The 243793-nt window shown below is 46.9% G+C and overlaps 11 protein-coding genes and 1 pseudogene across 11 annotated transcripts; 7 read left to right on the forward strand and 5 right to left on the reverse strand.

The window, feature by feature from the left end:
- Nucleotides 1–42370: 42370 nt before the first annotated feature.
- On the reverse strand, nt 42371–52865 carry LOC129385373 (uncharacterized). The gene is made up of 4 exons (XM_055072011.2): nt 52608–52865; nt 47138–47245; nt 44388–44464; nt 42371–43146 (listed from the first exon to the last, which is right to left on the reverse strand). Exons 1-4 carry the CDS (start codon nt 52815–52817, stop codon nt 43101–43103), a joined length of 441 nt encoding a protein of 146 aa, XP_054927986.2. The 5' UTR covers nt 52818–52865; the 3' UTR covers nt 42371–43100.
- Nucleotides 52866–59811: 6946 nt separating this feature from the next.
- LOC140219606 (putative nuclease HARBI1) lies at nt 59812–63140 on the forward strand. The gene is made up of 4 exons (XM_072289522.1): nt 59812–60587; nt 60678–60819; nt 61334–61675; nt 63127–63140. Exons 1-4 carry the CDS (start codon nt 60042–60044, stop codon nt 63138–63140), a joined length of 1044 nt encoding a protein of 347 aa, XP_072145623.1. The 5' UTR covers nt 59812–60041.
- A 1329-nt stretch (nt 63141–64469) lies between these two features.
- LOC140219332 (uncharacterized) lies at nt 64470–66145 on the reverse strand. The gene is made up of 4 exons (XM_072289107.1): nt 65725–66145; nt 65553–65661; nt 65222–65339; nt 64470–64858 (listed from the first exon to the last, which is right to left on the reverse strand). The coding sequence occupies exons 1-4, from the start codon at nt 65988–65990 to the stop codon at nt 64575–64577; spliced, it is 777 nt and encodes a 258-aa protein (XP_072145208.1). The 5' UTR covers nt 65991–66145; the 3' UTR covers nt 64470–64574.
- A 40706-nt stretch (nt 66146–106851) lies between these two features.
- Nucleotides 106852–108946, forward strand: LOC126534546 (ipis-1-like). The gene is made up of 2 exons (XM_050181804.3): nt 106852–106905; nt 107629–108946. The coding sequence occupies exons 1-2, from the start codon at nt 106859–106861 to the stop codon at nt 108785–108787; spliced, it is 1206 nt and encodes a 401-aa protein (XP_050037761.3). The 5' UTR covers nt 106852–106858; the 3' UTR covers nt 108788–108946.
- A 6132-nt stretch (nt 108947–115078) lies between these two features.
- Nucleotides 115079–116264, forward strand: LOC126533852 (ipis-1-like). The gene has a single exon (XM_050181048.2). It carries the CDS (start codon nt 115126–115128, stop codon nt 116218–116220), a length of 1095 nt encoding a protein of 364 aa, XP_050037005.1. The 5' UTR covers nt 115079–115125; the 3' UTR covers nt 116221–116264.
- A 3629-nt stretch (nt 116265–119893) lies between these two features.
- Nucleotides 119894–127705, forward strand: LOC129385537 (uncharacterized). Its single transcript, XM_055072182.2, has 4 exons — nt 119894–120145; nt 121129–121255; nt 122126–122438; nt 127369–127705. Exons 1-4 carry the CDS (start codon nt 119894–119896, stop codon nt 127703–127705), a joined length of 1029 nt encoding a protein of 342 aa, XP_054928157.1.
- Nucleotides 127706–128101: 396 nt separating this feature from the next.
- LOC129385372 (uncharacterized) lies at nt 128102–135157 on the forward strand. Its single transcript, XM_055072010.2, has 5 exons — nt 128102–128384; nt 130257–130458; nt 131672–131936; nt 132429–132820; nt 134440–135157. Exons 1-5 carry the CDS (start codon nt 128347–128349, stop codon nt 134725–134727), a joined length of 1185 nt encoding a protein of 394 aa, XP_054927985.1. The 5' UTR covers nt 128102–128346; the 3' UTR covers nt 134728–135157.
- A 6044-nt stretch (nt 135158–141201) lies between these two features.
- On the forward strand, nt 141202–149050 carry LOC126534545 (solute carrier family 22 member 7-like). The gene is made up of 3 exons (XM_050181803.3): nt 141202–141882; nt 146061–146982; nt 148581–149050. Exons 1-3 carry the CDS (start codon nt 141202–141204, stop codon nt 149048–149050), a joined length of 2073 nt encoding a protein of 690 aa, XP_050037760.2.
- Nucleotides 149051–153759: 4709 nt separating this feature from the next.
- On the forward strand, nt 153760–159529 carry LOC126533854 (isocitrate dehydrogenase [NADP] cytoplasmic-like). Its single transcript, XM_050181050.2, has 4 exons — nt 153760–153876; nt 154622–154926; nt 156852–157193; nt 158737–159529. The coding sequence occupies exons 1-4, from the start codon at nt 153760–153762 to the stop codon at nt 159221–159223; spliced, it is 1251 nt and encodes a 416-aa protein (XP_050037007.1). The 3' UTR covers nt 159224–159529.
- Nucleotides 159530–162966: 3437 nt separating this feature from the next.
- On the reverse strand, nt 162967–219811 carry PNPase (polyribonucleotide nucleotidyltransferase 1). The gene is made up of 23 exons (XM_050181047.2): nt 219580–219811; nt 217351–217492; nt 214555–214660; nt 208580–208629; nt 207814–207877; nt 203203–203364; nt 201384–201570; nt 198123–198174; nt 196946–197003; nt 195597–195693; nt 193278–193380; nt 191347–191417; nt 190399–190435; nt 187746–187902; nt 186939–187102; nt 186142–186213; nt 184751–184814; nt 179793–179876; nt 178436–178519; nt 175023–175129; nt 169150–169205; nt 165996–166074; nt 162967–163334 (listed from the first exon to the last, which is right to left on the reverse strand). The coding sequence occupies exons 1-23, from the start codon at nt 219762–219764 to the stop codon at nt 163188–163190; spliced, it is 2328 nt and encodes a 775-aa protein (XP_050037004.1). The 5' UTR covers nt 219765–219811; the 3' UTR covers nt 162967–163187.
- Nucleotides 219812–232102: 12291 nt separating this feature from the next.
- On the reverse strand, nt 232103–233569 carry LOC126534543 (uncharacterized). Its single transcript, XM_050181801.3, has one exon. It carries the CDS (start codon nt 233567–233569, stop codon nt 232103–232105), a length of 1467 nt encoding a protein of 488 aa, XP_050037758.3.
- A 7355-nt stretch (nt 233570–240924) lies between these two features.
- On the reverse strand, nt 240925–241093 carry LOC126534991 (U2 spliceosomal RNA; annotated as a pseudogene).
- Nucleotides 241094–243793: the final 2700 nt, after the last annotated feature.

The following is a 243793-nucleotide window of genomic DNA, read 5'->3' on the forward strand; positions in this document are numbered from 1 at the left end:
GCATGTAATAACAATCACTAACAGTAGTTGTTACTTATAATAATACCATAAGATTTAAACTGGGCCGCATTCATCTTCTGACGCGACCGATTGTCCCTTGGTAGTAAATGACATGAATAAATGCAAAACACTTTATGGAAATGCGTTGGTAGGTACGCAAGTTTCACGTGGTGGTTTCATTTTATTTGGCTGCAGTGCGCACAGACTTCGCATCGCTTGACACAAGAAAATGGCTGGCTCTCCGGTAATCGAGAGTACATGTAAGCATCTAATGGCAACCGCCAAAGCTGATTGGTTGGAGATGATACTAGCCGCAATGTTAAAATGAATGTAGTGCATGTTCGCAACGGCACACCCCACCACACCACCCCGCACCACGCCACACTGTGCACTGGTTCACATGGACGCTAGCTAGAAGAAGAAAGGCGGCTGAAGGTCGCACGACAGGCAGCGAAAGACGCCGGGGAAGCAGAGCACACTGTCCAGCTACTAGAAGAATGAATTGAATTCTTGGGTTTTACGTGCTAATACCACGATTTGATTATCAGGCACGCCGTAGTGGGGGACTCTGGATTAATTTTGGCAACCAGGGGATCCTTAACGTGCTCCCAGTCCACGGACATGGGCGTTGTTGCGTTTGGCCTCCATCAAAATAAGGGATTTGATCTTGTAAAGTTTTGTATGATATCTACACCATCGCAAAATATTTACACCTACAAAGTCCTTTACTTTTTGTATGCTCACTGAATGTACCTCTGTTTCTTCCTTCTGTACGGTTCCCAGATTCCCTCAAGTTGTCTATGACAGCTGTCTGCCTCGAGGACCCCGAATTTAGGTGTTGTAAGTAAAGTGGTTTCGTTTGGCTTGTTGATTCTGAAAATGTTTTACATCACGCTAATGTTTAAAGTGACAGGGTGGGTATTTTCCGACTGTACTGCGCAGAAAACAGTTAATTTTGCTCGCATATTTGACGTTCATTTGAGAAATGTAAGTGTGGACTCCGCTTATATCGGCTCGCTTAACAATTGAAAAATGTCATAATCTGTTGTGCTACGATGTGCTTTCAATTGCTACAGACGCAATAAAGCTAAAATGAAATTTTCAGGTAATAAGATTATATCGCATCTGAGCGGATTATGTATTCACAACATTGCGTCGCAATTTGCTCCTGAAAACCGAGGACCGATCAAAGTATTAACGACTGGTATCTCACCAACATGAAAATCCCACTATTTCCTTCAAGTACCCGTTTAGATGCGGGAGCCAGCACCTCCATGGCTATGGGGAAAGTAACCATCTCCTCAAATTTCTGGGGGAAAAAATCCGTTTCTCTTTCGCCAGCCACAGACATCACGGGGCAACGTCGACTGGTAGGTTTTCAGTTGGGGTTACATCCGGTTTTTCTTTTCTCATTTCTGTACTCGAATCTCACCCTACGACTACTGTTCGTCGTCAGAGACGACTGAATATTTGAAAAGAATCCATTTTCGCAAAAGCTGAAGGTGCGAATATGCCTAAACCACTCGTGTCCAGTTCAGCATACATGCGCTTTCATATCCAGGACGAGCACTTCCGAAAAAAAATTTGAAAAGAGTTTAGGGCGGTGCGAATTATAACGGACAAATTTTCTGATGATGCCAAAATTTTTTGACGTTACGGCCAGGGTTTATGTTCTGCTTTCCGACTGCGTTAGTTCAATTGTACATTTGTCTTTTTTTTTTCGTTTTCCTCTCTATCATCTTTCCAACCCCTATCCCCCATCCCCAGTGTAGGGTAGCAAACCGGAGACTCATATCTGGTTAACCTCCCTGCCTTTCCTCCTCATTCTCTCTCTCTCTTGTCTATTTAACTGTATTTTAGTATTCTAGTAATCTGTATGCGCGCATTCTTGCTTTTCGGCTTCTGAGCGTACTTCTCCGATTTTCTTTTTCATCCGCAAAAGAGGTTCATAACATGTTTTCTTGTGTCTGAACGAACAAAACATTGCCCACATTTTTTTTTCTGTCCAAGAAAAGTAAAACAGTGTACCAGCGCGAATGTGAGTTATCCCAACACCACCGCTGAAGCTGCAAACTTACGGCTACTCTTATTCCTCTATGAGAGGTTTGAAATTAGGCATAATTTCACGTTGACATTTTTCGCTCACCCTACTACTCCGCGACATTACTTTGTACACGGCTTCCTTCAAGGTATGCTTTGAAGACATCCTCATCTTCGACTTTCCTGCGGCGATAACGAAGTTTACCACTTATTCTAAATTTTAGTAATAGAGTGGCTGAAAAGGGAGCAGCTTAAGGCATAAGGCAACGGAGACCCCAGAAACGGTCTTCTAACCAGTGAGAAAGTTATTTATGTAAGCATATCTAAGCAGCAAGCATAGAAAGAAAGAAACAGAAACAGTCTGACAAGTGTTAGTCTGTTAGTCTGTTGTCAGAATATCCCCTTGAAGAGGATAGAAAAAGAACATAGGAAAACCACGTCACATCGCACCGCGTAAACTAGGTAACTGCGGCCACATTTCGGCTGCTGCTGTCACATCACGGCAATTCAACACAAGGGGGCTAAATGTCAAAAAAACTCATGTACTTGATTTTGAGTGCACGTTCAATAACGCCAGCTGGTCAAACCTTAGCCGCAGTCCCTTACTGCAGGTGTGCCTCATAATGTGATCGTGGCTTTTGCCCGTAATACAAGAACATATATATAGCCATCACAGGTGGGCGAATATCAACTTCCTAAAATGCGGATCGAATAGGAATAGTAAATGTCGAATCGAATATCGAACAGTCAACGCAGACCACTGGCGTAGCCAGGAAGTGACACATCGCGCATGTGCCCTCCTCCCCTCTTCCATCCCCCTCTCCGCCTCTAGTCAAGTGCGGGCCCTTGCCCGACCCCTTCGAAGAAAAATTATTTACAGGAATTTATCAATCAATAAGGGAATATATTATGAGACGATCACTTTCGGCGATAGTGTCGCCTCGACGATACCATTGCCGTCAGGCGCACGCTGATTGGCTGGTACAGCGAAATGGGATGAGCTGATTGGCTGGTTGGGCGCTATGTCACTCGAAGGCAATAGTAGCGACAAAGCGATCGTTGCAGAATACGTGCGCAGTTTATTTCGCTTTCAAACAATGGAGAGCCAGGAAGTAAAAGCCCTACAGATATCGATAAGGCTTCCCAGCCCCTGTTCAGTTCTTCAGCAAAGTACATTTTATATGGCAGTGCATCTTCAGCAAATTACGCGTTCAGCAGCACCGTACATTATCAATAGCAGCAGGCATCAGTCTTACGCGCAAAACGTTTTAAAACAGAAGCAGGAAAAAAAGACATCGAGTGTCCATTCAAATTTAGCACATATTTCAAGCGAAATAGCCCATCTACAAAACGAGATTGGATACAACAAAACAAAATGTCCGACGGCTACGATACTCCCTAATGCGAAATTTGAGCGGAGCTGTATAAGTGTTTTCATTTTGGGATATATTGACGCAAATGAAAATCTAGAAAACGCGTAAGCTTCGCCTTTAAGAGTGGAACGCGATAGCATTCAAAGATCTTCGACTGCTTCTCACGCTTCTTAAAAGCTTATGTAAAAGTAATATTTTCCTGGAAACGGGCTGGCGCCAAACGCTGCGCACGAAGGCGAGCTCTCTGGGGCACACCGCTCCTACAAAGACACACACATCAAAGGGCAGTTAGATAAGGGGTTTAAGTTTTAACTTCCGCGTAACGGAACTGTGTTTTCTCGTATATTCAAATTACAATCCGACGCTACCACGTCTGGAGGTTATGTGTAAGTCACACTTTACAAATTCTATGGCACGTTTTACTTTGAGAAATCCAAATAGTGCAGTAACGCCTATGTGCCACGCGGAGGGCCTGTGGATGGGAAAGTATGGTTCGGGATGAGCTTTTCCATATACGGACAACATCGCCGACACCGACACCGACGCTCTATCTTCTGCTACACACAGCCCTTTACCCTCTCGCTTTCATAGAGAGGTTTAGGTTATCTGACGCAAGCGGCTTGCGCACGCAAGAACTAAGGGCCACGGTACTACGCATGCGCAGACCTCCGCGTATGGGTCCGCGCATGCGCAGTACCTTGGCCCCTAGTTCTTGCGTCTCATATTTAAGAGATTTAGGTTAGGGGACGCAAGCGGCTTGCGCACGCAAGACCTAGCGGCTACGGTACTGCGCATGCGCAGAATCGTATAGGGGTCTGCGCATGCGCAGTACCGTCGCCCCTGATTCTTGCGTGTGCGAACCTCTCCCGTGCCCTAACCTAAACTCTCCAATATGAGACCTTAATCACTGCACCGGCTGGCTGTGGGCGAGTGCCGTCAGCGCCTTCGCAAAGGTATGGGCAGTATGGGTACGGTGCAATCACGAGCGGTATCGGAGCCAGCTGTCGAAGAAGACGATGACGGACACGCGGGCAGTGGCACGAGCGCGTTCGCCCGGTTACGCCAAGGGACGCCGACGCTCAACCCAGGAGCGGGCGCATAAGAGCTGCGCTCTAAATGAAGCATCGTCGGATACAAAGGATCTATATGTAAAATGCATAACGTTCAGACCTGCTACATCAAGTAACGTCAATGCCATCTCGCGCTGTATAATTTAAAACTGAGGGCAGGGTAATTCTTAACATTTAGGCACCGTAAATTGTGCGAGGCGTTCTTCCCTCGAACTTTTTTCATATGCCGCAGAGGATATACTGAAGCGTAATGAGTTAATTTTGCTATATCGCTCAGGGCTGAAATATTATTTTTTACTTCATGTTTGTACCATGAAGCTAGCCGTAACTTATATAGAAGTTGGAGCTCTGTACTATCAGCAATCGGAAGAAATTTACATTTTCAGCAGAAATATAGTTACTCCGGCACAATTAGACGCCACCCATCTATGACTAGTGCAGCAAATACAGCTAATTATCGTAAAAATAATTGCAGCAATAGCATCACTACATTTTCAAATCCCCGGTGGCAACCAAGCTTTCGAAGATTCATTGACTGCTGTATTACAAGCTTTTCAAAAACACTAAATAAAGAGTTGCCAAAAAAACTTCAGAAGCTGTGAAAAAAAAAGCTGCTGAAATACTTACGTGGTGTAAACACGAGCAAAGGGCCCGTTGCAAGAAAGACATCACTACTCGTAGCGCAGCATATGAAATTACTACTACTACTTGGATAGACTGTCAAAAAGAATTAATGACCGACAACAAGCAAGAATGGCACGTTGGCTTTCGCCGTGAAACCTCGAACGAAGCTTACTTTATTCATTTTGTTTATGTATTGCTTTGAAAAAATCTTTGTTGTTTTCTCTCTTCTCTCCTGAGGATGTGGGATTTTTGTGTACCAGATAGTACACAGGGAAGGGTAACAGTACTTTCCCGGTTGAGTATTGAGAAATATTTGATTATTTCGATATTTGAAAGTGCCAAATAGCTTATTTTCGAATACTAATATGAATAGTTAGCGCGTAATATTTGCTTGTATTCAATAACTTCGAATTTTCGCGCACCCTATTTGTTAATTACATGCAGAGTATTAACACTACCGACATGAGAAGCAGCAACACTAAATAAGGCCTCCATATTCTAGGCCGTTGACGTGGTATCTAGATGTGAAGCACACAGCATTAACGAAAAAAAAAATGGATTTGTGTTTTCTCCTTGAGCGTTCGACGTGAAGTGCTTGTTTTTATTAATTCTGCAAACTAAGCTTGATGTAGGCTATTTAAAATGTCGCACTGGAAAACTTTCACTGAGGCGAATCGCAGAAAAGCATATATCACTTTGGTTTTTATTCGCAAGGGTATGTGAAACAACGTGAAAATACTCGACGTTAAACATGCTTTGTTTGCACAGGCTTGTGTTTACGCTGTGCCTTCGGAGCCTTGCGAATTACGAAACGGGCTGCTTTTCGCTAAAGCTTCAAATCATAGAGCATGAGCTGCTTCAAGCAAAGATTCCTAATAAAAGGCTCTAAAAACTGATAGCACAAAGCGCGCCCCGACCTTCAATACAAGTCCCAGTGGGACGCCTTGCTGAAGAGCTCATAATTCACGCAGCAACTACAGGCCGTCCAGAGGGCCCGCGACGCCTCCCGGTCCCGTCTTGGGCCGAGCCAGAACTTGATTGGCGAGCCCAATCAAGTTCCTCAGGACACTCCAATAAAGTTCTTGTCACTGTCACTGCTTGCACAACAAACTCGTTGACGCCGTTTTGTACTTTTTTTTTTTGCTCGAATAAGTAGCCCAGAACTGAACAAATAAGTTTTACGAGGAATTCAATAGCACAAGTTGCAGGTTGGCACAAACTGTTCGGAATCTGTAACCAGTGCTGACAGTTTACTCTGCAACCAACATTAATTATTCATGCTCTACAAGCCGTTCCAAAACACGTCGTCATTTCTTTGTTAACACCCACTCAACGCATCCGCTAAAACTCTGGCATGTACTCTCGTTTCGATCTAGCCTGCTGATTGCTTAGTGAATGCTGCTGATTGGCCCGACGGATTGACATGAATTAGGAGTGCGAGTGCATTCTTCGCCGACGCTCGCCCATGCCTACACCATACAACACAAACCAAAGAGTTTCCGATAAATAAATAGGGATGCATCAGAAGCTCTAATAAAACCGCAAAACCAGGAGAACGTCGCTTTTCAGTCTATCCGTGATTGCTGCATTTGTCCTCCAATCATTTTCCTTCGCGACTGGTTCAAAAGCAGAAAGTCCGAATCCCGGAGTTTCGGTAAGCTGTGTGAACAGAAAGCTAAGCACCGATGCTTGTTCCCCCTCTCCTACACTTTTTCTTTCTTTCTTTCACTGATTTCCTTACTTTTTCTTTGTTTCCGTGATTTCATGCGTGGCTGGGAAAAAAGTAAACACGTTCGTGCGTGTTTCGGGCGATAGTGAAAGGTTATTGTCTTCTTATACCGGGCCCGACAAGCAAGCACGTTGATAATCCGGAGCCTATCCGTTAGCCCAGCACGGTGAAGCTCAGATTGAGGGGTGGACGTCGCACTGATATCCCAACGCCTCCGGCTCTTCCTGTGCGTGTGCTGAAAAAAAAATGGTGTCCTAAAGCCCGTTGAGTCCGCAGAGGATCGAGCTTGTAGGAATAACGTCATTCGGCTGAAGGATCTTTTCCGGACGAAAGAAAAATATATCTTCCCGAATACGCTTTCCCGTAAAGCTGAGGAGAATCGGCGACGGAAGCGATGCTGTAATGGTACGCTGGCTTATCGCTCACGCTGTCTTTTTTATTAGTTACAAATATTCCATACCTTGTATTTGACTAAAAAATCTTTCCTTTCTTCCTTTTTTTTCTTTTCTCGATCCCAAGTCCTAATACGTTTCCGCATGATCACCAATATATGTCGCTACATGCCTGATCCTATTTCCTTTCGGCACTAGAGAGATTCTGGTTTGTGAGCCTCGGGAAAAAGCAATAGTGCTGTTTCTATTAAAATTTTTAAGGAACACAATCCTTTTATTTTTTCCCAAAAGGACAGTAAAGTTTTCTAGAAAAAAATATTCTTGGACAGTAGCTTACTACAGCGCTTTAGCAGATGTACTGTCCCGTTAAATATAAGCTGCAACATGGTGTTCGTCTGTCGATGGGGCACCAAGACGGCGCCGCCGACATAAGAAAAATTTGTTTATTAAATGCCAGTAATTGGAAAGGTGTTAATCCCTCTGATTTCTCTTTTTCGGGTGCCACCATGCAGTTTCCATACCACCTTTGATCACGTGCACAGCGTTTCGACTCACAGTGAACGCGACTGTACATACCCAATGCCATTTTTATCTAAGCTTCGCTCATATTAGTTTTCTTCTGTTATTTTGGGCTTGGTATACTAGAAAGCGCCCTTTTCTTCGCAAGATTGTTCTAGGAGTTTATTTATTATGTTGTGTTGTTTACATTGTTACGTAAATAGTGCGAGTTTTGTATAGATGGTATGTATCATATGTTAAATGTGGCTACATAATTCATGCATTCGTGTGTTGCATTCGTGGGAAGACGTTGCCGTTTTATCAGCGTCCTAAAACAATGTGCATGACGGAAGTATACGGTCCAGGCATTCGTAAGCGTTCCAACATTTTGTAAGGGGTAAAAAAATTTTAAAAATGCTGATGCTTCCGGAAAACCGAAAGCAAAAATAAGCGATCTTCGAGGCGCGTAACCTGCCGCAGTGCTTGTCGGAATTGCAAAGCTGGCGGAATTTACAAAAAACTCATAAATACTACAGGATAATTAAGCCAGCAGGTGGCAAGTGCTATGTAACCAAGGGAACCGACCAGTAATTGTAGCCGTTGGCAAATAATTGACTGTAATATACATCACCCGTACTTCGCATGCAAAGGAGGCTATAAAACAAACGGTCCATGTTTGTTTTTTCTGTACTTTTCTTGGTTATATTGCGAAGTGTAGATAGTATTTAAAGTTGTGCCAGAGAAGGTAGTTAACTTTCAGGTTAGGATATGATCGAACTGAAAACACGTTGTCCTCTGCTGAAAGGACACTTAAGGCGAATGCTATATCAACTTTAGAGCTTAGAGGAAGGGAAAGGTACTCTTTGGGGGGGCTTCTGATCTAGAACGTGCTGGGTACACAGGTGTGAGCCTATAGGACGCCCGAAATGGGGCCTTATAGTTCATTTGGCGCTAATCAATTTTATTTCTCAATTTCTCTCTCTCTCTCTCTCTTTCTTCTTTTTTTTCCGCGTCGTTTTTGGTTTATGAAACCGCCACACCACGTGCCGAAAGAGCAGCTCGTTTGCTATTGCAGTGGTGCACGTTAGTAAAAATGGATTAACCTAATCTTAATTAGCCCCAGTAGGTCAGCCTACCCAAAAAGTAACTCGCGGGTAGTATTAGTAGTTATTTTCACCGGCGACTCGAAAGATCGGAGTACCATTCCAAAATCTGTAACGAGTGTCAGTGAGTCCGCGTTTTCTTTCGTCATTTCAATGATTGTCGTAAATGCATGTTAGTCTCCTAAAATGGTATTGCCCTGTTTCGCGTTATATACGAATATCCCATCCCCTGCGTACCCTATGATGTAAGGGCAGAGTCTCAAGCCTACGGCATTCGCAATCTCAAAAGGAGCAGAATATGTCCTTAGCCTGGGCCCATCATCTAGATTTGAAAATTGCGGCCTGTATTATTGTGTTCGCGACCAGCGTGGTGTTTTACTGCTTCAACGGCTGCAAAGCTAAGACAGAGCTGACATTCGACGTCTTCTCAGAACCCTTAACCTTCTGACCCAGCCTGTACTTACGTAATATGAGAGTAAATTTAAATTAAGTGAATAAATAGAGAAAAAATAAATAAGTAATATTCAATGTCACCGTCCTTTTTACGCTTTCCATTCTTTGGGTGTGAAGACGACGGTATAGGACCAGAGGACCCCGTGAAACGCGCTAACTATAGAAAATTTAGATTGACCGCCCTGAGCTTGCAGAAAAAAGCGCTGCCGCCATTTAAATGCCATCTACTTGCATTGAGATGAATGCGCGCTCACGGGGTGCTGGATGGCGAATGAATGAATGAACTCGCCGACTCGAGCAAAATTGAAAGGGCTTGAAAGCCGCCCTTGACAATGCTCGCGAATGCGCTCGAAATTGAACGAGTCAGGAAAGTTCGAGCTTGGCGCCAATGTGGGGCGCTTTAAATAACAATGAACGACTGAAGAGCACAAAAAGAATATAAAGAATGCGTATTCTCTGTGCATTTGACAAAAAATAAAAGAAAGCTCGCATGCTTGTTCCGAACTTTGTTCTTGGTCGCAGCGATAAAGAACAATCTGAAATATTAAGAGTAATCTAAATACTTTTGAGCCCCTCATCCTTAGCGTCAGGCCTCAGCGTAAAGATCGGCCGCAATACGACGTGTACCTCTGCGCCAAGAACGCGGATGAACACACACACGCACATAAAAAAAAATAAGTGAATCGTAATTGCTTTCGTTTTGACGTTCACGGTGAAAATACACGATCCACTGCAAAGGCACCAATGTCCAAACTGCCAAGAAAACAATATGAAATATATGTAAGTGAGAACAGCCTAGCAGCGCAGAAAGAGCATCCTCTGAAGTACCTGTGAAGGGAAAAGTTGAGAAAACTTTCCTTTTTTTTTTTTGCAGAAAGTCGAAGAGAAGCCTTCAGACATGCAATTATGCAAAACTCGCTCGATTATATAGGCTCCAGCGCTGGCTTGTTTTGCGTTTTACTGCAGGACGCGTCAAAGGCAATTATTCTGCATGAATATCAGGGAATGCACAAGGGAGCTTTAAAAAAAGATTTGGCAACGAGTCGCTGACGAGCTTTTCTGTACGTTCTGAGAGGCCCGCTGGCAAATCGAAGGACGAAAAGGAAAAACAAGTGCGGAGAACAGAACGCCGCCGTTAACATTCTCCATTCGCTAGTCTGCGCATGCCACGGTCGTGAACCTGGATTATGTTATTGTTGTTGTTAGAGGGGCCTTTGTAACGGAGAACACGCTGTGGCACAGGTGCTTAATTTCCTTTCAGTAACCTAGTCTCTGCACATGGAGATGCAACTTACTGCTGAACGTTGCCCGCCGTGGTGGCATACCGGCAACGGAGTTGCGCTCCTAAGCCCGCAAGCGCGGTATCGAATCTCCGCCGCATTTCAATGAAGACGAAATTCAAAACAACGTCTGTGTACCGTGCAGTGAGTGCCCGTTAAAGAACCCCAGGTGGTGAAAATTATTGTGGAGTTTCTCTCTGCGGCGTGCCTCATAATCAACTAGTGGTTTTGGCACGTATAAAAGCGCGGAATTTCAATTTGGTTACCTTCGGAACGTTCCAACTAGCGGCGATAATGCAAGCAAAAAAAATGCCTAAGAACAGCACTGACTGTAAACGTACCCTCTACTGAAGAAACCACAATGTCGTAGTCACTTCAGCATGGAGAGTAAGCCAAAACAATCGTAATTTGAGGGGGTTCAGCAGCAAGTTTAATGAGAACTTCGACGCGTTCCTCTATGTCACTGCTTATAGTTTGGGTTGCGCATTGCATCAGAAGGTCCTCAACCTAATAATATTAACCAGCGCATCTACATGTAACAAATATCCCAGTTCCTTTCATCGTACAACGCATGATCTACAAAAGCTGAATATGCGTAATCACTTCATCTTTTTGGAAATTTGAGCTATTGTCCTGACACGATGTCAATGCACATTACAAGTCCGCCATATTTTTTTCTGCAAAGTTCGCGCCGCGTTTACAACAAGAAACACCCTATAAAATTGGAATTCTTAAGAACACTCAATCGTACTATGTAAGTGGAGGGGCTTAACTCGACAAGGCAATTTCGATCGCGCACACAGGGTTATAATGTGCACTCTTAGTTGAATAGCGAAGTCAGACAGCACGGCGACTATGGCATTTTATACGCACGTACCAAAAGAAATGTGAGAAACGGAGATCACATGGTATTGCGAGCGGCCGTGGTATTAAGAACGCCGAGAGTCGCTCAGCGAATTTCTATTCAACGCTGGCTTCAATTCTACGCATGCCAATGCGTTTGCGGAGCCTTCCTTATATCTGGCATCTACTTTGCGAAAATACGTGCTGACTCGTCATCTCGGCGAAACCGACGTATGAACACCTCTTTGGAAGATGCAAAATTTATTTGAACCTTTGTCAGAATAAAATTAATGAAGCACGACCCAAGTTTTGTTGTTACTGTGCAAAGCTATTATTGTTTCTCTGTCAAGCATTGTAAAGTCATAAATTATGCCAAACAAAACAAATACTAGGCAAATTACTCGTCCGCCCGAGAGAATGGTGGAAAAGATCCTTTCTTGAGTATCACAAACGGTCCGTTCGTAAGTTTAACGAACCAATCGCAAACAAATTGCATACACGAGCCTCCCCCTCCCCCTTCATAAAAAAAAAGCTCACAAGAATATATGTGTTTCACATCACACGCGGACGAACGCGCATATGCACACTTCTTCTATTTGTTTACGTATGCTGCTTGGGTGTCGGCATGATAATTTTTTTTCTACAGAGGTGTCGAGCACCCTAATTAATGAGCGCGAGTTATACAAATCGCTCGTAACTTTACACCCCGCTTTATTTTAGGGGAAGTTCCGCATGTCCCCTTTAAGGACATTCCCAATCTTTTAGGTGACACTGAGAGTTTAATAAACTTTATAGTAAAGAGACAAAGTTTGCTTCTATTTTTTATCGACGTGTATCACCTTGGTGTTTGGGCGCAGCATACCATTAACCGCGATTAAGCTAACTAATTAATCAGCGAGATGACCCAGGCAACGTCTTCGTTGTATTGCTGTGTGCCATTTACAAGCTTTATTGAAAGTTGGCTTGATAGGGACGTGTGTCGCTGTAATACGGGTCCAACACGTATCCCGTCCGCTCTTTGGATGCCCTGCCGTCCTTGCTGATGCGTGCAAAGTTGTAGTTTCTGATATCTTCTGCACTGTTATGCATAAAATAATTATAATTGATGGTGCCGGAGAGCCGTGAAATTCCACAGTACACGTTAGGGAAGCATTGTTGGTGTGCTCCGGATTATGTTTAACACTTTGTGCTCAGAAACGTATCGCCCTTTTTTTTTTCCATTTTTCTCTGGTTGGCTGCGAGCCATAGCCAATGAACCACCCGGTCGGTTTTGAAGCCCCGGCCCAAAGAACGGATGAGAAGCGGATAATACAACAGACGTGTCAGAGGCCTGCACAGGCCGTGCCTTTGACGCATAGATGTCATAGAATATTACTGTAAAGCTCGAACATATATATCTTGGATCACGTTGCTGTTTATTGACGTAGCATTTCACCTCCTGTCTGCGCAAGCGCACTATAGGAAGTGCGCCGATGTACGTACTGTGACTGGAAGCAAACATTAAACGCAATAAGCCTGCGCTCGTTTTAAAAAGGTTTCTATGCCTAATCCAACTAATCTGAAAACTCTGTACGGTATATCTGTGAAGCCAAATCTATCATATATATATATATATATATATATATATATATATATATATATCAGTTTCCAAAACCTACATCTTTATATGCGTACGCATCGGCACTACGCCGAAACACGTGACGGTCACGTGATATAATTTCAGCTAGTTGAAAAAATTGCGTAGTGGTCCTATCACCGTCATTGACTTGTAACCATGTCCTACCAACTAGTCTGTACGTCTGTACGATGCATCGCTTTCAATTCCCAAGCGTTGTTTGTGTTATAAGAAATCCTCCGCTATTACATCGCTAGCCATCAGAATTCACTAGTGTCTGTGATGACAAAGAGAGACATTTTTATGGTAGAAAAGCTGGTACATTTGCAAAGGACTGCTACATTTGCAGAGGAAATCTTTCATTGGTAATAAATAGGAATCAAATTTGGCGCGTCGAATTACTACATTTAGGCTGAAGTTTGCAGCGCTGCTCAAATAAGGGTTTCATTTGTATAACGCAATAAATGTATAATCGATCTTTGGAGGATCAGCGACCAAGAAAACCATTTCTGTCAAGCCGCCACTGCATCTTAGCTCTTTGTACCTGGGCTGCATTCTTGTCGGCGTGAGGTAGTAAAAGCTGTAGTCAAATTGTTGCACGAGAGCAGTCTATATTTGAGAGCTTGAAGAGTCTTTGCTATTCAGGTTCACTCACGATCATCTTCACCTTTATCATCAACACTCTTTCCCTCCATCTTTTTCTCCTTTTACTCTCGTCTCCCTCCTCTAGTACTGAGTAGCAGGTCAGAACTTTGATGCAGGCCGACCTACCAGCTTTTCTGCCATAAAAATCTCTCTCTCTCTCTCTCTCTCTCTCTCTCTCTGTCATCACAGACACTAGTGAATTCTGATGGCTAGCGATGTAATAGCGGAGGATTTGATGTAACACATAACACTCGGCTTCAGTTGCGCAGTCAGACAAACAGAAAGACACAGACAGACCTTTTTATTGTCGCAGTAAAATTGTCTAGTAACAATACCATACTAGTAATAATAGTATAATAATACTAGTAATATTAAGCAGATTGTTGTAGGAGAACTGGTCACCCTGTATACCCAGTGCCTCATGTCGTCGCGCGTACCGGAGTCTTGGAAGAACGCCAGCATAATCTTAATGCTTAAGAAAGGGGACGCGAAAGACAAAAAATTATAGACCGTTCAGCTTACTGTCCGTTGCCTCCAAAGTATTTACTAAGGTAATCGCAAATAGAATCAGGAACACCTTAGACTTCTGTCAACCAAAGGACCAGGCAGGGTTTCGTAAAGGCTGCTCAACAATAGACCATATTCACACTATCAATCAGGTGATAGAGAAATTCTGCGGAATGTAACCAAGCCTTATATATAGCTTTCATTGATTACGAAAAAGCGTTTGATTCAGTCGAAACCTCAGCAGTCATGCAGGCATTACGGAATCAGGGTGTAGACGAGCCGTATGTAAAAATACTGAAAGATATCTGTAGCGGCTCCACAGTCACCTTAGTCCTCCAAAAGAAAGCAACAAAATCCGAATAAAGAAAGGCGTCAGGCAGGGAGATACGATCTCCCCAATGCTATTCAGAGCGGGTTTGCAGGAGGTATTCAGAGACCTGGATTGGGAAGAATTGGGGATAAGAGTTAATGGAGAATACCTTAGTAACTTGCGATTCGCTAATGATAGTGCCTTGCTTAGTAACTCAGGGGACCAATTGCATTGCATGCTCACTGACCTGGAGAGGCAAAGCAGAAGGGTGGGTCTAAAAATTAATTTGCAGAAAACTAAAGTAATGTTTAACAGTCTCGGAAGAGAACAGCAGTTTACGATAGGTAGCGAGGCACTGGAAGTGGTAAGGGAATACATCTACTTAGGACAGGTAGTGACCGCGGAACCGTATCATGAGACTGAAATAATCAGAAGAATAAGAATAGGCTGGGGTGCGTCTGGCAGGCATCCTGAGATCATGAACAGCAGGTTGCCATTATCCCTCAAAAGAAAAGCGTATAACAGCTGTGTCTTACCAGTACTCACCTACGGGGCAGAAACCTGGAGGCTTGCGAAAAGTGTTCTACTTAAATTGAGGACGACGCTACGAGCTATGGAAAGAAAAATGATGGGTGTAACGTTAAGCGATAAGAAAAGAGCAGATTGGGTGAGAGAACAGACGTGAGTTAATGAAATCATAGCTGAAATCAAGAAAAAGAAATGGGCATGGACAGGACATGTAATGAGGAGGGAAGATAACCGATGGTCAGTAAAGGATACCGACTAGATTCCAAGAGAAGGGAAGCGTAGGAGGGGGCGGTAGAAAGTTAGGTGGGCGGATGAGATTAAGTTTGCAGCGACAACATGGCCACAATTAGCACATGACCGGGCTAGTTGGAGAAGTATAGAAGAGGCATTTGCCCTGCAGTGGGCGTAGCCAGGCTGATGATGATGAATACTAGGCATCGGTGGTGAAATATATTAGGGAGCTTTAGGTTAAGGGGACGCAAGCGTTGGGGTCCCTAATCTAAAACTCTCTACTGGTGTTCTAGTACCATGGAAAATTGAGTGCGGATATGTGTTACCTGCAAAGTCAGTGCAGTTTGCAGAGACTGGCGATATATATCGCGAAGGCGGTGCTAATCACTGTACTCGGCTTCGATTGCAAGGTTTGTTAAATATCTACCGTCGCGGTGCAATATGTCTTGCAGTATGTCCACCTCTTCCAAAAACTTCCGATGATGTGACAGGACTGCTACATTTGCAGAGATCTTTCATTGGTAATAAATAGGACTGTATATTGGCGCGTCAAATTACTGCAATTGGTCGGTCGGTCGGTCGGTCGGTCGGTCGGTCGGTCGGTCGGTCGGTCGGTCGGTCGGTCGGTCGGTCGGTCGGTCGGTCGGTCGGTCGGTCGGTCGGTCGGTCGGTCGGTCGGTCGGTCGGTCGGTCGGTCGGTCGGTCGGTCGGTCGGTCGGTCGGTCGGTCGGTCGGTCGGTCGGTCGGTCGGTCGGTCGGTCGGTCGGTCGGTCGGTCGGTCGGTCGGTCGGTCGGTCGGTCGGTCGGTCGGTCGGTCGGTCGGTCGGTCGGTCGGTCGGTCGGTCGGTCGGTCGGTCGGTCGGTCGGTCGGTCGGTCGGTCGGTCGGTCGGTCGGTCGGTCGGTCGGTCGGTCGGTCGGTCGGTCGGTCGGTCGGTCGGTCGGTCGGTCGGTCGGTCGGTCGGTCGGTCGGTCGGTCGGTCGGTCGGTCGGTCGGTCGGTCGGTCGGTCGGTCGGTCGGTCGGTCGGTCGGTCGGTCGGTCGGTCGGTCGGTCGGTCGGTCGGTCGGTCGGTCGGTCGGTCGGTCGGTCGGTCGGTCGGTCGGTCGGTCGGTCGGTCGGTCGGTCGGTCGGTCGGTCGGTCGGTCGGTCGGTCGGTCGGTCGGTCGGTCGGTCGGTCGGTCGGTCGGTCGGTCGGTCGGTCGGTCGGTCGGTCGGTCGGTCGGTCGGTCGGTCGGTCGGTCGGTCGGTCGGTCGGTCGGTCGGTCGGTCGGTCGGTCGGTCGGTCGGTCGGTCGGTCGGTCGGTCGGTCGGTCGGTCGGTCGGTCGGTCGGTCGGTCGGTCGGTCGGTCGGTCGGTCGGTCGGTCGGTCGGTCGGTCGGTCGGTCGGTCGGTCGGTCGGTCGGTCGGTCGGTCGGTCGGTCGGTCGGTCGGTCGGTCGGTCGGTCGGTCGGTCGGTCGGTCGGTCGGTCGGTCGGTCGGTCGGTCGGTCGGTCGGTCGGTCGGTCGGTCGGTCGGTCGGTCGGTCGGTCGGTCGGTCGGTCGGTCGGTCGGTCGGTCGGTCGGTCGGTCGGTCGGTCGGTCGGTCGGTCGGTCGGTCGGTCGGTCGGTCGGTCGGTCGGTCGGTCGGTCGGTCGGTCGGTCGGTCGGTCGGTCGGTCGGTCGGTCGGTCGGTCGGTCGGTCGGTCGGTCGGTCGGTCGGTCGGTCGGTCGGTCGGTCGGTCGGTCGGTCGGTCGGTCGGTCGGTCGGTCGGTCGGTCGGTCGGTCGGTCGGTCGGTCGGTCGGTCGGTCGGTCGGTCGGTCGGTCGGTCGGTCGGTCGGTCGGTCGGTCGGTCGGTCGGTCGGTCGGTCGGTCGGTCGGTCGGTCGGTCGGTCGGTCGGTCGGTCGGTCGGTCGGTCGGTCGGTCGGTCGGTCGGTCGGTCGGTCGGTCGGTCGGTCGGTCGGTCGGTCGGTCGGTCGGTCGGTCGGTCGGTCGGTCGGTCGGTCGGTCGGTCGGTCGGTCGGTCGGTCGGTCGGTCGGTCGGTCGGTCGGTCGGTCGGTCGGTCGGTCGGTCGGTCGGTCGGTCGGTCGGTCGGTCGGTCGGTCGGTCGGTCGGTCGGTCGGTCGGTCGGTCGGTCGGTCGGTCGGTCGGTCGGTCGGTCGGTCGGTCGGTCGGTCGGTCGGTCGGTCGGTCGGTCGGTCGGTCGGTCGGTCGGTCGGTCGGTCGGTCGGTCGGTCGGTCGGTCGGTCGGTCGGTCGGTCGGTCGGTCGGTCGGTCGGTCGGTCGGTCGGTCGGTCGGTCGGTCGGTCGGTCGGTCGGTCGGTCGGTCGGTCGGTCGGTCGGTCGGTCGGTCGGTCGGTCGGTCGGTCGGTCGGTCGGTCGGTCGGTCGGTCGGTCGGTCGGTCGGTCGGTCGGTCGGTCGGTCGGTCGGTCGGTCGGTCGGTCGGTCGGTCGGTCGGTCGGTCGGTCGGAGGAAAGTCGCCGAACTTCAACTGAGCTTCACTGCGTGAAAATTACGTGAGCGGTAGTTGCTGCGCAGAAACATTAGAAACGATATTGCCACAGCGTACTTTTTCAGCACGAAAGCAGATCATCATGACCCCTTCACTACTGAAAATCCTGATCTGCGCAAGATTAAAGACACATTTCTAACCACGCTATAGCACGCTCTACGCTCTTCATATCCGCGGACTTCGATACTTATTGCGCAAGTACATCTCTTCTTTTCTCGATAAGATAAGCGACGCGGTGCTAATGCAACTTTCTGCTTCTTTCTTATGCAAGAAGCCTCAAAAATTTCCTCTCTTTTTTAGCCTCGAAGCTTCCGAGTATACAAGTGTCTCTGTACACTGGAGTACACGGGCACCTTTTGCAGGGGTCAGCCATGTGACCCCAGCTACGAAAGCCTGCACATTTGCTCGATGCTGCCTCAAACGGTCATTAACACAAGGACCACTCCGGCTGAGGCAACATTTACCGCAACAGAGCGCAATGCGGTATACCACCTCCTCTTGGCGAAGCTTACAAGACGCGCAACATGCTTTTTTGCGCACTTTTGCGGAGTGCGTGCACACTTCACTGCGCGGCACAGTAGTGTCCGCCTCTTCAAGTAATCCAGCTCGTGTGACATTCTGCGCATTTTGTCATAACGCACGTATAGACTTCATGATGGAGCGAAACGTTAGGACTGCATAATTGTAGCATGTTTTTAGGATTGTATTCAAGGGACACTGAGGAAAAAAGTAAGTTCAGCTTTATTCGTAAAGGAACCATTCCAAACACAAGGAAACTGCACTTTAACGTGGGCTTCCGTGTAATTTTTACTACGCCACAACGACGCAAATAAGAGAAAATAGTTTAAAATGCGTGACGTTGCACGGATATACCTGCGCATGGATTTGGCGCTAAATTCAATATATTAAAAATATGGCCTCCCTTTTACTTTTCTAAAATTCAACCTCGTCTCGCGAAACTTACCGAAATACAGTTTTCAGAAAATGCCCTCTTAAGCACGCGCCCTCTTAAGAGTGGCATCTTAAGTACGTGTACTTAAAGTCGAAACTCGATGGCGCAAGCTTTAAAGTCCTGGCGAAAAACGATTGCCGAAACTCGCACGTTCTGCACTGAAAGGGTCCATGCATGGTTTAATCATTCCGCATAACGCAAACGCAGGGCCTGCAGGATACGAAAGCCGGCACTAAAATTACTACCTTTCGTTAAGAGCACTTCTTACAGTGTACAGTGCGGCATCGACGGTCCTAAGGCTGCTTATACGCTCCAAATACGGTTGTTCATCTGGTGACAGCTGTGCCCCAACACCACATCACTTCAACTCTACTTAACGTAATCATCGGGTTACCCAACCCACACTGCGTGCAAGAACCGTGCATCGCTGGCCGATCGCTGTAAACGACGCGGCTCCCCGATTTGTTAGCCGTTCCGCCATGCGCGGCGCAGCAGGGAACCGCGTCGAATAGAAAACGATTCGCGTGTGCGACTGGGAATTTCCCGAGTCTCGACCGGGTGTTTTCGAGGCTCGACTTCCACAAACGTTGCGCGTTATTAGTGGGCCCACAGAAAATTATGCGCGCATTAAAGTACGTCCTCAAACATCTCAGCGCACTTTGAGTAAAGTTCAAAGCAGGGCAACGATTGCGAAACTTGTTTGAACGAATGGCGCTCCTCCGTTTTCCCGCAGCCATCGGGGCCTGATGGAGCGGGTTAATTACCGTAATTAGCACTGCCCGTTCGCGCTTTCGACGACAGACTCAGCACGGCTGTCGCTGCAGAAATTTTTGAGAGAGCTTCGTTGATTCGTGTTTGTTGGACACAACGCCCATGCATAACTTACGTTCTGCTCGAAAAAAAAAAAAAAGAGCCGCATGCCTTTCGCAGTCTTCTCTAAGATTACCGCGAAACTGAGTGTATCTTCTCCTTCATCATTTTGTCGTCTACACACCCAACGTTCCTGAGATTTGAAGTGCGCGAACAAAAGATTTCACGTCTAATTAAAAAAAGAAAGCTATAAGGATTGGCCCTAGTAAGATTTATAGTGTTTCTGGAGGAGTACCATTTATTCCAATTTTTTTTTTCTTTTTTACGCTTTAGAAAAGTGTGTTCCCGTATGGTGCGGCAACACTTAAATGTTGTCGATTGCAGTACTTTCAGTTACAGGCGGCGACAGTGCCCTTCTGCGTGATTAAGCCTCACCCCATCGCATCGATGTTGAAATGGGAAAATATTCGTCGCCGACGTTCCTCCATTTAGATATCTCCTAATTTGCGTAGCACGGCAAACGTTTGCGGTGCGTGTGCGCGTTCTGGTGTAGTTCCCATTAAAGACATCTCCGCCCACCCACGTTTTCTCAAATGCGTAGGAAACGCTGCCAAAAAAAAAAAAACGGAAACCCTCTCGTGCCCATTTGCTTTCATTTGGGTGATAAACTATTTCGCCATACTTTAGCTGGCTTAATTTACCGGGAACTTATTGTGAAGCTTCTTACTACTTTATTCAATCCCTTCTTTGTGTCGCACTCTGGAAGCTTTTGTAAAGTTTGCGCGGGTATTGACGTGGCTCGTGCAAAAGGCATCTCCCTAAACTAATAAGATACCGTGAGTGGTGCGTTCTATTTAGACAAGTTGATAGTTTCCTATAGGTATCTTGACCAAATAAAATTTTAATTGACTTGGCAATATCCCGAGAAACCAACGCACCTACGTTTTCATTTCTACTTTTAAAACTATGCATGAACGTGAGAGTCACAGATGAAAGGTATATTTAGTGATCTATAATTTGTTTTGCTTGTTTTTTTTTGCCTTTTACGTAACCTGAAGAAACTTTGCAACCGTCTCATTTGTTGCTTGTGGAGGAACCTTTGAGCTACGCCGTGCCCATGTGACGATAGCTGCCACGATAAATCTTTATTCCGAACGGGCTCGCCGGTAATGTTATGTTAAGCAGCTGTATCGTTCCCACGAACGCTTCTACGCGTCTCTGGGTGCATTGTCGTGTCATCAAAACTAATATTCTCGATAAGCGGAATTTGGGAATCAAAAAATCGTCTATTTAACCCATGTTCAACGAATGTAAGTAAAGGGATCGCGAGGTGACCATACCTGAGTCATCAATACCCCGAGCATTGTCAAGCAAACAATGAAGCTCAATTCAGTTTTTAGCGACCTGTCAGCTACCATCGCAAGAAGGAACATCGGGAATAATTTGCCATCGAAATTTAGGCGAACAATATCACATACTACAGGGACATTTTTTAACAGACTCCTCTTATTTTATGGCGTAGCGGCCATTTGAACCGTCTTAACGAGTGTCACCAACTTTTCTCATCGCTTCACTATTAATTAAGATTAATTAGTATCTTATTTTCTTTCTACGTCCCACTTTCATGTTCTACTGTGCGCAGCCCTCGATGCTAGATATACCCAACATTCCAACCGCTTCATCAAATATGGTAATGAATTCGTTCTTGTCTTCTTTCTAGAGAGGCAAGAAACTCGATAATGAACCCCCCCTCCCCTTCCTTCAGGTTTGGAACTATTATTTATGCTCCCACGCGCTACATACGCTAACAGACGCTTGCGTCAGTGCTCCGCTTTCAAAGGAACCGCCACAGCACCAATCCTTCTCCGGAAGCTCTCGTCATTACTTGCCAAGGCAAATATTTGCCAAAACCTAACTGCTATAATTTTGCAAGCATCCGCGCGTCGCTTCTTTCTCGAAAATCCTTCCTTCGAATGAAGCTCGTTCGGTTTATTTATTTTTTCTTTCAAAAACGTTAACGTTCCAAGGCGTAAAAGTAACCATCAGTTCAAAACCTGAGCATGCCTAGCTTACCGGAGGGAGTGGTGGGGTCTGGCTAATTAATTCAGCTTCTGTAAACGCAGTTTTGAGCCGTGCTTCTGACGGGCGCCCTCCGCGCTTCGTGTCCCGGCTCAACGAAGTGCAAACATCCGTGAAAAGTGGGGCGAGGGAAGAATAATTGAGCGGCTGGAAACGCGGAGCTGTGGCAGGCGGCTGAGAACTGCGTAGAAAACGAGCTCCGGTTAATCAGCGAAGATTCTCGTTGCTCGACGTCCGGGCATCAGAAACGAAACAACGATCTACAAAAGGTGGCAGTACCCACGTGTTCGAGCAGAGCGATTCGCCTGGGGACTCTGTGCAAATCATACTAACGTGGCGTACGTTTAGGAGCTTCTTCAGGGAAAGACTGCGCTTGAAGCTTCTGATTGAAGACGAGATGTTTTCTTGAGCACGGGGAGCTCTTTCCTGGTTACTCTGGTACGACGGGGCGCCTCGCGGAGCCTGCAGCGAGTGCCTGCAGACAGGTTAAGATACATTGCGGGAGCTTCACCCTACTGTGGAGATAACGTTAGCTGCTGGCAATTATGATTGTCTTTGCGATGGCGGTTGTCCAACCGCCGCAACCACCGCCAGCCTGGGCTCGGCTAGGCTTACCGACCGACCTTCCGAATGGCTAACCCACCCACCAAATGACAAGCAGACCCGACCGACCGACCGAACGACCGACCGAACGACAGAGCGTCAATGTCATTGTGGGAGTCGACTTACGATGTAGCAGCATGAGCACTGAGACACGAACGATATACGGAAGCGGTGACGTGCACGCCAACAAAAATTGCCTCTGCGAATAAAAGGCCTTTTTACTAATTTTCCCCTTCTTTCGCTCGTCCTCAGGCGCAGCACGAAGTACAATACAAACGCTGGCTGTAAATAAGGGTGCATCGCTTCTGAAGGAGAGAAAAAGAACTATTTGCACGCACTTGAAAGCAGCACCGACCAGTGAAGCGCAGACATGCTTGACTCCACTCAAAAGACATCGGTTCGAAAAGACGAATGGACACGCCTGTACGAATAGACAGTTTTAGCGTTTTGCAACCGAACGTAAAAGCATTACGTACGTAAAGAAATAACGTCATCCTCACTGCGCATGCTCGAAACGTTATTGGGTTTCTGCGGTTGACGTGCGCTATTAAACGTGCGTTATTTGGCGAGTGTAACGTCCGTAACGTTTACGGACGCTAATAAATAGCGTTGTCAAACATGGCGGCGCCCATGGCTATCCACTTCAGCATGAATTCTCGTGATGGCTACGCTCTCACTCGCGTTGATCGCCAGTAACCATTCTAATGAGCTTTCACTTTCTCTAAACTCAGCTGAAAGGTTAGTTATGAGCGCACAGCACATCAATTTTCCGAGATCGTTCATCGATTCTGGCGCCCGTGCGCCTATCGAGACGCGTCCACATTGCAGCAGCAGGACGGTTGCTAATAGATGGTCTTGGCTTCGATACGTTTGGCACGAGGCACCAAATGGCGCCCTGTTTTATAACGTTTTCTTTACGTTTGTGTTTCCGTACGGTAAACTGAAAGACCTGAAAGGGCACGCACAGCAACATCCCGCAAAGGTGCTTACGTTTAACGTACGTAAGGCGACAAACGCTGTTCTAAAACTGTCCAATATCTCTCGAGAGCAAACACGTGTGTCCACGGCTGGCGGCTGTACCCTACGTTCCTCGTTACACGTGCTGATATTTCCTATATTCTTTTTTTTTTCTTTTTTTCTTTCCCCCACAGCGCTACTCTTCAGTTGATAGTGGGCGTTCGCATTTTTCTTTTCGTACTTGTTCTTGTCGTGTTTGGCTCAGCCTGCATTTTTCAAACTACGAATTCTCGAAAATAAATCTCCTTCACCTACCTTCCATAAGTACAAATCCGAACAAGACGGAAGATCGCCGAAAAATAAAAAAAAAGTCATAAGCAGTAGTGGAACGAGGAACGTCGGGATGAAGACAATGTCCGATTTTCAGAATGTTGGATCTTGTGGCGCCCCTTGCTCGACCAAAGCACACATACGTTTTCGGTAGGCTTTCTGGACAAACATTACTGAAGGTCATATAAAGTAAGTATGGAATCGGTAGAATGTCAATAAAGATTTGTGTAATATATTCAAATAGCAGATTCACACCTTTCAAGTGTCCGTTTAGCGCACCAGCTAGGGCAGAAATAAGAGCGCGTCCTGACTCTGTAGTCGAAAAAGGATCACGAAGTACATCAACTTGATGCAACGACAAGTAATGGTGCCTCATAATTGGTTCGAATTGTTGAATCGTAAATTATTTCTCGGGACAGCACCCCCAGGAAGGGGGCGGCGGCCCTCACGGATCCGCAGAAGTAGCGAGGAACCAAGACCTCGAGGAGCACAATGCACGAGACTGACGTAGTGGCCGCGTCGCGGTAAAAGCTTGTCCTCCCTGCGTGGAGGGAGCCTAACCGACTCTGCAGGCATTTTTCACTAAAGTTGTTCTCTCTCTCTCAAGGCACACACGTCCGCGTTTTCTAAAAAAAAATATGCACGATTTCTCACACACCACTGTTCCTTGGCATGACCGTGTCACGTGAAAGCAAAAGTAGTTCTCGTAAATTTATTTCTACAATCATCCACTTTTTGGGATAGTTGCAATCTGCTTTCGAGGGTTGTACAGGAGCAAGATGAAGTAGGCTCGCTCATCCAATAGAATGCGTTTGTCACTACGTTCGCGAGCATATAATGGCTGAAGTTGCAGCATCGCAGAGAGTGCCAGAGCTCTAGGAAATGAAGTCAAGCGTGGAACGTTTCATTACTGCCGCAAAAGCGTACGGGTACGCTGTTCTCAGGTGTGTGCGGCACCCATCGTGTGCTTGAGACGACGTACTACCGCGTTACAGCTCGTCCGCGACGAACATTGCGCCCCGCTCGAAAATGTACCTGCATCCACCTTACTAATAGCGATTTCCGCTAGGAGAACACGAGTGCTTTGCGCCGTCGGATAAGCACTCGCTGGTGTCATCAAGCCTAGAGCACAAGTGCTCGAGAAAACGCTTTCGGCGTACTGAACAGCGTTCGCGATCGTTTGTGCTGGAAAGTACCGGGACACTCGAGCACGTCGACGTCAATGTTCACAACAACGCTTTGCTATTCGGAAAGCTGCGTGCGTGTACCTGAAAGGTAAGTGAACAGATCGTCTGGCTTTAATGACGTAGGCGAAAGCCGTGTCTGGCTGATGGACTTCGTGTGTTTCCGAGAAGAGCGCTTCGCACGCTTGTGTATTATAGCTTCGAGACCTGTGAAATATGTAAATCAGCGCATTCAACCGGAGGTCTGCGCTGGCTCGAGATGCATCGCTTCTGTTGCGTCTGAACATGCCCTAACGAGTGAGACTCGCTACTGTGAGCCCTCGTTACTTTAGTGTCTGGTTCTTCGTGCCCAGTCTGGCGTTGTTCGAGCTTATCGTTTAGCCTGCACTACGCGAAAGGAAGCCCCCCATGGCCTCTGGCCGCAGCACGAAGAGGGTGTTTTATCGCTGAGCGTGTCTTACTATAATTCACCGCCAGAGCTATAACCACTCCATTTGCAGTACTTAGTTGTGTGACAGCGTTGCCCACAAACATAGCAGCTTCGCGGCACGTAATGACAAAGCCATTGCCAGACACTATACCATGTCTTGTGAAGACGTCGCTGCATTCGTCGAGGTGTGAATGAGGCCGCACTTACCCTGCCCGAGGCCTTGGGCGTTATGCTTACTGAACGAAAGGTAAATGAACCTGCAGTGGAAAATGGTAAGAGACTGCTGGGAATATGGTGGCGTAAAAGATACTTTATTAACCAGAACCAAGAATCTTCAGTGTTAGCTTTAGGTGGGGATCAATTGCGATTTATAGGTGCGAATAAATGCGAAACGCAGGAATGCTCTCACGAGACAATTGCAGGACCAATTTGAATTCATTTTCCTGCATTCAGTAGAGAAAGTTAGTCTAGAAATTCTGTAAACAAACATTTTGATTTTAGACTTCATATATATATATATATATATATATATATATATATATATATATATATATATATATATATATATATATATATATATATATATATATTCTTTTCATGGAACAGTTTCTGAGACGCCTCGCGGACTGCCGCCGCCTCGCCGGCCTTAACACCGCGGCGTCTCCCAGGACGCTCGAAAGTTTCGTTACGACTCGACCCACCTTGCTGTGACTTTTTCTCCTGGCGACGAAATTCTTCTTCGGACTCCTGTGCGTTCCCGGCTCATGCGAAAAAATTATCACGCGTTTTAATTGACCTTACACGGTCATTGAGCAGACATCACCTGTCATTTACTGCGTCTCGCCCCTTAGAACGCCGTCCGATTCCCGTTGCCGTGGGACAGAGATAGTGCATGTCTCACGCCTAGAACCATATACTTCACACATTTCATAATACTTCCGCGCGGCCAGGCGGCCCCATTCACAGCGAGGGAGAATCAGTGTGAGCGCAACAGATGCCTGACTTGCAACTTTAACATTTCTACATATCATCATCCATTGTACATCTTCTTCATCTGTATATCTCATGATCCTCGCGATAGTAGCACGAGGATCAAGGTGTGATATATATATATATATATATATATATATATATATATATATATATATATATATATATATATATATATATATAGTTGAAGAAACGGAGCACACTTACGAAAATTGCATCTTTAATGGTTTAACGTTTCGGCCGTGGCACGGCCTTCATCAGAATAAACCGCATTCGTTTATTCTGACGAAGGCCGTGCCACGGCCGAAACGTTAAACCATGAAAGATGTAGTTTTCGTAAGTGTGCTCCGTTTCTTCAACTACCTAGGCACCGGACCTACGGAACTTTTCCTTGTATTATGTATATATATATATATATATATATATATATATATATATATATATATATATATATATAAGGATAATGGGCTTGGTGGCATCGGCCACTATCCTGTTTCCAAAAAGGATGTCCATAAATTTCTTCTATCTATTCGTAATCTATCACTGCACCATTCCCGCACAGCTGTGTTGGACGATGTACGTAAATGTCACTAAAGTTCACTTTCACTAGGAAAACACTATAGCAATCCAACAGTTGGTTTCTACCCCAGTTCGCTCAGCACAGCACGTTGCTCTACCCATTAGAGGAACATGGACTACGCCTGTTAGCCAAGTTGGCGTCAAAGAGGATAGCCGAAAATAAACACAGGTACCGCAAACTGGGTGAAGTCGCCGAAGAAGGTCAATCTCAATAAATGTATTATTTCAGTATATTCGGACGGACGTGCATACGCGTAGTGCGCCGCTACCGAGGCACCACTGATGGCCACCTAGTGGGCGCTTTCGAAAGTACCCTCAGGATGCAGTAGGAGACGAGAACATTTTGTAGGAAGGATCGCTGAAGTTCGCGGCTGCGATTTCTTCCTTTGCTCAGGTGCCAGACCTCTAGTTTAGCGGTGACAGCTGCAAGAAAGGCGCAGGCCTCTACGAGAGCAGGCGTGTGCACTATGTTAGCACAGTTTGGGACAACCCTGGACGCATACGCGCCAGGTACATCTCGGACACAAGCGAACGAGGCCTAGTTATGCGAAATGAGTTAAGTAGCCGCTTCGTTTTGCTGACAGCTGCGATGTGTAAATAGATTTTTTTTAATCCTGCCCTTGCCTTAGAACTACTTCTGAACCCCAATAATACGCACACGTCGTTTGTGCGGACTCATATCTCAGACGACTCCGCACGGCGCGATGTCGCCGCAGATTGTGTTGGTCTTGCTACCGATAAATGCACATGACATTGCCAAATACGTGCCGTCAAAATCACCTCAAAGAAAGTATAATTACGAATTACCACAATATCTAAGACGTCCTCGAGAAAATTAATGAAGCTCTTAATTAAAGAAGCACTTGCCTGTACTCATTCCAATAAAACAAAAAACGATTTAAGCCCTTACAAACTAGGCATGGCGAGAATTTGTTGAACAGCAATTGTGCACAAAAAAAGAAACTAGCAACAGCTCAGCATATGCGAAGCCACGTAATAAATAGATCCAAGAACATGAACTGCGTGACCACTGGTGCGACGATTTAACAGGCCACGTAAAACTAACAAAGTCAGTCCTTGCAAGCCACAACAGCCTGAGCACACAACACGACGCATGAATTCGTACAGTCGTGCACCCAGGCCAGAGCCTGGCAAAGCAGCAGCAGCCTGGTAAAGAGCCTGGCAAAAGCAGCTTGGTGAAGCAGCAAGCGGCATTCACAACCTAAGCGAAATGCCTTGAACCCGCCGCCTCGCAAGTGGACAAACCAAATCAAAACATGGGTAGGCCGTGATCAACTTTGTCTCTTACCCTTAAACATGATTGACTACAACACCGAGATTACAAAAGAAAGCGTGTTAACAAGAAATTTCCCTCCGAACAGCGGTGCTCCGTTTCCCTCGTTGCTACCGCTCATGAGACTTAGCGAGAACGATTGGAATCGTGTGGAGGGCAATTTTGACCAGGTATTAGAGCACCCACCACGCAGCAATTGTTTTTTGACAAGCTTTGAAGCTTTGGCCATCGCACAGACGCGACAGGTACTGCTTATTTCGCTCTCAAAACGTGAATGAGACAGAGAAGTACGAGCTGCGACGCAGATAGGTACGGCGGACGGCTGCCTCCCTTCCCGAGTGAACTTACCATCGCAGCCACCAGTGGCGCGTCCGTCGGCGGCGCGCACTATGCGTTTAGTTATGCCAACAAAGTCACGCTTTCAGCGAACCGTTTTACCGACCACAATTCGTGCTTGCGCTGTTTGCCTTGAACACTTAAAAAAGCGGTTGTCATGGTCTCCTATGGCGGTGCGCTTGGTAACCGGTAGTAGCGTCTACACATGTGATATTAACAACCAATCCCATCTGTTGGGAGGCGTTGCAGATCGCTTCAGCTTTTAATGAGATCAGAGTCTCATTAGGCGCATGAGAGACAGCCAAAAACTTTTATAGGCTATTTCCGAGGCTCGACACAATTCTGGCAAGGCCATCAGAAAACATTTTCAATACACCATTATATCAACACTTCAGAGCCAAATAGGAGTAAGCAAATAATGTTGACTTTTTCTTGACCTTATTTCTCAGGGGCGGGAGCCATTCCAGCTGTACCTTCAGCTTCTTTTCTCAAGCTGCCGTCATCGGTATAATAAAAATAAAAGAACTAATAATATACGTACCTCTCTCTAGAGGCTGACTGTCCTTTTTTTTAGCACCCATGAAGACACTGGTTCAGCATTCAAGGAGTCCATCTCTAGGTAGGGTTTTCTGCTCTGTCACCTCGGACCAGAAACACAGAAAAAACGGGAAAACGAACGCAAAAGAGAACGGACAGCAATTTATCTTGCGCTTCCATTCGAATATGTTAGTGTTCAGCTGTTGTTGAGCTTACGTTCCAGGAGCCGTTCCAATTGTACACGTGCCGGATGCGTCACTTATCCAGGACCGGCATTATCCAGGACTGCAGAGCAATCCCTAACGTATAGTACGTGCTCACCTTCGCATGTGTTTTTTCAGGTGGGCAGCCAAGGATAGGTTCCTGCGCCCAACTGCCAGGGCAGTATTCTTGACTGGGTTTTCGGTTCTCTTATGCCTGAGCACTTGACAGAATGTCTGGCATACAGACAAAACTATAGTGCGTGCTTTGCGAACTTACACTTGACACATCCTCGGCAAGCTTTAGGGCAACCCTTACAAAAGACTTCAGTGGTTATCAAGTGCATCTCAACAAAAAATCTGCATAAGTCAACAGACAATATACGCAAACACAATAAGAAATTTTGCGATGGGTTCTGTAAGCTTTAGTTTACATTTAATGCAGCGCCTGTCTCCCGGGAACATATGTTTGGTGGTTAAAGTTTGTTTTGAGCCTTTTTAACTGCTGACGAGCATTTCCGATGTTTGTAAGCGCACGTTCTTTGCCCACGTGCACTTCATTGCTCGTTTTATTCCCATGAGCCGGAGCCCAGTATACTTTACTACAAAACTCGACACCGCAAACATTTGCTTAATCATTTATACAATAAACGCCAAATCTTGTGGTGACCTTGTTTTATTATTTCGCCATTTACTCTTTACATATTCTTCTGCGTAATTTTTTTGCTTCTAGTACCGGGAGGCGTTATGCTTCTCCTGGTGGCAATTGCCAGCTAGCCTTCTCTCTCACCTCGGGGATATATTTTTTATGTATGCGAACCTAGTGAGAATATAATAATACTAAAAGCGATAAAAACACGTTTCTCTTTTTTTTTTTTTTTTTTTTTTGCCCCTGTGGTGTTTTCAAGGTCTTATAACGAAGAAGCGTGGCAGGCAAAACACTGTCTTGAAACAATTATTGTGGGCCGTAAACAGATAAAGAAGGAAAATTTGTTGAGTTTATTTCTTTATGAGATGCACAAAACAGCCATGCGATAAGGAAAGAGTAAGATGTGCAGACTGTTGCGGAAACTTACGAGCGGATGCGAGAAATGACGCTCTTAGGGCATCCATCTCCTGACTCTCTCGGGAAATCAGGCGCTGCCTGGAGACGTCCCGCAGAAAAAAAAGAAAAAAACAAACATGAGTCACGTTTTACGGTTGCCGCACGGTGATGTATGTGCGCCACGAAACGCTGCCGCTAAATTGCGCCGTTCATCACGTCAACGTTCGAAGATCGTTCAAAAAAACAGCTGCCAAAGCGAATCAGGAGAAAAGCGAGGACGTGTACGACAGAGATCGGCGCCCTGACGGTGACATGCCGGACACTGGTGCTCTGTCTAGATCGTGCCATTGGAGGGGGCATTCATTCCCAACGGAATACCTTCCAGCTTCAGAAATCTTGCTGTAATGACGTCAATAAAAAAAATCAATCTTTAGCATTTGTAACATTTTGTAAAGCACCCCCCCCCCCTCCCTCCCTCCACCACCGTTTACCTCCACTCAAGTGCCTTAGTAGACAATATCCCTGGGACCATCCAGATTTCGATTCAAGGGGCCGCTAACCAACTTTGAACAGAGGGGTTACATGAATGCACCAAAAAAGAAACGTGAAAACCCGATAGCTCCAAGAAAACTCCCACCGTGCCACCCACTACTTCGAAAGCGAGTAGACTGACCTAATACAATTAGAAGCACAATAACTGGTGTGCTCAGTTTCAGCCTCTACAGGAGCAGCGCCTTCATTCACGCAGTTCTCCCGGGGGCTTCGTTTGGTGAAATCATCCCTTTACGACGAAAAAAAAAAGATATGAAACGCGGACGTCTGAAAAATAAACTCGTTCGATAAATCCTGGCGAGACATGCAGCAACGCTGTTTGCAAAAGATGCCTTCGGGCGAGCCGGTCGATGTATAGTAAGTCTTGCTCAATGATCTTTGATGTTCTGGAGACTAAAAAAAAAAGGAAGTGTGTGCTAAAGCGCCTGCTCTTTCTGTCTCTGTACGCACCATCTTGCACGACACTTCAAAGCACGAGAGATCAGCGGAGTATACCAGGGGGAGTCTAGCTGACTTGACATAAAACAGCGCCTCCTCTAATCTCACAATTCCTTTTTTTTTTTGCTTCTCTGCCAAACGTTTTTCGGGAACACACGCCGTGTCAGGAACATGTCGCAAGACGCTCCCAAAGGGGTGTTTTCAGCGACGTACCTCAGAACGCGTTTTACTACCGTCTTACGAGCGCCGTTTTCTTTCTTTTTTTTTCGTTCCTTTAAGGGATCGCAATCACGGCGATTCAGTAAATGTGGCAGATCCGAGCTGCAAGGAAACTCCTTCTCACTTATATAAATATATATATATCTCTCTCGCTCTTGCACCTTCCATACCACTCCTTTCTTTTTCTTTTAGATTTTGGGATAACAGGCAAGTTCGGTGCTCGATTTAACTAGCACCGCCTCCCTTGTGCCTTTCGAAAGCTGACTGCGCGTAAAACGTGTTTTCCCATGATTTTGCAGAGATGGCGCAAACGATGCCTCACTACGAGAGGGTGTTGGTGAAAGAAAAAATCACGACTGACTTGCTTCGTAAGTGAAGACGATGACTATAGTTTCGGTGTGTCTACAGATCAGGCGCCGACTTCGCAAAGCTTTTCATCCCTACGTCATCATCATCATCATCAACTTTCAGTCTATTTATGACCACTGCAGGAGGAAGGCCTCTCCGTGCGATCTCCAATCACCCCTGTCCTGCAGTGCGCCAACCAATTCCAACTAGCAACCGCAAATTTCCTAATTTCGTCGCACCACCTAGTCTTCTGCCGTCCTCTACTGCGCTTCATTTCTCTTGGTACCCATTCTGTAATCCTAATGGTCCAACGGTTATCTGATCTGCGCATTACATGACCTGCCCCGCGCCATTGCTTTCTCCTAATGTCGATTAGAACAAGGCTATGTGACGTTTTCTCTCTGATTCAAACCGCTCTCTTTCTGTCTCTTAAAGTTATGTCTAGCATTCTTCGTTCCATCACTCTTTGCGTGGTCCTTAACTTGTTCTCAAACTTCTTTGTCAGTCACCAAGTCTCTACGCCATATGACAGCACTGGTAAAATGCACTGATTGTATACTTTCCTTTTCAATGATAATGGTAAGCTCCCAGTCAGGAGCTCACGATGTCTGCCGCATGCGATCCAACTGATTTTTATTCTTCTGTGAATTGCCTTCTTCTGGTCAGGGTTCCCTGTGATTAGTTGACCTAGGTAAACGTACTCCTTCACAGATTATAGAGGCTGACTTGCGATCTTGAACTCTTGTTCCCTTGCCCGGTTATTTATCATTATCTTTGTCTTCTGCATATTAATCTTCAACCCCACTCTTACACTCTCCCTGTTAAGTTCCTCAATCATTTGTTGTAACTCGTCCGCAGTGTTGCTGAATACAACAATGTCATCGGCAAGCCGAAGGTTGCCGAGGTATTCGCCGTCGATCCTTAATATTAAACATTCCCAGTTTAATAGCTTGAATACTTCTTCCAAGCATGAAGTGAATAGCATTGGAGAGATTGTGTTTCCTTTTCTGACCCATTTCTTTATAGTTATTTTCCTACTTTTCTTGTGTAGAATTAAGGTGGCTGTGGAATCTCTGTAGATATTTTCCAGGGTATTTACGTAAGCGGTCTGCGCTTGCTCCTTGATTAAGCAATGCCTCTATGACTGCTGGTATCTCTACTGAATCAAATGATTCTTCGTAATCTATGAAAGTCATATAGAAATGTTTCTTGTACTCTGCGGATTTCTCGATAACCTGATTAATGACATGGATGTGATCCATTGTAGTGTATCCTTTCCTGAAGCCTGCCTGCTCCCTTGGTTGACTAAAGTCCAATGTTGCCCTTATTCTATTGGAGATTATTTTGGTAAATATTTTATATAATACTGGGAGTAAGCTAATGGGCCTATAATTTTTCAGTTCTTTAATGTCGCCCTTTTTGTGGATTAGTATAATACTTGCATTTTTCCAGTTTTCTGGTTATTCCTATCCTATCCTATCCTCCAGTTTTCTGGGACCCTTGCAGTCGATAGACACTTCGTATAGAGAGCCGCCAGTTTTCCTAGCATTATATCTACTCCATCTTTGATTAAATCGACTGTTATTCCAACCTCTCCTGCCGCTTTCCCCGTTTCATGCCTTGCCAGGCCCTTCTGACCTCATATCTAGGTATAGGAGGAGTTCCTATATGCTGCTCATTATTGTTTCGAATAGAGTACTCCTGAGTCCTCTGGGTACTGTAAAGGTCAGTATAAAAGTCTTCCACGGCTTTTACTATATTTTCGAGATTGCTGACGATATTACCCTGCTTATCTTTCAGTGCATGCATCTTGGTTTGTCCTATGCCAAGTTTCCTTCTCACTGATTTCAGGCTGCGTCTATATTTTACGGCTTCTTTAGTTTTTCTCACGTTTTAATTTCTAATATCACTTATTTTCGCTTTGTTGATCAGTTTTGACAGTTCCGCGAATTATATCTTATCTCTTGTGTTGGACACTTTCATTCTTGGTCATTTCTTAATTAGGTCCTTTGTTACTTGGGAGACCTTGCCTATTGGTTGCCTTGGGGCCTTGCCTCCCACTTCAACTGCTGCCTCTGAAGCCAGCCTCGTTGCGGCTCATTCATTACCTCTATGTCATCATCTTCATCTCTCTGTTCCAAGGCTGCATATTCGTTTGCAAGTAGCAGCCTAAATTTGTCTGCTTGTACACTTACTGCCTCTCAGTTAACCTGTTTTTTCTTCAGCAATTTTACTCTTTCTCTGTTCAAATTGAGGCGAATCCTAGCCCTCACTAACCTATGATCGCTGCACTTTACCCTACCTATCACTTCTACATCCTGCACTATGCTGGCATCGGCAGATAGTATGATATCAATTTCATTTCTCGTTTCACCATTAGGGCTTTTCCAGGTCAATTTTCTGTTGCTACGTTTCCTGAAAAAGGTGTTCATTATTCTTACCTTATTCCTTTCTGCGAATTCTACCAGCATCTCTCCTCTAGCGTTTCTAGAATCGACACTGTAGTGGCCAATCCCCTGTTCACCCGCCTGCTTTTTCCCCACTTTTGCATTGAAGTCCCCCATTACTACTGCATACCGCGTTTGCATTTTTCTCATCGCTAATTCAACATCTTCATAAAACTAATCTACTTCCTCGTCGTCGTGACTGGATGTTGGAGCGTAGGGTTGTACTACCTTCCATCTATATCTCTTATTGAGTTTGAATACGACTACTACTACCCTCTCGTTGATGCTGTAGAATTCGTCAATGTTGCGCGCTATGTCCTTATAGATTAGGAATAATACCCCGTATTGCTTCTTATCAGAGAGACCTCTATAGCAGAGGACATGGCCGTTATTTAGCAATGCGTAAGCCTCACCAGTTCCTCTAATCTCAGTAAGGCCGATATTATCCCAAACAATGTCCAATAATTCCTCAGAGTCCTGCTAAGCTTGCCTCACTCGAGAGGGGTAGGGTGTTAAACGTCGCAAGGGTCAGTTTCCATTGGCGACCTGTCCGGACCCTGAGATTCTTAGCACCCTCTGCTGTGTTACAGGTCTGACCGCCGCCTTAGTCAGGTTCTCCGCAGCTGCTGGGGACTGAGGGCCATCGGTTAATTGTGGAAAGCATCAGAGAGGTTGTGGCCGAATACTGCACCAGGGAGGCCAATTCCTGTTCTGGTGAGGGAGTGTCTTTGTTCAGCTCAGAGGGACTTCCTAATTTGGTTGTACCTGGATTAGTATAGCCCCACTCGCTCTCGGCATCTTTCGCCGGTGGCATGCGTCAATCCAAGCGCGTATATGTAGTGCACTTCCTACGTGCTATTTGCTATTGGGTGGCCGCCTTCGCTAGTAATACTTATAGCATGAGGGTTGGCTGTAATTTGCGCTATTGCGAAAAAAGTTCCAGCGTAAGATCTTTTTCCCGAATACGGGTCGAGAGCCTTCAGCTCTTGTAACCGGCAGCCGTGTATTGTCGGGAACTGCGAGAACAGCTTATTGGAAGAAATGAAGAATTAGGAGAGAGCATTGTAGTAGCACGATTGGAAGCCCAGAACGTATCGTCTCAACACGTGATCGTCAGCTCAGAGCGCACGGCAGGCTTTTAATACTTCCGCTCTGCAAGCTGAGCTATTCGGCAGGGCTGCCGGAACAAGCGCGCTTCGAATCAGGAACTACATCGGGTACCAAATCCTTGCATGGTTGACCTTCACCGGTGACCTCTGGTTGGGCATTCTGGTCTGTAAATTTAGAGCGCGTATACTTATGGAAAATTTAGTTCCTGAGTTCTGAAAAGCGGAGTTCCCTATACTCTGAAATGACTCTTAGGACCGGGTGTCAGACACGATGCGACCACCGCCCCGCCCATACATGCCGCACTTATATGTTTTGTTTAAAGCAAACTTGTTAATGACCTCTTCTTCTGGGTGTCATAATTCTGTTACGTCGCCCGGATTACTTGAGAAGGAGGAAACCACTCGCAAGGCGAATTGCAGAGTAATTCTACCATATTGTTAGAATTTCACCACTTTTGTAAAATAAGCACTCTAGAGCACATGTGTCAATTGCAGATTTCGAGCCAAGGGGCACTAATGACGCCAGAAAAAATTTAGTCCTCAGCACCAGCTTCTCGAAATACGTCTTGAAGACATGCAGTGAAAAGCACAGACATTCCACCTGAGGCTTAGCAACACTACTACTTTCTACAGTGCAGATAAGTGTCAAATAGAGCATCGATGCAATTCGCCGATGATTTTGAGGACGTTATTTCTCAAAACTGGTGATAGGCACAGCTTTTTTGTTAAATGTATATTACTTCATTACTGCTCGGCTTTAATTTCGCAATTCGGGCATAAGCTCTAAAGTGTATCACCACAGCGTTAATTAGAAAAACGAACATAATTTATCTAGCATCACTCTGAAATTTGCCTTGCCTGCAAATACAGTTCTCCTCTCTGGCAATCCAGCTGACGTTACCGAACTCAGACGTCTGCCGCCAGGACGTCTAATAAGTCTGTTTAATATATTAATATCAATAATAAATATATCTTCCATCGTAAGCAACATACCTGATGCTGGAGAGCTGCCTGAAAGGGCTGCTGAACTTGACTGCTGGGCGAAGCCACAAGTCCTCTTATATAGTAGCTGCACAGCTTCATCATGCGGTGTACACATGAAGAGCAGCAAACGTACGTGATTTATAAACAACGACAAATGAAGTAGATAAACGGGCGTCTTCTTCGAGCACCACTCAGCCCCTCGAAGGCACCGCAAGACATCACTTTCTTTTGTTCTGTTTAATAGAGAAGCGTGTATGGCACCCCAACCCTCTAAAATGGGTGTGAATCAGTTAATTCAGCGAGATGAGTTGCCATGACTCCGACGCCTACGTGCGAGCGAAGCAAGTGATATCGGCCCGCCTTGCAGGTGGGAGTACTTCAAAAGTATCGATAACAATTTACATGCAAGTTTATCCCGCAGCATATCTTCTCGCCATTTACACGCTGGTCTTTGTAGGCCGTCTTCGACAATCAAACATGACGCCATTGTGTCCGCAGTATATGGGCACGCTAATCACAAAATAAAAACAAATGCAATGAAAAAAAAAAGATTGCGTACGCCTTCTGCAGACCTCGGCGAAACGTTAGACGATGCTACCGCTTACAAGACGAGCCCTCTTGAGGAAACTGTCAGGGTCGCGAGGATAGAAAATTTAGTATGAAAACTACCTCCGAGCACTTTGGTCTGTTAAACAGGCCGCCTTTTTTTTACAACCATTTTGCTGTTTTTATTCCGGACCGGTATATTCAATTATGCACCACGCATTTTCTTTTTTTTTTCTTCTCGGTGCTTTATTATACGGCCATAAAGTACGCCTCTGCCTTGAACGCTCGAGAACGTTCAATGTTGACAACGCCTCTTGTAGTACACAACGTTTACGGGTCACGGTGTGGTTTCTGTGTGCGCAGATAACATATTCCGGAAGCAATAACATGAATAACTACGCGGAAACGCAGTTTATGTTGCGTCGGAACCGGCCTCTGTTATTTACGGTCATTCGAGGCAGTGACACGTAATGCGTGTAAACAATGACTGCAAGCCACAGGCAACGTAGAGTTTATAACCGCGTATGATTACTTAGAGAAACAGCTCCGCTTTTTAACAACCCAGTGCGGGACATTTCCCGAACATTTCACTAGCTGACATAAACTGTCGAGACACTTATTACGGGTTGCATCAGCGCCTCCCCGGTAAAACAAAGTAGATTTAGGTTTAAACATTGAAAAAAAACATTGTTTGTACGAGTTAGAGGTGGTCTTCATTATGTACGGGCAATGGAAGTGTTCCCCCACGAAGAAATTGACAGGCAGTAATAAGGGGCGCTCGACGTTCCGGCATTTACACGGTCTACGGGTTAAATCCCAGGCCGAGATATTTTTCTGCAACTCAAAACAATGCGCAGCCTTGTTCTTCGCCTTCTGATGTTTTCATCTTCTTCATCTTCTTTTGCTATCTATGTAATGCAAAGCACACACGGTATGGTAGACAGTGGTTAAACTTGTGAATCATTTAAACGTTCTGTAGCCAGCGGTTGATGATGTTGAGACGTGATGCGAACTGAACAGGGGTGCAGCGCATGGTGGTGTTTGTTGCTGTTGTCATATTCAGTCACCCAAGTAGTCAAGGAGCTTCACTTAAGAGCGGCGCGAACCAAGCGGCACGTGACTAGTTGCACGTACCCAGTTACCCCAGGGGTACATAACCAGTGACACATACCCAAGTTCGCGTCGAAGCGCTTCACAGAAGAACGGCTATACATAATGGCACATACCGAGTTGCCCCAGTGGCACAAGTCTTGCTTCGCACGAAAGATGTTTGTGGAAGAGCGGAACATGCGCAGTGTCACAAACTCACTGTCACATACCGACGCGAACAGGTCACAGTTTAGACTGCGCTAACTTCGCGATTCGCCCACATTGTTAGACTTCACTATATTGGGGATCGGCCCAGCAAAAGGGAGAGCTAGTCGTCACCGTAGTCGTTACAAAACTGGGTTCGTCTCGCCAAGAATGGCTCGTTGGCATTGCAGGGGGCAGTACTGAGTGCAAATATTGACTTGTGGTCACCAAGCAGGTGTGCAAAGCTTCGCACTTTGCGCCTTCGCAGCGAAACGCAGGGGACCTTAAAAACCTTTCGCCATGCAGGTCAGTTTGTTATACAGCTCCTGCATCACCCCAATCGCAAAAAGCATACTAAGCACTTTCAGAAAGAGAAGAGAAAAATACATTTATCGATGCGAAATCATCAGATGGCCTATTGAGCGACAAAGCCGGCATCTCTCGTCTGGACAAGCGAAAAAACGACACTTAAATTCCCATTGACTGTGACCCCCCGACACGAGCGCCAAGTGTTGCGAGAGGGGAGAGGGCATCACCGCGACGCCACGTCAGCCTCGCGCTCGCTCTCGGAAGTTTGTGTTATCCGAGCGTTCCTCGTCAGCGCAAGCTCTCGCCTACGTTCTAACTGCTCCTCGGTAATTGCTATAAAGAAATTAATGTATGAAAAAAACAAAATCAGTTTGAAAGGAAAAGCGTTGAAGTTTCGAACCTACTACCCCACGCTCAGAATCCGCGTGCCTTACCCACTAGACTAACCCGTTGGCCAGGCATATCCGTCGCGCTCGTTTGTTCGTACCTCGAAGGACCGCTCTGCGGTGTTCAATTTGACATTAATTATTTAGCAATCACAACTCACAAAGAAGTGCTTAGGTGTCCTCGGAACACGAATATAAGAGATACTTGCTAAAAAACCAGCAGTGATTTTCTTCTGCGCACTAACTCATTCGACGCAATCTTCGACTACAGCGGACCTTAAGGCATTCGGGTTGATGGCCTGCCCGACAATTATAGAACTCAAGGCAATTACAAGTGGCCCCCACTTGCAGCACATCAGTGATGAAATTTTGTTAGAAAGTCGTTTCAGTTGAACCAGACGAAGAAAGACAAGGCGCTGTGTCTGTGCCTTCCTTCGTCTGAGCTTCCCGTCGCTTCGCGCTGTTTTACATATCCAAATATGTTGGACCGGTTCTCCCAAGCTTCCACTTTAGTTCCTAAACAGTTCGCTAATTTGAATGTTCGGCCAACATAGGTAATCATACTGCCTAGTGGCGCTTGGCGGCTACGGAGCTCAGTAGCGGCTATGGAGGGCAGTTGCGACACGGTTATACTCGTGTTCGTTGTAGAGTAACAAATCAGCTCTCGGTGGCACTTCAATTTCTTCGTTGCGCAGGCGAATTCGTAGTAGTGGTCGTCGTTGTAGGGACGTTCGCAATAGATGTGAAAGATGATGGTAGTTTAGCCGAGACGTCCGTAACCCTTCCTTATCGTAATCTAGGCGTTCGTAGAGAGAACGCTCGACTTAATGCAGCGCATGGCCAACGGACGCCGACAAGACCGAAAAAGAAGCGAGCCGACAAATGAGCTTACGCGACCCATATGCAAGCCTTGTCTCCTTTTTATTTTTTATTGTTTCGCCTTTTTCTCAGTTTCAGCGCTGCAATAAATGTATTTCCTCGTCACTTCTCGTCTTCGAACTCTACAATGGTTTATCCCTTCGTTCACTGTGACACTCTCGCAAGGTTTCGTTCACTGTTTAATTGGCGACAACTGATAGGCAACTGATAGGCCAAGCACACCACATTAAGGAAGAATAAGAGGCGACAACACAAATAAAATAACGAGAGAATGAGACATGTGTCCCGATTCGCTGCCCTAAAGGACCAATATTTAAGAGACGTTTCAAAGTGTGTTAACCGAACAAGAAATGCTTTTTTTTCTTCCGCTTAAGCTCACTACGCAAAAGACAAAGCTTGTTGAAACGCAGCTTTTATTTTTCAAATATGAAAGCCGCAGTGACATGCTTAGGGCAGTTTAGGGGCACTCATCTTGCGCTCTCCCAACTGGGTACAGCCTCAGCGCAACCTCTCACTAGTCAACTGACTTGGAGCCCTGACCAAAACAACTTCATGGGATTCAGTCCGGCCGCGCAACCTATCTCTTCTTACTGAGGACTTGAGGCCCCTGCCCCCTTACTATTTGTAGTAAGGACGTTCCATCAACAAAGGTTACCAAACAAAAAGGTCAGGTCAGGAAAGCCTCACTAAGTGGTACTACCGTTACCATCTTGTTTTCAAGCACGTACTTCCCAGAATATATTTTTTAACGTAGAGCATGGCGAGGTGAGCTTTAATACAACTTCCTGAGAAGCACTTCCAGCCCGGTTTCTCTCGGCTACGCGTTGATTTATTTCACTGACAGCAACGGAAGAGCAAAGGAAGAGTACGGGAACAGAAAACTGTTGCGTCGCCCAGCATCAGCGGCTCTGAGTGGCACAAGTAAATGATGATTGATTCTGTAACGGGGTGGTAGGGCTCGAGAGCCTGTCGAGGTAGGCTTCGGAACTCATGAATAATTCGCAAGGGGCCGCATTCCAACAAAAATATCGAATGAAATTAAAGAAAAAACCTCTTCCGCCTTCAATTTGGTATCCGGCTCGAATGGGCCGACGTTTCCTTCCGCCCGCTTTCGTCGGTGTACACCATCGTTCCCGGCTTTCTGGCGTGTCTGTAGCAAGCATTTAATTATAACGCCTCTGACTCCTGCTGACGCCATTAGGCGCGCCTTTTTGTGCCTATTTATAACATTATTTATCATATCCCTTACAAATTAAGTGTCTTTCTGCAACAGTTCTTGCAAGGGAATAGCACGGAACTTTTAGGAGACCTGCTTGCAGTTCTGTAAAATAAGATCAGTGTCCTTTATTTCTTAAACGTGAACAGAGCTTCGAATCCATTTAATAAATGCAATTTGATTGATTGATTGATTGATTGATTGATTGATTGATTGATTGATTGATTGATTGATTGATTGATTGATTGATTGATTGATTGATTGATTGATTGATTGATTGATTGATTGATTGATTGATTGATTGATTGATTCTTGCCAACCTCTAGGTATTGAGGCAACACAGCTCGCTTCCGTACATTTTGCCTTTCACTGCAGGGCTTATAGACACATGCCAGAGTTTGAAAAGACAGCGATCGTGAGCAGAAGCCGGAAAAAATGAGCTCCCTAAATTTCACAAGCTGATGAAGGGCTGCAAGATATCCTTTGTCAGCACCTCTTATGCTTATAAATAAGGAAATGCAGTTGCTGACAGGTAAATTATCTGTCCGCGTGCCCACGTACCTGATGATCTAGAGATACCGGGCCATTTTTTTTTTTACTTTGTGCTTGTGATACTACCTCTTTTCAAGTTTTCCCTTCCGGCAGTCTGCGCCAATTACCTGTCTGTTCATCAGCTTTAAAACCCTGTCTGTCAGCCCTGTGGCGCCAGTTTTACGTTCTTGCGTCCGTTGTCCTTCGTGTGGTGCTGCTTTATTATGTCGACCCAAATACATGGTCCATAAACTCGTGTTTTCGAGTAATCACAGATTAGCAGCGTCTGCGAGAAACTGCCATAGCGTATTTGGACTCGTTCCGCTGCGTTATTCACTGTTACTGTTACTACGCGACTCAGTGCGGAAGCGGACGATGCGGCTACCTAGTTATAAGTACAGCACGGGCCACATGGCAGTCACAGAGGAGCCTCTTTTATTGTGGACAGCCATGTAAATCGCTTGAATGTTGTGTGGCATTGACGAACGGCAACGTCTCGGCTTTTATGCGCGCAGTCATAATAAAAATTGTTCAACGCTACGCTTCCCTATTGTGGGCTCGCGCAATCTCGTCCACGATGTTCCACGAGTCCTCTTAAATTTCGCTAGTTTTCTTAGTAAACAAATGTGCAGCCAGGGTTTCTCGTTGAATTAGGGCAGCCACTAATGCCTTTATGTTGGCCTCCGTTGTTTTATTTTATTTCACTGTTATTCCTGCGAAGCGAGAAAACATCTCGTGTAAATAGTACAAGGACTGCCCAGAAAATGTTTCCATAGAGAAGCGAGCATAAAAAAATATTGTCATGGTGGTGAATAGCACACTAACAGGCGCTCGATGACGTTACAGAAGGCGGAAGGATGTACCTCGGGGGAGCGTCGCATGCTGGATCTCTCTTTATATATAGATAGGGATAACATGCATCTTTCGTATTACAAAATGTTACGAATGCTTACTACGAACACATATAGTTGGCGGCTCTAACGTGTACCAGCATCGCTGTAAGAAACGCACAAACACACACAATTAAAAAATGCAAATGACCACTCAAATCCCTACGGCTCATTGGGTTCTTTTATTTTGGTGAGTTGGTGCAACGCAGTCTGCGGGGCTTACGGGATTCGATGGTGCTCGGTCGCCATTGTCTTCGAAAGTATTCAAAAGGTTTATCAGACGGGGTTGCTCACGTCAGAGCTCACTGTGCCCCTGTTTTCAAACACATTTCGTGTCTCTAACGAAGCACGCATAATCCCCTTGTGCTACTTACCCGTTTTTGCAAAAGACCTAATTAGGAGGTGAATGTCCTCGGCTATCTAAATACGTCAAGTAAAAAGCTTATGAACTTTTGCAACGAGAAGCTGCATATTGGGAAACAGCAGTGGCTTGGCCTTGGCCAGTTGCAGAACTGTTGACTTCAACTGGCAGAACAACTTTTCTTCAACGTCCTTCGTGAAAGAAAGGTATTCATGGTGTGGCTAAAAAACAGATTTATGGCTTACCACGTAAAAAGTCTGCCCAGATATTTTTTTTTTTTTTTTTTGCAAAATGTTGCATATTGGCACCGCATACGGGCAATCGACACGTTTGTGGTACAAACGGACATAAAGTTATTACCAGTGCTTGCACAATGGGTGGCTTCAGAGTGTACATCCTTCAGAAACTTAAACATCATTTTATCTCAGGCAGGTGACCGAAACCCGTATCTGCGTAAAATATAAAAGCCCCCGTAACACAATATTTTCTCTTTACTTTCACCTAGTGTATTTTGCGGATGTCTACCGGGGCATCAAAAGGCGTAGCCGAGGTAGTCACGTTTCCTACAGGTGCTTTTCCTGAAACAGAAAAGGAAATAATTAAGAGAATTCACGCGGACGTCACAAAACTCGTCAACGTGTAGCAGAACCTGTAATGTTCTGGAAAATGTGTTCGTTTCCTGATACTAAATTATTATTTATATTTTATTATTGATATATTCCACTGAGGAAGACTGCCTATACATTCAACCGCATTGGGATTTTTTATATACTTTCCGTAGAGCTACTTCCCTGGCATCTGTTGATTTGGAAACTGCTGTTGCTATAACGCTGCACAATGTTAAACAGAAGCAGTACACTACTTAATATGAGTGGCGAGAAAGGCACATTTCCTGCTGCGGACGCAGTATCGCTCAAGAATGACACCTTAAAGTATCGATTGCAGTCAAATTCGGCATCGCGAAGAAAACTTTTTATAGTGGCAGATCGAGAGGAATTCTGTACGTGAAATTTGAACGATTAATAAAAAAAAACTGGCAAAAATTTGTTTTTCATACTGCAACTAAAGCAAAAAAGGCTTCGAATCGTCATTGCAGCTCGCCGGAAGTGACGCACAGAACCCGCACTCGGTCTGACCGGAAACTAATTGTTTGTCCCCTGCTTCACCAAGACCGTTTCGTATATTTCAGAGGCAAAGACAAAAAAATACTAACGGGATAACTCCAGGCGCACAGCGTGCAATTCTTGGTTTGACGTCAAGCCAGCCTAATTGTGTAGCTTCCAGGTGCGCCGCTAGGGGCGCCTATAGTCTGCTAAGAATGCAGTATGAACTCTTCTTAATAAATACCTGCCTGGCTGCTATCATTTCAGGGTTACAAATCTGGCACATGAGGCGTGCGGGGCACCTGCCTGCCAATAGATCATGTCCAGAATTTCTGGTAATATAGGCTCGCCACGATTACCTTGACGACACCGGCTATTCTGTCATCATAAATTGAGTACGACTGTGGTTTTCTTGAAGTTGTCATTTGGCTGTTTTTGCGACACGAGTGGTGCTGTCAATCCTCCCCATGAGCAATATTAACGATGCTTATTCCAGTACATGAATGCTATACAACATCATTCAACATCACACAGGAGATAGACAAAACAAAACAAAAGTAATCGCAAACATTTCAAACTGGTCTGGAAAGCAGAATACACTTATGTTGGCCCTGTGATGCGGAATAAACACTTTAGGCGAGTAACGTTGAAACACACTGCATTCCGTGTGATTGTCACCATCATCTCTCAGAGACACGGGTGATCTCGACACTCACCAGCACTTTGTCCACAAAAGTTTGATGAACTCCACTCCTTTTCTGACCAATACTCTGCCTTTGCAGGAATATACGGGCTGCACAACAACAAAAAAAAAAAGTTGGGTTACAGAAGCACGGAGCCTAAATTAATCTGCACATATAGTATGTTCTGTTGCTTCGTAAACAATACACCAAGTTGTTCTTCAATATTATGGGAACCGCATTTAATAAGTGAGGTGTCTTTTTTAAATTGTACAGAAATTTTAATCGTCAGTTATGGCAGATAGCACAAATCTTGTTCTTGCGTTGGATTACTCGAAGAGGCGGACATTAGTACACCTAAAATGATAAGGTATAATTATTTAGGTCATCAAATTTTAATAATTAGGCATTTCACTAGTTACCTTACGAAACCAATTGTAATTTATTAATTGGAGCCTGTGAGTTCTCAAGGCAGGTTCAGTTGGAACGAGTACTGAGGATGACACCAATTTTGAGGTATTTGTTCCCTAAACGTTGACAAAATACGTTCGTCTTCCGGTTATTTTCATCCTTCAGTGCATCAAAACGCGTTCAATAATAAAGTAAGCGGAACAACACCGCATATCCAACGCAACTTTGATGGTGCTGATTTCGAAACTGGATCAATCATTCCAAAATTATTTTCAATTGCATGAACCTTTAGAACTCAGTGCTTTAATTTCGTAACTTGCCATATGTGCCCTAAAATATTTTGTTAAAAGGTGGTTTAAATGAAATTTTGTTAATTTGACAATTGCACACAATCATTTGCTATGCAAGTAATGGCTCCCTCTCCGACCGACCCAGCTCGGAGGTGGGGATTTCGATATATTCCGCAGGCAATGTACAACTTTTGTGATGTGTTAACTCTAAGGAAAGATCTCGTGTACTTTTCAATGACCCACTTGGTCGTCTCGCTTGATGTGTGTATCCAACTAGGTGAATTGCCTTTGGCGCATGCTGACTTATTAACATCTACCATGTATTTGGAAACTTCGGCATTTGTCGCAATCTCTGCCTGACGAATACGTGTCAACTGCCACCTTTCACAAAAACGAAATTGTGTAATACGTGTATCAGTAAAGTGAACACCGAACCGACACACCTTGCATCTTATAAGCAAATGAAGCGATTGTTCCATTTGGAAAAAGATGACGTCAGAATGGCGTCTTGATGCCAGTAGCGAGGGTGAACAGCATTGGTCACCAAACATTTCAGGAGGAGCTGGTGACGCTGGCAAGATAATAGCATGCCTAACCTTCCGCATTAGGACCAGGCAATTTCTAATATACAACTAGCATACAATTTTGGTTTTTTGACACAAAAGTAAACGAAGGACTTCTTGAACATAGCTACAATTTATCAGTTGGTTAACACTATCATAATAAGATATATATATATATATATATATATATATATATATATATATATTGTGACGAAGAAGATCGCCAGATCGTGTGTGCGCGCGTGTGTGTGTGTGTGTGTATGTATGTATGTTTGTGAATTCTCTCCCTACACGATTCCTAAACGAAACAGCACATATAATAGCGCTAAGAGTAAAAGTCTTGATAGAAAAGTTCTCGCAACAAGATCCACAAATGTCTCGGGTACATACAAATCTCAGACGCAAGAATGAGGTGCACACAACGCAGTAGAGCTGATATTCGTCTCAGTCGCTGGTGTCTTCAAAGAAGCGTTGACACGATGCCATTGCTTTGTGATGCAGTACTTTCGATGTCTATGCACCTAACACTTTGGCGAGAGAAAAAGTCCGATGTGAATCAAGTAAACAGATTTCTTTTTCGAAAAGCTGTCTTTGTGTGATGTGTCCGTAGGGCAGTCAAGGAGCAGTGGTATACATCTTCGTCGTTTGCGCTGCATGAACTTGCTGAATAGGTCACACGCCTAATTCAAGATAAACAGTGCTTTGTGGAAGCAGTTATGAGGCGGAGACGATGTCAGACGGTGTCCGTGCGTCTTGCAAGCTGAGGGTCTAGCTGGCATTCAAGATGCGTCTCAACTGCGTGTAATATTGATTCCTTTGTGCTCGCTGTAAGCGTTTGCTTCATTGCGTGATTCCGAAAAGAACAGAGTGTCTAATTAGCACGTCTGCAACGATAATGTTGGTGTATATTTTGGCTGCTAAGCACGAGGTTGCGGAATCGAATCCTGGCCACGGTGGTCGCATTCTGATGAGGGTGAAATGCGAAAACACCTGTGTACTTACGTTCAGATGCACGTTAAAGAACCCCTGGTGGTTCAAATTATTCCTGAGTCTCTCACTACGGCGTGTCTCGTAATCAAATCGCGGTTTTGGCATGTAAAACCCCATAATTTTCAAATGTTGGTGGCTATACTTACAAGCCGTTTCCTCATAAGAGTGTTGTCTCACGCGGTGCCAGCGCCAGCGTGGAAGGCGACTGCCATTCACCTTTCTCGCTGCCACAGCAGAAGGATAGGGGCGCAGTAGAAGAGGGCTGCTTTTCCCTAGCGCTTCATTACACCACCTAATTTGTTGTTGTTGTTGTTGTCGCCGTCGTCGTCGTCGTCGTCGTCGTCGTCGTCGTCGTCGTTGTTGTTGTTGTTGTTGTTGTTGTTGTTGTTGTTAAAACGCTGGAAGTCTCCGTTTATAGTTGCCCCTTTCTTTTCCTACAGTGACAAAGGCTTTCCGTGAATGAAATATATGAATAAGAAATGACGTTTGGTTAGACGACAACTCGAAGCTTGGCACTCCGGTTGACACTTACCGAGGGTACCCTTGGCTTACAGTGGAAGTTCCGTGGATCCCTTGGCCACCTGTTGCAGGTCGAGTCGGTGACGTCAATGGTGAGAACGACTATGTTATTTTTTCCTTTCTGGAAACGGAAATAAGCAGACGTCACGTCCGGAATTTTTAAGAGGATTTGCGCCACTAACGTTCAATCATCTATAGTAAAGTGATAAGATCGCCTTTGTATGTCTAACTTAAATCCCCACTGCTTCGCTGTGTGACGCCATCCACAAGGTTTTAAGGGTAATGTGAAGAAGTATTATTAAGGCGAAAGCCTTATATGGATGATGGATAGAAAATTTAACCATCCGGAAAATTTAATGGCACCAAAATTCAGTGGCACCAAAATTCTGGTTCGAGTCCTCGAGCTTTGGTGTAAGTCGAACCCACCACTTTTGGTGGGAATTGAGCCTGCGACCTTTGTGCGTTAATTCAGACAGAGTTAATTAGCATAGTGTTCATAAGGGTACTCGAGCCAACACCTTTGGTGGGAATCGAACCTACGTTCTTTCGTGTTCATCATCATCATCATCATCATCATTATCAGCAGCAGCAGCCTGGTTATGCCCACTGCAGGGCAAAGGCCTCTCTCATACTTCTCTAACTACCCCGGTCATGTACTAATTGTGGCCATGTTGTCCCTGCAAACTTCTTCATCTCATCCGCCCACCTAACTTTCTGCCGCCCTCTGCTACGCTTTGCTTCCCTTGGAATCCATTCCGTAACTCTTAATGACCATCGGTTATCTTCCCTCCTCATTACGCGTCCTGCCAATGCCCATTTCTTTTTCTTGATTTCAACTAAGATATCATTAACTCGCGTTTGTTCCCTCACCCAATCTGCTCTTTTCTTATCCCTTAACGTTACACCTATCATTCATCTTTCCATAGCTCGTTGCGTCGTCCTAAATTTAAGTAGAACTTTTGTGTTACTTAAGGCAAAATTAATTAAAGCACAGTTATTGAAGATACATTTAATTAAGGTACTTGAACTCACCACCTTTGATGGGAGAAAACAAGTAATAGGAAGTAACAACTAATTCCAATGAGAATGTCAAGTAATTTAATGAATGGCTCGTGAGTGCGCAGGCTTTCGCGTTCATCCGCCTTAGCGTAATCTAACTTGAGTGTCAGCTTTTAATATTAATAATTGGCAGCACTTGATTAGGCTTCAAGTAAGCGTAGCGCATTATGAAATATTGTAACTGGATCTTTCTATGTACCGCGGAATATTCACCTAGTCTTGTATTATGAGGTCGTCTCGTCTATTGAAAGCGTGATATCTCCCAATAGCAAGCACATAGTAATCATTCTTGGTGATGTTAATGCTTTTCACTGAAACACGCTTAGATATTCTCATTAAAATCATCACATTGCGAACAAGTTCAGGTTGTTGTTAGACTTTCTGAGCTACTGTCCTCTTTCGCGGCATATCTTGATCTGAAATTGCTGTGGTAACGTCTTAGATCTTTCTATATCGAATGCTCAAGTTATGTACGTCTCTCGTTCTGAAATTCCTCTTGCGGCATCCCGATAAGTGTCACCCGTCACTAAAGATAAACACTTCGGCGTCAGCATTCAGGCAGAGCTCCTCCAGTGGCATAAATGAATTATACTGCTTTGCTTTCAAACACGGTGATTATGTTGATTTCTGTCATTTCTTGTCCACCACAAATTGGTCACTAGTTACAGACGAAACCAATTTTATGACCAAGTAGGTCAATTTACGGAGCTTGTTTAGAGCAGCATGCGCAAATACGTTCCCCTAAACCTAAACCTAAACGCTCAAAGTGTGCCCGATGGTTCTCATCTGAACTTATAACAGTTCTAAAGCATAAAGATCGCGTGTACCGAAAATCTAGAAGTCCTAGCTGTGCTTTATGAGTGGACAGTATAATTCCACTTTTTTCGGGATCTCTGTAAACGCTTCTATAAGCGGGATCACGACTCATATATCGCATTCTAGGAAAAAAGCCCCTCTGGCCGGCTGGCAGAATTTTCGAAGCATATTCTCGAGTGCTCTAGTGAACCTGGAGAGTGTTTTCACCTCCTCCGCTCTTGAGGAGTGGAAGTTCCAGCAGTGATGAATTGTTTTGCAGCTTATTTCTCATCCTTATATAAAACTTCAGGTTTCAACGTCAAGTGTCAATCAGCAGCATACTTCGGCTCCTATACATATAGTGCTTTGTTGGTTGATGAAAAGCTCATCCCCAAATGCCTTAAGCGCTTGAGGTCTTCCCTATCCTGCGGCGCTGATGGCTGCCCCTCCGCAATTCTAAAAGTTTACGACGGTATATCTGCCCAGTATATCAGTATATATTTACTAACTATGTGAATACTTCCGCCTTCCCTTACATGTGGACAACTACTTGTGTGTTTTCCTGTATTTAAGTCCGGCTGTAAAACCAATGTCTGCAATTACCGCCCGATTTCTCTTCTCTGTGTCATGTCTAAGATTCTTGAGCTTGCGTTTCATAACGTATTATATTTTACTGTGAAGAACTCATTGATTCCAAATCATCATGGATTTCTCGCCGACCGCTCCATTGTCACAAATCTCGCAAGTTTCATAACGCAGATCTCAGCGCCGGTACTTCAATGGGGCCAAGTTGACACCATTTACTATGACCTCAGCAAAGCTTTTGATGTAACCAACCACTCACTGCTTCTCATCGAGCGCATTCACTTTGGTTTTGACTCGTCACTCTCTTGTGCAGTTGTCGTGTTGATAGATCGTGTTATGTTAACGTCAATAGCCAAACGTCTTCTTTTTACGTAGCAACCAGTGGCGTCCCTCATGGGTCTGCATTAGGACCACTCCTTTTTCTTTCATTTCAATAATGACGTTCTTTCTGCTATTCGGAATTCTTCATTCCTTCTATATGCCTATGCCATAAAAAAATTAAGAAAATTCATACTGCTGATAACTTTCGCATCCTACAGTCTGACCTGTTTTCGTTTTCTCAATGCTGCAAAGATAACCTCAACTTGAATGCTGCTAAGTACAAAGCCATGACTTTCACACGCAAAAGAGCAAGTGTTTATTTTTCATGTTCTGTAGATTCTGTACTATCCTATAAGGCCTCTGAGATCAATGATCTCGGTATGTCTTTTGCTACAACCTTACACTTTTCAGCTATTACTAAACGCGTTGCAATGCGGGGTATTCGCTCTCTTGTCTCTGTTTGCAGACAGTCGAGGTAATTCAACCCTCCTACACCATTCCGCAAGTTGCACATAGCAATCTGTCTTCCTCAAATCGAATACGCGTCAGTCGTCTGGAATGGCATTTCTAGATCCAACGGTGACATGTCCAGAAAAACTTTCTATGCACATTTCACAACCGTTTTGCTACCACCGACGCCGAACCTTGTTCTACATTTGTTGCATTATTAGCATTGCCGTCACTTCGCTGCTTAAGTAGTCGCACTAACCCTTTGTTTTTTTGTTTTTTATATTCATTCTCCTTCACGGTATCCTCGTCTGCTCTGAAGTCGTCAGTTGTATCATGTTTCGTAATTCGCGCAAGATCGCCAGAGAACATAGACATTTCCATGTTCCTGCCAGCATTCTACCATCCATAGAATACTGAATCTTTATAACGCTTATTTTCATGATCTTGATATTTTTCATAACTCGCTGTCATTGTTCTTTTCCGAGGTGTGCGTTGCTGTCTCATAGCTCCACATATTGTTCAACTGCCCTTCTCCTTTCTTTTTCTTTTGTATTCACTTTGAACCCTCTTGTATGTACACCCTTCGTTATTGTTCTTTTTATTCATCGTTTTTCGTTTTGCTTATATTCCCCTGTAGTTCTTTTTCTTCTTTTTTTCAGTGTATACATGCGCGAGCACTCAGACCTTATGGTTGTTCCTGGGCATAGTGATTGATTGATTGATTGATTGATTGATTGATTGATTGATTGATTGATTGATTGATTGATTGATTGATTGATTGATTGATTGATTGATTGATTGATTGATTGATTGATTGATTGATTGATTGATTGATTGATTGATTGATTGATACACTTACCGACACAAGACAGTAACAAAGTAAAGCTTTCCTCCCATGTATGCAATCTGCCACGAGCCAACAGTGGCAATAGTTGAATGGGTCGAGCATCCTACTCTTCGCATGCCTTGCCTCTTTCTAACTCCTCTCCAGAATCTTGTGCGTGAGTGCAAAGCAAAGCGCTGCAGCTTTTGCGATTCTTTTTCAGGGGTGTCAAAGGTAATTACGGCAGCCTAGAGGACATTGTGGCGACGGGAAGGGTGCCCCAGGAGAGGACCGCCTTTGGAAAGGTCTCCTCAAACGAGGTATGCTGTCTTGCGTCGCCTTTTCCTTCTCCCGCGCTCATGAAATGTGATTATACACGCTGTCAAGCACCCCCCTCCCCCCGACGCAGCGTGCGAGAAGCAGCAGATGCGGCAGTAGTGGAAAAGTCGAAGGCAGGGGCGAAAATATTTTCAATTTATGAGTTTGAATAAATGGACTATGCAGATATGGGGCGCTACATCATGAAAACCTGATTGCGCACAACGGTGCTGCCCTCGGCATCCTGGCGTATGCTCCACGAAAACACACAATATAATGACCACAGATATGCGATTGTAAGTCAATGTCTAAATTTGACGTCCTCACAAATGATGGCAGAGCCCTGTGATTTTGTTCACGTCCAAACACAGAGGCAAGTGGAAAAAGATTTCGTCCAATACAGCACATGGTAAGGCGAGTGAGCGGTACTCTCTGTAAATGACATCGCACTGTGCGCTAAGTGAGAGGTAGCCCAACATTAAGTGGTTAAGTGTTTCTGTGGCACTGCAGTTAGCACCGGATGAACTAGGAGCCCGTTTTTGAGAAGGTACAGCACCCGCGAACGGTCGAAAAAAGGAAGGACGCGCGCCACTGAACAAGCGCTTACTGCCAGTTCGATGTTTGTTCAAAGTGCCATGTGCTCTGCATCCAAATAAAGCACGAAAAAAATAATTTTATGAAGAAGAAAAATTCCGACTAAGGCGACAAAATTATTCTTTTTTCCTCAAGCTCAGTATCTTTCGTGGTGACTCAGTGGCGACATTGCGCTGCTAAGCCCCTGGGCGCGGGTTCGAATTCCAGCCACGGAAGCCGCATTTCGAAAGAGGTGAAATGACGGAACACCTCGGAGCCCTCCTCCTACGGCGGCGCGCCTAATAACCCAACTGTCTCTTGGGAACAGTAAACCTCGTGAATAGATCAAGCAATCTAGCTCTGTTCTTCATCGGACCAGTTCCGAATATTCTGGGCGTTTGCTTCTTCCTTGTGGATTTTTTTTTTCGCAAGTTTACTTCGCTTAGGCTATCTTCTGCAAGTGCCTGGTACGGCTCACGCTATGAATAAATAAGAAAAAAAGTAAGAACGTTGACATTAGGGTAGGAGGGTGAAGAAGGGTCACTCTAAACCCACTCACCGGCCAATAAACTCTCCTCAGGCCCAGCAGGTACAAGGCCGGTCGCCGGCCCTGTGACTTGAAGCGCGCCAGTTCTACTGCTAGATGCACGTACTGGTGGTAGGCTGACTCGGGTACCTCGAACTTCTTGGTGGGAGCGTAGTATGCGTCACTGAGACCGGCCCCGGCAGCTAAGGTCACCAGCACGACGGGTACCAGGCGCACAAGCATCGTTGAGAACGCGGAGAAATACTGGTCCTGCGCAAATGGTCGATGACGCGTCAATGAATTATACATCGACATATTTCGACATCGACCACTTTATCTATACGCCGTCACATTGAGTCATCGAAGTTTCTGCATGGCATCGTCAATTTTTCTTATCGTGTCTCACATACCATAAATATTCCTTCAGATATTCCTCGGTCAAGTAGGAGTCACCATAGCCTTAATAATAAACCTTACTTTGTTCGATGTAATAAATTCAAATACAGCTTTTTCCCACGTACTATTGAATTGTGGAACTTAATTCTCTGAACAGTTAGGTCACTGCCATTAAACGATTTCCTGTTAAAAGTTAACTACACCTGATTTTATGTATTTTCTTGTTGTTACAGTGTATTGACTCATTCTCGTTTTTGTACTCACTCTCAGTGTTGCTGTTATTTTGAGTTTCATTTGCGTCATCTGCCTTATTTCTAGTGAATTTTTAAATGTTATTGTTTACTTGTTTTTTTTATGACTTCCTTTTGTCTAACCCCCTCCTGCAATAGCCCCATAAAGAGGCTGCAGTATGTGTAAATAAATAAATAAATAAATGATGTTAGGATAAGTGTATTTCAGGCAGATGTCGCATGGGCCCAGTCGTGGCTCTTGCTTTAGGTATGGCTGTGACAAGGGTAGGCTACAGTCAAAACGCGGACGTGTTGGAGTACAAGGAAGTTATCACAGCTAGGCCATAAGTTGGGTTAAATGAACACGCACTTTCGGAAACAAAGAAAGAAAACATGAGAGTTATTCGAAGTATCTTTGTCAAAGATACGCAGAACAAGAAGTAATCCTTGCGTGGCAGTGTTCAATCAAGATTATTATCCTTCAGCCAGTCAATGTGTAGCTTTTCTTTCGCTCCTTTTCGTTTGACATGCAGTACAAAGCCGAAACTTCCCAGTGTTTGTTTCGTGTTGCTTGGCGGTAAGCGAACTTGCAAGCATCTCCTCTTCTTTCTGACGTTGAGACTAACTTCTTTCTCCCAGCCTGTGTTTTAGAAACAGGTGACAGCGACTCACACAAAAGCAGTTTATAGCATCGTGAAATCTCCCACGTCAGTACGCAATCTCTAAACCTGATTCTTCAATTCGAATTCTTTGCTTAGCCTTCCGGCTGTCAGCTATACCTATTGCAACTGTTAGGAAAGTCGGTCGACGACGTCTATCACAGAATTCTACCATCAAGTTCTCTGAATAGGTTGCTTGGAAAAACCCAAAGAGGTGATGTATGCTGTACTCTTTCACGGCGACTTTCAAGTGTCAAGAATATTCGCGTAGTCTTCTTTTGACAATCAAAATGCAGTGTCACTGGTCTTTGAATGCAAGAAAGGCTTTCACCTTGAATGTTGCACACTTGGGATCCCGGCACGCCCACAAGTAATTGACGCAGGACGTAGGCATGCATTAACATCATCTCGTTGCTAAAAGAAAGTTCGCAGATTTGAAACATGGGCCCTATAACGTAAAACTATTCCAATATGTTTCTATTCTAATCTCCTGACGTCAAATTTGCGTAACGGCCAACGCAAACACCGGGCGGCCACCCGCAAGGTTGTCTGAACAGACCAATCAAACGCTCTCCTCGTTCATAGGAGGTCACTTTTGTTTGCTTGAAAAACGAATAACATTGCCTACACTGAGCGGCTTGTCGTATCTACTTGGCTGACAAGAGGCTAGGAGAACGCTCAAGTGGAGAGGGATACGATGGGGCCGAGCCACTGCACTGAAAGTCGATAACCAGACGAGGAGGGTGGTGCCGGCGTCTACGATTGGTCGGCTTTCCCTTACTTAGCTTGCGGTGGCTGGTCGAAAATCGCGGCGGCATGCAACGGAAGCTCAAGGATGACGCTAAAACGGACCCTCAGCAAAGAAGAGTTGGCTGAATGAGGGGGTAGACGTGCCGAAAGTGCTCGAAAACGTTACACGGCCACGCAAGAAGATTTATTATACGCAAATACACCCATGCTCTCCGGCAGGTGCGAGTAGCCAGCGTCTGAGCGATCGGCCGCACCCATCTTCTATTCCTTTCGGAACGGGGCAGCCTGCGGCTATTCCGAAGAAAATTCAGTTTTGTTCGGCATATTAATGCATCTTTATCGCGTACACGTCACTTTGACGCGGTGAGTTATTGCGGTTTAGTGACGTCGCGTGACAGGCAGGTGAAGTGGGTGCAGCCCGAAAACTTTTTACCAATAGCCGAGGGCTAATGGCGAAAAGTGGTCGAATCAGAAATAACTGTTTCTCCTTTTTCTGTCAAATCATGCATAATCAGTGTGTACACATCATATCAGATGGGGAGGTAACGCGGTTTTCGTGACGTCGCGTGACAGACAGGTGAAGTGGGGGTGGTCGAAAAAAGTTTTTGACCAATCGTGGAGGGCTGATAGCAGAATTGGAATAGAAAAGCTTGGAATAGTTTTACGTTGCGCCCCATGTCTCTGCTGTTATTTCGTTTGTTTCAAATTTTCCGGATAATGCGATTGCAGTGCATAAGCGTTTCAATGCTAACGCAGGATGCGAAAAAATTCGCGTGCAGAGTATACCGGTTTCTATTCACCATCTCGTTCGGAAACGTTTCCTGTCTTTCATGTGGGTTTACGTTATATTGAATTGACTCGCGTTAGGCACCCTAAAGGGCACATTTTATGTAATTGTGACATCTGTATGACGCGGTTTGGCTGCGTTACAAGCCCTGGAATTGCTTCGATATTCGGCAGATTTTGTAATAGGACTTACATCCCAACTCGCTGTGCAATTTCATCATTCATCACAGTGCGCTTGCTCTTAAAGAAAATCATGTTAATATAAATCGATTGGGTGTTTTTTACGTGGAAACATATTACGTTTCACTTGTATAAATTTTCTTTGTTCGCATAACAGAAGAAAGAAAGAGAAAGCGACACGGAAGGAGGCAGAATACTGTGCGTTGTGTATTATCGCAGTCAAATGAGATTTACAAAAAAAGACAAAATTAAAGAAAATAACTAGAGAACGATTAAAATGTTCGGCATGGAGGGGTCTTTGATTTGCACTTCTCAACACAGCCGTCACTGGTGTGTTTGCATGCCTCGTGATTATTCAAGATCCCCTGATAACTTTTTATTGGCCCGTTGTAGTATACTTTGCATAAATGTAGTGCCCAAATTTGCACACAAGTGCGCCAAGAAGATATGCTCCGTCATGAAACTTCGGTGATAGCATGAAAAAGGCCCATCTTTGTTTGTTAATTATTATTTTTTTCTCTTTATCTCGGTTCCAGTACGACGATCGCTTTGGAGGGACTAAAGTAGGTAGGGTGGCGTGCATTTGATTATTTCTGCATAGAAATGAGGGCGACGTGCATGTAAGCTACCAACGACTATATGTTATTTCTGTTGCTTCACATTATATGTCACTTGGTATGATCGTGACTGACAAAATACCGAGCCCCTCGAATGCCCTTTATTCCTCTCGCTCAACGTCCAGGTGGAACAGTGCCAGCAAACACACCGCAAGGAAGTCAGTTCGTATCGTCAACTAGGGCGCCGTGCCTGGCGCCTTTACCCATCGATACATTTTCTACGGTCACACCATGCACCTACCTGTATGAGACATCCCTCTGTATCTTCAAAATTGATTGATTGATTGATTGATTGATTGATTGATTGATTGATTGATTGATTGATTGATTGATTGATTGATTGATTCATTCATTCATTCATTCATTCATTGAGTGAGTGAGTGAGTGAGTGAGTGAGTGAGTGAGTGAGTGAGTGAGTGAGTGAGTGAGTGAGTGAGTGAGTGAGTGAGTGAGTGAGTGAGTGAGTGAGTGAGTGAGTGAGTGAGTGAGTGAGTGAGTGAGTGAGTGAGTGAGTGAGTGAGTGAGTCAGTGAGTGAGTGAGTGAGTGAGTGAGTGAGTGAGTGAGTGAGTGATTCGTTCATTGGATAAAGCGCTACCATAGGTGAATGAACCAGAGCAACTTTTGTCTTCAAATAGCCCGTCTCTGAACGACCGCATGCTTAAATTCGCAATTCTGCGCGGTGCTGTTGCCAAGAAAATAAAGACCAGCATCCTCGAGGTTGCCGAGGAAGCTGGAAGGTGGTGAACCAGATGTTCTCCACGGACGAAGAACGAAACAGGACCTGGCAGGATCTTTGCAGAATGCAGCTGATTGACGCATAGATATTTTAGTTTCTTTTTTTTTATGAGTTTTCTTATTCCAGATCGAACACTTTCATTCTACATGGTAAACTCAGTATGAGCGTTCTAGAGAGTCAATTATGAAAGCTGTGGGAAGCGGAGTAGTGACATTTAGCCCAACAAGTAATTCCCGCAAAACCTGGGAGCATCCTACCCCTCCTGTGATCATAGAATGTCTGCAAATAGCAATACCTGCAGCAAAATTATTGTAAGCGCGATTCAATGCGGTCTCAAGTAAACATCGCGACAAACCTGCTTCGCCTTTCACAACGGGCCCAGCGGAGGAACCATGAAGAATCACCCTAGCTTGACGTCTTCACGTATATATTCTGCAAACGACCATGCGTTATATTTCCTTTATGACGCGTTCGCCTCTTCACCCGTGCTCACAGTTATGTAACTCTATCTTTACATCTGTACTCTCGCTATATTTCGTTAGAAGCGCACGACTCTACATGCAAACGTTCTGTACTATGTGTTCACTGACACCTTCTCCACATATTCGCTTGTATTGTTTTCTCTCGGCCATAATCAACAACCGACGACAAGGGGGTTCGCTCGACATCCCCGGAAGGCGGCAATATCATTCACAGGTATTTCAACTATTTACGGTATTACGCAATGAATACACCAAGAAGAACTGAATATACCCTTGCCTTTAGGGTGCTCGGCCAACGCCCTAATCGTGAAAGGAACGCAATGCCCAGGCGCGATGTTCTCATTCGATTAACGTGGTTGTTCTGAAATGGTGGTCCACATTGCATCGACTGGGCTCACGTATACATCTCTGGCACTTGGTCGTACGCTACAGTCTCCTTGTTCAGGCACCTAAACAGAAACTTGCGCTTTATCTTCTGAGCGCACAAAGTGGCCAGCGACCATCACCATTTTGCTTTCATGCCGTTGCTATAGATCCGCTTCTACAGACGTCTGGCGTCGTAAGAATAAACGAATACCATTAGCTCGACTGGAGGTTGTGACGCGCAATCAAAAGCATGTGTACAAGAATCATCTATTCAATTGGACGCAAAAGAAATCGTTATAGCGCGTGCGCGCAAGAAAGAAAGCTCTGAATGAGCTTGTATTGACATAATAACTCAATATAGCAGGTGTTTTCGATTAAGCGAGACGTTCGGCATGCAGCTGCTTCATATATCGTTCGGTAGCTTCTATATCACCAAAAGAACCATTGCCAATAGTCTAAGTAATGTCGGCTCCAAGACGAAGACCTCTCCCAGCAATCTCCAATCGTCCCTGTATAAGGTCATGTGAATACATCCTCCTCTGAGTGCGAAGCTCGTTATGTTGTTGTCACACTGCGAAATTCTCCGCCATCTTCGACCGCATTGCCCTTACTTCTACAGCGGTCAGGATACTATGTAGGTCCACCATGTATGCTTGTGCTCTCAGCACGATAGTAACTTGCTTAAATAGATTTCTTCCTCTTAGTCAAAACAAGAATATCGGCTACGACACCACCTCCCCCCTCCCCCGATCGCAATTTCATAAAAACCACTGTTGCGTTAAAACTTTACGCCTATATCTTTACATCGCTTGCTGTGTCGCCCTTAGCTCCTTGTAAACATTCTTTGTTAGGCTCGAAGTTTCTGGCCCATGTGCTAGTACGAGCACAGAGCAATTGTACATTATTTTTAGAAATGTGGTACTTCCAATACGAGCGGCTGTTCCTGTAAGTGCTTACGTCAACCGTACAACTTCTATCTCTCGAGTATAAGCTTCGTTATTGCTGCTTAATTGTCGTCGTCTCGATGCACCGAATTGCGAATGAGTTTTAAAAATAAGTTGCAGTTTCACCTGAAAGGCAAAGCAATGATAGCGATATCAAAACATTAGAGAACTACACCAACTAAGGTTCGTAGCTTTATCGTTCGTGTAAATTGCGGTAAGCATTCGCTTACTGATTGAAATAACGAGCATGGTCCCACGCGTGCACAGGCAAGTATCACTGGACCTCACTCGATGACTGCGAACACTCGCTGTCACAACGCTAGCGTGATGGAGAGCTCAAACAGTGGGCAGAGAACGCTTCGTGCTACCTCTCGCGTCTACGCGTCCCCGAAACATGAAATTACGCGATGTCCAGAACTAGGCAAGCGGGAACACAGCGTGCATACAACCGCCAGCCATCTTGGCACGCCCAGGCCTTGCACCCTCCGGAGATTACCTGCAAGCTAGGGCGCGCGGACTTCGTATGCACTAAGCGACGCAGATAGCCCAGCGCAGACACAGCAGGGCCATGGGAGACACGCGCCCTACGCGAGCGTGATCACGGTACCGCGTCCTCACCTTCCCCCTCTCCCCTCGGCCTTGCGCGCGCTTGTTCCTGTGCACCTCCAGCATAGGACAAGCGAGAAGACGGCGCGAATCAAGCCATTATCCTTTTCGGTTCACCCTCGCACGCTTTCCACCGCACCCACAGCCTACGACGCGTGAGGGTACGATAAGATCTTATCGCACTTGGACATTATACGGAACACCAGGTCAATGGTGTCGGTGACAATGGCAGCGAAAATTTGCCTGGAGTGCCCCTGTAATTCATATCGCAACAAAACCTAAGGCGTGCGTGGAAGCCCAAGCCCATACCTTAATTACATTCGCAAATACGCCATATCGTTTGCGAATGAACGCCTGTTAGACGTTCTGGGTGACGAGGAAGGTATACAGGTAGACATTTAGATTGTGGAAGGACCAGTGGTTCCAGGAGTATCACTCTTATTTACGGCAATATGTTCAAAATATAACAAAGGCCCGGACGAGATCTGGGGTGCGATTTTGTAGCAATTCTATTACTTTTTCCATGCCTTTTGCCGCCATCACTGAGCAGCCATTGGTCGAAAATGACCGGGCCGCGCCCATTTTGTCTGTCAATCACGCGACGTCAGGAACCCGCAAAAACTGTAATCGTCATCGTGACGTTGAGGCACTCATTATGCGGAGCAAAAGGCACGGATTTTTGGAACGGCCAGAGGCAGGGTCGTTTCCGAAGGCATGAAAAAAATGGCCGCCCCTCTGATCGCTATGGCCGTGGCTCTTCGCCGTCGCCGACGTGAACAGGGAGAGCCAGACGACGCGTTTGACATGCCGGATGACCATTTTCGACGGCGTTTTCGCCTCTCGAAGGGAACGGTGCGGTTGTTGTGCGAGGAACTGGCGGGGGAACTAGAAGCTGAGCGAGCGACGGGACTGTCGGTGGAGCGGAAAGTGTTGTGTGCGCTGCGCTTCTTTGCTACCGGGAGCTTCCAAGCGTCCGTTGGGAGCGAGGAGACGATCCGTGTGTCGCAGTCGACGGTGAGCGAGTGCGTGCGACGTGTGGCAGAGGCTGTCGTGAACGCAGGGGCCCGCAACAAGTGGGTCCATTTTCCAAAGACAGCCGAGGAAAAGGCAGCCGTGAAGGAGGGTTTCCTTCGGCGCGGCGTTATCCCCGGCGTCATCGGATGCGTAGACGGCAGCCTCATAGCCATTATCGCACCCAAGGGTGAGCGCAAGGCTGTGTTCATGTGCCGCAAGGGATACTACGCCCTCAACTGCATGTTCGTAAGTAAAACTCACGTTTTCTGCGATCCTTTTTGAAAGTTACGTTGCTCTTGCCAACGGGCACTTTCTCTGGTTTACGTTTTACCTCAGATCTGCGACGCGGACATGAAAATCTTGGCCTTGGACCCTATGCGACCGGGGTCGGACCACGACGCTTTTGTCTGGCGGACGACATGGTTGCGCCGGCAGTTCCAAGCGGGGCGCATCGTGAATGCCGGGGAATACCTCCTCGGTGAGAAAAAAAACATTTTTTTTTTGGCGCAGTCACGCTTCAGCAGCGCAGAACGCCGTGTCCGCTCCAACCCAAACTTTTAACCAAACCACAAGAACATCAGTAATTCCGGAGTAAAAAAAGAAAATTAAGACATTGACTGCCACCATTGGCAATGTTCGAAGTGTTAAGTTACAAGCACATTATGTGTCTGCGAGGAGCTGACGAAAGCAACACGTATTAGTGCTTTCTGCACCCAGTGACTGCCAGAAGCAGAAGAAATGAACACACATTACTGCTACTACTGTCATTGGTAGCACCAACAAGTGTTGATTTCTTGTTTGTGGCAGGCACCGCGTACACTTGTAAATTGGTTAAGAGTTTGTGACGGGTATGGACATGCTCAACTCATGCTTTTACTTGGGACTTGCAACCCTGAAGTCTACCTTTGTTGAATGATGCTGTAGCTTTCCTCAGTTGACAACTTGCCTCTCGTCAGCGGAGTACTCAATGTACTATTTCCATCTTTGTGCAGGTGACAGTGGCTACCCCTTGGAGCCGTGGCTCCTGACCCCGGTTCCTGGCCATCCTCCAGTGCACACAGCCGAGGGGCAGTACAACACAGCACATGCCGCCATGCGTTCCGTAGTGGAGAGGTGCATTGGGCTCTTAAAGAGCCGTTTCCGCTGTCTTCAGCGATATCGCACCCTCCTCTACGAGCCGGAACGTGCAGCCAACATTGTCGCGGCATGTGCTGTGTTGCACAACCTTCGCCTTTCTGAAGGCGACGAGTCAGGCGATGACAGTGATGACGACAGCAGCAGTAGTAGTAGTGAGCTTGACAATAACGGTGACCCCACGCCACACAGTCTGCCCCGTAACACGGGCTCTAGAATGCACTACTTGAGAGGGCGGGCTGTTCGCGACAATGTCATTGGCATGTTTGGCACAACCCGTGCGCAGCACATGCGTTATTTGAGGAGCGTGCGGCGGCAGCTGCGACGTCAACAGCAGCGTCAGCATCGTTAGGTGCATGCACACAGTTTTAAGTAATTGCATTGTGCATTTCATGCTGTGAAATTGCAGATACATTTCTCGTGCTAAGTTGTAGTTGATGTCTGCGTAATGCAAAGCATTCATGATTTGTTGAGAAATGTAAAAGTTGTTAAAAAAATTAAATTATGGGGTTTTACGTGCCAAAACCACTTTCCGATTACGAGGCACGCCGTAGTGGAGGGCTCCGGAAATTTCGACCACCTGGGGTTCTTTGACGTGCGCCTAAATCTAAGTACACGGGTGTTTTCGAAATGCGGCCGGGATTCAATCCCTCGTGCTCAGCAGCCTAACACCATAGCCACTGAGCAACCACGGTGGGTACATAAAAGTTGTGTAGTGAAGGGTTATGTAAAGCCTGCACTTATAGTAAGTAAAACAGTATCGTTAGAGGTGACACATGAGATTGAAAGCAAGCTAAAAATAAGTGCATATTCAAAGTGTCTGCCACAATTTGCTTGTTGCTGCTGTCGTCATCTAGATGCATGTAGCCTGATTCTTACTCGTATCCCCTTACGCATTGATGGACATAAGCGCCTGTCTCCTCACTTTCTACTAGCACAGAGAAGCTCACAGAAGCCAAGATGTACAGTGCACGTCACACCTTCCGCTCCATGGAACGTGCTGTTGCACGCGCAGCTTCTAGGTCCTCCACCATTTTGTCTCGCAACAACGGCAAAGTTCCTTTCGAGTGACGAAAATGCCGTCCAACTGGTCATCCGACATGTCAAACGCTGTGGCTCCCACGAAGTGTGTGCACGCACGAGCAGTTGATAGATTTTAACAAAGTGACCTCACTTGTATATAGCAGAACTCAGCAATGTTAATCAGTAATATTTGTACAGTGCAAGCTAGTACTTGAAATGTAGTTGCGATGTGTAAATAAAAGCACTAGAGGAAAACTGCACCTTTCTGTATTTCAGTCAACATACACTTGTTTATGTACACATCACTTGCGACAGTCTCTACATTGAAGAAGTGTGATAATCATGAGTACTCAGTAGTAGAGACATTATGCAACATATCACAGACATGTTGGAATAAATATCGGATCACATTGTTCTTGCATCATAATGTATCACAGGTAACGGCATGCATCGTTTAAGAAAACTGTTGTACACTGCACAAGTACACAGTAATAACAACTGGCTTAAACTGCACCAGCAACAGAAATGAGCAGGTGCTTAAATCACATGCCAACCGAATATTTATCACAGCGAAATGTATAGGTACATCACTACATGTGAAAGGAACATGCTGTTGTGGTGCTCAAAGTGAAAGAGCCATAGCACCATATTATGATATTCAGTAAGACAAACTGCATAAATATTACACACAAATTGCACCACAAGGGCTAAAATACAATGTATCACAACCTGAAAGATTACTGAATGACAACAAATTGTTTGATAATGAGACAGATGTGCAAGAAAAGAGACATTCCAGCTCAGTACGTAGTGACACAAACAAATATGCATATGCAACAAACAAAAAATAAACATTACAAATGAAAAGAAGGAGCATAGGCAAGGAATTTTCATAACCTTTTTTTCTTTTTTGCTGTGTATATTGACAGGTTGCTTTCGACATTATAGTAAGGCCTGAAAATTTCACCATTCGATGACAAGGATTAAATTGTAGAACACTTGCAGTGTGGCGTCGTGCTTAAATTGAAATGACAATAACTAGGCACCTCAAAATTGCAGTGCCACAGTCGGAATGCCCACACACACCAGGCCTACAGGCACTTTTGCAGGTGAGCCTGATGGTGTGCACGCTCTTATGGCTGAAGTAAACCTTGAAGAAAAAATTCATGCTGCAACGGCTATGCTACTTATGGTTGCATTAAAGGGTGACTTCAGCAATTTTTATTTGCAAACTAGCAATATTTGCCCTTCATATCATTAATACATCAGCAAATTTTAAGAAGTTACAAATTCCTTGCCTATGCTACCTTTAATTATGTGGGGCCTGAGAGGGGGGAGGGGCTTGGCTGCCACCATGCCCCAGTGCAGCCAGCAGCAGCTGAAGCAGGCGCTCGTTGGTCTCGTGCGACCGACGCGCCACTTCGAGGCGTTGCCGCTGCACTTCGAGGCGCTGAGACTCCACTTCCCGCATTGCCGCCACCTCCTCCCCGAGGTGCCGCAGGCTCTCCATGTGGGCCTCGTGGTGCTGCCGCAGGCTCTGCAGGTAGGCCTCGTGGTGCTGTTAGCAAAGATGTGTAATTAGTTTATTTACAGAAGCTCAGTAACAGGGCCTTTGTGTGTTGCATTCATCCCCATTTGCAGGCTATTGTCTTGTCATTGTATATTCAAACACTGGAAATATCTTTCTGGCCCATCAAACTTGTGCCGTCGCATTCCATTAAGAAGTGTTACATTGCTGTACCTGCTTCCTTGAATTCAACGCCACTTTTTTCTTTTTGCCACATAATTGCGTAGATATTTACACATGTTATATCACGCGAATGTGTACAAGATATCACCACAGGACTACACGTATACATTATGCTTGTTCACTGATTAATATAATTTTTAGAGAGGTCATATGCTCATCAATTTCATACGCAGAAAAATATACATCTGTGGCTTTGCACATACCTGCCGGTTTTGTTCCAGCAGCTGTTGGCGGAAGCGAGTGTCCTCTTGAACTCTGGCTTCCTCCAACTGGCTCTGGCGAACGTATGCGGCAGTAGCCGTCATCACAGCACCATCAAGTTCCTGCTACCTGGGCTGTCTACGGGGTGCCCGTGGCTCTCGAGGGGTAGGCTGCGGCACCTGGGGGGTAGGCTGTGGCACCTGCGGGGTTGGCTGCGGCACCTGCGGGGTTGGCTGCGGCACCTGCGGGGTTGGCTGCGGCACCTGCGGGGTTGGCTGCGGCACCTGCGGGGTTGGCTGCGGCACCTGGGTGGTAGGCCGCGGCACCTGGGTGGTAGGCCGCAGCACCTGGGGGGTAGGCCGCAGCACCTGGGGCGTAGGCCGCAGCACCTGGGGCGTAGCCGGTGGCTCTTCATGCAAGGCAAAAGCAAAGACTGCTCATTCACTGTTATCCGACCTACACAGATTGATTGTCCTAACCAGTCACTTTGAAATGTCATTATAGCTGCATAGCTACAATAATGATACACAAAACAGGTAGTTAGAGCAAAAGATGCCACAGAAAGTTGCTGGTAGCAGTAACCCATAAGAAGCACAAGGAATCTCTATTACAACATCAAGTCATTTGTAGTCTTGCATTTCTCCTTCATGAATGAGAGCTGGATGTTGGACACAAAGGTAATAACAGCAGAGTGCCGTACTTTACTTCATAGCAAGATCATACAGCAACTGCAAACAACAATGCTACTACAAAAGCTAGGTCACTGCCTTACGTGTAAGGCCACTTGGCCCAGCAACAGCTGCAGGGCCCGACACCACGAAAGCAGTTGTCGCTGGTAGATTTCTGCGGGAACCGCTGGGCCCTGCAGCTTCCTCTGAACTTGCCTCGTCCTGCAATCAGAGTAGTGTTCAGACATTGCGAGCAGTGTGTGCAATGCGCATCATGTACACAAGTTGCTGCTCAGAGTACATAACCTATATTGTCACTTGCACAAAAAAAAGGGCTTAAAAATTTTTCAATATTGTGTTCCAATGTAATGCTGAAAATTTGTGAGGTCACAGCAGGTCACACAAACAACACTTTTTTAAATCCAATGTACGCACCTCGCTATCGGGGAAGTACTCAGGGGGGGAAACAAGGACCCCTCCTGTCCTCATAAGGACGTCGAGGACGCGGCCGTCCACGCCACCCACTTTGCCACCTCCAGTAGCCCTGCAAACACGGCAACAACGACAACGTGAAACTACGTTACTGTCAGCATCATTAGAAGCTCACCTCTTCTCGCTCGCGGCCCTGGCCGCTTCTTTTTTCGCTTTATGGGCCATCTTGGCCCAATGGTTCCGCCAACGGCTGGTGGCCTTTACGGCTGGCCCCTGTGCGTTAAGCACCGCCGCCACCTCCTCCCACAGTTCGTTTTTTCGAGCAGCAGTCATACGTGGCGAGAACTCTGTAGAAGCTCTCGCCAGGTATGGGTGCTGCTCGATGAACTGCACGAGAATAGCCGCCTGCTCTTTGGACACCCGCGGCCCTTTTGCTGCCATTTTCTCTTTGTCAAATTGGGAATTTCAGCCGGCCCGCAGCACAGTAAGAAATTTAGAGGCAAACATTCTGTCTAAGCTAAGCGCCTGCATAAAGTGCTCACTACGACTTATTTCTGCCTTTTTATACCACTAATGTAAAAAAAGGTGAAGTCACTACTCACATTTAATGTTGTAGCAGCTTCTTTCTCGGAGCGTATCAGTGCAGGAAGTATTACCGATGCAGCGATAACTTTAAGGAAGCTATCGTTATGTCATGGCGGTGCCCTATGGAAAATGCCTTGACAGTTCTCGATCCACTATGTTGCAAAGTTTCACCTCGGGGGCTACGGATAATTCTTCTTGGCTCTTCCTAAAGAAGAAATTATCACACGTCAGACATGCAGCGAAAACCACACGACAATGCAAGCACTACACGAGCAATAATTACTCACCTCAATCAGTATCTGACGGGGGCGGGGCCGCAATTACGGGTACGCAAGGGGCTGTCAGCTGTTCAGACGGACACGCTAGGGGCTGTCAGCTGTTCACAGGTAAACAAAGGCTGCCATTTTGCTTGCGCTCAACGGCATGGATTGGATGCACATCCGACTACTATGTGGCTACGACTTCAAAAATAGAGCACTTGCGTTTGCATTTCTTTGGACTGCGGCAGCTTTTGCGTTGTACTGTAACAAAATGAATTTGCTTTACGCAGCATGGAAGTCCGCTTTTATTAAGTGCCGTGTTACAAAACAAATTTGCTATACAGTCCCAGAAAAAGAGAAGAGAATACGAAAGAAACATCCGGCCAATGAAGGGAGCTTCTGATTGGACGATCCAAGAAAACGTCGTGCCTACGTACACACAATTTCCAAAATCGGTGACGTCACGCGAGAAGGCATTGGCATGAAAAAAGTCATTTCTACAAAATCGCACCCCTGCTGGGGCGTGACATGACATGACAAGAACTTTGTTGGGGTCCGGAAGAGCTCGCGTCCGCAGGGACCCGGGATGAGCCGATGGCCTCGCCGAATACGGGACTGGCAGACCGAGACCCACCGCAACATCATCGGCCTTCTGGACGGCCTGGAGTTGTAGATGTTCTGCATACTTGAGGGCGGATTCCCAGGAGTCCTTGGTTTGAAGTGAAGAGGCCTCTAAGGCTGGGCACAGCCAAAGCATGTATTAAAAATTACAATATTCGTATCCGCAATTGCGGCCTGCTCAGGCAGTGCACATAAATTGCCCTGCTCTCGTCCGTACGTTTCCGTACTTGAAGAAATGCTTAAAACGCCCTACACGAGAGACAAAATGCGCTGAACAGAGCCTGATCTGCTTCTTTTCCTTGTGAGTAAGTGACGATTTGCATACGTGTGAGTACACAAACGAGGTGCGCATACAAGCGCTACAAGCTACCCTCCCGTTTCATAGACAGTGATGTCTCGTAATCACCATTGTGATTCAGTAGCCACGCTCATCTATGCCACCTGTGTACACGCTTCCTTATCCTAAACCGACGACAGTTGGTGAGACAAAAGAGAGTGGGAAACAGTCCGCCTATATTGAAACAGCAGTATCAGCAAGAACTGATCAGACAGTGCGTAGGTGTGTGCGTGCTTGTGATCTGGTTCGATCTGTGTTTCTGCAACCGCAAGCCCCGGCAGGCTGCCTCCAATCTGAAAGGACGCGAGAAGTAGTGCGGGAAAGAAAACACCACCGAAGCACCTTCAGTTCGCGAGAAGCGCAAATGTCCTGAGGGAGCTGTCATGCATCCCGGACCTAAAGCCACGCAGCAACAAAAGAAAAAAAAAACTATCGAACCAGGGTCGTACGTTGAACACAAGAGACATCGCCACAGTTTGAGGCTAGACCGAGATGGCGCAAACAAGAGAAACGAGATCCTTATATCGAGAACTGTGCTTGAAAGCATCGCTGCTTTGCGGGCGTCAAAAAAAAAGAAAAAGAAGCAGTAGCTACCCGCCGGTAAACCCAGGCTCTCCAACGCCTTGGTTACAACTCTGGCCTTCACACCAACGTCGGTTCTCACTACTTTCCTGTTTCTTACTTTCATTAGCTTTTTCTTCCTTTCTCTTTCTTTTATTTTTTTGTTACCTATAAGCTGTCTTACATATCTGCTTTGCTGGTAAAATTCCTCGTCTCGAACAAACTTAGGCGAGGAGGAGCAACCGCTGACTCAGCAGTTTCAAGAGGCGAACATTTTTTGCGGAATTGGTTTGGAAGAGAAACAAAATATAAATATATTTTTGTTAAGGCATGCTGAGTAAAATACGCTGACGTGGTTGCAACAACGATAACACTTTCGTATGTTGCCTGTTTTTCTTAGAGTGTCAGAGCTTTTGCTGGAGAGATCTGCGAGCAAAAGTAAATACTTGGCAGTACTGAAGGCGACAATACTTAAACAAACAGCAATCGAATAATCTGCTCGAGTTTGAGAGGCGAGAAATTATTCAATGGAAAGGGACACAAAAACGAGGCAAGCAAGAGAAAACTAAACAGACTAGCAAAACGCGTGGGCGTGAGAGCGAGGATGGAATTTATTATTACAGATACCCTTGTTTCGTAAGGCGGCCGGTTAACCAGAATTTATTAACGTGTAACGAACCGGGTAACGGTTCGCACGAAAGAAATCGCAAGTAAAAATGCTGTTCTTTTTTCTTCAAGAACTTTGCTATTGAAACGTCCCAATTCCACAGCAAGAATTACCACTAAATAACTGCGCATGCAACTCGTAAAGACAAGAAAGCAGATGAGATCACTGCACTACGCTGTTATTTCTCTGGTTATTAGTTCACTGCTTGTTTATCTTGTTTGTTTGTTTTCGTCTTTCTTTAATGATACTGTTACGGGGATGTTGAGAGACACCGCTGTAACCATGCGCTGCTCACAACTGCTATTGTTCCAGGCCGCACTGTCATGGGGCGTCCTTTCCTGGCTTCCTGGCTCTTTCCCTACGAGCTTCGTTGGTCCCCCGCTGCTTATGCCATTCCTGCCGCAATCCCAGCCGTGTTTGGACGCAACTGCTCCCCTTGTCTGGCAACGCGGATTGGGAACGTATACCGGCGACGCAAGCGCATCAAAGTATAAATTGGAGCCAGCCACCAGCATCGTCGGGCACGACACCGCTGTAACCATGCGCTGCTCACAACTGCTATTGTTCCAGGTCAGTTACTTGAACCGTGCCGCATGTGCCAAAACTAGCAATTGCTGTCTTATTGCGGTGTCGTGCCCATTGGAGTTGTCTAGTGTTAAAAAGCTGATATTGACTTGTTTACAGTGTGTATCTTCTTCCCTCGTTAACTTGCTTCTCATGTTATCGGGCGATGTTGAGTCGAACCCTGGCCCAATGAGCAAGACTGAGTCCGCTGCTTTCGAATCCGCCCTGGAGACAATTGAAAAATTGGAATCTGGGCTGAAGTCAGTTCTGCTTGAATTTAAGGGCATCAAGGACGAACAAGCCGCTACTAACGAAGAAATCAAAAAACTTTTAGCGAGAGTCACTGCACTTGAAGGTTGTGGAACCATAACTGCTACCACTGAAGCGCTTCCCCCTCAGAATAGCCTGCAAGATATTTCAAGCCAGCTACAGCGAATAACAAACAGATGTGACGATGCAGAAAACAGATTAAGACGATCGAACTTATTATTTTTCGGGATCGAGGATGACGAGAAAGAAGATTGGGCCACGTCTGAAGAAAAAATTAAGAAGTTTTGCGAAGAAAAACTCGAACTTCCCACAACCAGTATGCAGTACGAACGGGTTCATCGCCTAGGAAAATATTCTACTGAAAAAAAACTGCCCATAATCGCAAAACTGTGTTCATTCAAGGACAAGCAAAGTATCCTGTCCGCAGCACGTAAACTTAGGGGGACAACGTTTTCAATTGGTGAAGACTTCGCGCCATCAACACGTGTGGCTAGAAGAAAGCTGGTAGCTTTTGCCAGGCCACTTGAAAAGCCTTTTAAGTTGGTGCTCGACAAGCTCTATATAAACAAACAAGTATATGTCTACGACACCGCTAGCGACTCAGTAAAACAATCTACCAGATAGCTAGACACAAGCCCAAGCTCGCAAAATAATCAGTTGCCTTTCTTGCCGCAAGCCGCTCTCTCGCTCTCAGTGGCCTACACTAACATCCGAAGTTTGCTACCTAAACGCGATACACTTTGTGGCTTTTTAGACGATAGTGACTCTGACATAATAGTACTAACTGAGACGTGGTTGAATCCAGATATCGACGACAATGAGATCCTGCCAACAAATAATCTTTACAAAATTTATAGAAACGACCGCATCAATAGGCGCGGTGGGGGTGTACTTATCGCCATTAAAAAAACCCTTCATTCATATTTTATCGATTCAGGGTCATCTCTCGAGATTGTGTGGGCTGCTTTTTCTGTGTCCTCCAGTGCTGTACTAATTGGCGCCTGTTACCGGGCACCAGATTGCAACCATTCCTTTTTGAGTGACTTGCGGGACAGTGTCACTAAAGCGCTCCAGCTGTGTCCATCCAACCACGTTTATCTTCTTGGTGATTTCAATTTTCCGCTTATCGACTGGGAACATATGTCATCTTCATGTAACGCGTCTCTGGAACTAATCAATCTAACGTTAGATTTTAACCTGTTCCAAATAGTGAAGGCCCCTACACGCACTTCCAATATCTTGGACTTGGTTTTCACAAACGCTCCTGACACAATTACTTCCATTTCAAATATGAGTGGCTTTAGTGATCATAACCTCATCCAACTAGCTGTTAGCATCCCGAAACCCGTGTCTGGCATAACAACTAAACAAATTCGCGATTATAACAGAGCAAATTACGATGAGATTAACTCCCAACTAGAAGAATTTTTTTGCCAAGTGCTACTACCTTCATTTCATTGTCGATCCGTAAACGACAACTGGGTGCTCTTCCGGGACAAATTAACAGCATTAGTAGACCGTTACGTCCCGATAGTCTCCATAACTAACGACAAATCCAGCCCTTGGTTCAACAAGTCACTTCGCAAACTAAGGAATAGAAAGAAGCGTTCTTATAACAGGGCTAAACGCGTGCGCACTGCTGAGGCTTGGCAGATATACAAAGACAGTTTAAACAATTACTGCTCAGCGATATCTTCCGCCAAAGATAAATATTACTCTCAAGACCTACCATCGCTGCTAACTTCCAATCCCAAAAAATTTTGGCAAACCATATCTCCGACAAGAGATACTAACACCATAACTTTGCACGGAACAGAAAACATACCTATTTCTAGCGCCGATTGCCCCACCGTATTCAACACGTTTTTTTCATCTGTTTTCACTCAGGAGGACTTTTCCAATGTTCCAACCTTTCCGGAACTTGATGCCGCATACATGGAACCAATCGATATCACTGTTGAAGGCGTTAAATTACTCATTAGTAACCTCAAGATATCTACTTCCGCCGGCATTGACAACATTAATTCTAAGATTTTAAAAAACACCATCACTGCCTCAAGCAAGATCTTATGCCATATTTTTCAACAATCCCTAGCATCTGGAAAGTTACCCACCGATTGGTTAATAGGAAAAATAATACCAATTCACAAATCTGGAGATGTTCATACACCTGACAACTATCGACCCATATCTTTAACCTGCATATGTTGCAAAATGCTCGAGCACATAATCACCTCCCACGTGTACAGCCACCTAGAAGCTCACAATTTCTTTTTTTCTAATCAGCATGGTTTTAGGAAGGGATTTTCTTGTAACACGCAATTGTTTGAACTAACGACTGACTTGCACTTTAACATGGACTGCAACCTTCAAACTGACTGTATCTTTCTTGATTTTTCTAAAGCTTTTGACCGCGTGCCCCACTGCCGCCTAATTTCTAAATTATCTGCCCTACGACTTGACTCTTTAACATTATCCTGGATTCGTAATTTTCTTTCTTTTCGAAAACAGTTTACTGTTGTTAACAATTTCTCTTCCCCGTCTTCTTCTGTTAGCTCTGGTGTGCCACAAGGCAGCGTCCTCGGCCCCTTACTCTTCTTAATCTACATTAACGACTTACCCACACAGATTACTTCCTGCATGCGCCTTTTTGCCGATGACTGCATAATCTACCGTCCTATTCACACGACTGACGATCACTTGAAACTTCAAGCAGATCTTAACCTTATCGCTAACTGGTGTAACAAATGGCTCATGACACTAAACCTTACAAAGTGCGAGGTGATGTGCTTCAGCCGAAAATGTGTAAATTCTAAATATTCGTATCACCTTAATAACACTATGCTTACCCACACTTCATCATATAAGTACCTTGGTGTTGTTCTTACAGATAATCTTTCATGGGCCCCACACATCACTTCTACATGCGCGAAAGCATCACGTTCTCTTGGCTATCTACGACGCAACTTGCGAAATTCGCCGCCAAACATTCGAAAACTCGCTTTCCAAACATTCATTTTGCCACAGTTAGAATTCGCCTCCCCAATTTGGTCTCCTCATCAAAATTATCTAATAAATATGACTGAAATGGTACAAAACAGAGCAGCCCGGTTCATATCCCGTAACTACAGCATAAACTCAAGCATTACACAAATTAAACTAGACCTACTGTTGCCGCCTTTAGATATCCGCCGCAACATCGCTCTTGTCTGCTTATTCCACAAATATATTTACACTAATAAACGAACCCGGTTACAACTACAAACACCCCACTCTTTTTCACGCAGATTACATAATCAGTTCACTTTCATGCGCATATACGGTAAAACAAATGCATTTAATTCATCTGCACTACCACGTGCCATTTGTCTCTGGAATAACCTCCCCGATAACATAGCCTCCATATCTAATCCCGACACGTTCCGCTCTCAGTTACTCATGCTTTTCCCATTTAATTCCGTTCACGAGTAACCAATCTAGTGTATGTTATCGTACATTTTTGCCATGTTGTATATCATTTTCACAAACGGTTTTCCTTTGCTCTGTTAACAGTAACAAGTGTTCGTGTGCCTTCAGATATTGCTTTGTATTCCTAGTGCCTTCAATATTGTGTAACACAGTAATCTTTTTATAGCACTGATCCTGTTGGAAATTTGTACTTTATACCTTTACTGTTTAATATGCCCCCCTTACTTTATGCCCTGCCATAGGGCCTGTAAGGTTCTTTGAATAAATAAATAAATAAAAATATAAATGAAAATTCCTGGAGCTGCAGAGCCCAGCGACCAGGCCGTGCTGTCGGGTCCCGGAGGGAAGACAGCCAACAGAGGGTGGTGTGGTGGCCTGTAACAACAGAAAACGTGCGGCCGTGCAAATATGGGCGTAACTTGCGGACAGCCCAAATTAAAGCCAAGCACTCTCACTCGGTGATGGAGTACTTTCTTTCGGGAGGTGACAGCAGGCGGCTGGCGTAAACTATCAGGCACTCGGTAACATCCTGCTGTTGGGCGAGAACAGTGCCGATGGCATGGCAGCTTGTGTCAGTGTGGACTTCGGTCAGTAGAGATGGATCAAAGTGGGCAACTTTGGGAAGAGTGGTCAGAAACCCGATGAGAGCGGCGAACTCGTGAGCCTTCTCCGGGCCCCATGAGAACGGCGTGTTCTTCTTTAGATCTGTCAAAGGCCGAGCAACGTCGGCCTTTGACATAGAACAGCATAGAACAGCTTACACCCTTTGGAGTGCCCCTTCTGATAACGCGCGTGGCGTTCGTTACTGGAAAGTTCCGGGCTCGCAGCGATAAAGAAAGGAAACGCATCAAGGCAGATGACGATTATAGTAGTGTGGCAGAAGGGGCACTCCAAAGGGTGTAACTTTGCCTAAGAGTGTACTAGGTTACATGCAGCAAGCAACACTAAATGGCTAGACGGACTTCTTCGATTAGTTCATAGTTAATTCATGGTCAATCACATAGGAATTTAAGACATACGTATGCATCGTGTAATTCGACGCCAGATAAGTTATCTTACTCTTATATCGGAAAGTGCAACTATGTATTACATGGCAAGCGTCGCAGATCTCAACCTGTATTTCCCAGCGAACGAGCGGAGTAACGTGTTTCTTCAATCAGCAGCCACAGCACAGCGTTTGGGCTCGCGACTGAAACACGTGGTACGTTGTATATACTAGAAGCGCGAAAGCGCACTAATAATACGTTATTCGAAGTAGCCATATCTCTACAAGTTGTTCTTGTAATATCTGACGTGATCATTACCTAGAGGGTATCGCAGGTCAAAAGCAACGTCTTCATGAAAGCGCCAGTCTGTCATTCAAGCTATCTTGCAAATCTGAATTTCCCTTTACCTACGATAGCTATTATATGGACACTCATGTCAATTTCCGTCGTCAGGGTCACCGTGATGTTCCGCATAAACTCCAAGTCTGATGACGTCAAGACCGTATGCTGTATGCTGCAGGTGCGGAGGACAGCATGCGGTCAGCCGAGAAGGATGGTGGCTTCGTACGGCAGCGCCTTTCCGTGAGCGAATGGGAAGTAGGCGCGGAGTGTCCGCGCCGACATTTTCGAGCCCACAAGGAGGGGGACTGAAGTGCAAGGAAGGCTTTGTGCCCTAAGAGGGAGAGGGAAGGGGGCAGAATAGCGTGCTTCTCCACGTCTACTCCAGCCGCGGCGGCGCATGGCGTGGCTGCGCGAGACTGCACGCGTCCTATCTCGAAAGTATTCTGCGGTGGGTTCGAAGGCTAGCTGACCTGAGATAGCTGGCGGTTCTTATGCGCTGTGTTTTTGCGTGCCTAGTTCCCGTTGAAGCGACAAGGAATGGGAGGCGAATTCGATCGCCGCTGTGGCCGTTCTCCATCGCGCCAGCTTTCTGACAGCGAGTGCACGTACTCATTGAATGAGACGTGTTCATATTTGCCAGTGAGCGCGCGACACTATGCTTGTTAATTTTTACAACGAAGTTGTATATGGCTAGCCGATTCGTCCATCCGTCCGTCTGTCGGTCGCCTGTATGCCCAAAAGTTCTCCGGCGCAACCATGCATCCACATGCGCGAAAAGAAAAAAAAGAGAGAAAGGGAGGAGAGCGATTAGCCAACATCCCGTAGATAGCACAAGGCCTATTTACTCCGATCAATGGCGTCACACTACCTGGCGCGAAATTTTCATTGACAATGCTTGCGTGATGAAAGCGTTGACGTCAGAACCACTGTTGCCTACTTGAGAGCATCCCCATTAAATTCTGTACCAGGCGGATCAGGTACCGCGACGTCATGGATCGGAGTGAAAAGGCCTTGTGCTATCTTGGTGGTGTTAGATTAGCTGCGCGAGTAGTCACGTCGTCGCTCTCCCCCGCAGCCGAGCGCGCGCACCGTAGCTTCTCTCAGGCTCCGAAATGGGTAGGCCATGTTCCATACGTTTTCCTGGGGAGCAAGCAGCTTTCGATCGGCAACGCCGTGAGCACAACCGGGAACTAGCTCGTCTACGTCGTGCCGATGCTGCAGCCCAGGCACAAGAACAGGATTGTGCAGCCTACTGCGGCAGCCTGTCATCGTACCAGCCTACTAATCCGACAGCCTACCAAGCCGTCGTTTAATGAACTGTCGGCATTAACCCAGTGATAAACATCGGTGCCATCACGCTTCTGCTTCGCTGGTTAACCATGCGTACGGAGCGCCTGGGCAGTGATTTTTTAACAAGCGAATACTTAAAGCAGTTTACACAGCTGATAAACTACTAGCCTTGCGGCGTATAGCTGTCTAACAATTTGATATCGCAATCAATGTTTTGCCTTACAGACGAAACTGGCTTTTACAGCCAGCTGCTTATGGCTAGCGTTCCGTGCGTTTTTCGTGTCCGTCAACAAATTTGTGAGACCAAAAACTATCATCATCAGCAATGTCTCGTGCCACTGCTCGCGCGTTTGTCGTCGTCGTCTTCCATAACTGGCTCCGTTGCCACTCATTCTGCCAGCGTTCCCATACTGCCCCTCCCTCTGCGAACGCGATGACCGCACCTGCCCACTGCGAGTCGGTGCGGTGATTTCGGTATGAAATTCATTGGCTCAATATGTCGCGAAAAAAAAAACACGATCGTATATCACGAATGTGTAACACGAATGAACGCGGATGTATAAAAATAAACGTGTGTGCGTACCTTTCGTCACCATGACCACCGATCAAGACAATAAATGTGTTCGTACCTATGTTAAAAATTCTGTGTCACCTCTTTGTCGTGTGCTACACAGCTTCGCTGGTCATCCACCTTCACAGAGTGGAATGGCTCATGATTTTTTCAACCCTCCCGCAAATCATGTTTTGTTATTTCTTGTATTTATGCTAATAAATATTGCGAGATTTGTTAAATAGATTTTTAATTTGGCTGATTAGCCGCATATTATATATGCATGCCCGATGCACTTAACAACTAGGCACACCGTACAAAAGCAATCTACGGTTTCACGTCGGCCGAGTGTTTTGTAGGTGGACAGGTGTATATATTTGTTTTTCTTTTTCTTTTGCGGGTTCCTATAATGACTGGAATCATACATCGCATTCACTTGGTAATGTTTTTGAAAGCACGTACTATTTTCTTTTTTACACGTTTCCTTGTTTTCTTTGACTACATCCTTCTCGAACGTGTACTTGGCTCGAAGCACTCTGTAAATAAATATATAAATATAACTAAATAAATAAATAAAATCATCTGTCATAGTAGCAATTAGAGAGACTATTTGAGACTTGTGGACATATTGTCACAAATAGTATACATCCCCGCCATCAATACCTCAAAGCTGTACTCAGTTTGTACACATTGAACCTTATTCGCTATGCCATTATTCCTCTTCAGAGTGCATTGCCGTAGTTTCCAAACAGACCCTGCAGTTTGCCTTACCATACTTCTTTCTTAAAGAACATAATTCAACGCTATGTCTTGTTTTTCTCATTCTAAGTTAGCACTTCTACAGAGCATGTGAGCCAACTATGCTAGCTCACCTTATTGCGCTTGGCACCTAACCAGCGATAGCATGCATTCGGTATTTACTTCCTCGGTCGATATGTTGGTCCTATGTAACGTGGTGCAACGCACTACAGGTCATGAATTGAATCAACATTAAATACAATATGTACAGCCCTGCAGTGGAGGCCTGCAAAAATTCTTGTAGACGGTACGTGGCTGATAGAAGCTAGCGTATCATGATTTTATAAGAGACAGAGGTCATGAATCGGGTGGTGGTAGAGACTAACCTATAAAGAAACTTTCTAAAACTAAATCTAGTAGTAGTAGAAGTGCGCTTGTTTCATAGGTCACTTTGGAGTTAGATGATAAAGAAGTATTGAAGCACAGAGCCCAGCGATTAGAAAAAGAAATGGAGGACGCTTAAGCTTCGCCTTTAAGAGTGTAACGCCATAGCATTCAAAGATCCCTGACTGCTTGTCACGCTTCCCGGCAACCGCAGCTTTCTTTTGGATGCGCGAAGGCGGCGGCATCTCGATGGCGTTGTTGCAAGGAATCTTGCGGGTCGCACCGCTCTAGGAATGGCATAAACGCTGGAAAAGGGGTGTGTGTTTGAGCTTCCGCACAACAGAATTATCTTTTCTGGTATATTCAAATTACAATCCCACGCTATCGTGCCTGTAGGTTATGTTTGGGTCATACTCTACTATTTTTCTGACGCATTTAACTTTGAGGAGTTAAATTCATTATTTCTAACAATATCATTAGGTTTATACCATCATGGTACTACTAAGTAATCAAAGCACGAGCAAGTAAAAAAGACAATATAACAAAAACAGTGTAGCATAAATATTTAACTTCACATAATACACCACACTTAACTTGCTATACAAAAATTTAATAACACTCAAAAATATTATGTTGGTACTTGATTGGGAAATTGCAATAATTCTGTCAATTCCCTTAAAAAAGATTTCTTGGTCCATGATGAGAATGAATTACCATCGTGCGACAATTTTATTTCGAGCGGCAATGAATTCCATGTGGCCATGCATGAAAACAGAGCTGTAAACTTGCCGTAATTGGTTCTTACAGCAAGCAAAAGAATGTTACTCCGCTGGGACAGTCGAGTACAATAGTTGTTATTAAGGCATTCAGGATAATTGTATTCAACGTAAGCTTCATGCGTGATGAGCCTATATGCAGTATAGATAACATCAGCCGGAACAATTGTCGTAGCGCAAGAAATTTGAGTTTCGGGAACAGCCATCTGCAGCACGCATCAAACGGACTGAAAGTCATTAGTCTGATGAACTGGTTCTGATAGTGCTGCAGATGTTCAATGTGAGTAAAATAGGCGTTTGCCCAAGAATATATGCAATGCGAAAGATGGTTATGAATGTAAGCAAAATAAGGAAGATCTAACAATGCAAGGTTGCAAATAATTATGTGCCTTAATAATGTGGATGCCAAATGCAATCTTTTTCATGATTGAACGAACATAGGCGTGGTATTTAATTTCATTATGTGAGATGACCCCAAGAAATTGCGCTTCATTTGAAGCCGGTATGACGTAATCAGCGATCTTACACGAGCGTTGGACGCCGATTGAAATTTGCACGGACTGGAACACCATGAATGCGGTTTTAGTGGGATGTTGAGCAGCTAGAAATAAGATCTTTAAGAGATAATTTCGGTACATTATTGAATAAGCGTAATAACGGAACTTAATTTCCTGAACTCTTGTTATCACACATTTGAAGAAATATACCAAAAAAGATAAGTTGTTATTATTCTTAGTTATGCCAGGAAAGCGCTACCGTTCTTCAGAATCACCATAGGACTGAGCTTTACTTTTATTATTTTGTTTGTCGCTAGACAACTACGATGCAATTCCACTCGCAGCATGTGTAAGTTAAGGCCCTAAAAGCTTGAAGGCTTAACCTACACGAAGTGCTTGAGAGCAATTTGTCAAGCTTACTGAAAATCCGCTTAGCCAAGACAGAACCACTGCGCACCGTCAACAAGGGCTCTATAAAGGTTCGTAGGAACGCGAAATGGCTTACAATACACAAACTTTTCCGGGTTACAAGCTGTCAGGTGTTAGCTCAAGGTGTATTTCATAATTCTTAAGGTACACTTAAATTTTGCTTTCATTCGGGATGAAAAATTGTAGCCTGCGTCTCCGTACTCTCTGAATCCGCTTCACTCTAGCCTACGCTCGAGCAGTTCGTTTTTCCGCCAAACAGAAACGCAGGGAGAACGTTGGTTCTTTAAGGAAACTGAAGAGTCTGAGCCTGAGTCGTACATTCATCTAACTTAAGATTGAATTGTCGTGTGTGATGCCCCCACTCCCGCGCAGTGTGCAATGAGCGACGTCATATATAGTGAGGGACTACGAAATAAATTTTGACTACTTGCGATTTAACATGCACCTATATTAATGTACACGAGCGTCGTTGCGTGCCGCCCCCATCGGAATGCGGCCGCGGCGACCGAAAATCGAACTAGCAGCCTTGTGCTTAACAGCGAAAAGCCATGGCCACTGAGCAACTGCCGCGAGTGTTCATATGGGTCGTTAGCACGGACGCGGAACCATCGATAAATTGACTGTTGATAGCATGATAGTTTTGTGAAACTATCGACACTGCAAGCAAAATTAATGATATTATTGCTGATGATGTGCAGTATCGGTAGTATTACAACTATTGATAGCGTTACAAAAAAGATGTGGGCAGCTTGCACTAGTGGGGCAAGGCTGGGTCACAGTAGAGCTAGTTCCGACTATTGATAAGTATTGCTAGGTCTGCGAGGTTATACATGGCTTGGGTAGGTTCATACTAAGTGTTTCTAAGTATTGCTAGGTCTGCGATGTTATGCATGACTTGGCTAGGTTCATACCAAACGTTGCTAGGTTTTGCTAAGTCTTACGAGGTTATGTGTAGCTTAACTACGCTCATACTAAGTGTCGCCAAGATTTGCCAAGCTTTTGCGAAGTCATAGACGTCCAGGACGGTAAGACACAAAAGCCGCAGCAAGTCACACGCATACAAGCTACAGTACGTGCATCACAATTTATTATGTACAGTGCTTCAATAGCAGTCATCATCATCGCTGATCCGGTCCTCGTCCTCGACGTCCGACCATCGTCGGGGTCGTCCTCGTGGTCGGTGGCATCAGGGAAGGCTTCGCGAAGCACTTGCAAGCCAGAGCTCTTCTGTTCAAAGTTCCGCACCGAGCTCACCGTGGAGAGATTCACGTCGAACCAGAGCCGATCACAGACGCGGCAGCTGTGCCCGAGCTCTATGTCGAGAAATTCGCGCTGGAAGCGATTCGTGCCGGAACCGATTCCCGGCAGCACCGAGCATTCAGTCGGCAGCGTTCATTAGACAGTTTTAGCAGAGCGTTTGCTTGCGCTCCACTCCGCATACGTTTAACGCGCACCGGTGGCTGCACAGAATGCATTGATTTTGCTTATCTAACAAGAGCGTCTTCTAGAGATGCCACTGACGTGCTCTCAGCTTGGCGGTAAAACGATTACGAAAGCAACTACACGCTCCCTGACGCACCGCTAAATCAGTTTCCTAGCGGAACGTGGTCAGCGTCCCACGTTCCGCTGCCGCTATGTGTGCTGTGCGCACGCGCGTCAGTGTTCCCAGTAGCGTTTTGCTGAGCGGATGCGTGCCAATTGTTGTGATATTCCGGTCTGAGCGGAGCGGACCGTAAACGCTCTGCTAAATCTCTGTATTGTCTCTGGCCCGAAACTCGGAATCCTCGGCTCGTCAATGGCGTTTGTCGGCGGCGGCCTCGGCGCGATGGGCAGGATCGTCTCTCCTTCGTCGATCGTAGTCCCGCTGAGCCACGGGCCGAGCTTCCTTGTAGGTCACAGACGCGAAATCTGTGCCCAAACTCTTTGCCCAGAAATTCGTGCTGGAATCGGCCGTTCGTACGCCACGTGTCGCGGAGGGCTTGACGCTGGAAGTTTTCGAGCAGTCGCAGGCTGGGATCGCTTTCTCGGCGACGTCGAGCGTTCAGGCGCTGACTATCGTTCCCTGGAGTGAAGCTCGGGATCCTCGACTCGGCGTCGCCTCTTCTCAGCCGCAGCTTCGCGGTGTTCCATATCAGCTCGGCGGCGACGCATCCCTTCTCGCTTGGCAGTACGGCGCTCTTCCTGGTAGGCCGCTTCGTCTTCGAGCGTCAGGACTTTCTTCAGTCTTCCCATGGCAGCAGCACGTATGCACGGAGTAGAGGAGGCGAGTGGTGTGCCGGCGCGCCGGCCCGCGTATTTACTCGCCTGTGACGTCACGACTCCGCCCTACGCTCGTGGGGTGCGATGAGGTTACGTGCCTCGGTGCTCTTGCAGGTGGTTGCTAGGAAACGCGAAGCGGCACACAGCTGGGCTGAGTTTTCTGGTAACGCTCCACATGTTTACGTGCTCCTTCTGCATACATGGGCAGCAGGCTGTTGAGACGCCAGCTCAAAGAGCTCTCTTCAGGCTATGGACCATTGTAATGTTTACACTATCACAGTACAGCACGCGACATTTCCACATCCCAACACCTGCACTTCTGTCGCACAGGAAAGCAGTCAAAGCACGTGCCATACGCACAAACTACGCATCCCGGCTCGTGTCGTCACCGGCTGGGATGGATGGATGGATGGATGGATGGATGGATGGATGGATGGATGGATGGATGGATGGATGTTATGAGCGTCTCCTTTGGAACGGGGAGGTTGGTTGCGCCACCAAGCTCCTGCTGCTAAACTGCCTAATGTCCTACCCAAATTAAAAAAGGAAGAAAAAAGAAAAAGTCCCTATGAACTCCCACAACCACATTTTCTGACTCCCTATTGCGAACTTTGCTTTTGTACGTCTCCGTTCCTTTTTTTTTTGTTGTTGTTGTTTCCCTACTTTTCTTCCACCAATCTTCCAATTGCCTCTTACTAATCTCTATTGCGGACATGTTTACTTTTCCCCTGCTCTCGCTGAACCCAAGGGCTTCAAGGATTCCAGTGGTGCATAAGTCGACCGCTGGGTAGATGTCTTCACATTCTAATAAAACATGCTCCATCGTTTCCCTAGCTTTAGCGCATGGAATGCGTGGGATGCGTCGGATGCGCGGAAGCGAGCGCCATCTGGTGGTGTTGCAAGAAACCCGCCGGAACGCGCTGGAAGACCGTCACAACGCCCGAAAAGCCGGGAGAAGAAGCAAAGACAGCCCACTTTAAAAATACAACTGGCCGCATGTGGGACGGGAAAGCGGATGGGCAAGTGGCACCGCAGTAACTCATTTAGTTAGAGCACGCGCGCGTAATGCGAAGATGTGGGTTCGCATCCCACCTGCGGCGAATTTTTTTTTTTCGTGCACATTCATTGCCCTTTTTTGTGGCTTCTTCATTTCAAATCGTTTCAAATAAAAGAGAAACAAGTAATTCTCCCTGTGGTTTCCTTGGTGTCATTGTCTGTATGTACGTAAGCCGGGGCTCTTTGTTCCCGTTCATCTCAACCATTATATATATATATATAGATATATATATATATATATGCTTGACTATGTTCCATAATATATAGTGGGGCAAATTAAGTTTCTGAGTACTTCAATTTGGGCGACGCCACATAGAGGCGAAGAAGAAGAAGAAGACGGAGTGGTATTTCGGACTGATTTGTTATAAGCCGGCGCCGTTACCGCGAACTTGAGCATGTCCTCGCGCGTACGTTCAACAAGCAAGTGGACCCGTCGCAATTTCACTTTAACGCAGCGATCGGAACACGCCCATCAGTGGAGCGTCGTGCCCAACTGCACGCAAGTGCCCTGCATGCCGCCTGGAGAGAGTACCGCCTTTCATGCAGACGCACCGCCGCGGGCGATGCAGTGGCATCCAGCGAGGCCGGCAGACACATCCCAGGAGCTCGCGAACGTTCAGCTCAAGCGCGAATTGCCATTGCATCGTTCCTCCCCACACCAAGGTAAGCACAAACTCCCCAATTACGAAGGAACTGTGGCCAATTGCTCTAGTTGGAATTATTTCCAACTCTTCTTCCCAGCTCTCTTATGCCCCGCTGGAGCACGGTAACTCCACGGGCTCGGGCACAAGCATGCTCCAATAGCGCGATTGCATGCATAAAGCGTTTGTATCCCAGAAAACAAAGGTTACGTGAAGACCCTCGGAAGATGAAGAATTGCACTGTATGTCTTTGTGTAAGGCCATACTCGTCACTGGGTCATCAGTCAGACTGGCCGCGCCATTCTCATCTGTTGCAAAGTTCGTCACGCGCGCGTCTATAAATTTGCAATAAGAAGAATTCTATTAGAACCCCAAAGTATTCCCGACTCTGGAACAGCAGGTTCCAGAATCTGTATCGTCCCAACTCGGCCCTACGTCAATGCCATCTTGACTTCGAAACGCTAGCATGTCCTGTAACAAAACCCGCACACCAGCAGTGTCTCCTCTGCACATGATACAATCAGAAGAATGTTATGGAGAATAACAACGGTGCAAAAACCATCGACGAGGATTGTCAATGTAAGCTAACAGACAAGAGCTTCTAAAAAGCTATTTGCTTCATTAAAGGAATGATGGGCTTGGCGGTGCATATTTGTCGCAGTGAAATATTTATGCACAATTTTTTTTTTTATTGTTTGATAATGTAAAGAACATAGCCGATAACGAGCACATCCTTAACGGTAGTATGTTTTGGTATACGCTGAGACCCTTGTCGCGAAGCAGTTTGCTCTAGGCGAACAAGATGGCGCTTTCGGCAGTGCACCACGCGCTGCCTCAGCGAAAGCGCACGAATAGGAATGCATTATCGTTTCTCTCACGCTATCGTGCGATCAGCTGTCGGTAATGCAACTGGGTTTGCGCTAACGTTCTGTGCTCCATTCCCCCTGCAAAATCTAGAATGGTAGGGGAGAGACGCGTACAGTAGTTATTTGCCTGCAGTGATGGAGACTGGCGTATGAAGGAATGTAATGTACCTGGGTGACCAAGTCCACAGAACGCTGCTACATGAGGATTGCCTCTGGTGCCAGCCCTTGGCGGTGCACGGCTTTCCTCGAGAATGGACAGACAGACAATGAACTTTATTGATGGTCCTGAAAGCTTCCTATACCTCCTTTTCAGAAAGGTGATAAAAAATATTCATTCGTCCGCTAGCGTTGCATCGCTAACCTCCCATCCCCCACACCTCCCCCCCCCCCAAAAAAAAAAGACTACAACTTCGGAATGTCGGCAAGCGTGACAAAGGGAGTAGTGTCACCTCCTAGCACAGTAAGTTTCTTGCATATTATCTGCACACATCCACCCCAACTCACACGCAAACCTACGCCCGCTCTATTTCCAATGTATCAGGAATAAGTGAACGAGCGCATACTTGAATCAATGCGCCTAAGCATGGGTAATGACGCCTATACACCGACAACACACGAATGTTTCAAGCCGAACGTTTCTTGGCGGTCCACAGAGTAGTGAGTGACTATTGATAATACGCCTTTGCTACAAGCTATTACAAAGTACAGGGCATCTACGTTCCAAGTCTCTTGTGCGCAGCAAAAACAAATATCTCGCAACCGAGCACACACGCTGGCAATTAGGCAGAACAAATCAATCGGATAGTGACCCCACCGATCAACTTTACTGAATTAGAAACATGACAAGCCCACGCTTAGAAGTGCTAGCCAAAAAATAACGAAGAGCAATGTACACGATCATGATTTGATCCCAAAGCAGAAAATTAGGACAGTTTGAAATACATTCGAAAAGCGTGAGTGTATCGTGCCCGTACAAGCATGGTGTAGGGACGCGTTGCATTGCTTTCACATGCCCAATGTTTTGTGTGCTTGTAACTGTCTATGTTTTGTCTTTGAATGCGCGTGTGTGTGTCGTGCCAATCGCCGTTTATTCTTTGCTATCCTCGGAGGTGTCATTGACTCGCACCATTAGGCCTGCTCCCCAAAAACTAAATCATAACAACAGGGCCTTCTCTTATCTGCGATGGAGCCCCCGAGGCAGCAGCCCAGTCGCATGTTGTCTATACACAAAGAACTTGAGGGCGAAATGCGACATATGCTTCGAGAAAGCTGGACTGCAAACCATTCGCAGCCGCTGTGGATACCACCTGGCTGGCGTTCTTGCCATACTCGGCAGCGCAACCTCCTTGGTACACCTCCCCTGGGACACACGTGATCCAGCGCCCTCCGATGCCGAAGCCGCCAAACCTTTCCCCTCTCATGACGTCGACACCGCCCTCCCCCTCTTCATGGGCGTCGCGCAAACGCAGAGGGTCGTCGGAGATTTCCTCGACTACCGTGTACGACGTCAGCGCCATCTACATGGTGCCCCTCTGCGCCTCCAACTTCTTCCTCATGATTGGTTAGTGTGTCGCAAGCTATTTAGCAGGGGGTCGTGCGAACGCCTTGCGTATTGCTAAACAACATTCTTCTACTGAACTGATTTCTTTTTAATTCAGTTCAATTTGACTTTTTTTCTGTATTTCACAAGCGCAAGAAGCAGAGCGAAAAATCTTCTCAATCAACAGCTTAACGGGATCTCTGTAACCTCTCGGAAAATCATTGCCAGCGCGAAAGTGGTGCCCTACGCTTGTTAAACATCTAACGCAGTATGAAAATTTCGACGCTATCAAAAAGGCAAGAAATCAACACTTGTAAAGTGCAGAAATGCGTGCACTAAAATATGAAACATAAAGCAGTGCAAGGAAAAAGTTTGCACATCTCACATATTAATGGCAATTAGCCGAAATACATTATAGCATAGTTTCAAATGCAAAACTGTTTGCGAAATAAACTTCGAGACCAATTTGCTTCATGTCCAGAACACTTATACCGAAATAAATTATTTCAATCAGAAGTCTCCTTAATTCATGTTCTACGCTCTTTTGTACTAAATTTGTCCTGCAGGAAGGTAGTAACCAGCTATACGATTTACGGAAAATGTAATATTTTTGTGTCTAAGAAGTGAAGGCTATGAAGGCAAAGCGCATGCGTGTCAGCTCTCCTGAAAAATATTCCCACAGCCTCAATCGCGTTTCCTTTAGCCTAGATATCGAAAATGTAGACATGTTCCACTTGCTAAAACACTTGGGTTAAACATAAGATATACCACTCAGTGTTATAATCAAATTGTAATGAATAAAGGGAAAATGAGACATCCACCCGTTGGTAGCAAATGCTACAAAGGAAACCCATACGGGTTCCTCGAAAGAAAAGCTTCATAGTTGAAGAAAAATTCGTCCTGGTCCGGGACTCGAACCCGGGACCACCGCCTTTCCGGGGCAGCCGCTCTACCATCTGAGCTAACCAGGCGGCTAGCAGATGGCAGGGCGAAGTCGAATTTGTCGACAACACACGAGGCAAAGGCAAGGTTTCCGCAGAACTACTACGTCAATCAAATTATAACTTTGTTGTTGTAGCCATTTTGTTCTCTTCCTGCCCTAAGGCCGCTACAGGGATAATTAGATTATGGGGTTTTACGTGCCAAAACCACTTTCTGATTATGACGCACGCCGTAGTGGGGGGATTCCGGAAATTTTGACCGCCTGGGGTTCATTAACGTGCACCTAAATCTAAGTACACGGGCGTTTTCGCATTTCGCCCGCATAGAAATGCGGCCGCCGTGGCCGGGATTCGATCCCGCGACCTCGTGCTCAGCAGCCCAACATCATAGCCACTGAGCAACCACGGCGGGTCTACAGGGATAATTATTTTTGAAGTAGGCTCTTATTACAGGCTAGCATATTGAGAATGCGAAAAAGACAAATTTAATGGAAATATCCCGGCTAGATGCCGAAGGCAACATCTTTACATGCCTGGAAAAAGTAACTGTCTTTTCATGTTATTGTAAAAACTGTTTTTCTTGGCCTAAAAATAAAGGTGAACGTGTAACATCACGTGGTAGGCTGGCATGTTCATCCTGCATCCCAACCTTTGCCAAAAGTGTTGTAAGACATCAGTCCTACTTGCCATCACAATTTGCGCCTGCTACGCGATAATCAGATCCATTGTGGTTTCTGCACGGGCGGTAAGTGGAATTGACAATTTCAGGAATCAGAAAGAAAGCTGGAGCGCCGTTGCCAGCTTTGAAACAAGCAACATTGGAACACATTCACATCGTACACAGATTCCGGCAACACGTCTGCACAGATGGTTCCGTAAAACTCAACAGCTCAGCTGCTGCAGCCATCATCCCGGCAAATCTGAAGAAATCAAATTAAAAACTTCAAGTATGACCACATCAACGGGTGCTGAACTTGCGGCACTCCGTGCTGCACTTGATTTCATTAATCAGGAACCACCGCAGCAATGGACAGTCTCTGGTGACTCCAAGGCAGCCCTTCAGTGCATCATCATCATCATCATCATCATCATCATCATCATCAGCCTGGTTACGCCCACTGCAGGGCAAAGGCCTCTCCCATACTCCTCCAACTGCCCCGGTCATGTACTAATTGTGGCCATGTTGACCCTCCAAACTTCCTGATCTCATCTGCCCACCTAACTTTCGGTCGCCCCCTGCTACGCTTCCCTTCCCTCGGAATCCAGTCCGTAACCCTTAATGACCATCGCTTATCTTCCCTCCTCATTAGATGTCCTGCCCATGCCCATTTCTTTTTCTTGATTTCAACTAAGATGTCATTAACGCGCGTTTGTTCCCTCACCCAATCTGCTCTTTTCTTATCCCTTAACGTTACACCTACCATTCTTCTTTCCATAACTCGTTGCGTCGTCCTCAATTTAAGTAGGACCCTTTTCCTAAGCCTCCAGGTTTCTGCCCCGTACGTGAGTACTGGTAAGACACAGCTGTTATACACTTTTCTCTTGAGGGATAATGGCAACCTGCTGCTCATGATCTGCGAATGCCTGCCAAACGCACCCCAGCCCATTCTTATTCTTCTGATTATTTCACTCTCATGATCCGGATCAGCACTCACTACCTGTCCTAAGTAGATGTATTCCCTTACCACTTCCAGTGCCTCGCTACCTATCGTAAACTGCTGTTCCCTTCCCTTCAGTGCATACAAAGCCCAATGCGCCACGGACCCAATGAGCAACTGGCCTCAGAAATTCGACACATGTATCATCGCAGCCATGACAAGGGACACAACATAATCTTTCAATGGCTTCCAGGACATTGCAGCATCAGCGGGAACGACCACGCCGACGAAGCCACCCGATCTGCACATGAAAGTGTTAAAGATGTCATGATTTCGCTTTCGCGAACAGACGCTGCGGCTGAGCCGCGACTCATGTCCCGTGAATGTACTTTGCCTCTGTGGGTCTCGAATGCTTTCACCATGTGTCGTTTGCGTTCGTTGTCTCCGGACACACGGATGCACCTACCGCCTGGGTTACCACGACGTGAACAGCCCATGCTGTACCGTCTGTGGCTAGGCGTTGCATTTACGAACTCGTATGCTTTCATTATTGGAATGGCCAACAGCCCCACGTGCGCCACATCCAACATCGATGAGACGCTCGCACATATTATCTGCTTGTGCCCGCGACATAGTGCCCAGAGACAAGTGCTGTGCAAAGTACTGGACCAGTTGGACAATCGTCCACTATCAGAACTCAAAGCTTTAGGTCAGTACTCCCACAGAACATCCACACTAAAGGCGTTACTCGCATTATTAGGGTTCCTGCGGTCTGCGGGGCTTCACGATAGACTGTAAGAACGCCGCCCCTTACCGCTCTGTAGTGTACGCGGTTTGGTCGTGCTCGTCTCCATTTCTATCTCCCCCTTCCGCTCTCTTTCTCTTTTGATCCCCCTTCATCCTTCCCCCCGTGCAGGGTAGCCAACCGGAACTGCTTCTGGTTAACCTCCCGGCCTTTCTATGCATCCTTTTCTCTCTCTCTATCTCTCTCTCTCTGCATCCCAAATTTTTACGTGAGCTCTTCGTATGTGGAACGTGAATCATGGTTCTTTTTAATCATCTGCAACCACAGAATGGTCGACTTCAGCTTAACGTTAATTCTAACGAAAGCTGATAGCAGAAAGATGCTTAAACAACTTCCGTACGGTCCCACATGCATCAGATTTTATTATCTGGAACAAATATCACTGCCGAGCTAGCTTCAAAAAATAGTGAAGGCAACGTGCATCAGGATGGCACAAGGGGTCGCACAAGGTTACTCTTCCACATTTTGGCAAATCCGAAACCTTCTCAAGCGGCAAGCTACGCGGACTCATTGTCTGGATCCGCGTAGACACTCTGCCGGACTAAGTGGCGCAGTAACATATGCTCAGAAGTTCCACCCCTGTAGCTTTCCCTTCATTGCCACAGAAAGTTGTCGAAGAACTTAGCACGAAGTAAATGCACCAATATAATTAAGCCTCGTAACACAGTTACATTGAGAAGTTTTCTACGTTGCTTTGTTAATGCAGTGCCTCATCGTTAGTGAGAAAAAAATGATGGCGAACTCAGTCCGTGGCAAATCACCGACCTTAAGAGGTATCCTAACTTTGCGCATGAAAAGTCAAAATTTATTCATCTATTAGTATATGCGAGAACAACAACAAGCTGGCTAAATTCACCGAAAAAAGCACTCCATGAAATCAATAATGCGTTAGAAGCAGTGGATTAGGCTGGTCTGCTCTGTCGTTTTCTCGTCGACAAAAGCTGGCTGTTCCTGGAAATGGTGCAACAGAAACTGGCGGTGATTCCAGATGCGGTGGGACGAAAATGAAAGCTGGGCTGATACTGGAGACAGTCTGATCCGCAATTTCATGGGTCACGTGGGTCGCGTAGGTCGCGTGGGTCGCGTAGGTCGCGTGGGTCCCGCGGTAGTGGTCTCCATCTCTTTCAGAGCAGGCACTTAACCAACACGCTGCAAAATGTGGTACACAAGGTGAATTAGAGCATTCACTTACTCGCTTCTCGAAAGCCTCGCTTCACATAGAATCTAAGGTGTGCGTTGGATCTGAACAGATTTTTTTACTTATTCCTCCTGCAACAAAGTCCTTTTTACGTATGGTATCGCCCCACTTTGCTATAGCCCTCACTCGCCAAGGTGGCCCATGAGCACGGAGGCATGACCACGACTGCATGACGCCGACTCAGTGACAATAAAATGGAGAATGAATGATATCGACAGGAAAATAAGAACGGGTAATGACGACCATATGACGACAATGAGATGTTGATAAGCTATGACGATGGTGAAACCACATGGGGACACTGAAATGACGACGACTGTATGATTGCGATGGTGTGACGACCCCGGTATGACGACAATCAAATGAAGAAGCGGGTATGACTACGATGGCACGACCAACGACCAAAGCGGCATGACAACGGATGCACGATGGCGTCTGTGTAACAACAACGCAATGATGATGAATGATGACTATTCATTCATGAACAAGGAATGTCGTCGATCGATCGACGAACCTGGTATGACGATGACGACATGACGATAATAAGATAACGATACTTAAGTAAAGACGACAGTGAAATGACAGTACGACGACGATGTCATGACAACAACGGTATCACGACAATGGCATGGCGAAATTTGGATGTCGTAGTTGCAGTGATGACGATGGGACGACTGCGACGGCATTTAGACGACGGTATCGCAACAAATGCACTACGGCGACTGTATGACGACGATTCAGTGACAGCGACGGCGTGACAACGGCATCAGGACAATGGAATGACAAGTGTATTATAAGAATGGCGGGGCGATGACTGCATGACAAAAGATGTACGACGACGATGGAGCGATGACGGCGGCGTGACGAGAGTCAGATGACAAAGCGGGAGTGACCTCAATGCAATGACCATGACGGCATCCCGAGCCCGGTCACATACCTAGTGGCCCAAGCTATTAGACAACGCGAACCACGGGGCAGACGTAGAAGGCATAGAAGACGTAAAAGGCGTGACAGCGACAGCATGACGAGAGAGAGAGAGAGAGAGTTAGAGGCGACGATTAAGCACCCACGATGGAATGGCCATTGTTGAACGACCACGAAGGCAACACTATGGCGTAGTGACAACAAGTACACGACGATTGTATGATGACGATGCTTCTTGTACGGAATTTCACGCTGACTCAGTACAGTGGCTCGTTGGCTATAGCGTTCAGCTACTGAGCTCGAGGTCGCGAGTGAAATTACTGGCTGCGCCGGCCAGCATTCCGACGAGGGCGGAATGCTAAGCTGCTCGTGTACTTAGGCTTAAGTTAATCGTTAAATAAGCTCAGGAGGTCCAGCTTAATTCGAAGCCCTCTAATATGGCTCCCTCACAGCCCGAGAATCGGTTTGGCATGCTAAATACTGTGAACCGATCAATCAGTGGGCTAATCGATACAACAGTCAATAAATAAAAAAATGCTGGCTCTCCCGTAATCGAGAGTAGATCTAAGCATGAAATGGTTACCGGCAAAGCAGATTGGTTGGAGTAATTACGACGATAGCTCACAACCATCCGTGGAGCGCCGGACGCTGCTGGCCTGGTCACGCAGCGTGGCGCCATCTCGTGAAGAAGGCGTCGTAGACGCCGCGCCGGGAAACTCATGGACCGCTGGCGTTCAAAAGATCACAGGCGACCCTGTCTCAGCGCCAAAAGATGATAATCAAGTGTTCGGTGCCCTGCACCTGCATTTTGAACGTCGCTATCGAAAATGACAAATTAAACTTCAGCGTACTAGAAGCTACAGTTTGAGTGGTATTGTGAACAAACATTGGGAAAAAATTGGAAGCAAGATTCTTTTTTAATTTGTTTGGGCAGTAGCTAGCTCATTTAATGCGGTCCTGTGCAAGGGGTTGGGGGCCAGAGACCGCATTCTCTTAAGTTTTCACGGGTTGCTCGGAATAATCTCGTTTCGTACTCGCCCCATTCTCGACTTCAGTGCCTGCATAACGGCTCTGGATTTTGACTCCAGGTCTCTTGAAGTTCGTCGACAATGGGAGCTGAAAGCATTCCATGCTGAATAAATCCACGATGCACGCAGGCTCCTCGGTCGTGTTCCTGAGCAGCCTGTACGCCATGTTCGACCCCAACGATTCCGACACGCCTTCGTCTACGGCGCCCAGCACGTGGTTGGCAGGGCTGCTGTTTCACCTGGAGACCGTGCTCATGGTGTCGTCGGGCTTACTTTTCCTTGCTGCCTCTGTGGGGCTTCTGGGCGTCGTGAGGGAGAACGTGTTCCTGCTGAAGGTCTACGGTTACGCGATGATGTTCCTGGTGGCGCTAGGCTTGGGTGCGTCCATGTTGGTCGCGGGTATACCATGGCTTGCGCAAAGCTTCGTCACCGACTACGTGACCGAGGACTTCGTGGTCCACTACAGAGACAAGGCCGACTACAGGAACGTGAGCGGGCTTGGAAGAGTCATCTTTGTAGTCTATTTTAAAGCAAAGCTTTCTCAGCCTCTTCCCGCACTTTGCGGATGCTGGTACATACTGTCTTGCCGATTACACAACTACTTGAGCAACTGCGCAGATGTCAAAGGGATGTGCCCGAACAAACAACTTGGGGCACTGAATATGTGCAAGTGGGCAGGTCATGCTGGAAAGTAATTTTTCTTGGCCATTTTTTGAGAAAGGGTATGGGATACAAGTTAGCTGCCGGAATATACTGGCGAAACAAGATGGCAAGACGTGAAGAAGTGAGCAACAAAAAAACGAAGTCAGCTACAGAGAAGTCAGAAGAAGGAGAAGTGAAGTAATTTCAATACAGATCTTAGAAAGCTTCCCATGTAACTGGTTCCAACATATGCATGGAATCTGCCGATTTGTTTGAAGGCGAAGCTCTCTTTGCCTCTTCAATTGAGTTGACGTTCATTGTCGTTTCCTTGCGGGATATTCTTGTGGAGTACAGTCAGGCTATTGAGTACGCGCTGGGTACTGTCTTTCTGAGTAGACGAATCAGGCTACCGGGAATCTGCTTGAATGGGCAGCTTATTGTTGCCAGTTGTCTGGCATAGTGAATACTTGGGTCTCTCGGTGTATGCCATTCGGCATGTGCCCCTGTGTATGCGCCTCTTCTTGACGAATCCCGAAGGCTAAGAAGCTTTAGCTCGGGTGCTTCTATTTAAATAGGAGCACCCGAGCCTGTACATGTAAACGGAGAATTCGTTTTTCTCGGCAACGATTGCATCAAATTTGACAAGGTTTGTTGCATTTTAAATAAAAATTTCAAATCTAGTGACTGTTCGTTTCGCATTTTCGATTTAGATTGTCAATTTTTTTTGTTACTAATTGGCAAAAATCGTCAATTTTCAACAAACAAAACTATCAAGTTTAAAACTCTGTAACTCAGCAATGAAAAGTGATATCAAAATTCTGTGAACTGCATCTGATAGTACGTCTAAAGCGCACAAAATTGATATGTTACACATGAACCTGATAAAATTTAGTAATACGGAAATACAACTCTTGCAAAGCCCTTGTACACAACGTAACAAATTCGTGTAAGACACAAACCAATACGAAAAATTTGCCCGGTTTCAATGATCTAACGGATGCCGTTTATAGAACCGCGATACTTGTTCTTGATGCAGATCTATCAATTTGTAAACTTCATGCTTCTATTTTTTCCAAACTTTCAAATTTTTGAAAATTCTTTTAACAAGATTCAGTCCTTAAATCTAAACTCCGCTTCCAACAGTCACTAGAATTGAACTTTCTGTCTCAAATGCAACAAATTTCATTAAAATCTGTCCAGAGGTTATCTCAGAAAAGCGCTTTCGCGTTTTACATGTATTTGAATAGCCCGCGTCGGAGTTGGGCCTGAGCTAAACCTTCCTCTTAGATGTAGTTAGGCATGGGTCGTGTTTTTTTGTGTATGCGCCTCTCGTCAACATTCTTCCTCAAAAAATATCATATATCGCCTCACTTTTCCTGGCACTACAAGAACAGCTGACAGCTACAGGCAACGAGGCTGATCTCATGTGAACCACCACTGCTGATACCTCGCTAACTCCAAGTAAAAAAATTGAGGGCAGAACCCACCTCACGACGGCTGTCGACGGTAATTCATTACCATTCAATCATTAGAGCGACACAACGTATTATCACTGTCAAAACGAGGCACCGCATGAGGCATGTACAATACAGCCGCACTCCTCTTTCGCGCTTTCCCAAAAACACTCGGCGCCATCTAGCGCCACCATGCCGAAGCCTGAGCGCGGCTTCCGAAATGCATGACGCCTGAGAAACACGTCATGTAGCAACTGAACTGCTTCATTGCGCTTCTTTCTGGACACGCCGCGCCGTCTACTGGCACTGCCGTGAAATCAGCGCCTACCCTCCGAGACCAGAAGCGCGGCAAGCCGGTGCCTCCGAACGCTGAGAATTCTTCCCTCGCTTGCCGCACACTCTTGGCACATACTCACTAAGCCAAATGGCGAGACGTTCTTTGAAGAGTGGCGTATACCTAAGCAGTCACTAACAGCTGTGTCTTACCAGTACTCACGTACGGGGCAGAAACCTGGAGGCTTACGAAAATGGTTCTACTTAAACTGAGGACGATGCAACAAGCTATGGAAAGAAAAACGATAGGTGTAACGTTAAGGGATAAGAAAAGAGCAGATTGGGTGAGGGAACAAACGCGAGTTAATGATATCTTAGTTGAAATTAAGAAAGAGAAATGGGCATGGGCAGGACACGTAATGAGGAGGGAAGATAATCGATGGTCATTAAGGGTTACGGAATGGATTCCAAGGGAAGGAAAGCGTAGCAGAGGGCGACAGAAAGTTAGGTGGGCGGATGAGATTAAGAAGTTTGCAGGGACAATATGGACACAATTAGTACATGACCGGGGTAGTTGGAGAAGTATGGGAGGCCTTTGTCCTGCAGTGGGCATAACCAGGCTGATGATGATGATGATGATGATGATGATGATGATGATGATGATGATGATGATGATGATGATGATGATGATGATGATGATGATGATGATGATGATGTATGCCTAAGCATATACCTAGTGCATTCATTATGCAACTCACTAAAGCGTTGCCGTCAAAGGCGTTCATTGAAAAGCGGCACACACCCAGTGAACTTCCGGTGCAGCCTGCAAATGCGTGAGGTTGCTGTGCTTGAGGAACCCTTGTGACGTCGACTTATTTCCGCTCAGCATCGGATAAATTTAGGGAATCTTTTTCGTGATTTAGAGCGGCACATTCCAAATGGCACATACCTAGTTACCCAAGTTAGCGACAAAGATGTTTATTGGAGAGTGGCACACACTCACTCGCACTTAACCAAGCTCGCCTCCAGGAGGCTTATTGAGGATCAGCACAGACTGACTGGCACACACCAAGTACTTCAAATCGGCGTCAAAGAGTTTCTTCTAACAGTGGTACTCGCTCAGTCCCGCATCTACCAGGTCCCCTGTCCGCATGGAAGAACTTCGTTGAAGAGCGGCACGTATAAACGCGTTGCCACATACTCAGTGACCCAAGTTAGTCCGATTCAGGGTTTCCAACACTGTTACCTCAACACAGCAGCCCAATGCGCTACCCATTCGACCACGAACTAACCAGTACCCAGGTAGGCGGGAAATTGGTTAGCTAAAAACATAAATAAATACATAGCCCCCGGAAAGCGCATGATGTACCCAAGATTGATAACGCCTTCAAAAAATGTAGCCCTGTTTCGAAAGGAACTCATCGTAACGAACCATCACAGCGGAGCAAACGCCGCTCGGTTACTTGTGGCGCATGCGGCGGCGGCGCGGAGGATTCTCGTGTGGCGCCCCGCACGAGAATTAGTTCTATCCGCGTTTTGCGGGTAGAATGGTGTCGACTTGCGCTACGTAGCGCAATTCAGATTTAAAGTTGCAGCTCGTTGAATTCGCTGCGTTTTTTTACTAATATTGAGTCAATAGCATGGGATCCGTATACCGGAGCTCTTACAAACTAGAAAGGGTTCAGAAGCGGCGGGCCGCAAGATTCGTCACGGGCAATTCTAATTTTTGTATTAGAAGCTGCGACATCGTGGCTGAAACCATTGGCATCGCGTCGAAAGGTGATTCGCCAAAAATTTTTGCTTGAGATCTATCAGTGCCTGCACTGATAAAAAGAAATATTTGAACACATCACATTATATTTCCAGCGGGAGGGACCACAGTAAAAAAAGATACGTGCGTGCAGGTTACATGTTTCTTTTCTCCTTGCACGATTGATGAATGGAATGCTTTAGCCTGGGTAATTATTGATGCCCCCAATTTTCCAACCATTGTTGAAAATATGCTTTCAAACATGTATTTCTTTAACTTCCTTCATATTTTTTTGCATGCCGCAGAAATTTTCATTCTCTTTAGTATATTCTATTTCGTATATATTGCAATGTTTGTTTCTGGTGTTCTTTCATTTTTTTCAAGCAATGTAGGCCTCCCTGCGCCAATGCCTTCTTGGCGCTGAAGGTAATGCTAACAAATAAGAAATAAAGTTAGGGTAGACGTGATCTTCGCAACATGCGTGCTCACGTGTGCGCCGAGCGTCATCAGCTTGCTGACTCGCCATGCTGTCCACTACGCGGTGCGGCGCGATCCGCGCCGAATGTTTGGTGCATTTGTGGCACTCTCTTAAGTAACGAGATTAGGGACGCCATCTTGTAATGATGCCTTTTTCGATGCCGTTTCTTATCGCGCTTCGTCAGTGCTCGTAGCGACGCTCCGTCAGCGTTATCAATGGGATAAGCCAGCCGAAAACAGCGGATGAAAGAGTGGCATATAATCGACCGAAAGGCATGGCTCCAAAATCGCTGCCCTGGAGCGGTACTCCCAGCCGATTGCATTCTTTTTGACTACGAGGGCTTTGGCGATCGTTCGCCTAACTGAGCTTTGGACGCTTCACCGCCTACATGCAGCAGCGTTTACTTGGTTATGTGCAGGCATCGGCTGTTTCCCGTAGACGGCCGACGTGTTGGGTGCCGAGTGACACAAATATCTCGCAAAAGGGATCTACCGAAAGTACCGCCTCTGGCATATTCAGCAGCTGACGAGATATTTAGCAGCCAATAGCGTTTACCTTGAAATGCTCTATGTTGTCTATGCGCGGCCAGGGGCTTATATTTACCCAAGTTCGCTTATCTCAAAACGCCGCCCATCTCGAGATGTCCTCCGGTTTTTACAACTTCGAGTTAACGGGGTTTTACTGTATCTGTTATTGTGGTGGTGCCCCAAACAAGAGAATAGGAGCTTACTTGAAACAAAGGTAGTGCATTATAGAATTGGAGCTTGATGTTAGAGGGGAGCAAGAAATGTAATTTGCTAATATATTTGCTGCTTCAGAAGTGTGAGAAATGAGGAGGCTGATATGTGTATCCCAGGGCAAATTTTTTGCGGAAGTAAGCGCCAGGAGTTTTTCACGGTATCAACCATCTTAATGGTGGCTGTCGTAGTATTAGTCAAAACCAGACGATCCGTTAGTGCGACGTTTACCTAAGACTGAGACTGTAAAGTCTCTGAAGGACAATATTTATGCTATTAGTTACACTCTATGAATTCGGTGAACGCAATGACAGCGTTATTCCGTTCACCTCATTCGCAGAGTGTAACTAATGGCATAAGCAGTGCCCTCCAGAGTCCCAGTTTGTGGTTTAAGTTGAAATCGTTACAAATAAGTCTAAATGAAGCAAAAGCAGTTACATTTTTACCTCGTCAGATAAACTCCTCACTAAGGGACAGTCTGGTTTTAGTTAATTCCAGCGTAGAGATCGTTGATACCGTCAAGATTCTTGGAGCCAACTTACATAAAAAATTTGTCGTTTGATACGCTGGAGCGAGTTTTAAGTTGCAGATAGTTCGGCAAAGCAAATACTAGTGAATATACCAGTGAAGTGTTTACTCAACAACTTTTCATTGCCTCTTTTTTTTCTTTTTTTTTCTTCTTTGCACAGGCACCCTCACTACAAACAGAAATGAAAGTGAACAAGTTGTTCCGATTTTGCTTGACTTGCAACAGTGCTTAGGCACTGCAGGGTTAAAGAGTGGGTTTCAAGTGTCCGCGCTTGGTCTGGATTCCTCGGCACAGACTATCGACTACCTGCAGACGTCCCTGCGCTGTTGCGGCATGTCCCAGGCCGGCTACCGGGACTGGCAGGCGAACGAGTACTTCGCCTGCAACAAGACCAATCCCAGTGCGGAACGGTGCAGCGTTCCGCCGTCCTGCTGCCGACGTACGCCGGACTACGGAGGAATAGTGGAGGACGTTCCCAAACACAGCGGACATCCTCCCGTCCCCAGCACCCTGTGCGGACGCGGAGTGCTTCGCATGGCCGAGCGCGATGCTTGGAAGGTGCGAAGAACAGTCGGGCGTTGCGTCGGTCAGAGGACAGTTCTGTAGCCATTGACCGGTTGTATATATATTCACCTGACAACTCCCAGCGTTAACGGAGGAAAAAACTATAATGGTGCAGCTTCTGCGCTTGTGTTACTGCGCCAAGTAGTCCGGTAGAGTTTCGCAGCAGTTTCGGTTTCTCGAAGCAGGTACTTAGCGTAGCCTGCTACTTGCGAAAGTTTCGTATTTGCAAACCTACGAAAAAAGTAAAGTGGAAAAATTATTTGCCATGTGACACTGAGCAATCCCTTTCTATCACATTTCTACAGTATAGCATGTAGTATGTTCGTTTTTCTTCATATGCCTAAATAAACGAATGAAATTGTGGGAGTATATTCGGGATCGCTGTTGGCAAGATGCTTTTCGGCTCCAGATATTTCCCTTCATTTGCCACAGAAGCTGGCTGTTCCGCTAGTGGTGCACGTGGTGCACAGCGACAAGTCAAGTTTGACACCACCGCCACCATAGCCACCACCTGCATGAGCTTTTGCACAGGTGGCTTCCCCGTCGCCTGATTTAAGGAGACACTAAACAGCAATAAATCAGTATATTGTCACCTCATAAATAAAGGTCAGCCGATTGACGTAATAACTTTTCAAGCAGGTTCTCTATACCAACTGGCACGTTACAAGCTATAACCTACAATTACAACGTAACCTACAGTTACAACATACTCTGAAATCCACGACGTCACACTGACGTGCCGAGCCCGGGGTATCGTCGCGAAATTAAACGGTAAAAACGAATCTTTGTCCTTCAACAACGGACAGGTGGTCCACCTGAGGGGATGCGGTGACGCCATGTTTCAAACTCTGCGCGCACACAACTTCGAGCTCGTCGTGGTGATGTTGGTGCTCGCCCTGTACTTCATGCTTCTCTCCGTGCTGGCTAGTTCGGTGCGGTCGCAGATCAAGTCGCTAACCAGGATATACGACAAGTACTACACGTGCGTATGCTTAATTTCTTTCCGTCATTGTTCCAGAGACAACTTGCTATTGAATGACTGGGTTAAATGCATACCGTGTGCCCCCAGCTAACGTTATTCAAGTGGTTGTTTGTCTCATTGGTTTAATTATTCTTTTTTATATTTAGAAAAGTAATTAGTACGCAAAGTTTCTCTTGGTGGCGTAAGATCACAGATGATCGAACGCCGTATAGGTCTCATTGCCGTATATTGTATCAGTTCTTGTTTTTTTTTAACTTGAAGCTTTCCTAACGTTCGTTGGGACAACCTACAACTATATTATTGCTGCCTAACAGTGGCCCTGGCATCCCACGCACTCCTTAAGTGGTTGTGGCCCATGCCGCGTGCTTCACCGACGACTGTCTCTAGTTATTAAGAACAGAGGTTCTGCAAGAAAAAAATATTATTTTTTGCAGGACAAATTACGCTAAAACGACGCACAAAAAAAAAACTTCATATGTAACTGTGCAGCCCATTTAACTATGATTTGTTCATTAACATCGCAATAATAAATGTTAAACCAGTAATACCAGCTGAACGTTTTTAGCTAATGGCGAGCTCATAACAAATCGGCTCTTAAAGCGCATCAAAACTTTATATTTACAACACGATGGCGGTAGGAGTTCTGACTCCTTTTTGGGGGTAACACGGAAACTGAGCGTGCCGGGGACGCGCCTCCTTAAATGTGCGTCACGTGAAGACGTGACTGGATATGTCACATATGCCGTGGCGCTCCGGCCGAAGTGTCATGTTTATCTGTATCAAGTGATTCATGATATCAGCTTCAAATCTGCGCTTGGTTTGGGCTTGTCACCTGAAAACTGAGAAGGAGCAGTCATTGGGGCAGGTTGACAGCCTGTGCACATGTTCGTGCATCGAGGGCTTGTTTTTTTTCTAGGTGACGTCACCACACGGTTTTCTTGCTTTTCTTTCGTAGCTTGACTTTTGCCGTGTGAGAAATCTAATGCGTGCTTATGCGTGATCCTGGTGTCCTTTGGTTTCAGTTTTGCATTGAAAAATGAGTCAGGACTCTTCCCACCAACGGGCTTCATATTGGTGTTATTGATCCGTTTGAAAAGCCGATTTGTTATAAGCTTGCCATTAGCCATAAATGTACTATTTGCACTAGCGGCCCAGCGTCAATAACTTTAAATTTAAACGGTAATGCTCAAAGTCAGTGATTATTTGAGCAACAGTATACATAAAGATACGGTTGTCTGGAGCACAGACAAAAAGCGTAAAATAGGCTTGATAGGGTCTAGTGTTTGATTTTGTTTGGTGTACCCCCTATACAAAGTCTCAGTAATTAGGCTACTTACGGATCGGACATGAAACTCTGTCTTATCGCTTTTCTTTCGCGAATCTTGTCCAGCACAAAGTATTATTCTATCTTGAATACCCTATTTGTTAGAGACTGGTTTGATGGACACGTGGGGAAATACCACAGTGATGTTGTAGGCGACGCTCTGGCGGAGCACTTGCCGGCTTTTATCGCCAGGCTAAAGGCTCCCTGTTGCTAAAATCCACCGCCACCACCCCACCACCATACGTGAAACTAAAATTTGTTCACCTTTATTTATGGTCGCGCAAAGCACACTTCTATGAGAAAAAAATGAAATGTTATTGAACCAACAATTCTTATTTGGAAAATTAATTGTTTATTTAGTAAATTGGTTTTCTCCACTAACTGTAATCTTTTTAGAGTCTATCAAGACCGCTACTATTTCCCCGGCCTAAACCAGAATTTTGAGGTATCGGAGAAGCATAACATAACTTATACGTACAGCCTTGCAGGCTTATACAATAGTTATTTTCCCAAGCGTCAAAGAAAAACACTGTAATGTCACGCTGGAAACTTATTATAATACCTGCTTCGAACAACCACAGTTACCATTTATGTTGCGAGACATGTCATGAGATATGATGTCATATTTTTTAAACTAACAAGAGAGGTACATTTTTCCCAGAATCGCGATGAGAATTGGTGGATTTTTAAGAAGTTCGGAGATAAATAATTATGTTTACTCGTTGCATAGTTGTTCCTCTGTGGGGGAATTTCAAAGCGAAAATACATAAAATTATGTTGCGTATTACGTGGAATTTGCCGGTAACTGTTCTCTTTGTTCTCGCAAGCGGGCTTCAGCAATGAGGGCCTAAATAAAAAGCACGTTACACCGCCAAAATCCGTAAAATTTGCATTGCTTAATTCTTTTCGGTCGGTGAAGCGATTGAAAATAGCGAGCGCGTTGCCGATTCGCTTGGAATAGAGAAGACCCGCAACGTAGCTCCACGTTAAGGTAAATGCAGTAGTAACGAGCATAAACATTCCTTGCCTTTCAGCTGCTTCACAGCATGTTAAACTTCTTTGACACCTATATGAGGAAATTCCGCATATATAGGTACCGCCCTTATTTTGCCGTCTTTAACCTAGTATACAAACACAGGTGAACGCTCGCCGTAGCAAGAGGAAAATCGGATAACAGTGGGAAAGGTGAGAATCACCGCAACCTGTTTAGAGAGCCGAGTTCTTTCTTTAACACAGGCTTTCTCATACACTGGGAGCCATTTGTTGTTTTCATATGATATGCTTCAAGAAACAGCTTGATCAAAACGTCATCGGAGCTTTTTTTCTTGCTAGACTCGTCATCATGGCCCTTGTCTACATATAATTTCGACAGAGACATCAATGCGATTAACAATGGAGCAGTGCAGCAAGACACCGCATTGGCACCTCCGAAACGCGTCGTGTATCAGGCGTGCATGCACAGCTTCCGGGCTCCTCGCTCGTGCTTCCCTCTGGACACACTGCGCCATCCAGTGGCGCCGCAACGAAACCCACCTGTGGCACGTGTCTCAATATACATTCAGACAACGTTCTCTGAATATATGCGACAATCGAGGAATCGATTCCACCCTATACTCTATAGATTTTAAAGGATTTTTTTTTGTCCTTAAAGAGCGACACACATCTAGTGTCACACACTCAGTGATCCAAGTTTGTCCAATGGTTCGTTTTACAACACGGTTCTCTCAACACAGGTCACTACTTAGTGAGCCAAGACGGCGGGAAAACATTTACAGTCGTACCGCCGTATTCTCAAACTGCCCCACTGCCCCAGACACGAATCTCGTCCTCAGCTCCACTGGACTGAGGACAACACCACCCGTCGTCTAAGAAGACGCTAAGCTTCTCAAGAATGCTCGTGGGTTGTCAGCGAAGCTCAGTTTACACTTCTATCGAAGTATCATCTCCTGTCTTGCGCCTTCGGGCCTCCCTCTGGCTAAGTCATAGTGAAAGTACTGTTTCCGAGGGCGGCCGGCCAATGACAAAAGAGCAGTGAAGACATTTCGAAATCCAGCCCCTGGTTTTCAGTTTTCCTGCTGTGTCACATAAGCATGCGTGCATGTGTAGTAACTGTGTTCGAGCAAATACACCGAAAAATATATCAATTACATTCACACTTCAGGGTGAATACTTGCAAGTCCCAATGAAGCGTACTAATCACGGCTAGTTAAATAAGCGCATAAACTAATGTTACCGCATTTACGTAATAAGTACAATCTTATTGCGCTTTATATCGAGGAAGGACCTTTCTCTTAGAGGAATGCCATCGGTGCCTAAGTGCTTCCTCATGTTTCCGTATTTCAGTTTTCTTTTGTGTTTTCTTTGGTGCGGTTTGCGCACACGTGTTAACTACGCTGCTCTGTTGGTTTCTGTTGAGTGATCAGGGAGGGGCAAGCCGGTCAACTGCTTAATCTGCCACGTTTACCTCGTTTTCCTCATCGCTGCACATTTATGAGAAATAAATTGAATGCCAGAACAAGTCTGACGGCTGCAAAAAAATATATGCTCTTATTATACGCGTCGATATTGCGCCGAACACAGCCTTCGTTCTACAACGCGATGGACTATACAGCCGCACTTTATGCCACATTAAAACCGACTCCAGCTTTTCAAGTCTTGTTCAGCGATTGCGTTCATTTTGTGCCCTCAAACTGCAGGACTGTGTATCGTGGCCAGCAGTCCATGCTGCGCGTGTACGAACGCTCCCTGAGGAACGATAAGGCGCGGAGTGCCGGAGTCGCTGCCGTGAATACTCCACGTTCTCCCGCGCCAGTGCCACCCTCTGCCGACGTTCGGACCCCTGGCGGCCACCGGGTCTGGCGATAACAGCCGGACCCATAGCTCTGAGCTCCCTAGTGATGATTTGGGACCTGTGGACATTCATGCGAAAGTGACCTTTACCAGGCCGACAGCAGACTGAGATTAACGTAAATGACGAAAAAGCATCAGGTGCTAGCTCTCCAGCAACAAGAAAAACTTGGCGGAAATATAGCAGCTGATTGTGCGTTCGTGCGTTTGTGTGTGCGGGTGTTTGTGTGTGTGATATGAAGAGGCTAACCATTTGCATCACAAATTGCAGCCAATAAGCTTAGTTTCCCTGCTTCATTAGACGAGCAGTACCGAAGTCATCCATTAAGTAGAATTTATATGCTAGTGTGTTTTGTGTATGTGTGCGGGGGAGTGGGTATGTGCGTGTGCGCATTTGTGTGTGTGCGTGCGTGTGCGACTTTGCCCTACTACATGCATTATTATTGCACATAACACTTATCAACCCCTGATTTTTCTACGGGCAGGCTAGCTTGCTAACAGCAGCTTTGTACGTGTCATTTCCTTTCTCCATTCTAACAAAACCCCACGTGCTATCTTTCCACCTCCTTCTGCAGCATCTGGAAACAGCTTGACGTACCTGAATCCCGATCCACGTCACATCCCCAACCATAACTACGGTTTCACTTTGACGTGCTTTGTATTTGTGATATTGAGCACCACTTTTACAGACTGCTCAAATCCTGACATTTCATTATTCTGTGTTCTCTGCCTGTAGGGTTCAGTTGCACATTCATGCACTTATTCTGCGTCTGCGCGCCAGAGTTAGCCTTTGCCCTGAGACTAGACACCTTGCATGGTGCCGTGAACACAACTCTGAGAACGGCACGTTCACCAATTCTCTTGACGTTGCGCTACAAATATTGTTGGGTAAAGAAGCTACAACCACATTTTCTTTTCGTTTTTATGCTTGTCTTGTCTGTATTGTGGCTGGTGCCATCGGGTCTCTTAAACAGGCTGCCTGCCGCAAACATTAAAGCCTATAGCCTCGGTAGGCTGCACGCAACAGGTGGTTAGGCTGCCTGTGGAAGCTGTCTAAATATTTGTCACAAGATTTGTTGATAGCACTTAGGAAGGAAAGGGGCGCCATGCTTCGTTTTAGTCTCTTATGGAATGCGCTGATGCAAACAAAAGCAGTGGCGTGTTGCCTCGTGGCTCAGATGACCAGCAGACGTAACTGTAGTGGAAGCACAGGCTGAAGTACGCAAACCTGATTGTGTGGTTTTCCAGCATTTTGTAGGTAATTAAACATGTAAGACGTCATACAACTGCGAAACCCTGTCACTTGGATATTAACCGATCTACAATGTCTCCGAACACTAAGTGTCGTCACCGTCATAAAACGCTTGCTTTTTCAATCACTTAAGATGTAGAACGTCGTCATCAAAGTAAACCACGTTACGTCCCTCAGAAACCGTTACCGTACCCTACTCCGACCTTGTTTGCTTTAGTCGGGCCATAATCATTTCATGCGGTTAAATTTGTTCACTCTAGGCAAAACTTTACCGGCTCAAGGACGTCACTGGCTGTCATGCTTATTGCGCTTCGAAGGCGAAATATACATACCTCGCTTGTCAAATGCATCCTGAATACAGCGCATTAGCACATACTGTGGTAGAGAATAGTAGAGACATATTACTCAATTGAAAAAACTCAAGTCCTTGTTAGCGCTGTTTTTAGAAATCGTATAACCTAGTCCGAGACGGGAATCCTCAATGGTCTAGGGCCATATAACTGTGATCTAGGGCCATATAACGTAAAACTATTCTTATATGTTTTTATTCCAATCTCCTGACGCCAAATTTGCGTGATCGACTACGCAAGCATCGGGCGGTAAGCCGACATGTTGCTTCAAAAGCCCAATCAAACGCGCTCCTCGTTTAAGGTCACTTTTTTTTTTTTGCTTCGAAAGAGAATAGTATTGCCTACGTTGAGCAGTTTTTCTTATTCAATTGGCTAACACGAGGCGAGGAGCACGCTCAAGTGAAGAGGGTTTTGATGGGGCCGAGTCAGTACAGTGATAATGGACAACACGATGAGGAGGATGGTGCGGGCGTCTGCGATTGGTCCGCTTCCCCTTACTTAGCTTGTGGTGGCCGGTCGAAAATCGCGGCGACATGCAACGGAATGTTAAAAATGCCGCCAAAACAGATCCCCAGCAAAGCATAGTCCACACAGTATGACGGATATGTGCAGAAAGGACTCGATAACGTTACACTGCACGCAAAAAAATTATTATACGCAAATAAATCCTTGCTCCCCCAGCAGCTCGGAGTTGCAAGTGCCAGAGCGATTAGCAGGCAGCCACTTTCAGAACTTTCGGAACGAGGCAGTAGCCGGCTATTCAGAAACAAAAATCAGTTCTATTCGGTATATTAATGCGTCTTTAACACGTGCACATCACTTTGACCCGGTGAGTTTTCGGCGTTTTCTGACGTCGCGTGACAGGCAGGTGAAATGGGTGCAGCCCGAAAACACTTGCACAATGGCAGCGGGCTAATGGTGAAAAATTCGTCGAATCAGAAACAATTATTTTTGTTTTGTTTTTTCTAATCATGCATAATCGGTGTGCATATAATATAGCTGACGAGGCGTTTTCGCAGTTTTTGAGACGTAACGTGAAAGACAGGCGAAGTGGGGGTATCGTAGAGGGCTGATCGCAGGATTGGAATAGACAAGTTCGGAATAGCTTTACGTTATAGGTCCCCTTTCCATGCGCACTGGTAGAAAGTTATCCTTGCCAGCTAACTTTCGCGGAGGCTATCACCGTAAAAGGTGAAGTTTCTTTGTGGATCTTATCGCTTCTGCGTAGCCCCGCTCTAGAAAAGCAAATCCTGGCTGTCCGGCGTGCCCGCGACCGGGCCGGTGGGCTAGACCTGCCGGTTCCGACGTGGGACTAGCCAGGTGCGCGACGAGTTCGCGTCCTCGCCGGACCTGCAATAAAGGTTTCTTCACTCACTCACTCACTCTTATCATGAGCACTTAGAAAATAGGCACAGGACGTAGGCAGCGTAGAGCGAGGCAGTATATATATATATATATATATATATATATATATATATATATATATATATATATATATATATATATATATATATATATATATATAGTGGAAGGCCGTGTTGCTCAGCTCCGACTCTCACCTGAGGCCAAGGCCATCAAGAGAGTTGAAGAAGCCGCCCGGGCCCAGGGGCTCGTGGCTGCCTAACCACAAGGCCACCTGTCAATACCTTGTTTTCCAATAAAGTATTTACTCACTCACTCCTTTATGTTTCATAGGTTAGGTTTTCCCACAACGTACTACAATTTCACGCTGTCAGCGTCCATGCCATCATCATAAATTTAAGAGAAAGGGAGCAATTCAGACTGTAGGATTGATATATTTTGTTTAGATTTATCATCCTTCTTTCTTTTTGTTCGATTTTGTTGCCGTCATTCTTTTTCTTTTCCCTCATGCGCGATGCTTTTTCGTTAAGTCCGCCGTAGTGGGTAAGTGCCAATCATTGCGAACAACAACAAGAGCTCAAAAGATGGCATTAACACATAAGGGTCGGCACAAATCTAGCGAAATTCCAAGGTGAGTGCTCTCGACAGAAGCGCGCGATAATATCATGGAGGGTCTAGCGTCATAGCTATAACGAACGTTCATTCTTATCAGCGCCTACAAAGCTTATGACACCTCATGCAGAGAAATTCTAATGTGTTCACGTAATACCTCGCATTGACGTCGTGCTTGGCCGAATCGTGTGCAAACACAGCACTCTTCCCGTGGCCGCGGAACATTTTTTATTTTCTTTAACTTTGACCACATTGCTCTATCTCAAATGGTGGAAGTTTTGTTTCTCTCAATATGGTATACTGCCTAGAGTTGCACATACACATATTTCACATTGGGCTGTTGGTAAGGCTGCACCGCATTAAAGCAGGGCGACCGACGTTTAGAAGTTATTCGTCTGACAGAATATCTACTTCGTCGTAAAAAGTGAATGCACCTGCCATGTGATCTTTTTGTACACGTTGGCGTCGGTGACCGGTGTGCAAACAATGAGTATATTAGTCCCGAAGAAATCATCCCTCTTATTTAAATATTGTGAAACAATTCATTCAAGTCATGCTTTCTTTTTCGTGTATGAGAGATGCTTTCAATTGTAACAACGATTGTTAGAACGACAGAATTATTTCCTATTATGAGACCACGTCTTTTGATCGTGATTTCAGTCAATTTTTTCTCAGTGACCCGCTGCACAGTGCATTTCCTCCAAAGTTCTCTCTATGGTATTTTTTTTTCTTTTCTTTCCAGGACTAGCCCAGTCACGATGCAAATACTCAGGGAATCGGAGCTCCAGTTCTCCGTGGACATGTACGCACAGCTGCAGTCCCAAAACAGAAACGGCGAGAACATCGTGTTCTCCCCATTCAGCATTGCCGTAGCCCTTACCATGACTCTTGCCGGCGCCCGAAACAACACCGCCGAACAACTCGCCACCCTCCTGCGCGTCAGAGACCACCAGGAGAAGATTCACGATCTGTACGCGAAATTTCTCAACAAGCTCTCCAAATTCGCCCCGCACGTCGAGTTCCACGTGGCGAACCGGATGTACGGCGACCAACAATTTCCGGTGCGGAAGAGCTACCGATCGTACTTGGAGAACTCATACGGCGCCACTATCAGGTCCGTCGACTTTGTGAAAGACTCCGAAGCGGTTCGAGTCGAAGCGAACGCATGGGTCTCGGAAAAAACCGCATCTAAAATTCAGGAGCTGCTACCAGCTGGAAGCGTCTGTGCTGGCACTGCGCTGATCTTGCTGAACGCTATTTACTTTAAGGGCTTCTGGAGGTCACCCTTCGAGGAAGCCCACACGGCAACTCGCGACTTCCACCTCGACTCAAAGAACACCGTGCAAGTGGACACCATGTTCCAGGAAAGCCAGAGTTACAAAATAGGCAGCTCCAAGGACCTCAGGGCCCGAGCTCTGGAGATGCCTTACCGAGGTGGCAAGGTGTCCATGGTGATCCTACTTCCAGACGACGTGGAAGGCTTACCATTTCTAGAAAAGCGTATTTCGTCGGAAAGACTCCGTACGCTTCTCGGAAGCCTCCAGGAGAACAACAGTGTCCAACTTAGTGTTCCCAAATTCAAGCTCGAGCGTAGCCTCGTTCTCAACGACGTTCTCAAGGCCCTCGGTGTCGTGGACTTGTTTACGCCGGAGGTCGCTGACCTCTCGGGTATCTTCGAGGGCGGCAAGCCAGCGGTCTCCGACGCAGTCCACAAGACGTTCCTACAGGTTGACGAAGATGGCACAGAAGCTGCTGCTGCTACAGGAATGGTTCTTCAGCTTCTCTCCGCTGCCATAAACCTGCGGCCGACATACTTTACGGTCGACCATCCTTTCATGTTCATAATCAAGACTAATGAGCCAGATATAATTCTCTTTGTTGGCTCAGTGAGGAAACCATGAAACGTGCTGCGAAGCATGTTAACGTACGATCTTTCTTGATAATTGAAAAAATTCGGCACCTTTCTTTCCTTAGGTTGAGAGTGCCAACTATATAAATTTTCCTGAATCAGATAGCAAAATACTATTCATAAATTTGAAGTGATCTTGCAGTCTCTTATAGACCTGTGTCCGCCTTTTTCCGTGTTTAAGTTTTCGACCCTTGTCGATGTGTTTCACGGTGTGGCATTTGTAATGAAAGATATTTTTCGTAGATATACTCAGTTCCAGAAGCCTCCACCATGGCGTCCATCATGGCCCACTGTGAAGTATATTAGATGTTAAAGGCCTAGAATTGGAATTTGTGTAGTTTTCCCTTGGCTTGTTGACGCGCTGTCACAGAGTCTTGGTGCACCAGAACATGCCTCTGTACCATAACTCATTACGAATGCTACCATTCGAGCGTCGGGCGAGATCTCATTACTGCTTTTTGAGAGGGTAATTTAGGCACACAAAAAAATTTATATTGCGCTAGCTGCCCAGTGCCTTCAGCCATGACTTAAACGGGAGAAGCCGCCAGGCAGCGGAGCACTGGGTCTGTTAAGGGCCCCCAAATTCTATGAATGAAGCGAGGCGCTCGGCTTTAATGGAGTTCTCGCTGAAGAGCGCCGCTTCGAGAGGTTTGGTCCCGGTCTATGTATGCGCTGTAAGTAATGTTTGCAATGGAATAACAACTAGCCCGTACCCAAACCCAGCGCAATTGTCTTCGTCGTTCTTTTGGTCCCTGTCTGTGTATGCGTTGTAAGTGATGTTTGCAGAGGTTACAAAACTTTTGCAATGCAGGCACAAGGTGTCGACTAACTCCTCATCATATTCGTCCGTGATGCGATGCCCACACCACCTTCTTCTCCAGTACAATATTGAGATCTGTGTCCGAGGCCGCCATCACTGAATCACTGAGTGAATTACGCTAAGGCGCATTTTGTTACTAATTGCAAGGTAGCCGCTCAAAGTCGCGATTGCGAATTTATTTCATAACTTCCATTCAGTTCCCAAGTTCGCTTGTTCTTTAGGGCATTAAATGTTCTGCGTTCTCAACTAATTTGAAAGAATTATGTCATTTTCACAGCATAATTAAATATTAACTATTTTGAAAATGCATTCCACTAAATCTTAGTGTTATCTTCATTATCATCGTCATCATCGTATCATCGTCATTTGTAACTTCATTTATGACTGAAAACTGTTGTTTATAGCGCTCTAAAAACATTTTTTTACGGCATCTCCTCTGTCTCAGGTGTTTCTTTGTGAAGTTAAACACGGCGTATTAATCTGTGAGCCACAGTTCATGTGGTTGCCTGTTTATTATCAGAAGTTGAAGATAATACGGGGTCACCAAATTTCATTTGGGTATTAAAGCGATACCTGTCATGGGCACTGGAAATTACTTGTAACAAATACTGTAGGATCTAAGCCGACAAGGGGTAAGGATAGAGTAAAGAATAACATGAGGAAGACAAACGTAATGTTCAAAGGCTGGGAAGAGAACGACAATTCATGCTTGGCAGTCAGCCCCTTGAGAATATGCAAAGGCGCATTTATCTAGGCCAGCTATTCAAAGAAGAATAAGAATACCTGATAAGCATAACTCATCATGAGAAGCAAGCTTACAGAAGAATAAAAATGGGTTGGAGCGCATACGGTTGGCATCAGCAAGTCAGAACCGGTAGCTTACCATTATCATTGAAAAAGAAAGCGTACAATCATCGCATACTACCGGTGCTAACATATGGGGCAGGAACATTTAGGTTAGCAAGAAAAATTTAGAAGAGGTTAAGGGCAGCACAGCAAGCGATGGCATGAAAAATATTAGGTACCACCTTAAGAGACCGGAAGACAGCGCTTTGGAATAGATAGCAAACAGGGGTAGCCAATTTTCTAGTTGACGTTAAGCCGAAAGAAAGGAGCTGCGCAGGTTATGCAATGCGTAGGGTAGATAACCGGTGCGCCATTAGAGTTACAGAATGGATACCAAGGGAAGGAAAGTGCAGTCGAGGGCGGCAGTCAATTAGATGGTGTGATGAAATTGGGAAATTTGCAGGCATAAGACGGAGTCAGCTGGCGCTACACAGGATTAATTGAGATCGCTGAAAGAGGTCTTCTTCCTGCAGTAAACATAATGACGATGATGATGATCCTAATAGTGATGATGCCTTCTTCATTTAATACGTGTTTGCCACCCTTACAGCTGTGAAAGCAACCACTCGGAGTGGAATGGAAAAACTTTATTTCTCTATATCTCAGAGAGATTGGCGGTGGGCCGGTGTCTTCATGTTTTGAGTCCTGGCCGCTTCACAAGGTCGGCGCCCCTATTCCAGGGCACCGCTGAGTCTTGCTGCCTCGCAGGCGTGCTGCACAATTGCCCGTTGGGCTGCGAGCTCGCTGCTGGTGAGCAGATCCTCCCATTGTTCCGCACTTGGGTTATTTACTTTATGGAATGCGAAATTACGCTTGCATTCCCACGTGATGTGGTATAACGTGGGGGTTGTTCCGCACCACGGACATGTATCCCTGTACTGGGTAGGGAACATTTTGTGTAATGTGTGCAGGTTGAAGAACGTGCCTGCTTGCAGTCTTCGCCAGCTTACTGCCTCATGTTGTGTGAGCGATGTGTGGGGTGGGGGGTATTTAAGTCTCCTTCCTCTGTAGTAGTTAAGTATTTCTGCATACGTCAGCTCCACCGTTAAGGGGGCCTCTAGGGTTTCCGACTGCCCTGCTCGGTGCGTGAGTTCGCGAACTAGGCGGTCCACCCTTGAGTTGCCCTCTATCCCGGTGTGTGCCGGTATCCAGAAGATCCTATGTTTTATCTTTTTGTTAGGAGGCTCTGTTTTGAGGAGGATTCTCAGTGCTTCCTTACTAACTCTGCCTTGTGTGTAGTTCCTGCATGTTGCTTTGGAGTCCGTTAGAATTATCAGATATTTGTTCCTGCGGTAACCATCAACCGCCGCTAGAGCTACGGCGACTTCCTCCCCCTCCGTTACCGTGCAGTTTCTCAGGGTCGCGCAGCTAATTGGTTCTCCCGTGTGGTTTACCACTGCTGCCGCGACTCTAAACATTCTAGTGTTGCGGTCCCATGGGTATACGGCCGCGTCTGTGTATACTGTGTTTTCTAGTGCGGCTAGGTTTCGTTCCACGAAATCTGCTCGTGCCTGCCTTCTGGCGGCGTGGAGATTCGGGTCCATGTTTCTCGGTAGGGGGCTAACCTCCAGTGTCTGGCGAACGCTGTCTGGGATGCTAGCTGCCCGATCCTCTAGTCCGTCTGTGTTATGCCCTATTCTTTTTAGGAGCTTGCGGCCGGTGGCAGTCTGCTGGAGCCTGGCGATCTGTGCAATGAGCTGCGCTTCCGCGAGTTCTTCGAAAGTGTTGCTTAGGCCCATCTGTAACAGTTTATCGTTGGGCGTGTTTCTAGGCAGATGTAGCGCCGTCTTATACGCCTTCCTTAGTAGCGTTTCCGTCTGTTCTTTTTCGTGCTTGGTCATGTTGTGGTACGGGAGCGAGTACGTGACTCTGCTGACCACTAGGCTTCTGACCAGCTTGATTGTGTCTTCTTCTCTCATTCCGCTTCTTCTTTGAGATACCCTCGTTATCATTCGGCTTACTTGTTCTGTCGATTTTTTTAGTAAGCTGATTGTGTGGCTGCATTTCTTGCTTCCTTGAATCCACATGCCTAGGACGCGTATCATGCTCCTTTCAGGTATGTTTTGTCCGTCTAGTTTTACTATTAGTTCTTCCTTGGTGGGGTTTCTTCCCACTCTCAGGATTTCTGATTTTTCGGTGGAGCACGCCAGGCCCCTTGCTCTGACGTATTCTTCCACGCACTCGACCGCTTCCTGCAATTTTTCTTGCTTATGCCCCAGGGAGCCTCGATTGACCCAGACCGTGATGTCGTCAGCATATATTGCATGCTGGATGCCATCAATCTTGCTGAGTCGTCGAGCCAGTCCGATCATTGCGATGTTGAAGAGTATTGGTGAGATCACGGAGCCCTGCGGCGTGCCTTTGCGTGGGGTGGTAAAGATGTCACTTCGCAGATCCCCCAATCCCACCGTAGCCGTGCGTTTGGTCAGAAAGGCCCTCACGTAGTCGTGGATTCTCTTGGCGCAGTTGACTGTTGTTCAGTCCTTCCATGATGGCTTCGTGGCTAACGTTGTCGAAGGCCCCTTTGATATCTAGGGCCATGATAACGTTTTCGCCTGCTCTGGGTGACGTGTTTATGACTTCTTCTTTTATCTGTAGCAGGACGTCCTGTGTTGACAGGTTCGCCCGGAAGCCAAACATGCTGTGCGGGTATAGCTCCTTGTCTTCCAGGTGGCGTTGGATTCTTCTGGTGACTATCCTTTCGTAGAGTTTACCGAGGCACGAGGTGAGGGAGATGGGCCTCAGGTTTTCAATCTGAAGCTTTTTGCCGGGTTTAGGTATCATCACCACGACAGCGTGCTTCCATTCCTTCGGTATCGTGCCCTCTGCCCACAGTGTGTTGAGGTATGCTGTGAACTGATCTATCGCCTCGTCGCTGAGGTTGCGTATTAGGGAGTTTCTGATCTTGTCGGCGCCCGCGGCTGTGTTTTTGGTTGTCGCTCTAATTGCCGCGTAAACTTCCTCTCTTGTAATCGGTCTGTCCATGTGGGGGTTCTCTGTCCCCAGATACTCCCCGTCGTAGCCTTTGGGATTGTCTTTGCCGTAACATTTTACACGCACTGCCTCCAATAGTTCGTCGTCGGAGCCTTCGTGCTGGTGGACCAGTTTCTGGATTGCTTTGCCGCTTTCTGTTTTCGTTTTGGTTGGGTTCATGAGGGCTTTTAGTATGCGCCACGTCTTGGCTGTGCTAAGCGTGCCGTTCAGTGAGCTGCAGAACTGCTGCCACCCTTGCCTGGCTAGCTGTGTTGCGTACTCTTCTGCCTTCTTAGTGATCTCTGCTATCTTCTTCTTGAGTTTCCTGTTTAGCTTTTGTCTTTTCCAGCGTTTTGTAAGCCCGCGTCTCGCCTCCCATAGCCCGAGTAGCCGCCGGTCCACTCGGAGAAAAAATTTCACGGAAGCTTTTCTCACGCTTTATGCGTTCCAACTTCGTACTGATATCTAGGTCGCCCCTGTCATCATCAGGAACGGCAGACAAAATGAACAATTCAGAATATCAAGCTTATATATTTTTCAGTTATAATCTTTATCGTTACTAATTCCTCCCTCTCGATTTCGATTAATTCTTCATTTATTCTCAGTGGCCCCCTGTTTCGCCAATCTCCAGTAGTGGGTAGGTGCCATTAATTGGTAAAGAGAAGAAGATTGCTAAAGATGGCACAAACACAGGAAGATCGAGCGAAATCTGCTGACAGCCCAAGGTGAGTTCTATCTACGAAATATCAGGCTATAGCCTCGAAGTGGCTTCTTAGCTTATTGTAGATATCAATTCTGCAAAGGTTGTCGCATCTCATGAACAAAAAAAAAACCTAGCGTGTCAACGTACTCATTGGCATTACCGTCTGCTCACAGAATCATGCGTAAACAGAGAACTCCGCGACGAAAGCAGAACATTTGACTATTAAATGACTCATTCTGTTCCTCTCTCTCCTACACCTTATTCACGGTTTCGTTGAAAACGGTGAGGAGCGCCGAGTCCAACACACTGAATTTCTACTATGCCGTTCGTGAAGCTAGTCGAGAAGATGAAAGAAGAGATACCGAACCATTAATTCTATTTCCGTTGCCAGAACGAAGTCTTATTCATACAGAAAGAAAGTCATGTAAACGTATAACTTCCGTTTGCACAATTTGATACCCACGATCCGTGTGCATGTACATTAAGTATGTGCCCCGAATCGAATTCTAAAGAATTAAAAATTCATATTTCGAAAGCTAGAACTCATTATTCACATGCATTACTGATTTCTTGTCTGGAATATCGCTTTGATTACAAGTATATTTAATTCAGAGACACGATTATGTCTTTAGTGATGAGCTGCCATCGAACAAGGGCTGCAGCCAACTTTCAACAAGATAGCTTGTCTTCTAGAAGACACGTCTTCTACAAGTCCCCCTGTCGAAACGTTGATTCCACTCGCAGGAATCACTTAGTCAAACAATGTCCATCCCTTTACCTTCATCTTCGTGTGAACCACCGTCTTACAAAAAAAATCGCGGCGTGTTTTACTTCGGCCAAGAGTTAAATTGTTCTCAGTCGCCATCTGCGAACCGCACACCGAATTTCCTTCAATGGACCTTCACCCTTTTGTTTTTTCGTCGTCCTCAGGTCTATCGTAGCCACGGCCCAAATACTCAACGAATCGGTGCTTAAGTTCTCGGTGGAGATGTACACGCAACTGCAGTCCCAAAACGAGGGCGGCGAGAACCTCATCTTTTCGCCTTTCGGCATCGCTGTGGCACTTACCATGGCCCTCACCGGCGCTCGCAATAACACCGCCGAGGAACTCGCCAGCCTGCTGCACGTCAAAGACCACCAGGACAAAGGCCACGACCACTTTCCGCAATTTCTCAATAACCTCTCCCAATTCGCCCCGGACGTCGAGTTCTACGTGGCCAATAGGATTTACAGCGGCCAACAGTTCAGAGTCCACAGAAGCTATCGTTCGCACCTCGAGAACTCGTACGGAGCAACTATCAGAACCGTCGACTTCAAGAAAGGTCACGAAGCGGTTCGGCTCGAAGCGAACGCATGGATCTCGCAACAGACCGTGTCCAAGATTCGGGACCTTCTTCCGCCCGGAAGCGTTGACGCCGGAACTGCGCTAATCCTGCTGAACGCTGTTTACTTCAAGGGGTTCTGGAAGTCACCCTTCAGAGCAGCCGACACGGCACCTCGCAACTTTCACCTCGACTCCAGGAACACGGTTCGGGTGGACACGATGTTCCAGCACAGCGAGAGTTACAGGCTGGGCAGTTCCAACGAACTCAGGGCGCGAGCTCTGGAGATCCCGTACAGAGGTGGCACGATGTCGATGGTCATACTGCTTCCGGACGGAATAGAAGGCCTGCCATTTCTGGAGAGGCAACTTTCGTGGGAGCGACTGAGCTCTCTACTCAGGTGCCTCAAGAGAAGCAACAACGTCCAGCTCAGCCTTCCCAAGCTCAAGCTCGAGCAGCGCCACGTCCTCAACGACGTTCTCAAGGCGCTTGGTGCCGTGGACCTCTTTACGCCGGGCGTCGCTGACCTTTCGGGCATGTTCCAGGACGCCAGGCCGGCGGTCTCTGACATCGTCCACAAGACGTTCCTCCAGGTCGACGAGGAAGGCACGGAAGCTGTGAATGCCGCAGCCATAATGCTGCGCTCCACCCTCAGGAAATGGCGGCCAGCACACTTCACCGTGGATCATCCTTTCATGTTCATAATCAAGAGCAAAGAGCCCGACGTAATTCTCTTCATTGGCTCGGTGCGGCGGCCGTAACACCCCGCCCAGGCTAGTCGCAATAAATACCCGTTTTGTAATTAGTAAAATTACGTTTTCCTTTTTTATTCCTTCGGTCCGAAAACCAATATCATACTTTCTAGATTCTTCTACAAAGTGGAGCATCACTTCTAATCACACTATTTTCTGCCTATACAGACTCCCATAAACCGCGTCCGCGTTCTGACATCTTAACATTTTCCGATGTTTGTTGACGCGTCCCACGGAGTCCCATTCTCGAAAGGAAAGTGGGGTAACTTCCGCCTTACTCGATCGTTGCCCTCTTCAAACTATTGGCTTTTCTATGTCGTAAGCGGGAGGTTGGTCGCCTCTAAAATATGGTTTCATACGAAGCTCATCAGGCAAGCGTAAAGCGAGATTTGATTACTACTTTGTTAGAGGGTGCTTTCAGCACGTAGTATAATATGAAGGTCTAAATCCTGCTCGCCGAAGAAATCCTGCTCAGCGCATGTATTATAGATTGTCAGGCAGTGTTAAGAAATCTCGATTAAGCTTATGCTCATCATTCTTTGTAATTCAGTACTTTTGTTTGCTTGTTCCTAAGGGTATTTAATTATTCTGTGTTCTCAGCTAGTTCATGTTATTATGCAATTCGCACGGCTTAAATAAATATTTATACGTTCGAATATTCCACCCACTCAACCTCTGAGTTATATTGAGTAATATAAATCCTGATGGGTAATTATATTTATTATTCCGGACATCTGATTTTTTTTATAAAGTCCGAATCTCTTTCTACAGTAACTTTTGTGCCTCAGGTGCGGCTTTGAGACGTTAAAACGTGCCAGTGAATCAGTCAGCTGCCCATTCTGTGGATGGTGTTGTGCAGCCCCAGTCGTAGTAGGAGCTGCGTAGACGCATGTTGGGGTAGTCCCGGCGCTGCCTTTCGTGCCGTACGGAGGAGGGTGTCCATCTGGTGCATCTCAGCCTGAGTCAGGTTATCATAGGGGAGGTGGTAAGTTAATCGGCTAATTATGAAGGCTTGCACAATTCGGAGTACGTCTTTTTCTTGGAATCCCTGTCGGTGGTTTGTAATGCGCTTTATCATGTGCGCTACCTGGGTAAGTTGTTGGCGGAGCATGTGCAGGGCATGTGTGGCCTTCCCGTTGCGTTGTATGTGAAGGCCTAGTACACGCAGTCTGTCTACCCTTGGAATAAAGTTGCCATTGAGATGCAATGTGATGGCTGGTGGAATATCGGCCTTATTGAGTTCTTTTTTTTTTAATACAAGTAGGAGCTCCGATTTCACAGCTGCGCAGGTGAGTCCTCTGGCTGTTGCATACACTTATACTAGATTTACTGCTTCCTGTAGTGCGTCTTGAATGGCGCCGTCTGACCCTGTGGTCACTCAGATTGTAGGTCATCTTAACAGCCAATTGCAACGTCTGCAATGAACAATGCAAGGGTGCCACATTCTATCCCGACTAGATACCAAACACCAAGAAAACCACAACAGGAAATCCGCACACTTCTTGTGCTTATCATTCGCAACAAAATTCACGTGGCCCCAATTCCCCAGAATATGCACCCTGACCGTCATAAAGGCCGAAGAAATGCAAGAGGACAAGTTTTGGCTCGACTCTTTGGCGATGGCACATCGAACACACCGGTCCTATACACCGACGTGGCCCGCTACCCACAGAAACGTGCCCTATGTCTAGACGTACTAGATAGTACAGACATTCTGAGGGCTTCGGCCACGCTCAACACTGTGGACAGTGGCACGGCGAAAGAGGCTGCTATCGCCCTAGCCATCGTACACGCTTCAACCATGCCGGCACCGGATGGACCCATCACAGTGGTCACCGATTCACAGGCCGCCTGCAGCACTCTGGCACAAGGGAGGGTGACACCCTACACATACCGCATCCCTACATCATTACATCCCACAGCGTTACACAGGGTGCGTATCGTCTGGACACTTGGACGCGTGCCTCACTCCATGGTAATGAACGCGCTAATGCGGTTGTCCGAGAGCTCGCTATCCATTGGAAGAGTTGTCCAACCCAGACGACGCACCGACAGAACCACTGTACTACACTGAAACTTTACAATACTACAGAGATGCCAGGAGACACTTTCCTGCACCACATAATTCCTTTAACCGAGAAGATGCCGTCGCGTGGCGACAGCTTCAAACTAATTCATTTCCCTGCCTCTTTTATCTTCACCTCTTCCAACCCACACAATATCCCTCATACTGTCCCTATTGTGGAGCATAGCCGACAGTATACCATTGCACCTGGGAGTGCCCACACCCTCCGGGTTACTCCCCTATTCCGTCACCTTCACCTTCCTCCTGGGAGACTGCGCTGACCAGCTCAGACCCGCAAGAGCAGCGACGGCTGATCCGGCGGGTACGTGGAGTGGCGCGAGCCAATGGGGCCCTGAACTAAGGGCTCCACCCTACGAGGAAGTCGCGCCAGCTCATTAGAAATAAATGTTCTCTCCTTCCCCCCCCCTCTCTCTCTCTCTCTCTTTCTGTATGTGGTTTATTGTTCGTTGTAGAGAAAGTCGGAAATCAGTGCACCGGCCTTGCTAAACTTCATTAGGATATTATTCAATAAATTTATTTCATAATTACCTGCTTCTTAACAAATTACCCTCGTGGTCATTTCTCGGGAAGCATCAAAAAAATTGACTCATACCACCTTTTCTAGGTGTAGAATATTCTTTTTGTTTTTCTTATCAAGGACGCCAAATTGTGAGTAGCGTCTGCGTCTAAACTTCGACTGTCTGCTTTCGTTTTTGTTTTGGATCAGCAATGTCTTGTACGTCATTTTGTTGCTGTTGCGAAGATACTGTAAGTGTGTTTTATTTCCACAAATACGATATAGAGTATCGCGGCGAGAAAGTTGGCGAAAAAACGAAACCTCCTCGCGGCAGCTTGACCTGCTTTGGCCATTTTAAACAGACGGCCGCAACGTGTACATCACTCTTTCACGATCGTGTCTGCGAAGTATCACAGCCTGCTGCGCTCCCTCCCTCGCGAAAACAACAGAAATTTCAGACCGAATGCCGCGCGCCATCCCTCTCGAGCAAGCTGCAACCCTAGCCAGAGAGTCGAGGTCACACATGACAAAAAAAAAAACAATATAATAATCATTGAAACAGATATTCCGGTAAAACGATCTTCAGACGGCGTTTTACAGTTTTCAGTGCAAAAGCTTTAAATGGTGCCTGGTGAGTGGCCCTATAATAAGTTTATGGGCAAAACAAAGCTTGGTATATTACAGTGGGCATGAGAGAAAAAAAAAATATGAATGTACAAATCAGAAGAACACTTTAATATATATTGAAATGAAAACTTTAGCGTGAACAAATAAAACTAAAGAATCACTAAATATAGTTTTTTCGAAATTTATTAAGACAACCGCTTTTGTGCCCCCAATTAAGCTGCGAATTGCAATGAAGGCGTCCCTGTGGCTGAATCCCAGCCAATAGACGCCCCAACGGAGAGGACATGACAGAGGTACATAATCATCATCATCATCATAATCATCAACACCATCATCATCATAATTTGACGTGTAGGCGTCCCTGTGGCTGAATCCCAGCCAATAGACGCCCCAACGGAGAGGACATGACAGAGGTACATCATCATCATCATCATCATCATCATCATTTGACGTGCGTAGAGCGGAAGAAGAAGATGCGGGACCGATCGGCCACGGCAGAGCCGGACTTGGGCTGCGAAGACTCCATGGCCGTGCCGTGGCAGGAAGCCGCCGCCGCCTGGCACCAGCCACAGCAGCCGGCCGCCGTTGTGTCGTCCACGCTGCAGAGCGGGGACGACCGCGACGGCGTCAGCGCCGCCGACAACGACCGAGTCAGCAGGGTGTCCACGGTGGCGCAGGCCGGCAGCGACCACCGCATGCTGCCTTCCACAACCGAGATCGTGCAGGTGAAGCCACCGCGTCTCTGTGTCTCTTTTCTGTTGCTGAAGATTCGATGACACCCTTCCGGCTCTCCCTGAGCGGCTCGGCAAGCGAGCGTGACGGAATTTGGCCTTGTGTGTGTACGAAGCGGCGCCCTGGCTCTCGTCTGATTCGGCGTTGCCTCTAACGCCGCAGAACGTCAAGGTTGAAACCACTGAAGAATGATCTCGCGATACTTACATACCCCTCGTGTATGTGCAGCGTTGATGTCGTAGAGTACCTGACTGCGCTCATCGGAGCGTCGGTATTGATGTCGTCTATAGGGCTGAACGTGGGTCCCCAGAATATCCCTTTTTCTGGGCAGCCTTATCAATCGAAAAAGAAAAAATGTTACCATAAAAAAGTTATCGTGCAATAGAAAATGAAGAAAGGTGTTGGCTGTAAGTGATCCTCCTCTGATTGAAGAGCTCCAGAGCGTCATTGATGCTTTCACAGTGCAATGAGATCATATCCTTTTCACCTCTATTTTTCCCTGTGTTTACTTCGGTTACTTCTCTTTTGTTTTTGTTTTTTGTTGTTTTTTGCATCGCCATAGTGCATGTTTCTCTTTTCACGCTTAGTTCACCTGGTTTCTCGTTGACGTTTTGTTATGGGTCTGAAAGTGAATATGTTTCTAATTAGTAATGCTGTCCTGTCACCAGGCCCTAGGCAGGGAGTGGCACACTGGGCACGTGTGCCAACTGCCCGAAATTTCTTTGTTAGTACGCGGCCCTTCCCAGCCCCCTGCCCCTTTTTCTTCTGCCCCATTCACGGCCAAGTGGCTACTCCGTCCTCTCTTGAAAAAGATTTCTCACTGCGCCACTGCCAATCACACTGCTTTCTGCTTTGTAATGCGGCGATTCCAAAGCCAGTCACGATCACCTCAGCGTGCTTTTTTTCGTTGACCTGCATGTCCACTTCCTGCACTCGAGTGCATCCGATTTTGATTTTACGTTGAACGAACCTCCAGGGTATGTCGCTGCGTTCGGAATCGAGCGCGACGCAAAACGCGAGAAGCGGCCAAGGTCACAAAGGCGGCCACCAAAAACGACGCCGGAACGTGGACAAGGGCGTCGAAGCAGCCATAGTCGCCCCGGGTGAGTATTGGAACTACCAGCGCAACGAATGATTACTCGCCGAGACAGCTTAGTACCTATGGCATTGCGCTGCTAAGCCTGAGCTCGTGAGAGCGAATCGCGGCCGCGGCGGCCGCATTTCGATTGGGGCGAAGAGCAGAAAAGCCCAAGTACCGTTCATCGGGAACACGTTCGAGAACCCCCTGATGGTCAGAATTAATCCGCAGATCCCCACTAGTGCGTGCCTCATAATCAGATTGTGGTTATGGTCCGTAAAACCACAGAATTTAAGTTGTTTCTTTAACTAATTATTCGAATCGCAAGCTCTTCGTGTATACCTTAGTCATCCCTTCAGAATATTTCCCCACCTGCCCCTTTCATCAATATAGACGGCGCCATCTAGAAGCGATGGATCACTCTACATCGCCCGCAGCAGTGGAAGGTAGAGGGGGGAAGCCGGTCTGCGCATACGGTTCGTTGGCCGTTGGTGGAGGATTAGCGGGCAGCCACGCGGGGAGCCGCGGTGAGACGGGAGAGAGGTCACCGGAGGAGATAGCCTCACGTTGCGCATGCCTTGCGCCGCCTGGCATAGACGGTCGCATCTGCGCCTCCAAGGGGAGGTCGGGTACTCCGAATCAATGGTGCAGAAATAGCCAGGTTGCCTCTATCAAGCCCTATAACGCTACTTGCGTTCAAAGGTGCATTTCATTGCAGACTTCCTCGTTCGGGACATCCTTCAGTCAGGTGACAGGGTGCGCGTGAAAAATGCCTCGTAAGCTTCGCTCTACATATGCTCGAACAGGGCAGACTGGATCTGCTGCGTTTTTGCTGTAATAATTCATTTTCTTCTTCTAAAGTCCTCTACGCATCTTTTCTCGACTGTGCCAACAGCCACGAACAAGTTTAACTTGAACAACCCCTGCTCCACGACCGTGTTCTGCGCCGTCCTGCTCCTGCCGCTGGTGCTGCTGGGCGTGTCGCTGACCTTGCTCGCAGTGCGAGGCGGCGGGGCCAGGCGCGCGGCCCAGGCGTTCGCCGGCATCTCGAACACGTTGCACGGTCTCTGCGTAGATGGCGCCGAGGACGACAGAAGTCGCAGCGCCCTCTGTCGCGAGACCCTGAAACGACTGTCGCACTCCATGAAGGCGGACGCCGACCCCTGCGACGACTTCTACGAGCACGTCTGCGGCAACTGGAAGCCCCGGTGAGGCGCGGCGGCTGCCTGTGTAGATTGGCAGTTCTCAGCGACAATCGGCTGGCGCCGCGGTGGCCGGCAATTTTTGAACCGACGGTATGCGCTTGGGGATCGATGTGTGGCCGAGTGCTGTCCCAATGGGTTCCACCAGCATTCGCTTTCGTTTGCATACCACAATGTCTCAGCTAGGTGTCCTCAGCATCCACCGGTGGTTCAAAGAAGTGCCGGCCGCCATGCGGGCCGGTTATTGCGTTTGGATTGCTGAGCATCCTACGTACAGGGACTCTCTATGGACGATATCATTCGCCGTGTGACTGATTCTGCGATTTACAAGGGCAAGTGAGTCTTTCAGTATTACAAACATGAAGTTTTTACAAAAGGATCACTACAAAGCACAATTAAAAGCCAACAGACAATGAAGAAAGTGAACACAATGAAGGCGCTGGTATAATCTGAGAACCGTTCACTAAAACTAACATAGATAAACTTAACCGAGTGGAGAAGGTTGTTCGCTTTATTTACAATCATTTCGGACGTACCTCAGTAACACATTTACTAGAAAGATGTAAACTGGAAGCCTCAGTGCAAGGAAATCGTAAGCTCCGACTAAAATTCTTGTAGCAAATAAATAAAGGGTACCATAAAACTGACATCCCAAAGATTATCCCCTTTCCTTCCGGATAAACCACAAAGCAGACACACCAGTTGAATATAACCCTTTTTCGAACCAAAAGCAACTGTTTGAAACATTCCCTTTTTCCGCGAGCTGTCAGTGGTTGGTATAACGTAACAAAGATTCAAGTCCTACAACCTTTGTGTCACATTTATCGTAATGAATGCTCTTTTCCTTTTTGTACATGACACTCAAGGGTGTTCCTTCTGTGCCATTACTTTTGTTGACTTGCCATAATATGTACTTACTTTTCAACGTGCTATATTTATAACTTGGGCGTTATAAAGTAAAATTATTCCAATTGGGTTTTGGTCCAATCTCCCGACGTCAGATCTACGTAACCTCCGACGTAAGCACCGGGCGGTGACTCGCAGCGTTGTTTGAACTGCCCAATCAAACGCTATCCTCGTTTATAGGAGGTAACTTTTGTTTGATTTCAAAGCAAATAGTATTGTGTACTTCAACAGGTTTTTCAGATCTAATTGGCTAACAAGAGGCCAGGAATACGCTGAAGGGGAGAGGGTTTCAGTGCGGCTGAGCTAACGCAGTGAAAGTATAGATAACCGGATGAGGAGGGTAGTGCCGGCGTCTAGGATTGGACTGCTTCCCCTTGCTTGGCTCGCGTTGGCTGTTCGAAAACCGCAGCGGTTTGCAACGGCTGGTTAAAAATATCGCTAAAACGGATCATCAGCGAAGAAGCGTTGGCAGAGCGATGTCGCATATGTGTCGAAAGGGCTCGACAACCGTATACTGCCGCGCAAAAACGTTTATTATGCACAAATAAATCCGTTCCCCCCGGCAGCTTCAAGGAGCCAGTGACAGAGCGATCGGTGGTCAGCCATCTTTCATTCCTTTCGGAACGGGGCAGCATAAAGTTTCTCACAATAATTATTAGAGGGAACTGTTGCACTGCAGTCGATAAGCTGCCATTGGAATTATGGATAGTAGATGGATACGTCTGATCTTCGTGCTTGCAGATTGAGACGTTCTTGGGGTTTTGTTTATTACGCTTTATCTGCCTTTGTTGCAATGTCCTAATGTTTAGAGCTATTTATAGTTTTCTATGTGCTGAATACTTTGCGACCACGCACAATCGCCACTACTTGCAGCTCTTGAGCTAACTGAGGCGGCGAAATCGAAACGCACCTAGCGTCTCAACGCGCTGGCTAGTCCAGGAGCAATCCATAAGGGCGTTTTATGCCGGTTGTCGATGCAGGAATCAGTGGTGTTATCCAGGGATGACCCCGGGCCCCCTTCTGTTCAGTACATATATATAGAAACCATGTGCCTAGCGATCATTGAAAACCGCAGTATTCACGGCTTCAGATTTGAAACACCCGAAGTTGGAATTTTGGCGTATTCGGATGACGTCGCAGTATGTTGTACAAATAAAGAAATTGTAGCTGCAGCTATCACAGTAGCGAATGGCGCACCTCTTTATACGACAGGTCATAAACGGGTTCTTCTTTTCCCGCGACATATGCGACCTTTTCTTACGGCTAACGGGCGCGTTACCTGGCTATGTGGTTGGCCCAGAGAATATGTTCGCTTCTGTCTGTGATTTTTTCAGGGAGTTTACTTTAAGCATACGGTTCTTCCTTGTTACATTCTCGGATGAAAACCTTTCTTTCAGTGAAACGTAAAAAACTATGCAAGGATGTATGTGATGTAGTTCACTCTGTTCCACTGCACAGGGCCATATACAGTGGAGACCAAGGGTATGACGTTCTTAAGCGGGTAAAAAGAATGGAAGTAACAACAGAGACGAAGCTTTTATTTTTTAAACTTCACACTGGTACATTGCTTGTCAAAACCTTCTTAGAAGACCACGACTTTTGCTTACCTTGGGGGTCACATTGCTTCATCTGTAAGACCCGCCGTGGTTGCTCAGTGGATATGCTGTTAGGCTGCTGAGCACGAGGTCGCGGTATCGAATCCGAGCCACAGCAGCCGAATATCGATGGGGGCGAAATGTGAAGAAACCCGTGTACTTATATTTAGGTGCACGTTAAAGAACCCCAGGTGATCGAAATTTCCGAAGTCCTCAACTACGGCGTGCCTCATAATCAGAAAGTGGTGTTGGCACGTAAAACCCCATAATTTAATTTTTCATCTGTAAGAAACCAGAAACAATAGATCATGCATTTCTACATTGTTAGGAGAGGGTATACTTTTGGGATGTACTTCAGAGGACCATCAAGAAAGACAGGATATTAGATACCTACCTATGGAGAACAAAGACGGACTGCCGTTTGACCTTAATATGCTAATTGACCTTCACTGCCTATGGCGCTACCGTACAGCGGGGTAGCATTGCGAGCCCGATGCTCGGCCCGCACGAGCGTGTTTTCGAGAATCCATGTCGAAATCCATGTAGAAATTTAGAAAGCAGAGTGTGTAGCGGAGTGACTGTCGAGGGTGGAACCCTTGAAAGCGCTCAAATAATGCTAAAATAGTCAGTCCAGTAATACCGACACTTGGTGTTGAAAACTTGTTGTTTTATCTTGTTTTCCCTCCCCAACTACTAGTTTTTGTTTGACGTAATATTGCAAAACACTCAAGAAAGAAAGGAAGAGCACCCGCAGCATAATGGTTTCAATATCAGGCTTCTGTGACAGAGGCCCTGTGTTCAAATTCTGCCATCGGACAATCTTGTTATTGTTTGTTTAATTACTTATTACGCGGTACTTTCTTGAAAATGACGCGTTTTCGAAGTCACGAAACCATTTGAAGCCATAACGACTAAGTTTAGGCAAACACATGCACTAACTACCATTCCCATGCTTGCAGAATCACCCGCCGTGGTTGCTAAGTGGCTATGGTGTTGGGCTGCTGAGCACGAGGTCGCGGGATCAAATCCCGACCATGGCGGCTGCATTTCGATGGAGGCGAAAACACCCGCGTACTTAGATTTAGGTGCCCGTTAAAGAACGAAATTTCCGGAGTCCTCCACTACGGCGTGCATCATAATCAGAAAGTGGTTTTGGCAGGTAAAACCTCATAATTTTTAATGCTTGCAGAATCCGCCCCGCTTACAGCTCCCGTAGACACTAGCGCCAGACATTTCTCTAGCGGATATTGTCTGAAACTCTATGCGGGGCAGACTCCGGCTATTTCGAAAGTTTTGTTCGATACATTAATGCACCTTTACTGCGTGCACGTCATCTTGACGTGGTTGGTTTTCGCGGTTTTGTGGCTTCTCGTGAGAAAAAGGCGAAGTGGGTGCTGCCCGAAAGCTTTTCACCGATAGTGGAGGGCTAAAGGCGGAGAAGTGGTGTAATCGGAAATAATTATTTTTCTCTTGTTCGGCCTAATCATGCATAATCAATGTGCACACGTTATATCTTATGGGGAGTTTTCGTGACATCGTGCCACGGACAGGCGAAGTGGGGGTGCCCGAAAAACTTTTGACCAGTCGTGGAGGGCTGATTGCAGAAGAGGGATAAAGACTGTTTGGAATAGATTTACGTCAAAGCACCTCTATTGTAACCTATTTATGTATTTGCCGCCCTGCTAGAATATCGAACGGGTATTGCAGCATATATAAATAAATAATGAATAAATAAATAAATAAATAAATAAATAAATAAATGAGTTCTATTGCTGTATTGTTCACAGTATTTTAATGGCTGATTCTGATATTTCTTATTGATATTTTCACCGATGTGTCAAGCAGACCTGTATAGGTAGGCTTACTCAAGAACAATTAGAAACCGACAAACAAAGCAATTGAAAGCATTTCCTTAGAACGGCTCTACTGATGGTCCTTACTAATGGTTGGTACTAATGGTTATTACAACGGTTATTAACTACCAAATAGCTAGCTATTTGGTAGAAGATATAGCTAGGACTAAAACATAGATAACATTCACATGAACACCCAATTAGGAACAACCCTTACTACTAATAATACTAACTAAAACCACATTACAGGCCAACAAACATAGATAGATAGATAGATAGATAGATAGATAGATAGATAGATAGATAGATAGATAGATAGATAGATAGATAGATAGATAGATAGATAGATAGATAGATAGATAGATAGATAGATAGATAGATAGATAGATAGATAGATAGATAGATAGATAGATAGATAGATAGATAGATAGATAGATAGATAGATAGATAGATAGATAGATAGATAGATAGATAGATAGATAGATAGATAGATAGATAGATAGATAGATAGATAGATAGATAGATAGATAGATAGATAGATAGATAGATAGATAGATAGATGTGCGCCACACACACACACAGGTACCCCAACCGGCCGTCATACCTGAAGGAGCACCTGGAGTCCTTCAACATGCTCGTCCACGAGACACTGCTCAGCCTGGCTACCAGCGCTCCTCCGCACTGGGTTGTGCGACCAGCAGCAGCCGTCCACCAGATGGCGGTCTTCCACAACAGCTGCTACGCGATGGCCACGGGTCACGGTGGGGGCGGCGACGCCGCGGACGTTGCCTCGGCCCTCGGCGAGGACGTCAGCTCGTGGGTCCACGTGGTCTCGCACGAAGCCCTCCTCCACCTCACAGTGAGAACAGCCGAGGACACTGGTCTGCCCTCGTTTCTCAGGTACGCTCAGATTCATTAGATCGTACAATAACTAAGGGATCAGGCTGTCGTGACTTTTAGTTAATGTTTTGCATAAATGTCTTGTTGTATTCCCTTGATGCTTGATCAGTGCGCCTGTACTATGTAGACCCTTGCATATGAAAGTTTGCTAATTTTTTTACCACTTGCGTTCTCTTTTGCACTCTTTGGTGTCCCGAACATCCGGGCAAGTGAGCCGAAAGTAATAATAGGGGGGCATGACTTCTATCTTGCCAGAATTAAGTCAGCATTGTTATAACACCCATGTGTAGCTATATCATCTCTTCATATGGGCTAAAAATTTCATGTGACTCGCCAAGAAAGGCGAAACATTCCACCAATCTCGAACGTAGCATTCGAGTTTCTCTTGACAATAAAGCACAGGGATTTTCTCGTCGATAGCTCTTTAATGACCTATTCCTTCTGCCTTTTTCAATCTTTATTACTTTCGTTCTTTTCTCGTTCACGTAATTATCCAGCGTCACCAAGGAACGAGGTACAAAGTATATAGGCGTAGGCGAGACCCTGCAGTCCACCCTTCGTTTTCCACACAAGGTCAGCGAGTTCCTGGTGCAAACACTGGCAGCGTTCAAAGTGAATTTCAAATTCCACTTCTACCGGCTCTTCGAGGTGGATAAAGACATGACCAGGATATTGGAGTCGTCAGATAAAAAACTGCGGTAAGCATGCTATCGCCCAATTGGTCTACATAGTAAATGACTTCGTTGCGTGCTATGGATAGTACAGAAGCACTCAAGCGGCTCATAACGCTTTGGCGCTTGTGGGCGTCGAAACGAAATCTTGTAAGCACCGAGTTTTTTGGCTGCAGTGCTGCAGTACAGCTTCCACTGCAAAAAAAAAAAAAAAAAAAAAAACTTTTCGTCGAAGCTCTGCGGACGTTTGCAATCATCCTGAAGCATTCACTCTTCGGAATAGCGTGCAGCGTTATGTTTGTTGGTAAATAACCGGTAGCGCGCGTTGACTTGCTGTAAGAACTTGCAGTTTTGCCAACAATTGTAAGATATGCGCTAATATTCAGCTCTCCAGATGCGAGCGTGGGTTTTGCGAAACTCTCGCACACTTAAAACCACGACGAAAAAAACAGACGAAAGTCAAATTTTGAAGTTGATTTTTGACAAACAAACAGCTCCTGAACAACAAAAAAGATCGCATGACGAGCATGTGTTTTCTTTCAGGCTGAGAACTAAGAGCAGCTGGTGTTCCCCATTATAAACCAGCCAGGCAAAAAAAAATATAGAATGTATATGCGATTATTCTAAACAGCCGCGCGAAGGGTCACTCCTTGCGTATTTCCTGAACTTTTGAATAAGCTCCCTGCATCCCTGGAGAGCACGTTCTTCATTTCATTAATGGTATCTCTATTAATCAAATCATCCTCAAATAAAAGTCGATACACATCTTATCTGCTGGTGTTTCAATAAGCACTGATTTCATTTGATTAACCTCGTTATAAACCCCAGTTCTGTTCATTTCTGAAAAAACATGTGGAACGAAGGACAATACAAAGCAAGAGGACAGAACAAATGCACCTGCTTTGTCTCGCCACTCGTGTTCCACGCCTTTTCGCATGGACCACCCTCAACTCGCCGAGTTTTCCTCTATTTTTGGTGCTCTTCCGTCGGTTCCTTCGTCGCTGTTCAGCAGCTGTGTCAAGCAAATGGTAACCTGAAGCATGGAACGGTACTACGTGGAGAACACTTGCCCACTTGAACGTGCACATCCTCTCCCATCAAAAATGAGTGGGCCTTGTTAACATGAAAACAATAGGGCAGTGTAGTTGAACCAAAGAGCTTGTTAAGAAAGCATCATCCCTTCTACCCGCCGTGGTAACTTAGCGGCTAAGGTCGACCACTTGCTGCTAGGCAAGTGGTCGCGGGAACGAATCCGGGCCACGGCGGCCGCATTTCGATGGGGGCGAAATGCGAAAACACCCGTGTACTTATATTTAGGTGCACGTGCACAACCTCAGATGGTCCACACTATTCCGGAGTCCCCCACTACGGCGTGCCTCATAATGAGACCGTGGTTTTGGCACGTAAAACCCCATAATAAATAACATCTTCCCTTCTACCTTCTTTCGAAATAGGTTCAAAATACATTGGCCATTTGCGACAACACAACTTATCTTAAAAGCTCGCATGTAGTAGTGCCTAATGTAGGCCCCTGAAGCGACAGTATATATTTCATAGTATAGAAGCATAAACAAAAGCACAAAATGGCGAAGGATACCCACTTTTATTAGCATATAGAAGTAAAACCGTGCACTTCTGGCACGTTATAATGCATGGATGAGCTTAAGCAGGCACGTACACACAAAACTAAATGTTCCTCAGCGCATGCGGGCGCATCCATTATCGCGCATTAAATGCGCTTAGCCTAACTTATATTTACTGAAGCTCGCAGTGCGCGCTGTGTATGTCCTCGTCATATTGCGCAGTTAGTTTTCTCGATCATGTGACAACGCACAAGACACCGGGTCCTTCTTGACAATGTATAACCTATCATTTTCCATCGCTGCCTTCTGCCCGCAGTATGACCACGCGACGGGAGTCCATACGTACGTCAACCCGCATCCCTCCGACGACGGATGCTCTTCGTTCGCTTGGCAATTCGACCAGCCAGATCTTGGACAACTTACGGGGCAACCCCGCAGCAATCGCCGCCATTGGCAGGCTGCGGTCAGAACCTCTGTCCACTGCGGGTCTTTACGCTCTCAGCGTGCTGCTGGCGCAGGTTCGGAATGACGGCGTGTTCGACGCGTTACGCATTGACCCGGGCACTGTCAGTTACTCCACGTTTGCTCTGAAAGAAGGCACCGACTTCCCGTGGCACAGCCAGGGGTAGCACACCCGGCCGCGTGCACCAACTCCCCCACCGCACTCGTTCTCAGAAATTAGTGTTAGTATGAGGTCTGCCCAACGCTTCCCGCCTACCCTGTTACATTCCCCTTCTTGGATTCAGTGCGAGCACCACTTTCCCCAACCCTCCCTCCCACCCCCCCCCTTCAAAAAAAAACCGTCTTGCTACGCCACTGGCGACTTCCCCACTGATGCGAGGCAATTAGCCAAGCGCCCTATTTCTATGGGCGACGGCACGATTCTGTGTAACTGAATGACCAGCGCAGTTTTAAAGAAACGATTCTCCCCAACAGGAAACACAGCTAACAATCAAAATTTGTCCTTAATTATTATATGAAAAACGCCCCTTTAGGAAAGTACTTGAGCTCAGTACTTCTCTACTGCAAGGTAAAGACTTGATGTGCGCTTTTGCCATTTGCATACGCAATATAAAGGTAAATTTTTAGAAAACGACGGAAATTGTTTTGCGCATCCCCAAGGTTTCCAACTCTGCATCCTAAACTCAGCATGTGACCACGTTCCTGTTAAATATAACACAGAAATAACCGAGAATTTCATCAGAAGGTCCCTACCATTTGCATCCCGGCTTCTTAAACTCAGCATGTGACCACATTCCTGTTAAATATAATACAGAATAAAGCGACGATTTGAAGGCTTTGAGCGGCCGTTGAAGGGCGAGAATTGAGGGGTGGACAATTTTTTTCTCTACCGACGAGAGTTTTGTCACCCGTTGAGGTTTTTATTTATTCAGATAAAAATTTCCACACGTCAGACGCCGTGTCCTAAGATACACTTCTATTCAATTCACTTCAATTTCACTTCACCTGATTTTTCATGTTGGACATGTAAATTCCATGCAACGTAGTTTGGTTTTGCTCATTGACATGAGCTCATTGACACGGTGCTACTTTTCCCGTTCTGTCGTTTTCGTTACAAACGAATCCATACACATGCTCCAATTCCAGAAGGAATACGGCCCTTGAAAACCATCCCCGTTTTCGTGCGCGTGTTCTCCGCGTTCATCCGCGCCTTAACTGCGTCGCGGAACAAAGGTTTCCAATTTTCACTAAAGCCACGGAATCGCGCAGGTGATTAAGTACCGCCTGCTGCTCCGAGAGCTGTACGTTCCGAACCGCTCCGACAACGTTCGCTGGTGCCTGCAACTGACGGCCGAGCACTTCGGGGCCCTCTACGCCGACTGGGTGGCGCGCGAGTTCCAGAAGCCCGAAGCCGTGGCCACGGTTCGGGGCCTGTTCGCCGACATCCGGGTGCTGCTGATGCGAGACAACCGCGTCAACCGGGGTGTGCTCGTCGACGTGGGTCACTTGAAGAGGACGGAGTTGCTGTTTTATGGTACTTCACGTGACTGCACAAGTCTAGTCAGAGTGCCCCGTTGGGGGCGTTCGAGGAGCCACAACATCTTTTACTCGATAGCTTGTCTGGGCGAGCGTGGTCGTGAAATGCGTAGATTGTAGTCATGGCGCGGGTAAAACGAAAAAAATAGTGGGGTGTATCGTCTTAGCAAGCCTTCGCCCAATACTTTATTCTCTTCGTCATTCGCTGCAATTAGTGCCTTGCATGCAGTATTTATGTATATGTTCATACTAGAAAGCGCTGCCTTGCCTTTTACCCGATTCAGGCGCGTTTTAATGCTTAAAAGCTTGTTTTTAGACGGCTATGTGCTTTCTGGCCTAATTTTGTTTTCGATAAAAGAAAGCAAGTTCTGAAACATAACATCGGCGGGTTTAGCTGCCAATTCTGTGCAGGCCGGCAGCGTTGACTAAGCAGCATACAATAATAACGTTATTCGACATTCAGGTGCGACCCTTACGTTGTGACCCGCAGGGCAAGACAATACGAAGGAAATAGTCCCGCCAGCGCCGCAGTTTCACGCCCGGCTGGGCGACGCCTTCCTCCCCAACCTGGCCCTCGCGCTCCGCAGTCGCGTGGGCCGACGTCCCAGCGCCGATCGCTCGGCCGACTATGTCCTCTCCGGTTACCTGGGCTACGACGGCGACTCGTTCGTCGTGACGCCCGCCTACCTGTCGGGACACGGGGTGCTGGCGCTGCGCGTGGACGAGGTGGACGTGTTCTACCCGACGGTGGCGGCGCTGATGCTGCGAGCCATCTACGAGGACTCCGCCTTCTACTCGCCCTCCTCGCTGACCAACTACACGGAGGAGTGCTTCAGCGAGTCTGTGTCTTTCGCGCTGGGAAGATACGTGGCGCCCCACGCGGTGGGTTGCACAACTGTTCTGACGCGAGAGTCGTGTAGAAAAAGCACGGTGTTTAACAATGTACGTACGTACTGTACATACATACATACATACATACATACATACATACATACATACATACATACATACATACATACATACATACATACATACATACATACATACATAACGAGATGTCTTCACTAAAAAAATTATGGGGTTTTACGTGCCAAAACCACTTTCTGATTATGAGGCACGCCGTAGTGGAGGACTCCGGAAATTTCGACCCCTGGGGTTCTTTAACGTGCACCTAAATCTAAGTACACGGGTGTTTTCGCATTTCGGCCCGATCGAAATGCGGCCGCCGTGTCCATGTTTTCACTAGATCTGTATAGTAAAATTCCGCGGTGGTTACGCTGGGACGCAAATTGAAACACGTCCACTCGGGAAATTGTTCTGCGAGATTCAATATGAGCCCGAAGTGTCTGTTTGGGTGGGCCGAGGGGACTTGGAATGGACGTGTGTGTGAGTCCGACTGAGTCCGACTAAGCCTGAGGAGATGTAAATTTGTGTTAATCAGCTTGGATCAAAGTGGAGATCTAAGTGGAAACGAATCCAAGGGGGTGCAAGTCCGCGTCAGAGTTGGAGTCAGATTGAGCAGGAGTGTCAGTATGAATAAAGCCCCACTCAGTCCTAGAGATTATGAGTGAGTCGAGGTAATTCCAAGAGAGGGTCAGTGTTTGTCTGAACGAGTTCAACTAGGTGTGAGCGTTAATGAGTCCAGGTGTGTTGGAGTGGGCGTGAGCCTGAACGCGAGTAACAGCGAATTATAACCTGCGTGAGTATGAGCGAGGTTAAGTACCTCCAAATCACACGTGTTTCCGTGTGGGTATTTAAGAAAACTGCATTTATGCATAACACAACGTGTCCTCGAGTGATTCTGACCATGCGTTAACACACGGTGTTCGTGGAAACCAGTAAGCCGGATTGAAAACATATCTAGAGACTTCAACCTATTAAGTTTTACGGTATAACGTTACAGTATATATACACTAAACGCTGTCAGCTAATCTTTCCGAATAAATTTCTAAGTGATGCATCGATCGATGCACCAGATTCAATACAACAGGGTGACTAACAGTGCCGATCAAACTAAAAACTAGCATTTACGTATTTTTTTTATCATCCACGCATACATATGTCGAGACCTCAGTTCGAGTCCTGGCGCCTGCAAAGCAAACCAATGTTCTGGATTGTCAGCATTGAGGGATTGAACTGAAGGTTGCTCTTCACGGTATCGCGCGCAAAAAATAAATTGCAATTATACCCAAAAGGAACAGAAATGTTAACTGAAACGACACTGCGCGTGCAGAGGTGATAGCTACGTATAGGTCTCACGACGCTATTTTACTTTCACAGAGGAGGAGGAGAAGGAGGAAAGAACCTTATTGTGTGCCCTGCGAGTTGGTGGGGAGGGCCAAAGGCCCCCCCACCAACTCAGGTCTCTCTTCAGATCGCTCAGGTCTCTCCTCAAATCCACGTATTAATCTTTCGCCTTTTACTTTCACTGAGACAAAAAAAAAAATGAGTCTTGATGGAGTATCGGAATAAACACCGGCGAAGTTCGCCGCCGTCCCCAGGTCCTGCCGTTCATGGGAAGTCGCTGGGCGACGTTCTTCGCGTCGTTCCTGGCCCGACGCAGGGCGGCCGACGTTCGACGCCGATTGGGCGACCGCGGCCGCGCGCACCTCTACTTCCGGCTCGCCTGCTTCCTCGGATGCGGAGACGCCGCGTTGCGGGACACCTGCAACGACGTCGCCTACGCTAGCGACGACCTGGCGCTCTCGCTGGGCTGCCGCCGGGAGCGGAGCGTCAAGTGCGACTGCGGCCGCCTGGACAACTGCGAGACTCACGTTCCGCGAGCGTAAAGAGAGAGAGGGGGAGAGAGGGAATTCTGAACATAAACTTACAGCGCAAACACCTAAGACGAACCACAGAAGGAAGATACGACACACCTTTTGGTGGTTCGTCTTAGGTGTTCGCGCTGTAAGTTCAGAATTATGTAACAGCTAAGCCCAAATGAAGTGTTGGAGAAGTAGAAGACGGGAAATTTCTGGCAGGGAGGTCAACCAGACGCACGTCCGGTTTGCTACCCTGCGCAGGGGGAAGGGGGGCCGCGCGCGCAAATCGAAGGACCGCCGCTTGCGAGGGGATCGCCCGTTAAGCGAAGGCGACGCTGTATATAAGGGCGCTCGCTATACGGCGATCATTCGGATGGCGCGCGAAATAAATTACGCGATGTTCTCGCTGATGGGATTCTGTGGGCAAGGACGACGATCGCTTCGATAGAGTTGGAGATTTTTCCCGCAGCGTCAACGCAGCGTCGTCTCAATGACAGGCGACGGCGGCAAACATGCCCTGCGTGTAGAAAAGAGGGAGGGGGGGAGGAGGCTTAAAGAAGCATGTCAAGTCCTGTGTATTTAAACGTAATTGTGCATAAATTGCCGAGACTTTTGTTTTCTTAAATCCAGACCGCGATGTATGGATACACTTAACTCTGGACTTTTGGGTGTGATTGAGCCACACTCAAAGTTTCCGGAAGGCATTGGGCCTGTTAGCCCACTTTCAGACGGTGAAGTCTGGACATTTCATCCAAAAACTCTGAATCAATGTCCTTCGCAAAGGTGTCACGACCGTCTCAGCCTATGCGGCATCCAGGAAAGCATTCTGATGTGAAGTCTTATCTATTCACCGATGACCACGAGGTCTACGAGGGGAAGGGGGCAAAGTAACGCGAGCCACATATCGTGGAGTCTAGAGCGACTTTCTGTATGTAGGACCGTTGTCGGAACAACGCTTATCGAGTCATTGCACGGGCTTTTGTTGGATTACGGTGACAAGAAAGAAGTGAGCCACGAGTAAATGACAAAATGTACGGCCTACCAAGAAAATTCACTTTTCGCTCGAAGGCGAAGCACTGAAAGCGATGACAAGGTTTAGCGTCACGCTCATTGCTTTTCGGGTAGCTTGCGTGATGAGGAACAAGCCAGCAGCGCTGCAAGCAAGGCACCTCAACCCGTCGTGGCTGCTTAGCGACTTCGATGTCGTCCTGCTAAGAACGAGGTCGCGGGATCAAATCCCGGCCGCGGCGGCCGCATTTCTACCGGGGATATTTCTGTAGTCCCTCGAGAACATTACCCTTCTCACTGAGCAGAAAATCGGGAGGGTGGCTTCACTCCATAAGTCTAGGCAACAAACACTCGCCTTTAAATTATCGCCCCATTTCTCTTAATAGCATTCCATGCAAAACCTTCCAGCGCAGCCTGTTTTCAAATCTTGTTTCTTTAATTGAATCGAACTGGTTGGTTGGTAATAACTTTATCGAATTCTCCTGCAGATTTTTGGCGATCCGGGCGCAGGTCTCCCACGACGGGACGTCGATGGATGGTTGGATGGATTGCAAAAGCGTCCCCTTTGAAACGGGGTGATGGCAGTTATCACCATGCTCAGCTTTTTATTTTTGTTTAACTGTGTTGTAAGTTATTAAAATTCGCCATTTTCTTTAAATACGTCTTTCTACACTTCTAACCTTATGTCACCTCTCAGTTTTTGAGCCACCAATCTTCCGATCGCTTTTCGCGAATTTCCACCGCATATTTATTTATATGACTATTCTCTAAACCCTAGGCCCTCAGGAATCTTGACTGTGCCCGCATCGACATCGGGATGGATACCATCACCTTTTAGTATGAGGTGTTCTATTGTTTCTACAGATTTACCACACACAGGACATGTGTCTTCTTCTTCGTTAAATTTCTTTTTAGAGCTGCGCGTTCTAAGACATCCTGACATAGATTCAAAGAGTAGGGAACTGCCTCTTGAGTTATTATAAAACGTTTCCTTCCTGATCTGCTGTTTCCAGTATCGATATAGTTCCACACTATGCTTCTTTTCCATTGAACTTATACAATTTTTACCTTCCGCGTTTTTAAACTGTCGTTTAATGCTCTGTCTTTCTTCGTCCTCGTGTCTGGCATACTTACCGATTACCCGCCGTGGTTGCTCAGTGGCTATGGTGTTGGGCTGCTGAGCACGAGGTCGCGGGATCGAATCCCGGCCACGGCGGCCGCATTTCGATGGGGGCGAAATGCGAAAACACCCGTGTACTTAGATTTAGGTGCACGTTAAAGAACCCCAGGTGGTCAAAATTTCAGGAGTCCTCCACTACGGCGTGCCTCATAAGCAGAAAGTGGTTTTGGCACGTAAAACCCCATAATCTAATTTAATCTACTTACTGATTAGCTTCCTAGTTCTTTTCCGCCATTGTGAGTCAATGCCCTTTCTGTATAGGTATTTAAATACCGTAACTGCCCACCTGTTATCGTCCAATTTCCTCAGGCGTTTTTCGTATAGGATTTTACTATGAGCTTTCTGTGCTTCCAACGATGTCCAGCCCATATCCCCCTGTACTGCCTCGTTTGTGGTTTTCCCGTGGGCACCTAGTGCTAATCTTCCAACAGCTCTCTGATTTACTTCTAGTTTCTACTGAACTTCTGCCCTGAAGCACAGGACCGCATTCCCGAAACTAAGGCCCGGCACCATTATTCATTTCCAAACACCTCTCAATACCTCATACCTGTTGTACCCCCACAATGTCCTATGTTTCATTATCCCGGCATCTCTTCGCCCTTTTGCTATGAGAGACTGTTCGTGCTTTTCCGTGTACATCTGCCCTTTGTATATCCATACCCTGAGACATTTGTATTCGGCCACTCGGGGTATTTCATGGCTGTGTATTGTAAGCTCCTGATCAGTTGTATCGTTGAAAAACATCCCACCGGACTTAGCTGCGCGAAAAATGAGACCTAGACTGTCTCCTTCATCTCCACATTAATTAACCAGAGTTTGCAAACCTTCCTAGCTATCTGCTAACAGTACAATATCGTCTGCATACATTAAAGCCGGTAGTCGATATATTTCCTGTAGAAAATCAATTACCTCATGACCGATACCTTCAACTTTTAATATGTTCCCCAGCAGTTTCCTGTTCACGTTGTCGTATGCACCGCCTATGTCCAGGAAGGCTAAATACAAAGGTCTATTTTCCGCCTTAGCTATTTCTATGCACTGGGTAAGCACGAGCAGGCTATCATCTAAGCGCGTACCACTTCTGAACCCGTTCTGAAGTTCTCCGAGTATTCTATTACTGTCTACCCATGACTGCATTTTTAATTTCACCGCCTGCATCACCAGCCTATATATAACTGATGTTATCGTAATTGGTCGGAAGGATTTTATGTTCGTCTTATCGCCTTTCCCTCATGCCCGTCGTGGGCATGTGTCATAGTATGGAAATCAGCATTATCATCCTCATCACCACCACCACATCAAACACCTCGTTCTGAAGAGAACGATCACACAGCCTCGCTCGCCACGCATTAAGACCATTCCATCCCGAAGTAGAAAATATAAAGCAAGACCACTTGAATTCGTTGCTAATAATGCGTTATACCAGGAAGCGCGCCTCCTACCTTCTCTTCGCACGAGATTCCGCATGGTTATAGTTAAAACCTACTTAAGAACTTGTGATTCTCGTTTACGACGTACACAATATGTATTTATTACTGAGCCATAGGAACTTTTTGATAGCACGTGGCCACGGTTGCGTACTCCATGAGCCGTATTTGTGCAGGCACAATTAGCACCGTCGAATCTTCGCCTTAGGGAAATCATTCCGTGTGATGGGTGCGCGTTGTGGCTCACAATTGAATTCGCAGACATTTTTGGCAATAACGCAAAATTGCTGCCCCCAACATATTCGAATGCCCTTTTGCAAGACTATTTGGACCATTTCCCAATAAACGTAATAGCGACTGATTCTTCTTCGTGTGAAGGGAAGGTAGACGTGGGAATCTACTCACCATCCCTCGATTGGTCTTTTTCACTAAGCCTGCCAGAATACACATCGATTTTTCAGGCCGAACTTCTGGCAATACTTCTTGCTTAGCGAAATTTACCCCTTCTTGTTACAAAAGCTTTATTGTCACAGATTCTCGTTCTGTATGCAGCGCGTTTAACGCTTCTACGAATTCGACAGATTTGAACACCTTTTATACATTAGCTCGGCACACTTGTTTAATCCTTCAGCCTCTCCCCGCGGACACTATGCATTGTTGTCCGAAATAAACACATTAAATAAAAATAAATAACTTTAGTATGAATACGAGGTCACGACACCTTCAACTTATAATGGAATAGCCGATTCTTTAACCCGAGCTTCTTTAACAGGTCCCTTCATATATGTGCTGCCGGCAACTGCGCACATCACTGCAGCTAGATAAAGGCAGTTTTCTTTGACCGAAAATAAAAAAGCCTCTCATTAGTAAAATCGACAGACTTTATGCATCTAAATGATTTTTTGAACCGACAACGGTGTCCCAACCGTACATTCGAAGTATCATTTACAAGGCTACGTTGCCGTATTCCATCACTTACTTGCGCAGACGTGGCCTGGCGGTATCCCCTTTATGCTATTTCTGCAATCAGCCGGAATCTATCGATCAATCTTTATTGTCGTGTCGGCTGTTTTCTAGAAACCGAAAACGACGTTTATCAATTTCGCTTCGACATCTAGGACCTTTATGCAGTACTGTCATACTCTCACTTGGAGCAACCGTATTAGGATACAGTCACAGAAACATTTGCCGAGCCGTCTATAATAGCCTTTGTGACACAAGAAGACTGCCTTCTAAATGTTTATCATTTCCCACAATTGATTTATTTCTCCTTCAATAAATTATACATTTAGAAAACTCAAAGAGCAAAAACACAAATTCACAGTTATAATATTGTCACAGTCGGTGATGCGTAAAGAAGAGGACTATGATGGTGGGCGAAAAAAGGGTCGGCCGGACTGCTGCAGCCTTTGGATATACCGGCCGACCCTTTTTTTCGCGTTGGCGTTGATCTTCTCGGACCATTCCCTATATCGAATGACCGAAATAGGTGGATTGCCGTCGCTACGGACTATACAACTCGCTATGCCATTGCTAGAGCCCTACCGACCAGCTGCGCTACAGACGTCGCTGATTTCTTGCTTCACGACGTTATCTTGCACCACGGTGCACGTCGTCAACTTCTCACCGATCGCGGCAGATACTTTCTTTCCAAAGTCATAGACGACCTACTTCGATCATGTGCTACTAAACACAAACTTACTACCGCTTACCATCATCAAACTAACGGTCTTACCGAACGCCTGAACCGCACATTAACTGACATGCTAGCAATGTATGTTTCCTCCGATTATCGCGACTGGGACATTGTTCTAACATTTGTCACGTTCGCCTACAATTCCTCGCGCCACGACACAGCTGGCTATTCACCCTTCTATCTCCTCTTCGGCCGTGAGCCGACTTGGCCTTTCGAGACTCTCCTTTCGACCACACTCGACTCGCCGACAGAGTACACTCGGGATGTAATAGCCACAGCGACCCAAGCACGCCAGATTGCCGGCATTCGTCTTTCTGCTTCACAGACACGCCGGAAGTGCCGTTCCGACCAGCGCCATCACGACGTGAACTACGAACCAGGTGCTCTTGTGCTAGTTTGGTATCCAATTCGGCGTGTTGGTCTTTCAGATAAATTCCTCTTGCGATACTATGGCCCTTACGTCATCCTTCGCCATGTGACCCGTGTCACATATGAAGTGTCTCCGCCGAATGCCACGGTGCCTTCAGCTCTCTCTGACATCATTCGCGTCAGCCGTCTCAAACCTTACCTTTCTCAGACCGATGAGCCGCACCAATAAGGCGCTTTTTCCGACGGGGGTGATGTCACAGTCGGTAATGTGGGAAGAGGACTATGATGGTGTGCTGAGAGACGACGAGGAAGAGGGTAGTTCTTTATCGCTACTCTACGCTTGTTGGCACAGCCATTAAAAGCCATCTGTATATAGACGCACGCTTCTTCCTTCCCGTAACAATATTATTATTGAAAGCTTAACTCGCTCAATTTTACGTCTATCCTTTACTTAATGTAATTTATTAATAGGTTCGTGTTACTCTCCCTATCTAGGCAAGGCTCACTACCTTATTATACCCTACTTTATTTGATTTATTATCGGTTTATTTCTCATCTTCAATTTTTCATTTATTTTCCTTTTTCTTACTTATTTATTAACTAAGTTATCACATTTTTTCAATCATATTACCACCCGGTTCGTGGCCTATCCGGCACGGTGGGTGTGTGCCACTAATTGAGGCTTCATCATCGTCACCATTCCATTCAGTGTGGCCAATTCCCCCTCGTGGGTACGAGCCATGTTTTGAGGCAACAAGAAGAAGAACAAGAAGAAGACCGAGGACAGCTTTGGAGCCGTATTCGTCAGCACGCCCGACGGAATGGCCAAGAAGAGGCGACATAAGTCTTCTTTCGCTGCGGCAGACGTCACCACGAAAAGCAGCCGCACGAACGCCGTCGATCTCGCCGCACGCACCAATGACCCCAGCGGAGTGGGCAGCGACGGCACGTCGACGGCCTGTTCACCACCTGCACCGCGGGACAGACCGCACGCCGGATCCTTAACCGCGCTACCGGGGACAATGGATACCGCAGGCTCCGGCCTGGTGGACAGCCGCCACCCGCCCGCGTTTTCCTCGCCGCTAACGCCGACCACCGCCAAACTAGAAAACAGCCCCTCCGGCGCACGGCAGCCGACCACGATGGGAGCCCCGACCTCGGCCCCTCAATTCCCCGGCGCCGTGACGCCGCTCGATCACGTCGTCGTCTACGGCCACGGCAAGTTCCAGTGGATCATCCTGTTCTGCACGCAGCTGGCCGTGTTCTGCACCGTGGTCCAAGCCCTGGCCATGCTGAGTCTGGCGCGACCCGTCGACCACTGGTGCAAGCCACCGGCCGCGTACGCCAACCTGCCGCCCGACATGTGGAAGAACAGCAGCATCCCCGTCGAGGAGGACGGCTCGTACAGCCGCTGCCTGCGCTACGAACCGCCGTTCGCGCCGTACGAACGAGGCGTCGACTCGTCGACGAAGGTTCCCTGCGACGCCGGCTGGGAATACGACGTAAGCACCCGTCAGTCGCGCATTGAAGCGAAGGAACGCCCGTTTCGTGTGATCCTAATGAGCACGTGTTCGGGCTGAGCGTTAAATTTTGTACTTTCTGCGACGGATCTATGCTGACTAAGCAAATGTGTAAATGATTATGGGACTGAGTCCTTCCCAGATTTTTACATCAAAGTAAAAGAAAGCAATTAAGTCCTTAAGTTTGCGTATAACAGAGTCCCTCTTTTTCTCACATTGCCAATTTCCGGTCTTGTAGTCCATGCCGCGCAGCATCGTACCAGATAATATAGCTTACGGCGACAGATGCTTCGGCTTCTTGATATTGCACAGCTCAGAGTTAACTAAGTCGACTTCTAGATGGGAGGCTGCACCTTATTGAGGTGAAATACGCGTATGTGCAGCAAAATACTCAAATCCCCTTGCAAATCACGTGTGTTCGGAGAACAGCCCATGGCAGCTTCTCCAGTGTTTCACGTGCTCAAGCGTTCTCCTCGAAAGCGCGAATCCATGTAGGATAGCACCCGAGGCTATCGGTTATTAAGAAGGCAGCGCAAGAATGCATGCACTGCGAGGGCACGGACATTTTGTATATGCAACCTTCACAAAGCAGTAACTTCAGATTTTGAAGGCTGCATCTCGATAACTTCTCATTAAAAACCAAAAAAAAAACTTTCACGAAAAATATGCCCAACTGTTCGACAATATTGGGTATCCTCCAACGCTCCAAAGCGGCGCCCACATTGACCATCAAAATAGCTCATTTATTTTCTGCTGCAGCACCCATCCCGCACACGAGTTCACTCACAGCAGCGAAAAGTTACACTTGGTGCGTTTCCGCTGGTTCGTAAAGCATCTTGTCTGAAGCCTTTCGCGTGTCATATGCGCTTCCGTGATGCATAATTAAGCGAAACTTCACTTAGGACAGCAAGTTATACTTACTCTTATCACTGGTTCATGCTACCATGTTGGAAGACTATCTCTTTTCGAAAAAAACCACCATTTGCGGCCATTTCCGACAGGTTGCTTTGCGACCGCTGTCAGTCACCGGTGTGAATGAGCCTTAAGTATTAGCACACAGCCTCCAAGATTTTTCAACGCGTCGGCCGCAGCCCCGGGCGGTGCCTTATCTCGGAGGTCATGCCAAGGAGCCGCACGCTCTAAGTCCTGCGTCACTTCCGGTTTTGGTGGAATTTTGTTGTTTCTCTTTTTGTTTCTTTCTCACTCTGGACATCGAAGAAAGCCTACTTGGCAAGTTTGTCGCGACGCTTCCGCTCCTATTTCAAACGTTAAATCTTGCACGAAAGGTCTATACATATACACTAATTTAAACCTAGGTTCGTTATTTACATGGGCCAAAATTTTGTTGCATTTGGCCTGTAAGTGAAGCGGCGCTTAGAAACATAGCACAAATAGAAAGATAGCAAGCGCTGGTTTCTTTTACTGGTTAAACCCGTTCACGACCAGTGTCCTTACTCTCCTGTTGTCCTTTCTCTGTTCTACGGAATCTCATTTTTTTTTTCCTGGAACGCTAGAAATGTCTGAAACGTCCTTGTTCCAACTAGCCCAGCTTTCCGCGTCAAGTTTTCTTCATAGTTATCACATTGAACTATTCTGTATTTCAGCATTCAAAATTCAAATGCTCTGTTCGCTAATGTGTTATGTGATCAAACGACGTTAATATGAGTTTCACTCCACCTCGGCATGAAATGTTCCTTCGAATTCGCGAGAGCAAGTTCAAAATAGGGGCGTGCACTCGTCATTCATGGTAAAGAGCACTGATCGCACAACTTGAGCTAGATCCCGCTCACTCGATACGGTGCTCTGAGAGGATATTTTCCCCTCCTGAACAATGAATTACGTTTGTGCTTAGTTTGTCCGTAGTATACTTCAAGACCAACTTATCTTCCGCGTATTTGTATTTCATTTTCTATATACTGATGTCTTCAGACTGTACACAGGTTGCCTGTGCAAAGTGTACAAATATGAGTCAACTAGAAGTGTAAGTCCGCAGGCGGCCTAGGAAGTCTTGTAAATTCACCTGAAAACGCCTATCGACTTTCGATATCCTGCCTGAGCTAAATTGTTGGGAGGATTGTCCATGGATGCAGGTCTTTGTCGAGGTACCCCAACGTCTAAACATACATTCATAACCCAGAGGGCTGTTTCATAACAGCCCAGAGGGCTGTTATGGGTTGTCTGTTATGGGCTGTCTGGGTTATGAATGAAACAGCCCAGTGGGCTGTTTCATTCATAACCCAGAGGCTGTTTCCTTCCAGCTTTGTACTACGCTGTAAAAGCTTCCTCTTCGGTTCCCTTCGAACGGCAGGGCATGGGTTATGCTGCAGTGTATGAATAACTGTCAAAAATCAATAACCTCCCTCATTAAAAGTTGTCCTGCACCTTCCCTTCCATCCCTCTGCGCTTCAAATATAAGTCCCATGGAAAAGCTGCGGCACGAAACGAAGATGCCCCATTTATCCAATGACAATGAGTACGTCTCAGTCATGCGCCAGGCCCGCAAGCAGCCAACGTCTTGGAATGTGGGAACGAATGAGAAGGGCTTCCGACACCAACGGGTCATTTAAATAGTAGATCAGGAAAACGATTTCACTGATATATCGAACAACAGCCTCCTCCATAGTGGGTTAAATGAAATGCACCAAAAAGGGTTGAATTGCCCCGGTCGATTGCGTCACAGGTATGGCTATCACTCGCCACGACAACAAACGGTTGCTCGCCTTCCACAGTGTGAGGAATTTCACAGTGAGGAAGCTGCTGAGCTAAGTCAACACGTGCACGAAGAATAAGATAAGAAAGAAAGACCAGGATGAAGCGATCCATTTTGTGCGTCCCTAATTGTCCATGTCTTTGTTCTTTTGGCGTTGTTTTTTTTTGAGCGCTTCCTTCCCAGTACTCAAGAAAAAAACCAACTAGCCCAAAACAAAGCTTTGTTGCAACACGCAGATCCTGCGAGGCGCACTTGCCAGTGCATGTTGACCTGTCACTAACTGCAGAGTGTGTTCACAGCGGGTTTAGTAAATCGAACCAACACTTTCACTCTAGAAATAATTTACCCACCACGCCTGCATTAGAGATTTCAGTATAATGAGGTGCACCCTATATACAGCTCCGCGATTCCCGCCTGTGTGTATAACCGATTAAGTTTCCAGCGTGAATCCTTCATAGCACCTGCTGACTATCAACCGACGATCCACAATATGCAGTAAAAGATCAACGAATAACAATAAGCGGTACCGATTTCACTTTGCTAAGCCTGTGTGGTAATTTTTATTTAATTATGGAGTTTTACTTGCCAAAACCACTTTCTGATTATGAGGCACGCCGTAGTGGAGGACTCCGGAAATCTGGGCCGCCTGGGGTTCTTTAACGTGCACTTAAATCTAAGTACACGGGTATTTTCGCCCCCATCGAAACGCGGCCGCCGAGGCCGGGATTCGATCCCACGACTTCCTGCTCAGCAGCCCAACACCATAGACACTAAGCAACCACTGTGGGTAAGCCTGTGTGGTAAGATGATGCGAAATGAATCAGCATTGTCCACACGGGGGCGGCTATATTGCAGTTATTTCATTCTGCCTTTATTCTATTCTCCTGACGACAAGTTTACGTCACCGCTGAGTCAAACACGGGCGGTAATCCGCAAGATCAATCAAACGCTCTCCTCGTTTATAAGAAATGCCTTCTGTTTGGTTTCAAAGCGAATAGCATTGCCTACCGTTAGATGTTTTCTTTAATTCGCTGACGACAGGCGGGAGTGCACAGAAAAGGAGAGAGGGTTTCGGTGGAGCCGAGCTAGCGCTGTGAAAGCAGATAACCGGGTGAGGAGAGCTGTGCCAGCTTCTCCGATTAGCCCGCTTCCCCTTGCTGAACTTTTGGTGGCTCGTCGACGATTGTGGCGGCGTGCAACGGAGAGTTAGAAAATGCCGCTAAGACAGAGGTTACGTGAAGATGATTTTGGCACAGCGACGTCGTATACGTGCCGAAAGGGTCTGACAACGTTATACTGCCACGCAAAATTGTTAATACAGGCACAAAAAAAAAATCAATTTTCGCCGACGGCTCCGAGTACACAGCGCTGGAGTGATCAGTGCGCAAGTCACCTTATAGTACATTCGATTATTACGTGCTAAATTATAACCACTGCTCCATATCTGCAGGTTCCGATCCACACCTCTGTCATATCCCAGTGGGACCTAGTGTGCGAACGACGTTGGATATTGAAAGCGATGATGGCAAGCTACATGGGCAGCACGGTCGTCCTCATGCCGTTCACGGGTATAGCGGCCGACCGAATCGGCCGGACTCCGGTGCTGGCCGTTGCGCTCTTTGGCCTGATACTCGCCGGCACCACGGTCGCCTTCGCCACCACGCTGCTCATGTTCGCCATACTGCGAGTACTTGTCGCCGTTTCATCCGCTGCCCTGCTCACGGTGTCCACGGTGCTCCTCTTCGAGGTGACCGACTCGTCGCGCCGCGTACTCTACAGCTCCGTCGCCATCGCCGGCGGAGTCTCGGCCGCCAACGTGTACAGCGAGATCACGTACGAGCTGGCCAGCGAATGGGCACTCATCCAAATGCTCAGCATGCTCCCCAGCGTGCTGCTCGTAGGCGCCGTGTACTTCATCGAGGAGTCGCCGCCCTGGCTCCTGGCCACGCATAGGCTCCGGCGGCTCTCCAAGGTGGTGACGTCGGCGGCCCAGACCAATGGCGTCGACCTCGTGCACGTGGCCAAGCGGCTGGAAGGCCTCCGCAAGGAGGACAGGAGGTCCAGGTGCGACAGCACCAACGAAGCGGTCAACGAGGCACCGCCGCTCGAGGTGCTGACGAACCCGTTGTTTCGCTCCGAGACCCTGGTGGCCTTCGGCTGCTTGTTTCTGGTGATGAGCCTCTTCCACGAGCTCCGAGGTAGCCGCGACGACCGATCCGTCTACTACGCCCAGATCGCGCTGGAATGCCCCGCCGTGACGTTCAACGTGTTCTTGCTCGAACGCAAGGGACGACGCATCGCCAGCGCCATCTGCATGATCGCTCTCGGCTGCCTCGTGGCGGTGCTCGGCGCCTTCTGCTTCATTTTGCCGGGTAAGGCCTGCTACACACACCTTAGCTTTAAAGGGACCCCCCACTGAACTGAATCTGTCTTGGCAATTGGATTAGCCTTCCACCACGTTTATAATAATGCATTTGAGATATGTATACACACTGTGTCTCACAGTGGCACGTATTCATTATAGAAGATTGGGCAATAATCGGAACTTACCGAATCACCTTAAGATTAGGGTTACCCGCATATGTATAAGAAATATTAGAGAAATATAAGGACGCCGTGCAACAATTAAGAGAACTGCGTCCTTTAGAGATAACCATTAGTCGACATATGCACTGGTATTAAGTCGCAATACCGGGTCTTTCATAAAATGCGTTTCCAATTCCTTAAAATTAGGGAAGCGGAGAAAAAACAGTTATCTGGGTTAATTTCGCCACAGAGGTTCCCGCATGGAAATGATTCGATACAGGGTAATTATGTGTCCAATTACATTATTTACTTTCTCAACAAAACAATCACGCGATTGGTCCCAACGGAAGACTTGAAGCTCGCCGTCCGAGGAGCTCATAACCGTTTCTAGAAATAAAAGAAAGTTGGCCCACGGCTAATGTTTGCAGTGTCATTATATATGCCTTATTTCACACAAGAAAGCGAAGCTTGGGACGTATTCTCGATCATTTTCGCCGATACTATCACCTTCGCCTGACGCAATGCTTAACCAAATAATTTGATCATCCGGTTTTGTTCGACCAGCCAATAAGCGCGCACTGAAAGTGACATCACCGAAGGCGATCGTCCGAGAATACGTCCTCTGAAGAGCCGAAAATCGCAACTATCGCGCCCTTAGAAGACGCTCACCCATGCATGACGTGACTGTTTGCTCCTTACCGTCGGTCGAACATGGAGCTAGCGCGATCGCAGCTTGATGAGGACAGTAAGCTCCAAAGTGTGCAAACTTTTTATAGACGCAGGATTGCTCGTGTATCACCGTCGGGCGAGCACGAAGCTGATGATATCACGATTGGTAAGGATGCTTCCTTCGCGCTGGCTTAGCCGGCGTAATGTCAGATCACTCGTGGCCATCTGCTAAGGATGCGAAAGTTACGATCTTCGGACACTCCGGTGTCTGCCTTCTAGGTGAAATTAGCCGGAGTTTGTAGCGTATGCGCAGTGATTACACATGTCCACGGAGTCTTATTGATTCGAAAGCGTCGAATGGCCCAGGTGCCGTTTCGTCTGTCGTTTAGAGCAGACGACAGACGAAACGGCACCTAAATTCCCATTGGCTGCGACGCCACGTCACGAGGTGCGCCTCGGCGGAGCAGAGCGGGTGAAAATAAAAAAAAGCACTACTGGCGCAGCAGCGCGCCATGTGTACCGTATAAGAGGACCTGCCTTTGACGAAGATAGGTCCTCTTATAGAAACGTTGGCCAGCCTTTCTGAGACACGTTAGCCTTGTTTATAACCTTTATACCACAGTGTGCTACTCCATCTGTAAGCCCTATTCTCGATTTTGGATGTCCATGTGGCAGTATTGTAATATACCCTTCAAAGACCCCCAGAGGAGTCTTTCAGGAAACAAAGGAATGTGAAGTGACTACGCGATGTTTCGACAAACTATACCTATTGCAGATCCCTCGAACGCCGACGGTTTCGTGCGCCACCTCGAGACGGCGGTCCGCGTGGTGGCGCTGCTGGCCGTCGACTCGGCCGTAGTCAGTCTCAGCGTCATCACGATCGAGATGTACCCGACTGTGATCAGGGCCAGCGGCGCGTCCTTCGGCTACGTGTGCGGTCGGTTGGGTTCCATCGCCGCTTCTTTCGCGAGCTCCGACTCTCGCCTTGGTCGCGGCATCGAGCTCACAGTGGTCTCGCTGCTGCTGCTGGCGTTCGCCGCTCTGGTCCTGGTCGTGATGCCCGAGACCACCAAGATACACGCCACGCACACGCCCCCCGACGTTAGCGCGCGCAGGGACACCGAGGACAAGTGGATGCTCGACGCGCCGCTCAGGCTCGCCCGAAGTAGGCGAACGTCGAGCTCAGCCCACCTGAGGCGCAAGGGCTCGGCCGGCTCGCTGTTCAAGTTTTCCGAGCAACCCTGACCAACCGCGTGCCTATTTCAACTTCGACGAAGCTCTTTCCTCGACTCAAGCGAACGTATAAGCCGTGTGTGCCATTGAACCTACGGCAATGAAAGTGCTAAGCGCGTTTGAAATGACCATGCGAGTAGTATATTTCCTTGTAGTCATGGGCCTCAGCTCCTTTGGACTCAGTTATAGGCTGCAGCCATGTTTGCGCGAGAATATTATGCACGGTTTCTTGCGAACAACCGAAAACACAGTCACTGGAGCATGGCACAAAATGCTCCAGGTGCCTGGAGCATGGCATGACAGACATTGGCCGTCGCTCAACTTTCTGACGGAAACGATTTGTGACTGTCATCGATTATGCTGGAATGTGTTTGTTGTATACGAAAGAACAGGACACGGCTGTACCTTTATTAGTGGTGTTCGTTCAGCAAAGAATTATCTAGGTTTGTGTGCGCTTTTTTCCTGTTCCTCCTTTTACGATTTTGAAGGTAAACTGGCAATCACTGACCCGGCAATAAGTCTGCCCGTAAGACTCGCTTTTTTTCTTTTTCGTACCAGAGCTCACTGTTTTCTTCTTTCTTTTTTTTTTTTTTTTGCACAAGGTGCGTTCAGTTCTCATGTTTATTTGGGAAGTGCTGCAATGTTCTCTGCACCTGAGGTAGTTCCTGGGCTGTTTCTTGAGCTATATACTCCCTGCTTGAACAAAATGCCGTCGCTAATGCCTGCTTCTCAAATTATGAAATCTCGATGGTCATGCTGACAAGAAGACTGTATATACTTTGCGTTTGAACTGCACGCTTGAAATTGTGAAGTTATGAACGCATTCATTTGGTGCCACTGGAATCTGCTCAGAAACGCCTTGACGTTTTCCTTGCTGGCTTAAAAGCTCGGCTCGGTGTTTGCGAGACTGACGAAAGGTCTGCTGTACTGGCCTCGGAAGTATATAGCGTACAGACTCGAAACGCTCATATGATCGAAGAATAAAGGTTCGGCGATCGCAACTGTGTAACGTGAGCTCATGCCTGCGCTTGCAAATACATAGACACGAAATGCGACTCCAAAGGAGCGACGATGGGCACCTCGCGGTTCCACACGAACGGTAGCCATGCCACTGGGTATGGCCGATGTCAGTGATCTGCTGACGTCGCGAAGAAGAAGCGTTTTGTGGGACCAGTCTTGCGCCTATTGCCTGTCAAATATTGCAGCGAAATTTGGTGGTCATCGCGTGCAGGAATTTGTATCTGAGGAAGGTTATACAGTAAAAAGCTTTACGAAAAGCACATGGCGGACATCCAGGAGACGAAAAAGGCTAGCTACGCAAAAAAAGTGGTCCGGCGTCACATGCCCTACAATGTCGGAATTGCTGGCGATATGGTCTTAGTGCTGACGGTTGTAAATCTGGTTTACGATACTGCACGTGTGGTGAGGGTCATTATAACGGCGACCGTACGGCCCAGCGTGAGAAGTGTTGCCTTTGTTATATATAACATCCCGTTGACAATTCAAACTGCCTAGCTCGAGTGCAACAAGCACATGTGTTAGAAATAGTTAACAAAAGGAGGTGTTCTAGGAGAGAAGCTATTGCCACTGTTAAGGAGAGGGCTCGCGGGTACGCTGGCGTTGCACCACGTAAGCCTTATTTCACGGAGGGTGCACTTGAAGAAGCAATTGCAAGCGCAATGGAGCGATTAGTGGTCAGCATCTCTGAATGCATATCTCAAGTGGTCAGTACCCAGATTGCTAATCTTCTGCAGATAGCACCACTACTGACACCTCTACACTGTCAACTAGAGAAGTTAAAGATTTAAATACCGTTGGCGCGTTCCCCCTTGAGTACAGCCACGAGACCTCCGTGTCTCCGTCGAATCCTGGCCAACAGCATACGCTAGACTAGCATGTCACCAGAGACGTTGAACTCGATGCAAGGGCTCAGAAACGGAGCCGGATCCAACTGAACCGAGCTTCTAGTTCTATGCCCCCACAGAATATGTACGAAAAGTCTTCTATGTCCCCTCAGAATAACTCCAAAAAGTCTGCACTCAGTTAAGCTCTCAAGGAGAACATTTTGGAGAAGGTTGTTTCTACTGCAATACTATCCTCCAAACGAGTTCCATAAGAGTACTGCAATGAAACTGTCGTTCGATATTTACTGCTTATACGGATTCAAATTGTCTTAACGTTCAAATAAATTCGGATATTGTCTTATTACAAGAAAATTGGCTATAAATTTCATTTCATACATAAACTTTCTTTTCAGAAATTATCGTTCATTCCGATTAAATTGATCTTCGAAAGGGGGTGGTTTACTCCTACTGATATCATTCGGAATTTGCCATAAGGCAAAGGTCGCTCTAAAGCTCCTGTCCGCCGGGTTTTAAATACTAGCGTTACACTTCCGGCCTGTCGGACATTTTTTTATCACAAATCTATAGTTTTTTTTTTTCAGGCGTTCACGACAAAGCGCTTTGGATGTTATAATTACTACTTGCGGAGAGAATATCTTACTAGTGGGGAACTTTAACTCCCATCATATTACATGGGGTTTAAAAAACAAGCAAAAGTGACCCTCGCTTGTGGGATTGGTCCTAGGACAACAATCTCACATCTGTAAATTTAGGACCCCCTACTTTAGTCAGAGCTCGGGCTGCTTCTGCCCTAGACTTAACTTTCGCAAGCTCAAGCCTCTCCCTGTCCGCCTTGTCGACTGTTAGTTATGCCACAAATAGCGATCACCTGAACGGTCATTTTTGATATTATACGTCCAGTAACCTCCACAGTTTCTAATGTGCTTTCTTTCATAAATTACAATAGATTTCAAAACTCCTTGCGATCCTTATTGGCTTCTCTAACTGGTGCTAGTCACAAATCCAAATCATTGAACATTTGTTTTGGTTTAAAAAATTGCCGGGAAAAATCTGAATTTGTGGTACAATGAGCTAAAACAATTTCAGCAAATGGGCAATGAATTCCTCACGACCACTGTAGAGCGTGTTGATGTACTTAGCTTACCGAGGGCGGGAATTACAGCTAAAAATTCTGCTAGAAAGATCGGTATGAAGTTTGGGAGTCGGAGCCCATTTGCTCTCCCTCACTGCTTCTGATGACTCCCAGATCTTGCGAGCTTTGAGATCGTTAGTGCCCCCACATTTAGCTTTGATTAGATTGGTTTGGGTACCAGGACATAAGAACCTATTTCTAAACGAAATTGCAGATTCGTTGGCGAAAGCGTCCCTGAATGGCCGAGTCATTGAAATCCTACCGACACCAGCTTTCATCATAAGGGCTAGATTTCGGACGCATACGATGCTGCGTGAATTTCACGCCCCTTCTTTAGAGGGCCCCTCACCAGGCCCCATACCAAATTTCGGTTATACGCTGGAAGTCGTTAGGTGTCCTCTAGGGAGCGTTGTGCCGCAAGAACTTTTCAAATCGGCTCATTAATAGCCGAGATAGAAATATTTCAGTGCCGCGAACCCATGATTTCAACAGGCGAGCTCCACTGCCAAGCGAGACACACTCTCCACTCGCCCCCTTTAGCCTCCGAAAGCCAAATTCCTTCCCTCGAGAATCGTGTGACGCATACGTCACGGGCCCCGCCTCCACTTTTTTTCTCTCCTCGCTTTTTTTTCTTTTTTTTTGCAGCGCTGCGCACTTTCGCTGACGGCGTCGCGTGCGCGCTGTTGTGATTGTCTCGTTTCGCGCAGCACACGATTTTGCGCGCTCTACTCTAGGGCACATGACTAGCGGTATAATTCAGTGCTACAGGAATACTGAGGCAGACAGAAGCGGATCGCAGAGCATGATCACGCGCTGGAACACGGTAGAAAATGGTATAGTGTCGGTACCTGCGCACCTGACTGCACGACCGTGGGAACAAGCAGACGATGCGGAAGTACCCCCCCCCCATCTCTCTTTCTTCGGTGCGAAGTAAAACAAAAAAATAGGCACACATTCAGTTTGTGTGTTTCATTATTTATCTAAACTTCAATTCGTCGATTCAAGCAACAGATCACACAAATAACAGATGTTGTCTTGAATAATCTTCGAAGTCACGTGTCTCGATGATTGACGTCACACTGCAAACACGAGTGCGTAGGCGCAGGGACACATGTACGTCACCGTCCAGCTTGGAGCGCGGTCGCCGCGAAGGAAAGGGAAAACGGCGTTCGGATTGAAATTTAAGACCTTTCCGCAGCGCGTAGCGATGTAATACTTTGCAAACACGATCGTTAGCGCACATTACATGGTCTGCGCTTGTCACCAATATTGCGCTTGTCACCAATATTGCCAGACCTGGTGAGGGGCCCTTTAAAAAACTCATCAGAATTTCAGTACCTTGTCGCATTACTGGAATAGTAAACTCTGTCAAATGCGAACACTTCAAATCGCGATCAGTAGACTACGCTGCCGAATTCCATTTCTAAATTTTTACCTATATACAGAGCTGATTTAGCTGCCTCACCGAACTGTCCCTATTGAGGGGAACCTGGAACAATATATAATTTTCTCGTTGACTGTCAAGGATATTCCGAGTTGCGAAAAGAAAGGATGAAGAAAGAAAGGATGAAGAGGAGGAGTAACGCAACGCAGCACGCCCGCCTCGTTCCCCGCACGCGCAGCCGAGCTAGCCTATACCTCGAGCCCATCAGCTGCTTCTCGAAGCTGTCCCTGCCCTCCTGTACCGACCACCGAGGACTCGGCGCGCACGCTGTGGCGAGACCATGGATCGCATCAAATGCGGTCCCATCGTCGAGATTCTGGGCGACGACATGGCACGCGTCATCTGGGATCTGGTACGCGACAAGCTCATCGTGCCCTTCCTGGACGTCGATCTCAAGGTATACTGCACCGACCGGTCTGCAGAAACGTAGCGTTACCGTACACCTTCCATATGGAACGCGGCTTCTTTCCCGGTTTAATATTCGTCTTGCGTTGTTTCCTAAGCTTTTCTTAAGCGAATAGCTATACAACTGGTTCTTACGAAGTGTTCTTTCGGTCCTTTGTATGGATATATGTGATCGACGTCGCTCCCAGCTATTTCCAAAAGCTTCTAGTACTTCTCAAGAAGCGGTGTCATCAACGGAATGAGTGATGCTTCGAGAAAAAAAACTGGGAAAACTATTTTGAAAGAGTATAGGTGAGTAAGAGTCAGCTCGAAGGCGCAATTTCAGTTTTATGTCAGGGTTTCGTGATACGTCCAGCACTGACAGCCCAATGCAACCCCATTAACTATATTTCGATGTACTGTATACTACAGTTGTAACGGAACAGTAGCTAACGTTTTGCATTGTTTGCGCAGACGTAAAAAAAGAAAGAAAAAGATAATAAAGCCTTCGTTGATTCGCTGGCTATTTGACGTATGCAAATTACGAAGCATTTGGCAGGACTGTCAACTATCCTCTGAGCTTTCTTTGTTTTTCGCGTCCTATTCCATTGCCACGCTGCCCCCTTAGATACTGGCAGGCTATTGCGTGTAGGCCATATATAACGCCCATCGCTGAGAAAACTACCGCAGAAAAGCTGTCGGGTGAAATCGCGCCGAGTGAGCTCGCGACGTACCTGCGACACACTGTGCGTGCGCAGGTCTACGACCTGTCCATCGCCAACCGCAACGAGACGGACAACATGGTGACGCTACAGGCGCTGGACGCGCTGGGCCGCTACAACTGCGGCGTCAAGTGCGCCACCATCACGGCCGAGCGCGACGTGTTCGAGATGTACCACCTGAAGCGCATGTGGAAGTCGCCCAACTCGGTCATCCGCAACTCCCTAGGGGGCGCCCTGTTCCGCGAGCCCATCATCTGCGCCAACGTGCCGCCGCTGATCAAGCAGTGGCGCAAGCCGATCATCATTGCGCGGCACGCCTTCGGAGACGAGAACATTGGAAAGCAAGTATATACACCCGCGCCAGACGCGGCGCCATAGTGCGACGACTGGTCAAGTTTCGGGGGAATAGCGTGCTGTACTTGCACTATATATATATATATATATATATATATAATCACCGACTGTAGTCGGCGATAACCTATGCACTCAGTACGAGCTCCACCCAAAAACCACACTGGGTCTCTATCTCATTTTTCCATTCCCGTTTTCCCATTCGTTGCGCAGGGTAGCCGACTAGACGCTTTTAGTTCCGCCGTGGAGCGTTACCAGAAAACTCAGCCCAGCTGTGCGCGCCTCGCGTTGCCTAGCAACCATCTGCGAGAACACCGAGCCATGTAACCTCCTCGCACCCCACGCGCGTAGGGCGGAGTCGCGACGCCAAAGGCGAGTAAAAGCTTGGAACAGCCGGCGCGGCGACACGCCTCTCGCCTCCTCTACCCAGTGGCGTAGCAACAGGGGGGGGGGGGGGGGGCCGTGGGCCCCGGGTGCAAAGGGCCAGAAGGGGGGGTGGGGGGTGTCATATACGTCTGAACACACCCGTCTTTCCGCCGGCTACACCCGGGGGGGGGGGGGGGGGGGGGGTGACAGAAGACCTATGGGCCCCGGGTGCTAGACGACCTAGCTACGCCACGGCCTCTACTCCATGCGTACGTGCTGCTGTCATGGGAAGACCGAAGAAAATCCCGACACCCGAAGCAGTGGCTTACCAGGAAGAGCACCCTACTGCCAAGCGAGAATCGATGCGCCAACGCCGAGCTGAACCGGAACACCGCGCCGAAGCTGCGGCTGAGAGGGGGCGACGCCGAGTCGATGATCTCGAGTTTCATTCCAGGGAACGCGATAGTCGGCGCCTGAACGGTCGACGTCGCCGAGAAAGCGAACCCGGCCGGCGACTGCTCGAAAACTTCCAGCGTCAAGCTCGCCGAGACAACTTAGCAAAACATATAAATAACTCGCAAAACAAAGAAACAACATAGCCGAGCCTACCGACAACTTAGCAAAACCTAGCATAACCTCGCAAAGCCTACAAACAACTTAGGCAAGCCATGCAAAAGCTTCACTCCAGCAAAAATTTCTTAAACCTCCTTCAGCGTAACCACGGCGGCTGTATAAAAAGAAAAAAGAAACGTGGGGCCTGTCGCGTCAGGCGGGCTTCAATAGGCGCGAATGTGACAGCCGTAGTTGCATTCTCGGCCGCTTTGTTGGGCCGAACCATTGAGTTTCATACAGTAATTACTGCAAGAAACTGTATGGGCCGACCGGCGCTCGCTGTCGGGGATGGGACGCGTCGGCTTCCGCGGGCGACGGCGTTCCACGCGTGTAGTCCTGACGCATTTTCTATGCCGATCCCATAGAACAGACCCCGACTGGTGGCGCTGCGGCTGATGACAGCGTTCTCGATGCACGCGGCAGGCCGTACGTTATTTTTATTTTATCTTATATTCGGCGGCCGTGGCAAGAATCACTTTACTCGGTTGCGTGAGCCTCGTGATTCACCCTCACCTCTTGGCCGAGTTTGTGCAAATCGATAATTGCGGGAACCTGTTTTTGAGCATCGAAGTTCAGAGGCGCAACATTTTCTTGCGAATGACCATCGCCCCCTTGCCTGAAAGCAGCTGCAAAAGCCAGTGTATAACACTTCCGTTGGCACAAAACTATTCCGCACAATGTCCTCTGCGTCTTTCCACAGGCATTTTGTAGCGACTGGCCTGCATAAAAGATTCTGGGGTTTAACGTCCCGAAACTGCATAGTGGGTTATGCAAAACGCCGTAGTCAGGCACGTAGCCAAGATTGTTTTTCGGGGGCGAGGTGAGAGGGGGGGGGGGGGGGGGGGCAGGGAGGGCTTCGACAAAGCAGGTCACCGCTGTGGACGGACTGCATGACGAAAAACGACCTCTCTCAATTACCCCTCAAAAATCGTTTCAGGGACTTCGTGGTTCCGGGCCCGGGTTCCCTGGAGGTGTGCTTCACGCCCACCGTCGGCTCGCCGTACCACGTACACGTGTTCGACTTTCATGACACCCACGGCGTGGTCGCTGCCATGTGCAACACGGACAAGTCCATCACGGAGTTCGCCTACAGCTGCTTCCAGTACGCGCTCAGCCGCAACTTGCCGCTCTACCTGAGCACCAAGGAGACGATACTCAAGAAGTACGACGGCCGCTTCAAAGAGATCTTCGAGCGACTCTATCAGAAGAAGTACAAGCCCAGTTTCAGGGACACGGGCATCTTCTTCCAACACCGCCTCACGGACGACATGGTGGCAAGGTGCACGCGAATAGCTTCCATATTGCAGACGATAGCACCATATTGTCGTCGACATAGAAGACATCATTCTATATGCAGGCACGTGATCGCGTTTCAAGTCGGTTCTTATTACAAACTGGTATGTTAGGGACGTTAAATACTTTTTTTAAGGGGAACATTTAGCTCGAGGCCCAGCTCCGAATGCCACGTATACTATAAACACGTAAAACGTAGACATGATTTTATGAGACAACCGCTATACCGATTTGAGCAATGTTCTGGGTGCTAAATTTCTGGAGACCTCAGAACACAAAATTTCAATGCAAGGCCCAGGATTTTTTTCTTTTTTTGCAAAACACTCCGGAAATTCGAAGTTAAAAAGAAATACAAGCACGATGTCGACAAGCCTGTAACTCTGCGCCAGAAACAGGTATCGCATCTGTCAGATAATGCATCTGTTAGATAATCTACAGCGGAGAAATGTGCTGCATGAACATACAATTTAATTCAACATGTTGTAAATTCGCTTACAAAGATTTTGTAAAAGTCCCATTGACCAGCTAGTGGCATAGTTCAGAGGGGGCAGGTAATGCATCAATTTTGTCCGCTTTAGGGCACTATTAGGTATAGTTAACAAAGATCTGACATCTCATTTTATTGCTCAGTCAGAGTTGTAAACTTGATTGTTTCGTTCTTTCAAAATTTAAAATTCTCGAAAATTTTTTTAAAACTTACCGCTAGAACAAATATCCGGATTCTTACAGTACCAGATTCTCATTTTTTTTTTCTTTTAAATACAACAAACCACATCAAACTTGGTGCAATGGTTGCCGAGAAAAGCGATTCGTCCGTTTCCGTGTATCTATACAAAAGCATCCGAGGTAAAGCTTCCTCCTAATACCGCAGTTAGATGAGGAAAACAGCATCTCTATGTGCGTGGAAAAGCAATTTTCCTTAATGGGACACTAAAGGAAAAATACTAACCCGATTTATATCGATAAGTTGTTTGTGTAGAAGTCTATCATCGTTTTGTGTCTGACAATTACCACTATTGTATCTATGCGCTTTCGATGCTGTCCCTCAAATTTCAACTGCTTGCGCTATATGAAACGGTCGAGTTGAAGTAATCACCGCCTGACCTCCCTCTCCATGCCGCGCGTTCCGCGAGCCAGCCAGTGCTGATGTCACACGAGAGACACCATAGTCCGCAACAGTTGGCACCACTCCTCTTTTCCGTTTTCATCATTTCCCCTCTTAACAAAAGCTCCGTTCCCGCTAAATATGACGAATTCGTCATTCATCATCATCATCATCAGCCTGGTTACGCCCACTGCAGGGCAAAGGCCTCTCCCATACTTCTCCAGCAACCCCGGTCATGTACTAATTGCGGCCATGTTGTCCCTGCAAACTTCTTAATCTCATCCGCCCACCTTACTTTCTGCCGCCCTCTGCTACGCTTTCCTTCCCTTGGAATCCATTCCGTAACTCTTAATGACCGTCATTACAGAAGTATATCTAGCCGGACTATATATATAGACGATATTTGATCTTCCGTGCCGCGCAGGTCCCTGCGAATGGAAGGCGGCTTCGTCTGGGCGTGCAAGAACTACGACGGCGACATCCAGTCGGACTTCGTGGCCCAGGGCTTCGGCTCGCTCGGCCTCATGACGAGCGTGCTCATCTGCCCCGACGGCAAGACGCTCGTCGCCGACGTCGCGCACGGCACCGTCACCAAGCACTTCCGGCGCCACAAGGCCGGCCTCGAGACGTCGACCAACTCGATGGCCACCATCTACACGTGGGCCAAGGGCATCCGCCACCGCGGCAAGCTCGACGGCAGCCCCAAGCTCGAGGCCTTCGCCAGGACCCTGGAGTCGGCCACCCTGGAATTGGTCGAGTCCGGCTACATGACCAAGGACCTGGCCCTGTGCGTCAAGGGCTTCGGCAACGTCCAGCGGCAGGACTACCTGAACACGTTCGAGTTCATCGACAAGGTGGCCGAGCAGATGACCGCCAAGTACCAGCGGGTCTTCGCCGAGGAGGACGTCTGAAGGACGCGCGCGACGCTGAAGTGCTACACGCTAGCTGCACTTTCCCGTTTGCGTCCCGATCTCACGTGCGAGTTCAGCGAGAGTTTATTTCGCGAATAGCGTCGTTATTTCTCGTGTTTTTACTTTTTTGAATGCTTCATTTTACGTGCAGTAAACGAGAAGCACGCTGAAAAATAATTAAACGTTCAATTAATACCTGCCGGTTTATTGACTAAATAAATCTGCGGACCTATTGCCGAGATTGTGGGTGACCAGCACCGGCAATGAGAACCGCGATACCTCCAAGCTTGCAAGAACAGGCACAAAATTTACAGGGAAGCAATGCGTATAGTTTTTCAGTAACTCGAGTAACACGTTCGGCTGCGATTGAACGCCCACTTGAAAAGAAAGAAAGGAAACGTAAATAGAGGTCCTAAGAATTCGAGATGCATTGCGATAAGTTTAGCTGAAGTCACGTGTCTGAGTGAGTGAGTGAGTGAGTGAGTGAGTGAGTGAGTGAGTGAGTGAGTGAGTGAGTGAGTGAGTGAGTGAGTGAGTGAGTGAGTGAACATTTACTGGGTCCAGCAAAGCGCGATAAAACGCGCACATGGCTAATGCCACGACAGGACCGACATGTCTAGCCTGCCAGCCCGATTGCGGGCGCGCTGGACTGCCAGGATGTGGTCTTCAAGGACGTGTCTTCGCAGAAGTGCGTCCTACTCTTCTGTGGTGAACATCGGGCCCAACGACCCGCACTCCCACAGCATGTAAGACAAAGTAGCAGCCTCACCACAGGCCACGCAAGAATAATTCGGGTAAATCTCAGGATACTTGCTGTTAAGCTAGGGACGCCGGATTTGGGTAGGAGTTTGCAAGAGGCTGAGCATGATTGCCTGCGGCCTGCTTAGCTTGGAATGAGGCGGCGGGAAAACCCTTCTAAGTAAAAGAATTTAGTAATTTCACTGTGCATGATAGGAGCGTCTCTTTGTCCGGGGAGGGAGTTCTAGAGGGCTGTTCCAGAGGGCTTAACCGGAAGTCTTATGGGAAGCCTGTTTGTAAGCGTGAAAAGGGTCTATACGTCACGGGCCCAGCTTTCATTTTTTTTTCCCGCTTGCGGCGCATTTCCGCTGATGGTGTTGCGCGCAAGCTGTTGTGCTTGTCTCGTTTCGCGCAGCGCACGATTTTGCGCGCTGTGCGGGAGAACATCTGACTAGCGGTATAAGTCAGTGCTACACGAACACTGCAGCGCATCACAGAGCATGATCAGCGCTGCAACACGGTAGAAAATGACATAGTTTCGTTGTCTGCACGTGCGACTGAACTGCGTGAGAGCAAACAGACGAAACGGAAGTAAATCTCTCTTGCTGCGGTGCGAAGTAAAACAAAAACATGCAGACATATGTTGCCTGGAATAATTCTCATTCACGTGTCGCTATGAGCGACGCAACTCAGCACATACATACACGTAGGCGCACTTCCACATGTACGGGAGCACGGCGCCGGCAAGAAGGGCAAATGGCGTTTGGCTTGAAATTTCAGCTCTTTCCGCGGCGCGTAGCGATTCCGCATAGCAGACACGATCGTTAGCACCCACTGTATGCATGGCGCTTGTCAGCTCGATATGGACAGACCTGGTGAGGGGCCCTTTAAGGATTGTGATGCGAAGCGTTGAATCATGGCTTCTTTTGAACACTTGCAAGCTGAACATTCTTGCTTCTGTTCTTCCGTTAGAGTAGTATTGTCTATCCTTGTCTGGTTTGGTGCATGACATAGAAGCGACACTCACCTCTTTTGACCGGGGCATGTTTGCAGCCCTCACGAGAGCAGGAGCCATTGTGAAGAATGACGAGGGCTGGTTGGCGTCCAATCACTGCACCAGCGAGCAGACACCTCTGCACCATGGATGGACGTGCCAGTGGCACAGGAATTGCTAGCGGGTGAACGGGGCGAAGCTTCGGACTTTGTTGTGGGTATGTGGCTTTCGTGCCCATAGGACCCAGGATTCCCCAATTATTGTATGGTCACGTCACTCAGCTCAAATGAACCTTTACTATACATAGTTATTAAACATTTAAGCATTTCTTTAGATCACTTTATTTACGTTTTAAGCCCCTGTGCAAGGAGCAAGTGGTAGATGCTTTGCTGCATGCACTTCCGCTTACGTGCAACCAAGTCCACCTGTATTTCTGCCAGTTTTGAGTTCCGCTGCACGCCGATGAAGGACTGCAAAGGCTCAAGTCAGATCCGCATGTGGAAGGCTCCGGAGCACAAGGCAAATCATCATCCGAGTCAGAGTCGCTGTTTGACGGTGGGAGAACCTGTTCAAATATTTCGTCATTGTTCAGTTCAGCACACGACGAAACTACGCTGTTTGACGGTGGGAGAACCTGTTCAAATATTTCGTCATTGTTCAGTTCAGCACACGACGAAACTACGCTGTCAACGCCTGCAAAGTCTTCAAATCTAACGGAGGCAGGAATCGGCACACTGCAGCCTAGCAGGTTATCAATGATGTCTGCACTTGAGCTCGTTGTGGTAGGCGGAAGTTCAGCCTCTTCAGCTGCAGAGTCGGGCTCATTCGAACTGCGATTCAAGACTGATTTGGAGTCGGACTGCGAGGGCACCGTTGGTGCCATTTGACATGCCCTATCTACAATTCCACGAGAAAGATTTCTTGGAGTCAGCAGAGCGCTGTCTGGAATGCAAACTAAACAAGCACAGCATGGCAGAACGGTGTTCGCAAGGCAAACTAAACATATAGAATGGCGATAGCAGGACATACACGGGGGTGCTGGAAAAGGATGCGATGATAGCGATGTTGATGCGACCTCACAATTCAGGCAAAGCCTCCAAGATTGACACTTGCAATTAAATTTCAGAGGTGCAGAGCGGCAACTAAGGGCAAGGCCTGAGACATTACCATCTAGCGCGTAATCTCTGAGGCGTCTTGACGTCTGATCGAGGTTGCCAGAGGAGATAATGGCTGCAGTGTGAGTGTATGCTACAGCCACAGACTGAGTCCAGATAATCGAATTGTACAGCTGGTGGCTGTCCGAAATATCGGTCGTTTTTACACATTAAGTTCATGGGGCCATTGGAAGTGCAGCTTAGCTGTCCAAAATACCGAGCATGTCTGGATTATTGGTGTCTGATTTATCAGTTGGCGACTGTACAGCCAGAATCGAATTGAATATAGAAAATTTTTCACACAGTTTTCTAATAATGAACAGCCGTTTTCACATGAAACAATGTTCACATCCTAATGTTCATAAAATCGGCAAGTTTCTGTCATTACATTGCACGTCATGAAGCATTCAAGCACAAATGAAGCATGGGGAATAAATAAACAGTTTGTTTACACACACAAGACTCCTCAAAGAGAGTGAATGATTGCTGTAGGGCCAGCAAAGTCTGGCTCCTTAGGTGATGCAGCCTGCTCCACTACATAAGGTCTCATGTTTTATGCTTATAGTGCTATGCCTGCAGGAATAAGATATATTTTACTTTGCTCAAATTTTATATTTTCTCAGTTGACACTCTGTGATATTGAAAAACTATTTGAAAAGTACTCGAACTTGCAAATAATTACTATTTGAAGGGCACTGTTTGATTCATTATTTGAAAGTTTTGAATATTCACACACACCTATAATAAGTAAACCAGAAAATAAGCTGTCATTTTCCAACATTTTTGGTCACCTTGCAGTTACCTGACAGTTTAGAATGTCCCATTTCTTTGACAATAAATACAAGCCCTACAGAAAATTATGCGCATCAATTTTTATTTCCTATACAGTTTTTTTTTCTTTTGTTATGACAGTGACTTATATACATCTATATATCAGAGGCTCTCACTTAGGATGCTGTGGAGACAATTTACACAGGTGCGGGCAGCGTACGCTGCTGCTGCTGCACAGAGAGATGAGCACAGCTGGCCACGAAGGAAGTGCAGGCGATGTACACTAGCTTCTGGCAACCACGCAACCTCAGGACAGATTTCTTATGACGCTCGATGGAGGAGTTTGCAGAACCTTGCGTGACAGCCGCATCTTGCCGCTCACAGGATCACGACCAAAGTACTTGACAGTGATCTCTTGGCCCTCTTCCAGACCTAGGACACTGGGATGGCTAACCTGGGGCGCATTATGGAAGGATAAGAAATACAGATATATAAGTGATAGAGTGAGATAAGAAGGATAAGTGAGATACTGTTCATGATGGTTTAGCAGTGGAGCAAGGAAAGGATGAGTAAGAAAAAGAAACCAGATGGTTTGACTCTCAACTGTTTATTGGTGTGCTGCCAGCTTCAAACAGTGGAGAGTCAGGAGACTTTCCTGTGCTTTGCTTAGATGTTTAGAATGTTATGCTGTTACACGAGTGCAAGTAATAAACTAAGGATACAACATATAAACACAAGCTTTTGGTAAGTTGGTGATACTTAATGATGCAACAGCAGTGCTTATTATGCCACAGAAGCGACAGGGACGAATAGATCTGTTTGTTGCATGCTGCATCTGTCCCTCTCACTTCTGTCACATCTTCAAGCAGAAATCTTGAGCTGTCAGCTTACAGGTTACAGCAGTAATCCTAACATATATTTTGCTCTTGGAAGAAGCATTTCAAGGCGCCGATGGCAATTTGTAAACATTTATGGCACCCCCAAAATACCCCAGCACTTCCTCCAGTATGCTTCTCCCAACAAGCACTTTACTTCTACAAGTTTCGTTTTGATATGCACAGCAGTTTGCAAATACAAAATTCCTTAGTCCCCCAGCAAGCATCAAGAAGCTTAATTAGCACCAACTTCATAATTTTCTGCAGTGCCCCAATGGCACATGCAAATTTAACATCTATCCCAGCGTGTGCCTACCATCCTACCTATTCCTGCAAAGCTTAATCTTTAGATGCCTGATATAGTTCTGAAACAGTGAAATGCCAAACACCACATCAAGCTCAAAAGTACATTAACCTAACTTTGATAATTTCCTACAAATCACTTAACCCACATTTACCAATTCAACAGTCAACGGATTTTTGTTGTCACTTGGAGTGAACATTCTCAGCTCCATATGTCATAATAACAGCTCCATTGCAAAAACAACAAAACTTTTCACAAATTTAGGTAATTTAACATTTGGGAACTGCTCAGTGGGTAACACATCTTAAATGGCTAGTTGGTTCATCATTACAGCATGGAATTACTACACGAATGCAAATTAGGGCCATTACACAAGAAGACACATAGAAAAAAAATTTTAATTTTGCAGTTTTATGTACTGACATCACGATACAACGATAAGGCACGCCATTGAGGGGGACTTTGAATTAATTTCGACCACCTGGGGTTCTTTAACGCGTTCAGTATCAATGGCATATCAGTAAATTTCCACATTTATTTCCTGCCATGCCACTGATGTACCTGTGCTTTCCTGCACTCATTTGTGCAGGAAAGCACAAATGAAAGGAAAGCACATTTGTGCATGTGTGCATTTGTGCTTTCCTTGCACTCATTTGTAAGCATGGCCATTTGCGTCCCCCAAATTTGAGTGCGCAAAATGTAGAACTATCATATTTTAACAAGTTTAAGCAAGAAAATAAAAGTGCACCCAAGTATACCATGTCCCTTACTTAAGAAAAATACAACACGGACCTTACGTTCATGGTCAGAAAAAAGAGAGATGTGCCAAATTTACCTTCACAGAAGAAACAAATTTATAAATGCGATTTAATAATGAAAGCAGTGCGTGTCGTCATTACCACTTGTGCTTCATTGGCCACAGATACCAAGCCCACAGGGGTGGTATTCTCTAGCAATCACATTTAGGTACTACAATTCCTTTCACGAGACTTTGCATGACTCTGCACCAGAAACGCTGGTGGCCATGTACGCTGATGCATCCGGCGCCGAGTCCCGTGAAATCTCACAAAAGTGATAACATCTCCAAAAGTGACTGGCGGGGAGTACTGCTCCAGGTCACAGTCGAGCACTAAAGTGACCCACAGAACCTTCCACGAAAACATGCTCCGTCACCAGGTTATGATAGCAATGACACTGCATTTCTGATGGTAGGCGGATGCTAAGCCAGGGTCGGCAGGCTTCGGCCAATGCCAGGATTGCAGTTTCCATTTCGCATTCAACTGTAATGTGCAGGCAATTTTCGGATCCATTTTCTCGGAACAAAGGTGTGTTTCAGGTTTGGATGAATAGGGCAAGTAGTACATGAGCGTTTCCACATTTCAGCCTCATCAAACTGCGACTGCTGTGGATGGGATCCCAGCTGCAATCTGATGCTCAGCAATGTAACGCCACAGAACCACCGCAGCGGGTGTTTGTTATGTTTTCTCGGCTCCTACACTCTGAAATGTCAGTCCCATATCGTTCCCATAAGGTCATGCGTATGAGCCTCCCGTTTGTTACACCTGCCCTCCTGGTTTTTATAACAAAAGAACAGCAACCGCACACCATCGAGGTGGCCTTATCTATCGGTGACGCACCTACACTGGCAGCTGCATGTTGTCGCTGAAAACAGTTAGTTTACAGAATTTAATTATTCTATTTCAATGTTATTAACTTAGCGAGTTATCAATAGTTTGCTGGTTCCTATTCTATTTGAAATAATGCTTCGTGCAGGAGTAGCTTTTGCATCAACCGCAGTGCTGGCACAAGAATTATGGGCAGCTATGTTTTTCGGATGACACATCTTTTTTTTTTCTGCAGTACGCTACAAAGTGCATCAATGAGGTTCTGCTACACGTGCACAACAGCGTTTGCATATGAGGATGGGGGCACTGACCTTTCTCTGGTCGAGCTGAGAGTTGTGGAGAAGCGTCGGCGTCATCGTCGGGTACAGCGTCACCATCACGCCCGACTCCCTGCAAGCAAGCAAGGATGAGCAGCTTTCAACCATTCGCTGATCTACACGACTTTGGGAGATCGTGCTGCAACTAGGCATATGCTCGCTCATGTATCTCACAACTTCTCCTTCCCATAGTAAGAATGAGAGCAGTATGTTAACCCTTTACGGTGAAGAGGATTTAAACAATTTGCTACAGTCAAGAGTTCCAGTCAGGGGCCATATTGCACATATTCAACACCACAAAGAAAAAAGCGCTCGGGCAAACAAATGCAGGGTAAGCGATATATATCGAAAACATGTTTTTTTGTTTTCTCAGCCACTCAACAGCACGGGAGCACTGTGTGATAGCGCTTGAATCACTGTCCTGGCTGAAATGCCAGGATTTCCACTACAGGTCTGGCGAGTCCTCGTCGTCACTTTCTTCTAAAGCGCTCGCATCTCAAGACGTTTGCTGACCATCTGAAGGTGCAGTATCTTCATCTTCAGTACTAAAATAATCTTCTGACACACCAAACTCTCACAAGTTTCGTCCATAAAGCTCATTTCAGAAAATGTCGCCATCTAGTCAATGCTTCGTGCCAAAAATCCCGCACGAAAAATGCCTCCAAGTGCCGTTGAAAAAGTGCTACACTAATGTGGAGACGTTGCAGAATTATCTTCTAAGTTTTATAAAGCTCACACTACCAACCCAAGCAATTCGCAAACGCGAGCATACATGCCTGTTGGGCGCTTCCTGACATCTGACCGGAACTGATATTTTTTCGTTACAAGAAGGGCTCAACACATGACTGCAAATGGCCAAGAGCTGCTTGAAGCTCATCATTGATTAATACCAAAAAAGTGAGCACATAATTTTTTATACATTAGGCTGTTTCAGAGTGAAAAACTGCCAGAGAGGCCTCCTGTTTTGTATGGAACAAAAAGATGTACTGAGCATACATGCCTGTACGAAAGTTTTTAAAAATATGAGTACGTAGTCGAAAGAGCAGAAATTCAGGCTAGTTGGGTATTTATGATTAGAGACCGGATTATAGGCAAAATGCCTATTTGTTCCCCCACACCAGTGCCTCACCTGTTTGCTATACAAGCCCGAATTATGCGTTAAGAAGTGGTTTAGAACTCACCTGTTTGGTACATGAGCCCAAAGCATGTGTTAAGAAGTGGTTTAGCACTGAGTTTATCATGCCTATAGACGCCTATTTCTCAATTCTTCATTGCTCAAAGAATTTCATGCGTTACTGTTCTTACAAATTTTACAGAGGTCTGTAAATATACAGTACTGAACATTTGAACATTTCTTTTCTTGCCGAAACATTTTTCGACACTTCAAACAATTAGGCATGAACTTTAACTTCTCCCAAAGAGCATTTTACATATTGCTTTTTTTATGCTTTCTCCACTTGATGCGCCATTGTGATGAGAAAAGTTTGGATAATAAATATACCATACCTGTTCATCTTGTTATAACAAACGCATTAAGCATTTTGGTTTCAGTACGTGGATTCACACAAAGCAGCATCTCATGCGCCCAGCAAAGCCCCGTGAAAATGCGGCTTGCACAATATGGTTGCTGCCCTTACGACTCCACCATTTACCTTACTGTCAAAATTGGCTATGCACGCACATCCAATACACAAAGCAGGTTGTCATTTGCAAACAATCTGTAGTGCCTACGTAGGCTCATATTGTGCCTGAAATGGGGCATTAAGCGCCTATTTTAGGCACCTAAACCCTAAGTTTTCAATGCCTATAAATTGGGCTTCCATTCATGATGACCTACTAAGAGCATGTAAAACGAAGAAAAAAGATACGAGAGACACATGTGGCATGTCCTTTCTAGATTCATTCTTTCCTTTAGGCACTGTTATTAGATAAGCACATGGTCACAACAGGAAAAATGCAAAGTGCGGAAATTACAAGCACTACAAAGCTTGTGATGTTACAGTTAAAACAACAAGCAGCAGCCCAACACTAGAGCCTAAAGAACAAATGCCTGTACATATTTCAAACACCAAGAACACCAAATTTCACGGAGGGTATTGTCGTCGTTGCCAATGTATGCCACAATCTTGCTACAATTACACTGTTAAATGGTTTTTTTTTTTTTTTTCGTAAAATGCCTTAGTTGAAGGGCACATTCATCTACTAACAGAAAGTAAATGGCCACAAAGAAATGAAACCCAACATAATGACTATGAAACAATACTCTGTGTCTTTGCACAATGCCTTGTTTGCACAGTTCCAACCTGAAAGTACATTTCTAAATATTAATAAGCTCTCAGAGTAGCTTGCTGAGTATTTTACAAGTGGCATTTACTGGAGAAGCTCATATATTGTGATAAGATAGGAGAATTCACAATTATAATAGTATTATATAAAGCCCTGGCAATACAATTTATGTATGTATGTATGTATGTATGTATGTATGTATGTATGTATGTATGTATGTATGTACGTACGTACGTATGCATGTACTTATTTATTTATTTATTTATTAGCTAACCGACTGATTGACTGACAACCAATCGCAATGTGAGAAGAAATACAGAATTTATTTTTGAGCCACAATTACTTGTGATGCACAGAATTAAATATGACCTGTTGATATGAAACGAGTTGCTCTCTCACTGAACATTTAGTTTCAGTGGACAATTTTCAGCAAGGCATGTGCGTTGAGCCTAACAAATTCAAGATAGAGATTCTTTGTCCATATACACAGAGCTGCTCCTGTGAGAATATACCTTTCCACCTGATCAAGCAAGCAGTTATTCAGGTTTGTCAGTAACTAATTGCTAATAAGAATTAATTTGAGAATGTATTCTGTCACTTGAATATTGTTGGGTCTGACAAGGATATCCTAGCCAAAACACTTGCAAGCGAAAGGTTTTCTAAATATGCACTTCAAAGAACTGCACACAAAATGTCACCACAAATAAATATGAATAGTTTTTCTCCAGCTTCTCCAGTCACTTCATTTTTATAGGCACGGAATCTGGCAGACTTCAGACAAGTTTAAGGTGTGAAAATTCCGATTAAAACTTCTATACCAGCAGTCACTCGCAATCAGTCCGTCAATGCCATAACCGCTCACCTGATCTCAACTATCTTGGCTGTGTACACCGCTCCAAACTCAAGAGTTGGCTCGCGCTGATAAAGACGGAAACAAAAATAGTGTTACAGACTGCAAAAAAAGCAGAAACGCCAAGAAAGCACAGAAATATGCAGTAGTACCCACTGAATTTACCCAATTTCAGGATTAAAAAAGAAAAGTATGATTCGTTGCCCATATTGTCTACCAATTCCTAATAATGTCAATGTAAAAATCAAATACAGTCAAACCTTCTTACAGTGAAGTTATGTCCAACATGAGGATACCTTCAAATGATACGATATTTCTTATAAGTATGCATTTATTACATGCTTGTATCATCAAGAAAAATTTTAGATTTCTTCGGTTTAATATATACAAAAAGTTGTCATATCTAGAGGGGTGCGAATACCGAATAACAGGTTTCGAATCGAATACAGAATCGAATCAAGAAAAAGAAAGCCGTATATTGAATCGAATATCACCAAATGTTTGACAAAATTTAATGCTTAAATTACAAATTCCCGGCAAGAAAATATGGTGCTGAACATGTGTGAGAATCTCCTAGCATTGCATAACAAGAATGTTCCAAGCTATCAGTAACTTGAGTACACAGAAATCAAGACACGTATACAGTGCAGTCTACTACTATTATTAAAGGAAACTCCAAATTAGTATGCCAGCACTGATTACCGCTCATTTCCAGTATGTGAAAGTCTGGAGAATATCTACAGAATGTCTGTTGAATACAATCAAGTGCTTTTTTTTCTTCTAAGGCTAATGAATTGGTGATGCTATAGTGTACTGAACACCAATGATGATCTGAGTTTAATCTCTTATTGCATAGAAAGTTTCCATTTCCAGCTTTTTTTCCAAAATACAGAAGGGCTATCCAAACTTTACAACAGCACATGGGTTATCGTTAAGCCAATCTGTGTGACAGACAAAAGGACTGCGCATCACGTGACTCGATCACTGCTTTGCACGTAGTTGGCGCTGATGGTAAAACAGGCCCCACCTGTGCTGTTTCATTGTCAGGATTGGTGTGCCTGACAAAGATCCTGAAATCTGGAGGGGTACGGCAAGCTCCCGCGATGCTGCTGCTCACCCCACCCCACCTTCTCGTTTTCCCGTAATCCGTGCAAATGTACCGTATAGTGCGGAATATAGGTGGAGGTTTTTTCCAAAAAATATTACTAAAAGGTCACCCCTCGACTTATATACCGGCCCTTGGCACAACATGAATAGTCGTCTGGCAACACGTAGGAGCGCAGACCTTTCGGCATCCGCATTGTTATCGCCTCCTTGGTGACCGATGCGGCCCAACCTGGCCCAACGTTAATGCGGCACGCGGCCTACGCAGTTGGACCGACACCATCTTTTTCTTTTTGTGCAGCGATCGTTCCGGGCGTTCCTAATTTCCCGACAACCCGCAAAATGAGTACGAGTACTCGACGTCAGTTCACCGCGGCGTTTAAAAAGAAAGTCATCAAATATGCTGAAATGCATGGGAACATGTCTGCCCAGCGGCAATTTGGCATCTCGGAAAAAAGCGTCCTGCACTGGCGAACGCAGAAAGTCAAGCTGTCTGCCTGCAACGCGCGGAAGACGTCCTTTCGCGGGCGCCGCGCGGTGCACCCGGAGCTCGAAGAGAAGGTGACGGATTTCGTCCGCAAGCACCATGCCAGATCTTTGCCAGTGACAGCGGAACTCATCCGCATCAAAGCTATTGAGATCGCCCGAGAGTCCGGACTGCCCAAGGAACAATTCAAGGGCTCCATTTATTGGGTTCGTCGCTTCATGCGACGCAAGGAATTCGCACTTCGACGGCACACATAAATCTGCCAGAAGCTGCCAGAGGCATACGAGGACAAGCTGGTCGAATTCCAGCGCTATGTTATCCGTCTCCGGCAGCAGCATGGCTACATGTTGGGACAGATCGGCAACACGGATGAAACGCCGGTGTGGTTCGACATGCCGTCGCCCACCACAGTGTGCGAACGCGGCGCAAAAGAAATCAAGCTTCTTTCTATGGGGAACGAGCATTCACGCTTTACGGTGATGCTCGCGTGTACTGCAGACGGCAAAAAGCTGCCTCCATACATAATCTTCAAGAGGAAGACGCTGCCGAAAGAGGCTTTCCCGCAGGATGTCGTTCGCATGAATGAAAAGGGCTATATGGACGAGGGCCTCATGCTCAATTGGATTAAGACCGTCTGGAATCGACGACCCGGCGCACTCCTGCGGTGTCCGAGCATGCTCGTTTTGGATGCCTTTAGCGGGCACTTGACCGCAGGTGTGAATCAGGCACTCCGCGACGGGAGCACGGAAGTCGCCGTCATTCCGGGAGGCATGACCTCAACACTTCAGCCACTGGACGTTGTGCTCAACAAGCCCTTTAAAGACCGTGTCCATGAACAATATAATCAGTGGATGGCCCGCGACAACCCGACGACCCCAACCGGCCAGCTGCGCAGGCCGCCTCTCGCTGCTGTGGCTACATGGGTGTCGCAGGCTTGGCACTCGCTGCCCGACAATATGGTGGTGCGGGCATTCAAGAAGCGTTGCATTAGCAACTCCTTGGACGGCACCAAGGATGACATGTTGTGGGACGCAGCCAGCGAAAAGCAGTCGTCTTCGGACGAGAGTTCAGACAGCTCAGACGAATGAGCAGGTGACGAGTCTGGCGGCACCACTAAATACCTTATAATTTTTATGTTGACTTCTTTGCTTCAATGTAAGGGGATCGACCTATATTCTGCCTCGACCTATATTCCACATTATATGGTACACAGCCGGGACGTGACACTTTCACGCCTGCCGTGTAAATCCAAAGCTAGCCTTGTGACAGATGGCTTGAAGCTACAAAAAGAGACCGATGTGCATCTACGCGCGGCACCGGGGACAAGAGGCCGCCATACAGTGTGTCGCAAAAATGGTGGCCGCAAGCAACTTTGTCGCCATCACGTGCACTCACTTCCCTCTGCAAGGCAGTTCGTCGGCTTTCTGAGTATCGTGCGGCTTCTGCAAATAGATTTGTGTCAATCTAGCACTAACCCACAACTTTAGCCACCGGCACCCAGTAAAGCACCGCTGATTAGGTCTAACTGCCTAGGCAGTGTGGCCGTGATGAAAACTCACCGCTGGCCGAAGTGGCCATTGTGGCATGCTTGCTGCTAACATATTTATACGGGTGTCTCATCAGTGATCGGTCCCAAGAACACACGTGCGGGTTAGATTGACGGTTGTCAAAGTGACATGAAGTCACTTTTGATGGCTATTCGGCCCGATCTTCGCACATGCTTTCACACTTCCCAACATATGCACTGCTTTTGTTGCCGCTTCCTCCGTCCGCGTGTCACTTTGACGTTTCAACCGGTCCGGTCGACCTCAACAAACTTTATCGTGCCGACAGAGGCGGTCCCGGCTGACACGGCGCTGTTCTGTAAATTGCAGAGTTCGGGCGCGGCAAGTATAATAACCTGCGTCGGGCTAAGGTCGGGAAGCGCACGCAGTAGGGCAGCAGCAATCGTCACCGAGACAAAGTCCGCGCCCCGGTCAGCCAGAGTAGCATGCCCGGGGTGCGCTCATTTACGCAGCATTGAGCCCGAGGAGCTTCGTGGTGCACGCGACATGTGGCGCTGCATCGGTCCCCAGAGCTAATATTCGAAAAATCTAATTACCGTACTTACTCGAATCTAGGCCGACTCCGATTCTAAGCCGACCCCCCCCCAAAGTCCGAAGCCAGAAAAAAAAAAATTACTTCGAATGTAGGCCGAATGAAAAAAACTCCGTTTCGTCAACAGAAAACCCAGCATCTTTATTGCGTAAGCGCACACTTTGCAGGCATTAAATGGCTTATTAATGGCGACGTCAAGCGGTTGGAGTTGGCTAGTCATGCCACCAGGGATCATGGCGATGTCTGTCCCAGCACGAGAAAGCGTAGTCTTCACGCTGTCAGCCAGGTGGCCGTGGTAGGAATCGAGGACTAGAAGTGACTGCTTCCACAACGCGGCCCCTAGACGGCGTTCCGAAACCGTTTTCACCCAGTCCTCCATCAAACCGCTGGACATCCAACCTTTGTTGTGAACGCGCACAACATTTCTCTGAAACTTTTTGCTCGCTGGTAGAGTCTTGCGCTTGAATATTACGTATGGGGGGAGTTTTCGTTCATCGGCAGTGCAACACAACATTACTGTCATTCGCTGCTTTTCGTAGCCCGCCGTCCTAAGTTTGACTTCCTTCACACCCTTTCTGTTCACGGTGTGTGCCATTGGCATGTCGAAGAACACCGGGGTCTGGTCGGCGTTTGCAATTTGCCCCAGTTGGTAGCCCTTTTGCCGCCGTTTGTCCATCATGTCGCACTGAAACTTCGCAAGCTTCTCCTCGAAGTCAGCGGGCAGCTTCTGACACATGGAGGTCTGTCGTCTCAGGCTGAACCCGAACCGTTTCATAAAGCGCGTTGCCCAGCCCCTGCTCGCTTTAAAATTGGCTCGTGCGACACCCCTCACGTTGGCAACTTCCCTGGCTTTCACCTGGATAACCTCTGTCATCACGGGCATTCCCACTTCCCTTTGTTCCGTGGTAAAATTGGCGCCAACTTCTTCCACCTCATGGTGTCGGCCCATTTTTGGTCCAGTGAACACCAAGTGGGATGCTGCTAAGCTGATCAGTTCGGTCCGTTGTTTGCGCCATCGTTGCACATTCTTTTCGTGCACGCCAAACTCGCGCTGCGCTTGCAGGTTCTAAGTTTTCTCCGCGTACAAAACGGCCTTTCGCTTAAAGGCTGCACTGCAGTGGCACCGCTTGGTTGATGCCATCGCTTCTCAAGTGCAGGTGGCACAGGCGTTTCGCGAGCACGTGGATAAGACGCGACCCTTCCAAAACTCAACCAACGCGACTGCACCAAATGATCGCTTTCAGAAAACTGCCAGCTCCGTGCCTGCGCCAAGCGGGAGGAAGTGAGAAGGGGGTGTCAAAGCGCATGGTAATCAGTGGCGCCGTAATCACGTGACACAATCCACCCTTGCCAGCTAAGTTCCCTATATAAGAAAAGTACCACCATCTACTCTCTCCTCCGCCGTCTCCTCTCCTCGCCTGCACACGGCAGCCTGAGATCGGTGTGTGGCAAGCCGTCATGCCGCTAGCGCGGCCGGGCATATAGCGGTCAAACCATGGTACTTGAATCTAAGCCGACCCCCAACTTTCGCACATCGTTTTCTCAAAAAAAAAAAAAAACATCGGCCTAGATTCGAGTAAGTACGGTAACTGAACGTTCACTATTCAATTTGGTTCGATGATATCCAAGTATCTGCACACCCCTAGTTATATATGTCTTGCGTAGCAGCATTCGGCTACATGTTCTTTTTGATACAAGCTGGCCAACTATCTTATTGTTATGCCAGTAACTGATCGTTATGTGTTACTCATCTTGCTAATAATAAAGACTGTTACAAGTACATTTATTACACTCTTCGACACAACCAAGAGAGAAAACGCTTTATTTTTATGCTGTAACATATTGCAGCCCGTTATTATTAGGTAAATATCATATTCAAGTCACTCTTATTTTTCACACATCATTGCCACGAGTTATGCAATGACACTAGCTAGCCATACACCGACTGAATCTACTCAAATAAAGCTTTCCAGCTGCGAATGATTTACAGAATTGACATGTACAGCAGAGGTTTGAGACTGTTAGCAATTCTCAATGCCTTCATAAATCCAACAAATGCAGAATGTTTGTCAGAAGGTCTAAAAAGAAAAGAAAAGAAAAATACATGCACTTTCTACAATACACAAGCCATGTTGTACACAGTTTCTTCCTGCGCTATATGAAGCCTACACTACGGTCAAATCAGGGCAACACACACCTCTTCCTTGAGAAACTGCTCGACCATCTCTTTTGCTTCATTCATGGCATCCTGGTTCGGAGCAAACATCTCGAAGCAAGTGTCATCGATTGCCGACAGCTGAACACCTGTGGGAAAGCCAGAGGGGAGGAAAAAAAGAGTTTTAAAGAGGAACGCTTTGCAACACTAAAAGCTGTACAACGAAATCAACTTGAAAGTAACGCAGAGCAACGAAGAGAACCCATCTGGGTTTCTCAGAAACACTAAAACTCTACAGTTGAAAAATTTGCCTTGGTTTAGGGATCAAACCTATGGTCATGTGCTTTTTAGTGATGCCTTTTCTGGAGATATTCTTTTTTGTATTATGTCAGTGGTCAGAGCAATACTTTGCCCGCATTCTAAAAATGGGGTCAGCCGGCCATGAATAGGATAAGAAGTGTAGCATAGCATCAAGCGAAAGGCATTGCTACAAAATCGAAACCGGGAGTGGTCGCCCTGTTGTCTCAAGCTCACCAGAAGGCTTGAAGATGGCAGCGAGAAGTCTAATTTATTGGAACTCAAAAATGCCAGAAACCTGCAAAAGTAAACCAATTCTGCAGAAATCCGCAATGTGGATAAATTTTCATGAACCAATGTTCCCTTTCTTGAACCTTGCTCCATTTAGCGTATTTCCACAGAACTGATTTGTTCAATCAACTGTGTGTCAGGTGTGGCTGCATAAAATTAGGTACTACAGTCGAACCAGGATATACCGAACCCAGGTACACTGACTTATTGTCTATATCATATGGTTGCAACATCCCTTTGGAAATTCCGTGCAAAAGAACTACACTATGCGCATATCAAACTTCCGTTCACGGTCACATTCGATGCATTGAACACTGTGTCGAGCTGCACCCCTGCAAGCACGCTATCCCTAATGAGACTGCCATCACTTCTCGTGCCATCAGAAATATTCATGTTGGCGAAACAGCACTGTTTTTTGGAAAGGCTCACAAGACATTGAATATTATGGGCAGTACATGCAATGAAGGAAAACTTGGCAAGCTGCATGTCTCACAATCTGGAGGACTCGTTCAGCAAGGGTCTTATTTGCTCTCTGAAATTTCGAGTTTGCATTAGTAAGCTTCACCGTGTTACAGCTGTGTAATGCGGTGAAGCATACTAAGAGTGCAAAGAACTTAAAAAGTGTACTACAGTCGAACCCGACTATATCGAACCCGTTTACATCGAATTATTCTATATATCGAACAATTTCTGGTCACGGTATAGTTACAACAAGTATATATAGCAAAAATTACGCTTACATCGAACAAATATTGCAGTGACTCCCGATATATCGAACGTCAAGCGGCGGAAAAGTGCCCCAGAAGTTGGCTTTCCCTCGCGGTAGCGGGGAAACCCGGCGGCGCGGCTCCATCCAACCGCTCTCCCTACCGTGACCGCGCTGACTCGGGCTGTTCAGGCGAGCCGTCGACACTCCCCCTGTCGCGCATATTAGGCCACATCCTCCCTCTTTCTCTATCATCTTTCACTTTCCACCCCCTCTCCCCTGACGACGATTCGCCGTGCTCCCTCACGGGCTGCAGAATCAAGCGTCCGTCCTTTCTTTAGATCACTATCTAGCGACACTCCCCAGCAAAAAATGATCCTGGCCCGCCTACAGCGCTTGCTCAGACAGCCAATCAGAGGCTCTTGTGCTCTCTTCGTGCTAGATGGCGAAAGTGCGAGTTGTCTGGCTGCTTCTCTGGTTTATCGTGTTTGCGCCTTGTGGGCATTTTCCCACAGTGTTGCCGTGATGAAGCGGCAGAATTCGCCTTTCGTCGTGAAGCTCGAAATCATAAATCGCGTCGAACGCGATGAGAAGTTAGATGTCCCCGCAGCGTGCAAGATTCCGAGGAGCACTCTCGGCACGATTAGGGCTGAAGTGGCCAGACTCGCAACCCGGTGCCCATGGCGCCCGACGCGTACGCACGGCCGTGTACGAGGGGTTCTTCATACGTGCCGGTTTCCGCGTGCTCGGTGAGGACTGTAAATTCTGATGAATGCGACGAAGCCGTTGCCGGTGTTGCCGAAGTTTGGAGCGAGCTGTCAAAATTTTCGGGACATTCGAATCAACGGTGGACGAGTTTGTGAGTGCAGATGATGGTGTCACGACCACGGTAGAGCCCGGAAACGAAGACTACATCGCCGACATCGTACCGAGCACAAATGAAAGTAGGCACATTGAGGAAAGCAACTACGGTCCTTTGCCCACATCCTCCGAAGTGATTGGTGCACTCGCATTAGTCCGGCGCTTCTGCGCGAATGCGGAAGGTTGCGGCCTCAGCTGCTCCGACTCCTTAGACAACGTGGGGAAGTGCGTGCGTCGCAGGCAGCGGAATTGCCCAAGCAGAAGAAAATGCAGGACTAATTTATGCCAAACTAAGCTAGTTTCGTTAATAAAGTGATTTTATAAATGGTATGTGCTTTTATGACATCCAATTATTTAGCAGGCTTATATCGAATTATGCTCTATATCGAACTGATAGGCGTTTTTTTGCGAGTTCGATATAGCCGGGTTTGACTGTACCTGCGGCCATTCATTATCGGAAACAAGATCGACACACAGCTTTAAGACCACAAACGGCCACCTGGTCCAATAAACGCATTCCACGAGAAATGGGAGGCACTCCACTCTTATTTTTTCACCGAGTAGTAGCTCTGGGCATAGGATGGGTAAATATCTGCTTCTTCACATTCTTTGAAGACTGCCCGAGACGTGTGGAGTTTTCAGATAAGCTTCAGACAGGCATATGTTATACTTCGAATTAATAATATATCGAAGTATGTATTTTGTAATTCCCTTAGAGCTCAATATATCCGGGTTCCAATGTACATCCTTTTAGATACTTGTTTTATGTTCTTTTCGCTGTGCATAAATGAAGGGGAAAAACAGCACACGAAAAAGACTTCATGCGCCAAAAACATAGCCACTCCTTATTACAAATCACCTAACTGGATTGTCTTGATTTGGGTTGTGTCAACCTTATGGCCAGGTATACAAAACACAGCTTGGTTGGGGGACCAAATTCAAGGTATTATGCAATTTTCTAATGTATAAGGGCTTTCAAAGCTTCGAAAATAGTGTTATGCTACTTAATGTTGTTCAAGGGTTACAAGGACCCTTATGAGCCCTGCATGGTCGCTTCTTATAGCTTGACGGTGCTAATAATTATGCTGGGTTCCTTTCATATTGATTCGAACTTTGCTGTCTGCTATCAAAATATGCGTGCTTTATAAAACCTAATGTTTTTTTTTTTTTCTGTCCATCTGAGGGTCAGTATCACTAGGTGCAGGTTAAGGCAGCGGCAGGTTATACATGCAAAAATACAGTACAAATTGAATAGAGCAGTTGTAATAGCTATAATACTAAAAAAAATTTACTGTTTTACCTGTTTCGGCAGTCAGCTTCTTCAGGTTGTGACCTCCGAGACCAACGAAGCGTGCCCGCTGATGCACTGGAACTTCTAACCTCTCTGAGCAGGAGAAAAAAAAATATTTTGTTTATTTTGCATGCGGACAAGGCAGTTCAAGCTTCCTGAAACAATTGCAAAACAATTGGAAATAATTTTTTATTTCTTACGCCACATTCAAGTGGTCGTTTGAGAGTGCTCTGACCATGCTACAAAGGTAATGAAAAACACCTTTAACATAACTATATGAGAACAACGCAATACGGAAGTAATGATCCTGCTTTCTTATCATCGGTTGGGCCTGTCTGTGCTAGCAGCAACGCTTAGCTACTCTTTTACATGAGCTTTGCAGTGCCACCAGAGCTATCTGGAAAGACCACCCGAAAATGCCATAAGTGTTTGCTTAGTCCAACTTAATGCACATAACAACGGCATCATGCACGATTTGTACCAGGACAGATGCCTCTATCAGAAAAATATGCACACTTGATGCCTCTTTACAGTTCAAACACAGAGTAATTTTCAACTTGGAAAGTTACATGCAACATGCTGATAACCTCCTCGAGGGATCACAGGGGAAAAGTCACCATTCAAGATGACCCTCGGAAATATTACGGCTGCTGATTGCCATTGATTTGACAGCAAAGTATTTGATTCACCTTTTGATTTAGCTGCATCAGAAGTAGCAAAAGAACATCCACCTACTTCGAATGCTTTTTCATTAAAACTCTCAGACAATATCGACCTGTTTCACAGCCCTGTCGAGACTGGATTAACGGAAGTCCAATGCAGCATTCACATGGCCTTGAAATACAGGACTGCCATTCTAAAAAGCCATGTGAACTTTGACTTTGCAACTAGGCCGCCTAGTCCAAAGTCTGCAGTAAACACACAATAGACCCTTTAGAAAAGTGACGAGGTGGCTTTGCTGCAATGCACGTAGCCCAAAGCATGGCTGGGAACACGTTGCTAAAATACTGATTAATCTGTGGCAAGTGCTTTGTCACTGTTTTTTTGCATTCAGTCCCATCAGATTTAATACATGAAAGCAAGAATGACACACAAACAGACCAGTAATCACCATTTTAGCGGTGAGCTGGCCACCATATTTTGGACAATTGTGCATAAGGAGAAAGCTAGGTTGGCCGTTTCCTAAACGATGTATTTAACTGACCTACAACTCTTCTCTGTTTTGCTAGTACAGGGTTTATCAGACAGCAAATTGTTCAGCTTGGAAAGAGCACCCGCAGCAATTCATATTTATAAGCCATGTGAGGAAAACATGGAAGAAGCATGAACCTTTTCTTTTAAAATGTCATCGAATGAAGGAACTTACCAGAGACAGGCCAGTTGTCTTTTTTCAGAGTCCTTGGCTTGCTGATCACTTCGTTCATGATCTTGAGGATCTCAGACTTCCCTTCTGAAGATTTAAGAAATGATCGAATGTGTGTTCAAATGCCGTTTTCTTCTTTTGCATGGCATCAGAACACAGTGACAGCAGGTTAGGCTGTGGGTTACTACTCAAGCTACTCAAGGGATACGAGGGGTGCTTCATTGAGGGAGGCTCTAGATAAATTTCGACCAGCTGGGGTGCTTTAACCTGCACCTAAATCTAATTACTGCACAAGTATTTTTACATTCTGCCCTGTAAGATTGTGGCCATCTTGCTCAGGAATCGAATGGGTGACAGTGTGAAACTCGAAGAAAAAAAAAATGTTTTAAATAAACTAGAATCCTCTAATAAAATATAGAATTATATTCATAATATAAAATTCAACTGAGCATTACAAAATTCAATAGAGCCTGTGCTTGGAAGGAAATCAACAATACAAATCTGAAATTTAACAACCATTAGCCATATCCGACCCTCTGATTGTCACTTCAGAAATAAGTGGGGCACCCACCTCCTTCACACAGCCCCTGCCACTCGTTGAATATACTCGTTTTGCGTTCTAAGCACACTCCCTGCCTCTGCAGAAGCAACTCGTGCTAAAGAAAATAACACTGCACACCTTTTGTTGTGCCGCCTTGAGGAGAGGTCATCTAAATGCACAAAAACTTTGCAAGCTAAATTAGTGACTGCAGCTAGAGAAAAGTTTCCCTGCTCTGTCACTCTTTCAGAGCGTTGCAGCGATGACGAGCTTGTGTGACAGGTCCATCCACACTTTGACAGGATGAGAGATTTATGAATAGATGATGTATGAATAGAAAGGAACCGACGACGAAGAAAGGGACTAATATTATGCAAGCTTATCAAATTTTGTTGAACAGTGCATCAATTGCATCTGCACGACTCAGGAAATGCAATAAGACTAGCCTTATTGCTTGGTCTAGACAAGAATTATGGGGTTTTACGTGCCAAAACCACTTTCTGATTATGAGGCACACCGTAGTGGAGGACTCCAGAAATTTCGACCACCTGGGGTTCTTTAACGTGCACCTAAATCAAAGTACACAGGTGTTTTCGCATTTCACCCCCACCGAAATGCGACCACCGTGGCCGGGATTCGATCCCGCGACCTCGTGCTCAGCAGCCCAACACCATAGCCACTGAACAACCACGGCGGGTTGGTCTAGACAAGAGTAGCAAGACTTCGAAGTTCACACTCGGAAAAGTGTTCTTTTGAGTTTAACTTCAAAGTACAGCAACTCTTGTCCTGGGGTAGAGAAAGCAATAAGGGCTGGTCTTATCACATTTACTGGTTCTTGCAGAAACCATTCGTATACTGGCCAGCAAGATTTTTAAAACTTGCATAAAATTAGAACCAAAAGAGTTAAAAAAAAATGTCCTCACATTTGAAATAAGCAGATAAAATTGCATATACGCTCGAACCTGCTCGTAATGATAACAGCTATAAAAATTTATTGGTTACGACAACGCCACATTTCACCGCATCTACAATTTTATGGCCCTTCCCATTGAAGCTGCATCCAGCTGTAACGTACAGTTTCAAAGGTGCCGTAATGTTACAACAAACGTCTCAAGCCCGGGCCTGGTAAAAGGAGGGTGCCTCCGAGGCACGGAAGCACAATATAACTGGGAGCATGGCAGTGTGCCTCCAGCTCCAGTCCAACCGCAGTGAAAGTGCAACCGACAAGATGAGCGAACAGATTTGAGAAGCTGCGCGGAAAGCCACTCACTTTCAACCATGCTAGGCTAACCATGCTTTCAAGGCACTCCATGCTCAAGGCACGCAGGGAGAGGCACCACAGCGTACAGTGGCTGCCGCCTCCAACATGGCACTGGCAGATGGGTGGGTGCTATCTCAGAGGCCACGACAGTAGCATTCTCCAGTTCTCCATGCGTCACCACATGCACCATGCATATATGGATGGTTTCGACCAACAGCCACCCATTCGTAACATTGTTACCCCCGCAGCACATGTCGGTGTCACGTTTACTATGTTCTCATCGGGTGACCATGGTTAGTCGAGAGTTTGCTTACGGCGCTGCTCATAACGGTTCCCAATGGCGTTCTGCCTTTCAAGCTTCGTACTATGTTGGCCGAAGTGACATGGAAAACGTAAAGCTGGGGCTCTCTGCCCGCTTGTGGCTGATCCTGCAGCCTTTGCAAAATGCTGGCATGCCACAGTAATTTCCCCGTCCAGACAACTAGAACGCTCGGCTATCGTATGCAGAATCCACTCGTGTCTGGCTCACAGTGAAAAACTATATTACAAGCTCTCGAAGAAAAAAAAAAAGAATGTCGGCAGCTGCCCTCATAGTTTCGAAAGGGCAGGCGATTGGAACCGGCCGGGTGCCATCGTGAAAGAGCTGCTACACCAAATTCCATTCTTCAGATGACGTTTTCCAACAGAAGCTTGCAGCTAGATGCGAGAAAATGCTGGTGACAAAGCTGAAGACACTGAAATTCCCAATTTTCAGACCAAAGCAGCGTCAAATCATAACTGTCAATGCCAGCTTCAGTGCCATTAATTTCTGCGCCTCTTGAAAGGCAAGTTCATCTGTACCAAACTACTGATACAACGACCACTTTTCGTGGAACTATGGAGTTCGTTGTAAATGGGTTCGACTCTGTCTACAAGTTTTCAGCACTCTGACTAGAAGAACAAGGATCTTTCAAAATTTTGTTCTAAGGCACACTCCCACCTTATACGCAATCTCAACCAGAGTAAAGACTATCCATTATAGCTATCAGTCAAATAATTGCTGTGTACACGAACAGATTCACTTGATTAAAATGTCTAAATTCTTTAATTCTTTTTTTCTGAAATTTTATTAAAAATCTTCTATCCCTTAAATGACCAATACTGCCACCAAGCGAGTATGAACCTCAACAGACTCGGCAGGAAATATGTATGCTAGAGTGGAAAGAGCTGTGCAAGCAACGCAACCATAATGCACACAGCAATGGTACACACAGTGTTCATTAATCAACACTTAAGATGTATAGGTGAATACCTCGTCTTTAAAAGTTACATTATAATTTCCCGTTAACAACATTGTTAAAATTATATTATTCATTCATACACTCACACATTACATATGCTATAGCAACTTACAGATCAACTTGCCAGACAACGCTGAAACCCCTTGAAGTAGCACAGAACACAGCACTACGTGCTATTCTCTTCATACAAAAAACAGACTCAGTTTCATATGCTAACAGATTACTAAACATACAACCCATAACAGTTTGTACCAATTATCATGTTTTATTACTTGCTTACAAACTTCTACATAGTGCTGTTCTATGCCCATCAATAATGTTAACATATCAAAAACCCACATACTATTCGCTACGTTCTACTTCAACTGTATCATTACGCATACCCTACATAAGAACTAACTACAGATTATATTCATTTTCTTGCACTGCCGCAAAACTGTGGAAAACTTTTATCGTATAGCATCGCATCATTCACATCATTTTATTTATACAAGCAACCTGTTCGTGTTTCTGTACTTAACTTACAATAGTAACCTTGTTAACAAAGAAAAACACACATTGGACACATTTGTAACAAAGCTATTGTAATATCTGTATTTACTGTATTTACTCGAATCTAACGCACACTTTTTTTCTGATAAAACGGGTCCAAAAATTGCGTGCATGTTAGATTTGAGTAGGATCCTAAATATGCGTTACCCTATCGCCATCTGCATTTCTATATGGTCGCCTCGTACAGGCTTTGAACCTAGCTGCCGTAGCTTCCACCATGTGCTGTAGTATGCATGCTTAGGTTAGTCCACCATCGATCTTCCCGTTTTCTGCGTTTGCTCGAACAGCGTGGTAGTGCTGACTGTGAAGACACGCCAAGTTCATCATGATGCTGCAATTAGAAGGAAAGTTATCACGTGTGCGGAGACGGACGGAAACCGGGCCACATCACGAGCGTTGGGAGTTCCCGAAGCTTACGTGCGGGACTGGAGCAAACAGGAGAGGTGTTCTACTCTGGAGGCTGTTGTGTACCGGCCGGCCACGCGGCCCATATCTTGTGAAAGCGATATGCGATGTAGAGTCTATGCGTCTAGGCGCAAGAGGCTGTGTTCTGGTCGCTTAGTTCGCGTTGAAGCAAGAGGCCGCACAAAGGTTAATTCGCTTGCTCCTACTACTGCACCCCCGACTCCAGCGTTCTTATACAGAATTTTCTCAGTCATTGAGCGAGAGGTGTTCAAGTTTGCTTCTGTGCGTGTGACACCATGCTTGTTAATTTAGTTATTAACTGAGTGTGTAAAAGTTTACACGGCCAATAAAACAACTATCTTTATTTTTCGTATAGCTGTCTACTAATTTGCTATCGCAATGGATGCTTCGCATTTTGGGCAAAACTGCAACTTTCTTTATTTATCGCAACTTTAGTAGATTGGGAGTAAAGCTTTGTTTATCCAAATGAGAGAGTTGTATTTCTGTATGAAAGAATGAAGTGCACTGGGCTGTAAAGGACTTTTTTTTAGGTCACGGTAAACAGGTGTGCATTATAGTCGAGGGCATTTCTTCTTTACTTTTTTTTTTTTTTTTTGTTCCCGGAAAGCGGGTGAGCATTACAATCGAGGGCTCGTTAGAATCGAGTAAATACAGTATTTTTTTGCCTTGTAATTATCTTGTAATCACTTATGTTAAAAAACAAACTTCTGCTTCAAGCCTTGAAAGGGCTCTGGGACCCTGCCTGCATAAAAATAACATGTTATTATATGTACCATAAATAATCATGATTGATTGATTGATTGATTGATTGATTGATTGATTGATTGATTGATTGATTGATTGATTGATTGATTGATTTGCCATTACTCCAAATCAAATGTTTGGTGAACAGGACCGAACTTACCAGTTGCCTGCTGAATGGCCTCCATGACAACTTTCAGAGGAAGCCCGGGAATCTTGATGTCAGCCTGTGTGTCATCAAAAAGAAAGAAATAAAATTACAAGAAAATTAGTGGAGTAGATTTAACAGGTGTGGGAAGTACAATATCTACATACTGAACTTAAAAAGACCTATCCCCAGATTTTGGCAAACAGAAAAGCGTGGTGCATAGGTCAGCACTGACGATTGCACCTGCAAAGTGTCAAACCACTGCACGGCGTGAAAAAGCGCTGCAATTTCAAACAAAAGCCTCCGTGCACTTCCTTTTCACAAAAAGGATTCTACTTAAATTGAGGACGACGCAACCAGCTATGGAAAGAAGAATGATGGGTGTAACGTTAAGGGATAAGAAAAGAGCAGATTGGGTGAGAGAACAAACGCAGGCTAATGACATCTTAGTTGAAATCAAGAAAAAGAAATGGGCATGGGCAGGACATGTAATGAGGAGGGAAGATAACCGATGGTCATTAAGGGTTACAGACTGGATTCCAAGGGAAGGGAAGTGTAGCAGGGGGCGGCAGAAAGTTAGGTGAGCGGATGAGGTTAAGAAGTTTGCAGGGACGACATGGCCACAACTAGTTCATGACCGGGGTAGTTCGAGAAGTATGGGAGAGGCCTTTGCCCTGCAGTGGGCATAACCAGGCTGATGATGATGATGATAACTTCCTTTTGAGGGAGCCCCCACATCCAGCCGGATAACCGAGGTCACACACATAAATGCCTCTACGTCAAACGCACTGCCTGCAATGTCGCCAATTATGGCACACATGACTTCAGTAAATTGTCCAATGCAGAACATGGAAAACCAACATTGACAGCATACCGCACAACAAAAATAAAGGAATAAAAAATAAACGGGAGAGAAGAAATGAAAGAAGTAAGCGACATGGTCGCTCGGCTGCAATACAGCAGAAGGCAGAATGAGGGATGTCGCTTTTGCACACTAGTCAAGGCGTGCTTTGGGGAGCACGTTGCCCGTGCTTCCTAAAGCACGGGCAACGTTCTAACGTGTCTAGTTACTGCACTCTTCCACTCATGGCCATCCGGCTAACAGCCCAAGCCACGCATTTCTGCTGTACATGTTTCCATTGAAGGGGCAACTTAAATTAATTAAGTATAGGATAGTTGTCAAATTAAGGTGTTTTTCAGTAAGTATTTTATTATTCCTAGCTGACAATCCCAATGGCGACTTGGCTCTCAGCCACACTGTGGACAGCTTCACGCTGAGCAAGTGAGCGCAGCGGGAACAGGTCCCGCAGGATACCGTGATATGCTACATATACAACCCCAAGTCAAACCATGATTCAGTTCGCCGAGTAAATCCACTTTACAGAAGAAAGCTTCCACCAGCATACCTGGAGCGCTGTGATGCCCTTCTTGGTACCGGCCATCTTGAAGTCCATGTCACCCAGATAGTCCTCGATGCCCTAAAACAAACAGTAGGCACAAGACTTCAATTCCAGCCATAAAGTGACAGCTTTAAGGCTGGCGTTTGCATTATGGCTGGCACCACCTTTATTACTTACGGCAGAAAGTTATACATAGTGGTTGCGTTCATTCGTGTCTTTTTGCCCCCCGCATGTCATACATTCCTCTGCAATATGTAACCACGCAAGAATTTGCTTTTTCATTATTTCAGGAGGATATTACCTAATGCTGACACCACTTTATGCTGTCTTCCCTGAAGCATTATATTAGTCATATGCTTAATCACATTAAAGAGAAAGCAAGGAATTAGACGCAGAGGTGCACCGATATGTCAGAGACAACAGTTGTCATTTACAACGTGCTTACTAGATGTCGACACAATACCCCATCCAGGCAAACAAAGGCGCTTCGTATCTGTACCTTCGTAACTTTATAACGAGGTGCATCATATCTGTGCCTTGGTGGCACAAGTCAACTCGTCAATGTACACAATAAGTGTCAACTAACGAGCAAGAGCATACATACTATGTTACAGGCATGGAAAGAGACTTGAAACAGCTATTACAGTTCCTTTCAGTGATAATTTTATGCAAAGACCTTTGAGCTTTTTGGTCAGTAAAAGTACACAATTCAGTGCCTGCTGATAAAATTAAGCTTATCAGTGCTCAAAGACACAGCAATGTTAGGTCTCGCCATGATGAAACAAGCAGTGCTAACTCCTCACCAAGATGTCCGTGAGCAACCGATAGTCAGCGAGCTCGTAAGAGCGCTCCGGATCTGGCACAGTGACGAGACCAATGGCAACGCCGGCCGCAGATGCCGAGATGGGTACTCCGGCATCCATCAGGGCAAGGCTCCCGCCGCAAACGCTTGCCATGGATGATGACCCTGCAGCACAACGATGACAACAGTGGTGGCAGGCATGTTCACGACAGTTGGCCAACGCATACAGTCGGCGTCAAAAGTTTACAAACCAGGAAATCCGAGGAAATGCTTAATTTTCTAGTAGTTTATTAGTGTAGTCAGTAAAATCGTATGAAATTGTTTTTTCTGTACACCAGCACAGGCTAAAAATCTGAACAGCCAGCTTCAAACCTGGGCTTGATGATGCCATCAGTTTTTTTTCTCAGATTCCACGGTTTAGAAGCTTTTGACCCCAACTGTACAAAGGCCTCGCAGTCAATACATTTAATTAAACGAGTTCAGCCATTAACATTTACACCATAACATCCTTTCTATTTCTTTTAGGATCCTGCATATACGAACAATCATTATGGGTCTAGGTATTAGTAGGTATTAAATTAGGTATTGCAGGAAAGATAGCCTTATGTAATTATGAAACGGGTCTATATTAGTACCAGCTATTCAGGCACTGCAGCATGTCAACATTGGATGCCAAAGGTATCATAGAGGAACATATTAAAGGCAACAGAATTTTAGAAAATATGCTGCCCCACGATATAAAGAACAGCCCATTTTTCCAGTAACCTTGTTTTCAGAAAGATGCTTACAGCAATCAACAACCACTCACCATTCGATTCAAGCACCTCTGAGGTCAGTCTTATGGTGAATGGAAAATCCTTCGGCACAAGTGGTCGAAGAGCATTCTCGGCGAGCGCTCCATGGCCAAGCTCTCTCCTTCCTGAGGGTCCACTCCGGCCAATCTCATTGGTTGCATATGATGGGAACTATTGGAGAATACAGCCAATCAGGGCATTGCATGGTGGGATGCTGTATGGCTTTTGTAGACAAGAGGAGGAGCATTCAAGAGTTTTCACAGACGAAATACAACAGAAACACAAATGCAACACAGATGTTGCATTTCGTTGTGGTTATTTTTCCAGTGAACTGTTTCAAGGAACACTGGCTTCAGAACTGCTTTGACAGAATGCACACATGACGCTTTGCAAGATAGTCCAATCACAAGCCAATCACACCTCTGTGAGACAACTTTGGGTTCAAATATGCCGGAGCTTATGGTAAATTTGGGTGGTCGATCCGGCCCTACGAGACAGATTGCAAGATGCTTCAGGTCTGAGTCAGAGAAAGCACGCCCTACTAGAACAACGGGTGACTTTACAGAGCAGTGAGAGAGAAGGAAGTGAGGGCCGAGGGAACTTTCAGTGATGCCTTACTGAAGATCCTCGCATCACACAGCATTATAGCATCAAGGTTAGAGAGAGCGCAAGCCAGACAGAAAATGGCGGGCTATGAAATCAACCGCTACGATGGCCACTGCTTGCAAGGCAGTCCTACACCAGCACAGCATGTTTTCAGCCCTATGAGAAGGTGCCGTCACTGCCTCCCTCACAACTAAAAAGAAAAGGAATTGAAGGCGCCGCTAACAAATGCAAATGTTGCTGTGCCACCATCATCGACGTGAGGCTCACAAAGCATGAGAGCACAATCACGAAAACGTCTACACGACCTAGCCGACACTGGCAAAAGCACGCTTACGAAAGCTGCATAGCACTCGCATGACCAGAAGCAGGGCAGATCTTGCAATTGCTCCTGCGTCATTGGTGGGAGCCTTTCTCAGCGCTCCAAGTTGGATTTCGGAGGCCTGAAAGAACCAACCGAATGTAGTCGGAGCGGCCTTTTTTGGCCACCCGAACAAGATGACTACCTCTGGAGCACTCCGAAACGACCACTCCAGGATGCCATTACGTAGCGCTGCAGATTGTAGGCACATGTGCTCAGAATGCAAGTACAGTCGAACACAGACATATCGAACTCGAAGGGTATCACGAAATAGCTCGATATGTCAATAATTCGATACATAAAATAAAAGTTTTATACAACAATTTTCAAGAGGATTTTACAGCTGTTCATAACACACAATTACTTGTTATATCCGGATTCGATATATTCGGCTTTGACTGTACCTGGTCCACGTTCTATGCACATAAACAAGTTCTTCATGTTCGCATTCCATGGCGCACATATGTAAAGGGCTTAGGAGGCAGGGAACCCTTGCTTAGACCACTGCTAGCTTCTGCCAACCTTGGCTAGGATAGCATCCTCACCAAGTATTTTGCAATGCACATTATAGGGCATGCTTACTACCTCACTCTGACTGCTCCTAGGTTTTGGCAAAGTCATGCAGATGTTAATACAGCACTTGCCATGTATATGGAGAGCTCTGCAAGTAGGTGTTAGTTACAGTAGCATTCGCACTTCAAGCAGCGGTGAAAAATGTGCTGAACTGTAGGAATACATTCATGTGATGAGTTCTATAAACACTCAGATATGGAGTTCTATTGGCATCTTGCTTCGCAAGTACCATTTTTGACACGACGTCTGCAAAAGAGAAACATACATTGAAACAAAACTACCCTCCATCCCTTGACCACTCCTTCAGCGAAATTCTCCTCCCCGGAGGACGTCGAAATCGCCGCAACAGGCAATCCAACCCCCGAGTTATCTGTAGGTGATACTAAGCGATGCTCACTTGATGTGCACTTTAAGGAGGCACCAAAGAGCTCACTCGCATTATGTTGCATCTTTGCAGCAGCAAGAAATCTGCACTGAAATTAAGAAGGTGCACAAGGATGCAGTCATAGCACCCCATTTGAGGCTCAACTCTTTACACAGAATGTTTTAAAAAAGGTTGCCTTACAATTTAAAAACATTAATGAAGGCTGCATATTACAGTATACCTGCCCTGTGCTCGAACCTAGGATGTCTTCGTCACTGAGCAAGGCAACTTGATCATGAAATTCATCACCGCACCTCCTAAGAGACCAATCAATTTAACCTTAACTCACACTGACGTACAGATTGAACGATTGATTGATTGGGTATTTTTGTACAAAGGAGACACAAAGGCTGTAAGAGAAGCCTTAGTAATAATTTTGACCACCAGGGGTTCTTCGAAGAGCACCCGGAGCATGGAGCGCAACTGTTCCTGCCTTCCAACTCAATAAAAAAGGCGGGCGCCTCGGAATACAATCGAACACGCAGCTTCATGTTCAGCCGTGCAATGCATTAGCCACTATGGGTCAATTTAATTTATTCCCATGAACACGTCACAAGCGTAACATAGAAACAGACAGCATCATCAGTGCCATTCACTCACACTGAACTAGCAAGAAAAGGAATTCACATGAAACGTTCCATTTGAATACTCAAACAACGCCTGCGAGTACCACACAGGCGAGAACAAGAACAGCTGTTTCACGTACCTCATAATGGAGCATGAAGTTCTTCTCCTTTATTCCACTAGCTCGGGAAAACATGGAAGTAGAGAAAAAAAAACAGTCACACAGTCAAGCCATACTAAACTTCTTATATGACAAAGTCCATCTAATTCCCCAGCATACATTCACAGAACCTAATACATTGACGACCTCAAAGCAACAAAGTGAATTCAATGTCTCATACAACTTAACTGTGTTATGGAGGAAAATATGGGTCAGGAAAGATGTGACAGAAAAACTGTCACTCTCAAAATGTCTCAAAATATATTCACATAATGCTGCTGCTGCAGTAACTGCATTATCATACTGGTTTAAGGAGACAGGTGCTTGTTTTTTAGGAAACTGCTCGTTGCAGGGCCTAAACATCTGCAAACTTGGCATCGGATTTACCAGATGGCATCAGCGGCTGTGTAGCAGTCGAGATCAAACAGGCGCGCTGTCTACAAGTGCTTGCACTCCGTGCTGACAAAGCCCACACAAGCAAAAAGAAGCAGAATTTTATTGCACTTGAATGAATATTATTTTATTTGCATAAGTGTTTAAGCATCCTCGATTTACCGAAGCATTCAATTTAACTAGGACTCAATTCTTGGGTCCCATCAAATTCTTAAACTAAGGTCTGTATGTAGCACTAATGAGAGTCGGACACAGTGAGCTGCAGAATTTTGAAACTGGAAAGGGAAAAAATTTTAATTAAGATTAAATTCTGAGGTTCTGCATGCCAAAACCCTCATCTGATTACGAGGCACACCATCCAGTGGGGCACTCTGAATTAATTTTTGCCACCTGGGCTTCTTTAACGTGCACCTAAATCTACGTACACCAGCATTTCTACAATTCGCCCCCATAAAATGCAGCCATCAGTAATGTAGCACCATAGCCACCAATCTGCCGCAGTGAGTTGTAAGAGCAAGTGTGGCTATGCAAACTCACCCTGTGATCACCGAGACGGGATCCGATCGCAGGACTGAGTGCAAGGAATCGAATGCGACGGTGCAGAGAACCTGCCAGAAATTGATTAAACCACACATCAGCCATTGGGCAAGTTGGTGTCAAAGCGTGCTTGAGCATGCGCACAGCAGCAGAAGACAAGACAAATATATATATATTTTTTGCAGTTGGCCGTAGTGTTTTCGTCTTGTCTCCCCCATACATAAAAAAAATACGCAAAGCTGGTTAGTTGCGTTCGGTAAGCGGTGCACTTTAATATCTCCTCTGACCTGTATCACAAGTGCCAAGTTAGTTATCTGTGTAGTACCTATGCCTTCATACTTTTATCTCTTTATAGTCTGCAATAAGAATGTCTATATTTACCATTTATGTACATTCTCTCTTTCTTTCCTTTCGACTCCTGCAATAGCCCCAGTAATGGGGCTGGCAGCATTCATTGATTAATTAACGAAAAAGCATAGGTCAAACTTCATGGCAATGCACTGGGTGCTGCCGTGACGCCACGACTAAGAGTGAGAATTGTACGCATCTTGCACCTCAATGTTACGCTGAAATTTCCTTGACTAGATGGCACAGAGACAAGACAAAGAAATACAGTAAAAGCTTGTTAGTTCACAACTTGTTAATTCGAAATTTCAGATAATTCGAAGCAGCCGCCGCGGTCCGTTCAGCAACGTATTGTAAGCAATATGTAACACATCCCGCTAATTCGCACTGGAATATGCACCGTCACCAATAATTTGAACTCTGTGCCATCATGGATGGGGACAGTGCTCGCGCACGGGAGCATGTTGGCGTCGCCGCGCTGGCCGCGCGGCTTTGTTTTTTCCATCTGCAGCCCTTTATTTAGACCCGACTAGAGGGAGATGCGTTTGCGCCTGGCCAGGCATGGCCAATGCCTCTGTTGTAGGTCGCTTCTCTCCCATGAGGTTCCGTACTAAGCTCAAGGGCGATAAAATCGTCTGCATGCGTCGTATGCTGTAAGTGCGAGCGAAAGCGTGCAAGGGCGAGCCGACGTACGCGGCTCAATCTCACATGCACGCCCTCTCCTGTCGCGCGCAAGGCACTGGAGTGAGACGGAGGGAGGGAGGGGGAAGCATTCTTCTCCAGCGGCTGCTGCTTACAGCGAGGCCGTGTGGGCACCGTATCTTAAAAGCGATCTGCGACGCGGCCAAAATGCGATCTGCAATGTTTGCAGAGTGTGCATAGTGCCAGTAGCTTCGTATGCAATGTGCTTTCCACATTTCGTTCACATTGAAACAAGTGCTGTACGAAAGTCAATTTGCTCGTTGCTATGGCCGTGATTCGTCACTCCAGCGTTTTTCAGTGAGTTTCCGCGGTCACCGAGCGTGATGTGTCCATGTTTACCTGTGCGCGCGTGACAGCGTACTTGTTAATTTAGTTAGTAAGCGAATGTTTAGAAGCTGACATGGCCGATAAAACTACTATCCTTACTTCGTATAATTACCTTTTACTAATTTGCTATCGCAATCGATGTTTCACTTTTTGGGCAAAACTGCAACATTCTTTTTTTTCTGCGCATGGATGGAGCAAGAGCCATGTCGGCGTCGGGGCACGTCGAACTGTATTGGCCATGGCCAGTTATTTTGGCTGCACCAGTGCTTCGAGTATAGACGTTCACGCCAACATGATGTAGCATGTGTGCACGCATGCTCACGCCACGTCGGACTATATGTGCGCCTTAACCAAGCTATGTTTTCTCTGAATTTCATTAGTTCAAATTTTGTATAATTCGAATTTTTGTAGCATCCCCGTGGAACTCGAATTGACAAGCTTTTACTGTAAGCACACACATTACTTCATACCAATTACACGACCAATGTGGCATGCTGCAAGTCAAAATAATTAACCCCAGATGCAGCCTCTGAAGTCAGGGCCTTCTGGAAGTTCACCTGTGTCTGTCCTCTTTGAAACAGGGCTGACCCATGAAGTGGCTGAAACAAGTCAATCTGACAAGATATGTCGCGCAAGGCCGTTAGACTTCGGCCGTCAAACCTGCATGGAGAGAAATGCAAAGGTTTAGCAACAACACGCAAGGTGCTAAGTGAGTTACGTTTTCACCACATTCGGCGATGATCTGAATGCAGCATCGAAGTCAATTAAGCTCTGCTGTCAATGAAAGCATGTGTCTACAGGCAGCATCAAAGTCAATTAAGCTCTGCTGTCAATGAAAGCATGTGTCTACAGATACCATGAAGAATACAGTATGACCATATTCATCCATTTAGGAACAACACGCGAGAAAGAACATACTAAACGAGAAAACATATGACTCGAAGCCACAAAAAAAAAAAATTTGGCAGCCTTAACTGTAATTGACATGTACGAAATGCGAAACCTTGCACGAATCATTGCAGCACAAGATGCCGACACGCACTGAGCTGGCGGGGCCCCAACAGCCCGGGACACACAATGTTGTTTTTGCGGTGTTTGCAAGCTTACATTCGTGCTCCTTAAGTTTGGCCTGGGTCAGAAGCTTTTTCAGGTAGGGGCATTTCGGTGGGAAGTTTTGACGCTTCCACTTGGAGGGAATGGCTGCGGCATGAGACACCGACGCACATCGAGCTGGTGAAGCTTGAGCAACCCAAGACGTGCTTTGTTGTTTTCTCATCGTGCACTGTTCTAAGACGGTGACGGGAAACCGAAATGAAATCAAGCCAGTAGGCGATGGCAAAATACAATCCCACCAAAGCGAAGCGTGATGGTCACTTCGCACGCTGCATACCTTCACATAGCTGTTTCACAGCGCGTGTGGGGTAGTGCCATCGGAAGCTTACTGCTCGCTTTTCTTAGATGGTAATCCGAACACACCACCGTTCTAACAGATAGGTGAAGGTACTTATAACAGTAGGGTTGGCAGTAATAGCTGTGAATGTGATGTGTGAAAACTTGCAAGTAAATTTGCTGGTACCGGAAGAGGAGACTATGAGTGCGTGCCGGCATTTTTTCACGACATGGGCGGGTGAGAACTGTGGGGAAGCTGCCTTGACGGGCACCTACTGCTCTCGATCATACGTGCTTCACAACATTTCTTGTTCACATGATGTATAACATCCAGAAAATGTATCATACGATTGCATTTTGGTGATGTACTGAACGCATTACTGAATGCACAGGTAAATGCGCATTGCCTTTGTTAGTTATAGACAATTCATGCTCCCGGGCCCGGTCACTGACACATCTCCCCGTTGGTACCCCGTAGGATTTCCCACATTTCAGCGGTATCTCGTATATATAGAAGGTGAAGGGAAAAAAGCATATGCCTAGCCCTGATCAAAAAGGATGCAAACCCGCAGTGGAGCCATACGTCCACAAACTTTCCCACAGCTTGAAGAAAGTCACTACTAGGTTTGGTGTGCCAGTTGTTTTCTTGGCGCCACGCAAGTTGGCTGGACTGCGTACATGCATAGGCTGCATTGACAAAAAGTCAGGATACATAAGTCAGAATGCAGGAGTCAGAAAAACCACACTAGACCGTACATGAAATGTGCAACGGGCATTATATACGAGATACCCCTGAAATGTGGGAAGTCCTATGTGGGACAAACGAGGAGATGTGTGAATGACCAGGCCCGGGAGCACGAATTGTCTATAATTAACAAAGGCAATACGTATTTACCTGCGCAATGCATGGTTTGCTTGGCAGGCAGATGCCAGCCACTACTGTGTGACATTAAGATACTTGGCAGGAGTGGTGATACGTTAGCAAGAGAACTGTTGGAGGCATATCGCATAAAAGAGAGAGGCACGAGTTGTATTAACGTCTGTTTTTCTGTTTGACAGTGAGATGCAGCTGTTAAAAACGTCACTGTAATCACTCTAGACAACACTGACGTACGCATGCGCATTTGTTGATTCTCCCTGCTCTGCTGTAAGAATAAGATCAGCTGAAATTCAGCACTCGACCTATCGTTTCTTAACTGCCCTCCTAAGTCTTTATTTTCCTGTTGGCACAACAATGTATTCATTAAAGAGCCTTTAGTTCTGTACAGGGCGAAAAACTCTCGTTACAGTGTACACAACAGCCAAAACGCAGTTTAATGACTTTTGGTCGAAACATTTCACGACATAGCCACTCAAATTCCAATAGTACCTGCTCGTGTTAAGGAGGCAGGCTTTACTAACACAGAGCTCATTTCTTGCCTTCAGGCCTTTTAAACTGCGACATGTTAAAACCAGAAAACTACAGAAGCTGAAAAATGCCTGGTCACCTTTCTTCATTCGTAAGAACTTGCTGCCGAAAGGTTTCTTTGACTACTGATGTGAAGGCTTCATTTAACAGGTAGTTCTCCGTTCCTGGAAAGCTTTCTGGAAAAGAAATAACCATGCGGAAACACTTGTGTCAGTACAAGACAGCACCTTCCTGCAGTGAAGGTTATTCACATGTTCATCATGTTGTACAATTACATTTATACGATGACTAAAAACACCACATCTAGTACTGATAAGTGTTGCATTAACAGCATCCCAGATTCTCAACACATTTGCAGTATCAGTTCTTAAAACATTTAGCTACATATTGCAGAACCCTCCATGGGACACTAAAGGGGCACACTAAATTTAGAAACATTACATTGCTTGTCTAGAAACCGCGCAATGCTCATTTTTCATTCATAACAATGCCCCCAATACCTCAACTCTCAATCGTCTGAAATTCACTAGTTCAAGGCATACTCATCCTCATTTGTTCTCACACAGTTGACAATGTTTGTACGTCTCATAATCATAGAATCCCAAAACAAAAGCCAAATACATGTAAACGGCACAAAAAGGCATAGGACAGACAAAAAGAACTAACCAGTAAAATACATCAAGATGGGTTACGCAAAACAGCAAAAAGAAAACAGCAACTAAAAGACAGGGAGAGAGTGCAAGAAAAAAAAAGCATGAAAGGAAAAGGCACTTTGTTGCGAGAGGTGACGGAATAAGTCAAATAAAGAAAGGCAGACAAATGAAGTCGTATAATAAAAGACAATGGTGATTTACAAGAACACTAAGCTGCATTTTTCGCGCCACTCACAAGATCCCACGTATGCATTTGTTGCTTTTGCCTGCTTCCTGTTTTAAGCGCCATTCACAAAGTATGCATAAACAACAACTCGCCCCATCTTGGGTACATTCATTTAGCCCTGCACTTCATGAACTAATTCCCGTCAGTTCATTTCTATTTCCCGCTCATGCAAAACAGGCACGGCACCACCCGCACGAGCCTCGCATTACCTTTCTGCAGGCAATGCTGTTCACTCGTCTTGCTCGAAGCCTGCCCTGTGTGAAACTAATGACAAAGTGGAGATACCACCATGATGAAATTGCAAAATGAAAAGAGAAGTGCAGCACCTCCTGAACTAGTTCAGAGTGTGCAGACTAATTGACTGGATACTTTATATCTTGTTACCAAAGCCAAATGTTGTAGTATATTTTTTACTTTCAAAGTTCGAAAGTTTATTCAAAGATACATTAGCATTAGCAGTAATCATACACTCACACCAAAATAAACAACAAGGAGGTCCTAAAGCTCAGGGCTGTAAAAGAACAAAAAGAATCCACAGCCACTCCTTACCTTGGAGCTTCTCAATCACGTCCTCCTTTACTGCATTCAAGGCCTCGTCTCGAGAAACCTGCATGGCAAACCAAAGGTGACAACTACTCCGGAAAACTGTAACCCACACTTATGCTAGGTCACCACAAAAATAAAAAATAGAAATAACATTAATGAATGCAAACGCTAATAGCATATGGGAAATTAGCGTTCTGGCATCATCTTGGTAGTGGCATGGGCTGCAATGACTGCACGGTGAACACTGACGGACCATGCGACCACCACCTGCAATTTCTGGGATATAACCAGGTGGCCCTCTATAAGCCCAAAGTGGCAATGCCCTTGTCATGCATTTTGTGCGATGGGGTTCAACCTACCAAACCAATACATGGCCTGTAAGAGAAAATGCAGCAGAGGGCTTTGGTTTAATTTTGACCACCTGGGGTACTTTAACACGCACCTAAATCTAAGTACTACACAAGTGTCTTTTGCATTTCGGCCAGCCCCTTTGGAATGCGACCACTATGCCTAAGAATCAAACCCACGACCTCACGATCAACAGCACAACAGTATAGCCACTAAGCCACCACCACAGGCACGCATTTTGTACACTGGCAGAGTTACAAGATGATGTTATGAACTACATGTTGCACTACCAAAAAACTGAAGTTTTATACCATCATTGATGGCATGACAGCTGTGTATTAAAGATACGAGACAAAATTTCTGTGCCGGCACATATTCCTTAAAGGAAGAAGAGATTGGATGCTACAAGAAGCGAAAATTACAAACTTGTACCTAGGGCGCTGTTCACGAATGATGAAAGGACACGATCACGTTTGCAAGATTTCACATGATCCAACACCAGACATATCGGAGCCTACAGCCAACAGAGTTCTGCACACTACCTCGAGAGAAGCATGTTTGACGCTGTGCAAGAAAATCTGTAGGCCATACAAGACAACATATCCAGCGCCAAGTCATAAGAAATCTTGTCAAAGTGATTGCATCCCTGAACGTTATTGTTCAAGCATTTCACGCCTGACTTAAACACGATGCAATAGTTTGGCTTTCTTTCTTGCTTTAAACAGGATCACTACGCAAGCCTCGGAGCACAAGCCTAACAAACGAGAAACCCCCATGTTCTCCCCCCCTCCAAGAATGTGAAAATTATAAACAAAAACAAGCAAAGCCATACTTTGTCATGGTTGGCATCTGACAGTATATCTCGGACACGAATGCCAGCCAACCTGCAATGAAAAAGATGCACTACACTTTAAATTTAGCTCTAGCATTTCCATGGCAACGAACATGGGTCAAATGCAAATTTTTCGACGTGTGGGCCATCATTAAGAAGTGGAAATAGCCCATAAACACCAAACTTTTGAAAGAATGTGTGTTTCACACAATTTGTACGTACTGTTCTGTTCTTTCAATCCCTCGTGCTTAGCACTATTTTTGCTTTTTTATTGCTGAAATTCACATTCAGACCTATTATGTCTTTTCTCACTGGATTATGTGTCACACTGACATGACGTCTGGTGCATTATCAAACTCAAGGAACACAACCATCCTTTATGAGCAATTTATAAGTGTTAAAGGAAAGAAAGAACATCACACTGGCAAACAGGTTATTTAAATTTTAAACAGCCACTTTGACGAGCCACGAGGAAAAATCTTTCTTCAGGGTTGGTTGGTTGGTTGGTTCATTTAGCATGTTTGTAAACACATTATTCACCTCTGAATACAGCCTTCACTCCCAATTACAACTGCTGTAAAATGAAAAATATAACCAAGGTGCCTTAGCTATCATCATGCACAAAGCTACATTTCTTAAGTGAAGCCTCATACAAGAATTAAGCAAAACTGTATGTTTTTTTCTTTTTCAGAAACCAGCAGAGGCAGCAGCACCAGCAGCAGCCCCCTGTACCTTTTTTGTTGTTATATAATTAATCAGCCTGGAGTTATTAATTCAAAAAATATTTAATTCTTATATTTACCACAGATACGTCAACACTAGGCGTTAAAACACATTCAAAAATATCAATTTCATTCGTCTGAGGCATGCTACCTTTCCACGTCTCTTTTTCCCAGATATAAAACGAAAGCCCGCGAAATAATAAAATAATATTAATAATAAAATAATAATAAAACCTGGCCTGCAGCTTGCGTGCCATAGCAGTGGTGCTCTCAAACATGTTGCAAAGGAACTAAGCACACTCCACGGTTAATCCAGCAGTTGTGGCATGCTGACAGGGCGCTTATCTTGGTATGATCATCAACTTCTTGCTAACGGTGACTACTGCATCTTTGGGCAAGAAAGCTTGTGGGGCTGGTAAGCAGTTTGCCGAAGCCAATTTATCAACACTCAATCGCAATGCATGTCATCGATTTGTGGCGTCACTCCAACCAAAATGGGGAATGTATGAAGTAGCCATCTCGAAGAAAGGCAACACGTCATATTTATTAACCCTTTGACGGTCAATGACGTAAATATACGGCGGCGCGAACAAGTCCGAGAATGGTGGCTGCCGTATATTTACGGCGCCGTCTGTACATTTAAAAAGCCCGCCAATTTCCTAACTTTTTCTTTTCTGTCGTGTGCTGCCACTATGTGGGGATACAGGGAATTTTTTTAGCGCGCCTGCCTCTCTCGGTTTTCGTTGCATGGTTTTCTTTAGCGCTATTTTGCTCCTGCACGTCTACATACTACCGCTCGTGCATTGGCGCGTGCGCGTGCGGGCGACCATTTGGATTTTGTTTTGCAGGCGGTTTGGGCTTTTTGCGCTTGCAAAACTGATGGCTATCTCGTTAGTAATCGCTCAAGGGGCGACCGCTTGTTTCTCGCTCGTTTAGTGTTCACAGGGGTGCGTATAGGAAGGATGCCACCATGCATGCGTTTCCGTTTCTTTTCTTCTTAAGCTTCGCGAAAACTAATTGCCCTAGCTGCTTGGTGGTAAGATGAAGATTAGCGGAAGTTTGTCACATGTGTTGTTTTTTTGATGGGCACACAACCAAACAGTTTTCTTGAGTGTGCGCACTTACGCCGTTTGATTAAGCTATGGACGTACGTATTAGTGTAAGAGCAGGAACATTTGAGACTTGCGAAATATTCTCGTGTGTGGATTTTTAACGCCCTGAACTATTGCATAAAAATGCATCAAATTTTTAATTCTGATAAGTTTATTTCCTTTTCTATTGTTGTTATTCATGAATGAAGAGTGCATATATACCAATGTAAAAGATTTTTTTTTTTCACTTTACGGTCACCCTAGAAAAATTGCGTTAAATTTTTTTCGAAATAAGTCGCTAAGAAGAATTGGAATCTGCAATAAAGAAAAATCGACCCTGGGTGGTCGCATATGGCGAAAAAAATCGACCCTCAAAGGGTTAAAACAGTATACATACTGCATCAATGGAATCAGCTCACCACATGTTTGCGAGCAGCACTTCCACAGCATGCAAGCATAAAGCTGCGATGCCTTTTTTTTTAGCATTTTCTGGGCTTTCTTTTAAACACGAGAAAAAGGTGTCATGCAACAAATAGCGTGCCACAGACAACTGAAAATGATAATTCAACACCTAGCACTGATGTATCTGCCATTGTTATAGTAATTAATATAGTTAATTAAGAACAATAAAGAATCCAAAAGATACTGAAAACTTCCTAAGGTTGCTGCTGAAAGCGTACGGTTGGTCTCATCCACAAAGGCTTCAGCTTTACTAAAACTTGGTGTGTGACAGCTGGGACAAGCAATATAGATAGGCTTCTTTCCTTTTTTATGGTTATGCACAATGTGCATAAAAAGACACAAACCACAATGTTGAAATCTTTTTAAAAAAGCAGCCTGAAACAGCACAAAGCAAAGCAATGGCAACAATCTTGTTTTATGCATGCAGCCACTGCTGCTTCCACAGCTGTGTAATGGTGCGGCTTCATGGGAACGAACAGTGAAGCCACACTGCAGGGCAAAAGTCACGATAACCCACACAGCCATGCTGTAATAGGTTGTTTTTAATTGTTAATGCAGGTTACAGGTGCAATACCACAGGATATAAAGATAACAAATGCAACATTAAATTAAATTCTGTGCTTTCTAAGTGCCAAAATCACAATCGTATTATGATGCATGCCATATTATGAGACTACAAATTCAGTTTAACCACCTGGGGTTTCTTCAATGTGCACCTAAATCTAAGCACACTGGCGTTTTAACATATCGTGGCCCCCACGACCGGGATCTAACCCGCAACCCCAAGCTCGGTGGTGCAACACCATAATCACTGGACTGCCGCAGTAGGTAAACAAAACTAAACAAATGCGAGAACAAAGCAAAGAAATGTGAGCAAAGTAAGCTGTGCCCCAATTATTTTCACGTAAATGCCACTCTGTTTCATTGTTGCACCTTCGCACGGCCGTTTAACTTATGATGTGGAAAATATTTCTGCATGCACTCACAGCCTGGCAGCATCAATGAGATCTGCTGAAGGAACAAAGAGCTTCTCCACGGTGCGCTTGGGCCGGCCACAGACACTCTGGAACTCCTTGATCTGGCGGATGATGAGCTGCGTCTCCTTGACGCCGCAGCGGATGGCCTTCTGGAAGTCCTGGAGGAGCACGTTGTCCGCCGATGCTTCGAGCATGACTGCAATGAGAACCGTGGAGCCTGTTGTACCTATGTTTCCTTTCAGGAAGAAGCTATAGACTGAGGCTGCCTCTAGTTTGTCTATTCAAATATACATGTAAAGAAAAGGAACGCTCTATTAAGACAACTGTTGGACCGATCTGAGTGAAATGTCGCATCTGCGAGATAAAGTTAAATCCCAGAAACTCCAGCAAGCGGAATTTTGATTTAGGACCTGCATTCTTTTACGAACACTGCAGACAATGGGGATGTTTCAAGAAAACGGAAGCACGAGGTTCACAAATCCATAACTCTGCACCAAGAACAAGTATCGAGGTACTGTGAACTGCATCTGTTACTCAAGCAGACAAATGCACCATTATATAAAGTTTACAGTTTACGTGAAATTGTTACATCTACAAGGCTTTCGTAAAAGTTGTATTCACAAATTAATGCTTTAGTATTTCCAAGGGGTGTATGATACACCAATTTTGTCTGCTTCAGACGCACTATTGGGTGCAGTGTACAGAATTTCGATATCGTTTTTTATTGCCGAGCTACACATTTGCACACGTGATACTTGAGTGCATTGAATATTTGCAATTTTTGAGAATTTTTTCAAGAAAAGCTGATGGCAGAAATTACAAAATCCACCTCCTACCATGTGTACATTTTAAGTTCATTTACATGCAATAACCTGCTCAAAACCTTATCAAGATAACTTTGCTGAGCAAAACGATTTCTCCAATCCCATGTACAGTCAACATCTAATTTTTCTGATTCCCTAGGTTAACGCACATCTCCAAGTTTAGCGCGGCCACGGCTGGTCATGGTTGTCAGTGCAGCTGAGTTCACATACAGTCTGTATGCCCTGTTTTATAGACAACCTGTCACGTGAGCAAAAACTGGACAAGCCGAGATGGCATGGCATCACGCGCAGTCTTCCTGCATGTTTATACTGGAAGTTGCGTTATCTCGAATTTTTGCAGAAGCATTGAAGCGAGAGGCAGACGAAATGTTTGCTCCCCGCTGCCAGCGCTTTTCAAAGTAGTATCATCTTTTCATAGTAGCAAAGTAGCATCTGTGAGGAGCACTATCAAGCACAGGGATGGAGTGGACGCAAAACTGTGACTTTGCTTCACTTTGTACCACCAATGTGAGGATATCAACACAGCATGAAACCGTATCTTTCGTCACTGACTCTGAAGCTCAACAAAATGAATTTCAATGTATAAGCATTCTTAGGGTACTTCACGCACTTTCCGGCGGCTGTCTATCGATGCATGTTTGTTTGTATGTTTGTATGTTTGTGTCTAACCGTTTTCATTTCTAAGTGCTTTCATTAACATAAGTACACTGCCCATGCGAGAGAGAGCACACATAGCCATGGCTAAACAGCTGCAAGAGCTGAGCACCATTCAGTACCGTCCGGTTTACTCAGTACGCTGAAGTCTCAACAGACACTGATCCTGCCACCACAGCACCAGCCAACAGGGTAGCTCAGTCCAACGGACAATCCACCTAAAGGTTCCCAGATGTCCACGTAACTTAAGTGCTTCAGTTGCCTTTTAAAGTCACAAAGAAGGTAAAGTATCACTCAACGCACCTATAAATTATTCAGCGAGCTACAAGGATGACAAAAGGGCTACTCACCAACCTGGTTATGCTCAGCACCAGCCACGACGAGGTTGAGCACACTCTGCGTCATCTGCCGCCGTGTTGGGTTGATCACTACATCGCCATCGATCAGGCCCACACGAACAGCACCAATGGGCCCGTTCCAAGGCACATCGGAGAGGGACAGTGCGGCTGATGCTGTAATTACACAGCAAGCAATAGCATACATACTATTGTATTTCTTTTTTAATGTTGGCATTGAACACACACTTTTTGGGGACTACATATGCACTTTATTAACAATGATTTACCTTTAGATATAGCAGGCAAGCAGCAGGCTTGGAACAGCACAGACCGATCGGCAACGCATCGTTTTGAGATCACAGCGAGTTTTTCAGCGACTCTGCTGTTGCCGATTTGGCCTGTTTTAGCAGTATGAATAAACTTGTTCGAAGCTACTACTTCTCTAGCATATGGCATCTTGGGCTGCTACGAGCAAGGGCACGCTGGTAACAACACAATTTCTCTAATTTTTTTTGGTATGCATTCTTTTTCTATAGTGCACCACTGCATCTTTTAACGTATTTTTTTAAAAAACCTGACACAATGTTCGTAAAATCTCGTAAGGATTCCAAGTTCGTGAACTTCACAATAAATTTAGCAGAGCTGGCATGGAATATATGAGAGATAATGTACATAAAGGTCCTCTGGATTGTTTCTGACCAGTGGGAGTTCTTTAACGTGCAACCAGCGCTCAGTAAATAAGTCCTTTTATATTCTAACCCCACTGTAATGCTGCCACTACAAACAGAAATGGAACACCGAACTAAGAAATCAAATGCCATGGCCATTGGACTACCACGATAGAGAGACACCTAGGATACCCTACGATAGTGTCCTACCATGTTTAAAGACATCTCTAAGGTTAGCATAAAGGAGTACGTCAGCAAGATCAGAAGCCACATGAAATTGCAGTTAAACTTCAACATAACGAACTGTAATATAATCAGATTCTCGGCATAAGGAAGTATTTAAGCTTTTGCAACTTCTTGTCCATAGAATACCATGTGCATTAAACCTCAATATAACCAAGTATGTTTACGTATACGCGATTTCAATGTAACAAAATGTCCATGCAGCTGCGAAAGAATATTGACACAATAAATGGAAATTGCCACGGACGCAGATGGTCAAATGGTTGAATTACAAGGACCTGCTTGCAAATACACCTCTCAAATTGCACATCCTACGACAGAGAGCGGCTGGTGAAGTGGAGCATCGTAGTGGCAGGACCCTCTCGCCATCATGCTTAAAGACCAAGTGCGATAAGATCCTATCGTGCTCTGCGTGCGAGATAAAGCGTGCAAGAGCAAGCCGAGTGAGAAGGACAGTGGCACGATGTGCACGCAGGGGAGGGGGGTGCACAGTAATGCGATCAAGAACGCACAAGTCGGGGGAGGGGGGGGGGTTTCTACTCGAGCCCGGCCATCGCAATCTGCGGCGGGTGCAAAGATGGCCAAGCAGAGGTTTCCTTGTGCACTGTTTTTCTGTGGATTTAGTGCTGGAAGTCACGTAATCTCGAGTTTTGGAGATGTGTTGAAGCAAAAGGCAGACAAAGCATTTGCTCCCCTCTGCCTGCGCTTTTCATGACAGCTTCATTCCACTGCGGGCGACACTATCAGCTGTGGAGGCAGAGTGGGCGCAAAAGCATCACAGACTTCGCTTCATACTGCTGATGTCAAATATCGTCAATAGGCTATGAAACCACATGTTTAGGCGCCTACTCAAATTCCACAAGATGAAAGCTTTCTCTCATAGAAATTAGGTTTTTTTCAGATGCCCAATATATTCGGAAAATGTTGCAGCCCCTTTCGTATATCAAAAATTTGTCAGCAACTGCACTCATTTGCCTAAAAGGTCAAATTTCAACAGAACCGAATTTCGGTACAACAAAGTGACTGCCAATTTTACAGACTATGTTACATGGAGGTTTAACTGCCCAAGCAAAGCAGCACTGCAGCCTGCAGCATAAGGATATTCACTGGTGAGTTGCAGTCTAGCATAGCTGTATCGCATTGCCATGAGTATTTTTGTCTTTGATCAGGGTCACCAAATATAAGTCACATGACTGGAATAAAGTTTTCCGAAGTAGCGTGTCTTTATGAATGTTTCGTTCATTCCTGACCTGCAAAACATGGCAATGAGGTTCTATTGCAAGCAGTTTTCTTTTTAACTCATTGTGCGCTTTGTAGATCCTTAAGCTCGCATGTCGTGGTCACATCATTTCAATTATGACCACTCAGACTGCATATGGTTGAGACACTGGCTACGACATGAACCACGGAGAAAGAAGTAATTGAGGAGAGGAATCTGTCAGGCCACGACAGCACGCGCGGGCAGCCCAATAAAGTCGCAGTTGGGCGTGGAGGAAACACAGTTTTCGCCACAGCACGACATATGACGCGGCGGGCGCATTGCCATAATTTACATGTTCTATGAACGCGACGCATGAAAATCGTGATATTGTTTCATATATTGTAAGTTTCCCCAGATTTAATTCTGTAACGTCAATAAACAGATGTGGCGGACATTTTAGCAGCAGCTATTAATGAATACTGTCCTAGTTACATGCCATACTGCACATGATGCAAGGTACTAGTAGTAATCCCAGAGCAGACGTCTGCCGACGCCGCCACAGTTCACTCGCTCGCATGTGGTGTGAGTGCATGCGCAGGCGACCTTGGGAGGAAGAGCATGCCAATTTGGGCATGCACGCTGTCACGGTTTCTTTTGCGATCTGCAGGCTTTCCACCTCTATTAGAGCTCTCGCGGGCTTCCACACTGCCCCAGAGGCGCTGGCTTCTCGGACTTTGCGCGCGCTTTTGACATTGCAACAAAGGCAAGCTGTTTCCGCCCGTGCTTTTACTAGGATGGGGTGGAAATGTGTCGTGTCAAACTGCAGCAATGGCTACGCATCCTGCAAGGAAACGGTAGTTACATTCAAAGTTCCGAGTGGGCCGGTACAGTTGGAATTGTGGGCTTGTGCAATTCCAAGGAAGGTTCAAGAGCTCACGTCTGGTGACTATGTTTGCGAGAAGCACTTCTTGGAGAGCGACACAAAGAGGCGGCGGTATTACGGCGAGCCTGGTGGTGAAGTCCTTCATGACAAACCTATACGGCCTGTCCTGTTACCAGGCGCCTTGCCGTCAATGTTTCCGCACTGTGCCAGCTACTTGTCTTCTGTTCGCAAAAAGAGAAAGTCCACTGGATCTGTAATGAAGTGCGCAAAGCATGCCAAGACAGAGACCTTGGTTGTTGAAGATACGAACATGCACACTGCTTGGGCGAGAAATTGAGACGGTGGGTCCTGTCGCCTCCAACGTTTGCCATCGCTTTCAATCTCGCATCTCAAAAAACATACATTATAGATTTGGTGTTATAAAAAAGTACATCACGAAGGTAATTGCTCTGTAAGTGACACATTTCTTTCGTTAATTATTCAAGACATTTAGAGACGAGCGCCTTCAAGTTCATTTCGCAGAAGAAGCAAACCAGGATCAGCAATTTCTTTGCACATGAACAAAGTGTGCTTGCTTTTTTTCCAAGTTGTGTGCAGTAACTCGGCAAGACACACCAATCAGTAAGCCACCGTTTGCCTCGGGGCCTACTGTACTGGAGCGCAGCTCCTAGGCGGCCGTTCCTGCAGCGAGCGTTGACAATGTCCAACGGCGAGCACATAACCGAGGCGAACGAGTGCCGCAAGGAATGAAAGCAAATGGGAAGCGCAATGGGAGATGAAAGAAAGGCAATAGCGCAGGAAGAGGGTGCAGCGGAATCATGACACAGAAAGCGGAGGAGACGGCCTGCGCATACAAAGCGTTGCCAGCGGGTTAGGCATCCGCAGCTGCGTGGGCGATCTTATCTACACTTCTGAGGGGGGAGGAGGGGGCCATGGTGCCGTGAGGTGGGGAGGGCTACGCTCGTCTGCGGCGTCAGCTGCCGAGCTCAGTCCGCGGTACCAGCGCGTGTGACGGGATCCCTGCTCCTGCAAGGGGCGATGGCGAGCGGCTACGAGTAAGGCTTGACGTGACGCTCCCTTCGGTGTTGTTGCCACTGGCACTGAGGGCACGACTTCTCCGCAACGAAGGGCTGCTCTTGTCGTTAGTGGAATGAAAGCGGGAGAAGGAAAGCATAGTGCCATGCAAGACTGGCTATGTGGCGACAATGGCTACGATATAGTACCAGAGTAGCGCACATCTTCTTTATGGAAACAAAGTGCTTCATGAGCGGAGGTCTGTCAGCGGCAGCAGCTGTGAATCGTGCCCACGCATCACCCACACGCTGCCTCTTGTGATCTCCCGATTAGTGAGGCAGATGCGCCACATTTCGCTCTGTTTGGAATGTGCCGCACAAGACATACTGTTCGTGCCAGCCAATATAATCGCGAAATGAAAACACGGATAGCACTGTGCTAAAATTTCACATTAGGGAGTACCATAATCATCGGTGAATTTTTATATATCGGATTACTTACATAATGAACCTTTTTGTGGTCCCTTTCAGATTCGATAAATCAGGGTTCAACTGTACACCCCTAACAGTTTTCTGTGAAGCTGAACTTGGAGTCGCGTTCACAGAGCACCTCACCTGCATTGAGGCTCACAATGTCGGGGTCATTGATGCCGTCCACGGCAAGCAGGTTGCAGACCAGCTGGAATATTAAGACAACAATGTTTGAAATGTGAAGTTTAACATTCTGAATATATACAGCAGGTTATGAGGGATGTCATAGTGATGGGGTCTGGATTAATTTTGACCACCAGGTTCACCCAAAGCATGGTACACAAGCATTTTTGCATACCACCCCCATAGACAGCAATGTTGCCTTTATTCAATCACCACAAGAAACTCCCGGTATCAAAAAAAAAGAAATATATATATATATATATATATATATATATATATATATATATATATACGTAATGTTACAGGTAGTTGAAGGGTTGTAGAGGATAGAAAGAGGAGTATTAAGCTGCATTAGAGAATCACGATTCTAAAAAGCAAAACAGCCCACCTCTAAGTGAAAAGAGGCCCAGTAAGGCAGAAATGATGCAAAAACAAAAGATGGCACTCTGTGCATTGCATGGAATTTGTTCTTGAGAATTGTGCCCCTTGTGAGGACAAACTTCTATGGCAGTAAATAAGTTTGGCATCAGTGAAATCACTGAAGTCTGATAATTTTTTACATCTTTCTTTTAGACAATGGCTCCAGGCAGAGGCGTCCCTCGGTTGCCCAGCATTCATCAATTCAAGTCCTTCAAATTCGATTTAGGTCACACTTTTCCTACATGCAAAACACCCGCAAGCTTCTAAACCAACGCTAACACCTATAAATGGGAGACAGCAAACACACCTGTGTCTCGTAGAAATAGCCAGCAGGGAAGAGAGGCCTCAACGATCGATCTGCATTACAAAACAAAGAGAAAAAGAAGAAAGCGGAATCCCGCTCTAGTCAAAAAACTGAGGAAGGTGCAGTAAATGTAAGCGCTCTGTTACGGCAAGGAATCTCCCTGAAAGCAAGAGGGCATAAGATTTGAGACATGTTTTCACCAGCAGTGCAGGAAGGAATGTGAAAGTCATGAAATCACCACACAAAACTGTCACTAGTGAAATGAAATTCTGGGGCTTAATGACCCAAAGCAGCACACACACTACATATGAAGGATGCCATATTGGACCACCTGACCACCAGTTTCGATCCCCTGGTGGTTCTTAAACAAGACACTCAAAAAAATATTAAATCAATTTACACAGATAAAGCATTGTTCCAACTCTATTTTCAATAATTCTGCTGTAGAAGGTTAACTACCAACATTCCGTTCTTGAAGTGTTAGACCAAAAGTGATTTTAACGCTTAATTCTGATGGTGCATGGATTTCACAGTAATTTTGTCGTATGTGGGTCACTACGGCTCAGTAACAGTCCTTGCAAATTATTAAGTTAAGAGTTTGACTATCTTCTATGATATACATTGGAGATCATCTTTAGTGTTAAAAAAAAATTTAACTAGGCCTTAGCAGGAGCCATCTAAATTCATGATGTCACAACAAACTGGTGTGGGAACAGTGTCACCACCTTTCTTTAGTTTTTTGCATTCTTTCTGGCTTGTAAGGCCTCTCCTCGCAGCAACAGTGGCCTCTTTGGTATTGTAGACGGGTAACTTCCTAATGCAGCTCAATTTATTGTCCTCTTTAATGTCCATGCACCTAAATATACGTAACCGCCATGACTGGGAATCGAACAAGCTGCCTTGTGCTCAGCAGACAAACTGCACAGCCACTGAGCTACTGTAATGGGTCAACGTTCAGATTAGATTAGATTAGATTTGGTGTGGGCATCCGGTGGGGAGTTTGGAGGCCTTTGCTTCCTGCCACACTTCATTTCTATATGGGCTAAGGTGCTGTGAGTAACGAAAATTTGTTGAAAAGACGCTACCGGTCACAAAAAGATAGAAGAAAAAGAAGAAAAAACAGCGGAGAATGCGGTGTCACATGCAAGCCCGAGGCTCCTGTTGTGTCGGCAGCGGCAGGCAAGCGGGGGGCCCCTACCGGCAAACGCGCGGCAACCACCGAAGCAGAGAGGGAGACTCGGAACTAACTGCTCCCGATGAAAACCGGAACGAAGACTCAGCCGACCCGCGGCCGTTTATTACTTATAAAGGCTTCACACGCTAGATGACACCTCCAGATTGGCCCAAGCTCGTCACATGACAGAAGGGGGGTGCGCCATCTAGCTAAACAACTACAAAACATACATGTACGATGACACACAGATCTGACAGGGGGCGACACTATACTACAGTCGCCGACCGATTTTCCGGACTCCAAAAATTCGGACATGCCCGATTATTCGGTCAGCTTCGCGGCACCGCCGTTCTCCCCATAGACCATAATGTATAACAACTGCCGAAAGTTCGGACACCGTGCAACCTCTCGTCTGATTTTTCGGACACTCCTTGAGCCAACTCGATCGAGGGCATCATGCACCGACTCTGACCGGCGCATAGTTCGACTTGCTGAATTGCTGAACGCCATTTTTTTTTTAACGGAGCCTCCTTGCTGCCCCACGAAGTGGCGCTACTGGAAATCCCCGCTCATCATCATCGTTTCTGCCTGGTTCGATAGAGTGGCCGTACAGTACTTCAGGTTTCAGCTTAGTAAGCCATGTCAAGACAATCCAGCAGCTGATTTGTTTGTTTCGCGCACGACGCTACGAGCAGGCCGCGTTTTTCGTTTGTGCGACTGGTGTCGGCACGGTGGTGTTTGCTTTGTGTGCTGTGTCGAGGTTTCGGTGTTCCAACAGCGTACGGAAACATCGCGTCGAGTGTCTAATGGCGCCGACAGTGCCCGCGCAGACTGCGCTGGGGAATGCCGGCAAGCGGGTGCCGGGAGGCCTAAGATTTGTCGCCTTCTGATGTGCTCCCTACTGACGCGGAAAATGTTCTGCCGAGACCTGCGCAGTGGTTGCATTGCGATTCCGGACACCGTCTCATTTGACAGTTTCACAGGTGCTGACACTGCTGTACTGACATGCGCAGAACTCGACGACGGCGAGATCATTCGTCAGGTTTCTGCTGCACCCATTCTCTATGCTGCACCGCCGGACGATGACTCCGAGTCGGAAGATGACGCACCATGTGTTACGCTGCCGTCGCATGCGGAGCGTGCACAAGCAGTGACTGTGCTTTCAGCCGCCTATAGTGACCGTGCGACCCTCTCCGAGATTCAGGCTTATCTGATTGCGCGTAAACGGAACAGCGTGCAACGGCGCACTCACGATTTCTTCACGCCTAATGTCGAGCCCGAATAAGCGCGTGGAAATAAAGGATTTCATTTTTTTTTCTTAATCTGCTTTTTCGGACACCTGTTTATTCGGACTTTTCCGCAGTCCCCGTGAGGTCCGAATAAACGGTCGGCGACTGTACATCATCCCCCCCTGGAAACAAAGCAAGCATACAGTGAAACGCGCACACAAGACGCGCACTTAAGTCCAAAGGCAATTTCAGTTCGTTCCCCCCCACGTTCACACACGCGCACCAGTCTTGGGCACCAAAACACAGGCAGTCACTCAAACAAAGTCTGACAAGGAACACGGCACAAAACTCACTGCACCGCAACAAGGAGCACATTTTATACCTGTGTTACTGAAACATGTGGACTGTCTCCTAAATGTCACAACGAGGCCCCTAACCGTGGCATTTCGAAGACGGAAATACGCTCTACACTACAGAAACAAAATCATCGAACCACGGAGGCTGTTTTCTGTCACGATGAGGACGCGTGCGTACCTCAGAAGAACTTTGGGGGTTGCGACGCGTATCGGTCGACTTTAAAGACCCAGTCGTCCCACTACTATTTCCCTCCCCCTGGTTGGACAATTGAATGTGGTTATCGCTCAAAGCTGGAGAGGGTTGCCCAGGAAGCTCCTCTCGAAGTCCCGACAAGTCCTGGGAGGCTACCGATTCCCCCACGGAATCACAGACGACTGCTGACTGTGCAGACTCGGAAGTGATACAGTCAGATGCACTACTTAACTGATGCCTATGAAAGGACGATGTCACTACAGACGTGTCATCGGAATGACTATCCAAGTTTGAATATGAGTACAAAAAGTTTCTATCACTTGTACACAATGTACTACCTGCTGGATCCTTCATCACTACGGTTAACTTAGACACATGCCACGTCTTCCCATCACCGAGTACAAAAATAGATGGTCCTATCTGGGCCTTGACTTTACGAGGTTTACTGTACTTAAAGAATCCTTTCCTGTTAAATCTTATTCTGACGGTGTCTCCCACCTTGATACGAGTTGCCTGAGCACCTCTACGTTTGTCTACGTACTGTTTAGTCTGCGACTGTTTCTGCAAGACCCTTTCTTGAACTTGAGACACAAGACTGTCCTGTTCCCGTAGATCTACACAGAGCCGCATGGTTCCATCCTTCTTGCGCACCAACACGTGTGGAGACACCCACTCAGTAGCCTCGACGCGCTCGATGACGTCGCAGTTCATTTGTCACCTGGTCACGGAGAGCCAGGGGTAGTCTGCGCAACTTTGAAGATACAGGTTTCATACCTTGCCGCCGATGTATTCGGTGCACGAAGTTTTTGACGAGTCCCAACTCGCCACTGAAGAGGTGATCAAAACCCGGAGGCACACCTGTGGGGCTCTGTACTGGAGGAAGCGATGGTAGACGACATGTCAGCGACGTACCGTCAATCTGTATGCCCAAGCGTTGGATGGCGTCTAAACCCAGCAGCGATGTTCCTGTAGTCGTTACGTGGAACGTGACGGAGCACGACCTTTGGAAAAACTGGACAATGGCTTGAAACAGGCCTTGAATGTCGATGCGTTGCTTGGAGAAATTTTTCAAGTCCACTGTTTGTGACAGTCTGTGCTGTCGACCAAAGTGCTTTCCAAAATCTTCGGCCGTCATCAATGAGACAGACGCTCCCGTATCCACCGGCAGTCGCATGGAGACGCCGTTCACTACGACCGGAACTTGTAAATCATTTTTAGTTTCCAAAGTGCTCACCGTCAAGACAGACGCGGACGGCTGTCCTGCGGAAGTTGACAAAGACCGCGTCTCTGCGGAAGAGATGTGCTGAACAGTACGGGCTTTTCGGCACACTGATGCAAAATGGCCCAACGTGTGGCAGGCGTTGCACCGCCGGTTCCTTGCTGGACAATTCCTGTACGTTGCAATATGCTTCGTGCTGCCACACCGGTCGCATGAACTACGCTCGAAATTAGGGTCATTCGCATCCTGTGCTTCATTGCGGGTCCCGGAGGAGCCTCGCGGAAAATGTCGGTCGTCTCGGCGGCTTCTCGGAAGAAGTCGGTCATCTCGGCGGCTTCTCGGAAGAAGTCGGTCGTCTTGGCGGCCTCTCGGAAGAAGTCGGTCGTCTTGGCGGCTTCTCGGAAGAAGTCCGTCGTCTTGGCGGCTTCTCAGAAGAAGTCCGTCGTCTTGGCGGCTTCTCGAAAGAAGTCGGCCATCTTCATGGCCTCCCGGCCTACGTCGGCCATCTTGGCGGCTCCCCGGAAGAAGTCGGCCATCTTGGCCCGTCGACAGAACGCCAAGTTGAGATGCCTCGATTTTTCGTACATTTTCAGAGCCGAACGCGCGGTTCGCTCGATGCAAGGCTTCTAACGAGCGTCCAATTTCTTCTGCCTTGTCCAGGGACAGGGTTTCGCCATGAGCCAGCAACTTTTCGCGAACGCTGACGTTCGCTACGCCATGTATTATTTGGTCTCGGACGCGCTCGTTGTACGTTGTGCCGAAGTTGCACTGTACCGCCTTCTCCTTCAATGCGGTCACGAATTCCAGGAATCCTTCTCCCTCGAACTGCTTTCGACTGGTGAATTCGTGCCTCTCCGCCAGAACATTTGTTGACGCGGCGAACAGCCGGTCAAGCCGCTGCAAGAGTTTCTGGAACTCTGACGCTGGCGGGACCGCACCACTTGACGATGACGCTGCGCCGGTCGACTGCCTTGCTGCCTCGCTTGACGCTGACGCTGCGCCGGTTAACTGCCTTGCTGCTTCCTGCTCCTCGTCTGCAAAGTACTTCCTTTGTCCCTCATGCCCGAGAGCGCTGACGAGCGCGGACGCTCGTCGCGCATCCGTCCAGTCGCCACCGCCGGCCGCTTCGAGGTGGGCCTGAAAAATTTTTTTCCATCGATACCATGGAATTAACGGTGGCCCGGGCAATTCCAGAAAAACGGGAAGGTTCGCCGTAAAAGACGCCATGCCCGGTAGCGTGCGGGAGACAGTGCAGAAAACAAGCCGGAGCTCGCAGCAGGAATGGGGCAAGGAAGAACAAAGGGGGGCGAGAAGGCCTAGGCTCGGAAGCCTCGCGACGCCAAATGCGTCAGCGGCGTTTGCTTGCCGTTTGGACACAGGAAGGGACGCTTCACTTACGAAGCTCGATGGTTTCCCGGGGCTTCGGTCGGAACCGCTGCGGGAATCCCATCCTCGTCGCCAAAAGATGTTGTGTCCGCAGCGGCAGGCAAGCGGGGGGCCCCGACCGGCGAACGCGCGGCTAGCGCCGGCGCAGTGAAGGAGACACGGAGCTAACTGCTCCCGATGAAAACCGGAACGAAGACTCAGCCGACCCACGGCCGTTTATTACTTCTAAAGGCTTCACACGCTAGATGACACCTCCAGATTGGCCCAAGCTCGTCACATGACAGAAGGGGGGGTGCGCCATCTAGCTAAACAACTACAAAACATACATGTACGATGACACAGAGACCTGACAGGGGGCGGCACTATACTACAGCTCCAACCATGCACGTCACTCATGTTGTAACACGCCTTTCATACGCACCAATAACTCTGCTGGTCAAAATTTCTTTTTCCGTGGGACCTAGTTCTCTCCGCAGAAAGTTTGTCGGTATCCGGCCAGCAGCTGCAGCCTTTTGCCGGTAATCGACCTGAGAAGGAAGAGAGTTTGCAGGAAATTAATGTTAAAGGAGCACCACGAAATGATGATGGATAATGACAGCCCAGTGGCATATTCGTTGAAAGTGCAAAAAAGAAGATGACAGTCGAGTGGCATATTAAAGGGGCCCCGAAACACCTTTGCTTCAACGGAAGCAACACACTAGAATGAATGAAGTGTCGTTCAATGAATACATTCCCAAACAAATTTTTGTGAAGAAGCTAGTATGAAGGAAGATTACTAATATTGTCACGCAGTAGTGACGGTGAAGAAGGCAGCGCAAAACTGTGATTAATGAAACCAGCATTTTATTGAACGAACTTGTGCCCTCAAAAGCAAGCTACACTCAAAGAACAACGATAGCGGTGAGCACACTCAGCGATCGGCGAAAATCTGATTAGCGGGTCAAGCACGTCGGCTTTTATACATCAGTCGTCGGATGTTCCAGAGTAATGTCTGGGACCCGCGTGTCTTCCACAAAGTTCTACACTATTCGCATCGCGCATACATGCAATCAGATTACACTAGGTTCGGTGACAGACAGCAGATGGAATCATCGATAACATTCCAGAAACTTCCGATACATACAGGCACATCCTGCGCTATACAATAACATTTGTTAGGCGGTGATAAGCGGTCACCCGGAAAAGATAAACACGTACGCGTGTCAATATGGCAGGCATTACCAAGTCATGACCAGCAGCTTACCGCTATCCTTGAAAAGAAAAGTGACCGGTCACTGCATTCTACCATTACTAACACATGAGGCAGATATTTGGAGGCTAACAAAGACCATTGAGACGAAGTTGAGAATTGTGCACCGAGCAACAGAATGAAAAATTACAGCTGTAACGTTGAGGAACAGGAAGACAGTGGCATGGATTAGATAGCAAATGGGGTAGCCAATACTCTAGTTGACATTAAGAGGCAGGAATTGGCTAGGCAGGCCATGTAAGGCGTAGGACAGATAAACGATGGTCTATTAGGAGCTACAGAATGGGTAGCAAAATAATGGAAGCACATCCAGGGATGGCAGAGGTGGTGTTGCGAAATTACGAAAATCACAGGCATAAGATGGTGTCAGATGGTGTCTTCACAAGACAGGGCTAACAGATCACTGGGTTCGTACTGCAGTGGACATAAATATGCTTATTATGATGATAATTATTAAGGGAGATACAAAGAGTACAATGCTTACTTTCCACATCAGCCCAATGTTTCCTCTCAACTGGGATGGCCCCAATCGCAACGCCCTGCCCACCACTTGTTTCTCTCTCTCCTAACTTCATCAATGCCAGGCTTATACTAGTAATATTTTCATGGTGGCATCTGACAAAGAGCGGTGACAGGACAGGAAGGACGCGTTAACTGCTGCTTTTAAAAGCTGACGTCCTTAAAAGGAGACTAAAGGAAAGTGTTAGGTCGAGCTAGATGGTTAGATTATTCTCCTAAAAAGTCTATCACCATTTCCTGCTCGCCAATACATGGCTTTGTTACACAGAAGATTCTTGCAAATGGCCTCAGAGCTGTTCCTCAATTTGAACTGCCAATGCCAATACAGATGAGTAGACATAATCTCCATGTGCCCTCCCTCTACGCCATTCTCTGTGAATCAGCCAGTGCTGACATCACACAATAGGTACCATTGTCCACAACAGGTGGCACCAATGCGCTTTTCCTTTTTGGTCATTTCCTCGTTTAAATAAGCTCTGCTCTCAATATGAATTCGTTATTATGGAAGCCTAATCTTCCATCTAGCTTGACTTAATATTTTCCTTTAGTGTCCCTATAAACACGTACTGACCTAGGCCTTCACTGGTATGAAACACCTCTCTTTCACCTTCACCTTTCTGAAACAGTATTATTGTTTGGTTAGAGGACAGAGATTAATTTCTAGCCACAGGACTTGCAACTGAGCTTTTATGCTGATCTTGCTCAAACGAAGAAGAGGCAGAGGCAAAAGAATGCCCTGAAGAAGTGCGTGTTCAAAACCCATGTCCCGTAGCTTCAACTGAGCAGCTTTAAGCTGGCAGGCGCTTCAGATGAGGACGAAAGCAAGACAGCCAATGCCTGTCCTGTGTCTGTCCTTCTTTTGTCCTCATTCTTTAGTGTGGAGAAAAGCAGCTGGTCGATTTTGATGCACCCCACTAAGGAGAACAAACACTGTTGTTCAATAAGAAAAATGAAGGCTCAACATTGCGTAACAACGAAATTAGACGAAGACATACAAAAGTACCACTTGAGGGACAAGAATGATTATAGTGTATCGACCATGTGAAATCACAGGAAAAATTGTTGAGGCAAATAAATTTAGAATAACACAAATTCACTATTTTATTCTTAGCAGTGACATTTCAAGGTAGCGCTTTCCCCAATACTGAGAAAATTAAAATTAAATTCTGGAGGTTTACGCACCAAGATGACTATCTGATTATGAGGCGTGCTGTAGTGAAGGACTCAACAGCTAATTTTGACCAGCTGGGTTTCTTTTAATGTGCACCTAAATCTAAGTGCACAAGCATTGTTGATTTTTGCCACCACTGAAATGTGACTGCCCCGGCCAGGACTGAACTCGCGACCTCAACCCATAGCCACTAGGCTATAGTGGCACGTATTTCTCCCAACACTTCCAACTTGGTAACATCCTGGTAACAGTAGAAGTGTGGTTAAACTATTACGTACCACCAGAGGTAAAAAGGATGCCGATGAGGATGGTTTGTGTTTGCTGACCACGGTGACCATAACCGATGTGTCGCCGATTTGCGCGACTGCAGAGCCATCCGCAAATTTGGCCAGGCGCCCCGCTGACAACTTGAGCGTTTGACTGCAACGTTTGAGCAAAGTGTTACTAAAAACGCACGAGTACCGACCAAAACACGCTGCCTAGAAACTTAAAGCATGTTTTATACATAGTGAACAATCCTGCGTACACAACACAGAGGCAACACGAGAGTTCTTCACAGGGCTATTTGGTTTACACTGAACACCGCAAACAAAGACAAGCTGTTGTGTTCATACAACTTTTGTCACGTAATCTGTACTGTTTGTCATGTTTTGACAGCGACATACCGTCAACATTTACCAGCAGCGCTTACATACTGTACATTTGTTTAACACTCTTATCCACACGTGGCTCACAGAATCACTTGGTTTTACTGAAATGAAAATAAATAAAGCAGTTGTTGTTGCCATTCACCGGCAACTGCTACACTCTTTCACTTGGCTATTAAGTATGACCACAATTTTTTATTTATAGAATACAAACCCAGGCAATAGACAATATTTAAATAAATAAAGACTACACATCACATCGAAAGTGAGAGTTCCCTACCTCAAAAAGTTTCAAGTCTCCGTATGTCTAAAGTATGCAAGTTTGTTACAAATGCATTATTAAAAGACCATTACACAGGCACAAATAAGACAACTACACATGTGGGGTCAATATTCATATGTGCCAGCGCCTTCAAAGAAGCATTTAAGTGCTTTTGTTGCTTTGTGATGCACTTCTGATGGCCACAAGACTAACACCTTGACAAATGAAAAAGCCTCATGTGAATCAAATAAACATAGTTTACGTTCAATTAAGGCATTGCCTATGTGTAGTATGCTTGGGACTGTCGAGGAGTAGGTGGTTTACGTCCTTGTCATTGTGGCCATGCGAACATACTGGAGAGGACACACACTTATTTCGATATAGTAAATTCTTGGTGAAAGCAGTTTCGAGAAACAGACAATGTAAGAGGGTGCCAATGCAATGCACAGGCTAACAATATATTATAGTAAGTATTCAAAATATGGGTCAACTGCATATAAGACTGATTGCTTTGTGCTCTCTGTGAACCAGTTCAACAAAGGATTGCCCATTTCCTTAGTACATGAACATCAGTGCTGTACCTGGAAAATGATGTCCCAGTACGACACAACAGGAGTCAATCTGACCAAGACAACCTTAGCAGTTTCTGGGTTAACAAGCAGGCATGATCACTTGAAAAATAGCCTTAACTTTTAATTTCTCTGTGACATCAGTGGCCTGAAGCAAGTCGGCAAACAAATATGAAAAACATGAAACCGCAAGAGCGAGTAAGCAACGCAATGAGTGCACTACGTGTCTGACCTTAAGGACAGTTTTAACGGCTGGAAAATAATATGTGCATTGGCGACAAATTGCAGTGACTACAGAAGCCATTATAACAGGAAGAAAAAAATTAGCACAGACAGCATGAACGGTCAGAAGATGGCTCAATGTGAATTGCATCATCTGAAACAACCAGTGTCAAGACATCCCTAAATATTAGGGCGTCGGCGTAGTGATGATTGCCATGTTGAGGCTCAATTTAACGACGCGTCAATTCTAAAAAATAATAATAAGTATAAATTAAAGATTGCGCAGACGATACGAAATACGAAACATCGCAATACTTATCACATCACGTCAAGCGTCAGTACACGTACAGCGTAATAACACCGCCAAATTTCGAGCGCATACAGAGTGTTACTCTAGAAGAGCTGCGCTAACCGTACAATCTCACGCTCAGCGCAGCTCTCTTTGCGTCATTAGGGCATAGTTCAGAACCAACGCTCCCAGCACCAGTATCTGGATGCCTATTTGATCCCAACTACAAAGCACGACTTCGTGCTGAACACGCGCGCCTGTTCAAGTCATCTCCCAGTTAAAGACTCCGCCGAGTAGTTCGAGCAGGTTCAAATGCACCGGCTGCAAACTTTCGGAGGAACCTAAACTGCGAAGGCTGAGCCAAGCAACACAACACACCGCGACACGAGTCACTCAACGTGTTTCTCGCGCAGCTGGCAACAGGCTTACGACTTGTGTAGTCGTGCCACTTAATCAGAGCAAACTATTCCACGCGCGATTGCAGCGAACTGGGTTCAACTCGCCGTTACGCGACTCACTCGTTGGAGAGCAGCACTTCGGTGTGATGCTCGCCCAGTGTGGGCGCTCCGTGCGCGTGCCTCGCATTGCTGAGCCTGTAGAGTACGCAGGGACGTCTTCTGCCGCAGTAGGCCAAAACGCACCCTACTCGAGAAAGAGACAGGCGCTGCGAGATGGATTTGAGGCACGCCGCGGGCACCTCCATGCTCGCTTCAAGCGGCGTACCTGCGCGCAGCCATGTGGGCCGAAGCCAGCTTCAGGCCTGTCTTGTCGCCTACTGGGATACATTTTTGGTTTTCTCTCAACTGTGGCGCTGCATGCTAAAAATTATCAAACATTTATCATTTATTTGCTCACCAAATGTTTTATAAGTTAACTTTAAAGTAGTGCACTAAATTTTGTACATTAATGTAAAAGAAAAAGTATGCAAAATTTGTTTCGGATCAAAAACTTTGTTTTGAAAAAGCAGGCGCCATGTTTTGTGGGACTTTTGCGTTGTTCTGTGGTACGTTCGATTCGCCTTCACCACCTGAACCAATTCACGAAGTGTTGTACTCTGTCATTCGTTTCAGCTATGGAGGAAGAAAAATATTAGGAGGGAACATCGCGCAACGTGATTAAGCCCAAACCCCGTGGCCCAACACGTGGTTATGTGTCTGTTTGTAGCATTCTGAGTGTAACCGCTTGAGCTCGAGTGAGCGTGCGGTGTGGCGTGCTATACTCTCTACGTTGTAGGTAGTAGTGTTTGGTGATTTCATTGTATGTAGTGGGGGCGTCCTTGTTCTCCGAGTGGTCGGGTGAAGCAGCACGGTCTGTAAGCGCGCGCGCAGCCTCGTGTGCCGCCTCGTTAAGGTTGGGGACGTCGCCGATCTTTGGTCCTAAGTGTGCCGGGAACCAGTATATGACGTGTTTCTTCATCTCTTTCTTTGTAACAATTCTGAGAGCCTGTGCGCAGACCGTGCCCTTTTGGAAAGCTCTGATAGCGGCTATGGAGTCGCTGTAGATATGGCAAAGATTGTCGTCGGTGAGCCAACAGCGATCGCAACCTGTTCGGCCTGTTCAGGCTTCCTTGAGATTACCGTGGCTGCATGTCTTGTGGATCCGCGGCCGTCCACAACCGCCACTGCGAAAGCTTTGTTTCCCGCGTATGCAGCCGCGTCCACAAAAGCTGAGCGTTCGCGTTTCGCCAAGGCTTGGTTAAGGAGGAATTGTCCTTTCGCTTGTCGTCTGCCCTTGTTGTTTTCGGGGTGTACGTTTCTGGGTATAGGTCGTACCGTGATCTTGGCACAGATGCCCCGTGTGAGGCCCGCAAAGTCTTTTTCTATGTTTCCTTGAGCAAAGCCTAGCTTCCCTAGGATCGTGCGCCCCGGAGGCGTCGTCGAAAGCCTAGCAAGCTGGGCGCGTTGCTGGGCTTCGGCAATTTCTTCCAGGGTGTTGTGCATGCCCAGGTGCTCTAGCTTCTCGTTGCTGGTGCGGGTCGGAATGCCGAGGGCTTGCTTGAAAAGTGTGGAGGAAATGACGTAGTAGGTTCTGCTCTTTTTAGCTTTATTATTTCTTTGCTGTAGCGGCCACGCCTTTCGGGCCACAATGGCGGCTTTGTTATGGTTCTGTGCGCCCACACGTGTTGCTCCGTAGGTTTCGTACCGTGGCAAAGGCGCCGTGCAGGCAGGTTTGCGTTGGTCTCAGTGTTCTGTTGCGCTGCGTTATCTGGACCGTGCTCTACCGGATGTTGCTGTGGCCAGGTGGGACAGGAGGAACTAAAGTTCGTGAAATGAACGCGCATGTAACGCTGTACGCAATGTACCGCGCCACGGCAATGACTACGGACGAAGGAATATCCGCGGGAAATTTTGCCCTCTTTGGCGGAATCATGCTAACGTGCTAACGATTACTTAGTATTGCTGTGGAGCGCGCGGGTCCGAGCAGCACGGTTGCGCGCAGCGCGGCGTGGTTTCGCAAGAAATGTAAACAAGCGAGGAGAGCTGGCCCAATAGGCGGAGCAACGCCAACTTCCGGCTTCACTTTAGCTTCACAAAGAGTGACGTCAGGGCCTCTCCTAAGTTTCCTTCCTCCGTGGTTCCCGCTCTGCAGGCAGAGCCAACGTTACTACACTAGGCTCAGTTTAACTTAACTCTCCGTAGGCGCCGTGTATCGCGGGCGCCCCATGCCTTGGTTTGCCGCCAGAGGGCGAGAGCGCCGCAGGTAGCTTTACGCAGGCCAGCTCTGCGCTGGCGAAGGTGATCGGGTCCTCCGACTTCGCAACTTACGAACGCAACGACTGTCTTCACAGATGCGTTTTCTTTTAATGTTTTTATGGTCTCGCGTTTAGCAGATTCATTAAAAGCTTTGAGTAGCTGTGAAAATGCTGCTGTGCGGTGAAGTCCTTAGTCCAGCGCCGCAGCAGCCCACACTGCGCTCTACAGTGAGCTGTTGCTGATGGGTAGCTGTAAGTAGCTGATTTTTTTTTCTTATTTTCTTATTCTTCTTAAAGTGCCCAAGAATAGCTTTACACCTTAATATTGGCGCACTTGTGTTACACAAAGAACATAAGGTCGAAACACAAAACAGAATATCTCAAATAACAGTGGAACAAAGGGCAACAAAAAAATTGAATTATTCAGAGACAGAAGTCAGATAATGAGCAAATAGTAGAACTGGATACATCAAGATCATCAGGCAAGTTATGTGTTGTGTTAGAATACTTGTTATGGCGTTAGAGGTGCAAAATGAATCAAGATGAATTAGTAGCTGTAATCAGCTGTTTCTGATTAGTACTAATTATTTATTAATGCGAACGCATTGTATGGCTCATGAGGCGGTGTTAGCGCGACCACACGACCGTCCAAACAGTCAAGGGAGACCAAGCGAGCCAATCGAGGCAGTTGACGACATCAATTCAGGTAATGTTAATTAAGGCAGAGTGAGCCAATACAGAGTGAGTTAGGCGACGTTAATTAAGACACAAGTAAATAAAATAGAGTTCTCACTGCAGGAACGGAGCATAAATATATGCATTCGCGTCACCAAATAAAATAGGATGATACGGGCCGTGAACCCGTCAATATTCATACGGCATTGAAAACGCACAAGAGCATCGCAAAAGGCACCGAGACTGCAGCAAAGCACGCATGTATCAAACAGCTAAAATACGTGAACAGCTGCGGATCGACAGTGGTTCTCCGTCACGTCCGCGCCGTGCTGACCGAGCAAAGAGCGACAGCAGCGCCACGAGATGCGAGGATCGATGATGGGTACACACAGTCGCAGCAGTTTGAACACTGAACCTAGTCTAGTAACGTTGGGCAGAGCCACGGCAGGTCAACTGAACAAGCGCGCACCGAATAAAAACTACTGGCATAGTTACTGGGAACCAAACGTTTCAGCAAATCTCGATTCTTGCTCCGTGATCGCGACGAAAGAGGTCACGTGTTGGTACATCATTCAGCAAATGTATGGGCTTTACAAAGCGTTCGCTTGCCAAGGCTGGCTGCGTGACGTAAGGCTCTCTCCGCTCTCTCCTAAGCTTTTCCTTCCTCCAAGGTTTTAGCGGTGCAGCAATGGCGCTCTTTGAACCACGCCGTTCGTGCAGGACTGGTTCACGACTTTGCTGGTTCCGCCTCGGTAGAGTGTACTTTAGTCTCGGGTTCTCACATCAGAGTGCGCTGCAGCGTTGCCTCGTAGTTCTCAAATCATCTTGATTACGCCACCGCATAAGCCCCTCCAAAAATAAAGGATGTCGAAAGAATCTTGCGGTGGCAAGACAGCAATGCATGATTTCGTCGTTTCATTAAAGACGACGCGCATCGGAGACCAACCGACATGGATAAGAATATTGCGTGTTGAGCACTGACGTAGCCGGGGAGGGGTGGGTCAATAACCCCCCTCAAAAATTTCTGACGAATCTCCCCTCCTTTCTACTTTCCTTTGGAACAGAAAGATTCAGGGGATGGATGGATGAAAGGGAAAGCTTGAACGTGAAAGCAAGGAAAGGGCTAGTGGCGGTCCGAAGGGGGGGATAGGGAGGGGCTTGTCAAGGGAGTGGTACGTCTTCCATGCACAGACCATTGCGGCCCCACCCATGGAGCGCCTCTACCTCGTTCCGGATCGTGTTAACCATAACTGCTGAGGCGGGATCAGTGGTAAAGATGGGACGTAGCCGGGGAGGGGTGGGTCAATAACCCCCTCAAAAATTTCTGACGAACCTCCCCTCCTTTCTACTTTCCTTTGGAACAGAAAGATTCAAGGGATGGATGGATGAAAGGGAAAGCTTGAACGTGAAAGCAAGGAAAGGGCTAGTGGCGGTCCGAAGGGGGGGATAGGGAGGGGCTTGTCAAGGGAGTGGTCCCTCTTCCATGCACAGACCATTGCGGCCCCACCCATGGAGCGCCTCTACCTCGTTCCAGATCGTGTTAACCATAACTGCTGAGGCGGGATCAGTGGTAAAGATGGGACAAGTGCGTGCATAAAATTTAGGGGGCACTGTTGCTCCCCACCAGGCCTTCGTGTCGTCGAAGAGCTTCTCGTTTCTGGTACTTGATCGAATCGTCGACAACGCTGCGCGCAAGAAAAGAATTCCGAAAATATTACGACTTGCTTACCTAGAAAACGCATAATGAGCACCCCTCCTCCCACACACACACATTTTTTTAAGCGCAGCTTTCTTTGCCTCTTCCTTCGACTTTCCCGATGCTGCTGTCTTGCACGCCCCATCGGAAGTGGTTCTGAGCGTGTCTATACATGGAAGTAGCGTGGCTGAGAAGAAAGGAGACGCGAGAAACTCGTTTGACCTCTACCGCGTCGAATGTACACAGTGCTCTCTAGAGCTCCTTAGGCGTCGCCACATTAAACTCTTAACAGCTGTAATTATCCGTGACCCTCTCAAAACCATAACAGAAATTGCAGCGCTTACCTTTGTACCAACGTGCAAGTCAAGAGGGAGGCTAGGTAGAATGGTTGGGATGAGGGGGAGAGAATGGGTAGAACCGACGCAGTCGCGAAATAAGTGAATAACACGATAATAATAATAATAATAATAATAATAATAATAATAATAATAATAATAATAATAATAAATGAGACAGCTTTCAAGGAGAAAAAGTCGTAACAATGAACAGAAACAAAAGTCTTTAGAAAAAATATTCGCATTTCCAGAAATTTTACAGCTGGTATCTGACGAGAAGGGCAAGTGTTTTTCCATTAACACACGTTGAAATAACTATTATCCCTTGCTGCCCCATCACCGCTCTCCTACCACTATGGACAGCCCTCCTGCCTTGCAACAGCCGATTACAATCGAATGCGCTGAATCATCTTGCGCAGGGAGGAAGAAGAAGAAGTGCTAGCGCAGCGGACGCACTTCGCGACGGCTCTGCCTTAATGAATGTTTTCCGCTGAATTATCGAGTCAAATACCTGAAAACCGACCACCATCGGATAGAGCAAATCGACCCGAACCCAGGGACACCGAGACCCGGGGTGAGCGACCATTTTCGAAGATTTTTCGAAGTGAGAAGCACAGCTAAGCTTAACGCCGACTAGGCCTATAGCGGAAGCCTACCGGCCCCCGCTAGGGCGGAAAACGGTGTCGCAGTGTAAGCCAGAGGTTCGGAAGCACTTCCGAAATGGAGGTAGACGAGGCAGAAGTGGGGGAAACCCTGAATACCAAGCCGAGAGAAGAAAGAAATGATCCCGCGAGCCGAGCCGAGGACGGCGACGCGGATGGATGGATCAGAGTTACGCACAAAAGAAAGGGCCGGGCGAATACTACCCAAGAGGCAGACAAGCAAGGCACCCGCTGGAGAAGCCCGACGCGCAAAGGCGGGAAGAGCATAGTGAACAAGATTCTACGAGCAAGCAAGATGCCCAGGCTACCTAGAGACGACATCAAGATAATCGTAAGACCGAGAGACGGGCTGAACATCAGAAACACGTGCAGCGCCAGCCTAGACGAGGCGATACGCAATGAAGCAGGAGTGAGCAGCGACGAAATCATCACGATCTGCCCCAACCACACGCAAAACATCTTGGTGGTAAGCACACCTGACGAGACGACGGCGACTAAAGTCGCCAAAATCAAGGAACTAACAATCAACGGGAGGCAACACGCGACCAACGCGTACGTCTCGGCACCAGAAGAGATGGCCAAGGGGATAATCCGCAATATTCCCCTTAATTACACACAAGACCAGCTCTTGCACGCACTGGTGAACGTGAGGAACCCTTCCCTGGCGTACGCCAAGAGACTGGGCAGCACGACCACCGTGATACTACTGTACGAGGGCAACAGGGTCCCCGCGTGGGCGCACTTCAACAGCATCATGATGAGAGTATCCCTCTATCGGAAACAAATAGACTTCTGCAAAGAGTGCGGCAGGCTCGGGCACAGACCCGATGTGTGCCCCAGACCGGACGACAAGCTGTGCCCGGCGTGCGGTAGCAAAAACCCGGACAAAGACCACGAATGCACACCTAAATGCAAGCTCTGCGGAGAAGCTCACCCCACGGCGGACCGGACTTGCAGGGCTAAATACAAGACGCCGTACATGGTAAAACTAAGAAGATGGACAGCGAGAAGAAACGAGGAAGAACTCTTGCGAGTAGCCGGCTCACAAGACCCTGACGGCGGGGAAAGCAACCACAGACAACCATCTCCCGCACCCAGATCCAAGTCCAGGTCCAGATCCAGATCCATGTCCAGGCCGGGTGCGCGGGGACGACCGATCTCGAGGTCCAGGGACAGATCCAGGTCTAGGCCGGGAGCGCGGGGACGACCGACCTCGAGGTCCAGGTCCAGGAACAGGGACAGGACCGGGAGTGGGTCCATATCCACCTCGAGGGGGACGAAGCCCGACACGAAGGGGAAGAAGCAAGAACAGACGACACCAGCAAAGGTGAGCTGGTCAGACGTAGTGGCCAATCGCGAATCGGGAAGGTCCGGCAATACCAGTAACGATAGGGGCAGGTACGATCACATAGAGGAACGCGTGAAGGAATATCGAACGGAAAACCAGCTACTCAGACATGAGCTAGAAAAGGCAAAAAAACAAAACAGCGAATCAGCCAAAAAAATTGACGAACTACAGAAAACACTTAATGAAATACTTACCAAAATGCAGACACAATCGTCGCCCCCGTCAGCCGCCTTCGCCTCCATCTCCACCCCATCCACTGAAGCCATGGAGGAGGAAGTGGATATCTTAGCAGATGTAGCACACCCACTGGGCGCCAAGCGTAAAATCCCGGAGACCAAGACCAACGAACAGGTCGCTTCGGTACAGGAGGTCAAGAGACCCCGACCTAGCACAAAAAAAACTGACGTGCTTGAGGACATGCTCAACAAGCTCTCTGACAAAATGGAGAAAATGTTCGAGATGCTGGCGGCGCGCATTAGTGACAGCGAGGCAGAGAGGAAGGCGCAGGCCCTAAAGTACGACAGGCGGCTCGCAGAGCTGGAGAAGAAGCTCTCGTAAAGATGGCGGGCACCAAAAAGGGAAGACTCGTCATCTGGCAGTGGAACTGCCGCAGCTTCTCAAACAAAAAAGCAACAATGACACAACACATTAAATTGACCGCAAAAAGACAAAAGCCCGACGTAATCATTCTCCAGGAAACATTCGACCACGCCAAAATTGCCGGGTACGCCACTCACAAACAACGCACAAAAGGGACGGGGAGGGACATAGTCGTGACCACATTAGTCAAAAAAGGACTGGTCGCGATCCCGAGAATTATGAGAAACATTACGGACATTAGCCACATCCTCATAGAAGTCGTGCCACGCAGCAAGAAGGAGAGCAGCACTTTCGTCCTGAACGTCTACAGCAGCCCGTCCAAAAAGGGCCTAACACACAATTTCGAAGATTTAATAAACGAAACGTTGACCATCGCCGGCGACAACAGGCTCGTCATCGGTGGAGACTTCAACGCTCCACACACGCAATGGGGATATGGACACTCGTCCAAGAAGGGAAAAAATCTGGCCGACCTCATAGAAAAGGCCGGCCTAACCCTTCTCAACGAGCCGGCTTCACACACCAGAGTGGGTGCGGGCCCCCATAGGGACACCACACCAGACCTAACGCTATGCAGGAGAGCCGGGAGAATCACCTGGGAGAACACCTTCGAGGACCTGGGGAGCGATCACAGGATACTCAGCATAGCCCTAGGAGAGGCGCGCGTCACGAAGGGAATAAAACATAAGTTCCGGCTAGTAGACTGGGACAAATTCCGCAAAATCAGAGACGAAAAAGAACAGGGACCCATAAGAAACATAGAGGAATGGAACGGAGAGCTGCTACGAGACGTAGAAAAGGCCACGACCGAGATGGAGTGGGACGACTGGGAGGCTCGACGCGAACATGAAGACGATGACAGCGGTGGTGGTCACTCTCCGCGGATGGACAGCAGGCTCGCGCACCTCGTACAAGCCAAAAAATCCATCCAGAAACGGCTGCAAGGGCAAAAACACAATAGAAATCTAAGGCGCAAAATCGCGGAACTAAACAAGACCATCGAAGCACACTGTGCCCAGTTATGCAATCAGGATTGGGACGAGGTATGCGACGCCATGGACGGCAACATCAACACGGGCAAGACGTGGAAGATCCTCAAGCACCTGCTCGACCCGTCGGGAACGAAGACAGCGGCGAAAGCGGAAATGACCAAGCTCAGACACAAGTACAAAGGAAACATCCGTGAAATGGGTGATGAAATCGTCAAGCTCTACCTTGAGAGACCTCCAGCCGTTGAACACCGGAACTACTCGGGCTCTCCCAACGAGGACCTCGACAGAGATTTCTCCCAGCAAGAAATCAAGGCGGTCCTGCAGACCATCAAGACCAAGTCGGCTCCGGGCCCCGACAAAGTGACCAACAAGATGCTCCGGAATCTGGACGACCAGTCAACGAGCCGCTTGACAGACTACATCAACGAGTGCTGGCGGAACGGCAGGATACCCGACGAATGGAAGAGGTCCGACGTGATCCTCATCCCGAAGCCGGGTAAACCCTTAGAAATACAGAACATGCGGCCGATCTCTCTCACTTCCTGCGTTGGTAAAGTGATGGAGCACGCTTGCCTGAGTAGAGTTAACGGCTACCTGGAGTCAAACGACCTGTACCACAGCAACACGATTGGCTTCAGAAGAGGGCTCTCTACACAAGACGCCAAGATACAACTAAAGGAGCAAGTCATAGATACCACGGGGCGGGGCTTGAGGGCAATACTTGGACTTGATCTAAAGAAGGCCTTCGACAGGGTCAAGCACACGGCCATACTCGACAGAATCGTGCAACTCGGCCTGGGCGAACGAACGTATAATTTTATCCGAAATTTCCTTACGGGAAGAACAGCCAGAATCAGACTGGACGAGGAGGAGAGTATCCAGGTGGACATGGGCAGCGCTGGCACGCCGCAAGGGTCCGTCGTGTCACCGATGCTCTTCAACCTCGTCATGATCGGACTATCGGAAAAACTGGACCGAATAGAAGGCATTAATCACACCGTTTATGCAGACGACATTACGATTTGGACCACGAAAGACGCAAGCGAGGGCGATATGGAGAACAGGCTTCAAGGGGCGGTGGAGGCAATCGAAAATCATCTAGAGGGCACCGGACTTGAATGCTCGCCGGAAAAATCGGAATTGCTGCTCTACCGCCCCAGGAGGTTCGGCAAACCGCCCAGAGACGTAGCGGAACTACACAAAAGGGGAATCAGATTAACCACGAGGAAAGGCACGGAGATACCCATGGTCCAAAAGATTAGAGTCCTGGGTCTCTGGATCGAAGCCAGGGGAACAAACACGGAAACTATAACACGCCTGGAAAAGAAAGTCACGGCGGCCATTCGGCTAATACAGAGAGTCTCCAACAACAGGAGGGGCATTAAAGAAAGAAACGTCGTACGGCTCGTTCAGGCCTTCGCGATCAGCCACGTCGCGTACGTGGCGGCATTCGTCCACTGGAACAAGGCCGAGAAAGACAGGATCGACGCGCTCATTAGAAAAGCGTACAGAACAGCTCTGGGTCTCCCCCAATACACAAGAAACGAAAGGTTACTACAACTCGGCGTGCATAACACGCTGGAGGAGATCGCAGAAGCACAGAGAATAGCGCAACTCGAAAGACTCTCCGGAACCAAGGCGGGCAGAGAAATCATGGAAAAGATCGGCATAAACTACCACGGAATGAACGGCCCCAAGATGCAGATTCACCCAGACGTCCGAGCCGCAATTAACACGGAAAATATCCCGAAGAACATGCACCCCGTGCACAATGTCGAGAGAAGGAAATGCCGCACGAAAACGATTCTCAAAAACCACGGCGCGCGGGAGGGGGTGCTCTTCGTAGACGCCGCGCGGTACCCCCGAAACAGGGACGACAATGGTGGTGTCGGCGCTGACAAAGGTAACTCCCTCTTCGCAATGGCGGTCGTATGCACGAAAGGGAAGACCGTGACTGCGGGCTCCGTAAGGACTAGATCGTCGGAGGCAGCGGAAGAAACGGCAATCGCATTGGCTATAATCAGCGGTCGGCAACAATACAGAACAATAATCAGCGACTCCAAGACGGCTATTAGGAATTTCACAAAGGGCTGGGTCTCCACCGAGGCGGCCAAAATCCTGAACCACAGAGCAGAAGACTTTAGGAACGGCACAATTACACCCAAATACCTCAAATGGATCCCGGCACATATGGGAGAAGTTACCATGAGTGCCCCTCCCAACCTCAACGAGAAGGCCCACCGAGTCGCGCGAAAACTAACCCACCGCGGCACGGCCAGTGAAGGCCCAACACCCCGCAACCCCCGGGGAAGGGGGAAGGACTGCGGCGGAGGCGATGGAGAAGACGGAGGAGGCGACGACGACGAAGAAGCGATAAAAGACGACAGGGACAGACTGGTCACGTACCACGACATACTGACACACTACACGAAACAAAGAGAAGCATACCCACAACCCCACAAACAACTCGACAGGTCTCAAGAAACAGATTGGAGAAGATTGCAAACCAGAACGTTCCGAAACCCAGTACACTTAAACAGAATAAATTCAACACAATATCCAGACGCTAGCTGCAAGCTCTGCAAACACGAACACGCAGACATGGCACACATCTTGTGGAAGTGCACACAGATCAGTTCAGTATACGTAGAGGACAACATAGAACCGGACCTTCTCGAGGAGCGATGGCTAAGCGCTCTGACTAGCTCAGAACTAAACGACCAATTATGGGCTATCCAGCGGGCCCGGGCAGCGGTGGAAAGGCTATGCCTCACCGCACACAATGCCCGGGTGGCCTGAGCCCGGGCTGGCAACATCGCAGGTCCTTTTTCCATTAAAGTTTTTTCCGTCCGTCCATCTTGCGCAGCTAATTGAAGATACGCAGGGCTTTCGGAGCGTGGCCGGGGAGATGACGCAGTCGGTTTAGAGAATTAAAGATATAGTGAACGTGCTGTTCCATTTTCCGTACTTGTTGGTGTAACGGGTGCCGTTAGAACGAACGAACGAATGAAGAAGCGACAGGCGTCCGTTTCACAAGCTGCATTTGAACAGTGAAGCCACGCGGACACCAAATATACCAGCTAATACCCTCAAACTTCGCACCCATTCCCCTTCTATGAACCTGCCTGTAGCAGACTTGTACGTAACGAATAACATGTAATTAATTACTAGTAATCAATTATATTTTTTCGCCAATGTTGCGACTTATCGATTGTTTATTTGTTTACTCAGTAACACTCACTGTAATCCAATCACTTTTCTTCAGTAACTCATTACACGTAAACAGTTTTACTTGATTTAAGAAACAGACTGTAACACGGGACGGATATCTGAGCTCTTAAATTTGGCGATAATTCCAGCAAAATTCCCACGTTCTGCACGTTGATCTTAGCCAAAAGGCGACCCGCCGTGGTTGCTCAGTGGCTATGGTGTTAGGCTGCTGAGCACGAGGTCGCGGGATCGAATCCCGGCCACGGCGGCCGCATTTCGATGGGGGCGAAATGCGAAAACACCCGTGTACTTAGATTTAGGTGCACGTTAAAGAACCCCTGGTGGTCGAAATTTCCGGAGTCCCCCACTACGGCGTGCCTCATAATCAGAAAGTGGTTTTGGCACGTAAAACCCCACAATTTAATTTTTTAGCCAAAAGGCCGAGAAGCTGATCAGAACAGATGGTTTTTATTCACATGTTCCGAAAATATAGAGCGGGTAAGCAACCAAAAAATTGACATTTGTAAGAACAACAGTAGGAGAGGAAAAAAGGCCACGGCTAATTCCCAAGATCTACAGTTAGTCAATGTAGGCACGCTTTTTCATAGGTCCTGCCCATTATTGGGCATCGGGGTCACATCCGAGGCGCTCCCTATCGGGGAACAACGCGTTTATTGTAAATTTTCCTTGATGCGGGGATCACTTCACTCACTACCAACTTTTTGAATTGACGAAAGTAGGATCGCGAACAGAGGCGTCGCATGACGGAATCATTGCTGGAGTCCCAAGAACCAACAGCACCGACGACGATGGCGTCCACTGTCACTGTCATCATCTTTGTGCTAGATGTAGACGCACAGGTTCATCTTTGGCGGCACGGGCTGCGGAGAAGGCCTCGGGCCTGTTGTCGAAGGGACAATAAACATCGAGGACGATCGCCGCCTCTCCGCGCACCATAACGAGATCCGGACGCAGGTTGGTATTGCCAACCGGGCGATTTTCGTATGTGATGGTGAACCGGTTTCGGCTGGCAGTACGTAGTCGCGCCACTATGCTGTTGTGCCAGGCCGTGTACATGACGCTGTTTGTCATGCAGTGGCAGAGCACGTGGGGTAGAGTCTCCTTCTCGTACCCACACACTCTGAAACGCTGGTCCCGTCCAGTTATCCATGGGCTGGCTCCATTCAGGGGTAGAAGGTTGAGCTTAGCCTTATGGATAAAACGCCAGTCTGCAAACCGGGTGAAGGACCCGGTGTGCATAAAATGAGAACTGACGGGGTCAGCGGCCACGCACTGCATCACCTTGCCCTGGTTAGGTTTGCAGTAGAGAGCTTCGTCCCTGGTCGCCAAGGACCCGGTGTGCATAAAATGAGAACTGACGGGGTCAGCGGCCACGCACTGCATCACCTTGCCCTGGTTAGGTTTGCAGTAGAGAGCTTCGTCCCTGGTCGCCGATTGAAGGGCGTGCAGCGTTCGGATAACCTTCTTGCGGTGGGAAGAGGTGAGCATTTTTTCACCGCAGATTATCCGGATGCCCTCAGGGACCAGCTGCCACAGCACATCCAGGCGGCGAGACGCCTTACGTGCCTCCGTCCAAGCCGACCGAAGCTGCGAAGCTGGCGCGCGGAAGTCGCCCTCCGTGGACCCGCTGAGGTAGTCCTCGAAGTCCCTCTGCTCCACCGGCCGCCGAAGACGCGTAGAGACCACCTCAAACAGGCCCTGCGACGCCATATCGCGAACCTCGAAGTCGGCAGACGTGAGCAGATTAAAGGCGTTGTCCACCCGGCAGAGGTCGCTGAGCTCGGCAGCGAGTGGTATGGCTGCAGCTCCAGACCGTGGGCTTCCATAAAGATACCCTTTCGATGCGTTGGATGGTAAATAGAGCGTCCGCTTTAGTAGGGGACGGAGCTCATCATCGAGCCGTTGCCAATCGTCCTTCCCCAGGGTGCCGCACCTCATCATGAAGTTTAGACCCGGGAAGACGAAGGTCCGAATCGCATCCATTCGCTGCCAGGGGGCCAGCAGAGATGTTAGGAGTGCTGTACCTCGCTGGATGGTTTGGTCGATGATGTTGACGTCATCAGTCAGCACTCGGAAGCCCACAGGTCGACCCAGAAACTTCTGGGCGTCGAAATCTGCCATGGCAGGGATAGAAGCACCCGCAACCCTGAATATTGATGGTCTCGTCCCAACAGGATGGGCCCCGCTCAGGTGGAGTGAGCGGCATTTGTTGGGGTTGAGAGAAAGTCCGATTTCTGAGGCGAGAGCTTCGATATTGTCGATGCGGGCTTGCAACATCCCAGGACTGGTCGCCAAGGGGGTTAAATCGTCAGCGTACGCTAGGATGTTATGTTGACGATCTCCCCGCTGTATAGCCCGGATGATAGGTTCAACGACGAGGTTGAATAGAAGCCCGCTCAGTGGACATCCCTGACGGATCCCGGCCAAGATGGAAATAGGCGCTGTGATACCGTCAGCCGCGATGACCCTTGTACTGTTGTTGGCGTACAGATCAGCCATGAGTTCGACGAATCGATCACCCGCGCCGACTCCTCGAAGGGCGTCAAACAACGCCTGATGGGGAACGGACCCTTGGCGTTGAAGAAATCCAAGAACGCGATGCAGATGTCCTCATGGCAGCTGCGGGCTTTGTCAAGGCGTTCCTGGAGGAAAAAATTATGTTCGAATACGCCGTCATGGGGAAGAAACCCCTACTGGCAGTGGGAGAGAATGTGATGTTCCCCCAGCCAGCCCTGCATACGTCCGGCAAGGCGCGGTGTTCTGTGACTTCTTGAGCCGCCAAGCGACCTCCGTGAAAGCCGTGAAAGGGTCGAGGTTAACCTCATCTTCTGCAGGAGTTCGGGCGAGCAGGATGGAGGAGTTAGCTGATCGCTGGGCCCAGGTGGTCTCGGAATGGTCCTCCAGGATAGCAAGCGGGATAGTACATAGCTGGGAAGGACCTTCAAAGATAAGTCGGACTGCGTCTGCGGTTGCGCCTATACAACCTCTGTATGTCCCGTGCATTATGAGGATTGATGGGACGCGGTGGACGGGCACCGGAGGTTGGAGGCAACTTGACCGCAGTGGTGACGATGCTCAGGGCGTCGCCCCTTATCTCCATGGCCCTCTCCTAACCCTCAGGGGTAGGGGGCTCCCTGGCCAGGGCTAGTAAGGAGGTGGCGTTGTCCCGAAGCAAGTAGGTGTTGTCTGGCGGGCTGTCGTCAATGGCGTCAAGTGTGGGTCGTTCTGAAGCTGGTGCCCCGCTGTTAGATGGATCCGGAACATCAGGCGGAGTAGAGCCCGACGTGCCAGTGAGTGGGGACAACGGAGTATCTGCTGACGGCGGTGCAACATGTTCATTAGAGGGCTGGTCAGCCGTACCGGGCGTCGAGGGTTCGGGGTGGAGTTCCGGATGCACAGCAGGGGTAGAGGCCTGGGAGTCATCTCTGGATGTTGAAGTAGAGGCAGGCGTACGTGGGGCTCGTCTACACGCAGCACAGGTCCGGGCATCCTGTTTTGCGTGCCATAGGGTGTGGCTCGCGAGGCCTCGGGCGGATGGAAATGATGCATTACAGTGAAGACACTGGTGGCGGGCCCGGGTGGTAGGGGCCTCCAAGCTCCGCTCAGTGAAGCAGGCGTGCCCGGAAGGTCGCTGTGTGAGATGGGCGCCGCAGAGAGAGCACCGGTTGTACTTGGTGCTGATGCGAAGCCCGTGCTCCAGCTCTAAGTGGCGAATTAAGGACTGCCTGCGAGACGTCCACAATGCTCCTCCATAGGAAGCTCGGCAATCCGTTTCGCAGCATCTGACAACGCTCGGGAACGGGAAATATAGGACGAGAGCCTGCCCCTCTCGAGAAGGTTGCCGAGCGGAACCAGATGTGCCGGAGGTGGCCGGGGATGCCTCCGAGCTCGCCATGGATGCCCGGATCGAAGTACCCGACCTGCTTGCCGCCCTGGTACATCGTGGAGACTGTCGTTGCCGCGTAGGTGTAGACGTATGACCAGGGCGACCATCAACAGGACTCTGTGACCCTCAAATCAGGTCCGTCCAGGTGTGGGGCCGGGGCCGCCAGGTACTGTGGCCACCGAGGAACGGGCGGCGAAGGTAGAATGGACCGCTGGCTCACCCAACACCGGGAAGACCAGGTAGGGCCCAGGACAAGGACAAGGCACAGCCACGGTACCAGGGCACCCGGGAGGCTCCTTGACCCGCCGTCCAGTCCGGGCGAGAGTAGGGGCCACCGGGTGGTGGGCCCGCCAGGTGAGCAGGCAGGAAGTTCAAAAAGCGCTGGCTCACCAACCACCGGGCCGAGGGCTAGCTGCAGGTCCAGGAGTGCCAGGAACCACCAGGAAGGACCGGGCCCTGGACAGCACCAGGACCCGGCCACGGCACCAGGACCTCAGGGGGCACCTTGACTCGCAGACCCGGCCGGTCCAGTCGAAGACGGGGGCCTTCGCCGAGCGAGCAGGCAGGAAAGATAAAACGCTGGCTCACCAAGAGGGACCGGGCTGTGGGCTTGTTGCGAGTCCAGGAACAACAGGAAGGTAGGCCGTGCAGCAGGATGGCACTGATTCCAAGGGCTCATACCTTCGTAAATCGGCTCATACCCCCGAACGATGGGCTTCGGAGGTCGCGACTAGTAAATACGCGCCGTGCAATGACCCTGTAGCACGTGGGACCTGTAAAGATCCCAGATGCTACTTCTTAGCCAAAAGGCTGAGAAGCTACTACACGTTGATCTTCCAAAAGGCCGAGAAGCTACTACACGTTGATCATAGCCAAAAGGCCGAGAAGCTTTTTATTCATATGTTCCAATTTGATAGAACGAGTAAGCAACTAAAGAATTGGCAGTTGTAAGAACAACAGTAGGGGAAAACAAAAAGACCAAGACTAATTATCAAAGTCAACAGACAGTCAACGTAGACACATGGATATATAGGTCCAGTTCATTATTGGGTAGCGGGGTCACATCCGAGGCGCTCCCTATCGGGGAGCAACGTGCTTATGATAAGTTGTCCGTGACGCAGTTATCACCTCACTCACTACCAACTTCTTAAATAGACGAAGGTAGGATCGCGAACATAGGCGCCTCATGATGGAGTCATTGCAGGGGTCCCAAGAACCCACAGCGCCGACGACAATGGCGTCCACTGTCACACGCTATATTTGCGCTAGATGTAACCGCACAGGCTCGTATTTGGCAATCTTGGTGGCACGGGCTGCGGCGAAGGCCTCGAGTCGGTTGTCGAAGGGACAACAAACATCAAGGACGATTGCTTCCTCGCCGCGCACCATGACAATATCCGGGCGTAGGTTGGTATTGCCAACCGGACGATTTTCGGATGTGATTGCGAACCGGTTACGGCTGGCAGTGCATAGCCGTGCCACGATGCTGTTGTGTCGGGCAGTGTACATGGCGCTGCTTGCCATGCAGTGACAGAGCACGTGGGGCAGAGACTCCTTTTCATACCCACATACTCTGCAGCGCTGGTCCCGTCCGGTCATCCATGGGCTGGCTCCATTTAGGGGTAGCAGATTGAGCCTGGCCTTGTGTATAAACCACCAGTCGGCAAACCGGGTGAAGGACCCGGTATGCATAAAATGAGAACTGGCGGGGTCGGCGGCCACGCACTGCATTACTTTGCCCTGGTTCGGTTTGCAGTGGAGATCTTCGTCCCTGGTCGCTGATTGAATGGCGCGCAGCGTCCGGATAACCTTCCTGCGGTGGGAGGAGGTGAGGGTCTTGTCGTCGCATGTTATCCGGACGCCCTCAGGGTCCAGCTGCCACAATACATCCAGGCGGCGAGACGCCTTACGCGCCTCCGTCCAAGCCGATCGAAGCTGCGATGCTGGCGCGCGGAAGTCGCCTTCCGTGGACCCGCTGAGGTAGTCTTAGTCCCTTTGCTCCGCCGGCCGGCGAAGACGCGTAGAGACCACCTCAAACAGGCCCTGCGACGCCATATCGCGAACCTCGAAGTCGGCAGACGTAAGGAGCTTGAAGGCGTTGTCCACCCAGCAGAGGTCACTGAGCTCGGTAGCGAGTGGAATGGCTGCAGCTCCAGACCGTGGGCTTCCGTAAAGGTACTCATTTGAAGCATTGGATGGGAGATAAAGCGTCCGCTTTAATAGGGGACGGAGCGCATCATCCAGCCGTTGCCAATCGTCCTTGCCTAGGGTGCCGCACATCATCATGAAGTAGAGGCCGGGGTAGACGAAAATCCGGATTGCATCTAGGCGCTGCCAGGGGGCCAGCAGAGATGATAGAAGTGCTGTGCCTCGCTGGATGGCATGGTCGATGATGTTGACATCGTCCGTCAGTACCCAGAAGCCCACAGGTCGACTCAGGAACTTCTGGGAGTCGAAGTCTGTCATGGCAGGGATGGCAGCACCCGCGACCTTGAATATTGAAGGCCTCGTCCCAACCGGATGTGCCCCGATCAGATGGAGTGAACGGCATTTGTTGGGGTTGAGGGCAAGTCCGATCTCGGAGGCGAGAGCTTCAATTTGGTCGATGCGGGCTTGTAACATCCCTGGACTGGTCGCAAAGGGGGTTAAATCGTCAGCGTATGCTAGGATGTTATGCTGACGATCCCCCCCCCCCCCCTGTATAACCCGGATGATGGGATCAACGACTATATTGAAAAGAAGCCCGCTCAATGGACATCCTTGACGGATCCCGGCCAAGATGGGAATAGGTGCCGTGATACCGTCAACCATGACGATCCTTGTACTGTTGGTGATGTACAAGTCGGCCACGAGTTGGATGAAGCGATCACCTGCTCCGGTTCCTCGAAGGGCATCCAACCACGCCTGATGGGGCACGGACCCGTAGGCGTTGGAGAAATCCAGGAATGCGACGCAGATGTCTTCGTGGCCTCCACGTGCTTTATCAAGACGATCCTGCAGGACGTAATTGTGTTCAAAGACGCCGTCATGGGGAAGAAATCCCTTCTGGCAGTGGGAGAGGACGCGATGCTCCCCCAGCCAGTCTTGCAGACGTCCCGCAAGGCATTTAGCATACAGCTTTGCAGCCGTATTGCCAAGCGCGATAGGGCGCCAGTTGCGGGGATCGGTCGCGTCGCCCTTCTTAAGGAGGAGGATGGTGCGGGAGGTTCTCCAGCTTTCAGGTGTGTCATGATGACGGAGACACACATTGAAGAATGCTGAGAGGAATCTCCCTTCAGGGTCTACCGACTTCCAATGCTCGTAAGTGAGCCGGTCTTCCCCAGGCGCGGTGTTTTCTGAGCGCTTGAGCCGCCAAGCGACCTCCTCAGCCGTGAAAGGGTCAAGGTTGACCTCATCTGCTGCCGGGGTTCGGGCGAGCAGAATGGAGGAGTTAGCGGATCACTGGGCCCAGGTGGTCGTGAAATGGTCCTCCAGGATAGCAAGCGGGATGGGGCATAGCTGGGAAGGACCTTCGAAAATAAGACGGACGACCCGTCTGCGGTTGCGTCTATATAATCGCTGTATGTCCCGCGCATTGTGGGGATTGATGGTACGTGGCAGGCGATCACCAGTGGTTGGGGGCAGCTTGACCGCGGCAGTAACGATGCGTAGGGCGTCGCCCCGAATCTCCATGGCCCTCTCCCAACCCTCAGGGGTAGGGGGCTCTCTGGCCAGGGCTTGTAGGGAGGAAGCGTGGTCCCGCAGCAGGTAGGTGGTGTCAGGCGGGCCGTCGTCGATGGTGTCAAGGTGGAGTTGGTCAGAAGCTGTGGCCCCAATGTCAGGAAGACCTGGGACGTCAGGTTGAGTAGAACCCGGTGTAGCAGTGGAAGGTGACAGCGAGGTATCTGCTGACGGCGGTGTAATCAGCGCAGGAGACGGCTGTTCAGGCGTGTTGGGTGCAGAAGTTCCGGGATGGAGATCCGGCTGCGAAACCGGGATAGAGGCCGAGGGGTCGGCTCCTGCTGCAGGCGGAGCAGCAGGCACTCGTCGAGAAGCAGCACGGTTCCGGGCATCCTGCTTGGTGTGCCATTGGATGTGGTTCGTGAGGCCTCGGGCAGAAGGGAATGAGGCCTCACAGCGTGGACACTGGTGGCGGGCACGGATGGAAGGGGCCTCCAAGCTCCGGTCAGCAAAGCAGGCGTGCCCGGAAGGTCGCTGTGTGAGCTGGGCTTCGCAGAGAGAGCACCGGTTGTCCCTGGTGTGACTGCGAAGCCCGTGCTCCAGCTCCAGGTGGCGAATTAAAGATTGCCGGCGAGACGTCCACGAGGAGCCTCCATAAGACGCTCGACAATCCGGTTCGCAACATCTGATAACGCTCGGAAACAGAAAATACAGGACGAGAGCCTGCCCCTCTCGAGAGGATTGCCAAGCGTGCTCAGATGTGCTGGAGGTGGCTGGTGATGCTCCAGAGCGTGCCGTGGACGACTGCGTCGGAGCACTTGACCGGCTAGTTGCCCTGGTACATCGTGGGGACTGGTGGTGCTGCGTGGGTGTGGACATAAGGCCACGGCGACCACCAACAGGGCTCTGTGGCGCTCAATGCAGGTCCGACCAAGGGTGGACTAGGGCCGCCAGGTGATGTGGCCACCGATGAAGCGGGCGGTGAGGTAGAATGGACCGCTGGCTTGTCCACCACCGGGAAGGACCAGGCGGTGCCCCGGACAAGGCCAAAGGGTAGCCACGGCACCAGGGAACCTGGCAGATTGCTCAATCTGCCAGCCAGGCCAAACCGGGCGGGAGGCAAAGGCCACCGGATATACCGCCCGCCAGGCGAACAGGCAGGAGGTGGGAAGATGCGCTGGCTCACCAATCACCGAACCAGGGGCTGGCAGCAGGGCCGGGAGTGCCAGGAACCGCCGGGAGGAACAAGGCCCCGGATAGCACCAGGGCACGGCCACGGTGCCAGGACCACAGGAAGCACCCGTACTCGCAGCCCAGGCCGGTCAGGGGACCTTCGCCGTGTGAGCAGGTAGGAAGGAATGCTGGCTCACCAAGAGGGACCGGACCATGGGCTCGTCGTTATTCCAGGAAAACCCGGGACACCAGGAAGATAGGCCGAGCAGCCCTCGTTGATGGGCTCATACCCCCGAACGGTGGACTCCGGAGGTCGCGACCTATAAAAACCGCGCCGTGCAATGCCCCTTTAGCACGTGGGACCTGTGAAGATCCCACGTGCAAGGGAAAGAACAGATACTACGATCTGCTTCTTATCAAAAGGCCGAGAAGCTACTACACGTTCATCTTAGCCAAAAGGCCGAGAAGCTACTACACGTTCATCTTAGCCAAAAGGCCGAGAAGCTACTACAACTCGATCTTAGCCAAAAGGCCGAGAAGCTACTACAACTTTATCTTAGCCAAAAGGCCGAGAAGCTACTACAACTTTATCTTAGCCAAAAGGCCGAGAAGCTACATGTTCATCTTAGCCAAAAGGCCGAGAAGCTACATGTTCATCTTAGCCAAAAGGCCGAGAAGCTATACATGTTCATCTTAGCCAAAAGGCCGAGAAGCTACATGTTCATCTTAGCCAAAAGGCCGAGAAGCTACTACACGTTCTTTCCCGCATTACTTGGTCGTCCAGCGGCTGAGCTTTTAAAAAATGACGGGGGGCAGTGACACCTCTTCCTCCCACCGATATGACAGCTCACGTCATGCGTAATATTGCTTCAGTCTGATTTTTGATTGCATAAGATTTTCCCACCCCCGTGGGGGTGAGTGGGCCGATCCCGGAGGCAGTGCAATACCAGGCCAACCCGTGGCGGAGGTGAAGCAAGCTTCAAGCACTCCGCCCCGTTCCAAAAATAAGTTTAATATCTTGGGTCCAAATAGGACCCGTATCAGATATTAAGCTGATAAGAACAGATACTACACAAAGGGAAGTTTATTGAACAAAAGCACATGTAACAACAACAAAAGACTGATGTATCAAGTTTGCATCTTCACATGGTATGGCCTCCTTACATAATGTTGATCATACAATTTTTTTTAACGCAATGTTAACGTGGATGGAGGTGGGACAGCATATTCAATAGGTACAACATGGTTTTTTTTTATCTTTTTTTTTAGAATGGAACAATGTTTGTTTCCAGTTTGCTTCTCTTTCAAAAATAAAACGGGTGTGCCATTTTCGCAGAAATGTTACTTCTTTGGTTATGTTCATTTGAGCATTTAGCTCTTTCCACACGTGTATTCTTGCTCTTACTGTTGGAAATGTCGCCCTTACAGGTCGTCGCGATGCTTCGGTGAGACTTCTTCGATTCCATAGGTACATCATTACAATAATTTTTATTAACCGTTGTATCCGTGTTTGTCTTGTGTATTTTTGGGATATATCTACGTTTAAAAGTTTTTTAGCAAGTTTCCACGTAGCTTGCGCTGCGTGACATTTGAAGAGTGCATGTTCTAATGTTTCTATTTCATTGCAGTTGGGGCAATTATCATGTGGGACTATGCCCCAGGCTGCCAGTCTTTGCCGTGTTGGTAAGATGTTCCATTTGTTGCGCCACTCAAAATCTTTAACTTCTGTTGATGTTTTCATTTTCGCTATGTGTGCCCATTTTTCTTTCTTTGTTTGTTCGTTTTCTTCTGTTGTTAGTTCACGAATGGCGAATTCTTCGCTGAATGTTTTAACTGGTGTTTTCATGAGATCTAGTTCTGGTGTTTCTTGTATTATTGTTCTTTTGACTCCCGTGACAGCTCGATAAAATGGTAATGGTTGTTCTGCGGTCGGTCCGTGGTGTGTGTCTGGAAAGAAAGTTTGCTTTAGAGTACTTAACCAGTATATCATTAGATTTCTTCCAAGATATGTGTCGTTGTCCACTAATGTTTGTGTGGTTTTTGTGCTGATTACACGGGATATTACGGAAATGTTTGGTAAACTTAGTCCTCCTCTGTTTTCGGGTAGTTCAAGAATGTTTCTTTTGATCGGTGGGCTTTTTTTATTCCATAAAAAGCTTGACATCATTTTGGTTCATTTGGCTACTGTCTGTTTTGGCATTATGGCTACTTTGGCTGCGTAGAATGCGTATGCGCACGCCCTGGTCTCAATAATTTCTATGCGCCCCTTAAGCGACAGGTCATATCTTTCTGCTTCTGTGATTACTTTTTCGGATTTCTTTATAGCTTCTGTCCAGGTTTTGGGAGCTATTCCGTTTGAATTGAAAGTTATTCCGAGTACTTTAATCGTGTCTAAAAGCTGTATGTGTGCTGGCAATTTTTCTGTAGGGAAACCGAAAAGTAGGGCTTTAGTTTTTGTTGAATTCAATTGGGCGCCTGATATCTGTGAATATTCAAAGAAAATTCGGTCAAATGTGCATAAGCTGCTGGTGTCTCTGATAAATAGTGCTATGTCGTCTGTGTAAGCGGCTATTTTGACTGTCTCTTGTCCTATCATGGGAAAACCTCTAATTTTCTTGGAATTAGCTACTTTTCTTAAAAGGGGGTCTAAGGATAAAACGAATAAAGGGGCTGACAAGGCGCATCCTTGTTTCACGCCCTTCGTTATGGATATTGCCGGTGTGAGCTCTCCGTTTATGATGATCTTGCTTTTAACATCTGTGTATAGCGTCTTTATATAATCTATAAAATCTTTAGGCATGCCGAAAGCTTCTAGAATCTTCAGGTAGTCGTGTTCCACGCGGTCAAAAGCCTTAGATTGATCTATTGTAACATAGAAACCTTGAAGTTGTTTGTTTTGCATATATTCAAAGACGTCTCTTGTTAACGTTAGGGTTACGAATATGGATCTGCCTGGGACTGAAGATGTTTGGTAGGGTGAAATTAATTCCGAAAGAATTTTCGTTAGTCGTTTCGAAAGTACTGTAGTATCTTATAGTCTGTGTTTAGTAATGTTATAGGTCTCCACGCTCCGGGATCTGTGGTGTCTGCGCCTTCCTTAGGTATAAGTGTTATATGTCCTGTATTAAATGATGCTGGTTTCTGTTTGTTGTTAATGAAATTGTTTAACATCTGTAAAAGAGTTTCGGCGATTTCTTCGAAAAAGGTATGGTAACAGCCTGTCATTAAACCATCGGGTCCAGGAGCTGTTGTGTGTTTCATTGATTTAATTACTGTTTTTAATTCTTGTTTGTTTATGGGTGCACAGAGTTCTCTGTTTATGTTTTGATTTTCTATTGTATCGCAAAAGGCTTTTGTTATATCTCTGTAGTTGCTGGGTTTGTGGTGTTCGGTTTGACAAATTCTCCTGAAATGTTCTGTTATTATTCCTTTGATTTCTTGTGCGTCTGTCGTGCTTCTGCCATCACTTCTTTTAATCTCAGTTATTCGGGTTTGTTTGGGAGGTCTTGATGAAGTATCATGAGCATATACTGTGTCTGTGTCTCCAGTTCCTGAGAGTTTTAGGCGTGTGGCTTTCTGCATCGCTTGCGATGCTTCTCGTATTGTTTGGTCGTATTTTGTCTTCATCACCTCTAAGTATTCTTGGGATGTAAAAGTTAGTTCACCCCCTTTTTCAATTATTCTGATTCTTCTTAATATTTCTTTAAGAGTTTCTGTTATGCGATTGCATCGATTTCGTCCGGCAGTTTTTAGGATCTCTTTCCATTCTTCCTTTATTTCGT

The sequence above is a fragment of the Dermacentor andersoni genome, chromosome 7 (genome assembly GCF_023375885.2).
Source record: "Dermacentor andersoni chromosome 7, qqDerAnde1_hic_scaffold, whole genome shotgun sequence".
In the NCBI taxonomy this organism is placed as follows: Eukaryota; Metazoa; Arthropoda; class Arachnida; order Ixodida; family Ixodidae; genus Dermacentor; species Dermacentor andersoni.

Excerpts from the sequence above, each read along its gene's own strand:
- LOC129385372 (XM_055072010.2), top strand. The coding sequence starts at position 128,347 with ATGACCAGGATATTGGAGTCGTCAGATAAAAAACTGCG. Across the intron at positions 128,385-130,256 it reads TCGTCAGATAAAAAACTGCG|TATGACCACGCGACGGGAGT; the intron begins GTAAGCATGCTA and ends TTCTGCCCGCAG. Across the intron at positions 132,821-134,439 it reads GATACGTGGCGCCCCACGCG|GTCCTGCCGTTCATGGGAAG; the intron begins GTGGGTTGCACA and ends CGCCGTCCCCAG.
- LOC126534546 (XM_050181804.3), top strand. The coding sequence starts at position 106,859 with ATGGCATTAACACATAAGGGTCGGCACAAATCTAGCGAAATTCCAAG. Across the intron at positions 106,906-107,628 it reads AAATCTAGCGAAATTCCAAG|GACTAGCCCAGTCACGATGC; the intron begins GTGAGTGCTCTC and ends TTTTCTTTCCAG.
- LOC126534545 (XM_050181803.3), top strand. The coding sequence starts at position 141,202 with ATGGCCAAGAAGAGGCGACATAAGTCTTCTTTCGCTGCGGCAGACGTC. Across the intron at positions 141,883-146,060 it reads ACGCCGGCTGGGAATACGAC|GTTCCGATCCACACCTCTGT; the intron begins GTAAGCACCCGT and ends CCATATCTGCAG. Across the intron at positions 146,983-148,580 it reads CTTCTGCTTCATTTTGCCGG|ATCCCTCGAACGCCGACGGT; the intron begins GTAAGGCCTGCT and ends TACCTATTGCAG.
- LOC126534543 (XM_050181801.3), bottom strand. The coding sequence starts at position 233,569 with ATGTTGCAAGCCCGCATCGACAATATCGAAGCTCTCGCCTCAGAAATC.
- LOC126533852 (XM_050181048.2), top strand. The coding sequence starts at position 115,126 with ATGTACACGCAACTGCAGTCCCAAAACGAGGGCGGCGAGAACCTCATC.
- LOC129385537 (XM_055072182.2), top strand. The coding sequence starts at position 119,894 with ATGCGGGACCGATCGGCCACGGCAGAGCCGGACTTGGGCTGCGAAGAC. Across the intron at positions 120,146-121,128 it reads CCACAACCGAGATCGTGCAG|GGTATGTCGCTGCGTTCGGA; the intron begins GTGAAGCCACCG and ends ACGAACCTCCAG. Across the intron at positions 121,256-122,125 it reads AGCAGCCATAGTCGCCCCGG|CCACGAACAAGTTTAACTTG; the intron begins GTGAGTATTGGA and ends CTGTGCCAACAG.
- PNPase (XM_050181047.2), bottom strand. The coding sequence starts at position 219,764 with ATGGAGGTGCCCGCGGCGTGCCTCAAATCCATCTCGCAGCGCCTGTCT. Across the intron at positions 193,381-195,596 it reads GTTCTTACGAATGAAGAAAG|GTTTGACGGCCGAAGTCTAA; the intron begins GTGACCAGGCAT and ends CTCTCCATGCAG. Across the intron at positions 166,075-169,149 it reads GCCAAGATAGTTGAGATCAG|GGAGTCGGGCGTGATGGTGA; the intron begins GTGAGCGGTTAT and ends GCTTGCTTGCAG.
- LOC129385373 (XM_055072011.2), bottom strand. The coding sequence starts at position 52,817 with ATGCTTGTGCGCCTGGTACCCGTCGTGCTGGTGACCTTAGCTGCCGGG. Across the intron at positions 47,246-52,607 it reads TGAGGAGAGTTTATTGGCCG|AAAGGAAAAAATAACATAGT; the intron begins GTGAGTGGGTTT and ends TTCCGTTTCCAG. Across the intron at positions 43,147-44,387 it reads CTTTTGTGGACAAAGTGCTG|GAAAAGCACCTGTAGGAAAC; the intron begins GTGAGTGTCGAG and ends TTTCTGTTTCAG.
- LOC126533854 (XM_050181050.2), top strand. The coding sequence starts at position 153,760 with ATGGATCGCATCAAATGCGGTCCCATCGTCGAGATTCTGGGCGACGAC. Across the intron at positions 154,927-156,851 it reads GGAGACGAGAACATTGGAAA|GGACTTCGTGGTTCCGGGCC; the intron begins GCAAGTATATAC and ends AAATCGTTTCAG. Across the intron at positions 157,194-158,736 it reads ACGGACGACATGGTGGCAAG|GTCCCTGCGAATGGAAGGCG; the intron begins GTGCACGCGAAT and ends CGTGCCGCGCAG.
- LOC140219606 (XM_072289522.1), top strand. The coding sequence starts at position 60,042 with ATGAAAAAAATGGCCGCCCCTCTGATCGCTATGGCCGTGGCTCTTCGC. Across the intron at positions 60,588-60,677 it reads ACGCCCTCAACTGCATGTTC|ATCTGCGACGCGGACATGAA; the intron begins GTAAGTAAAACT and ends GTTTTACCTCAG. Across the intron at positions 60,820-61,333 it reads TGCCGGGGAATACCTCCTCG|GTGACAGTGGCTACCCCTTG; the intron begins GTGAGAAAAAAA and ends ATCTTTGTGCAG.
- LOC140219332 (XM_072289107.1), bottom strand. The coding sequence starts at position 65,990 with ATGGCAGCAAAAGGGCCGCGGGTGTCCAAAGAGCAGGCGGCTATTCTC. Across the intron at positions 65,662-65,724 it reads AGGGCCGCGAGCGAGAAGAG|GGCTACTGGAGGTGGCAAAG; the intron begins GTGAGCTTCTAA and ends CCGTGTTTGCAG. Across the intron at positions 65,340-65,552 it reads AGTACTTCCCCGATAGCGAG|GACGAGGCAAGTTCAGAGGA; the intron begins GTGCGTACATTG and ends CTCTGATTGCAG.